This window comes from Ciconia boyciana, chromosome 7, assembly GCF_034638445.1.
Source record: "Ciconia boyciana chromosome 7, ASM3463844v1, whole genome shotgun sequence".
Lineage (NCBI taxonomy): Eukaryota > Metazoa > Chordata > Aves > Ciconiiformes > Ciconiidae > Ciconia > Ciconia boyciana.
In genome coordinates this window covers 19,185,062-19,440,677 of record NC_132940.1, presented here as the reverse complement: position 1 = coordinate 19,440,677, position 255,616 = coordinate 19,185,062, and the positions used below count along the sequence as shown (strand labels likewise).

The 255,616-nt window shown below is 39.6% G+C and overlaps 4 protein-coding genes across 8 annotated transcripts; 1 reads left to right on the top strand and 3 right to left on the bottom strand.

Annotated features, from left to right (window-relative positions):
• Positions 1 to 7,046: 7,046 nt before the first annotated feature.
• Positions 7,047 to 44,477, bottom strand: BTBD8 (BTB domain containing 8). 4 transcript variants are annotated; one of them, XM_072867844.1, is made up of 18 exons: positions 44,156 to 44,477; positions 43,874 to 44,059; positions 33,323 to 33,591; positions 32,279 to 32,396; positions 29,246 to 29,335; positions 26,995 to 27,075; positions 25,733 to 25,829; positions 25,006 to 25,094; positions 24,684 to 24,786; positions 20,740 to 20,922; positions 19,788 to 19,925; positions 18,572 to 18,701; positions 15,960 to 16,021; positions 14,238 to 14,874; positions 13,673 to 13,760; positions 12,970 to 13,109; positions 9,457 to 11,811; positions 7,047 to 8,105 (listed from the first exon to the last, which is right to left on the bottom strand). In XM_072867844.1, the coding sequence occupies exons 1-18, from the start codon at positions 44,365 to 44,367 to the stop codon at positions 7,636 to 7,638; spliced, it is 5,448 nt and encodes a 1,815-aa protein (XP_072723945.1). In that variant the 5' UTR covers positions 44,368 to 44,477; the 3' UTR covers positions 7,047 to 7,635. The 4 variants fall into 4 exon arrangements, with proteins under 4 accessions (XP_072723945.1, XP_072723946.1, XP_072723947.1 ...); XM_072867845.1 differs by having other exon boundaries at positions 7,047 to 8,096; XM_072867846.1 differs by lacking the exon at positions 43,874 to 44,059.
• Positions 44,478 to 45,990: 1,513 nt separating this feature from the next.
• Positions 45,991 to 64,270, bottom strand: EPHX4 (epoxide hydrolase 4). Its single transcript, XM_072868588.1, has 7 exons — positions 63,916 to 64,270; positions 60,974 to 61,059; positions 57,342 to 57,499; positions 55,148 to 55,276; positions 52,974 to 53,077; positions 51,877 to 52,025; positions 45,991 to 46,915 (listed from the first exon to the last, which is right to left on the bottom strand). The coding sequence occupies exons 1-7, from the start codon at positions 64,156 to 64,158 to the stop codon at positions 46,681 to 46,683; spliced, it is 1,104 nt and encodes a 367-aa protein (XP_072724689.1). The 5' UTR covers positions 64,159 to 64,270; the 3' UTR covers positions 45,991 to 46,680.
• Positions 64,271 to 70,360: 6,090 nt separating this feature from the next.
• On the bottom strand, positions 70,361 to 95,394 carry BRDT (bromodomain testis associated). The gene is made up of 19 exons (XM_072867417.1): positions 95,203 to 95,394; positions 92,860 to 92,997; positions 91,991 to 92,120; positions 89,575 to 89,747; positions 88,070 to 88,441; positions 86,903 to 87,031; positions 86,508 to 86,696; positions 85,042 to 85,226; positions 84,675 to 84,967; positions 84,459 to 84,572; positions 82,762 to 82,893; positions 81,763 to 81,830; positions 80,332 to 80,503; positions 79,464 to 79,576; positions 78,017 to 78,158; positions 74,176 to 74,249; positions 72,653 to 72,867; positions 71,152 to 71,311; positions 70,361 to 70,429 (listed from the first exon to the last, which is right to left on the bottom strand). Exons 1-19 carry the CDS (start codon positions 95,392 to 95,394, stop codon positions 70,361 to 70,363), a joined length of 3,060 nt encoding a protein of 1,019 aa, XP_072723518.1.
• Positions 95,395 to 129,762: 34,368 nt separating this feature from the next.
• Positions 129,763 to 254,658, top strand: TGFBR3 (transforming growth factor beta receptor 3). 2 transcript variants are annotated; one of them, XM_072868122.1, is made up of 17 exons: positions 129,763 to 130,014; positions 145,022 to 145,197; positions 180,970 to 181,154; positions 202,094 to 202,231; positions 215,591 to 215,774; positions 221,548 to 221,716; positions 224,072 to 224,219; positions 229,009 to 229,198; positions 230,417 to 230,742; positions 231,639 to 231,788; positions 233,589 to 233,720; positions 233,979 to 234,146; positions 236,953 to 237,252; positions 238,105 to 238,225; positions 242,183 to 242,218; positions 244,254 to 244,361; positions 250,854 to 254,658. In XM_072868122.1, exons 2-17 carry the CDS (start codon positions 145,137 to 145,139, stop codon positions 250,970 to 250,972), a joined length of 2,535 nt encoding a protein of 844 aa, XP_072724223.1. In that variant the 5' UTR covers positions 129,763 to 130,014; positions 145,022 to 145,136; the 3' UTR covers positions 250,973 to 254,658. The 2 variants fall into 2 exon arrangements, with proteins under 2 accessions (XP_072724223.1, XP_072724224.1); XM_072868123.1 differs by lacking the exon at positions 242,183 to 242,218.
• Positions 254,659 to 255,616: the final 958 nt, after the last annotated feature.

Sequence of the window (255,616 nt, the reverse complement as noted above, 5' to 3'; positions counted from 1 at the left end):
AATGACTCAGTATTTAAGTTACACATAGGATTTATTATTTTCTGTCATACAGAAATCAACTAAGAATCTTCAATATGTAGCATGGGGAAGAAAGCTTGTGGGACTATGCAACCGTACAGAAATTCTGGAACCCGAAGACCGTGTTCACAAGGAGTCATTTGGAAATATGGTTACCAAAATGCCAAAATCCCAGCTAATTATCTAGGTTTGAAAAGCAAGCGGGTGGAAAACATGCAAGCATTCAGTTTGAGAGCTTAACACCCCCCCTCATCTTCCCGAAGACCGAGAGGTCAAAATATTCTAGGACCATAAAGCCAGGGACTACAGGTAGTGACTCAAACTCTTCTCCAAATGCATCCCATTATCCATATATAGGATTAATCTTGATTACTAGAACACAATCATCCAGAAAATAGAGGTTTAAGTTTCCTTTTCTACCACAAAGACAGAGGAGGACATTTTGTTACAGGTAGGAAGTTTGACTTATAGGTAGGTCTCATGTTTATGGACATGAAAATTACCTCATTCTATGAAGGTAACAAAAAGTTTTTACACTACCAACACTGATCTGGCATGTACATATGGTTTGTCCTATTTATATTGATCTTAAGCACGTTGATATAATTCTACTGAGAGGCAGGATGCCATGCCACACTCAAAAGATGGTTATAAAAAAGAACTAAAATAATTTCATTAAACACAAGTGTAAGAAAATCACACAAATGACTAAATAAGGACTGCATAAATGAGGATGCTGTAGATTTAAGTCATTTGGTGACATCAGTCTCAAAACCGGCTTATACAGTTAGAAAGTAAGTTACATAAGCCAAAATTTTTACTCAGGTTACCAGTCTTTCTGTTCAGACACTTAAAAATATCCCAGTTTTTATAAATGTGGATCTGATACCACTCACACTAATTTCAGTGGGAGCTGAGAAAAAGTTAGAGTCACTTTTACTTGCATGCATAAATAGAAAACCTGATGGACTACCTGGGTAATTGGGCTCAGTCCCCAAATTTGTACATGTGAGTCTCTGTTCAGGTTCACCAGAATATGCATCACTCTAATCCAGTTAACAGTCATCTTCTGTTACTGTACAAAAACTATTTTGACCATTGATGTCCTTGTTAAATATATCTAGTAACTGAGTTATAGTCAGACTGTCCTGCCCTCCCCCTCCCCCCCCCCAATTGAGGCTTCAGTTATTGAACATCTGATCAGTATTCATATTTTACTGTGCAATAGTGAAAGATCTTTTGTTGCACGCAATGCAAAAAGTTAGATTTCTTAGCACTTTGATTTCTCTAATGGAACAGTGTTCTGAGCTGGGAGCTTCAGCAATAAATCAAGGAGAACAGGGAAGCAACTTAATGGCATTCCATTATTAATTATTTCATACTTTAACTGTGTCCAGATGGTTCATCAGGATTAGAACCTCATTAAGTTGAGTACCATATAAAAACACAAGTATGCACAGTGCCTGCCCCCAGTGCCAGTTCCATTACCCTTTCGGAAAAGTCAATGTTAACCTGAAAGCCAATCTGCAAATGTTTAAGTGGATTTGCTCCCACGTTTGCAGAACTGTGGCCTAATTGACTATACAGTGTAGATTGCAAAGCAAAGTATAAAAGGAAGGTCAAATGCAAGAAATAAACAGGTGTGTGTGCATGCAGTGTATAGCTTCTTCAGTTATTAGTTACCGAAGGTAAAAAAAAAACCAAAAAAATTATCAAACCCAGTATTTTTCTCCAATTGATATCCACTTTTTATATAAATCACTTTCCTCTGTTACAGGTTTAGTTTCCTTAAACACATGTAGTTGTCAATAGGCAGCTTGGTTTTAAATTAGCCAAAGAACAGATTTGAGCTGTAATTTTTCCAAAATTGAACACATTGAAGCTTATTTTTCAAAAATAGCATATATAGCTTGTGTTCAAGAGACAGAGCTGAAAACCAGTATGGATTTTCTGCAAGATATGAAAGCTTCTAATTATATTGGATTTCAAATATAAAAGCCCATTTCCATGGAATCATCCGTTGTAACAAAGCTGGTACTTCTCATTCTGTCTTTTGTGCTCAGTTCCTGTATAGTCCTGGCAAGAATGTCATCTATCAATGTACAAATGTTAAATCACCCCAGTCATGAAATATTAACAGAATGCATACAATTATGACTCCTAAATTGAAGTCTTTCTAGCTGCAATTTGTCACATCTACAATTGTACAATGTTATTAGTAGAGTAAAACTAGAAAACTATGAAATAGATATATTGGAAAAATAGCATTTCTAGTACATGCATTTAATATAGGTAAGCCCTGAACCCGCTTCAGCTGAGGTCAATAGGAGTTTTTCCTTAGTGGAAGAAAAATAATTACTTCTTAAATGTCCTGGTTCTGAGCAACAGATGAACAACATAATAGCAGTACTTAATTCCTTCATGCAAAGGTTTAGATTTTCTGGAGCAAAGTAGAATGAGCATGCTACTAATTATTTTCCAGATGGCAATAATATATATTCAAAGTTTTAAAACAGTATCCTGCAATCTGTACCTAGAACAGGTGCATTAATTTATTTTGTACATATTCCCTGAAAGAAACTGAGATAGACAATGCTAGAGGAACAGAGCCTATGGACAGTCTTTGTGTGAGAAACATGGGAAGTTCTCTTGCCCGCTAGTTCCTCCAAAATAGGAATAAAATTTGCAAACTAAAAAATTCAGTGTAAATTTGAAATAATTTTAAACATTAAAAAGTGAATTGTGGTATAAGATTATTAAACATGTACAGTTGCATCACATATCATCCAGAACATTAAAATATTGCAAGCAAGCCATATTTCTTGTACTTGATTACTAATCTTTTCCAACAATACCCAAAGTAGTTTTATTATAATGAGAATATTTTTTCTTTCAAATAACTATTTCTGTGAGCACCATGTTCCTGTCTGCTGACTTTATTACCATTTTACATGCTATGGGCCTCGATACTGCCCTAGCAACCTGATCTAACCTTGAAGTTACCCCTGCTTTTAGCAGGAGGTTGGACTAGAGGCCTTTGGAGGTCCCTTCAAGCCTGCGTTTTTCTCTAATTCTATGATTTTTCTGCAATTTTTCTGTAATTCTATGATTCTACAGCAAGTTTTTCTAAGAGAGAAGTGATGGATATAGGGAATGTCCTTTCCGCTACCCCTGCCACAAAAGTGATGTTAGTCTTTTCTTATGCTCTCATCTGATCACTTGTGGTAGAAGCCCAGACTGCCTGCTGATCTCATTTCATGCATACTTCTCTCTCCTGATCTTCACTTTAGGTCTTAGCGTCCTCATTTCTTTTGCTACACTATATAACTATGGTATAATCTCATGGCTTTAAAAAACAAAATATATTATTAACTGATGTGCTTTTCTAACTGTTGCCTCTCTCTTAATGGTTAGGCTCAGTTTCCTTCCTGCAATTCTGTCATACTCTACCAAACTGGCATCTGCCTGCCTTTCATTCTGAGGAAGCCAATATCTCATTTTGATCACAGTCCTTAAGAACATACTCTTAACCAGCCTCAAAACTGCTATTTTATACTCATCTGTCTTGTGGGCCATCTTCAATGAAGCCAATGATGCTTTTTCCCTTATATCCTGTCATCCTATCACCATATTTATTTCCTTTGCTTCCTAAATTTTTTTTTTTTTAGCAGATCATTTGGAAGAACCTCCACTTTCCTCAGTTTCCTGTAGTGGTCCACATGTTTGGGCCTCAATTTCCTTCTCTTTTCTCTTCACAATATGTCTGTCAGTGATTTATTCCACAAACACTATTTTAGCTAGCATCTGTATGTGAAAAACCTGCAGAGCTGCTTCTCCAGTCCAGACTAGAGTCTAATTTTCCAAGCAAAAAAAGTAATTATGCCTACTGACATCACCTTTTGGAGGTCTAGCCTATTTTAAACTTAATACATCCACACACGTAAAACATCCTCATTTTTCACTTTAATAACATGTCATTATGGTAGGCAAAACCAGGGTCATTATCTTAAACTCTGATTTTTGAGTCCTCTCCTCTAAATTTCACTGATAGTTCGCTAAATTTCTTGTTACTACCTGTAGGATACAGACATCTTTACCCATTCACATAACAATCTCATGTAAGCTGTCAGTATCACCTGTTGACTGCACCATTATGTTCTCAGGCTTTGACAAAACAATTTCACTGCTCTTACTCATTCAAAATACTACTGCAAAGGTAAATTCTTGAACACTATTTTGACTATGCCATCTCTTTCTTTAGTTTCTTCACTGATGCTCTTTCACTGTTACATCAGATGTACATACCTTGTCTTTACTTTAGAGGTCATTCAGGACCTCTTAATCACTATTCACTTGGTGGAGCCCATGACACTAGCTTTGATTGTATATGAAGTTTCCAAACAAACCTTTGTCCATTCTCTCATGTTTTGGAGGAGAGGCCAATACAGTGGCAAAATCACTGTCAGGAAGCATGAGCAGGACTCCAGAGAACTCAAGTGACTGATACTATTAAACAGATAGCCACCTATATACCTGCTTAAAGCTTGAACATCCTCCTGAATGAGGAGTGACTACTAAACAAGGTCAAACAGGAACAGAGTTTAGAGGACACACAGGGCTGGTCAGGAATATAGATCCTTACAGCTCCCTCATTATCCAGCCTCCAAATCTCACCCTCTGATTTCCCCTTCTCATAATTCATACAGAATAAAAAAATGCCCGTATTTAAACTGATGGTGTGCTGAAACCATTGCTAATCAGCTAGACAAATATTGACACTCTCATTTTACCTTTCTATCCATGTTTTTTTTTCTTTTGTCTTAACTTGGATTATAACCACTCTGTGGGAAGTCCTTGTTTTTGTTCTGTGTTTGTACAATGTCTAGCCAGTGGGATGCTGGTCTGATTAAGCCTCACAGGCACTCTGGTAATGCGAATTAAAAACAATCCTGCTTTCTATTCCTGCTGCTTCTACAGAGACTATTTGGCTGTGGGAAGCTGACTTCTATGGCTGCATATGTACCAACTGAACAATACACCAAATCCTAATCACTGGTCTACTGCAAAACTATTAAAAGAATTGCAACAACATCATTGGGGACTTGAAGAGAGACGTTAATTTAATTATCAAACAACTGGAAAAGTAAATGCAAAAAACACCCCCAAGTAAAACCCCCCTATATGTGATTGTATTTCATATGACAAACATGGAACTTTGTGTGCCACTTTTCAGTGTTACTTTTTCAATTCAGTATGAAGTTAAAAATATGGGTAAAGCAAAAAATAGACAAAAGGGACCCTTCTTTCACTTTCTGTCACTTTTCCTAATCCTTTATCTTCTCCTTTCCATCATTTCATTTTGTTTAACATGTGAATGCCCACTACCAGAATATCATCAGGATTTTAAAGTTGATTAATTTTAAACAACTTTAATCTTTTACACAGAAATCGAGAAAACACCATTCCTCAGCCTTCCGTAAGAGCTTCTCTAGAGTTTCATCTTTTACTATGGCTAATACTATAGTTCTTTCCTTTATCCAAAAGATTATCCACTGTCGATATACCTTGTAAACTTGAAGGTGAAAAATACATTTTGTTGATGATTTGCACTTCTAAAGGTTCTTCTAACTCACCCAATATGAAGACTGGGGTAAATATAGCATATTACATTTAAAATATTTTGAATTATAATGTCTCAGACTATTTATGCTGCTAAAAGCTAAAAGAGTAGGGGAAAAATTTTATTATGAGACTGAACATCTTCTTTACATGAGTTTCAAGTCCTTCTTCTTCATTGACATAAACAGAAAGGAAAGCTTTTCTTTTTTGTCCTGCCCTGATACTAAAGAACGAGATAAAATTCTTCCTCCATTTAATTTGGGGAAAATAAAACATCAGTTTTACTTCTGTATCAGAAGTTCAACAAAGTGGCTTTCTAGATAAACTATTTTGCCTCAGAGCTCTTTATTATGTCAAGTCCAAAGGTAAGACAAGTCATAACTTTTTTAGTTATATGCTGGGGCAACTTCATATTTCCACACGACAGAGTTTCTGACTATGAACAAAAAGAACTTAAGTTTCTATAGAAAATTAACGTGCACTGTTGGAATTGTACAAAAGCTTGCAAAACTGACCATATTATCAGTGGTTACAGCTAGCTTAAGTTGTGCACTTATCTTAAATAGTTTTAACGAAAAAAATGTTAGTAGCCTTTTACTGCCATATGGCACGCACTTCTGAAGGCACTTCTGTTAATGACTAAGAGGAGGTAGAATACTTCCTGTTTAGATTTTAAGCTGTGTAAAAGACAAGCCCTACTGTTTCCATAATGCAGATATCTTAGAGGGCCTAACCTTAGCAGGGGAAAAAAAAAAAAACCTGTATGTTTCAGGAGGAGTTCTGACTTGGCAAGAATTACAAATAGTTTCTTGCTCCCTTCCTCCCCATCAAATCAGAAAAGACAATAAACAGTCCTATCCACACCCAGATTAATAGCCAAAAGCAGCAGAATGAGCAGTATTGAGAAGTAAACCCTATTTCACTCTTAGTCAGAAGAATGGTTACATTGACATTTAGTCTCAATATAAAAGCTACACTAGAAGTATCCATGAAGATGCAAGAATCCCATTACCCCCCCCCCCAAAGTAGCATCTATGAGAACAAACAAAACCAAATTCCTGAGAATCTTGCTATGCCTCAGACAGCGTCAGAAGGGTGCAAGTGTAATGAATTGAAGCCTGAAGGTAATTCTAGTCAACATCAGACTTCTGATGTAACACTGACCATGACTTCAGACTGAGATATACTTTTGGAGAGAGCAGACATACTGTTTTTAAGAACAGGAGCAGCATTCTACCAACTCCTCTGAATTAATGCACTATGCTATTAAAACTATTTACTTCAATATGTGCATTTCCAAGAAAGAAACAGTGCTCTTCCTATAGCACAGACCCTCTGAAGTCTTATATTTAAAAGAAAGACAATTTAAAAAATTTATTGGAAACTTCTAAACAGAACAAACCAAAAATACAAAAATCAAATCTGGAAGAAACAGATGAAACAAGCTTCTCATATTAATAAGGCCCAAGGCAGATTCATACTGAAACATCTTATTTGAACATATGTTTCCGTCATTTAAAGCAGCGTTGGCACACATCACCTTTCGACACAGCCATTCTGAATCTTTATTGTTGTAAAATGAAGTTACCATGTAGAGAGGGGGGAAAAAAAGGAGGGGAATAGCTCTACTAGTTGTGCAGTCATCTTTAAATTCTTGCTCAATGAGAATATTAAATGTCAGAAAGGAAGATAAAAGGGAGGGTGGAAACCAATATTTTTTTCTTCCATGTAATCTAATTTTTCTAACAATTCTAGAAAATACATGCTCAAAGTTCATTTTTAGAAAAGACATACATTTAAGTCTTGAAAAATTACTGTACTTGTGATTAAATCTAGATTATAAATTAACATATTTACCTCATTATATCAGAAAGATTGCCTCAGTATCAAGAATTGCTTGTTCTTGACTGATGCAGTATTTCATTATTGTATGGAAACAACTCATCAAAAATAGATTTGGGGAGTGGGTTGGAGTTCAGTTGCAAACATTTGATCACCTTAATGATGGGTTTCCAGTTCAAGAATTGTCCATTCCCCTTGAGGGGACGAACAGTCTTCAGATGAAAAGCTTGCCACTGTAATGCTTGCTGAAGAATCATCAAGTGGAGACATTAGTTCAGTCCACCTACTGAATGTGTCAACTTGTGATGTACCCTGAGGATTCGAACCATCTCGTGCCAGAAACAGTGTCTGATTGATAAGACATTGTGCTAAGTTAAGGTCTTCAGGAACAGAATTTTTGAAACCTATATTTGAGTCCTGCTCAGATAACAGTTGCCTGAGAAGGGTCCAGTCCTGTTCTGCAAACTGCTGATCTTCAAAATCCACATCTAGAGCTGCTGTTTCTGAATCCATCCTCTGTTCAATTGCTTCTCCAACATCCATCTCATATATTGGAGAAAGGGTTTTTGAAGGCCGATGCTCATACATGCAGGTTTGTGCCATTGTGTCATAATCATCTATGTCTCCTGAAATAATTCACAATACTGTACAATGTAAAAATTGCAGATGATCCTCCCCTCAGGGCTGTGTAGAGCAAAATTTAACTCATTCAGGAAGGACAATCCAACCAGGTTAAAAAAAAGGGGGATGGAGGGTATACAAAATTGACAAAATTTGAGGCATTTATTTCCTATATAAAAAACAAAGTATGATTTATAAATTAAGTTAAAGTAGCAATCACCACTGGTAATTAACAATAACCTCCATAATTAAGTTTCTGATACAGAAAATGACAATGTAAATATACACTTAATGCACATGAAATTTCTCATTTACTCCATAAATTAAATTTAGACCAGGAGGTGCATGGAGGGAATTAATAGAGAATGATTACTGAATGGTGACTTAAGCTATGTCAGCTTAGAAGAGAATTAAAAACAAAATTGTTTATCCACAGGCTTATTTCTACACTGCACATGCAAGGGCAGCTGCAGGCAAGGGCAAGCAAACTTAAAAAAAATAGTACAACTTTTAACGTCTTCTTGTTCTGTGGTCTGACTGAACATAGATCATCATCAGCATTCCATTACTCTTCAATACACAATAGCTGTAATCAACACTATTGTATATTTTTGATGGGATAAACAGACTGAATTATTGGTATAAAGACGACAAAACACAAAACTAGACAAGTATTCATCTAGCTACATGAAACAAGTTAGAACTTTTCTGTATATAAGCATTAGTTCTAAGTATAATCTCTCTTTTAGGAAATAAGCTTTTACTGGTAAAATTTGAATTTTAGACATCTCATAAGCTCTAAATCAGAGTTCAAACCTGCTCCCACTGATGTAATATATGGCAAATATTCAGTTATATTCAGTGGGAGAAGGATCCAAATTTGTGTATAATATATAAATAAATAAATTACAACAATAATGCATATAGCTGTTCAGGTAAACAGTTCAGTGCGCTTTAGTTAAGGTTATTACTGTAGTTATTGCACATCCCATTCAGACATACTATATGTTGCCAAGCAGACAAAACGAATACTAAGATTCCATCAAAAGCTGATGCTGTCAATGTTAGATTGGATCAAAAATAACTGAAGTACAGGCAACTGCATCCAATCTTTCTTTTAGCATTACATAAAATCCCTTTTCTTGTAGTCAAGTTTCTCATTGAACAGCAGGGAATTGACGGATATTTCAAACAGACAAGCATTCTCTACCCAAGTGAAATACTTAAAAATATTGAAATTTAATATAGTTTCAGCCAAAATTACTTCAGTTCAGGATTCAATCCCCGACAAATTTCCAAAGCTTTCCCTATTAATTTGTTTTTGAATGACTGAATGTTTCTATTTCTGTACATTACCTGGAAGTAAATCAGTATTAGCGCATTCAGTAGTTGCTGGTTGACTGTCTCTCACTTGACCTTCCTGAGTCAGTATCTGATTCTTACTGGCTTCTACAGCTTTTGCAGAGCTGCTCTTTTGCACATCAGAATTAGTTTCTTTCTGATGAAGATCCAAATGACATGGTCTTTCTTGAGATTTTGCATCATTGTCTAAGTATTTATTGCACTGGTGAAATTCACTAGCCACCTCATTCTTCATATTTGCTTTTTGTTTTTCTCCTGGACACAGACTAGCTGCTGAATATATTTTCTCTGGGCAATTTTGTTCAGTCATTGAAGCACCTTGATTCTCCTTCCCTGGGATTTCAGTGCCATAAAGATGTAGGAGAGAACTTTCACTTTTATCCAATCTATTGTCTTTATTATCCTTATTCTGTTTGCAGTCCAGGAATCCATCTTCAATTTCCAGTGAGTATCTTGAAGTCTTTCCATGGTGCTCTTGAGAAACACTGTCAAATACTTCTGAAGGAGTAAGAGAATCTATTGAATGCTGACGTGAAGTATGAGTTTCCACTCTGTCATCAGATCCCAATTCTTCGCATTCATCTACTGAAAGTAAAACAGATCGTTTGAAATTTTTAGTTTTAGAAAACTCTTGACTTGCAGTATCATTTTCTGTTGCATCTTCAAAAGCTAAATTATCAATTCCTTGGAACTGTTGAGTAGGAACATTTGATGGAGGAAAGTTTTCTGCAACATTCTCTGCTTCAGATCTGTCATCTTCTGTTTCATCAGCAGAAGAAGAAACTTGGTCTGCTTCCTGAGTAAATGGTGCATTGCCAAAAGTAGAACTTTTGCTTTCTCTAGTATTGGTCCTTGCACTTTCCTGATGGGACCAAATCTCAGGTCTTTTTCTTGGTATTTCATCATCACTCGTTGAATTAACACGGAAGAGATCAGAACCCTCTTTTTTCATTTTCACTTCTATTCTTAGGCTGCTGTCATAAATTTTTAATTCCTCAGGTGTACTTGTGTCACTGCTGCTTCTTCCAAGAAAGTCATGGCATAACATAGTGCTGCATTTAGAAATCCCTCTTTCATTGGACCCTTCATCATCCTGAGAGCCTCCAGCATCGTAATCTTCTGATCTTGGTTTTATATCGTCAGAGGATGTGGTTGCACTGCCAGTATCTGATTCAGGACTCTCTTTTGGATCTAGTGCACCAGTACTCCAGTGGTCCACAAAGGGAATCTCTGCATTTTCATGGTTTTCGGGTGTTTCTGTAGGATCTATAGGCTCCGTGTAACTAGGTGAACATTTTTCTGTTATTTGTTCTGTGGAACATTCTGAAACATCATCTAAATCTGCTGAAATTGATTTGTATTCCGTCAAGGCTGAGGTATCACACAGCTCATCAGCTGTAAGAAATCCCTCCATATAAATCTGAGGAGATGATGTCTCCTCCTCTTTATTGGTTATCGTTCTGGAAAAGCTTGGTAAAGCATTCTCACCGTAGTTAAGACCTGTTTCAGAGTTTAATTTATCACTTTGCTCAGTACAGACTTTTGTTGCTTTTGACTGTTTCACCAGTTCTCCTGAAGCAGTAGCCTTTTGATTGGTTTCCTTGGAAAAGTCTGAGTGTCCTGCACTAGAAGGCTGTGCATGATAGTGAAATTCAGCTGTATTATCATCTTTCTCTGTATCTTCAATCTGTTTAATTCCAGTCTGATCTCCACAGATTTGTCTTGCTTCCATTTCATTTTGCAGTGAAACATGCAGTTTAGACATAGTTTCTTCTGTAATTAGAGGAGAAGAAGATTCGGACTGTATTTCGTATTCCACTTTTTCAGAAGGATCTGCTAATTTTTGTTTATTGGGTTGACAGGACGCCAGCAGTTTATCTTCACTGCTACTTTCCATCACAGATTTTAGAGATTCACTTTGCTTTGCAGAATAGCAGTCATTATTGTCATGAAGCTGACCTGCCACAGCATCAGCCATGTTTTTTTCAAGTTTCTGTCCTGAACTTCTGTGCTCAGAGGTGTGCACGTTCTTCTGGACAACAGGAGATTCACTCCTTGAATATTTTTGGGCAGGGGACTGAGATTTTAATACAGATTGCCCAGCTGTTTTTGGTTTTGGGTCTTTATTATTCATAATCTCAGCATGCTTTGACGGAGCCAGAGTTTTAGGTGTTATTTTTGCAGTGGCTTTTGCTACAGGTGTTTGTGACTGCTTAACAGTCTTCTTCTTAGCTGCAGGATGTTTTTCTGGGAGTGTTGTCTGAACCAGATGTTGTAACACATTTTTTTCTTCGTTATGTTTTGGAGACATTCCTGATTTCAGTGAATTTGGCGATTCCCCCTGAGGTCCTAACAAACAGTTAAAAAAAAGACTGTAAAGATTGTATATGCCAGTCAAAGTATCTTCACCAAATTTATGTGTTTGTTTATGTTGAGAAGCAAGTTACTCAACTTTTTATGTAACTAAAGGATTTAAGGCTTGTTAAAGAATTAAGAATTGAGATCTTAAACAAATACTAGACAAAAATATCATCTTGCATTTACATGCCGTCTTAAACTAAAGCACTTTATAGACTATGTATAAAGGAATCACTTCAGCCTGTAACTGAAGTAGTCATCACTGCAGTAGAAAGCAGCATCTATCTAATAGTGCACAGAAACACTGCACAGCAGCTTAGCACAGGAAGTGATGAGTACTATATTCAATTTGTATTGTAGAGGAAATGAAAGTAGGCAGAAAATAATTACATTAGTTACAATGTGATTAGAACACCAGAATTAATATCCCTGCTCAGTCAGAAAATACTGCAAGATCTTTAATGACCACAAATTGACAGGACCTGTGTTTTCTGTATCATAATGCATTTAAGATAATATAACTTGAATATTCTTCCCCCTGCCAGTAAGTGCCAAGTCCAAATGGGATTAAAAAGAGCTCCATCCTTAACACTTTGTATCTTTATAAAACAGGGTTTCTTCTCTGTGGTCTACAATGTCATTTTCCACACTTGGTATAAATAGCTGTTGAAATCAAGTATTCATCTGTGGGGTAGGTCAGTATCAGTAGTGCTACCCCTAAGGGGGATCACCAAAAAAAGGGAGGCAAAGAGTAACAGTTCATAAAGAAGTCTGCATTCCAGATCTTTGATGCATATTATAAATGCTTGACCTACAGAATTTCTGTTGAACTCAGTCATGGTTCCAAGTGCAGAAGTGCAGGGGATCAGCAAATAAAAAGACTCTGCAAAGCAGATTAAGCAAGCAGAAGAAAACACCAATTGGCAGTGAAGACCATCTTTAAATATTTTGAAGTTGACACACATTCAGTTGCATTTTACAGTTTAGGATTGTCACCAAAAGTGAAATATGGAAAATAAACAGAACTGTTCAGAAGATTTTGCCAAATGCTTGTGCTAAAAAAAAAACCCACAAAAAAATCAAAAACCCAAAAAAGACAAAGCTCTGCATAATAATGGCAGACTGTTTCATTGCCGTATGAAACTTTACCTTGGTTCTTGGGAGAACTGGTAGGTGTGTTTTGAGCCTTTTGCTGTGCTGCAGAATTGCTACTCACATTCCCTTTTTTCTTTAGAACAGCTTGTGCACTTTGTTCATTACTCCCTTTTCCAGTTGATTTTTTTGTCAGACTGCAAAGAAGTTATTACATCCATTATTTCCAAGCTTAAGATCTAGCAATGTTTAATTATATTTAAACAAGCAATGTTTTAATATGCACACATATATAAACATTGAAAATGCAACCTAACCTAATACTTTTTGAAAATAAAACCTATATGTGTATATATATTTTTATATATACACACACATATAAATGACCCATTTCACAATTTCAGTGCTTCAGCTGTTTTCCTGTCCAGTTTAATCTAAACTATCCCAGAAACAATAAGTTTACAACACCTTGTGTAGTCATTAACTGTTCCAGTGTGCAGAATTGAATGACCTATAACAATTTTAAAATGATTAGCATGAAACAATCCAACACAAAAGCCAAACCAATTTTATCTTTACAGCAATGTTTCCAATAGCTAACTCAAATTGTTTTGCTAAGAACATACAATAGACAACCATTCTCAGATTAAAAAGAACATGTTGACTTAACAGTAAGTTTAATAGTTCACCTGAAACTTTTTTCACAAACATACAAGCACACATATATGTATGTAAAGCAGCATATTGATTTGTAACATACCTGCTTGTTGTGATATTAACCTCAAGCTCAGTCTTTTTTTTTTTGTTGGTGACTCCATTTGATGTCTTCACAGATGACTTTGTTTTCACTATGGTAAAGTAAATTTGAAGTTAATTATAGGGCAAAACGCATTGCATATAAATACTGAAAAATTTCTAATATATGAAAACCAACTATTGAAAACAGTATAGATGCTAAACTTGTAAAACTTTTACCATTTTATATGGCTATCAGTTGATCAGAAGATAAAGTCTGTTAATAGAGGAGAAATTTAATATTCTTATTCAAGTTAATATTCATTTACAGGGGAAGAAGGTGACTGTTATTAAGCTATAGTAGATTTCTTTAAAGCTTCCCAGTCTGGTTTTCAGTGTATGACCAGCCTGGGACAAACCAGACAGGGACTTTTACAAAAAAAACCCAACCAACCAACCAACACAAAACCAACAAACCCACACACAAAAAAATCCCAAACCACAATCCCCCCCCAAAAAACAAAAACCAAACCAAAACAAACCAAAAACCGAACACCAAAAAACCCCACACATATACACAATAAATTTACCAGTTTGTTTTTTCCCTTCCTCTACCAATTTATCCTCTTTGGGTTCCTCTGTCTGTTCACTGGCAGTCTGGATATCTATGCTTGAGTTTGCTGACTTGCTGGAAGTTCCTGCCACAGTCACTAAGGAGGGAGATTCCTTCCCTGTGGTTTTTTTCAATGGTTTTGTTTTGATCTGCACACTTGAGGTTACCGTCAGCACTTTAGGCCTGGCACCTGCAACTTTTCCTTCATGGTTCTTTAGTCCTTTGCCACTTCCTGAATTTTTTTGTCCACTTGCAGATGATGTCTTTTCTATATCTTGCTTGGTAAGCATGCTTTCAGCCTTCACATTTCCATTATTTTCTATTTTTGTCTTTATAACAGCTCTAGCCTTTTGTGAAGCAGCTTTTTCCCCTGGTTTTGAATCCTTAGTAATCTTGGAAACTATTTTTTTGCCATCTTTCCCCTTTACATCCTCATGCTTTGAAGCCTTATTAACAGTGTTTCTGTTGGTGCTTGATGTATGTCCAGATGCTCCTAATCCATCAGATTTCATTTTATCCTGATTAGTGGAAGAATCTCCCCAGCAATCTTTCTTGCTGTGTTCTGTCCGGGAAGTATTCCTTATACCAACAGATTCAGCAATGGATTTGTTTAGCTAGAAAAAAAAGCATCAGGAAAAAAAACAAACCAGAAAACATTTATAACACAAAACTATCCATGATCTTTAATTTCTGAAACACAGCTACTTTTTAAGTAGTACATGAATCTAAAGCAACAAAATTCAGCATAGAAATAACTAAAAAATAAAAAAAAATTATATTTTAGCTCAGATTGCTGGCTTTCAAAGATAGAAAAGTACCAGAAATAACTACAGTGCTTAGTAAAGCTCATGTGAATTACTGCTCTATATAAAGGATATAGAAATATCTAAGTAGAGTTTAACTTATTTTGGACAAATTACTCTGTAATATTTATTTATATTAGTGTCTGCTGAAGTAAGAAAACTTTTGAGTTATATGTGCATATTTTCCAAAGAGGAATAAAGACTATGTATTATTACAAACAAAAACAAAAATTAATTTATAATACATGGGATGTTTTTAACCATTACCAACAGTGTATCCGCCAGAGAAGTGGCAATATTCATTCTCTCTCTCAGGTAAAGATACATACTGAAACATGGAGAATTAAGTGCATGAAATGGAATCTTTGTGATACTAGTGTCATGGCAATGTATCCAAGACCATCAAATAATGTGAAACCCATACTCTTTTTCTACCAAATAGTAATGTAGCTTTGAGTGTGAGTCTCAATAGAAGAGTTGTTGAGGGCACTAAAAAATATTTTTTCAGGGCAGGGAGTGTAACAGACTCAGTGGTGTGGTGGCTTGTGATAATAGCAGAGATTCATTAGCTCAGTAGCAAACCATTTGCTCTAGGAAACAGATCAGTTTCATTACATAGCAACAGGGGAATGTGAGATTCTGAACACAAATTCCTGTCTTTTATTTGAGCTTATCTGTTTGAAAATGTAGCAGAGCATAGGCTGAGTCCTAAGATGTTTCCAGTAATGGACATTACTGATTCTGCAGAAATAACAATTCACCAAAAAATACACATTTTTCAAAAGCAAGTTCCATTAAATAATATGACAAATGAATATTGAATTTAAAACACATGATGAAAATAGTTTTGTTTGCAAGCTTCTGAGTATTTTTAATGTTTGGATAGAAATGTTTACCTGAGAACTAGTGAATACAGGTTTTTTGCCAAGTCTTCGGTCATCACCCTTGTCAAATGCAGCTGTAAAAGGAGCAAGCTGTTTCTTTACTATTTAGCAGGAAAGAAGGGAGACAGAAAACAATCCAGCCTACTCAATTAACATAATCTGAAATCAGAAAGCAGTTCTTTGGGTCCTGTAATTATTCTAGGAAGGCTAATTCTGGTGACATGGCAAATGTTGAGTGGAAATACATGGGTTTATGTTCAGAACAAAAAACATGGCTTCTGCAATGAAGTCACATGGCTATAAGCAAGTTGTTTAATTCTTCTGTTTCCCCATTTCCATAGTAAGACACACTTTTGTTTATCCAAGCTTAGCTCACTTAAAGCTTGTAGTGCACTGAGACTTTTGTAAATTGTGTACACTTTCAAAGAAGAGTACTTTCACATTTAGAGTGCTAATTACTTTTAAGTCATGTACTCTAATTTATAGAATATTTATTTACACTATTTAAAGAAGAGATTAATTACATTAAATTATATTAGTTTTCAAAAGTGGTAAAGTCAAAATATCTAAATGTACATAGTAAGATCACAGTGCCTCTTTAGATAGCATGCAGCGTCATGTCATGAGAGTTATCCCTGTGATTGTCATGTGGAATTTTCAGGCAATGAATGCCTTTTTTTTTTTTTTTTTTGACTGGTCTACTCTGGGAGGGAAGCATTTTTCAATAAAGCCTTTAAATCAATTGTGCTTGTAGAATACAAAAAGGATATTTATAGACACTGTACAGACCCAGAATCAATAAGGTTTCATTTTTGTTTGTATTAATGTTTGAGCTGAAAAAAGGTTTTGCAAAAAATGTATTTAAAAAATCAAGCATTCAGTGCCTCGTGTTGTGACATAGTATTTATACATACAAAAAATGTATCCATGTATAACAAACAAAAATTCTGCTGAATTCTTACTGAAGATACTAAAAATAATTTTTATATAGGTCTGTAAAAATCACACAAAAGGTATGCTGAAGATGGCACCCCAGGGATCTAATCCTTTTTCTAGCAATGACTCTGCACATTAATACATACCAATATATTAAGACAAAATCCATATAAACTTGTGCCTAAGAAAATACAAGACATGTTGTGAATGAAAAAGCCCACAATATCATCTGTCTTCTTTTGGCATTTTTCCTCCTCTGTTATAGCCTTCTAATTCTGTATAGGTTAAATCTCTAGAAGATAAACCACCACCAGAAATCTTTAAGGTGAAAGTTGATTTGAGTTATCCTAGACATATTTCACCTGAAGATTAAAATTTGTCTACCAGTATTGTGTGATCTCTTTGTCTGTAATTAAAAACAGATAATTTATGCAAACATTTCAGCCTATCTATTTACATATGAAATGCATGCTAGTTCTGAGTTATAATTTAATCTAAAAGAAAACAAAACAATTTCTGGCAAGATGGAGTTTGGACAACTAAGGCACACCTCGGTCTTAAATACTAGTGCAAAGCAGCCTAAACATTATTTACAATAAGGACACGATCATCCTAAAAATAAAACACCCCAAAACAAAAAAACCCACCCTTGTTTCTAAAGCCAGCTCCGCAGCTTCTGAAGGATTTTTATAATCCAGAAAGAAATCATAAACCTGTTTTATACAGTAGCAGTGAGATGTTATTTGACTACATCCCTAAATCATACTTAGAAACACTGTGACTGTATCTTTCTCTCGGCATGTAATTGTAGAATAAAATTTTCATCTATTTATAGGTGTAAACAATTTTATAACTATCATATGCTAGCTATTAATGTCTTTAACAAAAAGGACACCAAAATGCTTATTTCTCCTTTGAATCAAGTGATTTGATTTTAGGTCTTCAACACATTCTTTTCTTTCATAACACTGTACTGTCAAAGCTAATATTCAAGCATAACCTGAACTCCATCATCAGTTCCGCACCCTCGGAATACTTGTGTACTTCAAAACAAAGAAACGTTCAGAACAAAACCTCCTTTTTGTTGGAAGTGCTGCCTGTTAAAATTTTGAGAGAACACTATGCAGCTCCTTAGGGGCTCTCTGCAGTAGCATGCACAATATCACAATACCAATCAACTGTGAAGTCAAGCTATCTGCATTTACTCGCAGTGCACGAGATAAGCATTATGCAAGAGACAAGGAATATTTATACATTATGTAGAAAATGATAAAGGATAGAAACTGCATTCATAGAACGGATAATCTGCTTTGTGCAAATTTAATTCACCCACAGTGCTTATCTCCTTAAAAATGAGACAGATAAGGTTTTTAATCCTACTGCAGTATTTTCAATAATTTAGAGTGGCTGTAAATAAGAATAGAATCAATCTACATGGTTTTGGTTCCTATTATATACACTCCTAAAAAGAAAAGCAGGGGAGACTTTTCACAGAAAATGACTTAACTGATTTCCATGTTTGGCACTAGCTAAGCATGCTATCATGCTTCTATTCTAAAATACCACTTCAAAAACCTAGAGCATCACAAATTTCGCTTTAATTTGTATCTGGCTCCACAACACCACCTACATTTTATCTACTAAACAGATTGCTAAAAAATTCTAATGCCACTTGATGCCAGACATACCTGCTTGTATTTTCTGTTGATGGTCTGGCCTCATCAGCTTCCAGCTTTCTGTGTGACGAACAGCATAAAAAGACTGAACCAGGAAGACCCAGAGCTTATCACGCAGAGCCTGGATCTTGCACGTAAACCCCTGTGTTCAAGTAACAAATCAGCAGCTGGCGAGGGGCATATTGTCATAGCAACCAGTCATTATTCCTTTCAGAATCTACTTACTCCCTAAGCTAGATCAATGATGTCATCACTTATATTTTATAATGGCCTGGTAGATGGAGATGCTGTTTTTGAAGGATTATTGCCCACCACAGTAATTTTTACAATACTTTAAAACAAAGTCACTCCAAGGCATACTACAGCACTAGAAAACACCACATTGCTCCTTTTTTCCTTCCTTTTTTTTTTTTTTTTTAAATGAACCCCATAATAGCTCTTTACTGTCAGCTGTGTCACAACAAGGTCAAATACTCTAGGGAAAAATAATGTATCTGATTAAATTTTCATTGCTTTTACCAAGAAGATCTACAATAGCACCAGATTGCAATAATTCATTTTGCATTTATTTTTCATTCTTTGCTTGTAGCATCATTCTGGATTTTTATCAGTATGTCATACTATTCATGAATTATCCCCAGCATTGCAGTTAACCACAGCTTAAATATCATTATTTACATTGTGCAGATATACACAGTATGTTACACACATGGAGACGGACACCTCCCCCCAATCCAAAAAACACACACTAGATTAAGAGGCAGTCCTTGCTTCAGAGGACAGTCTTAAAAGCAAATGTAGCTATGACTTTTACAAAACGGGGGGAAAAGATACATAGAAAGAAAAAGAATAAGCTCTCTTCCCCTGTAAGTTTAAGGTAATGCAATATTTTGATAAGTTTTTTCTCATCACAACTTTAAAGTAATAGTAAAGATCAACAGAGCAGTGGTGCCCATGAGATTTACATTCTTAGTAATACACAATAATCTTTTTATTGCCATAGATGGGGTTTCTTTTTAAAAGAAAAAAAGTGTTGATATCCGGTAAACAAATGGTAACATTTTCTGTACTTCCAACAGGACCTTGGATTTACGCAGGTGCTTTTCTGTGTGACCCCAACTGCAGGATTGAGCCACCTGAGCTCAAACCACATCACCTGATTTGAACCATTACATGAGACAATACCAGAATAGTTTTTGCTACAAACACTGCACATTGAAAAACCTACCATCTCCTTCACATTTGTGGAGTCCAACAACGTATCCACAGCTACAAGAAGCAAGCAGCTATTTTCATTATTAATACTTTTTTCAATTGCATTAAAAATTAGTTCTAGAAGGTCAGGTTTGCTACTCATTGCCTGTGCCTGAGGAAACAACAAAAGACAGCCATTTAAAACAAAAGAGTGTCCTTCATATGCAAAAGCATTACTGAGCAGAGAGAATCTGCTATCACGCTGTGCAGGAGGTATTCCAAAGCTGAGCATCTTTCTTTGTATCCATTCCATAACCCCACCCCTCCCCAGGCGCCTAGCAAATCATCCTGAGGCCTCTTGCTAACCGAAATTTTAGGAACAAGCACGCTGCGATGAATTTACAGCCACATGCAACTCTAGATTCAAACACAAAATGTTTTAACATCTCCCTATTTATTTTTTTAATCCTCTATACATATTAAAAAATCTTTCATGGGAGAAGTGAACCAGCTAGATGACTAGATATGCTCTCACCAGGACCTGCAGCATTGCCACATTCTTGCAGCTCTCAACAAAAATCAGTAGAAGTTTGATTATGAGTATTAGCAGTATACTCATTCTTGTAAGTACACGCTGTTGTTCTAGGGGTCTGAAAGCTTTTTCAAAGCTTATGTATATACTTATCTCTTTGCAACACAGAAACTGTCCCACTGACTTCATTGGAACTTTTGCTTAACTGAGGCACATAACCTGAGCGCAGTATCAACCCTGCATATCAAAGTATTAATATGCTTTAAAACAACACTGACCCCCCCCCCCCGCCAAAAACTTAAAAATGCCTAATTTTTTTTTTTTAAATTTTCCATAGAATTGTACTTTAAAGCAAAAATTGAAACTATTTTGATTATTTAGCAGCCTGAACTATCCAAAGTGTGATATAATTACATTTATTTGGAAGCATACAATAACTTGAGGGCACTTATACCTGCAACAAAATAGAGAAGCCTTCACTTTTTACTATGTGTAGGAAGTTTGCCACAATAAATGTTACGCATTCTTCTTGTAGCCTAGATGCCAAGGCTACAGCTGTCTCTGTCCACTTCACTTGCGGGAGGCTATTGATCAGCCGGTCACTCTCCATCAAAAGGAAAGCAGCATTCTTGTGGTTCTTAAAATAAAAACAGAAATTAGCCTGTTGCCAAGTAATCACGGAAACAATTGCTGCTCGTAAAACAGCTTCTGTTCAGTTACTGAACACTTAAACAAGGATCCAGTATTGATTTCCCTTCTTTAAATAAATTTGGATTTTGATAATTCTAAGCATTATACCTACCTCTGAAACTAAAGCAGAAAAAGAAAAATCTACTGCTTCTGTTTTGCCTGCTGAAGTTAGGCAGTAAAGTTTTCAGTAGCTTTTATTGTATTTTTTTCAACTGTATGTCATTACATACTGCACTCCTGAACAAAATAAGGCAAATGTTAACTGGAGAAACTGAATAGAGGAAAACCTTTTAGGTCACTGAAAGATGTAATAAATTCTTAAATAAAATGGGTAAGTGAAAGTTTTAGGTGAGTGTGGATGGCTTGGCATTTGGGATGCCTAAATACCCAAGCATTTTCATAGTTATGAATCCTTTTGCTTTATTTAAAGGAGTCAGACATCAAATATTTGTCTTCCCAGATGGAGTTTTAACTGAACTTATCCTCTTTGTTGTCTAATGTTTCTCTAAGAAACATAACTGTTATGTTTATAGCTACATTTAAAACAAGCAAACAGATTTCCTAATATTTATTCCCCTGGTCTGTCTGTGCCTTTGGTTCTTTCGTACTTGTCTAAGCATTTGCATTGCCTCATCAGCACAGTACCTGAGGGCAACTTCTACTGGCTAACACATCACTTAACAAGAACTTGCAATTTATTGTTATCCACATCAGAATGGATTGAAAGCTCTACTCAACATGACCTAGCAGGTCACTGATAAATTATGCAGTAAGATCAGGAACACTGGAGAAAGCAACAATTCAGATGAATATTTGACACAAAAAACCCTACTGTAAATTCAGATTATAATCATGTTTGTCCCATGCAAAATAGAAAGCAGGGAGGGTTTTCTTCATGCATATTGTAGTTAAAACATAAAATCTGGCCAGCCATTGTTCAACTATATTTTTTTATTATTTTACTCATCTGTGGGCGAAACCAGTTTGCTTCTATGCATATAAGGTAAATTAAGGATTAAGTATATGCTTATGGTTTGATCTTGCTCCCACTGGACTCAATTACAAGCTTTTTGAATTGTCCAGAATTCAGCCCCTGCTCACAAGGCAATAAGCATTTACTCCCATTAGACACTTCCAGTGAAATATAAAATGCCTTCATTGACTTCTAATTATATCAGCACTTTGTAGGAGTGGCTCTAACTGAATTTTACTTCTCTCATTATATTTTTTCCTAACCATTCTAAAGTGGAGTCCACCTTACTTATCTAAAAAAATGGTAATTTTCTTGCATGCAGTTGAGACACCAGGGATAAGTACCTGAACGGTGTTTTAAACTGCACTCCCATTTTAATGTTTCTGCATTCATCATTGTGGCTTCCCAGAGATTTTCCAATCACCAATCTCCTTTTCTTTGCACCTTTTCTTCCTCTAAAGGGCTGCCCCACATTAACTAGCTTTTAAATTTCCAAGATTGGTAAATGAAAGTATCAGCAGAGTCACACTGTTTAACTGGGGTGTAACTGTTTTACAGCAGAGAACTGTAGCAGCAGAGAAAAGAGGATCATAAAACATACAGCAGCCCCTGCAAAATTAATTTTAGATGTTTTCTTCTTTCTCCCTCAAGCGACCTTAAGCATTTTTGCAGATTGTGAAATACTCCACTGGGAATTCCACAAGTTTTTGACTGGGTGTCTTAAGAGCTAAGAGTTAAATGATCACTCAGCAGGACTGTTCTGTGGGCAGAAGAGGCTTATGCTTTATTCTTTAATTTTGCAATTCTAAAAGCCTTAGCATAGTCCATAGCATACCAGTGAATCTTGTGAAGACCCTCCAACACAAATTTTAAATTGGTAAAATGGGGACCAAAACACACTTTAGTCCAGACTGCAAAAGTCTTCTGGAAAAGCTGGGTACACAGCTGGAGCAGTACAAAGTACCACAGTGCCATGACTGTTCTGCAAATGCTGGTAGCTTAAAGATAGCTCACGTATTTCAACACAACACAAACTGTAATCACATCATCTTGATATATTATAATAGGCACAGAAGGTAAGGAAGGCCTGAAGTGGCTTAGGTTTACCTTTAAGCTGTCCTGATAATGTTGCACAAGGCTGCCTGGAGGGGAGCGTAGAACTGTGTCTACATACGCTCTTGTCTATGCTACACACCTGAGGTAGTTTGGAGATGGGTGGTGGTGTAACTATGAACACCTATAAATTAGAATGAACTGATCTATAGTCCTGAAAACCTTACTTAAAACTTCTCAAATATTTGTACAATATATGACATACAAAGCCATGTATATATTCTAGGAACAACTGAGTATACTGATCTAATATAATGGCAGAACACCTAGTATCTTAAGAGCTATAGCTACTATCTTTATTCTGTTAGAAATTATGCATTCTGGTAGAAGGACTGTTTGGTTTTTATAACTGCGGATACTCTCAAGCTTCTCTTGGTACAGCCACATAGCTCTGAAATCTCTTGTTTTTCACACTTTCACCAGAATATGCAGTAGCAGCCACCACTCACAGCTGACCTGCTGGCCTCAGCACTTGATGGGGTAAGTACTCCATCAAAGAAGTCCTGAGAAAAAACAGTCCCAAGAAGCCTTCACAGCCCTTTCAGCAAGAGGCAGTTTTTGGCCAGAACCATTTAAGAGTACATCTCTTGAACTAGGGGTATGTTTGGCAGTGTGGGTAGCCATACCTGAGCTATTTAGATGGGATGACAACAGTAACAGAGACAGGGGTACAAGGACTTCAGCATGAGATATATGAGACATCACATACTTAGCTGTCTGGTGTGTGCTAGAATCAAAATCATCCTGTGAATGTTACCTGAGCTAGCTAGATTAAGCTTTGTGTGTGCCAATCCACATTACAGTCACATATGTATACAGTTATGCTTGGCAGCAACTGTACAGGTTTACCTTTAGCTCCTCTATCTACTCTTCCTATCTCTGTTACAATTCCATGTATTTACAGGCTAATTACTGGACCAAATTCCTGTTAACAGGTCTAGTTCAAATCAGTTACTTTTAAGTCAGCTCTGAGGGTAGTTTTATACAGAAACACAATTAGAAAGTATTTAAGTTTAGGCAGATCTAAATTGGAACAATGTAAATATGTGCCACAAAAAATGAATGCTGAGCTTTGAGGGGACCAATTCAGTACTGTTATCTGAGAAGTAGAAGATATGTATACTATACTGTTACTTTATTTTTGAAAAGTCAGCTTGCCTGTAAACAAATGGCTTGTGATCACTGATAGCCAATGATCACCTGAAGTCTGGAAAAAAAAAAAAAGTACATTTTTTCCAAATTAGAATATAGGCAAAGAGGAAAAGGCCATCACGAATGATGTATGCCACCACCTAACATAGAAACTGATACAGCAATTTGCTGTTCCTCACTATCTGAATACATAATGCTGCACTATGATGTCACAGCTGTGTTTCATAAACTTATTTTGTATTATTATGCTGGACTTGGATGTGATTATCACTATACTGTGTGCCATGAAGCATAACAACATCTGCACATCAAAATCTCTTTGTTATTTTAATGGGAACTTTTACATAGTATAAGTGTACTACAGATTTAAAATACTATATTTATTATCTCTTAAATTACATTGCAGAGCTAAATAAGGAAAAAATTTACATTGCTCTATTTTTATATAAAGCACACTATATACTACTTACCAAAGAGTTAATCAACATAACCAGACAGTTGTTCTGAAGTTCAGTAGGTAAACTGGCAAAGCTTCTCTCTGACAAACATTTTGCAAAATGTTTTCCTACCCATCTGTTGAAAAAAGAGCCTTTCTTACGTAAGGAAGATGAAAAATGTTCTATCTTCACTTGTTAGCATCAGTGATACTTCTAAAGTATTGTGAAGAAAAAAAATGTTTAAAATGTGAACATTTTATATGCCAAAATAAACCCAATCTTGCAAAGTAAAATGATTTCAACAGAAAGCGGAGAAATGAAAAACATAAACCGTAATTTGTTTTATTTTACTTACTTCATGCAAGCAGCGTATAGGTTTTCTGCTCCCAATGAATGAGCAATAGCCAGGCATTCTAGTACAGGTTGCTGCTTTCCAGGAACAGGCTAGAGTTGTTAGCAAATTATCACAATTATTGTACATTCTGACTTAGAAAAGCTGTACAGAAGTACAAAATCTTCAGTTCAAACAGAAGTACTGTTAGCTACCATGGTCTTTAAGTTTGTTTGCCTCTATGCAGAATAGGGAAGTCATCTGCTTCCACACATGTCAATAAAGCAGTTTTCAGCCTAGTGAGCCTAATGCATGAAAATGCTCGACTCTAAGCAGCTGTTTGTTTTTAAAGTAATTTTAATTGAACAGAAATATTTTCTAAATACATGCCCATGAAAGCTGATATGCAAATATGTAGTACTTCCATATTCCTATTAAGAACAATTACATATACAATGGAATGTATTTAATTATACTCCATGTACATATTGAACTGATCATGTGGAATACTGCTTTTCATCAGTTGTGGTTTACAAGCTTCTGTAAATAGGGGGATGATACCACAGGCCTTACTCCCATCATCACTCCCAGTGAATTCAGCAGATTTACACATAAAAATAGGGTCTGTTGAATTAAGCTAACACCTTGACCACACAGTTGTTAAGTATCTGGTCAATATGATGCGTAAGTAATAGAATGAAAATTCTTCTTAGGCTTTACAGTTCACAAAGTAGCATGACAACTGACATACCTTCTGAAAAAAATTGCAGTAATCTCTTTTCAAAATGTAGATAGCTACTTCTTTCAGCCCATCTAGCCCGTACATATCTGCAATGCCCAACATGCGACTAAAGAGAAAACAGGAGCAACAGGAATCAAAAATCATTTTCATATATGCATTTTGCTTACAAGACAATTTACATGCTAATTTCACCTCTTTGTTCAGTCAGAATTTACTGCAGAAACAGACTGATAACCAAGTGTGAAACTTACCAAGTATAATCTTCAAACAGGAACATGTATTGACCTAATAATAATCTCCCAACCACCGGGTCCAGTCTATACAAAAGTAAGCCTCAGCCACTGGCTGAGAAACTGTTTAGAAGACTCAGTTTCTCTATTTTAAGGGTAGCAAGTGAAAAAGATATTTGTGCCAGCAGAGTTTTGGCATTTTGTAGGTTTTTTTCCAAGGATTACATAAAATGTTATTGGTGACATCGTATCTGAGAATTATGTCCCTTCCAAATACTAAAAAGCACAGTGAGCAAACTATTAATTATTTTACATAATAATCAATACCATAGTTTTATTTTCTATATCAATTCATTACCTAAACATTGACATTGGGGCATATTATAAACAATTCCAGATTTTTATTTTAGATAGATAAGCTCTGAACACCAATTTCTAACATTAAGAAATTGTAGTGTTTTAAGATTTAGTGGCAGAGTTCAACAGCTAATATATAAATGGTTTCAGGGCATAATTCATACATTCAGAACTTACTTCACTAATTCAGGATTATGTATAAAACTGTGATTAAAAACTATCCCAGAAGAAAATGCCAACATTTATATTGGTTTCTATATATCATCTTTTATGGATCTAAGACTAACTACCTGCCTTCGCATCAACTCAAATGATTATTTAAAAATAAATTCAAAATATTAACTATTATATATTAACATACATTGTACATATTCTGAAAACTAAAAGGAAGGTACAGGCAAATTGGGAGTTATTTTGGTATAAAACACTCTCCTGTTTTTCACTCTCCTTATATAATATTCCCAAAATGTCTGTCCCACCTTTTCCAGTAGCTGCCAAATAAACAAGATTTCTTCAACAACTTTATTTTTGGAATTTCCTCAAGTATGTTTAGGTGTAATTATCATTATATTTGACATCTTTGTTTTATTTATACTACATTAAGAATTTTCCTTTTGACTTTTAACTGAGAAAATACAGAACAAGCACAAACTACAATTAAAAGTAATAAAAGTTGACATATACCCAACATCAACTTTGTCTGGGAAGTCCAGAATACCTCCATATATAAAATGCAAGATGACACTCATTTCCACATGGCTTATACTGCAAAAAAGAAAAAAAAAAACAAATAAACACATGTCCAGAATAAAACCCACCACATTTCTTAGCCAACGGAAATTGGTCAAAAGGCTGATACCTCATCCAGCCGTTCTGTGAATGGAAAGTAAATGGTCTGATAAAATCAAAGCTATTTTCAAGATAACTGCAATGTAAAAATATCTAAATGGACTATATTTTGGGTGAATTTTGCTACTCAATAGTCTTGCTGAAGCTTTCTAATACTTGAAATCTCTGAAATTAAGTCATAAGCAGACTAATGCTAGTATCTAGATTATTTACACTGATAATACGCAGAAAGGATTTTTTTCATCATCTCCAAGCTCTTTACTAGTAATAAGTCAATTATTATGCAACTATATATTTAAAAATTGCTTTAGAATAATTATTTTTAATTCTTGATTTTAGGAATATATTTAAGCTTTTCCCACAATAAAAAACCATTTAATAATTTTACTACAACACTAACTAGGAATGTTGCATCTCAAAATATTTAGAAAAAGTCTTTATGCCTAGATTCAGATTAAGAAATACGGAATTTCTACACAGAGTTGTGTTTGCATCCTTGCATCGTCCCAGCACTGTAACAGGGAAAGGCACAGAATGTCTATTTTAAATGGTGGACACAATCTCCCGAACAATACATTAATGTACTTATGTACGTACATCTCTGTGTGCAATCTTCAAAACTCACAAGTGCTCTGCACATTAGTATAAATGGTATATGGTCGTGCAGATTGAGCTAAGACCCTTTAAAACATTAGACGTGTTTAAGCAACAGACATTGATGACTAAAAAGTAAAAAAAAAAACAACTTGCAACACACTAAGAAGGAAAAGCAACACAGTTGTCTATGTATTAGCACACGATAGCCATAAAATCAGGAAGAAAGTTTCCCCACAGTCTTGACAGCTGTTATCTTAGACAGAATTTTCATTATTTCAGAATAAGCCATATGTACTTTATTTATAAGTGTTTAAAAAGACAGCATGGAAATCTGCACCAAGCAAAAAACTGAACTAGAGAAGGTAAAATAAGTGGATACGATTCTTAATAACAGAAATTATGAGACATTGGTATGAGAATACACTCATATAAAGACTAAGTACTTCTCAGGAGAAAGACTACTGAAAAACAGGGATGAAAATTTCTTAGCCATATAGAAATCAATTACAGGGAGAGAAGTGTAAATACCAGGGTAACTGTTGACTATCAGCCTCTAAAATATACTATGTCTAGCATAAAAGCTAAGGAATCAATTAAACTAAAAGTGTATTGTTTTATAAGGATTAGGAAGTTATAACCAAATCAACAGATAACCTTCCTGGTTTTGCAGCGATATTACACTGACAGAAAACTAAAATTATGAAAATGAGAGAAAGTATCACTTGGCCAAGCAATTTTATATGAACACAAAGCAATTGTATTTTGCAACACTGTAAGGTACACAGTTCTTTCTGAAGAAAGCTGAGTCAGCCAACATCATGCCTGAACTAAAAAAGCTAACATGTAAAAGTATCAGTTTGCTTTTAAAGAAAATTTAATATATTTCAATTGATTTTTCTGATACTGAAAAGAACTAACCTGGCAGTTCCCAGTTTATCTACAAAGTCTTAAGTATTCATCCTACACTGACAGCTCCATTATTTTCAGCTCTCACACAGAAACCCATTGCGAACAAGCACACTAGTCAAAATTGTTTCAGTGTATGATGCTGAAATATCATTATTAAACACTATTTAAGAAATGTAATTGTTTATTTGCCTTTACATTGTAAATATACTCTTATTGTACAAACAGGTATGAAAATAAACTATATTGCTCAGACATTCATAATACTTTTCATGACATGTACAACATGAAGAGTAAAATAGACTGTGCATACTAAAACATACTCTACAAAAAAAAAGGATTAGTACTCTTCCGCTGATGAAAAAGACTTCTTCCCTGAACCATCTGACAATATTAACAAATACACTGCACACACTGTTTCATACTGAAGTCAAAACAGTACTCGGGAAATGTATCAGGTTGAAGAAAAGTGTCAAGGCAGATTAATCGTCAGTGCTCTATACACAGCACAGATGTTACATATTTGCAGTGATTTTAAATTGCCTACCTTTGCTCCCACATGACTTGCAAAGACAACACTTACCCTTGAAGAGTGATGTGCTCTTGGGAGCTTTCAGCCCAACTTCCACTCAGCATAGCAGCAAAGTAACTAGATCTGGCACATAAAATGGCCCTGAGAGAGAAAAAGTAAATATTATTCCACTAGATAAAAATATTTATTATGAGACTCTTTGATAACATTGACTTAAATCTTTGCCCTGTATGCATTAAGGTGTCATCTATATACGGCATGCCTTTTCTTCCAGTATGTTTGGAATTTCAAAATATGCTAAAGAAAAAAAACCAAACAGTATTCTAGATTTCTCACTTAAAGTTTGTTTCTAGTATGACTTTGACATTCACACAGAGGAAATGATCATCACAAGCATTTCCCTTTTATGTAATATAAAATTGCAAATTTATTTCTTCTGTTTTATTTACCAAATAACAGTAAATACCCTTGTTTATACAGACCCATTTTAGCCAAATAATTATATCCTGAAACAAACTTCATACTAACGTATGATACAACAATATGATGTGTGTTTCCAGCACTGTTTGAGAAGAGCTATCAATTACTTCTGTTTAGATATATTACCCTTCTATATTTAAAAGGCATAACTGGCCATAAAGGAGCTAATTCAATTTACTACTACTTCCATCAAAGATAATAAAGAAACCCCAGACCAGTAGTCTGTTTAGCTCAGTATCTCCACCAGTATCACAGTCTTCAAAAAACCAGATGAGAAGACTTTTGCCACAGGAGCTTCTTAAGGTAGAAGTGGAAGGGCAAAAAGGAAGAGAAGACAGTACATGAAAACTGCTTTATGATTTCAGCCTTCCAGATTTACACCAGTTATAGTGTTAGCCTTTACGTATCTTATCTGGGCTACTGCAGCCGTAGATAATATTCTCATACATACAATTTCTTCCTGACACTTACTAAGCTTCCTATTATTTATAGAATTACTTTATGTCATGTATTTCCTGTGGCAGAAAAAGCAAACTGTTATATTAAGCATGAGAATCCCTTCTTTTACATGTATTTGTTGGCTCTTAAAGTGTTTCAGAGCACTATCATTTTGCGTAGGAAGAAGTAAGAAGAACGCTATTTATGTTCTCTTTTCTAGTCATTATATATTCCAGAATCTCTCATCTCTCTTCCCTCCTCCTGCTTCAGAAGTCTCAATACTTTAAATTAGGAACTTCTCACACATTCCTCCTGCGATTCATCCAGCAATAATAATAATGAAGCCTTTACAGAATGTTTCATATCTCAGTGCAGTATGTCCACACGTAAATGGGTATTACATCACAACTTTGAGTATGGGAAGTTCTGAATACACACATGATCTTGTTTCTATAAGACACAATAACACAATATAATGGAGGTATGAAATACACTATCTCCAATTCTGTCATCCTCTTCCAAATAAATTTTAGTAATGAACAGGGCTAGATCAACTGCAAGGGCATAGTTGAAGTGAGTATTTCAAAGACTTATTTTAAATAAGATGGCTACTCAGTAGAATAAGGACAAGTATGTATTACCTAAATATACATTGATAAAATTTTAACTTATAAAATACATGGAGATACCAAATGAATTAAGTAAATTTATCTGTGCTTTCCTACTGTCATGGTTTGTGCCACAAGTTTATTACTGAACAAATTGACTTGCTCCACTCAGAGCTCTGTAAGCACTAGGAAGACATAACTTGGCAACTCAATCAGAGCACTGCTGCTCACACTATGAACTTCCAATAGACTTCACAGGACTTCATGAGTAAGTAAGGAATACTGAGATAAGTGGGTGGGAGAGGGTGGGGGCTTAAACTGTCTCCTGTTTGAGAACTTAAAAAAATCCTTTAAAATAAATAAGTCATACTTTCACCACAGTTATACCCAAAGTTAGATTTCCCTTATTCACTCCTACCGTTCACATAGTGCAGTACTAAAACAAGCAAGTCTTGTGCCTGTTTCAGAACATCCTTGTGTTCTGTGATTTACTGCCATATTTTTAATGCTGGTTAGACTAGATACATTGCTCCAGGCAGTAAGTGGCCTAAATTAAAGAAGCTTTGCTGATGGAATCTTTTTGTTGACTTTTCTTTTTGCATTAAAGTATTTGTTTGTCAAAGTTATGGACCTGAAAACATGTCTTCTTATAGTGTAGACCAGAAGAAAAAACCATGCCTAAATACACTATGTTCTGGAAATTTAGTATATATCCTAATTCTGTTATTTAAAAAAATAAAATAACACCCCCACCACCACCACTATTATGCCATATCTTCTGTAAAGATGTTTGTAATGTCAGTAATATAACCCCCCACACTAGTTTTGTGTTGAGACAATACTAAAAATAGTGGAGGTTTTTTAATAATCTCTCTCAGTTATTTGTATACTCAAAGGGAACAAAATATAGGCTGTCTAGTTTCCTATCTCAAGTGCAAACAGACTCATATCAAAGGTACAAGGAACGGTACTGACACTTTAATTTGCTTTCCCAAGCTACAAAAGTCCAATAAGCCAAAGTTCTTAAATGGTCTTGGACTTTAGATCTAATAAAGGCTGCTGACAATCTTTACATCTACATGACTGAAATAATTAAAGTAAAATCAGATTCTGTATGCACAGATTCTGAAGAACAGAAAAAAAAAAATTACTACTCCAGAAATCTTCTACTTGTATGGTGATTTTATTCAGCATTAACAGATGAATAGTTTATTAATAGATTTTTCATTTTCTTCAGAGAGCACAGATTTTTAAAAAAAGGTTAGCAAAGAAAACCTACACAGTATTTATACATGAGTATAGTCTCATTATATGAGTTTACAATGGCAATCTTAGAAGTGCTAAAAATGCAATTGTTTTCACAATAGTTGCCATTAATGAGATAAATAATTTTCATTAGTATCAAAGTATGGCCACTTCACACATAAGACCTAAAAACTCTAATGGTTCACAGCTAGATAACAGCACCAGCAATAACTTACTATAGATGTACAGTACCAGCAATGTTCTATACTAGAAGGATTGTGGTTGAAAAACTTTACAATAAATACTTATGTACCTGTGAGCTTGAAAATCTTTGCCTTCTATACAAATATTAATATCTGGACAATAGCACTTCTTGTAGAGCATCATTAAGTCTTCTCCTAACACAGATGCAGTTTCTAGTTTGGAATCACCTGCAGATGGAGAGAAATAGCTATTTTTGCTTTGTCTGGTGTAGACTAGACTATTGACAGTACCCAGACAAAATATTTGAAAAAAAGAATCTGACATAATGAAAAATTTTTAATATTGCATAGTCAAGCTAGAATTTTCCTTGGAAGGTTTTCCAAACCTTGCATTTTTCTTCCTGCTTTGACCTGAGATAGCAGAAATTTGACCAATGCTTCATATTTGATATCTATAGAAGTGCTACAGTTACTCTTTCATAAGATTATGTAGCCAGTTCATTTTTTCTACAGAGATCTGGTACCTCTGCATTGAAGAAAAGTAGACTCTGAAGAAGTTCAGGGTCATGTAGTGCTACATGCTTCTGCCTGAACAGATTTGTTGCTTGATCCTGTCTTACTGACTGCTAACAGTTGGCAGCTGTTAGCAGCCAACACCTCTGGTGTAGATGCAGTTACACATTTCCTCATATTACTTATTTCATTCACAGTTGTAGTACAGAAGATTCTGAAAGATTCCAAAATCCTCATAAAACAACAGTGGAACTAGTGTAATTTGCTAGAAAAGGAAAGGACTGGAGAGAGAAATTCTGCTCTGTGGAAGTCCCACGTGGTGAGGACTCAAGTTTGCTGTATTACAGAGAAAAGACGGGACACAATGCTGATGAACATGCCTGATGCCTGGCAAGTCCTGTCAGATTTATTATGCTACACATTGACTGGGAACCGCTCCTGCCAAACTTCTGCAGCAATTCATTTTTTCAACGTGTGAGAGAATGAGGTAGACCATAGCAAAGAATATCCATGTAAGCTGTGTTATAACGATAGCTTTAATCTTTGCCTGCATTTTTACATCTGTATAAGTCTTTGGATAATTATTTAAAAGGAAAAAAAAAAACCCACCCAACCAAACAAAAGTATAATTCCAAACCTACCTGCAGTGGCTTTGTTGCCTTCTGCATCAACTAGTTCTGGAATTTCCTCTTCAATACAAGATGAACAAGCAATTTCTTTCTGCACAGCTCCACTTGGAGTATTCTGATCAAGAGGTGTTCTTTTGCCATCTCCAAGACAATTTACATTTGTTTGAGCGTTCTGAAGGGTAGCAATGTTGTTTTCTTGTATTAATTTGCGTTCCGTTACTTTTTTCATCATAGCCAGCTCCTCAGCTTCTTTAAGATTTTTATCAGATGAATATACAAGCCTAGAAGATGACACTAAGTTTACTCCTGTAATTTTTTAATTGATCAAAACAAATAAAAAATGACTTTTTTTAATCTAACAAAGTTCATGACCAGAAAACAAAAGCTGGACTCTACAGTGCTTAATAATAAAAAACCCCTTTTAAAAACTGTATCTCTGGAAAACTTATTTCTGCAATGCTTGAAAAAGCATAAACAAGCATTACAAGTAAAACGTAATATCAGGTTAAAAGGAACAAAGGTTTCTCTCCCTCACTTTGCTTTTTTCATTAAAGAAACTTTTGTCTGCTCTTTATAGGTCATCTACTATAATCACCTACTGGCAAAAGCAGAAGCAAGCTGTATCAGTAATGACAGATGAGTGATTTATAAATCTTAGTATGACCAAGAAAAGGCACTCGATTGTCCTTTAATATCATCAAATTTACAACCCCAAAAATATAAAAACCTTCTAACATCAAGGTTACAAGTACAAAACCATAAGAATAGTATAGATATAAGTGAATGGTATTAGAGATAAAAATTTTAATTTCAAAGGAAGTGCTTGAAAACATGAAAATTTGCAGTTAAGATTACCCAAGAGCTTTCACTTTGCCCATATAGTAATTCCAGTTTCCCACTTTCCCATCTGTTTCACCAGCTTATTTTTGGCTCAAGATCTGGAAAAGCTAACAAAGCCTGCAGTCTGTGACTGCAAAGATCTCATATTTATAGAAAGATACCGCACTCCAGCAACTTAATGGAGCCTTAAAAAGTCAATGTGAACAGATAACATGCTTTATCAGTGGTTTCATACCATATAGATGAAGTTAGCAAAGTTTAACAGAAGAGCTACAGTTACTTTGGATTTAGCAGACATGTACTTACAGATATGCATTTAGTCACTCATTCCATGGCAAAGAGGCTTTATTGTTAATACTGGGAACAATTTGAGTATGCTATTTGAACACTGTCCTCTAAAAGGGCAGAGAAAACACAAAGAAATCATCTTCCTTCTTAAGTCCTGTATTTAAAGGATTGAGTTAGGTTGAATTTTTTTGACTGTGTGATACAGGTTCTCACCAAGAGAGAATGACAAGAAACAAGAATGTAGGGAATGGGAATTTTACTATTTTATTAGATTTTGAAAGCAAGGGCCAGGAAAACGTGTGATAGGGGTAATAAAATTTCACATTGAAAGAGTAAGATTGGTGGACCTGCTTTACATGGGTTTTTTAGGTGGTTGTACCTGTATGTGCTTTCAGAACTCCTAACCTGTGAACTTGGTCTGACCATCTATTCCTTTTCATATTTACAGTGCTTTCCAACCCAGCGTAACAATAGCATGAGGCATGAGGGAAAGACACGTAATAACACGCCATATAACCAAGAACAGGACCACTTTAGAAAATTCAAGACCGTGACTTCCACACATTTTCCCTGTTCACTATGCTTCTCAATACTTAACATCTGTGTTTTATAGCTCTATGGCAGTAGGACTCAAGAACAGAAATTCAGAGTAGAAATCCAATTAACCTAGAGATTTCAAAATTCCACGGAAGTATTCTGAAGTGTTGTCTTCAAGTTGTTTCTCCACATTAGATCTTCCAAGAAATGTCACTTAAAGTCACATAGACAATGCCACTAGTAATTCCAATCCAATGCCACACAAAATTCGATCATTCCCACTTTATCCCTGCATCTTCAGCAGATGTAAGCAAATACCACAATTACAGAAGTAAGCTGGTAACACATACTGAATGTGAAAAACTGCAGGAAGATCCCTACTAAGGGTTTGTTGAAAGAAAATTGCCATTCATAACATGTTAGGTTAAATTTGCACTGTAACTTTACTTATTCACCTTTCTGTTGCTGCTGACCTATTGCGTATTCAACATGTAAAGACAGTACAAATTGACTTTGAGGGAGAAAGAAACTTAGCAGCAACAGACACACTGCTTTGCCATAAATTCATTATTTTAATATTCTTGCTTACTTTCTGCCAGTAAACATATCCATAGGGAATCTGGTAAACTAGGCAATGAGACAACAATCTCCTGGGAATCCTCAGGGTATTTTCAGATAATCTACATAAGAAACCTCAGGAATGCAATTCTATTATCACTAGGGCTTAAGGCAATAAAAAGGGCACCCCTACCACAACTAGGAACTCTGTAAATAAAACAAGTAAAGTGGCATGTTGTTAAACCAGAACTAAGTAACTGGTTTCTAGATCTCAAACAGTTATTTTATTTGAAATAAATTATTTCCTGTAAAAAGTCAAGGAACCTTGACTATTTCAGTTAATGTTTAAAATCCAGCCACAGCCCTGGATTTACTACTTCCAGAAACTCGGCAGAATATCTGTATATTACAGTCCTGCTTAGTACAGACTGTAAATTTACTACTTTGAAAGACTCATGGAGGCATCCATTATTCTGCTTCACAGACAGCAATAATATTTTTAGCAAATCTTTTAGAAATTCTCCTTTATCTCAGTTAAATCCCATTAGATGTTCTTTCCAGAATGGAAGATTCTGCAGTTTTCTAAAACTTGTTATAAAAAACTTTGCTTGGCAACACCCTTTATTTTATAGGCTCATTTCTAAAGGCAGAGTGAAGTTTTCTAGACTGTCTTCTACAGAGTATCAGATGGCACCTTCCTGGATAAATAAAAGCTAGGGAAATCTTTCATCCACAGCAAAATGCATAGCTCAGACGTTGGAGCCCAGATGTTTTAGTGATAATGTAAAACCATCTCTTTAAAACACAGTTACTGTAAGAAACCAGGACCCTTACTGCAGAATTATGATACGAGTAGTTTTTACTGTTCCAAACCTCTTGAGTAGGCATCATTCAGTGTGACACCTTAGCTTAGTAAGTTGAAGTGCAGAAGATTACAATTCTATAAAGTTATAAATTTCTTCTTTAAATCAGCTAGAGGTATCATCAGGAGGTATTAGAGCTTGACTGATTTTGAACTAAGTTGTAGTATTTACAAGAAAGCAGTTTTCATAGTCATCTGCACAATCTTAGAAGGCATTAAAATGTTCCAGTTCTTCCAGCATCCCTAATGATGATCAGGAAAGTACTCACTGTGTCCAAATAGCTTCCTAGAACATATAAGCAGGATGGAGTTATTTTGTTTTTATAACACATAGCCTACATAGACATCTCAAAATGCACTTTGAAGAAAAGCACATACTTTGTGGGTAGTTTGCAGAGTACTAACAAAATGCTAAGTAGCCCAACCAAACTTACATTCGTGCATCTAAAGATTTCATTCACAGTTTTGTTTTTAAGGGTGTCCTGGAGTTCTATCTCCTCTCATTCCAAATCACTTAGGCTAAATTCTTTGGGAAGTTTCTCAGCCTCAGAACTCTCCTTAAGGCCCACCTATTTCTATCAATTGTAGATGCATGACTCTGTCTTGAAAACCATACAGTCTCAGTAGAAGAACAATCATGCATTTCTGTTCTCAAAACAGCCACAAAGCCAATACTGACTAGAAGCAGTAAGACATTTTTATGCTCACTAAAAATATAAAAAACATGATGACAAAAAAATGCTAAGATAATATTTGGGTCGAAAAAGAATTTTGAGTTATGATCCACTTCTTTGGTCCTTCGAGTCAAGAGGTACATTTCCTTACTGTGGACCACACTCACTGTCTGCAAGACTGACAAAATCCCAAACAGAAATGTTGTATGCCACTAATGACCATGGAAACAACACAAATAAGAAGGGAAGTGAGAAAGAGCAGGTTTTATTTTAATGAAATACCACATTTAAAAGCACGAGGAACTCATTTTTGTTGTTATTTCTGAGAACACTGAAAGTCACTGAAATTAACACCATCATCACCAAACTTTACTGAAAGCTGTCAGGACAGCCTCTCCTATTGTCCCTGAGTAGCTGTCAACTAACTAAATAAATAAAATTTCTCAATGAATCAGGCATCCACCTTTCAAACGCTCCCTACAGCGGCTTTCACTTGCTCAGAGTGAGAGTTCTTCACTGAGAGCCCATCTGGAGAAGACAGTTACCTGCCATCTTCTCCTTACCCACGTTCTCCTTAAAGTTATACATACACGTACACATCATTGATGTCACTAGAGAAGTGCTTTTGAGTTCTTAGACACTCGCTGTTTAAACAGACAGGATCTTGTACATGTTGTTATGGATATGTTGTCTATATGCCTAGATTTGCAGAGCATTAGTAAAGAGATTACAAAGCAGGCCTGAACAAAAGCCATTAATGCCAGGGAGAATATATTTTTTTTTTATCTTGGTGTTTTTTTTCTATCACCTAGCAACACAGACTGATTGTTAATGCTAAAGTCTATCAGAAAATCAGAAACTTCTCCATCATAAATACTATGGATAGCAGGAAGCTGTCAGCACAGAAGTCTGACACATATGAAAAGGGGAAATTCTGCTGTTTGACAGTGCATCAGTTTAATTGCCCTGAAAAAAAGATGCTATGGTAACTTTAGAATAGAGGAACAAGTAAAGATGCCCAAAGAGGATACTTACTTGGTAGTGTAGGGGATAATACAATTAATTAAAACAGACAAAACAAATTATGTTTTTCTTTTATTTACAAGTTTTACAGATGCTGTGTGGTGTTTTCAATAGGAACTTGGTATAGCACATACCAGAACTTCACGTAGCAACTAGATTAGCACTAAAGTATCTTCTATGTGCGTGTAAAATCCCATATTATTTTTTTACTTAAATAAACTGTACTGTTTTACTTAAATAAAGCTATGTGTTATCACAATTAAATGCCAAAATAAAAACAAGATCTATTAACTTTTATTAATAAAAATAACACTGAGAACGTAGGAAGTCTCTGAACCACTCCCTGCGCACGGTTTTAATGCATTGATGTCTTTAGCAAACCCAACTGCAGCAAATACTCTCATGCACTGCATTTAATCTTGGTGGACTTGCAAGAATATTTCAGCAATCCACCTATAGCAGTGAATCTTTGTTAGTGCAAGTTAGGCATGTCATACGCACAACTTCAACCTACCTTAATCACTTAAGATTCTTCCATTTCCCTTTAGATTTGCTTAAGAGAACCATCTGCTTGATTTTTGCAGCAAAGATGGTTATTTTAAGTTAACTGATTTCTTGAGACAAGTATTTCAGTAAATTTCTTCCCATGAGATGCAACATCAACTGCTTCGCTGCCTCACACAGATGCTAATTAAATCTTCTGATTTCTTGTGAAAGCTAAGCATTTCAGCAGAAGAAGAATCTGGCCCTTCAGCAATCATAGTCCCAGAGAAAGGCTTCTACCCATTTCTCACATAAATTGAATTTTTTTTTCTTGAGGCATAAATCCATGGCATTAAGATACTATGTTTTCCAAAGCAAGATGTTAATATCACACACATAAAAATATGCTGCAACCTGACAGTTTAGCTTCTCAACTTCCTCTAAGAAATTGAGATTAGATACAAACATGGATCAAAAAAAAAAATCCAATAAGAAAAAAGACAAACTCATTGTTTCTATGTATGTGGAAAGGAGATAAGGTCGCCATTGTTCCGCATGTGTTTAAAGCCTGTTTTCATCAAAAGAAACAAGTCATCATGGTGAAGGCTTTCTTCCCCCAACAGGATATAGCATAAAATCTAAACTACAAGCTGCATGTAGTATCTTACTTATTTCCCCCCCTCCCATGTTCCTTGCTTAGCAAAGTCTAATTATTCTCAATGCTAGCTTAGCTCATAATTATAGCCACAACAAACTAACCTGGTGCTGTCATAACAAACTCACTCAGACCAGAGAATATGGTTGTATGAACGAAAGCCATTAAGTTAGAACAGCTTAGCTATTCAGAGGGGCAAATTCCTTAATCCCTTTACTTGGTAAATAAACACCTTGGTTCACAATAATTTGTTCTCAACTTCCTCAGTTTTCACTGTTCACTGGAGATAAGCCTTTACAGAGGATTTTAACTTCCACAATTCAGAATTTATCGTTTCGCAATGTTTAAGACACTCACATCAAATTTCCCATGTTGCCCATATTTACAGGGCCGAGTTTGTTAATTCCATTTGTTTTGGGAGGGTTGATTTTTTTCAGCTGTATTGCTGATTCCCTTATGTCTTAATGCAAGGGAAAGAATAGTTTTTGAGTACCCGCAAAACGCACCCGCAAGTGCCACAGAAAGCTGTTTTTGCAGTTACCTTGTTTTCAAGTTACATGAATCAGTCACTCAGAGAAGATACTCCTTGCATGGTAGGGTACACCACATCAACAGGCACAAGTGATAAGAGGATAAAAGGGAAGGATCATATCAGAGTAAACTGCATAACCCACAAAATGTCGAGAACATGGAAGGCATGCTGTTCTTCTGAAATAGAGTAGTCTGCAATCATAACCCACTAGAGGGTTATGATTTAACCCTCTTATAACGCAGAAGCCTAGATATTAAAGGTAAGATTGCTGAGGCATAAGCATAAAGGAATTCAGTGTACATGAGAAGAAGTCACATTTGTTTCCTCCAAAATAGCCAGTATCCAATGGGGACTATGACAGTCTAGCAATCAGTAAGAATAATGCACAAGTTGTTTAAAGGAATGTTTTCCTTTTTCACTACTTTGATTCCAATGTTACGGAACTGTAACTGGGAATTGTATTTAAAGAACAAATATTCACAAACAAGTTGTGTTGTATTTGGTGCAACTGCTTTATGAAAAGCTCACATGCAAGAGAAGGTCAAGCTGAAAATAGAGCTAAGCCATCATCTTCTGTAGCGTCAGTCCAATGTCCTGTAATTTTAACAGGTACCCCACCTTCTGGCTTGGTTTTTTTCCCCTGCACTCAGGGAAGATTCTGACAGACATGAGCAACAATGAGATTGCAAGAGGTGTGACTAAGTGACACATGAAACAGGAACAATGCTGCAGGGTATCTGTTGTATTAATAGCAGTTGCTACAGCCTAAAATTTATTCTACAAAGGAAAGGTGTGCATGGAGTCTACAGAAAGAAGTTACTGTCATCATGCTGTCTAGGAGTTTACCTTCAAGAATGTTTTTGTCTGCTCTTAAGCTAGATGTAGCATCCTTCTACTGCCCGATACAGAACTATACAAACATAACATGGTCAAAGGCTTGGCTGATCTACTTTGAATCAACTACTGGTGCTGCAAATTAACCCCCGTGGCAGTAAACATCACAATGACAATTGTATTCCTTTGTATTTGATCCATCTTTAGTGCTTTTCAACTGGAACTGACTGTCGTTAGGTCCTTCTCTGTCCTTCCTTAAATCAGATCCCTTTAATACAAATATCATGAGACAATAATAACTAGATTTTTATTTCTAAAGCTATATTTTTCCAACTGAAAGAGTAAAAGCAGTTTGTCTCTCAAAAGGCAAGATATTAATGATCTAATGATCTGTGACAGACTGTTGTCCTTCAGGGATGCTAAACTGCTCGCTTCCCAAGGCAGACTGCAGAACTCCGCTTGAGCAGTCATCTCCTGCCATTGACATACTTGCAATTGTTGACCCTTTCCTAGTTGTGTTATGAAGAGTGACAGAAGGCTATGGGAGGGCAGAGTAAATATTATGTTAGCTTCACTGGGCAAAAACGTAGGGTGAATAGTGTCTACAATATGGATGCTACACTTCCTGGTGACCAGCAGTTTCTTGCTGGTGTCCTCAGACAGTGCAAGTATAGGGAAGGAAAAAAAGGAGTGCTCAGTTACTCATCTATTTCATGCTGAGGCTAATGCAGAAGGATCAGCTGCAGAAGTTCACCATGTCCTCCATCCTGCCCAAAAATGCTCAGAAGTTTGGCAAGAGGAGCTGCACAGCCTTCAGCACACAAGTGACACGTAGCCTGAATCTCTCCTGATTAAGAGAGACAGAGGCCCAAAGGAAGTATGTCTCACCGAGATGCATGCCAGATATAACTTGCGAGAAAAAAAAAAAATCCCCAAATCCCCACGGAAAGATGATTTTTACTTGGGAAGCTAAAAAAAAAGCTGAATATAAACAGGAAAAGGAATAAGATTGTGTTACAGCTTTGATGAACTCTTCAATACTATACTAGTATTTCACTTCTATTCTACAGGGAAACAGTATTTATAACCAGAAGACCTAGAGCTTTTCTAGAAGACTACAACTTTCTCTCGGAAGCTCACCTGCAGCTACAGGTCTTTGTTACAACTCAGCATGGCGATTCACGTGCTCCAAGAATTAGGCTAGCTTTCAGTCAACCTCAAGCTGTAATTTAAGGCACTGTTTTGGATTTGTGAAGATGTAATTAATTTGCATCTTAACAGTAAGAAACCACTTAGATTCAACAGCCACAGATACTAGCAGAAGGCATCAGTCCAACAATGAAATTAGGCTCTTTTTGACCAAAGCTGCCTCCTTTCCTGGGTCCACAGCAGTTCACTGTGGTCAAACTCTAGTGCATTCTGTGATGGACATTTTCACAGAATGTGCTAGCTTAGAGGATTCAAAAGCTGAAGTATCAAACAGCACTGAAGACTAAGTTATAAGAAAAACCAACCATCTTGCAAAATGCACTTCCATACGTAGCTTAGAATACATGGGGAGGTTCATTTGAAGAATCTAAACTCAGATTGCAAGGATAAAAGGTTTACAACTAGATGAGGTGTTTTGAGTTTAAAGGTGTTTTTCAATACCATGCTTTTTGGGGAACATGCAGGACTCTAGGGATCATTACTCGCCTTCCAGCAAACACAGACAAAATTGAAAGCAAGTATCAATGAACGGTAGGCATATTAAGTGCTTACATTAGGAAAACAAAGGAATGATATAACAGTTAAATAAGTAAAATAATTATTCCCAATAATTATTTCCCAATTTCCAAATTAAAATAATTTGGAATTTTTAAAATTTGCATTATCATGCTTCTGGATGAAAGTCTTCTGTACCACCACTTACATGAATGTGAAACAAATTAATGAAATCGAAGTAATAATGGAGTTAAGAAAAATACGAGACAAAACCCATGCTGTTTTGTTTCTTACCACTTGTTTTGCTAATGCTCCTGCCAGGCTTTGACAGTAACCTAACAAATACCAGTTTATCAGCCTGTTCCACTACAATGATTCTGTGTTTTAGATATTACTCTCAGTTCAAAAAGTTTTCTTTCATACTTCTTATAACTTTAGTACCCTGAATACATATTTTTAGCTATCTGCTGCCTCATTTACAAATTTAAGGAGAGAATGAGTGAAACCAACAGGGAGAGGTCAGCCTAGGTTATATTTTAGGCACTAAACTTAAAACCACAACACCTTCCCCTTCTTCTTGCCAAGACTCTCAAGACCCTGCAAGTGCATACATTTTCTAGGCACATCCTGAATTCATCTGAAATCCCAGAGTGCCTACCACTCTGCTCCTGTGCACGCCCCAAAGCGCCACTGGCTCTAACATCAACCCTGTTTTATAGAAGGTAGGTGGCACCACCACAGCTTTGCTAGGGAGAAGCAAGCGCTGCCCAGTTCTTTGAAAGAAGGATTAGAGGTACTTACAGGCAAGGACTGCAAGGTCTGGTGGCAGCACCAGCCAGCGCCCCCGATGTACTTGCTGAAGGTTTGGAGCAAGATGAGCGAGATGTCAGATACATGCTAATAGCTGGCAATGGGAAAACATGCTGGCCCTTGCACCAGTCCCTGGGGAGCAGCCTACACACTGCACCGATGGGGTGGGACACCTCGCTCTGGGATCCCAGTTTGGTGGGAAAGCTGTGTGTTGTTTGGCCTAGGCCATGGATCATTAGGAGTTCAGTGATGACTACACAGTTTCTAACTTGATGCATCTTCATCTAACTTGATGAAGTCCTCCTAGGTTTCCACATCCATAACTTTTTTTTTTTAACATGACAGTAGAGTGGGTTTTCTTTGTTTTTTTCCATTAGGTAATCTTGCTAACAAGGGTATTAGTAGGCACAGACAATTTTAAAGGAGACGTTCAGGATTTTTGCTGCTTTTTCTCTTGTTCTATTACAAAGCCTTTACATACCATGCAAAACCACGCTATGGTGGAGAGGGTACCCATGCGCTGTCAGCAGAGGGACGAAGGCAGAAGAAGATAAGTAACTTACAGGAAAGTCCTCTGCAGACGCTGCGGGAAGGCTGTGACGATACCGCTTTGAATGGGAAAGCTTTAAAACAGGTGGTAATACCGGGAAGAAAGAAGAGGAAGGACACAGGAGAGGCAGTGCCGCGGCCGGCCCATCAGCCCGAGGGGCGCGGCTGGTGCCCGCCGCTCCGACGCCCCCGCCCGCCGCGGCCGCGCACTCACCGCAGAAAGCGCCGGAACTCCGCGGGCCCCACGCCGTCCAGCCGCAGCACCTCGCGGGGCGGCCGCCCCCCGCCCAGCCCGGCGAAGAGCCGCGGCGCCCGCGCCAGCAGCACGGCCCGGTGCGCCCGCAGCGCCGCGTCGCCCACATGGATGGTCACGTCGGAGCGCGTCCCCTCCGCCAGCAGCCTGCGGGAGCGCACCGTTACCGCCGTCTCCCCGCCCGGCCCGGCCCTCCGCCCCGCCTGGAGCCGCGCCCCGGCCCGGCTGCCGCCCCGCGCCTACCTGCCGAGGTCGTGCCGCAGCTGCTCGGCCAGCGCCTCCTTCAGCCGCTGCCGCTCCACCGCCGCCGGGCCGGGGCCCTTCGGCGCAGTGCCGCCACCGCAGCGCGCCATGTGCCGGCAGCCGCTCCGCTCCGCGCCCGAGGCGAGGCGGGGCGGGGCGGGGATTGACAGGCGGCCCCCTAGCGACGACGCCGAGGGGGCGGCCCGCCGCATTCACGAAAACAACGGCGCGGCGTCTGCCTTCCCGCCAACGCCAGCCCCGCCGCCAGCCGCGGGACCATCGCACAAGAAGACGCGGGACCCCGCGCTGCCGGCTGCGGCGCCTTCCCCGCTCCCTCTCGGGGGCGCGGCCAGCAGCGGCCTCCGCCAATGAGAGCCAGCGGCGCTCCGCCTTGCCCCGCCCTTCCCCGCAGGCCCCCTGGCGGGGGGCGGGCGGGCCCGGCCCTCCCCGCCCACCGCCCTGCGGGGGGCGGTACCGCCCTGCGGGGGGCGGGGCGGGGCCGGCAGGAGGGCCCTTCCGGCCCGGCCCCCCCCGAGCCCCGGCTGCCGCGGGGAGGGCGCCCTCTGCCGGCCGCCGCGCCGCGCCGGGCAGGCCCCGGTGCCCCCGCCCCGGCCCTCGTAAAGGCCCGTCTTAACCCGCCGCTCTCTTTCGAAAAGAAGAGTAACGAGATCGTACGTAATCGGTGCCGCCCCGACCGGGACAGCAGCGCCCGCTGTTTCACGAGCAGAGGCTGGCGTTTGATCGTTGCCCGCTACGTGTCCACCTGCTGCGCTTCTCACCGGCAACAGGAGCACCGGCAAGCCTGAGCTCCGGTGGGCAGCTCTCCGCGGCTGGGCTGGCAGCCAGCAGGTCCCAGCGAGCGGGTGCTCCTCCGGAAAAACCGTACTCCCCAGCGATGGCTTTCTTGCCAAGAAATTAAGCTGCTGTGTAGATGATAAAACTCGCTTTACAACACCCTTCTGAGACAAGGAAGCGCCTTTCCAACCTCATAGTTCAAGTAAAAGCAGCATGTAACCATTGCGGTCGATAAATACTGAAAACGTTCAGGGGAAAAATATCCTTGAAAGGCAGCTACCAGCCATGGATGGAAAAGGCAAGATCAATACCATTATCACAATACCGAGGGGACTCTTCCTCAGATTTTGCAAACTGCACGAAAGGAAGCAGATTGCCAGCCACAAGCCAATACTTGGTTGACGGCACCCCTCGGTCCCCTTTCTTGTGAGGATTACGTCAAGTGAGATGTCAGCAGGGACTGTGCCAAGTACCTGTGCAGGAGACTGTGGCTCGAAAGAGGTGACACACACGGCAGCGTGGGACTTGTTGGGACTCCCCAATAATTGTCAGCTGTCTTCTACTCTTGGACAGTTGGTTCAGGCCAACCTGGCTCCAGTGCCTCCTCTGATGGGTCCTCGTTGATCCTTGCCTGTTCCCAGGGCACTGCACTTGCTCTGCAGGTGGAGAGGGAGCCTTTGCAAATCGCGTAGGCAGGTAACTCACCTCTTCTGGGGACTTGCGTTTTGTGCTGCTTTTTTCTTTGTAGTTAGCATCCACTTTTCTTCTCCCCTGCCCTCACATGCAAGTTAATTCTACCCTCTGTTTCCATAATCACTGTGTCTCTTCCTCCTATAAACACAGGAACTTGGCAGCAGTTCTTGGAGACAAGAACAGTAGTTGCTAACATAGGAAGGATAATGCCAACAATGAGACATTATTTCCAAGAAACTACAACAATCAGCACGAGGAAGGCTGCGCAGTGGACAGACACTTCAGCTATTCAAACCCGATTCTTAGCTTCAGTAAGAAATCTCCCCATAGGACTTCAGATAAAGGGAGTAGTGTAAGTTGAGTTTTATTAGACAGAGGTGGATTTCATACATATTGTATCTTAATTTTCCATTCTTCTTGTTCAGACATGTTGAGTGTACAGGTTTCCCATTTTTTAGTCAAGAAAGAAAAACACATCGCACAAAGCAGCTGCATTCAACAATACAACAAGATCATTATTCACTTGAAGACTAGAAATGTGCCCAGAAATTTTGCATTCAGTATGCTAAAATATAGATAATAAAAAGAGTTAGTTACTGTTTAATGGTAAAATACATTAAAAAAATTCAGGTGAATCTAGAATGAAAACTCATGACTTCCTTCAGTATGGCACCACTCTATTGTTTCATTATAAATTTGTAAAAGGCACCACACATTAAAACTGTAAAGCAAAGGAGAAAACAGAATCAAGCAACTTTCCATGATTTTCTTTCTGTACAAATACATATATATCTTAAGGCAGGTGTTTTTATGTGCAAAATACAAGTATACAGCTAAAACCAATGTTGGTATCATATATTCTCATACTCACTTCTTCTTTTAGCAGTAACATTGGTGTCCAAATGTACAGTATATTGGAAACACTTTTCTCTAACAGAGCTCAAAATAGAAGGCAGGCTGGAAATATGGCCCTGATAACAATTAGTTTTTAAATCTGAAGAGCTTTTATGTAGACCCCTTAAAACATGTACAAACAGTCATTCTCTTTTTCTTGTTGTCTCTTCCTTTAGAAAGGTCCATATCAACTTGTTCACTATGTCAGGTTGATCCTGCTGGAGCCAATGGCTGGCTTCAGACAAAATAGTTAATCTGAAATGATTTTTAACGTAAATCCGTGTAATTTCTGCCATCTCAACTTCCATAAACGCATCTCTTTCTCCCCATAACAGCAGGGTTGGCATGATGACTTCATGGTGCTGCAGAGGTAGGCAGCTTTAAAAATAAAACACACTTAGTTAGGTCTTTTTTTACAAAAATCACCAAGACAGATTTCAGTCAATTTAGCTTTTGAAATCAACACGGTGAATCTCATTGCAAACTTTCTAGGTTCCAAGATATCTTCTACAGTACCAAGAAAACACTCTGGTGACTCAAAGTCCTTTAATTGTTTTTAAGGATGGTAAAATTGTTAGAAGATACTTTTCCTGTAACGTGTCTGTAATCAGCAGTTGATTGCAACAGAAGTCTTATTTTTGGAACATGAATGATGCTTCGGCATGGTGCACAGCTCAGGAGCCCCACGATCTCTGTAAAAGGGAATGGGGAACAACATGGCCAGAATTTTGTAGGTCAGTGGCTTTCCCTTAGTTGGTGAACGCTATGGCCAATTTCTGAACCTGCATTATTTACTGCAAGTAGGTTTTAATGACATATAATGGTTTTAATGAAATATAGGTTTTAGGTTTTATGAAAAAAGGTTTTAATGAAATATAATGCTTTGAATCACATTTAGACTACAGTGTTCAAGGCATCTAGCTCCCTGAGTAGCCAAACTGCTTTACCAAAAAATGGTTGTCTAGGAAATGGCAGGCTGCCGTTTTTGGACACTATGGAAGACACCAGCTAGAGTGTTTCAGACCTACTCAAAATTAAATACCATGTAGTACAGCTAAAAATAAAATATCTGTAGAAAAAGATATTCTATAGAACATTGATGTCTGAAATGCTGAACTGAAGTCAGTTACATTCACTCATCTATGAAATTCATGCTAACATTCAAAGTGCATCAGAGTTCCCTTTACAAAGAGCTACAGTATGTTTTTGAAGGCCTTGGACTTAGATACCTACATCTGGATGCAGAGAAAGAAAACTGTTCCTTAAAAATTTGCCTTTCATGGAGTCATAGTATCTTCAAAACCGCAACATCACAACCCAGAGCTTTGGCAGACTAGAAAGCGTTTAAAGATAATACATTATAAGACATTTTATTGATACTTTGAAGAAAAGCCCTTAGAAAGTAAAATGTTAATAAAACTTATACCACCACAATGACCTTCTTAAACTTTCAGTAAAAACTTATTATTTTTTCTTTATACAATTATTTTAAATGGAATATTTTATAAATATTTCATCACATTAAAGGTAGACATTAGGAAAGATACAGGTGGCTAGAAATGAAAGACCATTTCAACATAAACAATATTAACCCACCAGAATTTATTCCAGCTCATCTGTTTCAGAGATGGTGAAAAATTTATCTAATTTATGCTTGAATTGCTTCATCTTAGCCACATATTGTAACAGACTAGCTGTGACAATTCAAAACAGATTCCATCTGGTCAGATACAAATCTTTATTATACTAATGCTCAAACATGATTATTTTAAACCAGTAATGTATAAAGAAGATTTTCTGAACAAACTTTTATGACAAACTTAAGCGCTAGGTTGAAACTGAGGAGTTAGTTAAGAGACTATGCTCTGTAAAAAGGGAAAGACAAAGAAGATGTTTAAGTTTAAGTTAGTTTAAGATAAGTTTAAGTTAGTTTAAGATAAGACAAAGAAATGGAGACTTCGAAGACATTCCTCCTCTCTACTTATACATAATGTCAAGAAATATTAATAAAAGGTCACTTTAAATAATTTAATTTCATTTTGATTGATGAATTAGGAAAATTCTTAAAATGGCTTTTGTAGCAGTGGATTTTAAAATCTCACTTTTCAAACAAACTGACCTAACCCACTGAACCATAGCTTATTCATAGTATCAGTTTTAAAAATTGATAATCTGATGATCTGATTCAGTGCATTTAGACTAATCTCTTTACATTTTAAATCCAGTATCCTGGATCTCTTCACTATTTATATGTGTATTTTTTTACTACTGTAGGGTTTACTATTATGCTTTTGCAGCTAAGTGCCATACAAGATTTGTAGCCTCACTTAGGAAAACTCTACTGGGCTTTTTACGCAGACTGCATAGATAAACAACATGTCATTTGTCATTGCCTATGAGCTACACTGTATTTCTTTTCAGTCTGGAATATGGCAAATTATATAGTGCCTGAAGTTTCTAGAAATCTCCTTTAACAAGGATTAACACGCAGATTTCACACTGAGAACGGGAAGTTCCATGTGTGAAGTTTATGTCTTTGAAAAACAGACTCAAACCTTCATACAGCACTGTTAGTTGACCAGCAGTTTTTCTGTAAACAAATACTGAAGTACTTAACTGCTATAAAAGAAGTAATCCCATTTTCTAAAAAATGGCATATCAGAAGAAATTCAAGCTTCAACTGCTTACCTTTCTCTAACCAAGCATGATACAAAAAGCTTTATGATTTTTATTCCAAAAATGTTTGTATCTAAAGTTTAGTGAAGGAAACGACTGCTGTGCTATGCTGTCCTATTTATACAAGGACGTGTTGGTGATGGATAGAAGTAGGTGATTTCAATCATCTCTTTGGAAAAACTTTCCAGAAAAATTAAGCTCTGAAGAATGAAACTCCAGGTGGATAGTAATGAGTTGGAAACCTTTAACACATAGGTCACCATTGCCAGCCCACTGGGAGTTATGGTGAATACAAGTCATCAGCATCTAAGTGCTGCTCAATGGCTTTTATGAGAGGAAGTGAAAATTTCAATCCAGTTTTACTATTTAATGTTTCACATCCCATAAGGTGTGACCATCAGAATTGGTGGCAAGAACTGAATGAGCTGAAGACCAATCTTTTCCTTCCAGTCCGAAGCTTGCTGCATTGTGGCTGATAGCACCTATAATAATATTCTCTGAATTCAGTACAGGTATACTTTCATTAGAAAAATAAAGCAAACAATGCATAAACACACCCACACCCACACACAGAGGAATTAATAGCTGTGAAGATACTTTCTGATTAATAACTGATACTAGGCTTTTTTTGAGCCTGAAAAGGCCTGAAAGAATAGTTCAAACATACGCAGCTCTTACATTCGTCTCATCTGAATCCCATAGCAATTCAGCTATCAGCTATCACAGATATTTCACTGTTATTGTCAGAGAAGCATCTGGTTAATGTGCACACTCACTGGTGTGAGGTCCTGTGGCAAATGTAACGAGCAAGGCTCAGGGTGCTCACGCCTCTCCAGCTCCTCATTAGCCCTACCCTGGGGCCTCCTGCAGTGCAGTTGCAGGGCCAGGGAGCCACCGTGCAGCCGCACAGCTCCCCATTGCCCTTGGACGTCCCAGCTGATGTCATCACCACTCTCTGCATAGCTTTAAGTAAGTACACAGTTACCAGCACAGCCATCCCATTTATTCCCCATTGGTGTCTGTGCTTGGTGTTACCTTGTTAGAAGAAAAGATACCATCTCTGTACTTTCTCATTCCAGTTTTGTCTCTTAGCCTGTACAAGACAGCACCTAGCTCAGATCTCCGTTTTCCTCCCAGTATTTTCCCTGCTGACTGCTCTCCTGACAGCGACAGCATGGAAGGCACAGAAAGAGCAGTAAAGGTCTTTTACTGACCTTTACTGCTTACTAGAGGAGGGCCACGAAAATGATTCGAGGGCTGGAGCACCTCTCCTTCGAGGACAGGCTGAGAGAGTTGGGGTTGTTCAGCCTGGAGAAGAGAAGGCTGCAGGGAGACCTTATAGCAGCCTTCCAGTACTTAAAGGGGGCCTATAGGAAAGATGGGGACAGACTTTTTAGCGAGGCCTGTTGTGACAGGACAAGGAGCAATGGTTTTAAACGAAGGGAGGGCAGATTTAGACTGGATTTAAGAAAGAACTTTTTTACAATGAGGGTGGTGAGGCACTGGAACAGGTTGCCCAGAGAGGTAGTGGAGGCCCCATCCCTGGAAACATTCAAGGTCAGGTTGGATGGGGCTCTGAGCAACCTGGTGCAGTTAAAGATGTCCCTGCTCTTGCAGGGGGGTTGGACTAGATGGCCTGTAAAGGTCCCTTCCAATCCAAAGCATTCTATGATTCCATGATTCTAAGGTGGCACTAAATTTGGACCAGGGAAAATGAAAAGTTAATCCACTTCAAAAATCGATTGTCTGAATTTAGGGAAAATTTAGCACTGTTGAAGACTGGAGGCAGTAAAGGAAAAAAAGAGTTCAGTCCCACTCTTCTTGGTATAGTCCTTCAAGTTAGGGCTACAAGTTGTAAGTAGAGTATATGCAGAGTTAAAGACCTTCTGGCCCTGTTAAGTTTTCGGTAGATAAAAAGGGGGTGTCAGTCTCTAAGGCCAAGCCAACTCCTTCCAGGAAAGTTAAAACCATTAGAACACTGCTGGGGAAAATAAAATAAATATTAAGCTTGCAAAAATATATCCTATTACGATACTATCTCTCAGTTTTAGTCTACGCATGCTCCCTGCTATACATGCTTACTGCTGCCAGTGAGTCTGATGCAGGAACAAAAAACCCCAAGTTAGGGTTAGTTTTAGGCTTAGTTACAAAAAAACCTACCCCACCTTTTTAAAAAAAAGCCCAAACACAATAAAATTAAAGTCAGACATGGTTTTGTAAAGTTACAAGTGAGGGTAACTTACCTGGATGCCGTATTATCTAGTAGTATTATCTAATAATGAGCTTTTCATAGAGCCGTAGCAAATAGAGCATAGAACCGTAATGCAAACAATTAATTTATGTTGATTTTCTAAGTATTATTTAGAGATGGATTTTTGTGATTGCCATAGGTTCCATGAAGGAGGAAGGGTCTTTGCTTTATTAGATTTTGAAACAAAGACCTTCCTGAGCTGCACTCTGATTGTGTCAGTGTTTTGTGTGGATATCTCATACAATTCCCTTTGCATCACACTGCTTGACACTGAATGCATTTGTTACCTGTTGAGACTTCAGAAACAGATTTGCGTTTTCCCCCTCTACTTCAGCGGCAGAAGGTGCAATAACATGTTTGATCTCCAGGGGTCTCTAGAATATTTTGCCTTGTTTCAGAATATTGTACTCACCTGAAAATATTTCTGTAATGATTAATGGGACCAGTTAATGCTCCAGGTTGTGAAAAGACATAGAGATAAGCTTCAATATCCTCTGCTGTTAATCTGCAGCCTTTCCTTCCAATTCCAGTGGCCTGACTGGTAAATAAACTTTTCAGAACCTACAAAAGGAAGAATAAAAAGCCACCACATAAGATAGCTAGAAAATGTGATTTCTCTCCTTCAACAGGACACATCTTTCAAAAATCTATTTCTACATTGTTTAGAGTATAATAAATGTTTTAAATGCTTTTTTAGAGAGCTATGTGTAAAGCACACAGTAAACTTATTTCTGATATAACTTACTTCAGAATAATCGAGTAGAGGCAAATACCAGTATTACCAAGTTACGCGGTTCTGCACCCTGACCTGCACCTGTGACGGGCACAGGCAAGTGCAGGCACGTACTCTTCTTTGGGATGGACCCCAGCAGCTGACAGGGTGGGGGGGAGAATCATTCAGCACCTCTGCAGCTTGCTGTGCCCTGTGTGCGTGCAGCACTGGGAGCTCTGCGCTGGGCTGTACGCACGTAGGAGGATGCATGCCTGCCGCTGCTTTTTGCCTTTCTATATGCTTGTACTTATTTTTTTCAGGTTATACAAGGTGTCGGCCTTGTTGGTTCCTCAGGTGGAATTAATCACCTGGCTGAATTTCATGCCCAGACTCCCAGGCTGCCTGCCCTGTAACAGGCTCTGAGGGATAAGAGGATGTCTCACTGCACACAGGAGCTTCAGATTAGTCAGCAGGAGTTCCCCAAGCACCAAACGTGTCCCATCGGCATGGGCACAAGTCAAACCAGCTGACTGTCTAGGTGGAGTAATGCACTGTAATGCTAGAGGTTAAAAGTATGTACCTGAACACCTCCCAGAAATGCAAAAGCAAGAGTTAATCTCAGAGACTCTATGTATTTATATCCTACTTTATAAAAATACATAAAGCTTAAGAAGAAAAATCAGAAAGCTCCATATTTTTTCCAGTAATTATAACTACATCAGAAGGGATCAACGTAGGTGGCAATTCTTCCATCACTCACAGTTAAATATATAAACAAGAGCACTCATTTTGCTCACCTTGAAATCATTTACTGTAAACATGAATTCAGGAAACCATGGCATTTGGAAAAAGAAGTAGTAACCAGATTTAATCAATTGTGATGGATGTCGTAGAATGTATTCTGAAACAAAAATGCCCATGAATTAAAAATGAAAACTGATGACAAACAAAATTACTGTTAATATTACAATTTTTTAAACTTAAAGGAATGTTTTAAAAATATTACGTTAGAGCATGCTATGTGACAAAAGATGATTATTGTTTCAGGAGTTAAGTATATGATGTGGCCACTAAAACATACTTCTTCTATATGTGTTAATAGAAACAGTCAGCAAACCAGAAGCCTGCCAAAGATTAGGTGAGGGCAGTGACATTGGAGAGTTTAATCGCATGATAGGTTTTCACTTGGAGATCTATTTGTGTAGCTAGTCCAAAGCATTTTTTTCAGCTGTGGAATAAGAGACATAAATACAAGTCTTTACGTATTTCTCTCATCAAAGATATGATGTACAGAAATCTGTAGATGATAATCCACTTATGTTCTAAAGACAGCATCAATCCTGTTCACGAAAGTACAGAATTTTTCTAACAGTTGTCTTCTTGGCAATTTCAAGAACCGTAATCAAGATTACAGTGTCACTTTTTAAAGACATTGGAGCATATAACAAAAGAAAATGATATCGCCAAATTTGCATTAAGTCTTTCTTTTTTTAAATTGTAATTTTGTGTCTCCAGCGAGTTGCAACAGCCAACACTGACATTCAAATGTCTAACTTCCTTGAAGCCACCACAGAATGTATGCAGATACTAGGAAGTCTAGAACCTATCCTTTACAGATGCAAATTCAGGAAGGCAAAATTGCACTCCCAACATAATATCTGAAATTTTAATTGACAGTGAATAAAAATGGGGTTTAAAACAAAGTAAACTGAAGTGTCAGCTATCTTCTAAGCTTTTGTATCTTATACATTCTTAAATTGCATCACCCATTATATTTTTCCTTGATGGACCATCATCAACACTGCTCACTTTACTTTTCTGCACAATTTATAAACTCTGTTTTTCATTTAATCCACAGTAGAAAAAAGTTGATCCAGGGGGACTTTATCAAGCTACAGAACAGATTTTGTACTTTAACAAATATGCAAACAAATACTCAGAAGTACTATAATAAAATGTATTTGTCTTCTATACAGCCTGGCTCCTGCTCTCAGTGAAAATACCACAAAAAGCTCCTGCTTGCTCAGGTGGTGGTGAACAGACCTTTCCTTGGGTAAGTGAGGCTTAACTACCCGGCATTATGTTCTTTAATATCTTAGAAAAGTGCCCAAGAACACTGTGAGAACAACATGTGCGAATGGTTCTGATTCCACAGTGGTGTAAGGTCAGATTTACATTCAACTGAAATGAAAATTAAAGCTGCACTGAATATTCTTAACTACTTCTGGGGAAACGGGGTAACTTTTTAAATGCAAATAGGGTAAGGTCAGCAATTGAATAAATTAATATTAGTGAGATACTACTTTCATTTTAATTACTGAATGTTGATCTAATCCTTATTAAATGTTTTGTAATTCTGGGTAGCAGACAAGCTCAAAGCCTGTCACACAACAAATGTTGCTAGTATACCTAAATCCTTGTTTCAGCTCACTACTAGTACATTCCTGAGCCTCTAGTAAGTAGCCTGGAAAGGCTGTCTTGTTCCAATGAATATTGTATAAGATCATAAATTGTCACTTGTCACCTAAATCAGGATTAAATTCTAATGTCTGATTCACATTTCTACAAAAGCTGTTTTATTCAGGTTTAATAATGCAGTGAGGCCTCGACCTAGGTGTAATGCAATATACACCTCTGTTCAGGGAATCTTATCCTGCCAAAGTGGTATAAAACAGATTCATGTATATGAAAATTATGTTTGTGGACCTTCAAGGATTAAGAAAAACATCAGTAAGTTTGGTTGGAAGCACTCCCACTTCCTACAATAAATTATTTCTGAAAGTCAAGTACCTGATACCTTACTGCTTCATAAAATACAGTCCAGGTTGTAAGAAGCACTGAGTACTGGCAACTTATCTACTGAACATCTAAAGGGGCAAGTAGTTGGTTCTTCTTTAGCAACCTCAAAGCAAACACAATCTTAATGAAAATGCAGATAATCTCGATTAACAAAGACTATTATAAAACTCACCTGTAAACACAGAAGGATGAGGGAAATTAACCACAATCAGCTTAGTCACCATTTCAGGGTAACATATAGCCACTAACCAAGCGATCATTCCTCCCCAGTCATGGCCAATCAACACACACTTGTTGTATCCTACCACATAAACACAGATTTGTGCTTTTATTTCAGTGGAATTTTTATCCATACAAATTATCACATACAATAAAATCATTATTGGGCAAAACAGGTGGTCCAGCACATTCATTAATGGAAGTACTTAGTACTGAACTGCTTCCATTACTAATGGCCAGAAAAAATAGTGCACTATTACAGTTAAAAAAATAACAAATAATTACCATTATTTAATTGGACTTCAATTACACTTTAACAATACTACCTCAATGTCAAACTGAAGTCACTCGCTATCCAAATGGCCACCCTGTCCACATCTTGGCCAATGTAGGGTCAGATATACAATTCAACTTGCAGTCATTATAATGCATGTACGTTTGTCATGTTTAGGGAGTTTGGACTTTGAAACTGCAGACAGAAAGACTGAGCAATCTCCTGAGCGCCTGCTGAACAAAACTAATCCTTATGAATTTCTCTGAATATGGGAGTTTATCTAAGCACTGAACATCATCATTATGCAAAAAGTGGGCATTATACTTAATAGCCATATATAGAGAGCATATATATACACATACATAAATACACACATTTATATACTTAGTAGGCCTGTAGCTTTTCTCCATATGCTGTTTTGATGGCAATTTTTAAAGTTCTCAGCATTCACATACTTATTCTTCCATCGATAAAAGTGGTAATTTAACAGCAATAAAAGAGGGGAGAAAAATCATAACTGTGTTTTTGAAAGCCTAACCATTCCTCCTTTAACCACTGCTGGAATACATACCATAGTGTCAGATACCATCACCCTGCTCATTGAGGATTGTAATGCTGAGCACATACACTACAAATGAAATGTATAAAAGCCAAACTGGTTAGAATTCTGACATAAATTTGAACACAGTTGTCAAAGCACCTTATAACCCCTCTTGAATAGAAATCTTCTGGAGCACTTTTGATATAATCAAGTGCTCCAAAAGAATTTAACTTGGGGTTAGAACAAACAAAGATAACAAGCCTCAGAAACACTTTTTTAAAAAAAATTTAAATCCCTATGAAATTGAATTATGATGAGAGCACTTCTCAAGCATAACCATGGCATTACCATGGAGATTAAGACAACCAACAAAGGTTGGAAAATGTAAACAAAGTGTGGGGACTGCCTGCCCAATCTTTTGACAATATTCAAACATCACACACAAAGCAAATCCTAAATTAAAACCTTAGAACTGGAATCACTGCTTTATTATTTCTTCATGTGAAATGCGGTAAGTTGTTTCACTATCCGTACAGTATCCAGGGAATTAAAATGATTCAGAGAATGACAGTCTAATCCCTTGTCTTGCTATTGGTATGGAAGGGAAACACCCTTCCCTAGGTGTTACAATTTACCGCCAGAACAGCTATGCTTCAAACTGAACTGGAAGGGCAAATTTTGCAGACTTGCTTCACCTCTAGACCGTTACACCATGTATTTGCCACAGGGAGCAATGTGTCCCTTGTTCTGCCTTCTGTTCTTCTCACTGTTGTATAAGACAGAGTGATTCAGCTCTTAAGAACCGACTACTGTGCGGGAGTAGTATTTTGGGATTTTTTTTTAATACAGCAGATGTACTGTCATCATCTTTATAAAGCCCACAATATTTATTCTATCTTGTTTGTGCAAGAAGAATGTCACCTGATTTAAATTCTTTGGTCTGCAAGTGCTATTAGACTGTAATTCAGAACATTATCCACTAAGTGCAATGGTTAGGAGTAAGCGAAGGGCTTCTTAGGGACAAAGACCATAGGTTTGTACTGCTGGATTTCACAGCACATAGGGAAGATTTATTTTTTAAACTCATGATGGAAAATCATCTTTACATATTGTTTATACTGACATACACATCATAATTAGAAAACAAGCCTTTTTCATTGATAATAGTTCATAAAATATGAGTATCCTTAGATTTATATCTATACATATCTGTAATGTGTATATATTAAAGAGAATGCAGTTTTTAAAAAAATCAATGCTAGCTCTTTATGTTTTTTTTCCCAGAAAATCAAGTAATCTATGCGCTGAGTAGTTTGTTTTCTATTAACGCACCTAGAGATTCCAAAATATCCTTTATATCTGTTATCAGGCAATCTAACTTGTAATTTTCTTTGTGAGAAGGAGCATCTGTTTCTCCATAACCTCTCAAATCCAGGGCCACCACTCGATATTCACTTTTAAATTCCCGCAATTGATGGCGCCAAGAATACCTAACAAAGGGGAAAAAAAAGGTGGAGTTACAAGGTCAAGCAGTATGATACCAAAATGCACTCAATGCTTTTGCTTCCAAATAGTTGAGAGTAAATTAGCATGGCTTTGTTTGCAATGAGATTTTTTTTCTTTCTGTGGTACGCTGATGGTCCTTTGTGGCTATAGTAGTTTTGTGTTCCCTTCTTGAATTCCCCAGTAAGGAAGTGCAGCTGCCAGAAGGGGGGCATGGCCAGAGCCTGGGTGTTTCAACAGTTCCTGGAGTCTGGCATGGTCCCTTTGCTGCAAAGGAAGCAGGCATAAACCAGAGCACACAGAGGACTATTCTGTTTTATCCTTAGAGCCATAGTATCATCAAAAAAGTAAGGTCTGAAAAGCTCTCTCTTCTCCCTGGCTTGCTCACACACACATTTTGATGGAGTAGGGAAATGTGCCTCAAGGCATGGTTTGTTTTTTTTTCTTCTTTTCGGAAAAGGAATGTCAGATAATTCATACACTAAATAAACCAAAGAAAGAAATACAATGAATAACAAATTAACTTGGTGAAGTTTGTGTGATTTATATTATGTACACTTTCCTCTGTGTCTCTATGCTGCCAGGATTGCTCCAGAACAATCTCTCAATGTGTTGGTACTACACAAAGTATTTCATTGCTAGTGTTTCTATGGAAAAGAGGGATAACATTACACACATTAAAAGACATACAAAATCAAGAATTCAGGCAAAGGCCTGGGCTATTCCTCATTCTGTAACAGTATGTAGTGACTAGATGTGTGTTATGAAGCAAAAATAACAAGAAAATGGTGGGTCTGCAAGAACTACCTGCCCTTCAACTGTTACTGAAACCAACTAAATTTCAGAATAGCCAGTACCAAGACAGACATGGCCTTATCTTATAGTGTAATAGAAAGATACACAAAAAACATGATCCTTCTAGGCATATATAATAATGGCTGCATCCCCCTGTGCTAGGATCTAGCTTTTACTTCTGCTCTTGTTTCAACAATCTCAGATAAATGATATATAACATTTGGATCGTCAATGATTGTAAGAGTGATGCACAGAATTCCACCTTAATTCAAATAGTGTCTATATCAGACCATTGGCTCTTCCACTTTAGCTTTGCCTCCAGCCTAGTAGGGATTTTGTACATAAGTAATATTACAGTAACACTCATTCATTATAGAAATTTGTATTCATATAAACAGAACAGTCAGAACTTTTTCATTTCAGTACCATACAATGCAAACACAAGATTTAGCTGAGATCTCCAGGAATGTAATTTTTAAAGGCATTATACAACGACTAGGAAGCTGAATTTGCCATGGTAACTGCTATCCTATATACTTCAGTAAGAAGAAACAACGAGGCCCATAAATAAATAAATAATTGTTGTTTTCAGAAAATGTCTACTGGCTATCCTCATCTTCTGTTTTCACAACAGTCCATCGATCACCAAATGTCTGACCTACCAAATGGGTAGGTTTTATATTCAAAGAAATCCTTTTACCACATATGAAATTGAACTATTGGACAACTGCTTTGCAAGCAGAATTTGGAAATGTTGGTGAATGCTTTCATTTTCATAAGGTTGAATAATGGAAACTATTTTGTTACTTTCTGATGGCGTTACTTCTGAAAGGCAGCTTGTACAAAATTTAGCAGCTCACGCACAAGTCTTATAGGTACCCAGCTGGCTCAACACATTACGCTCAATTTCAAATATTTTATTATCATATTTCTACAACATTGGTACTAATTTTCAAGTTCTTAGGCATCTAAAGCACTTAATGGCTCTGGTGCATTATATTCTTGAGTAATCTTTCATTTGCAGACAGTCTCAATCACTCACTAAGGTCAGTATTGTCTGGTTATAGTTGTCCTACTTACAACCTTGAGACATTTGAAGGCAGAAGATTTGTTACAATTAAGAATTATAACTGTGAATTATATCCGGTTTGTTTTTTTTTTTCTAGCCAAAAATACAAATTTGATGCTGCTTTAAATATCTCTTAAATTGTGATTATTTTATCTTGTGCTCTCTGAACAATCTGTATTCTTGCATAAAAAAATCTTCACTGATTGAATTAACAAACCAACATCAGTATTGGTAGCGTAACTATTTTATAGACTATTGGCACATAGTCTTCTTTTTAAAAACAGTTATATAAACTATGCTATTGGTGGTCCCAGTGACCTATATAACAGTTTCTCATTCATTCCTTTTGAATGGTCAGATAATACAATATATTAACTGTCACTTAAAGCATGACTCACCATTCTAAATGGTAAGAATGGCTTTCTGCTTTTTGAAAATAATATACCAGATCTCAGTAGAATATGTATATAAAATGCTAAATTTTCCATTACTATTCCCACTGTAGGGGAAATCAGCTGTAGTTTCAGCTGTCTTATTTTGTTAGAATGCACATCATGCAAGGTATGCATAGAATATGCAAACTCCACCATCTAACCGTCTTTTTAATTAACAAGTTTACAGTTTTAATCCTTTTAGATAGCAATTTATTATTAGAGCAATCTACTTCTTTGAAAATTATCTCAAAATAAATATGACTTTCTACCATCATCCTCAAGGCCGTTAGGAAATTGCTAAGGGAAGAGAACTGACCTCTCTTTTACCTGGGTCAATTTATCATGGTATGACCTGAGTCCAGCTTTAAAGATCACAGTTCCAACAGTGGAGCCTAGCTCCATATCTGAGTTTAGAAAGGAAAAGGATCATTTAACTTGCTGAATTACTGGCATCACCATTTCCACTATTCCCTTATTGTTTTTTTCAGTGCAAGTTCTGTAAGCCATGCTTCACTAGTTAAACCTGGCAATGACAGCCTGAGCAATGTGGTTAAATCATTAGACACATGACTGCTTTTCATTGTTATAAACAAACATTTAGCATTGGGTTTGATTCATCGTCATCTTATGATGAACTAATAATAGAACCTTTTTCCCTGAGTAGCATTCTGAAATTAGGCTGCACAATAGCCTATAGAAATCATAGTTCTTCTTCCCCTCCCCTAGTTAAAAATTAACATATAGTATTTTTAATAAATGCAGCAATCCATATTGCACTTAACATATAATGAATCCTCATTTTAACACCGTCTGGTATAATTCATAAGTTTAGCCATATTAGTACAAATGTTATCCAAACAGGAAATTCATTAAAAATGAGCAGTTCCTTCCCAAAGTTTGAAGAGAAGTGTACATACTTGGGGAAAAATGGATTGACAATGCAAAAAAGATGGTTGGTTTGCGTCAGCCTGCACAAATTTTTTGTGGATGCTGCAGTTAAAAAACGTTTCAATGGTTTGTTCCCTACTAAAACTTCATGCCATTAGATAGTACTCATAGATACATAAAATGGATCACGCTAGGGATACTTAAGCTGAGATGATCACTCTCAGGTATCTTAAGCAGCCTCTTTTACACAAAGAAAAGCGCATAGGGAGTTTTACCAGAATTCTGGAAAGCCATGAAGCAACAGCATGAGTGGTTTACCCCTTTCTCCGGCAGCCACATAGTGGAATCTTAACCCTGAATCCTAAAAAGAGATAAAAAGAAGTGTGTTTTTATTGCTGCATTAGAATTGCTATACTGGGATTTGAGAATGAGTATGGTTTCAGACAATATTCTAAGAAACAATGTATTGCCCCTGAAAAAAAAATACCAAATTGTCAGTTTTTGAAGCTGAAGTCTTCCGTAATTCTGAGATCAGGTATCTGCTACACCCTGGCAATGCTAAATATCCCACCCCAGCTGCCACAGCTTCTTCCAGGGAGGACCATCTTTAATACACGTCAGGCTGTGTCGACTATGTGCCAGTTCAGCCATGAGCACGCTAACCTTTCTGAAAGAGCACCGCCTGGCACGGTGACTAGGAAATGCGGATTAGCGTCGAAGCTAGCACCTTGCTTTCACACAGACACGAGTCGTGCTTTACGGAAAGGCTTTAAGACGCAGTATACTTTAAACGCACTTTCAATCTTTCAGTTAGTGTGTAAGATTATGCAACTATTTAAAACCATTACATTGCATTTTGGCACAATTAAAGGACTGCACGGACTCTTAAGAACCAAAAGCAATCAAAATTAAGTAACTAGAAAGCAAGTGGTTTTTGCTCATTTTTACTACTCAAGGTTTCAGACTCACTTCAAGAAAGCAAGCCGTAATGTTATAATCTTCTTGCTTCAGAAAAGAAAGCCTTAATGTTATAATCTTCTTTCTGCCCTGTCTATAGTCACTATTTCTGATGCACCTTTTAAGAAAATGGGTCTTATGAGAATTACCAGCAGGCAAGTTACTTATGGTTAGCAGTGTAGAGGCTGAACACTGAAATGCCATTGAAATGAATGGATGTACGCAAGCTTACGCTAACTCAAGGTCAAATCCAGTAGAATTTAAATAAGCTGAAATTATGACCTACAGGGTTTAATGAATTCTGGCACAGAAGTGGATACAGAAGTTGGGAAAGAGTGCACAAAATACAACACGCTGTTTAGAAGTCATGTGAAGGAAACTGCAGGAAGAAAGGTTATACAGCTCCTGAACAAATGTCAGAGCCTGCACTGTCTCTGCCGTTTTAAAGAGGGAAGAAAAACCCCATGCCTTTGCTGTACATCAAGAGCTTATATCATGCCAAGGACCACAAATGCATAGAAAAAGTTTTTCTTGCCAGAGATGCTTCAAATTCTCTGAGCTACCTGGGCACTGCTAAGTCACCAACTAGCTACAAAACTATTAACTTACATCTTGATTCTTGAAAGGGCTCTGAAAAGGGAACATCTGGGTTTTTTATACTCACTATGGATATAATAGGGACTTTTTGCTCAGTTCTGCCCAAAATTACACTGATCTTTCTCCTCTGCCAATGAAGTTAAAGTCCCTAGAGGTAAAAGTATCTATGCATTTCTAAGTACTTAATGATCTCTTCCTAGTAAATCTTAGGACCATTACATCATCTGCACCATTCCCCATATCACTCTGCCTTTGATCCTTTCCAATTTAAAAAAGTAGAATTTTCTCGGCTTCCTTCCACAGTTTCTCATCTCAATTTAGTGAGTAGTGGGTAAGCCCTCCTCCATCCCGCTTCTTTCAGTTAGCATCCTCTAGGGATTTACCTTCAAAGTTTTTATTTTAATCTGTTTATTGCTTTTAAGGACATCCCCTTTACTCATACAAATTCAATCCCCAATTGTACAGCAGCACTTTAAATGTCACATGCCCCAAACTAAGCCCATCCTCTACCTTTTCAGTTGCTCCTTTCTGTCCCCTTTTTTCTGCCACCCAAACCAGACACAGAACGTTGCCATCTTTTCTGAAACACACTTTTTTCTTTGTGTTATTGAAATCTGTACAGATCTGTAGGATACGTGCGTTTGGAAAGTAACACATTAGCCTGCTGTTACCCAACGGCAGGAAGGTTTCATATTTCCTGGAATGAGCAATAGACTGTTGTACTGACAGCAATTTGATTTTCCTCCAAATGCTCTTTTATTGCTGTCACCCTCCTCACTTCCCCAGCAAGCCATTCATTTACTGCTTGGTGCTATAGGAAAAAAAACGTGGCATATGAGTAAAAAAGCAGGCATATGCCTCCTAATGATAGAAAAAAACCCCAAGCAAATAATAAGAAACCGGGAGGCTCAATAATTTACATTAGTACTGCTTGGCACAAAATCATCTGCACAGATCCCTGAGAACTGAGATCTTTGTGCTCATTTTATTAAAAGCAGCACTTGACAAAATTTGCAGTGCATTCTTTGCTCACCTGTAACTACAAAAGAAACCAAGCCAATACAACTTCATTTAGAGCGTCTGGTGGGGGAGCAAATCACAGGTAGAGATCCGAGGCAAGTATAAAAACCGGCTAGTGGCTTTAACCGTACAAACCTTAGAGACGGGACGTATCTTCCTACTGTACGCTTCCCCTGCGACCCTGCACGAAAGGAGCTCCCAGGTGCAACTGGGCAAACCGTAAATAACGGGGAGGGCACGGCAGAGGAGGGTGCGGGCAGCGACGGGGCACGTACCGCACGCGGGCTGCGAGAGACCCGGGGCCGGCGAGCGCCTCTCCCGCCCCCCACGCCTCGGCCGGCCGGGCACCGCTTCCTCCCAGGGCAGCCGGGCCGGGCCCGGCCTGCGGCCCCGCAGCGAGCCCGCCCGGGCAGGGCAGGGCAGGGCAGGGCAGGGCTTCCCAGGGGCAGCAGAGGCAGACGCCTGCCGGCGCATAAATGCGCGCAGGTGTGCGAGCAGGCACGGGAGAGCCCGCACGGTGCCCGTCGTGCACACGCATGCACGGGAGGGCAGGCAGGCAGGGGTGCCACGCACGGGAGGGACGCGGCAGGGGCGCGTGTGCGCACGGCGGGGCCCGCTCCCCCCGCCTCAGCCTCACCCTCACCTTGATCCGGACGTAGCAGTGGGTGCCCAGGGAGGGGTCGTTGAGGCAGGCGGGGGGGTTCTCCCGCACCACCCAGCGGAAGGTCTCGCCCGGGCGCCGGCCGATGCTCCAGAGCAGCCGCAGCCCGGCGATGCAGGCGCACACCCCGCAGTAGCTGTACACCAGCGCCCAGAAGAGCAGCGCCCGGGCGGCCCCCATCACCCGGCGGGCGGGCGGCGGGCACGCAGCGCCGGGTCTCGCCATCGGGCCCCGCCGCCGCCGCCGTCGTCCCCGCCGGCCGGGAGGGGCTCGGAGCGCCGCCGCCGCCAGGAGCCGCCCGAGCGGAGGCACCGGGAGCGGCGGCGGCGGCGCGCCCGCCCCGCGGCCCTCGCCCCGCGCCGCCGCCGGGCACAGCGCCGCGCCGCCCGCCCCGCCCGGCTGCCGCGGCCCCGGCCGCGGGTGTGCCCGAGCGGCGGCCCGGGCTCGCTAGGCCCCGGGCAGCACGGGGGGGGGCCAGGGCGCCGCGGCCGGGGGCGCGCCCATCAGCTCGGCCGCGGAGGGCTCTCCCCCCCAAAAATTTCGCGGTGCAAGAAGGAGAAGCCGTCCCTGGAGCGCAGGAGCGGGGCTGCCAGCTGCGCGCCCCGGCAGAGCGGCCAAATGCACCGAAACTCGCTTGAAATGTCACTGCGAAGAGCGCGGCTGGGGTGCGCGGGACAGCCTCACCTCTGGTGCCTGCCAGAGGTCTTTGCTTTGCCTGCGCTCCGATCGCGTACTCGATCGCACGTAACCTTATTTACGTGGGCAAGGAAGCATATAGGTGTGTGGCTGGGTGGCTACAATCCAGTGTTTTTCAAGACGGTACCTTCTTTCACTGCTGCTTCACTGTCACCCATTTAAAGGCGATTTTGTAAACGTATTACAATTTTAGTTATTACATGCTATTACTATGAATATTTCTTAAAAAGATACACATTTTGAGCTCCAGCACCAAAATTTGTAATTTTTAAAATTTAACTTATTCTGGTGGAGATACTCTCTAGAAGAGGAAGTTGGATCGTCATTACTATGTTCCAACAGAGTTAATTTGGTACTGAGATCTCAGCCACCCAAGGCTGACATGAGAAGCTGAACAATCTTAGGCCTGTCCATCAGTTGTAAATTGCTACATGCACAAGGCAAGGAGTCACAGTCTCACATGTGAGGCCGCAGATGCTGGGATAAGAAGAAAGGCTCCAGTCAGCACCTATCTTGTATTAACCTACTGATATGCAGGGTAAAGGGTAATTTAGAATCAGAACGGTTCATGTAACCCAAAATTGTAAGAAAAAGCATAACTATATCAAGCAATTGATTTTACATGTTATAAAAATGCAAGTTATGAAAAATTACAGTTCAGTAGTTCTGAAAGATAACGAAATGTGGACAGAGCAGTTGCTGACTACAAGAAAAGTAGAATTGAGCTTGCATGTCAAATCCTGACAAGTCCTGATCCAACTCAGTGCACAGCCTGCTCACCTTGATCTAAACCTCCTTGGTCTAAACCCCTTGCTTCTCAGACTAGAGGGTACAGGCAGGTTCGAGACTTATAGAGGCCACGTGAGAGTCACAGCTAAGAACGTAGGCCTGTGTGCAACTGCCTGTCTTTTTTTGGGGGGAGGATTTTGCCAAATTTTACTTTAATTTGATGAAGACCAAAATTTCTTCTCGGTCCAGGTGAGTTTGGAGGATTAGAACTTAACTTCACAGAATTTTTTTTTTGCTCTGTCCAGTAGTGCAAGTAGAAGCTGGTACAAAAACACCATGCATCTGTTAACTCTAAGATATGTAATTTAATGAGCTATTTAAAAAAAATAAATTGGATAACCATGTATACAGAAGGAATATATATCATTTTTCACTATGCGTGGAGCACAGCTTGTAGATAATTTTTGTCTGTAACATACCAAATGCTTTCTCCTACTTGTTCTAAATTCAGACTTACAAATATAGACACTGATGTTGAATCCTAGTCCCATTGAAGGCAGTGATAGAATTAATGCTGGTTTCAACCAGTTCAAAATTTTTCTTTGTTTTAAAAAATCAAATAAAAAAACTTAAGCAGCAGAAAGGAATGTTATAAAGAATTGCCCATTACTGCGTTTTCATGCATTTAAAAGTTTAAATAAGACACAAAACCATTACCTGAATTTATTTTTTACTACTAAAGATAACATCTTCAGGTAGCTGTAAAAAGCTGCCTACTTCCTCTTGCCAATAAAACAGATGAAATATTAGCAACCCACATCAGCTGACAACTCTGAATCATGCTGTTCACGATCCCTGCTCATTGTCTCAATGTGAGCCCTACAAACAAGGTCAGGAGCTTTATCAGGCTGCTGGGGGAAAAGGTGCTGGGCTGTTTAAGGCTCCTGCCTTCTCTCGGGCAAGGAGAGAAGGAACAACATCAGAAGCTGATGATTCAGTTAAGACACTAACCTCTGCAGACTCCAGTAGGATTATATGAATCATGCCTACCAAGCCTGAGCCTTCCGTTCATGCTCAGATTACTCATACCACCAACCCTAGGATTAGCATATAGCTAATTTTTTATGCATCAGACTTTGTACTAATAACCCTTTTTGTAGGGAAGAAGCCTTCGCAGCTTCTCAATATCAGACTAGCTGCAGCAGGATTTTCCCTGAAGTGCACCTCAGTAAACCAGTGACCCAGTTAGGTAAGTTAGAAAGTTTGGCAGGAGCAAAGCAACTGATGGTGGTGTTTATATCACAGTAGTCATCAAATTCCTTAATAAACCAGTAATCAGAATGAACTGGTAGAAAACATCCCTTAAGAAAAATTGGAAAACCAAGGTTGGAAATCCTGGAGTTGACCACAAGCTTCCACTTCCCTCTAAAGAAAGGTTGATGGAAGCCCAGCAACAGCTTAGACACAGCATTCACAAAATGATACTAGCCATCTAGAATACAAGAGGGATCAAAGATGGAACCATGATGTGCCTTATTGTAAGCAGGTATTTGGCCAAGCTATGCCATATTTCTTGTACAAGCTGCAGAGCTAATTTTTTCACAAGAATAGAACTAAGTCTATTTTTAGTTTCTACATCACTAACTACCTAGGTAGTTTTATGTCAAACTTCTAAATTCTACAAACCTCTTGCCTGTGGAGTTTAGCTATGTTGTCTTCAGATATTAGATACAGATCCAGTATTAGGGCTGGGAAGAAGATAGTGCTGGGGACCTAGCAGTTCTGGGTGGCTTTCGCATGATGAAATTGCTGCACACCCTTCAGCACACCCTGGCTCAGTGTTTCTGGGCATCTCCACCCATGCTACCTTAGCTGTCCTGTTTGCCAAGGAAGCAGTAGAATTCCTCTTTTATTGAGGAACGCTTTCTGTGTACTCCAGGACCACGCTGTCTACATGTGCGGCAAACCTGTTTGTACAAGGCAAATACCTTCCACGCATTTCCCAGCATCTTGCAGAAGAAAGCTTAGAATCTTCTATATGAATAAGAAAAACTTAGAACCTCAACAATTATTTTTTGTCTTCGTTTTATTTTGATTTTCTCATTTTCTGCTCTAAACTGTTGTTCTAATGGGTGCCAAGCCAAACCAACCCAAGGGCAGATTGCCTTATGAGCTTTGACAATGTGCTTTGCCCTCCATGATGTGCCATCTGCCTGCTAATCTTTTGTCAGTTCAACTAATCCAGTTTCTCTGAGAGACAAAAGAGGACAACTTTGCACATCACTGGCTCTGCCTCCGGCCTGACCAACTTTTTCTATCATAGTTGATAGCAAAAATTTAACATATTCTGTTTATCGGTGACAGAGGAACTTTTAGAAGCTTTTAACTATCTTACTCTTCATTTATGTGTAGATACAATCTACTAGTGTAGACACAAATATGAAAATGACACATTAGTGCAGCTGTTTTCACAAATAGTCAAGGTAACTTAATGGCCTAACAGAACTTAGTACACATTTTAACTGTTAGGTAACTAACAATACTTAGTCTGTTTAAGCAGCTTTTTGTTTGCAGGCCGTATCTGCACAAATGGTATTCCTGCTTGCTTGAGTGCGGTGACAGCTTTGGGCAAACACGATCATTATAGGCTTGCTACTCACTTATGTTTGGAGGCCATCTCCCTTTCCTCCGAACTCAGCCTTCTGTCTGGAGGTAGGAACTGATTATCCCCTTTAACTGGCTTGTAGGTTGCAAATAAAGGGTTTATCAGATTAGCGTTAGCAGCACTGACATTGTGACTTTAAGTCATCATGACAACATAGAGTCACGGAAGCTGGAATTAGTTTTTGAAGGGGCAAGAGCACCAGTTCATACTGTTAGTAATGCACATATGGTTATATAGAATGGATGAAATGCAGAGAACAAATTCTTGCCCTTCCCTCCGTCACCTCCTATTTCTGAAGCAAGACATCGTGAGCTTGCATTAACCCAATCAGAAAGTATGTCCAGATGACAACAAGGTAGGGAGTCCTGAATGTGAACTGTAATATTTTATTGCAGGACAAATAGCTATTGATGATGTATAAACTCTAAATGAAGGCAGGCCTAAATCACTTTTGATGTGGATGTGAAACAAGACATCCTAACAGCACCACTTTACATTACGACCCATCTTTCACCCCAAATCCCCTTCATAGCCAAGTACTCAAATCTGCCAAACAGTGTACACTTGAGCATGCATCCAGGCAAGGCTCATGTAAGAGGACTTCCCTAGACATTTCAAGGGGTGATACCCCAATCTGAGCATTTGTCAATGTACGCTCTTTCTGCTGTTGAATGAAATACTACCATTCCAGCAAAGGCAGAAGTAGAAGATAGAGAGCAGGATTTTATTTCAGAATTAATTTTTTCTGAACTAGCACTAACTCATTTGGAACTAGCACTAACTCATCAGCCTGCTACCTGAAAGACCAGGCTACCATTTTTAGGCATGCTTTAGCTGTCATTTATGAATTTAGATTCAATTTATTTCCTTTTTATAAATAACTGAATTTTCAGATAGTCTTGTCCACTTAGTTTACTTAGTTGGGTGGTCAGTGGCAGACCCTCAGCACAACATTGGCAGTGTTACCTTCACTGCCAACTTTGGTTCAGGAACTTGACAGACCAGAGCTCTCCATAGGGAGAGAGAGTTTTGAGGGGGGGGTTCAACTAGATCAGTGGTCTCCAAAGCAGAGTGTGGGAAGAAAATATTTAATACAAACCAATATTTTTTAAATTACAAAACAAAATAAACATATCTAAGCAAAATTAAATAAACACTATTTAAAATATTTTTGATTTCTATTTTTGTGTAGTTTTTATCATGTACATTATATATTAGTACAGTAGAACATGTATATAATTTACATGTTATATGTAAATTTAACATACATCTTGGGGGTACACACCTAAAATTTTTTACTGATGGGGTGCATGATGAAAAAGGTTTGGAGACCACTGAACTGGATTATCTCGAGGGGGCCCCTTCCACCCAACATTTCTGTAATACACATTGTGTTTTGGTATTAATTCTATAAAACAATGTCTTATTAGTCCTGTACTTAATTTGAGATAGCTATATGTAATCAACAAGAATGTAGGGTTTTTACACTCTAGTTTCTACTTCAGACAAGTATCCTGACATTAATAAAATCTTGCATTAATCAGAAAGCCTTTCAAACTGGAGCCAGAAGTGGGATGTTTTAGATAATTTCTTTCTGTGAAGAACCAGAACCATTTGGCAAACATGCTTGCAGCCTTATCCAAATGTTATGTTAACATAAAATACATTAAACAGAAGATCAACATGTCTGGGCCTTAAGAGACATGCAAGTATACAGGATTTGCTGCTGAAATTACAGAGTTCCAGGAAATGTTTTTTGGTTTTTTTTTTGTTTTTTTTTTTTTTTTTTACGATTACAAATAATGTTACACACCCTTTAGAAGTTATCACTGTTAGAGTTATAAAGTTTATCACTTTATAAAACAATCATAATAAAGTGATTGTTTTAATAACAATTGCATAATTGACAAGACCTTGGTTTAAAGTAGTTTCTATAGGTGCATATTTAGTATACCGTGACTTAATACAGTCAAACACAAGAATTTGGCTATGCTCAGGATAACAGATTCTCAAGTGTTTCTGAAAAAAATAGATTTTAAAGAAGTGAGAAAAAAATCAAGAAGTGGATGTTTTCTTATATACAACATATAAAACTGAAATCAAAAGAACAACTACGTTCCCCTGTGTGGCAGACTAGGTTACATACATTGTAAACAAGCAGCAAAAAGATCTTGTGATGCTTCAAGTGCCAATGAACAAGCTTTTAATATTAAGCATTTTGGAGGAGCTTACGTGCTCTTTAAAGTTGTCTTAACGTTTAAGCTTGTAACTAGTACAGTTTCGAAGTTGTACAGTTTGTAGCAGTGTTGAAGCTAAGTTCTGTATTAACTACAGCTTTCACTCAAGATATTCTTCAAAAGATGCCATAATATCACTCTGCAGATTCATATCAATTGTACAAGCCATCTGCAAGAAAGCAAATTAGTGTAGTTTCAGAACAATCAGACATTAATTAATGCTACGCAGGTCAAATATTTGATAAAGATTTAAGAAAAAACTACAAAGCTTCTTCCCCAAAAGTGTATGCTTCCTCTGTTAGTGCAAGTTTGAGTATGCATGTTGCTGAAGTCCTCTCTGAAAAGAGCTGAACAGGATGAAAGCTTTGGCAGACCTTATCTGAATCTAGCATGATCTCACACTGCAGTTCTTACCTTCCATTGTACAATAGTATGAATTTAAAAAAAATGTTTAATCTAAAAAGATAGTAGCAATTAAAAACATTCGTTACCTACACCAATAAAACCTTAAAAAGGCTCAGTTTTGGTATTTCAGACCAGAACAGTATGACTAGCACTTTTGTTGACATGGAATATGTTAAAGAGGATAGACAGCTTGCAATACTTGAGGTTTGAAGTTATTCAAAGGGCAGGAACTTCCCTTTAAAATTTGATTTTACCATGCAATTATTAAGCTTATGGGAGTAATAGGACCAAGCAAATAGTTTTTCATATTCTGCCACTTGAAGACCTACTTTGAGTTTCCTATTTCATTTGCTGGACTAACTCTTCAGGTAGCATAGTTCTGTTGTTTTCAGTCATTCAGGCCCTTCAAAATAAGGGCCTGAGCTAACACTTTTTATTCTCTACTAAAGCTGAAAGAAAATCAGCTGGCAAGAGTCAGCAACTTACTGCTTCTCTCCTCCTACGTTCTTGTTCCATTTTTCTAGCCAAGTTACGGTCTTGAACAAGAGTATGTTGTTGAGCTTTGGGCAGTTGTTTGCTCTTTTGCTCTTTTTGGGGCTCACAGTCTGTCACTGCCATGGCATCCAATCCTGTGCCTTCATAGCCCCTTTAAAGAAAGCAGAAGAGATTGGTATAGGATAAAAGTTTTTTCTTCTTTTTCTTCATAACAAGCCTTTGCACCTGAAGAGAATTCTGCAAATAACTTAAATCAGCACATAGCAGTCAAACCGTGGTTCTGTTTTACATGTTGATTCATAGTAATTTCCCTTCGCAAGAGGTATGTGCGTGCAATTGGTGGGCCGTAGTAGGGTAGGGTTTCCTGTGTTCCATTCCTAATCTATATGCACACAGGATTTATATACATGCTACACAAAGCACGTATATAAAAGTGCATATATCTGTCAAAGAAAGTGCATTTCTTTGACAGACATACACACTTAAATTTCTGTTACTTTCTTGGCCCGTGATGTTTTGCTTCTACCTTCTTCGTCTTCAAGTAGTTATTCAAGTTAGATTTCACTAACTTCAGGCAAGCATCTGTAATGTCTTATTCCATAAAGCTACATAAGCTACCTGCCCAGTTTCCTCCTCGTGGAAACCTGTAGTAGCTGAAGGTGCCTGGACTGTTCACTATGTGTTCTGAACAAGGAGTGTACTCTTAAGTCTCTCAAATGCTCTGTTTATTAAAATAATACACTCCAAACAAGTGACTTATTCTAATACAGCCAGTGACATACAGGAGCAGGACAATTTAGGAACTGGCTCAGACTTATCTTTCACAGGGTCAAACAGACAAGAAAAAAAATCAAGACTACTGGGGAAATATTACAGAAAGCAGAGTTTCAAAAAGGTGGCAAACAGCAATCTAAGATACTACTGCAATGCACTGATTAGTAGGCAGTCACTTATTTCACTCAGCATAATAATAGAACTCAGACTGGGATACATATGTGGGTACTCACTAAAACAGTGGCTGCAAACAAATAGGGAAGAATACTACAGCAGTAGCTTATTGAATATGTTTCTCTACAGCAATACAAAGAATTCTGCTGTCTGAAGTGGTGCACACTGGAAATCCTGTAGCTACGTTAACATTGTTAATGTCAAGTTCTTAGATTATCCTGCTTCACAGAAATAAGATACTGAGGACAGGTGTGAATTCTGGTCACGACCAGAGAAACTGAGTGCTCTAGGGGACCAAAAAAACCAAAAAACAAAAAAACCACCAAACCAAAAACCTGAGAAGTTTCTTTGACTACTGAAATGATACTGATTTGCAAGGGAAAAAGCCACTTTGTGCATTTTGGATGTGCAGTTGTGCTTAGAGTGGTACAGCTCCCCCCCTTCATCTGATACATGGCAATTACCTAATCCAAACCACTTGTTCCTGAATAACTAAGCCACCCAGTACCATACAAGCAAAAAATAGAATCATATTTAAACATACGTGGTTACAAACCTCTCTTTTTCTTGAGAAAGGTTTTGCAGTTCCCTCTCGGCTTGCACCAGAGGCCTTTTTAACTCCTGCGCTTGCCCACTCCTCTTCTTTAATGCTGCTTTCCTGAACTGTTTGAAGCTCTCAGCAGATGTTTTTATCGGAACTGGAAGCATCATTGTTTTACATAAGCTTACCCAGGAATCTATATTCTTAAATCCTGTATCCTGAAGTTATTAGAAAAAGGAAAACATAGAACAGGCAAAAATCATCCATTATCTGCTTAGTTCTTATATTAGCACAATGTTGTTTTGACTAGACCTATTTGGGAATATCTACAACAAAATATCCTTACTTTGGCAGAATATTAGTGCAAATACACCAATATAAGCAGACTTCAATATGTTTTCTCATCAACTTTGAGATTCTTTAGCAATATGCTAAAAATCATTAGCATTTGTGGCTATTCTTACCCAATCCTTTATGTCCACCCCTCCATTTTTTTTAATTCCAGAAAACATGAATTCACAAGACTAAGCTTATGCAAGGTCCATTAACAATATTTTAATACAGAGAACATCCATCTCATTTCTATAATTAATCCTTACATACCAATAGTTTTGTATTTGACTTGTAGGTTTTGTTTGTTTTAAATACCCATGTTTTCTCCCTCCCCCCCCGGCATTTTCTTCACAGCGTAAAACCAGTATTCTTAAGTAGTACTGCTTCTAGTAGGAGGTCACATGTTTATGAAGGAAATACATATTTTTGGAACTTAATTCAGTAAGTTAGTTAATAGCTTTCTGAAAGCTAAGTGCCTAAAGAAGAGTCCTAGGAATATTTTAATTCAACAGACTATATACAAACTTTTTAGGTCCAGAGGCTGACATGATCGATTATTTAGACTAGTAACTTTGATTTGATGTTTTCAAATAGCCAATTACCACAGAAGAATTTAAATAATAGGTAAGAAAATTCCTCCGTTCCTCCATTTAAGATAACCTATTGTACTCTAGGAAATATTTTGCTTAAATTTCATAAACCCCATCAGATTATTTCCTAATTCTAATGATGTAATCAAAAGTGTATCATCCTGTTTCAGAACAGGTTTTTCAATAGTACCCAAGGCTATATTCCACACTACTCTTATTTTTGTTACTGGATCAGCAAGAGAAAGCACACTAGTAGCTTGAGTATTAGAACTAGATCAAGAACTAGATCAAGTTTAAATGTTAAAACTAGATGAGATAAGCCATATTTTTAATGACAATATGGGTATGTTATGTTTAACTTAATCTTATATCATTTATCTTCTGAAATGATGAGAGCCCATAGCTTTTTGTTTGTTTGCTTGGTTTTAGCACTAGAAATGAGATAAATCTGTACAGGTTATAACAATGCCCAAGACCTATCAGACACTAAATACTTGAATCATTGAAAAGACCAGATTTTAAGAGAAAATCTCAGGACAGGGAATTATTGATCCTAGTAAGTATACTCAAGCTCTTCTCAAATAGGACTTGAGCAACACTTACCTTTCTTGGAAGAATTCTGGATTTTGGCTCTAGCATGTTTTTACCCTTAGGTTTATCATTAGGTGTACAATGACCTGATGGAAGAATAAAAATGATTTTTCACTCATGTTGATTTTATGGACTGTATTTCCTCAAATTTAAGTGATAAAAATTTAGTCATTGTAGAATTTACACTGCATTTTTTTTCTTGTTATTATTATTCAGTTCAGAATGACAGAAATGCTCCCAAACATTTCCTAAGCTTAAGTTGAACTGGACCACTTCTCTCCAGTTTGGGGCAGGGAAAGGAATGGTTAAGCTCAACTATAGATGAGAAAGTTAACTCCTGGTTAATTCTAGGAGAGGTCCCAGCAGAATGCCTGAAAAGTTTGGTCAGAAAGTCTCAACACAGCACCTTGCCAGTTGCTCACCTCCTGTCCCCCTCCCCTCCCCTCCCCACCCAGCCCTCTTCCATTTTGGTTCCAGCATTATTTAAGAGTACCTCATTCATCATGTAAACTCGTTTTGCCTAAAGCTCCCCAGCCTATTTCCTTTTTTTTTTTAAAAAAAAAAAAAGCAAATAGGTCAGCCAATAAGGGCTAGTCATCACATTTCCAGTAGCCTACAGGATGTACGAATACTCCATGCTGTTACCTCTATTACTTGCGAGGGAAAAAAACCCCAGTGTTTAACACAGGCAAAGTGGAAGTGCTATTTTGACAATACTAACATCAGATTAACAGTTCTGATATGCTGTGTTACTGTAGAAGATCCATACTATTTTGTGTGAAAAACACTTTCCCTAAACCTTTTAAGACTTCAAAAAACTTTTAAAATACAGGAACAGATACGATTTCCTACAGTCATTACGGTAAGCCTGAAAATAGACTTTTGTTATACTAAGGACCACCTAGAATACCACACGGTTTACAAAAGCCACATATTGGAGGATGGTGTGGTGGGGTTTTTTTTTGTTTGGGTTTTTTTTTAACCTTATGCATTACTTTGTTATATTCCCTTTCTATAGAGCTTCTGGGGTGAAAATCTAGGTGTACTCTGAAAAAGCCACTATTTTAGAACCAGATATATACAACATAAATATTTTATATCATTCAGCAATGATCCTCTACTGCAGTTTGAGTTGTTTCAGTATTGATTTTAGGTAAATGTTTAATAAGAAACTGAAGATAACATGTTGGGGTTTTTTTTATGCAAAAGATAGTTTTTGGATGTTTGAATCTAGAAAGCTGAAGGCAGAGTATCAAACCCTTAGCCAGTTTGTCATAAAAGGGGTCTTCAGAAAGACCTCACAGCCTCCAAAAGTCAAGACAAGAACAGTGCCTGGCCTTTCTCCTATGCCCCCATGCATTGCCTCTGAGATGGTATAATTGCGAGTGAGCAGGAGTGTTTTTACTACACAGTGGAATAAAATAGGATGAAAAACGTCTGAAGTCTCTCAAGTACTATTGAAGAGGGTTCCAAATCCTGATGTCTCCATTCTCGTGGATTCCAGGCCCAGTTAAGCAAAGTCTACCTAGATCAAATTCTGTTATCAGATACTTGTTCGCCTCCAGAGGAGAGAACTAGTGTATTAAGGTGTCCTCCTTAATACAATAGGCAGCTTTCTTTCATCGAGCATTTATCCTCATACAGGCAGCTTGAATCTTCATATAAGAAACTTGACAGTCTTGAGCACTGAATACTCCAAAATAAAGCAAGAGCTTCACATACCCAAAAATGTCTAACCCCATTGTTAAGATCAATTTGATCAACCTGTTCCACCCCCAAGAAGATCTACCTGAAACAAACTTAAGATGAATTTAAATTTATAGTCACATCTGTCTTAAAGCTCTAGCTTTAACACAGGAATATGAGGCTGTGTCAGAAGTATTTGCAGCCATGGGCTTTGAAACAGGCATTTTAGAGATACTTACACTAATGCCAGCCTTCACAGAACCTCTCATTGAGAGACACTGCTTTCTAATCTGAAGGGAAGCTTGTGGTTACCAATTTCATGAGTTAAGCTTCTTAACAAGCCACCACTGAGTTCAGCGATACACCAAGCCTGCACCCATACCATCAGAGGTGTCACAAGTCTAAAATCAAGAACTCTTGTTTCAGAGATGCAGGAAACCTCACAGAAATACCTGAGACGGGGATTCTCTACAAAATTCAATGAGTTGCTCTAAGCATCCAATCCTAAAGTAAGTTTCCCTGGTTTGATCTAAGTAGACAGATAGAGTACTGAACACTCTCTACACTTTCTGTCAATAGATTACAGGCCCTACAACAGTTCCAGATTAGCAAAGTTTGTGTCGTTGTTTAAAAAAAACCCCAAAAGCCCAAATTCTGTATTCCACCCCCGCTTTCCAGTTTTCTACAGGAGTTAATAGTGGAAAGGCTAAGAGAACACAGAGCACAGCTGGGGCAGGTATCATTGCAGGAACAGTCAAACACCACTGTATCATGGAAGGGGGCAGATAACTACACTCACACAGCAGTGTTAAAAGCTCTGCTATGCAACATAATACTGAAGTTCAAGTGTACTCAAAGGCAGAGTCTCATTACTGGATAGTTCTTATATTAAACACAGGAGCTCCTTTACAACTGTCCCTTGAAAAAGGGGAGAAGATAGAAACAGCACAAATTAAATAAGGATTAGGAATAGAAAGTTAAGAGGAATAAAGTCTAGGCAGTAAATAATTAAGTATGGAAGGGAGCAAGCTTTCCCAATAGTTTTGGCTATGCTTTTTCTTCTGTGAATATTAAAACAGTGAGCTTAATTTATTCCTGCTTGTTTTCCCAGGCCTTTAACATATTAAGATAACACCAGGATTGTGATAGTTATAGTCATGCAGTATACAGGACAGAAATTCAAGTTTTAGGCAGCCTCAAAACTTTCTAAGTGAAGATCATTAGCTGAATCCATAGAACCCATGTACCAGCCCCAGCTGCTACAAGTCTAAACAAAAGGGGTCAGTATGTGTATGGATAGGTGTGTTAAGACCATGAAAATACTGAATAGGACATCTTGGAGAATTAAATCTCCATTTTTGGAGTTGCTTTAATACAACTCAAGTACCCAGCTTTATTCTTTGGCAACAATTAGAGAGTTCATCAGTGATAAGGCTGTGCCTTTTAACTTCATTAAGTTTTCAGAAGATTGTTCCCTCCCTTGTTCAAGCCTATACAGGTAGTCTAGAGAGGAAACAGTAAAGGAGGAACCAAAACAATTATGGCTGTTAACACTAGGCTCTCAGCATGGATGTTTAGCATCCAGCTCAGAATTCTTTAGTTTGAAATATGTATGAAGGTTTTGCATCTCTACAGGGAACACAGCTTTCAGTGAACCTGTGTTCTTGTAATCATTGCAAGTTTGTTCCATGGTGAAAGCCCATTTGACATTGCTTTACTGTCAGATCCTTGTCCCCAGGAACCAGAGATGGTAACTCAAAATACACACAAAATGCCCTGGGAAAAGAGCTCCACGGAGGTTCGGCAGAAGACAGCTTAAAGGCCAGTGAAGTTTGACAGACTGGAGTATCAGTTCTCTCAGACTTCCTGGAAGACTAGGTTACTTATCCCTAGTACTAAATTCAGAAAGCTAAGTTCTTAAATCAAAACGTCATTTGCTAAAGTTCTGTGTCTTTTAACACAGAACAAGAACCAAGCATCCATTTAAGCTTTTTTTTTAAAGCAGCAAATAAAAAAGAAAAAGCAAGGGAAAACTGCACCCCCTCCATTATTCTGCAAACTGATTAGTGTACAAGTGTTCAGCATTTTATTTCTTTAAGCCAGGTTCATATACATTTTTTAACTTTGCACCCCGATATCAGTTACAGTTTATTATGACAATACATACTTTGTTCTTGACTTATGGATATTGAATCAGCAGTTCTCTCACTGGCCTTGTTTTGGAGTTTATTTGATTTGTCTAGATGTATTGTTTTCTCAGCTTGTTTACTCCACTCAGCACTGTCAGTCTGGGAAGTTGTGTTGGATACCTAGAAGAGAAGTTAGACTTCAAAATATGTTCTGAAGTGCTAAACGTGGATCCTTAAAATACAGCAGCAGGATTAAAGGTTTCAAAGCTTAGAGCAGGAAGTTGTTGCAGCTCTAGCTCCTGTAAACACTAGGGAAGAATTAGATTTCATTCATATTATGGTAGTCAAAGCAAGTTCTTACATTAACACTTTGGGTTTAGAACATGAACTACTCAGAGATACAAAGTGATGGAGTGGGTAGAATATGAGAAACTGATAGAAGCTCTTTAACCCTTGACATGGTACAACATAATAAAGTTGGCTTTTACTGTTGTAAAGCCAGTTGCTCCACTCTAGCTTATGGATCAGGGTGAAGGGCAGCTGTATTACTTCAGTTCGGTGGTAGTTTTTCCTCTGTTCAAGAGTGTGTAGTAGTCCCCTTGAACTGGGGAAGGTGTCACACAAACCTGAGTCTCGTAACATACACTACTTGCTGCCTTTGCCTAGTGGATGTAAATGGGAAAGGGCAAGTTGCTTTTCTTTCTTTCAGGACACATTCTTGTACTCATAGACTCAAGAGGTAGTTTCTATCCATTTCAGAAAATAAAAGCTATTAAAACCTGGCTAAAGCAGCTATGTTTGAAACCATGTTGAGAAAGGTAGTTAAACATCTTAAGATGGAAGAGATCATGCTGCTGCAGTAACATCAATAGCTTCCTTTGTAACACAGAGGCCCTTCTAACCAGGATGCTCTCCAAGAGCATATTAAAACAGAAATCCACAGTGACTGGATATTTCACAACCTCGTCTATGACCCTGAAAGCCCCAGTTTCCATGGCTTTAGGAACAGGAAGAAAAAACAACACTTCAAGGATAGCCTCTAGGGTCTTCAGAGTATTACTGAGCTTATGAGATTGATATTTCTAGAAAACAGGAACATATGGTATCAGCTGCTCATCTCTCTTGTGAAACTGTAGGTTTATAGGGTGGGCTTTTAAGTAACCCTTGCACACTTACAGGTTAAGTTTAAGCTATAGCACTGAAAATAAATTAAATAAGCTTTATAGTACATTATAAACTTGATATATTGATCAGCCAAACTCTTTCCTTTTGAGTTGCAGTCAACAGGTAATGAATTAATGCCCTATTAAAGGATAAGAATCACTGTTAGTGGGGTTTTGGATAACTTTTGCTGTAAACCTTAAGTGGCCTTCATTGCATCAAAGTCAAGCCTGGAATATTATATTAGATCTTATTTAAAGGAGTAAGAACATGCTTTAAATAAGTTATTTGAAATGAATGCATTGGAGAGAAGCATGTATTCACCTCTGGAAGAGCATGTGTGCACTGGGTGACAGAAGACTGATTTGTCCTTGGAGTACTCTGAGGAGTTTGCTGGTCTGGAGCATCATGCAGAGCAGATACAGCTGAGATTATACCTGAGAAAGAAGTAGTGTATGATTTCCCCTAACATGCAAAGTGCAGTCCTACATCTCAAAACTGGGTCACTGTTGAGATCTGTGGATTAACTGGATATGAAGATATGTATCCTAGCTGCATGATTTGAGACAGTTATTTTTAATTAGTTTTTAATTGATTTCTCAGTTAATCAGCTACCAACTCAAGCTGTCTTTTACCAAAAACTCAGAAGTGTCTGAAGTTATTAGACCTTTTGAAGTGAGCAAGGGAAGATAATAGCTCCTTGGAGCTCAAGTTTCTAAGCAGCTTAATATTTGATATGCCTAGACAATAGCAATCAATTCAGAGGCCCTATGGCACCAAACCTTAAATTCAGCTAATAGGGATTTCAGACATGAACTTGAGTGGTGGGTGATGGGTTTAAGCATCTAATTCCTGCCTTAAGGTGTTCAGCACTTCCTGTAACCCCAGGTTCATTAAGGTATCATTTTCCATCTCAGAAGGAGGCATGAATACCTCCTCCTGTTTTAATACTATTCTGCCCCACCACAAATGCCCCAGTAATCCGAAACCCTAGCCAAACCTCAGTGCTGCCACGCTTTTATTTACATCATGCTTTTTATAATCCATACCCTGCAAGAACTTTTTCTATTACCCACTTGATAAGCTTATCTTGAGGTTTTGGAGGTTATTAGGCAATACAAACATTAGTTCTGCCATCCCTTCTTTCCTCAGCAGTCAAATATAGCCATGCTTCTTGCCATAAAAATGTTACCTGAGGGATACTGGGAATTTTGTTCTGATGGTTTAAGTGATCTATTCTGTAAAGGCTGAAGCCTCTGCAGTACATTGGGAGGTGGCTGCTGCAATTCAGATGATCCACGATTTTGGAAGCTACTAGTAAGAGATGAGGGCTGTGCTTGCAGAACAGTATTGCAGGATGTCCTCTGTAAACACAGCGGTATTCTCTAGAAAGAGATTGCAGTAGTTAATACAGCCAAATCTTAGTTTTTATAGCTATTTGATCCTCTTTCCCCACCACTGCCCCATTTCCACTGTTCATAGGATTCAGTAGTCCTTGTATTGTAATACTAATCTAGCATTTTCTAAGACTTGAGATGACAAAAGCCTATGAGGTGAAGTGCACTGCCTTGGTCTGACAGATACAGAAAACCCATGATAACAAAATGTAATGTGAGGATTTGAAGTATGATGATTGTTGTTACTCAGAAAGTCAGTTAGGGGCTGTTATAACTGACCAAGCTGAAGCTTCCTTCATGTGTCTTGTTTTCTCAAGTTTATTGCTGTCATTCTGTCACTGCAGAGGCTGCACTTTTTAAACAAAAAAGGGTGTTGCATAATTCCTCCCCTCAGTCTTTGCTTGTGAAGATACAGAAGGAGCAGCTGAATAATAAATTTGCAGCCTAGTTTCCTGTATCCAGCTAAGCACTTTAAGTGAAAGCAAGTCTATTGTAAGAAGAATGAAGGCTTTGCTGTGATCTTGCTTTGAAATCCGAGGTCTCTATCTCTAGTAGCTTCAAGGGAAATTGTGAAAGGCAGCTAACCCTGACAAGATTTAACACCCACTGTATATACAGGAATAGAGCAATTCAATCATAGAGGCATTAAAAATTATTTCTAGATAGAACTGCTGTTGCTTATAATACCATAGTAATAAGTAATATAAAGTATCCTGAAAATGACTAGTGTATTGTACAATTTATTTATTTTCATGTATAGAAGTGAGGTTATTCATAGATAAAGAAAAAATATTTAAGTGGGTTTTGCACTCTTTATTAGGTCAATTCTATACTCAAAGATCAAGTTGGAGAGGATTTTCCTTTTTTTTTGGGGGGGGGGGTTTGGGGGTGTGTGTGGGGGGGGGGGGGGTGTGTGTGCGCAGAGTATTCTCCCCCTCTCTTCTTTTCCCTTGTCCTTCACCCAACACAGAATTACCACAATGATTCTAAGAAGTAAAAGCCTCTGGAGTTCTCCCAGTACATCACTTTCTAGACAGATACATAAGCTACTTTTAACGAACAGCAGATTTTACATCTCCATGTATATCAGTCCTACAGAACAAGTAGCATTCAAGCCATATTCATTATTTCCTGATAAAGTTGTGTCATTTCCAGTGCCATGGTATGTAACAAATAAAATAACTTAGTTCAGGGCAGAAATGTTATATCCATTCCAGTCAGTTTACCTTAGGCTTTTCCATAGAAGTTGGACAGTTCTGCCTGGCTCCAGCCTGTTTTGAGCAGGTTTCTGTAACTGTAAATACAGCAAGGCAGGCAGAAAGAGGGGGATGGGGGGGGGGGGGGGGCAGAAATAAGTCCTTCGCATATGTTTCATTATTCACACATACAAGATGTGAGTTGCAGTTGTACCTAGAGAGCCAAACCTCACAGTGAAAGGAACATTCTGATCTTGAATACTTTGACTTCAGCTTGATGTGTTTAGAGAACTTCTCCCAGATATAAAAAACCCACAAAGATTCCTGCAGGATCAAGGTCTTTGGTGCCATCAATGACTTCACTGTTTACTTCCCCACGCTGCAAAGGGTTGAGCATTCATCTCACCTTACACTGTTACCTCATACAGATGTCTACATTGCAGACCTCCAGTTTGGCAGATCTATTCTGTCCTAGAAAACTAGAGAGAGCTCTGTGTACAGAGAGAAACATCATTCTGATCTCCCGATGCTGCAGCACTGTAATGTCCCTTGAACAAGCTTAAGACAGCTTAATCACCAGGGTAGACTTTGGCTTTATGGTCAATGCTGTTTGCACTTTTGTCCCTCAGCTTAGGGACTAAGCCTTACCCATAAGGTAAGGCACCCTTCATGCTGCAGATCAGAAGATGAAAATGAAGTAAATCACACTTTCAAAAAGGAATCAAAAGTACAAGAGTGAGCTATAGCCTAATAGTCAAGTCTCCAGGTTAGATACACAGACCTCTGGCTAGCTGATTTTGGTCCCTAAAGATTTTAACTGGTAAGTTGAGTGGATGTTGTAGTGGTCCCTTTTTTTTTTACCTACAAACTCAGTATTAAGACACTCATTTAACAGCACTGGAATTGAGCCTTCAACATGGAGTAAACCTACAAGGGTGACTGAAGTCCCTGGTAAGCATGTGGAACAGTAGATACTAACTGAAAAGGCAGATGTTTTGCCCACACAAACACAAAAGGAAGCTTTCTGACCTGATTCAGAGTCACTGCTATCTGAGGAGCTAGAACTACTGCTAGTACTGCTGCCAGAGCCTGAGGAGCTGCTGCTGTTGCTGCTGTCACTCAGTCTGCTTGGTCCAATACTGGATTCAGAGTTGTTTTCAACTGCAAGAAAAAAAAAAGATAATTTAGAACAACTTGCAGCAGAGCAGCCTTCATATATAAGACTAGGATCAACCTTGTTAGGTCTATTCTCCCATATCAAGGTTAATCTTCTGCCATTTCCTTGTCCATTGTCTATTTAGCAGTGGATTTGAGACCATTATAGAGGAGGAAGATTTACCAGCAGCAAGCTAGTTGAATGAATGAAATAGCCAAGGAGGAGCTGTAATCACGCAATTCACAATCCTAAAGTAGGTTAAAACTGTGCTGTCTTAAGACACAATTCAAGCAATTTTCCCCCAGAAGTTTTCCTGCTGTTAAGAGCCTGTTTCTGTGCTTGCTGCTGCTGCCAGACTTGCATGCTGAGGTCTATCTATAGCCAACTCTCCTCTTTCCCAAGCCATATGTATTCCAGAATTGTCATCTTTTGCCACCTCCCCACCATCTGACTATTTTGCATCTGCAGGATTGATTTAACTCAGTTTATAGTGATTTTGCAGTCAAAAGGCTTTTTCAAAGTGTATTGCTCTGATAGAAGCTTTGAAAATAAGAAGCTACATGGATACCTGTTTCCCTGGACACAAGCCTTTAAGTGCCAGCTTAAGCTCCTCCTTGTAAAGAAGGCAGATACCAGTTGTAAAGATTCCCTGGCCTGCCTTCTCCCTTTCCCCACAACATACCCTTTTCAATTAATTTCAGCTGCTTCTGTAAGCTTTTCTTTCTAGGATGTTTTCAAGCCATCATGTATACCAGACAGGAAGACTACTGCTTAAGCTAATGCTGGATACAAGCCTGTGTCTTGCAGGGCTGCTTCTATCATTTCAGCTAACTGGTTTTACATAGGAGCTTAATAGATATCCAATAGAGGGCAATAATAGCACTCACTAGTTTAACGAGGAACAACTTGACCTATAATAGTAGCATCAGCTGCATTGATCTGTTCTCAGTCCCTGATGAGAACCACCAGTAAGCATAGATATGCTCAAGTATATACCGAATTTCTGGCTTTGATACTGAAATGCATTATTGCCTGAAAAACTGAATTGATTCTCCTCAGGCACTTCCTTAAGACTAAGGCAACACAGCACACCTGTCACTGATGCAGAAGTTTTGCTAGCATGACAGCATTAGTGAGGCTGCAATTCAAGAAGTATGAGTAGAGTTTGTTATTCTTTAATCTCTAAGTCACAGAAAGTGAATTGCAAACAGATACATAGGTGGTGGGACACTCCTTCTCCCCTCCTGCCATGTTTTCATATGTCAGCGTAAGGGAGAAGATGTTCGGTATCCCTTAAGCTCTGAAACTGTTATCATCTTTACCTGTAAGAAAGGATTAGGTGCAAGAATAAGGAAGGTGTTTTAGACAGGACAAGTAACTGACCAAATTTGCTGCTGTGATTCCAGCTCATTCAACATAGGAAGAATCTTAAGACTAGCAATAGGAAGCTTAAGACTTCAACTGTTCTGGGGAGAAAGTCCCCAGCTGCATAACAGTACATAAGCCCAAGGGGAAAACCCCACTTTAAGCTATTTCTGTTGTAAATAAATAAAATTAAAAGTCACATTACACTTGAGGTTCTCTTTCCTTGGGTTTAGTTGACCATTGACATCCAGTAGTCTCTTCTCTAGCTCTTGTTTCCTCTCAGAATTAAGTTGTTGTTTTGACTTTGTTGCTTTTTTAGCTGCATGTGAAACAGAAGTTAACATTGCAGCAAAACAGAAAACAAATAGGTTTTTTTGTTTGTTTGTTTGCTTTTTTAAAAAGCATAATTTATGCTACATACCCCGCTGCTTTCTTGGTCTCTTCCTCAAACATGTTGCCACATATTCCTTTAGTTCTCTGAGTGTTGAAGCCTTTAAGGTTTCAAAGTCTATTTCTATCTCATCAGGGTTAGAGTTCCTCAGTGAAGGTTCTCTAGACTGTATTATATGGACTACTTTCCCAAGCTTATCTCCAGGGAGTTTATTTATGTCCAAACTCAACTGTCTTTTTTCATCATAATTCATAGGCTTGGCACCATCTTCATCTTCTGACTTATGTGCCAACAAGACCTGCTGCATGGTTTTCTTTGATTGACTGCAAGAAAAAAGTGTACTGCAGTAACAGCAGTTTAAAATAATTTGACACCCACACAAGTCCCCCACACTTACATGTTTAAAGACAGCTTTTTCTTGGATTTCTTCTTGTGTTTTAGATTTTTCTTCTTTTGAATCAGGCTTTTTAATTTGGCTTTTTCTTTGTTCTTGCTTTTGTCCCTTTTAGCCTTCCCTTTCTTTTTCAGTCTAGGTAAGTATGCTCTGGTCAAAGCCTGCAACTGCTGGTGAACAGCTTTAAGCTATCAAAAGCAAAAAAAGAAAAATAATGCTGATAATCTTAGGCATTGTACAGTGAAAAATAAACTGGCCCTAAATATCACAGGAGGTTTGTGGCAGCTGAGCAGATATTAATAGGATGTTTGCTTTCCAAACGAGGTTTATTTTCCAAGCATCTTACTGTATTATAGATTAGTCACAGACTATGTATATAGAAGACGTAAGGCTACTTATTTTATGCAGACATTTCTGACAGCATATGTCTTCTAGCATCCTGTGAAGAATAAAAAAAAACAAAGATCACTGCAGGAGTATTCAGCAGCTTCTCTTTAATTTCAAGCATTTGGGAAGCACATAAGTGCTTTATTAGGTTAGACCTCCACAACATTACTGAATTAGGCTAGTGGGTCTGGGCTTGTGCATCTTCAACCCATAAACCTCGGATATTTTGCAATATAAAATGGCTAGCTAGAATATACTAACAGCTTCAGAGAAAGACCTAACAAGTTTGTTTAAACCTCATAGGAATTAGAAGGAAGATGGACAGACAATGAGAATTAGAATTCAGACACACTGAAATACTTTGCTTTTGCAAAGGCTGTCTTGTAGACTTTTGGTTGTCCTCATGCCTATATTTGTAAATTGATGATGTATATGTTACTGACAAATACTGAAAACTAAACTATCCCTTGTTTGACTAGCAGAACAAATGCTAGTTTCCCCCATAGTTTATAGATACAGCAGAAGCAGGTTAAAGCATTATGTTCAAGCGAAAGCAAGACGCATTCCACTCTTCTCCAGTGAAGCAAAACCATACTTCACATTAGGATGAGTATGAGATTCCTTCTGTTTTAATTCATACTGAGCTTTCTGAAGTAGAGTTTAATTACTTGCTTTTGTGCAGCTCAAAAGAGACTGAGCAAAATTACAGAGCTTTTCAACCATATGAAGGAAACACCATTGTTAGAAGAATATGCCACTGAGCTATATGTGGAGTATCTGGACGCTCTCATCATACCACAGCAACACAATTTTTTAGAAGTTTGAGAGTCATCTGAAGAAGTGGTAGACAAGAGTACTAGAGCAATAATTCACCAAAACCAGTTTTTATTTGTTGAGGCACTATTTCACTTAACATTTAGGAGGTGCTTCTGAACAGGAATAAAGCTCTGTATTAAGAAAAACAAATTACTATAAAAATCTTTTGAATACTGATTCTTGGTGCTAAACCTTAGAATGGACAATTGCAAGTGGCACTATCAGAGAGATTATAACAGTCATGCACATTGAGTACTAATGCTTACTTGCTCCTGAAGCTTTGCAAGGTGCACTGTTCTCTCCAGTTGAGAGTCTTCAGGTGATTTTTCTTCTGAAGAGTCATAATTACTGCTCTCATTGGAATAAGCTTCTGTCATTTCTCTTACAGGCTGTGGCAGAGGAACACTTACAACAGGTTCATCAGGAATTTTGGCAAAGTGCATCTCAAAAACATCCTAAAGAGTTAGTTTTGGGAACAGCAGAGAGGTCAGCACGCTTTTCAGATTTCTAAAAGCATTATGCAGTTGCTGCTTGTTTTCTAGAACTACACAGCAACATAGTAGTTGGTAACACTAGTAGATGCTACATCAGGGCATGAGATGACCACAAAGGAATCTTATAGTCCTACTCTTTTTCAAGTCTGACTTAAGTGATAACTCACCTGAAGTCTTCTTGCCATAGCAACTATTTCATGGTCTGGAGAATTATTTTTGTAGCAGCTCATGAACATTAATCTAACATCCGTAGCAAATTCTTGTATATCTCTATATTCAGAATTATCCATTTTCTTCTAGAGGAAAGGAAAATTAATGCACATTTAGGGCTTAAAATTATAGAGCATCACCATGAACTGGCAGAAAGAGGAGGAACAAGAATTTTGACATCCAGCATCGTGTTCAGATTGTATCAAGACAGTAAATATTGTAAGAACCATTATGGACAGATCTACTTCTCATTTCAACATTATCCTTTTAACAAAGTAAGAGAATTTCCTCTTTTAAACACATTTCCTAACTGCAATTGCTGTAAAGACTTTGTAGTACTAGTTTCAGCACTAGGTCAAGACAACAATGTTTGGGTGATTATTTGGTCATGTACTCAGCACTTGTTTTTGATTCTAAGCGTGGTATTTATACAAAGCCTATTCCATAATTGTTTGAGTCAAAGTAACGGGCTAGAAATTGGGAAATAACCTTTATATTGTGCAAGCCAGTTTTCAAGATAATTCAATAGACTATTGAAATTCAACCCTCCCCACAAAGGTGGATCTCAACTTGGCTAAGTACTTCAATCCCAGACAGATGTGCCCAGTATTCACAAAGCACTGGCCACGTATGTCCATCTAGAAGGGTTTCTTTTCACAGAAAGTGTGAAAGGTGTCACAAATATTCAGTGTTGAGGTTCCAGGGCACTTCTCCAAGGATAATGGGATTCAGAGAGAAGCAGAAGTTGACATTACAGAATTGCATTTTGTTTTACAGTGCATTAGCAACAGCATTGTGTATACAGACTGAAAGGTATTTAACATGCAGCCTGCTTGGAAGTGCTTCGTGGAGATGGTAATTCCCTCGCTACTTATATTAGCTTGTTCAACAGTTAAGTAGATTAGCCACTATGCACATAGTCACAATGAGACTTAGAAGACTTTCTTCAGCAAGCTGTGGCTTAGTTGGTTGAGAGAGATAGGTGTATATGGTTTCTATGCCCATTATTTCTTTCAAAGGAGAAGCAGCTTTCATGACAGCTTTTCAGCTATTAAAATCCAGTCATTACACAAGTTATTTAAGCAAATACACAAATAGTCCAATTCCCTCTGAAACATACTTACTTTAATGGTTCCCAGGTCTATAGGACATTTGGTGATCCCTTGGTTCTCACCAAGTGAGAAAGGTGCAACATCTACGTGTTTTAAGAAAGGCCACGCATATGCTGCATGTTTCTTTGAAAACATTTCTTTAAGTATTTCGTTACAATGTTTTAGTTGTTCTGACAACTGAATCTTTTTAAGAATTTTAGGTGACTGTTGAGAATCTGGCAAGTATCTCTTCACAAGCTTATTTGGTATCATACATTCATTTTCACCTCTGCATGCTTTAACAGTTTTTCTTTCATTAAGTGTTGTAGAAGATTCACCACTTGCTGTGAATATTGAAGTAGTAGGAGTTGTAGTGTCAGCCTTCCTTTTCACACCTTTTTTTGCCTAGGAAAAGAAAATTTTACAGTCTAAAATACAGGTGTCCAGAACAGCAAGAGAATGGTCAGGTTTCGGACTACACACACACAAAAAATCTAAAAAGAGTCAGAACTTTTACAGCTATTGAAAAGCAGAGCAGAATGGGGCACTTCCACAAGTTTAGACTGAAAACCTACAAGGCATTACAGGATCAGTGCGCCAAGCTCGATCTTAGATGTAAAGGAAAGAACAGGGTGTACTGCAGGTCAGGTTGTGCTCAGTTTTTAGCCATTTCAGAAGACTCCAAGAAGCTGGTAGGTTATGAAGTTACCATGAGATGACTGCCATGGGAAGGGGAAAAATTACTGCAATTCATTTTAAGCCTGATTGAGGGCTTTATGTACAAGGTTTATCTCTATTTTTCTTTAAGCTGGGTGGTATTTGGTTTGCAAGTGATACAACGTGTGCTTTGTCATCAGTGTTCAGACTCTTCAGTGAAGTGTAAATATACACTGTAGGAAAGCCTGGCACATGTGCCTATTCCTCACTGGAAGAGCAAAACCAAAACTAAGTCAATACAAGAGTGTTTATCTGATGAAAATGTCAGATGTTCACATACAATTCAGATTGCAGTTAACAAGAATTTGCTTTTGTGAGCTACAAACACCTTCCAGGCTAGTTACACAATGTTTAAGCAAACATGCTATTTTTGGGGAATCAAGCATTTCATTTACGTTGAAAACATGAGAAGTTACACAGAACTTAGAGAAGAGCTTTATTTTAATACTAAAGCCATTATCTACACCTCAAGGAAAGAACAGTTTCTACACCAAGGTGAAGCCTGCAGAAGTATAGTACACTTCAAGTATAACCATCTTAAAGTTCACTTTGTTTCTTTGAGAACAACATTTCAAAACCACATTTATAAGAAAAGATGTACCAAGCAGTCATCTCAGTTTCTGCTTAGTTTCTAGAATTAGTACTGGCCCAGTTATTTAGCGGAGACCTAGAATATTTAATAGAGATCTCTTACTATCTTCTATCACAATAGAAGTTTTGAAAAGATATTGCAATAAGCATGGCCCCTATGGTTTTGCTGTTAGTGCCTGAAGCAGCAATTTCAATACCTTTCTTTCCAAACGTTATTTGAGGAAACTTACTTTTGTTATAGGGACTGCAGTTGGCATTAAAGCAGTCAGCTGAGCTGCAGACAAAGGAGCTAGTGTAACCTGATGTAGCTCTTGAGTCATCACTGGAGGCTGCTCACTGCTTTCAGCTTGTTTCTGCATTGTGCTTTGGTCATTTGAAGTCCCAGGGTTGGGCTGCTGTGTTTCTGGTCATTTTAAAACAGAAAGTTTTAAAGTTAGGTCTTAAATGTTGCAGTTAATTTCTTCCATGATCAAATTGAAGAGTTGTCCACAGAACCACTCTTCCACACCCAAACTATACAAATAAATACAAGCAAGAGCGTTGTTACATATAGCAATATTGGTATCCTCTACTCAGCACCATTAGTACCTCAGCTAGAACACTGTACCAAGTTATGCATATTTGGCTTCAAGGAAGCTGTGGCTTAACCTCAGAGGGAAGATTAAAGAGACATCACACTAAAACCTGTACATTGTAAAAACATTCTTGCCAAGAAGAGAACCAAGTTGTTTTCTACATACATGTAAAGACCAAGCAGCAAAGGGTGCATCAAACTGCATCATGAAGGTTCAAGTTCTCCAAGCACAGTTAGTAATATTGCTTAGCAATATTACAGATATCCATCACTGATTTGAGAACAGTTTAGGCCAATGTTTTTCTGTATTTGATTTGGCTGGTTAGATTACTAGTGTCTTTTCCAGGTCTGTGATTCTGTTTAATTCCCATAGGTGTTCACACCTATTAGTTTATATAGCACAACGCTGAGTAACACTATGACATTCTCTGAAATGGAAGTCAGTTGCCTTTTCCTTTTTTTTAAAAAAAAGGAAATAAGCTGTGTGTATACATCGGTCTCTAAAGCCAGTCTGCCAAAGACAGGACAGAAATATTTCCTTAATTATAGCAGTGTGCTCTACTATCCAATTCAAAAAGTACTACTTAGAACATTTCAAAATTTGTACAAGCTGCATGTTTTTGTGTGCAAAGGGAATGAGGGGACTTAAACAGCATTAATACCAGCAAGATGGTGTTACAAAAGCATCTCAACAAATTGTTGCGGTCATTTGAGAACCGAAGAGCTAACTCAGCTTCCAACATATTTCTCAACAGAAATCTTTTCTGGGAGTCACTACCTGTTCAACCAACATTCTGCCAAGGCAATGAATTGCTTGAGATTTTACTCAAATAAGTTAGTAAGAGCAGGAAGCCAGCTGAGTATCCTCCTCTTCCTAACTCCCTAAAAATTCTTGTGAAAGGACCAAGAAACCCACTGCTTTTTCCATATCCATCTACCAGATCACTGGAAGGTAGTGTTGCTCCTCAAATATACCTTGAGAAAGCTACAGAGATCTATCAAACTGTAATACCATTTTGAAGAAACATTTGTTTCAGATGCTACCAGCAACAAGGACCACCACACCACAAACAGCAGTAAGAAGCAGCAAATGAAGTCATCAGGAGACCCTGAAGAGCTGTATAGTTGCATAGCTAACTAATAAGAGCATCTGCTAAGTGACCCAGTAAGAACTGAGCTAGCTAAGATCACTGCTCCATGGCTGTCAGAAGGGAAATAAGAGGTATCAGGGTGAAGAAGTGTTGCATCTCTTTCAAGACATAGCTAGTATTTCCCCAACAACTGACAGCAGTACCTCTGGGCCAACTGGGAAGACTACCTTGGAGGTCTCCAAATTAACCCATTGAGATGCACATGTGATCCCAGACACTGCATAGTCTTACTTCTATCAATATAAATACTTAGTCTTTGGGGATGTTGAGAGCTTAGATGTAGAAATGAGCACTTTGTGCAAGTGAAACAGGTTATAAGAGCAATTAAAAAGACATAGGAAGTCAGTGATGAGTAATATGTTGCAGCTAACCACCCGTCCCCTTGCAATTAGGCTTCCCAATGTCACTTCAAGCACTTCCTCAGTAATTTTCTCATAAGTTTGAGATACTGTCCTGGTTTCAGCTGAGATAGAGTTCTGATTCTCTCCCCCATCCCACCGCAGGGGAGTGAGTGAGCAGCTGTGTGGTGCTTAGTTGCTGGCTGGGCTTAAACCACAACAGATGTCTTGATTGAATTGTCCTTTTTGTGGGCAAGAGCACTGCATTTCACCAGAAGTTTGCCTGTGAAGCTATGCTGTTACACTACTGATGAAGTTGTTAATTCTCATTTTTACTCCCTCTTAAACACACTTCATTAGTAGAAAATAGGAAATTTAGCTAGTACCTATAAAAAAAATTCTGGCTGCACTGAATCTGCTAAAGCCTTAGAGCAATGTTGTTACTTGTCTGATATGTTCTGGGAAGAGTGGAGAACACCCCAACTGTTCCAGGGTTGAGTTGTGACAAGCTACAGAGGATTCCCTGTTTCCAGCTTTTGCTTGTTTAATATGTTAACAATTCAGCATATAATACAGGCCTTACCTTCTGGCTTCTTTTCTTTTCTCTTTCCTTTGTTGAGAATCACTATTCTTTCTTCTGGTGGCATTTGGGCTATTTTCTGCATAAACACTTTTTCTAGTTCTTGGGCCATAAACACAATGTCATCACCAGGCTGCAAAATATAGTCAGTAACATTCAGAGTAAAGGAGAGGCTGCAGTAATGGAGGGCTACCTTGTAAAATAAACAGTCTACAGAATCCTGCTCCAACAGATTGAAACAAGCCACCAGTACCAGAGAGGTCTGTAAGTCCTTGCCATCCCTGCCCCCCCAGCTCACTTTAATACTAGTTGCTTCATTACTGAAATACTCTCTCCCCCACCGTCCCATTGCTTTATATCAACATACTTCCCACAGCAAAGGGAAAAGGAGGCAGATCTGTAACTCCCTTACTCATTCCTATGTTCCAGAGAAAGCTGTTGAAGCTTAAAGATACTAAGACACAGCCAATAAACATCCAAGTGCAAGGAGATGCTCACACTTCAAGTCAGGTTGTTAAACTTGTTAGAGGAGTGGAGCATGGCTCAGGGTTGCTCGCCTTAAAGTTGTATTGCAGTTACACAGTGCTTGCTGTTCATGAGCTCTGCAACTAAACCCCAGAGATTTTGCAGGCAGAATCCTTGTGCAGAAAAGACTATGCACTCAGTTGCTGTAACAGCAGGCTAGACTTTGCTTACATGCCCTCAGTCAATCCTAGCAACAAAGCCCCCCCACCTTTCAGAGAAAATAGTTTCAAAAAATCATCAAGACGTTGACCGATTTAGTGCAGGCTCTAATAACCATTTGCTTGTTTTAGGCTTGTTTGTATCATTCAGTAGAATTGGTTACTGGTAAGAGGTTGTGTTTTGCATACCTTGTTATATATGTAGCAGTTCAAGAACATAGTTTTAAAGTCTTCAATGCATTCTGCAGCTTTTGTGTAGTAATTGTGTTCCAGACGCTTTTTAATGGTGCTTAAGTCCATAGGTTTCTTAATAATACTGTAATAATCCTGTGGTTTTGAAAGAGCTAGTCACACAACAGATTTCTTTAATATTAGGACATGAAGATTCTTACACATTTAGTTATGAAAGTTAAATTGCAAGAGAGGAGAATTGCATTATGTTGGAAGGAATATTTTATTTAAATGAAAACTTTCCCCTATAGTCATAGGTACCATGGAAGGACGTGTTCAGGAACTCTACACCTCATATTTTCGCCTTGCTCTTTCATATAACATCCACCATTCAAATCCCCAAAGTATATTTATTTCAATGGGATCCAGAGCTCTACTGGTAGTAGTACTTATGAAAAGTATATGTACTTCTCATTTGTTATCTCAGAGCCATTTACCTGAAGTAGCACTCCAGTTTACAGAACAGGGGGAAAAGAAGCCAAAAGCAGACTTTGTCAAAGGCAAAGACTCAGTCACTGACAAAAAGAAGCCGCCAAGTTTTCTCAGTTGCTGATCAAATACTTCTTCCCCTGGGTTGTATTGGCTCTCCTCTCAGGATTAGTCTAGTGAAGATGTGGCAATATGACTGAAAGGCAGCTGGAATGTGAACTATTGTGGTTATTTTAGTAGCATGGCTAAAAGCTTGTGATTAAGAGCGTGAGGCTAATTCCCTGCTGGTGCATTTAAGAAATCAGAACAGGAATATCCCCACGAAGTTCACATATACATTGTAATTGTGTGAAGTTACTACTACTTCAAGAGCCTTCTAAAGCTGTCCTAACAATCTGGTTTAGTGAAACAAAAAAGCTAAATACATCATAGTGCAGATTGTTAAATTTACCAAAACAAAACCAAGAAAACTTAAATAATGCAGCTAATAATTAAGTATTGTCCATTCTGCATCTTTTAACACCTGGAGGAGAGGGGCAAAGGAGGCAAATACCTTCATTGTCCTTGCCATGGAGCCAGAGGTTTGCTTGTTATTGTGCGGCAGTTGAACTAACACATACTTTTAGAAGTCAAGTGGCTGCCTTAGAAATCCAGAGAGGCAGAACTGGCCCGAGGCCAGCTGCAAATGTTGCTACAACTCTGATTGAATGACCCTTAATATTAACCTTACATGACAGTTCCTTCCAAGAAGGAAAAAGGGGCAAGAAAAGACACAGAAAGACAGTCACTTTGACTGTGCTTTTGGACAAACTGACCAAATGAGTTTGTCACAAGAAATAGCTGCAGATAAAGGCTTTTGTCTGCTCTAAACAGAAGCAATGATTTTGTAGAATTAGTCTTGAAAAGTTGAGAACCAAATACAATTGCTTAAGCTGGGGGGGGAAGAACTGAGGGAAATGTACCATGGTTTCATTTAAACACCTTTCTACTCATCTACCAAGAACAGTATCTTCCAGGTCATTTGAAATAGCAGTGTGTGAATAACCAATGTTTTCATTTGACTGAAAAAGCTGGGGTGATCCAAAACTGGAGTCTAAAGATACCCAAATTCAGACAATTTGTCACAAGACATTGTATTCATTCACTTTGTTGCAATTAAATTGTAACATAAGTAAAACCCACAAGGCAATACAGAACAAGAATTTAAGCATCAGACCTTCTATTTCCTAGAAGAATGTTCTCCCAGTGTGGTATGATGAGAACACTATATCTCTTATTTTCTTCCCTGTTTTTGCAGGGACATTTAATTCCTCTAGAAACTTCAGAGCAAGATGCCAAAGTTGATTTGAAATTCAGAAGTACTACAAGTGTAATTACTTCTATGCATCAAACTGGATCCAGATTTGCCTATTTACTTTAGGGTCAATCACATCTGCTTTTCCATCATAAAGTATCTGACATTGAAAGAGGCTGGCCACCTTCTATTAAAAATAAAAAACTCAAAGGCAAAAGAAAGTACTCATCATATGGAGTGTTAAGAAATATGGCTAAACCAGCAGGGAGGTGGAAAGAAGACAAGACAGAATACCAACATCCAGAAACTCAGAGAGGCCTGTCTAAGCATTCTTATTATCCCTTAGAAATATTGATTTAGTCTCAGATCAGAAAGCAAATGAACAAAGATGCAGCATTTAGCATGAACCAGAGAGAAAACACAGTTTTCTTGCAGACTTGGATTAATGAAAGCAGTTCATGTGCAAAAGTAGTCTTCCATGATCTGTTGTATCAGAAAAAACTATTTTAAACTAACATTAATTTGCAAGTCTTGTAATACTTTACATATTAATACTCCAATTCCAAAATGGTTCTTACAGGAAGATTCAGTGCTGCTGCATCTACAGGCTGATGAAACGGCCAGGAAAAGTTGTGTCTCCACATGGCTTTCATGACCACCCTCTGTAAGTACTGAAGCTGGTTTGTTTGACAACCACTATTCTTGTTATTTATATATTCTGGTGGAGGAGGGTTAATAATAATAGAATGGTGTTGGCTTGGAACAGACATTTTAGCAAGTTTGTATATCCACTTGTTCAAAGATCTTCATTATACCTCTAACCTGGGGGAAAAAAAAGAAAAATAAATAGTATTCAGTGAAGATATCTAGATTTAATGCTGTTACATGTTCACTTCTGTTTGTGGATCATCGATACTGTAGTCATAGGCATACCTTCATGGTTTAACCAAGACACATTTGTTTTAGAGTACATAATTGGATGTGCTGGACACTAGAGGTCAGTTCTTTAGGTTATAAACAGCTATATTTGTAAAGGCTTAAAGAGGAGGCACATTGAGATCTGTAAGATTTCCCTAGAAATAAGCTTCCTCACCAAGGTTCATCTATCAAAGTCTAGGAATACATCCTCTGCCTCCCTCCCTTCACAGATGGAGTCTTATAGAAGTGGTTTAACTCAAGAAGCAGCTTTACAGCACACACTGCAAGTCTCACTTAGCGCACAGCAATAACTAGGTATTACCTTCCTCATGCATCTCAGCCAAGTCACCACACAAGTCCTACAACTGCCAATGAAATGTTTTAGCATAAGTGTATTTGCAACAGTGCTTTTCAAGTTTGTGTATATGCACAACAGTATTTTCTGCCACTGTGCATCAGCTTTATGTACCAGAGGACTATAAAAGGTTCATTCCCTTCACCAAACAGTTTTGAATCACTTAAAGAACACTAAAGGAGCAACTGTGGTAATTTGTCTTTAGCCAGTACAGCATTGCTGTGCTGAAGGAGAACATACAGGTACTTAGGAATGGCAGAGGCTGTGTTTTGGGGCGCATAACACCAGCACTAAGCTAGGCAAGACCTTCACCAAGCACGATTACAGAAGTTCAAGTCCTTGCCCACCTTCTTAGCTCATAATTGAGTTACAAACACTCAGTCAAGAGTTTCACTTTCTTCTCTTCATTAAGACAAAAAAGTGCCATATTTTCTCATTCTAACATTAGTTCCTTGGTTTACCAGTGTAACAGTTTATTTTTGTGGATTCATTCGATCAAGCATTACTTATTCCATTCTCAATTTGTCCTGCTTTCTGCTAAAAAAAAAATCTGATAGCCTGCTTTTCATCATGGTATAAAGTATTTGATGAGTTTCAGAAAAGGTCATAAGCTAGATAGCTACTGTTATCAATTACGCAGCTAGAATAGTATCTGTGCTCACTCTTACAACTGTAACATCCCATCAGACATCACACATCTTACATTTTAATCTTTGTTCTTTATTTCAGCATTCAAAAGCATGCCTCTTCTCAAACAGCTCTTGAAGCTGTTCTGATTTCTCCCCCATGTGTTCAGTCTAGTCATTTACAGAATGCAGATGTCTTTCATTGAACAGTACTGCCATCAAGGTAAAAGCTTTCTTTTTTCTTAAATAAGGAAAACTTATCAAACCTGAGTTGTTAATACCAGTTGTAACAGTTCTGGGCTATGAGCCAGCATACCCACGTAGACACTACATCAGTAATAAATTCAGTGCAAGATCAAATTGTTTTGAGGTCCACAGTAAAGCAGGTATCAAAACTACTGTTACTTTTCATAATACTGATTTCACTTGAGAGGACAATTTTAATAGTTTAGGCATGAAGTTTTAGTTTCAAGTCATATAAATAACAGGCTGTGTTAATTTTAAATTGGAGAATAATCATCCTCTGTCACCTGTGTCTTCTGATAAGACCAAATCTAGCACTTACTCTAAAGCAAATTTCAAAAAACCCAAAGGGAGCCTAGTTTTCCTGGAATAAGATATTCAACTGCCAGGGTACAGTACGTGCAAAACAGCTTGCACTCTGCAGACAGGAAAGATAGTCTGCCTTGTGCTTAACAGCATGCTAACTCTGAAGTTAGGCATTTCTCTGCTGCCTGCTTTTGCAAAGCTAGTTGATACAGCGGTAGGTACTGGAGTGCGCTGCAGTAGGGAACTTGGTCTCTTTTTTAAATGCAGATGTGACTTCACAACCTAATTTCCCTGCCCAGTTCCCACTCTTTCCTTCCAGAGGGGGTTAGAAACACCATAACTCACAGTACCTCCCCTTAAAATACTGAAGTCCCAACTACCTCCTTACAGGAAAGTTAACAGTTTTAAACTGTTAGCTGTATCATTTTGGTCTCAGGTGCTGAGGCACTAACAATATGGCACAAAGTGTGTTGCATTTTTGTGGTTGTCAGTCTTGCAGCAACATATTTTCTCCTCGGGAGAGGCTGGTAGACTAACCTGCTCTTTTTGACCACTCATTCTGTACTTTCAGTTGGAGATGCCCCTAGCTACCCAGAGGGAACCCAGCCAACTGGGGTACTGAGAACAACCTTACTGGCATTGCCCTTCCAGTCACTGCAGAGCCCTGCCTGCCTCCTGGCACAAGCCAGTGGCAAGCTCACCAGACACCTTCTGTTGATGCAACACCACAATTAAGGCATCCATCTCTCTCTCCCTCTGTGCAAGCAACATCCATTTGTTTTCTAGAGTTTGCCACACACATTTAGAGTTCACATGCCTTGGAAAACAGCAACACCTACCCAATATGAAAAGTGAATGCAAATGTAATTTTTATTACCAAGTACACAATCTCAGGCTTTGCGCGTCTTTTATTCCAACTGAGACACACAAGCAGGTAGCAGTATCCAAAACAGGAAAGAACCAGAACTTCATAGAAAGTTTTATGCTGAACTTTGAGTCTGGAAGGCCAAGTAAATTCCAAATATTGAGTTGTCTTGTGTACTCTAGCAAGATCTGTTGTACAAAGATGAAGGGAGTAACAGCTGCAGAAGCTGCAATTTCCCCATCCTTTCCAGCACTACAGGCATACGGAGATTTTATAACATGCACAAACCACAAAATGGTATCCTCCATTCTTTTCAACCCAATATATGTTTCATATTTAAAGGAATAAATACTCCCACCTCCAAACAACATATAGCTGCATCCAGTCCCAAGAGCAGCTGCTTTGAATATAAAGCATTTCTACTGCTATATGGCATTTCTTGCACCAGCAAGTGTTTACAATAGAAGTTAAAACAAGCCAAAAAAGCTGAAAAACTTAAGTTGAACTCCATGTATATTACACCTTAGATAAGTGCATATAATTTGCACCAAACATCATGCTAAATGCTAACCTTTTCACCAATGTTTATCTCTCAGAATGGAAAAATCCAGACACACACATGATCTGCCTCTCCTATAGCTGGTCAGTATTAGAAGAACTTGGAAAAGTTCTGAGGCAGTTTTAAGAACCCCACAACCCAGCCAAGTCCGTTATCCACTGTTTTCATCTATTAGGCCATGCTATCATTTTTCCCTGATTCTTTCTGCCAAAAAACACATTTTGTGATATAAAGTGCAAGTTGTTCCCCTTCCCCATCTGAAGCACAGAGGCTAGAAATTGAAGAGACGAAGGGAAAGACTACAGCTTGAACTTAAGAAATCCTGTCATAAAAAGCAGATAAATAACATTTAGCACTGAAATAAGAACATAAAATAACATCTAATTTCTTGAACATTTTATAACGTAGCACAGTAAGAGTCTTGAAGGCAGCTCAAACTTGGCATTCGGAGTGCCCAAGGAAACCAGAAGACTGAAGTTTTGTGTACATAACACAGTGTCTTAAGCCTAGATGCCTAGCTTTTAAAGCCTTAATTTATGCTGTGGAATTAACTTCCATGCCAACCAAATAACTAAGACTGCATCTTCTAAAGGACAGACAAGGGTTTATGTTTTGGTCAATCCCTTCTTTACTACCCGTCCCCCACACTTCTCCCTAGTCACATAGCACTCTTCTCTAGCTTAAAATAAACCCCAAATTTGTATACCAAAGCAAAAGTGTGATCAGATTTCAGCCAGCTAAACTGATATTTTTCAAACCATCTCTTCCCAGCCCCATGCGTCCTTGAGCTGCTGAGGCAGGTCCCAAAGGTCAAGCAGTCTCAAAAGAGAAGACTTGAGTGTTTCCTTAAAGCCCAATTTGAAGTTTTTAGCTAACCTGATAGAGGTATGGTTTTTTAGAGTAAAAAGCAAATACCTCACATGAATTACATCACTAGAGAAGTCAAGGCTTTTGGCAAAATATCACATCTTTTAATAATCAAACCTTTTTTTTTTTAAGAACATATTATTTGCTATCACTGATAGCTCTCTAAAAGCAGGCATTAGCTAGCCTACTGCAAAGGTAGCTATTTCCCTTTGTTTTAGCTCAGCATTATAGCTAGCAACATAGAATCTGTATACATCATGCTACTAGTCAGGAACAGCAGCTCAGAGAAATATGAACATACCACATGCAGAACAGAAGCATATAGTCTACCAGACTCTACACACTAAGAACATTTCATCCTTCAAGGCCCTTTTAACAGGTTTTGTTTAGCTGATAGTCAATTATCACATAGAAATTTTATAAACAACATGGAACACCCCCCCCCCCCCAGGTTGATATATTAAGGCCACCCAGAACAGAGCAGAACCTTCTTACTCCAAGTAACACAATCTCTGCTTTCAGAAAGACAGATATCCCCTTACAGATACCCATAAAACAGCATTCCATTATTTTTAGGACCTCTCCTGGGATAGGGCAAGCAAACATCAGTTGTAGAAACAAGCCATATAAATACTAGATCCTGAGAAACCCCTGACTTAAAGCTACTACCATAACCAGCCAGCCCTACTAGCCCTGGGTAATTCAAAACTTAACTACCACCCTCAGAGCAGACCAGACGTCTTTTTACCTTAGTTTTAGGGAAAGCCACAACTCATTTCCCCCCCACCTGAAGGGTGAAGGAAGAACAGAGGTTTAGAAGAAAGACAGAGAAGTCTTTATAATCTACTCACTCCCTTGTTTTGCTCTCTAGCACACACCTGCAACCCTAACTAAAACCTGTCCTATCAGTGGTTGCCATCGGAAAGTTATCAGTATAAAATAGGAACAGCTGCTAAGGGCTGAGACACACCAGATGGTTATTTATGCCAGACCTACTCGCTAGTTAGTCAATAAAACAAGGTGGAGGGATGCAAAAAGATGAGTGATTCTACCTAGATCAATTTTGGTTTGATTTTCTTATCTTGGCTTTAAAGTCTTAAGCTTAAAGATAATGGAAATGCTTATGTTTTATCCATTTTCCTGAGTCATACTGTGTTATGGCATAAGAGGGATGCATAATAGTGTATCTGGTTAAGGGCTCTACAGCATTCACACCTTCCTTTGCTCTCCAGTTCCATTACTTAAATTTAAACCCAAATATTTTTAGTAACTGCTGCTGTAGCATAAAAGTGAGGACCAGGTTGTTTCCTAATAAATTTGATTTGTTGTCATTAAAACTACAAAGACTCGGAATTTAGCCAGCTTGTTTTGAATTTTGGCTATTGACTAAGTTTTTGTTTCTCTCAGTACACCTAAAAATTTCAGCCCTGGCATGCGGTAGTACAAAAATCAGATTTGTATTTAATATGTTGTTTCATTCAGGTGTGTGTGTCAACTTGGGACCAAAACCTGTTTGGATTCTTATCATGCAAGTGATTAATCTGCATGCTTTTTTCTCCCCCCCGCCTTTTTTTTTCACCAAGATGTCCTAGTTACTAGGCCAGCTTTACTTGGACTTCTTTGTTTTCCTGGCAAAAACATGAAGTACCGGTATAGGATCTAAAATATCCAGGTAGATCCAGTATGTATTCTGGCTTAAGCAGCCAGGAATTAAGGAGCAGCCAGGAATTAAGGAGCATATGGATGAAGTTGTTGGGGGAAGCAGCAAACAGCTGCTTCCTCGGGCACCTCTACTGAGCTGGGAGTAGGTAAGGCAAAGTTTATTCTTTACAGGGGGCAGGAAGGGGATATTTTTACTGAGATGGAAATGATTCCTGTGTTTGAAGCACAGCAAGTAAACTGAGTTTTAAAGAAATCAACACCTTTGCATATCTGATGTTAAAATAAGCTGAAAAAGACTGCGTTACAATAATTCTTGTTTAATTTAAATATGGTGTTGAAAAAAAGACTTGAAAAATATTGTAGTGTTCCTTGCTGGCTCCGCAGTCTCAGCACTTGCTACAAGTTCTGATTCTGGCCGTCTGTGACCTGTGGGCTGCTAACAGTACTTTTGGCAGTTCTCCCAAAGGTGATAACTGGGTAGAAAGGAGAAGAGGACAACAGAAGAGTGGAAAGAGGAGGTCACCTCTGTGCTTTTGTCCTCACCTAGTATCTGCTATTTCCAAACAGTCCTAGTGCCATCCACTTACTTGAGAGATTAGAATAACATTCCTGACATGCTCCAGAAAATGAATTTTTACAGGTCTGATAGGATGGCTGAAATGGAGTGGTATTTCAGTGGCAGACTTCTTGACAGTTTTCTCTTCCTGCAGTGGGTTAGACTGCATCTTTCTGAATATATCTTATTCAGCAAAGACTTTTAATCATTTCTGTCTGGGAGACTGTAAGACAATGTATGAGATAGTAGCCTGAGACTTCATAAACGTGATGAGTAGCATGGAAATAGATTGATGACTCTGGGTTGGGTATTATATTTGAAATGATTCATCTATTTAGAATGTTAAAGCAAGTATCACTGATCGTTCTTAAATGTCTCCAAAGGTAGAAAATATGTTATAAGTGGGATCTGACCTACTGAACAAAGACATTTGAAGGTCCTGTCTATAGAAGGTGAATTTTTAAATGCTTGCTAAGGAGATGTGAAATAGTGAACTATCTATTTCTTGTCATCTTCAAATAAAAAATGGTACCTTGCCTAAGGGTATGTTTTTCAGTTGCTATAGCTCATGTTAGCTAAGATTTGCAAGTTTTATACAATCTGGTGAAAATTTCTATTACAGATAGCCATTTATTTCTGAATCATGATGAAATCTTCCTGATTATAAACATCCATGTAAAAATTGTCTAGTGGTGATAAACAATGCCAATTGCACACTGGGTCATTACGTATTGACAACTGAGGTTTGGAAATTAAAAAACAGTATTATCGAGAAGAAATTCAGGCACCCAGTTTGAGCTAACAAGGAGGTTGTGGGTTTTTTTTTTAACTGCAACTGGAAGGACTTCTTGGCTCACTGAGTTTAATCTGCTCTTGTCACCAGCAACCATGTCTGATATCCCTCATAAAATGTTTCAGCTATGTCTTAAGGATAGCTGGATTTTCAGCCCCTATTCCTTAGCATTTGGAACCCTATAATTGTTTCATTGAGTAACCCTTATATCTTTCATATGAGATCATATTCCAGATATAGTTTCTAGAGTTGCCATAGTACACGCCATCTGGTAGAAATTCTCCTTTATGAAAACCTTTGCCTGCCACTGATGCACCTTTACTATATATCACTTTGGAGTCATAAATGCAATCTTGTCTTTGGAAATGGCAATGTTTCCTTATTATTATTCCTGGACCAGCAGCAAGAAGCTAAGCAAAACTATAAATGTGTTGTATACATGATGCAGCTTTAATACCGGATGTGCAGCCAACGTGAAACTGGAAAGGAAAGGTCCATGGTTGCAGGAGAAAGGAACAGGAAGAAGGTGTCAAGAAATCAGTCTTTGTGGGCAAAGAATAGTGATTATAGTCATATCTGGATAAAATTTTCATATAAAGAGTTAGTTTGATTTAGAAGCATGGAGGTTATTGTGCTTTGGCAATGTGAAACAACAATTTATAACACTGGAGTCTTTGTGATAAGGACGATGATGTGTTTGGGTCAGAATTAAGTTCTTAAAAATCAATCCTATTCTTTCTGGTAAAATTAAAATACTAAATGTAAAAGAAAAAGGAAACAGGAAGCTATATTTTCATAGATGCCTATATTAAAAGAACCTGCTGCTCTCCCTTGCTTATAATATAAGGTGATACAGTGGTTAAGATACCGGCAGCTGTCTATAGTCTTCCTATCTATTGTACTTTTTCTAAAATGCTCGGGTACTTCCCTGGAGGCACTGCACTGGCGAGAGTGCTGACAGTCCTTCCCGTAGCAGTTTTCTGAATTGTGCCCACCTCGATCTGTTCTGAATAGGATTTCATTACTTCATAGGTGAGCTACTGTAGCGTTACTTCCTATTATTAATTTGAAACAACCCTAGCGGTGCTGCTGCATATATTACCGCATTTCAGCAACACTGTGTTTGGAACAGAACATTGAACAAAGGCAAATGTTACAGAATTGTACAGGCTGTGTTCTGCAAATAAGATCTTAGGGAGAAATTGGGGTAAGTGAGGCAAGATAATTTATAAATCAGATTCCTGTAACTTTTTTTTTTATTTCCCCCACCCCCGCACTTACCTTTCAGCACTTTCTAGGTTTAATCATGTATGGAGAGCACTATCCTAGATAACAGTGTTAGTGTGATGCATATTCACATTGATATATGCTTACTTTGTGGTTTTGGCTGTTCCTTTGAGACTGCTGAATCAGCCTCATAACTTGTGAAATGCAAACAAAATTGAAACCTTGTGAATGAAGACTTTGATTTGTTTAAATTTATTACAGTTGAATGGTATTTCCCAAAAGTATTCACTTAGACCATGTTAATTTTTTTCTCCCAGTGAGCATTTAGAGCACTGCTTCACTCTGTGAATGCTGTGTGACAGCATACATAACTATGCAAGTAACAAATACTTCAAAAACCATGGGAAACAGAGTAATGGGGACTGAAGCTCCCCACAAACAAAATGTGATTACAGAAGTCAGCTCTGCATCACAGCAAGACATAGAAATTGAAGTTGATGACTGCTTTAATTTATAGGCCAAGTTTAGCTCTCAGATACCTCTGTAAATTTGGAATAAGTCTACGAACTTCAACAGAGTTGCCTTAGGTTTCTGTCAGGGTAAATGACAGCAAAGTGTCATTGCCCTATGTTATTAATTTAGCTTATTGTATCATTTTCCCAGTTATTTATAAAGCTACGTTCATCTGAGACTCTATGGCAAGGCACCCATGAAAGTTGTACAGGCAGGTCTTTGGCACATACAGGAAACTACAGTGAAAAAATTCATCCATCCCAGAAAGCAGCCCTGATCCTGCTTACTGCTGCCTTTCTCACCCATTAGAGTGGTCTCACTTGCTAGAGAAATCTCACACTTCATTAACTCAGCATTCAGCTAGTGTCCAACCAAGTGACTATTGCAGAATGATCCCTGATTGGGGCCATATTACATCATCAGCTGATGGAGCTGGCAACTACCTATTTCTCTCCCTGAAAATTAATTTCTAAACTCTTTTATTACAATTGAGTCAATTATTTCTGACATTCAGCCAGTGAGATGTTCCCTGTACCCCTGCTGCTGCTCTCCTGGTTTCCGCCAGCCTGTGGATGAGTCTCTGCCTTGCTCTCCCTTCTGGCACTTCATCTCCTCACCCAAAACAAATGTGTCCCTCCAGCTGCTTTGCTCCTGCCTGGCCTTATTGTTCATTGGGTCAGTAAAGGATGTCTGCTTACTCCTCGGATCTTCTAAGTTCTTTCTTTACCCATATTCCCTTCACTAATCATCATCTTAAAATAATTTCTGTCTGGTTAGGTCTTCACTTGTGATGGCCAGCTTGCTTCTGTGCTTCCAGAGACCGCACCTGAATGCGCCTGTGGGGGCTACTCTACTTTGAAAGGGAGGGTAGCCTGTGGAAGCACCCATTCCTCTGTACACTGAGCATGAAAAGAAGCCCTCAGTTACTAAACAGCTGGTGTGCAGTCTTCCCTATGTAGGACTTTAATGCATTATTCTGAAGAGTTCAAATACACATCAGTTCTTTGTCCCATCCCATGACCTTTAGGCACAGAGAGAGAATGGAAAAAAAATTACAAACTCCCCTGCCATGGAAAAGGGAGCTCTTCTCATGGTGTGTAAAACTGGCAGAACCAAATTCTCAGCGTGCTTTTCAGAACCAAAGATTTAAATAGATTTAGAAATGACTGGGTTGTTCAGTATATTTTTGTACTCCCCAGGATGTTGATACTCCTTATCAGCACTAAATTTGTGTAACGTTTATGGTTATTAGAACCAACTAGGGTGCAAAGAACAGGAGAAACAAAACAGTGTATTCAGTCTGAATTTCACCTTTTTCATTTCCTTCGTGGGATGCCCTCTTTGAATATGTCAGAAAAGGACCTGTTCTTTTCTAGGAGGTCCTCTAATGTTTGCCTAAAGCAACAGTACATGATAATATCCTATGTGTGTAGTCATAAATTAGGGATCTAATTTCTGTTACATAAAATATGTTAGATCATGTAATTTATAGTAGTTTGGACAGAATCTGTGGCAGTAATTTTCAAGTGCAGCTACAGTGTGGCAGTGCTGCCATCATATGATTGACTCCAGAGAATTTGAGTGCCACTTTCATGTGTATTGAAAGGTTTGGATGCTCCCAACGCTGCCAATCTCTTCATTATGCTGTGTGAGAAGGTGGAAAAGATGCATCCGCAGCCTTACCTGCATACTGAATTGATTTTGTTGAAGTAGTGTTCTTATGCTAGTTCAAGTCCCTGAGAAAACAGTCTTTTTCTGATTTAGTGATGGTGTATTTCAGCATAATTTGAATTTTTAAACCCTCTTCAGTGGTGGCTTTATGCAAGCTGGGTTGACTCTACATTGCAGCTGGCTAGGAGGATGTGCATGTTATTAATTACTGTGCCTCAGCTGAGACCTAAGAACTTTTTGAACTGCTCTAACACAGTTGCAAGCTATGATGTGTTCATACCCTTCATGATCTAAGCTAACCCAAAGCAGATCTGACTAAAATGAATTTCAGCACAATCGTTCGCATTAATAAAATTGTCTCAAAGTTATGCTTGAAATGCAAAACTTGAGGTGATGATTGAGGAGTTACATGGCCCAGCTATGTGCCTGATCCCTCTGTGACAGATTACTACCATCACAGCAGAATTGCATGAAATTTATACTTTTATGAGCTCTCCTTCTTTCCAATCCCAGATGATTCACCAGATACCACTTGGAGATCGTTAACAAAATATCTTGCTATGTGTTTCCTGACTGTCCGGTGTCCTATACTGTTGCAATCTTCTACCAGTAGATGTCAGCTCAGAACTGGTGAAAGTTTATTCTGCTTGTGTCAAGGTAATTAAAATTAGTGGTTCTGTGGCTTTGGCCTTGACTTTTGATATCAGATTGCTTGTTCAGAACATCAGAAAGCATGATGTCACTCTTCAGACATTCAACGTATGACCAGTGTGACATTTGCACACTCCGTGACATTTGTAAAGACAGAGAGAATTCAGATTGAATAAATATGTGATTGAAAAAAGAAAGCCAGTTATTCTGTTAGTTATTAAAATTTAAGGAAAGATTTTTCAAGATCAGACTCTAGTTCAAAGTCGACATACTTCTAGATTAAGCTAATAAACCAGGGCAAAGGAACCGCTGTGGTGCAGAGGGAGGTAGTAATTTGTAGCAGCCTCTACGCTGCCAGAAACAGAATTACTGGAGCATTCAGAGGAGTCTCTGCCCCAGTGAACTGCTTACCCCTGCAAGACAATATGAACGAGGAATATGCTTGGTCTGTAGTGCTCTGTTGGGATTTTTTTCCTTTTTTATTTTCTTAAAATTATAGGGCTATTTGCAGCTTGTATATGGTGCTAGAAGATAATCTGAGAGGCAAAAATTTGACCATTGGTCTTTAGAGTAGCGTGGCACTGTACGTACAACCATAAGCTGGAACAGGAAGAGGTATATTTCTCTGTATGTTGTGGAGACAGGTGCCACGGCACTGTCTCTGCTTGCTTTATGGCATCTGCTCTCCAGGCAGACAGGAAGACTATCAGAAAGACTACTACCGTGCTCTTGGGACACGTTCTTGCTTCTGTGTGTTCCTGTGTTTTGTGAGCAACCATGCATGGGACAGTCAGTCTTAAGTTCAGAAATTCCTTCTTTGGGGATAGAAGCATGCTACTAGCATATTCCCACACTTTCCACACTGCTGTAGCTGTAGCTATTTCTCCTGAGGACTTCTGGAGGCCTACCCCAGAGATCTTAGTGCCTCAGCCATGGAGCTATGCTGAGTTGGTCAGTGGTACACTGGGAGAGCTTGCTGTGCCCTGTGGGGCAGTGACTTCAGCCCACCATCGTCTTTAACTGAGACTCTTCCTGTTCTGTGTATTCCTGAGCCTTGCCTGCTCAAATCCACATTTGAGAAGTGGATTGGTTGCTCCTGCTTGCAGGTGAGTTGTTTTTGCTGTGGCGTAGATGTTTGGTGAAATGAGTGGCATTCAGAAACGTTTTTTCCCCTTGAAATGCAGAAGGCACAGGGCATGGAGGATGAGACACAGACTCAACAGGTGTGTGAATGCCGCAGTTACTGTGCATTTCTGTGAAGGGACTGGGGCTTTGGGATGGGCTGAAGCCGCGTTGTTGTACGCATCTGAGAGAACCAACAGTGGGGCATCCAGGAACGAGACCATGGGGCTGAATAAGGAGCTTCCTCCCAGCTGTCAGGACCCTGAGTGCACCAGCAGCTGGGCAGCCCCTTCTCCTCTCCTGGGACTGGGTTTGGCTGCCTGCGTTCGAGGCCAGCCCTGACACAGTGCAGCTGTGTAGCCTTGGACAAGACGGCTATGAAAAGAGCGGCGTGAGAACGGGCTGTGAGTGGCCTCCTCGGGATCTCCCCCTTTTGGCTCAGGCCTTTGCCCATGCCTGAGCTATGTGGTACTTGTGCCCATGCCTGGCCATACCCCTGCTAGTCCTGACCCCCAGCTGGCTTCCTGGCTTGGCCTAGGACCTGCCTCGTCACCACGAACTTGTCTGACGATCACTGGGCTATCGGCTGGCCCTGGGTACTGTTGTCAGACCTGCTCCGCTCGCCTTGCCTGGGGGCTTTGGGATGGGGACCTTGCTGGTGAGGCCACCGTCAGCGTTGGCTCCGCACTCACCTTCCCTTGTGCAGCAGCCAGCTCCTGCTGCTCCCTGACACGAGCCTGCTGCTACCGATGGGTGGCTATCACAGGCTGATTTATGTTACGTATATTACTAATCATAATTTATAAATACATGTGTAAGTTAAAATTAAACTTGTGTTGGCAGTTCAGGTCTCTGTACTAGTACCATGGAGTCTGTAAAGTGATTAATGATGTGTCTCCTCAAAACTCCTGAAGATAAGAAACAATAGATGATTTTCAGAGATTAGGCCTTTTGAACTGATAAGTGTCCTATAGATGGCATACCTGCTCCCACTTGGTCCTCTGAAAAGAGCAAACGGATACATCAGTTCCAAGGGAACATTATTCCTTATTTTTGCAGATTGTGGCCTAGTTCAATGCACAATTGTGAATGCCAATATATTAAATTCAGGAAAGTCAAGTTGCACAGTTCCAATGTCTTTAGGAGATAAACTGCCTGTTTGCTTAAAAACTTGACTCTAGTGACATTGCTGCTTACCGTGTGTTGTTACTTTGGAGGGGGAGGGCTTCCTCACTATTGCCATTGCTCAACAAATGGTACTTTAACATCAGAGGGCCAGGAACAGTAGAACTGGCTGTAAAGTTTCGACGATGGCAAGAGAGTGATTTTTGTTGAGGTGAGTGAAGGCTGATGCTGGTGACAAAAATCCATTTGGATACCAGTGTGGTCAGGGCCATCAATTAGATTGAGCTAACAAACCCTGCACCTGTAGACCCAGAGGTATTTTCATATAGGGCGTTTCCAGCCTGCTTGTTTACGGAGCTGATATGGGCAACCAAAGAGACTCCCTTCATTCCTGGGGCTGGATCAAGGCAGATGGGGAATGAAGAGACACCCTGCATACCCACATGCAACTGACATGGGATGTGAGTTTCTGAGGGGGCTATAATGCTTTGAACAATTTTAATCAATTTGTAATTAGGTTTTACTATACAACCATCAGTTACTTTGTCATAGGCTTTATGGGACTGTAGGTTTAGTGATATTTTTAAGTGTTAAGTGACCATATGTTTTACAGGTTTAATATGGCTTTAGCTTTTAGGCGATTGTGACATTTTGCAACTTTTTTAAAGCTTAGTAATCTGTTCCTTGGCTCTTCTGCGTGTGTAGAACCCATGTAGCAACATATTTTAAAACCAAACCAAATTATTAACTACTCAATTAAAGCCAAACCATTTTCAGCCTACTAGCCCCTTGTTCATATACAGAGAAAATAACTCATGTGCAGTGTGAATTTAAATGATCTGTATGTTTCTGTGTTCAAAACATGTAAAATAGTTACAGTGAAATTATATGAGTCACAAATAAGATTACTGAGGGCCAGTTTAATTGGTAATGGCTATCTGAAGAACTCTTCCACTTCTTGGCCATCCCCAGACTTTAGCAGCTCCTATAACTGCTTGTATGAAGTGGTGTGAAGCTGAGCATATGGATGCTGGTGCTTCAGAGCAGTGGCACTGATATTGAAGCTGGTAGAGAAGCTGCTATGAAACTGTGTATGTAAGCTCTTGGCCCCAGACCGGTGAGTGATTTCATGAGTACAAGGTCCTACTCCTAAGCCTCTGTCCTTCTGCAAGGGACCTGCCCCGCCATTTCTGCCTGCTCAGCGCTGCGTTCTGCATCCACTTCTGTGGAAAACTCATCCAAGGCCTGCTTGCTGTTTCTCCATCATTAAACACTCCTCCCTCCGTGCATGTCAGCAGCAGCTCTTGCTATTAGTGTCTACAGGCACATTATGTTAAGAACAGTTTAATAATGTTAGAATTTGGCCTGGGAGAGCCTCTGTTACCAGTGCTGGTTCTAACTTTGTTTCAGGCCAGAGAAGTCCTGGAGAGTACAACAGTTTCTAAAATACCATAATGGAAAAAAGAACTAATATTTGAGGCCAGTGGGAATATTCCACCTCTCTGTGCCAAGGAGCCTGTGAAGGGAGCAGTGTATCAGCAAATGGAGAGGCTTACTAAGTGACCAGTGCAGTCCTCGGGAGTTTGCCCTGTCCAGAAACCTCATAGACTGTTACTGCTCCTGCTCTGATAAATAATGCTGGCCAGCATTATTTATTAGGGAGGAGAAATGATAATGCAATGCTGCACTGGGATGCAGATGCTTGCTTTTGGAAGAATGGCTTCTCCCCCTTCACCCTCCTACCTCAGCTATGCTCTGCAAATAAACAAGGAAGGATAAGCAGCATGGACGTACATACAGCTCTGTTCTTGCAATAGTAACAGTCCTTCGCTAGTCAGAAGTGCTTACCACCGTATCAGTGTGGCGATACGTGACTTTTGCACGGGGTGAGGTGTTGTGTTGACTAAAGCTACTGTCCATAGCGAGGGAATGAGGAACCTCACATGGGAGAAGAGAAGAGAAGAGAGAAGAGAAGAGAGAAGAGAAGAGAAGAGAAGAGAAGAGAAGAGAAGAGAAGAGAGAAGAGAAGAGAAGAGAAGAGAAGAGAAGAGAGAAGAGAGAAGAGAGAAGAGAGAAGAGAAGAGAAGAGAAGAGAAGAGAAGAGAAGAGAAGAGAAGAGAAGAGAAGAGAAGAGAAGAGGTCCTTGCTGAGTCCCGCCCTTGCAGCTTAGGACTGTCCCAGGTTCTGCATGTCCTTGGCCACTGCCTGAAGCTGAGCAATTGATACAGGGTCAGCTTTGAAGGTGGCAAAGGAGACCAGACTACTCGGGTTGAGACTGCAGCCTGCGTGCTGATACTTCTGACCCAGATCTGAGAGCCGAAATGTCTTTAGCTGGAACGGGCAGGAGTGTATGGAGAGGCATGTTTCTGGGGGTGAGAGAGATGTGGCTAAATTCTGGACTCTGATACTCGTGGACAATGAATAATGAGCAGAGAGAAGGGAAGAAGGTTTTGGTACAACCTTTCTTTTAACTGATGCTAAATTGAATGCTTGTTCAGTAACACGGTATAATAATATTTAAATAAATGCGGAGGACTAACCCCTCCACAGGGTGCGTGTAGAAGCTTCCGTATCTGATTCCTGAATCCTGCACTTGGTCCTCCAACACGGAGTTGCACTGTGCATATCTGATTTTCTTCATCAGAGGGTCAAAATATGTTACAATAGTCTTTTAAAACGAAAAATAAAATGTTGAGGCTTTTTGGGGGAGGAAGAAGCTGAAGGCAAGTTGTAGATGGGAAAACTGTCTTTTTTTTTTTAAGATAGATGGCTGGCTGGAGTCTGTGTTTTAGCTTAAACAAGGGTAATACAATTTGTGGAAGACTGTGACAGCAGAGCATATTTATCTAACTTTTGTTTATTATTATCTGGTTTTCTGAATTTCTAAACCTCTGTTTCAACATATTTAGAATTCCTATTTCATTTTCACAAGACACTACATTTTGTGTTATGCATTTGGCTGTATTGCATGTGCAAGGGTTACAAAAAAGGCACTATATGTGCATTACGGCTGTACCTTTATATTTATCTACATGCCAAGATTAATCCAAGATGCGGTAATGTTTTGCCTTCAAGCAATTGTACCAATGAACCTTAACCCTGATCTTAAGAGACTCACTCTCTGTTCCTGTGACAGTTTGTTTATTCTTCACTTCAGGGCCTCTTTTGAGCTAAAACAGCCATTAAGAGCAAATTGTTCTGGACAGCTTTTCTGCCTCTGAGTAACAAAACTGTGTGACTTACTTTCACTTCTTCCTATACCTTTTCCAGGTGATTCCTGCAAGCATAAATCCACGGTAGTATCCGTCTACCACTGGAATATTCTAAATACGGAGAAATGATGAGACTCATTAACAGTGTGACCTTTCAGCATTCTCTATTTGTAAAAATTGCTGCATGCAGGGGACAAATCCCACTGTACTTTGTGAATACAATGTGTACAATGTCCACACTAGAGGAAAAAAAAAATACATCCAGGTACTTTGTGTATTTTCAGTTATTTGTGTGGGTTCTTGTGCTGTGTGAGCGGCAGATAAAATTATAGCCGTATTGTAAAAGAATCTTACGTGTTAAGGGTTTAGTCCTAAAATAGATCTAAACCCCTCTAATTCAGTGGAAGGTGTAAGTGCTCTGTATTTCTTCAAGTACTTGATTAATCCAATTAATCAACTTTAAAAATATTAAAAATTATTAAAAAGAATTAATAACCTCAAAAAGTGACTGAGAAGATATCCCTATATTAAGCAGGAGATATTATTTTTTTACTTCATTATAAACAAATATATTATCTGTGAAAGGGTAAAAGAACAGAAATGAAAAAGGATTGTTTGCCTGTAGTACAGTGGAGATATCACAGGGAAAATGGAAGCCACTTCAGCTGCTGTTAAAGTTAAGAGCTGGATCAAACCTAGGATTTCTTGCAGCTCTTATGAGGCACCACAGCTCTTGACTTCACTAATCAAGGATTAAAACTCAATAACTATATCTTTCTGTTCACTAAAGAAGAAATAACTCCTAGGTAGATTTAACATGGTAAAGCTTGCTTTATTAAGCCTGTTTTAATTAACCAAATACCTTACATTATTCCAGGTCCTGCTATACTGTTTCTTCTTATAGGACAACTACTGAAACAGAGACAAAGGTCAGTTTAGGAATATAAAACTATTTATTTTAGAATTGTATCTAAAATGACAAGAAGTTAATCAGAGATGACGGTATCAATCTTTATCAAGCTAAAATCTCAGGATGACAGTGCAAATAGGTTTATAGTAGAATAATAAATCATTTACTGCCCTTTTAAAAACATCTTTTGTTGACTTGTAGTTGCAACATAATTTACAAATCGCTGGAAAGGAGGTAGAATTTTTTTTTTGCATTTTCACAGAGATTTTTCTTTCTTTATTGCTGCCACAGAAGAGAGACAGCAGTTATTTCCGTAGTATGGCAAGTATTCTTCCTTTCTGTTTGCGTAATCCTAACATAACTGAGACATTGCACTGCTTAGAATGAAGAAAACATATTACATATGTATAGATCCGTATGCATAATGTTTATGCAATTAATGATTTTTTTAATAGAAGTATTTGTATTGCTAACTGTAATTGAGGTTTCTATCTTGTCCCCTCTATTTCTGTTTATTAGAAATTAGGATGTAGGAAAATATGAACAAGTGAAAATCTGGTTTACTGTTTCATATTGCATCTCATTAAATTTAAAGCTGCATAATTGTAAACTCTACAGTAACAATTCTGAACAAATTTATTTATAGGCAGTTGAATAGATAGATTGAGGAGCTGAAGTGGAGTCTTACAGGATACTTAAGATATTCTGTGAACACTTTGTACTACATGCATTAATGGTAAATTTTGAGAAGTGTTAAGTGTTGATAGATGTGATGAACAGAGCTTGGAATAAGCTTCATTACAGCTGCAGCAGTTTGTAAATACGAGGGTTATGACAGCTTAGTCAAGCCGTAACCAAGGAATTCCTGCAGAATAAGCACCTGCTTATTGGCTATGCTCCCAAGAAAAATGAAACACTGAGAGAAATCTCAGACTGTTTTTTCTGTGTAAAATCTGCTTATGTTCAGGTAATACTGTCCTGTAGTGAGGATCTGAGGACTTAACCAGATTTTACAACAGGAAGAACTCTTGTCTTGTCCGTATGATTTTACGCAGAATATGTAAATTTTACAGGTGATGCTCAGTTAGCTGTAGTTTTCAGGAAAATTATGTAGGAACATAAATAATTCTAGTATTTCATGAAATATGAATAAAGGCCTATTCGATACTTTTTTTTTGAGGCTCATGGGAGGCCTAAATAGAATGGTGTTGCTGAAGCTCTTTTGAAGAAATATTCTTTAAAATTTCTAACATGCCACATGCTTTTCCGTTAATTTGAAATAGTTTTCAATTCTTTCAGTGTTCCTTTATGACTGAAAATTTTGTCAAATGCCAGTCGTCAGTTGTGCAAAATTTCCAAGAAGGGCTATTGGACTTGTCCTAAAATGATTGACCTCAGTGCTGGAAACAGTTCACTTTTCTGCATTGCTGCTTCTTGTTATTACAGAAGGAAACACTCCTCTGTCACTGTTGGGCAAAATTTTTTGCCCCTAAATAAGATTATAGAGATATTGTTACTTGTCTATTTGACATCTACAAACACAGAAAGCCCAGTGCTGCTGCTTGCAAGGCATCCTCAATTCCCTGTGTGTCCGCTCGTGCAAGTGGTTTTCCCTGCACCACATCAATGCGTACTGTGAATGTAAGAGGAGTGGAAAAGACAGAGTATCTGTCACATAGTTGATAAGACTACTGCTGCTGCAACATCTTTCTCACCCCAAATTACAGCAGGCCACAGCAAGATTGGTTTGGTCAAAAAAGTGATAAAAACACAGAAAAGCTTTCAAACTGAGAGAGGTCAAAAACTCTAATTAAGATAATTTTATATCTTAGATAAATAAGCTGTGCCATGATACATCTTGTCTTTTAGAAAGTAATAGCAAATGCTGATAAGTTAGAGTAGGAACGGCTATGCACTTTATCTTACAAAACGTGGTGAATAAGATATTCATGAAACTGAAATGTTTTGCCTGCAAAATTGAAAGTAAGTTTTTTCATACAATGCGTATTTTCCTTGGGGAAATCATTATTTCAGGACACTGTTTGATACCTAGAGTTTAGTGGGATCTAGAAAATGAGTTGACAATGAAAAAACCCCAACAAACCAAAACAAAAACCCAAGCTTACTCAGATTTGACATACTGTTAAGTAAAGAATTAAGTATTTTAGAAAAGAGATGAATTCTTATGCTACTGACTCATGGGGTCTAGAAGAATCTTTACCTGAGGCAGATGTGACCTAACTCCCTCTTGCAAAACTCCTTCAAGTTTTATGAAATGGCTGTGGCCAAGGACAAAGCTCTGCACCAGCTGAACCACAGGCCTGATCCAGCACGACAGTTGTTACTCCTCCACTCCGATGGCAGTAATTCCCCCATGATGTAGAATGAGGTCCTCGCAGCACCCTGACACCTACTAGTTTTAGGGGGAGTCAGCATCTGTGCAAAGAGGGCGGTTTCCTAGGTCATACCAGGTAAGAGAAGTCCCGCTCAACCTCCTACATTGCGCTAGCCTGTAGAAGCACCAAGTGTTAAAAACTGCCACTGCAGTTTTGGAGACTTAAACGTAGCTCGCGTACATCAGGTACACAAGCTCTGCTGACTCCTGCGTAGCTGGTGAGGAGCAGGAGCTTCCATTCTTGCTGTCAGGAGGGCTGTGTCCCTCCGCAGAGGCAGGGCACTGCCAGGTACATCTTGCCGTAGTGACTGCTTAGGACTAGAGAAAGGGAGTATTGGGCCACCTTCTGCTAACCTCCACCACGGGGGTCTGTGAGACCCCAGGTGTGCCTTTTCTTTCCTTATCTGCTCCCCTTTCAGCAAACCTTGGTGACAGACACAGTCGATACTTCCACGCATGCTCTAGTGTCTTTTTGCTGGTAAAAAATGCTGATTGGCATCCTAATGAAAATCTAATTGATGCAATCAAATTGTCTCTTGTTGATCCTGAAGTGCATGTGGTGACAAATCTCTTCTGTGGTGACACACACTGTAAACAATTTATTTTCATGTGTAAAGGAAATATGTCACCTCCAATGTGTCCCTGCTTTACATCAAAGATACACTGTTAAGAGTTTTATCTGATAATTAAGAACCAGCATGAAGATCAAATGTTGATTTTAATTTATACAAATAATTTCTATTAAACAGCTTCTATGAATGAGACTATCTGAAATTGAAACCTTGAAAGTGCTTTACAGTAAATGAGGTATTCAGCATCTTAATATTTACTGCTGAAATATGATTAATTATATATTATGCTATTTATTGTGAAAGCTGGATACACTTGAACATAAACTCTCCTAGATATAGATGAGCTGCCCAACTTGGATGCTTTTTCATTCTCTTTTTGGCAGCGAATTTCATACATTCTAAGTGAAAACTCCCATCTTTTCTTATTACTGTTGCATGTCTGAATTCAAATATCTCTTATAATGCTGGGTGTGGTTTTACTTGCTTTATCGTTGGCATTTCCAATAGTTTTGTGGTGGTGATTTGGAACCTAAAGAGTAGAGACATCCCACCTCTAAAGTAATGGCAAAATCATAAGAAAAACTGAGTGCGATACTACAAAATTAGCCACTTTTACCCCCTTTACCCCTCCCTGCCCCCAGGGCTGAAGTTGGCTGAGCCACAACCAGTTTAGTTGAGAAGTTTGTTTACAGTCTTATGCAAGAGACTTTTATTCTGCATATGTTACAAATAATAGCTTTGGACTAATAGGAAGATCCTAGAACATTACTCTGACATCTGTAAGTCATTATTAGAAGTTACATTCCTGGTTGAAGGATCTCTCCAACTCTCCCCTCCTCCCCTTCTCCCAGATCTCTGCTGGAAAAAAAGCCAGCCCCTGTATGTTGGAAGAAACTGGTTCTGATATCTCTTATAGTAGCTATGCGGATAATCCTTATGGTAGAAGTCCGATCTCTCTCCTATGTATCAACAATGGCTTAAGTACACGACAATTACTACGATAATAGAAAAACCCCTGACTTTTGGGAGAGCAAATTGTCTGGTGAACATATGTCTAAACGCTAAAGTTCGCAGGCTCTTTAATCTGAAGTGGCCTGATTCAGCCACTCTGACTTGTGTCAAATAATGTGTGAATTTTCCCAATAAGCAGAGCTAACAGGACTGGGGCCTCGGCTGAGTAATACAGTATCCTACAAGGAACAAAATGCAGCATCCTACAGAATAGTATGTGCTTTTTTCTTTGCTTATTTTGGCCTGAGTCTCATCCTTGTTTGAGTCTTGGTCTTTGGCTAGTATTTGTTTGCTAGTACCACTAGGAGATCTGAACTCATGTAAACTGAAATAGTGAGGGGTTCCAACTTGCATCTCTCCAGGCAGATGACCTCATTATGGCTTTAGTCAACACAACTTAGACACTCAAGCAATTTCATTAACTCTGAGAGGAACAACTTATTAACTTATTGGTAAACACATCAGTAATTGCTTGAACTGGGGCTTGACAAAAATGTGCATTATGGATAAAGTTCCCTAAAAACTTCACTGGCAAAGATGGGTAAGATGATACCCTAAATCAGAGTACCAGAATAATCCATGCACTGTTCTGGCATGCAGAACAAACATAAATTAATACTAAAAGTAGTAAAGTAAAACCACTTTGCAAAAGTTGGGGGGGGGGGGTTGACATGTAGTATACAGAAAAGGGGGAGTGCAACGTAATTAGATATTATAATGAAAAGTTTTGTGAAATTTCTCAAATTAGCTGACAATTTTTGTAAGCTCTTTTGTTAGATCCATAAATCAGATTAAATTGATTATTGCTAATTTTTTAAAATTGAAAGGAAAAATATTTAAGTTTAATCTGACCAGTTTTAGTGTATGCAGAAAACATGCATATGTGAATATGATAAGTGTGAAAGACTTGCAAACAATTTGTATGTGCAATTGATTGCTTCTCTTTTCATACATGCTAACATTAAAATCAAAGTGGTAGCACATTTCTACAGTATATAGTTGGTCAAAATATAATTAAAAGAATTACAAATAATTTTGGAAGTTTTCAAAATAATGCTTATTCTTTTGAACATGTTACAAGGACTGTAAGAAAGCAGAAAAAGGGGCAAACTAAAAAAAGATTGCTCACATTTACATAGCAAAATTAACAGTGGGCTTGTATAACGCTTTCCTTTCTAGTGTGTGATAAGCCCCACGTGCAATATCTGTATTTGTTAGCAGATGGAAGATGGGAGCAGAGGGAGGTGTTTCTCATTTAAATGGATCTGCTTTCTTTTTTTAAATAATAACCAAGAAATAAGGTATCTTTTTACTGTGCTTGGCTATATGTACTTTGTTGCTTAAAATTGCCCTGAGCTTATTAATAGTATAGCACAGCATTCAAATAATATAATTTGTGGTGGGTGTGGGAGTGAAGACCTCGTAGTTGAGTTTGGGAATATCTACCATGGGAAATCTATTATGAAATAACTGTTACTTCGCACAGTGTGGTCCATTCCAAATGCTAACCATTTACTCTTCAGATATTTTTCATGAGCCTTGCAGATAAGATATCTCTGTGGGGATTGATTTAGCTGCATTCAGAAAACTAAGTTCTCACCAGAGATGGGGAAATCACCCCACCTTTCTTTCAATTTGGTGGTAGAATATTAACGAGGGGAGCGTTCGTCTCTGGAGCTTCCCCCCACCCTTTAACACATCAGATTCAAATTAGCAATATTTATTATCTAGAAGGGTGACTCAGTGTCAGCTGTTTTCAATTTTTGCTTATAGCACCCTGGAGAAAAATGTATATCTAAGTAACAATTTACATTTTCATTTCTATATTTTATTGCAGTGGAGCTGGTCACAATACCATAGGAACAGCTGCTTTGCAGATTCACTTTTGACAGCATTTGATTCTTTGCCATAGAGGAGGTGGTTAAAAGGCTTGTGCATGGTAAGAACTGGTAAACCTGCAATTCTGAATAATTAAGTGCTATTATTTTGTTTAAAGAATTTAAGCGGAAACATTTGTCTCTATTTAAAGAAAGCCAACTATTTACAAAAATAAGTAAAAAGAAATATTCACTGCATTATTTTGCTTCAGGACTTGCTTCATACATAATGTGTATGCATATTATATTCAACAGCATGTGCAATGTGTAAAGACAATTTTACAACTTCTACAGCTGTTCACCACATGTGTGACTGCATGGGGAAAACAAGTATGAGCTAAGAATGCTCCCCAGCTTATGCCCCTATGAGAGATGTATATGGTTACAGTAAAAAATGTACATATAGGCGTTGTTAATAAAATGCTAATAGTTACCAAGGATTAAGTTTTGAGTAGTACAATAAACCTGTATTTCAAAAACTACACGTAGAACAAGAAAATTCAACTAAACTGCTGAATATGTTGGTTTGGACTTTTTTTACCTACAGAAATTCAACAGGTACACAAAACCCAACATGGGCTTTAGTTTTACTACTTAGGATAGGAATTACTCTCAAACATTAACTGCATTTCTTGTAATTAGAAAAGAGAGCAGCCCAGTGATATGTTTTGTCTGTCTTTTGCTAACTTGACCTAACAGATGCTAACTTAGCCTTTCTGCTGGATGGAGGATGGTTTCATTTGTTGCCACCACACTTTTTTACATAAAAGGTAAAAGAAAGTATGTTGCATCAGAGAAACCACTCTTGGTTTTGGTTAAAAAAAAAAGTGTTCTCATACCTGTGCTAAGTAAGTCTGTTTTATCATGACTGTATGTGGGATTTATTATGCAGCTGTTAAGAAATTACCTTTGTAATCCCTTCTGCATTAAAGAGAATTTTCTACCTTTTCTATTTCTAACACTGAAACTTTGGACCCAAAGAATTCAGCTGCTTTCTCTTCAGGGATCTGAATTCCATCCCATACAATGACATAGGACTGTGGTTGAATATTTTTACCTTGAAGAAGTAAAAGCATTTAAGAAATAAAGTTAAGCACAAGATAGTATCTCCTCTGGTATATCTGCCTCACACATACATGTATGGATATGTAAGGTTCCAAGGGTAATGGAGGAGTCATTCGTGTTTTGTTTGAGAGGAGAAAGAGGACTGGGAAGAAGGATTCTACAATTCCTTCATGGACAGTCAGTGAAGTTCTCCCTAGCAGAGGGCCAGTCCAAAGCCTGGACACAACAAGGAGTCAAAATAGGAATAAAGAAGGGCAGAGCAGTGCATGAAAGCTGTTTCTCTGCATTGGCATAGGTTTCAACCCTTAGAAGCAGAGAACTAAAAATGTTTTGTGAATTTGAATTCACTTTGAGTGTGAACATCTTAGAATAGTATCAGATGCATCTATATGGCAGGCAGCAAGTGTTAGTGCTGTCAGTGCCCTGCAGTATCTTGTCTGTAAGTTTCTCTGGCCCATGTGGGTCCCTATAGAGCAGTTAGACTAAAATTGTGTCCTGTGAGGTATTTGGGATATGCCTACTTCAGCATTTTACGTTGGATCAGGAGTGGGCTTTGGAAATGAACCTCCTGGTCATTCCCACATATGGGGCTTTGGTTCGCAAGATGGTTTGCAGTCTCAGAGTACACAAATGGGATTCCTCCTGGGTGAAATTAAACTGTGACCCAGGACCTAACATGCTCCAACAACTAATGGACATGCACTCCACACTGGAATTGGTTGGAAATAATTCCCCATAAACTGTCTGTAGTGTAGACATCAGACCCTCAACACCTATGGTTTTGTTCTGCAGACCCCTTCCTATTGTACTGCACTAGCTGTTAATAGAGAGATACCCACAGTCTGATCATTAAGATGTCTTGCTCTTTTTTAAAATGATTATGGGAATCTGTTCTTGTATCCCCTATTCCTTCTGGAATTAATTACCGTTCATTAACAAAGTGGTTGGTCTATTTCATGGGAGAAAGAGGATGAGACAGATGGAGGCCAGCCAGTCTTCTTTAGCATGAGGCCTTTCTCACCCTCATAGTGATAGTTTTGTAGCTCACACATTAGGAACAATTTTCAATGTAGTTAACTATTCTGCTTCTGTTGCCTCTTGATATCAAAATATCTTGACATCTAAATATATACATATCTAAGTAACATGAAAAAATGTGTTCTCTTTATCTGTGAGATAACACAGAGCTCTCTGGTTTATAGATATTCCTGCTGTCTGTGTGTACTTGAATGTATCAGTGTATTTTCTAGAGTAGGTAAATGTTGTCCTTCCATGTTTTAAAAAGAGTATGTTGTGTAGAAATGGTTTGTGGGTTCTTTTCTTTCTCCCCCCACCCCCCCCCAAAGAGCAACTGAATGAAATGAAGTATCAAAAAGAAAATGCAAGCACATAATGCTTCTTTCTTAGTAATTTTGGTCTCTTACACCTTATGCAAGTTGAATTTTTTAGGTACGTTTTGGCTAGTTCAGAAAAGCATGAATTTTTCAGTGTGAGCTTTGAAACCTCCTGCAGATCTATATTGCTATGGTGGATGCCTACCACGCCAGCCTGTAAATACCTCAGAAAAAAGATTTTGTTGCAGATGAAACTCCCAGTCCTCGAGATAAAATTAATCCTTAAGGCAACAGCAAAATGGAAAGACCTGAATAGCAAATTTACTGGATACATAAATTTATGATCTCTGCTAAAAGTATAACTCGCCTTTGATTGTTTCTTTTTGTCCATGGTTTTCAACAGCGCTGAGTGTGGAATTTTGTTTTCTGTCTGATAAACTTCAGATGGTTCAACAGATGCACAGCTCACACGTGCTGAGTGTAAGCAACCTGTTTTGTACAAAAGGTTCTTGGCCCTGTGATATAGTGGGGCCTGGATTGCCCCTGCTTTTAAGCAATTTCCACATGATAACATCGGGGGCACTGGCTCTGACGTACTTAGTTTGCTGATGTCCTTCAGCTCATTATCGCCTTCATATTTGACATTGCCAGTTCTGTGAAACAAATAATTCAGAAATACATAAAATTCTTATAAATTGTGCAAGGCAGGGAATGTTGGTGGGTTACAAGAAACAGCTGTGAGAATTACCAAGGCTTGTGTTTGGGCCCTTAGTGAGGAATATTAATGAAAATGCAGCTAGTTGAATATACTCTAGACGGCTCGTGAACTGGTATTTCAAATTTTTTGTCTTTGGATCTGTGCTATGATTGGTGTTGTTGGTCAGTTTGTTTCAAGGTGCTTTCAGCTGTTTTCAACTTATCTGCATGGACTTCTATGTTGAAAGATTGTCTTTCTCCACAGGCCCCATTCTCACTAGTGCAATCAAGAGACCCAAGAATTGGAAAGGCCAATCTTTTCTCTCAAGGTTTGGTAAAGGAGCAGATAGGAGGTTGGGTTGGTTTTCCCCCTCTCTCTTTTCTCAAGACCTCTCTTGATCTTTTCTGTATATGCAAAGGAAAAAGAAACTTGCATTTGGCTTTTTTAGTGTGTGAATGGCAACAAAGAATGGATTTTGATAGCAATTCACACACGTCTACACTAAATAATTGATACTTTATGAATCAATGTATAACATGAAAGTCTTCCAGCAGCAAATTATGTGTCAAATTTAAGTGTAAACCCTTCAAATATTATATGTATGCACTTGTCTTACATCTCCACTCAGACTCAATGAAGGACAGTTTAAGATTGATAGGTCACATTCCCTGGCACATGTGTTATTGTAATTCCAAGGACGATGAACTAACATGTGGGAAAAACAAACAAATATCCAACATAAGGCATTAATCAGTAGCAGTCTAAAGCAAAATAAGGAATGTAATGTATAACAGATCACTTGGAGGGATGAAATTGAGATCCAAGACTTGCAAAAAGACTCTAATTCTTATACATACACACAAAGACAAAAGAATATGTCCTCTGAAATAGTTAACACTGCACAGTATATGTGAAGGAAAAACTTTTACATTAATTCATAATGCTAGCTAGATCTAAACTGAAAGTCACATAGTAAAGTATAAAATTAAGCATTTTTACACATTTCTTTTGTAGTAGTATTGGTAATTTCTGTTGCAAAAGAAAAATAAAGGTGTGTTCTCCAGGAGCAGTTCTGAACCTGGCATAGAGCAGCAGTGCAGAATTCCTTCCTCGAACTTTTGGATTTCAAACAAGAAATAAATTGCAGCCTGGGCAATATATTACTCAGTGATTCCCAAATCCAGAAATTTTGCCACAGGTTGGTATTTAAGCTCATATAGCTAGTAGGTTTAAATGGGTGACTTTTCCTTGTGGGGGAGCAATTTTGGAAACAAACTGTATACTAAAGAGAGACTCATTTTATGGTTCCACTTTAAAATGTGATTGCCTAAATTGGGCTCCAAAAATATCATAATGTTTCACCTTATAAACATCTCATGACCTCCTCATCCTCAAGCCCCTTTGCAAACAGACTGATAACAAAATGGTAGCTTTATGTAATAAAGTAAGGACTCGTAACTCCTGTTTTTTGCTTGGTTGAGTGGGTTTTTTTTGTTTGGTGTGGTTTTTTTTTTCCCCTTCACATGAAATTTTCTAATTTCACTGGGATTTATAGCTAGATTCTGAACACATAGCCAATTTATTTTGGGACAGAAATATAGCTTAAGCAGTCTCATTTCAGGCATTTTTACTGTGCTGGATGAAACTTAGTTTATGAAAGATAATGACTATGTATCTAACTGCTTGATTTTTGGCTCTGCTTCATCTGTGAGGCAGGCTGTACTTGAATCTCCTTCCATTTCTGTGTCATGACCCCGTGGATCATGTCCTTGCAATCAAATCAGATTGAGAAGGGAAGAAAAAGAGCAAAACAAATCAAAAAAAGATCAAAAAGGCTAAAAGAAAATATCCAAGCCACATAACTGATACAGTGTGTTAAACTTCAGTGCTCAATTACTTTGTCTTGCATTCCTTTCTTTCACTTACCTTTGCTAATTGAAGTTGTTAGCTTTCTATGCAGCAGCTTTGTCTTGATGTTTTTCAGTAAAACATTTGGCACCCTGTGGATATTATATCAATAAAAAATAATAAAGTAATTAGGCCATTTAGGCCATAAGAAGATTTTAGCCTGTGATATTTACATCTTGGCTGCAAAGAATTCCACCCATAATATGGTCTTGAAACCACAAGCATGCAGTATAAAGTTCAAAACAGAATACAGCACTTTGGGACCCAATCCTGCAAACCACATGTGCAATTTTAGTCATATGTATAATTCCATATTTTAAGTATTAACAAGGGTGAATATCAGTTATTTAATATGTGGGCTTGAATCTGAAAATATGTGTATAAGTTTATTAAATATTTTTTTAATATGACTAAGTTCTAGGTGTGTTATGATCAAACATAAAGAAAATTGTCCAGAACCGAAGAGTTTAAAGTCACCTGTTGACTTCTGCCTATTTGATTAGATTTTGGATTGGGCTTTAAACAGACAACATGCAATATGAGGAATGGGATCCAGCCAGAAAGAAGTGACTGAGCAGTGAAGGTATGCTAGTTTCACATTTTTCTTGTTTGATCTTTTGTTGATTTTTCCCTTCTCTCATACAATCTCTCTTTCCTCCCTCTTATGGTCTGTTGTGTTTGCACTTGTTAGGTTGAGGGCCTATAAACATCTTATCAGAAAAATGTTGGAAGGAGGGTAAGGGGCGTATCAGAGTCAGTAAAAGAGGAGTGCTGGGTATAGGGGAGCCTGTGCAAGGCATACAGGTAAGAGTGGGAGGCACAAAGGGCATGGTTAGTCATGCTGGAGGGTCTTGGTCTTTTTCCTTCCTTTTTTTTAACCTGAAATCTTTAAGAATGTGTTATTTGAATTGGATATGTAGCATCAGTTTTGAGTCCAAAACCCATGGTACCTTCCAGGATTGGGTCGTATATGACTTGTCTGTGTTTGGAATTATTCCAGATTTGCTGCTGCACTTGAAATTCATTGCCTGCCTTAATTCAAAGTAACTTTCAAGTGTAGACAAGCCTAACAGTTAAACACTAACATTTACTTACCTTTGGCAAAAGTTTTAGGTGTTCAAGGAATGCAGGATCATTCAGTAAGGAATGTAGAATTTTACCTCATTAGTTTGTATTAATGAGTTATTTCCAAAGAAGCTTTTAATGGCTTAATTTTACTAACTGAACCTTCATATTAAAGGTTGTATGGGTAGACTCATATAACTGTAACGATGGAGTTAGTGCAGCGTAACAACCCATACCTAGTCAGCAACCTACGGTTAAGGCTTTTAGACCTTTCCTTTCCCTGCCTCCAGCTGCATAATGAAACACTTCAGTTTAAATCACAAAGTTAATTTTAAATAATGGCATTTTACCTCAGAGAGGGACAGACTGGGTGACCTGGGAAATAACTGCACTCATCTGAACATACTCCTTGTTCTTGATCCCAATTCCAAACCAGTCTTATATACAAGATCTCCGTGCAGGATGCCTATTCATCCATTCCTTTTCTGAAATTTAGTGAATTAGGATATTTACTCTTTTCTGGACTTTCAAAACTACCAATGCTTCATTAGCATTTCAAGACCATGGCTGCTGGCCTGTTTTCTGGATCCAGAGTACAGAACCTGTATTGACTTAATGTGGAACATAATCTATACATTTAAAAGCAAACAATTCTTAGAACAGTGTGGTCCTTCCTGTCTTTGGTTTGTTTTTTTTTTTAATGCTACAGTGGCTGGGACAATCTTTGAGCCTTGAAAAGATTCTAGAGGCTGTATGAAGTAAGACAGAGTTTTGTGAGAATTAGCCCTTACTAATGTCTGAGAATAATTTATGTGATCTTGAAATACTTTATGACAAGAAAACATTTTCATACTAAATTGCTCATTTATGGAAGTCTGTGCTTTCAAGATTAGAATCTCCAAGTCAATTTGAGAATAAACATTTTGTAGAGCTATTGTACCCTCCGTTTCTTTTGGTGGGTGAAGTACTTTTAAATAGTTCTATAAATAGGCAAGTGATCATCAGATGCCTACATCCTGCAGCAACTATTTAAAGCCCACTTCTACTTATGGCAGTGGATTCATCATAAGAATATATTCATTAGCAGAAACTATATTCACAGAATCACAGAATTGTATAGGTTGGAAAAGACCTTTAAGATCATTGAGTCCAACTGTAAACCTAACACTACCAAGACCACCGCTATACCATGTCCCTAAGCAGCTCATGCAAACGTCTTTTAAATACTTCCAGGGATGAAAGTGCCATACCAACTACATATTCAGTGCCATACCAACTACAGCATGTAGTCCCTAGCTCCATGTTTAGTCCCAAAGCTCCAGTCTATCATCATTACAGAAGGCAGAGAGGATTCTGTGTTTCTTAAAACTGTGGAAATTACCCAGGCTATAATGTTTTTGGTATGGTAAGGTTTTGAGAACAAGTGAACTCTAACTCTATCGTTAAACTCCAATGTATTAAAAAATGTTAGTTTATGTGAAATTTGATTTCACAAGAAGTTGAATGCTGTGGCTATGGTTCAATAAATCAGCATTGGTTAACTATAAATAACACTGTATGATCTTCAGTAGTGTCTGCTTAAAATTATGTGAAGTTACTTCTTGAATCAGTGGTAAGTGTGCTAAGCTGAGCTCCTTGCTGGTTATCCAGTATGTTGGGTGCTGAAGAACCTGGCTGATGCCAAGGCTGTTAGGCTCATGTAAGCCCAGAGTAACATGGGATGTGTCTGTACCGTATAACAGAGTGTGATGTGAAGACCTTTGGCTTAGGGCTGATGGAGGCTGGTATATGTATGCCGCTTATTACTGTAAAGATCTAAAATAATATAGAATGGTATCCAAATTAATAAGCCCTGTCCCTGGGAAGGATTAGTTAGTTCAGGTTAGATGCCATTTTAATGGATTGATAGTGCTTCTGGCTTGGGTGACGTGAACTCAGCTGACTCTTCAGCGCAGGTTAGAGCTTTATGACCATAATGTGAAGTTAGTAATTGAAGCTGGCCCTTAATTTTGTGTGAGTAGTAAATGAGTAGTTGTTATCCACAGAAGTATCCCTACTGAATTTCATAGGCCTGTGCAAATAAAAGCGTTGGTGCTAATGATGCAGAATTGATGCTGTCTGGAAAAAAAAAAAAAAAGGAAAAGGAGAAAAAAAGAAATTAAAACTGACAAGTGATGTTAATAGTTTTAACTTGGTGCATAGTTTTTAAGATAAGAATTGACATTTACTTAGCCTTAATTCTGTAGCACTCTGAAAACCTCTAAACCTCTTGCAAAAGGGAACTGTCACAGCTTTCATACATCTTAGTGAGGATAATACATTACATTGCTGGATTGGGCCAATGCCTGCTAAGTGAAATAATCCTGCCCTGGACAAGAAGCTGATCACTAGATCAGCGATTACTTAAAAAGTAAGTATAAGTGTAAATTACGTATATAATTGTGTTCCACAGCTGCAAAGATTGAACACTACAGCTAAGATTACAGGAATTTTCCTTGGTTTTAATAGGAAAGTAGACGTTTCCTTTTTATTCTGCCATGAAATGTAAAAAAAAAAAAAATTGCCAAAGCCAACTGTGTATCCTTATGTTCCTGGGTGAGCCAACCCATGCACCTAATTGTACTTTTATGTGGCAATTTTTCACATCTTCAGTCCTTCAACTTCATATACATCAACTCTCATCTGAGTTACATATTAGCTTATAACTAAGAATCAGTGTTGAACACGTCTTGGAAAGTCTTGAACTTTTTCAGACACCAGGGGAAGCAGTGTAAAGTCTGAACTATGGTCAAAGATGCTCAGTACCTAACAGAGTTGGCTCCAAGGACAAGAATCAGTTCTTAACCAACATCAGTGAAAATGGTGAAAACAATTTGGCTGGGGTCAGACCTGTGTACAAAGAATTTGATTTTGCCAAGACTTGTGCACACATTTGACTTCACACACTCATGGCTGCTCATTTGAGTGAACCTAATCTGTTTAATTTAATCTTCGCGGGATTGGGACCTAAATGAGTATTTAAAATAAAAATAATTGGTTTGCTTAAGTTTCAATCCCATTTTTAATCAGCGCTCTGGAATTTCAGCTAGCGGAAATATAGTAGACACGCAATATGCATTGAAATACATACAGTGCGTTTAGTGCTGTAGAATATTAATTTTCTTTTTTGTTGAAGGGACTTCCCCCACCTCCACATCTCTCTTGCAAAGATTTTGCATCCTGCATATAGACTGAGAGTGATAAGAGAGGAGTATGTCATGCTTCAACCTGCGCAACTTTTCAAACACTAAAAATAAATCAAAAGTTGTGTAAGTGAGCTTAGGCTGCCAACAAGCAGTCTGAACTTGTATTTTACTTGTTTCTGCAGGTTTTATAAGCCTGGTCACTGAAGTAGTTAATGTAGACTAAATGCTTATTACAGCAACCTTTGGTTTACTTGCTACAGATAATGCTCTCATATACAGATAATGTAGAAGTTTTGAGGCCTAGTCTTTGGGGGTGCTCAGCACTTCCCAGGACCCAGCCATTTACTGATGTATGGTAGGTGCAGCAGAACTGGATGAGTAAGACGCGTCCAAATAGATAGAGATCAAAATTAAGTAGAAGTGGCAAGGGATTATTCTAGGTTGCAAATTGGCATTTCAAGAGTGACTAAATTGTGTCTGAACTCTCTTAACACACCTCTTGGGTAGATGTAAGGACTCAGCATTGATGATTCAGGGACAAACGGCCCGATTGTTAATGAAGTCAAACAGCACTATAAAAAAATTGACCCCCCCCCATAAGAAAGCGGATTAAACTAGTAAAATTTTGTTGAAACATTCTGAAACTCCTCTGCATTTCTCTGTATCTCTGCATGGTCTCCATGCCTATACAGGAATATTTGCTTATTTGGAGAATAATAGGATTAGGGCTCAATTTTGTGATGGGAGCTTTGCTGTATTAATGTTTGCAAAGTGCCAGTAGTGCTAAGAATTACCATGACTTTTAAAGGATATATAGGTAATGAGAACGGTAGAGCAGCACAAACCCGGCCTTGTAGTCTTAAGAGACCGCGTCAGAAACTAATTCTCTGCTCGTCCTTGCTGAAGGAGAAAATTATTGTCGAGCTGGGCTGCGGGTGGGAAGGCCTCGCCCATGATGAAGCTCCCTTAATGAAAGCTCACTCCAAAACTCAATAGTCCTGACATTGTTGAAATTGTAGTTTTGACGAACTTAGAAGTGTATTCTGTACTGAGCAACATGTTCTGTTATTTTCGGTCATACAGGAACAAACCCCGAACGATCAGGACTATTTTGCTCAGCGTATGCGATGTCGACTGCGTGGTGTTGACTGGAACTCCTCCCCACTTCGGCTTTCAGACGGCACCGGCGCGCTCCCCGAGAAAGCGCCCCAGGGGGCCTGCGCCCAGGGGGATGGCGCCCAGGGGGACGGCGGCCCCGGCCCGTCCCTGCGCTCTCCCGGAGCAGCTGCGACGGCGGTGGCGGGGCAGCGCCGGGCGCGGGAGGTGCTCGGCCTCCGCTCCGGGGACGGTACCTTAGCGCTACGGAGGTGCTGAGGCTACAGTTCACACCGCGTCGTATATTTAGCACCCGATATGATCCACAAGCCCAAACTAAGTTAACTGACGTGGCGTGCCAACTGCTTAGCGCATTTTTGAACGCAGACAATTTAAAGCTGTTGCTGACGAAGGCCAGCGGGAGGGCGCCGCTCTCCGGCGCTGCCGTGAGCGGCGCCTACCGCCGTTCTGCCCCTCGCCCCGCTCCACAGCCGCGCCTGGTCGAACCGCGCGGGGTGCCGCCGCCCGGCCCTCGCCGCCGCCCGACGTTCCCGACGTTCCCGCCCCCCGCGGCCGGGCGGGGCTCAGGTGCAGGCCGGGGGCGCGCGGGGCCCGGGCCGCGCGCTGGGCGGCGGCGGGCACGCGGGGAGGAGGCGGGCGCGGGAGGCCGTCACGGCGCTGTCTCCGCCCCGCGCCCAATGGCGGCGCGGCGCCGCCCGCGCGCCCCGCCCCGCCCCGCCGCCCGCGCGGCGCTGCCGCGCCATGGGGTTACTCGCGGGCTGGGGGCCGGGCGGGCGGCTGCGCGCCTCCTCCTCCGCGCCGCCTCCTCCCGCGCTCCGCGGGCCGGGCAGTAGTGGCCGGCGCTGGGCGGCCTCGGCGAGGGCTGCCCTCCCCTCCCCTCCCCTCCTGTCTCGTCCCGGCCGGCCGGCGCCGCGGTGCCCATGGCGTAGCCGCGCTGCTGCGCGCCTGCCCCCCGGGACGCGGCGTGGACGGACCTGCTGCCAGGTGGGTGCGGCGGGCGGCCCGGCCCGGGCGGACGCGCGGGCGCCCCGCGGGGATGCGCCGGCCGTTGGGGCGTGCGCCCCGCGACATGTCACCCTGCGTGGGGCTGAGCGGGGGCGGCGGCGGCGCTGGGCGCGGCGGGAGGGTCCCCCAGGGGGGCCGCCGGCCTCCGCGGAGCTGCCGAGCTCAGGGGAGCGGGACCTGCGCGGGGGTGGGACGGGCGGTATCGGCGTGTGTGCGGCGAGGAGCGCCGGGAGCGGCTCGCCGGTCCGGACCGTGCAAACGTGCAGGCTCCCGGTGAGAATCCAGCGGAGAGGCGTGAGGTGGGCTTCTGGCGAGTAAAAGCTACAGGTGTCCCAGCGAGAATCGTTTGCGTCAGGCTGGTTGGTACGTGTTGGGCGAGTTACTCACTGGCTCCAAGTGAAGTCCTTTACGGATGCCAACAGCACCGGGCGTATCGGGGTCATCCTACCCGTGATGAGGCCAGCTGGGATCTTTGTAATGTACTAGCAGAGTGTAAATTCAGCGTCTGTGAGAATAATACAAAGGCCAGTATCATGTCGCTTCATTGAGGAGTTGTTGACTTGTGGCATTTACCGGTGTGTGTTTTGCAGGGGATGAACTGGAGTCGATTCACTGCAGCCTTCTGAGTACATCTCTCCTAGCAATAACAATAATATGCGGTTAAAGTTAGATGTTAATTAAGTAACTTTTTCAGCTTTCCCCAGTTTCAGATGCACTTGTAATTCCAAAGTTGTTGTCATTGAAGTCAAACGGTATGGGAGATGATACTTCTTGTCTTTTTCAAAAGAAAAGACTTCAGGTATAGCTGCGTGTGTGGTTATGTCTTTTCCACTTGCTGTGGATGTAACTAGATGTAAATCTACTTATCTCAGTGCTATTAAGCTGTAGCTGTTATAATTTAATTGTCATCATTTATATTTTCTTCTCAAATGCATGATCATCAGCACAGTTCATTTTTAACAGAAACCTCTTGATAGGGTTTGTAACCTATGAGAGAGACACTTGGATGAATGAGTGCCATGATTTTGTTCTAAGAAAGAAATTTTCCTGGTGGGGTCTGTATTTATACCAAAGTATTTATTTACTTTTTTTTTTGGATGAGGCGAAACAGGACGGTATTAGGCCCCCCTCTGGGGAGAAAACCCAAAGTGAGAGAGCCACCTGCTTTTTGATGGCTTGTGGGACCAATTAGGTTTGGCTTGCAGTGACCTGGAGCACTGTTGCTATCGTAGTCTCACACGTGGAAGACTTTAAAACTACATGTGTAAATACAACTTCTTCCAAAGACAAAATCTATTTGTTTATCGCTTCTTGCCAGGAATACTTTATTTCCCTTACAGTCCACGTTTTTTCCTTGAATGCCAGGGACAATATGAGTTGGTAGCTGGGTTTTAAATAGCACTGCACAGGTGTCCTGTCAAAGTATTTCCAACAAGAGCGTTAGCAAAGCATTAGTGGAAGATGCTTATTCTTTTGAAGAGCTCCAGTTTAACCCACGAAAGCTTACAGGGCTTGAATTCTAGCTGAGGAGGGGCTGCTCTTGTTAGGACGCAGACCTGGGCCGACACCAACTGCTGCAGCCGGTGTTCGGCATTCCTGGCTAGCTGGGGGAGGAAGGGAGGGACGGGTGTTAGAGGGGGGGCAGGTTGTTGGCTTCCTTCGGTGAAGAGTCCTTTACTCTGAAACTTGCTTCCCCCCATTGTTTGCTATAGTCCAACCTTGTTAAGTTTAAAGTGACACTTCAAATTTTTCCCTTCTACCGTGCTTTTTCTCCCTGGGGAGGTCTTGTTTGGTTGTTGATTCTGATGCATGTTTTGTGTGTCGAGGGCCTCACCTAGTCAGAGTAGGTAAGTGATATATACCTACTCTGGATGTGATTTCTTTTAAGAAGTAAGTTTCAATTTTTGTTCTCTGGCATGCAAAACATCTTTTAATACCCCAGCATCTTGATGCCTACCTCTGGGAACACCACCGTTTTGAAGTTAATTGCTAAACCAGCAGGGGGAACACGAAACTTTCTGTCTATGAAGTCTCTCTTCCTACCGCAGTTGCAATCTGTTAAAATTTTGGGCCTATACTTTTGATAGTATTTCTCTAGGAGATGAATGTCAATTTACTTGGAAAAAACCCCACAACCATACACTGGAATAAACACATTATTTTTGAGTGCTTGCTTATTAGTTTGTTCTAGCAGGCATGTCTTCCACTCTTCTGAATGGAATTTTTGTCATATTAGCCAGAACTGAACTTGAAAAAAACATTAGAGGTTTATTTAAATGGAATTTCTCTTTGAAGATGTTTGAGATGACTTAATTAAATCCAAGAAATGATACTTTGAGTAATCCCGTAAAGTTTTAGATAGTGAGCTAGACAAAGTATTTTCACAGTAAAACTATTACTGTATCACGTTTATGATTGTATATAGAAATCTTGGGAGCTAAAGTTGAGTTGCAAAAAAGTTGTATTCTCACAAGAAACTATTCCTAGTATTTAGGGTTTCCATAAGAGAGAATATTTTTAGATATTCTCTTAGGTTTTAAGAAGTCATTACTAGCTTATTTTTGTAAAGGTCAACTGACGCTCTCAGCATGGATCAATCGTGATTTTTCTTTTTGATTTGTATTGGTGTAACAATTGATTACGTCTTTTGTGCCAGGAATGCTGAATGTAAAGACTGTTGCCAAAGAAGGTTAACTGGATTACTTGCATTGATCCATATTGCTTTTTAGTCTGGCAAGTCTGCTTTCTACTATGGTGCAGCCAAATGGCAAATACTTAAGGTATGGGTATACAGATTGCTGAATGTGAAGTGAAGATGGGAATTTGCAGCATGTCAGCTGTTCCCTGGTAAGAGCCAGGGAACGGGCTCTTACTCTGCAGTAAATGTGAGAGATCCTGCTGCTTATACTTTGGGGTAAGCTGTCTTTCACTGATGGAGGGGTAAAAACATGCCTGGGAGCATTTGTCACGGAGTAGCGGATTTGCTACTTGTGAGTGGTAACAGTTGTATATTCTCCTAGCCTCAGGTCCTAGAGTAAGTGGAGACAAAATATAGTTCAACTGAAATTAACAGTCTCAGGTCAGGTGTAAAGGAAGAGATGTAAGCACCTCTGCTTCTGGAATGGCACTGGCTGCTACTGAGGTATCAAATGAATATGCATTTTCTTCACATTGTTTCAGTGACCAGGTATAGGCATATTCCAGTGCCCACACATTCTTTTCTAAGAGCATTACCTGATGTTGCCAGACACTGAAGGTACAAAACGATGCATGTAAAGTCCCATTGATGATCTCCTTCTTCCATAATTTTTGTGGAATCACGAAACTTTCTCCCCTATACGGTTCTCTGAGATGCCGGCGTACGTAGTTTGTAAAGTCAAAGTGAGATTTCTGTTTTAATGCTATTTGAAAATGGCGCTAAAGCTTTGCCTGATTTGTCTTACAGTTGTTTTGTTTGATACGTCTGACAATGTTCTGTTAACATTTAAGACATGAATTACCAAGTCTTGGGCACTTTATGTAGATCTCAGAAAATATTCTGTGGGATACGGATTGCAAATATCTTTGCAATCACATTACTTTTGATCTAGTTCCACAAAATATTGGTGTATTATAAAATAGGCTTTACTTCTATAGCAGTAATATTTGTGGTGATTAACACGGTATGCTAGTTTCTAGCCACTTCATGAATAGGAGCATGTTTTGCCATAAAAACATACTAGCAAAGAAGTAGTTCAATTGGGATTGCTTTATCCATAACTGTGGATTCGCATTTTTATGTGCTGGCAGTCATCCAATAGAGCAGCATTTCTTGCGCTATTACAGCAACAATTAACTCAGTGGTAGCCAAAATGAAATGGATTTATGCATCTCTGGAAATCACTGGAAGAAGGACTTCAAAGCTGCTACTTAGTATATATCCCATATTTTTTATTTCCAGTCTGGCAAAATAGATTTTTTTTAAAAGAACATACTTTATGACCTTGAGTAGCTAAACAGTCAGATTTGTCAAGTTCAGCAGAGAACATTTTATATATTGCATTGTAAGTGTTATATTGTTGAATTGTACTGCTTAAAAATAACTATGTCTGGCAAAATGTGTTAGTTTATGATGTATTTATAATGAAATAAATGAATTTATTGAGGAAAATGTGAAAATCATTATTTCATATTCATTCTGTCAATAGTACTTTAAAATGAGCTATATCTGTTTATTGTTCAAAAATTTAATTCCGTTATATTTAGCACTTCTCTTTAATAGTCTGTCTAATTTCAATGGACTAGTTGGCCAAGTTCAGATACTTTTTATTTTCTCTTTTTTTTTCTGTTGCAACATGTTTGTAAGATTTTGGGAGTCAGCTGGAAAGGGCCCTTCTTTTAAAAAAGTTTAGTTGTGACCTTGCAAGAGACCTATTTAGATTGCAGGAGAATAGCTTATCTAGAGGTCATGGGTCTGAAACAGGTTAATTATAGAGCTAACATGTATAGGTTGTTTTTCTGCACAGAAGGCAATGGGGGCTTTGATACATAAGGTAACGTTAATGATCCTGAAAAAGAATGGCAATTCACTTATACTCCGATTTCCTTTGTAAGCATAGGCATTTTCTGTTGGAAATCAGTGTAGGTTCATTGTGTGAGTCAGGGACAATAAAAAAATCCCAAGTTATCCAGTAAGCTTACTGTGTAGTGTAGATCTGCTGAATATATGTATTTCTTTGTCAAGAAGCTGGGGGTGGATCGAAGACCGGTATGTCCTCTTTTTGTCTTAGATTTATAGAAGTAATTTATTAGACTATAGCAGCATTTGACAATGTGATTGAGAACTGTGGTAGTATTTTATCACTAATGCAATACTTTGTTTTTGACAATGATCTGAGTGAAGCAAAATTCAGGTTTGATTTACAAAACAGCTATTGAGGTATTTGAAAAGATGGGCCTTTTCTTATATTAAGGCTATTACATTAATGGATCAAGTCAGTCCTCCAGTATGTACAGCTTGTGTTATGTGATGGATTAGTGCCTCCCTCCAGTGTTTAGAAAGACCAGTGTTTCTGAATACTTGTAGATCTGGTGATTTGGTTTACTCCAGTGATGAGGTGCAGGGATTTCCTTCTGGCATACAAGATGCACGAATTATTTATATGAATATAGGAATTTATTGTGGCCTTCCGTCGCCCTAAACTTGTGTTCAAAGCTTTTTACAGTCTTTGTGTATACATTTAATAAAAAATAATGAAAGGCAGGAAATTCTATATGGTAAAAATTATATGGGAATATATCTACATTCTGAGTGGAACATGCCAGTGATATGTATCTTGATTGAACCATATCCTCATCATAGTGCTTATAAATGATAATTTTTATGAAAAAAGGTTTGCCTTGACCTGAATGTGTTTCTCTGCCCAACAAATTAAATTACACTGGTTATTTGGCGGACAATTAGGGAGAGGGTAGATTACTCCTACACAAAGGGAAGCTCCTTTTGACTCATTCTATTAACTGTATAGCACTTTAAGGTCTTCCCTATTTGTGTGGGAGAAGTTTCCTATCTTATAGATGTGCATCTGAAAATTTAGTGGCTAACAGCTAACTTTTGATAAATGTGTTTATCTTGTGTTCTTGTTGAGCAACCTGAAGAAATAATCTGTTAATCTACCTGCTTTCTAGAGCATGGCTTTTTCTAGAGAGCAAAATTCAACACACGCTTCTTTTTTTTTTTTTTTTTCCCAAAATGTGGTTTTAATAATGCATACAGTTAACTTTAAAGTAACTAGTAGTTAATATTTTAACCTGTTAATTTACATCTTGTAGTATCTGATGGCCAGTGGCAGTGGGGAGGGCTGACTTGTATCGCCTCATCTAATTTTCCTTTAATGGGAAATGCTGGTTTTCAATCCTGTTCAATTTGCTGACCATCTCGCCCCCGCCCCGGGTTGCATCCTTATATAGCGAATTTATGCTTAATGATATAGTCTTGCTTTTCTTTATTACTCCTTGTGGGTTTCTCACAACTAACCCAGAGAATTTCAGGTGTTTGTAGGCCATGGTTTCAAAACCACTTTTCTAAATGTATAGAGGTCATTTCAAGATCTTTAAATCCAACAGATTGATTTAGCTTTTTTCCTGGTATGAAGGTTCCAGCTGGAGTATTTCTAGATGCAGTTCTAAGGTTTTGCAGTTTAGTCTTGAAAAAATAACAGCATCAAGCATTTATTGACAGAATAATTTGCTGAAATCTTTTACCCTGAGTGGAAGAAGCCTTGCTGAGTTGTTGGCAACGTTCATCATGCTGTGGCTCCTTCTCCAGAAGAAGATGCCTTCCCTAGGGTTGTATCTTTCTTGATAGGTACATTAGAACTGTTATCTGTTTAGTTTAGGTGTGCAATTAGAAACTGAGCCAAGTAAAACTTAAGATAAATGAAATTTGTGTGAGGTTGTTGGCTGCTACTGTGTTTGTGAAGAGTAAGATAGTCCAGTGCCAGGAAACCTATTCTGTTTCCAATTAGAAACCATAAAAAAATAAAGTAATTAGGCCAAATAAATTTAACTATGAGGAGGAAAGGTTGTAGAGATTTGTTTCATGCAATTTATGATCTTGTTGTTCAGCCTGAAGATTCCTATGCACTAGAAATGCTTTTGTTTCAGGGTAAACTTTTCAGAAGCAGCAAGTCCCATTTAAAAAACATGAGCCTGGTTCCTGTTAGTTGTGGTGAGATATTACTGGTTGAGTTCATTGGGAACCTGAGTTTTATTTAAATGTAGATTTGAGACTCGTAGATTTCTTGGGCTGCCATGAAAACTTTAACCCAGTCTTTATGTATGTACGTTTCTAGAAGTCTCTGCTTTTTTCCTCCTCCTGCTACCTGAATGTTCATCAGGAAGATGGCATATAATTGTGCCACTGGTATTCCCTGATTAGAGCAGTGAGATTTTTTTTCATCCATCTTCTAAGTAGAAGATGGCAGCAGAGCTGCTTAAAGTAGTGTTGTCTTTCTAGGTAGGTGTTATGCGGGGGCTGCTGTGGCCATGTCGAGGTCATGTTATGACTTTTTTTGCTTGTGGAAGAATAGACTAACTGCGAGTTGCATGGAAAATATGTGGCTGAAGCTGGTACTAGATTGCAGATTGCTTGAGCCATTAGAGTATAAGAACTGTACGGCACGCCAACATCTTGTTTTCTCCACTCGCTTTAGAGATGCTCTGATGTAGGATGTCCCCGAGGGCTCTACGTTAAGGTAGAAAAGTCTGGTACTCAAGTTACACGTTGGTCTTGTTAAACCCTGTCCTCAGTGCCGTGCGTGCTCCCTTCTGTAGAGATTCGGTAACCTCTAGGAATTTCTGCTGTTGTCAAAAAGGAATCTGTTCTAGCCTCCTTCTCGTGGAAGAGCCTTACGTACTCCTTCCACTAAAAGACTCCTGAATGCACTTCCTTCCCTTCCACCTATTGAAACCCTCCTACATCCTGATCCTGTAAGAGGCTATTCTCTTGTTTACGCTTGGTAAGCAAAACCTTGCCCCTCAGCCTGGAAAGATTCAGCTGTATACGTCCCTATGTTTGGGGGAAGGGAAGTCCTGGGAACATACAACAGAATGATTTTTATCCTGTTTCTGTAAACTGTCTATTACTTTTGTTCTATATTGTGCAATGATTATTCAGCTGAAACTTCCACAGTGTCTGGTGTCATGACTTTATTTCTCTGATCTAAACTCACAGCAATTCAAGTCAGGTGATTAAAAAAAAAAATGTTGGGAAGCTGAAGGGAAAGTTGGTAATGAAATGATACTGAGAATAGACACCCCCATCCAAACTGGAGCTTCATGCCAGCTGTGGGCAAAATATGTACCAGGTAACAAAACCAACCTCAGTAAACCGTTACAAAAAAGGTTGAATGGTTTCACATCTTTTATGGACTCATTTGTGTATATTTTGTGGCTTCCTGTAATGTGGCAGGCTACATTGTAATACATTAATAAGAAAATAAATAAACAAAATGTTAAAACAAAAGTCACATGGAATAGAGGGGCACAATTGCTAAATGGCATAAAACATCTTCCCTTGGCACTTGTCCAGTTCCCATAGCCTTTAACTGTGACTTGTTGAAATGTCCCATTACAAGCACAGCAGCATGTGAACTGCAGGACATCAGAGTTACTTTTTCCCTGGGCTTTTGATATGTCAGGATTTTTAGTTTTATTACTATTCATATATTCCCTGAAAATGAAACCACATTGTTGTTTCTAAAACAGAATCTGTCCCCTTAGTAGTTTATGAATAAGTTACTGTTTTGAGTTCTGAATGGTGGAACTTCATGTATATGCCTTGGACATAGGCATTAAAAAAATACATACAAATTTTTGATTCCACATTAATATTTGCTAACCTTATTAGTCAGCTTTCCGACCTGTACGTGTGCAAATCACGCAGCATTGACAGAGGATAAATGTCATCTAATAAAAAAGAAATCTGCTAAAATGGATATTTAATAGGAGTAGGGTTATAAATAAACTCTTTCAAAAACGGTTCTGTTCCTAAGTTTATAGAACTGCTCGTGTAGTTAACCATTTGTGATTTTTTTTCTTTTATTGAGCTTGGATGTACTTGATTACAAATGATTGCCTTTTTTACTTGTGCATGGAATACATGTATTCATTACATTCACATAGGGAACCAGCATGGACAAATGAGAGAAAAACTGGTTAAATCAGTTAAATGGTTGCCATGCGTAAAACAAACAAACAAAAAGTGAAAAAGCTTTGGCTGTGAAGGCCTTCTTGGATGGCCTAGAAACATGGGTTCACGTTGCTATGGCAAAACAACAGAAAGGGACAGATCCTGCTGGCTTCACTCAAGTATCCCCATTCACTTTGGTGGGACTTGTGATGTGACTTGGAGGAGGAGGATTTTTGGCTTGCTTTGGTAGAGGAGTGTTTGTTAGCAGTGTTGTAGAGAGCTGTGCAACCCCTGGCACCATGCATGGAAAGAGGAGGGAATTACCGGAGTCCATGTTGATAAAGAGGAGAGGAAGTGGAAGTTATTCTTCAGGCAGTAAAGGAAAAGGTTAGACAACAAGGAGGATGGAGTTAAGGCAAGGGAAGAACTTCTACGGGAAAGGTAGGTGGTGATTGAAGAAACAGATGGTGACTATTGGGGGAAAAAGCGTAAGGGAACAGAAATAAAAGGGGAAAATAAAGCAATAAGAACCCAATTCAGCAATAAATGTGGCAAATTCCTATGCTATAGAAGCCTTTAATAGGAAACAAAAACACCCCCAAATCTGTGGCTGTGGCCACCACAGGCGTACATATTGCTAGGTTGGACTAGGCAGAGAAGCTTTGAAAAAGTAGGCAAAAATAAATTTCCCAGGAGAAGAACAGTGGGTAAAAATCAAAGCTAGGGAGACCACCCTTCTCAAGAAGAGTAATATGTAATAGGTGTTTTGCTAGAAGTACAGAAACAGGCTGAGTAGAAAGGTGCTCAGACGTTCTGAAGACAAAGCTTAATCCTAGGGCTTGTACTTGGTCATTTTGATTTGTAGCTCTTCAAGCATAGAGCAGAGTCCTGTCCCCTTTTTGGAGAGCGGTAAGCAGGCATGGGGATGGATACCTTTCTATGGTGGCAGAACAGTGCAGAGTGTGATTTCTTAGTAACAAGCCATCCATAGACCACAGAGCCTTATGTCCTGGTAGCTCCTGTCAGTGAGGGCTGGGAAATCCTTAGTGAAAACATGGCTTTTTTTAAGCGTAAGCAGAATGCTTCTGACTTCTGAATTCTTTGGTCATGTTGTAGTATTAAAGGTGGCTTTTTAGTTGAAACGATAGTTTTAAAAAATCCACAAAAGACTGGAATTCTGAGGAAGACAAGTAGAAGATTTTTACAAAGAAAAAAATTTCGGTTAATGAAAGGTAGAGAGATAACAGTAGTGTACTGAAGTGATTTGTGTTTTGTGCTTACTGCTGCTGGCTCTACCAAAGTCAGGTTCTTTTAAATACCATTGAGTCAAGGAGCACTGTTTGTCCTCTAGCTTAGAGTAGCAATGAGGTCTGTCCTTCTGTGGCTGTGGCCACGCTCACGGGCCAGACAGCGCATCCCACTGTCCTGCAAAAGCGTCATATTTTTCAGTGGTTTCTAGCTAAGCTTTATGCATTAAAATTCTCACGAACATTAGAGGCTCCTACTTTAAACCAAATTAAAACATCATACTTCCTCCTCCTCTTGTTGTCATGTTCTTCAAAATGTGTTTCCCCCCTTCCACTCCCCCAGTCTTCTATCAAACCTAGTAAAATCTAGGAGTAGTAACATTCTTCCTGATGTTCCCAGTAGCACTCATTCCTGATTGCATCTACGAAATGATACTTCTCAAGGAAATGGGCTCTTTTGTGCTTTTTAGGCCCTCACTTTTATCAGGACTAGTGGCCTTTACGACAGCAAACTTCAGTGAAAATGACCCCAGCAGACTGTCCCTCTTAGAGTCTTCAATGGCTCCAGCTGCAGATGCCCTCTTTTGCCAGCCTTTCTCACAGCTTGTAGTAGTATAAAGCACCGGCATGAAAACAGTATGTTTAGTAAACCCGAAGCTCTCATGTCATCTTCTCTTCCTCTTCCTCGTTGGGATTTTTTGGTTATACTTTTAATATGCTCTTTCATGACCTCAGTGACAAAAATAGCTACCCAGATATACCCCAAAGGAAAAGATTATTCTCTTGGAAATTTCTTTTGAATCTCAAATTGACTAGCAGTTGTGTTTACTTCTTGGATAAATAGTTTAGGTTCCCGATCCATTTGCACAGCTTTCTTCTCTTATTTCAAAGGAAATGACCCCCTATTCTGTGGACTGCCTCAACTTTTCCTAGTTTGCAGGTTTCACATAGTCTTCTAGTGACAGCAGGTTTCACACTGAAGCAAAATCAGGCATGTTTTGCACCACATCTGAATTTTTCTCACCTGTTTTCTTATTTGTTTCTCTTTGGTACTGTCAGATGGTCAGATAATAGCAGCTTCATAGCTGACTTCTGTCATAGGTGACGATGATCAGGTTTTCCAGAATACTGACCAATTGCCTGCTTAGTAGGTTTATTCTTAAATGAATTATTAGTAGCATTTTCATCTGTGCTTTTTGACTTGAATTGCTGCTGTGTAGCTGGCAGTTTGGATATCATCAATCCTACATTCACGAAACTCGCTGTCGGTTTGTCACCTTTTCACATTGTTTTTCAAGGTTTGAAATTTGCCCTCCTTTTTAAGTTTCTGAATGCATGTCTTCAGGTGAGTGAGCCTTTCCTTTAAAAAGCATTTCCTAATTTTCATTTAAGTGTCTGTTACTGCCAGCTCATGAAGGGTGAGTATCAGAGTAGAAGCCCAGGGCTTTTTCGATGGTATAGTGCCTGCTCCGAGTCATACCTTGTAAATGTTATTGGTCAGTAGGTTGCGGTAGGAATCAAATCACTTTTTCGTTTTTACATGCAGATGGAAATGTGTATGTATTCTCTCTCCCTTTTAAATAATCTTTCCCAAATCAAAGTCGAATCGAAACTTGGCCTTTTAACATACTTCGGTGGTCAGCATGGAATGGGATGCTCAGCTGCTCTCAGCAGCATCGCTTTATCTCCACTTCTTTCGCTGTGCTCCCTATTTCTGCACAACTGTGTGCCTTATAAAAATGTCACTGAAGAATGAGAGGCTTGTGCTGATGGAAGAGTGATCTAAGTAATGTCTTGTTTTCCTATTTAGTACGTTACTGAGCATATGTGCTGTAGTTGCTCTTTTTCTGGTTTCTTTTTTGTTCGTTGTTGATGAAATGGTTATACATCAGTAACTCAAGTTTCAGAATGCTTATTCATTGCCTCTTTGCACATATGACATCTTGCAGGACATTATGATGGTCTTTTATAGCTAACAATGGCTGGAAACCTCATGATTTGCTGTATTTGATAATTTTTCTTTATGGCAGCATTTCAAAATTGAGTTAGGAACCTAATACTCTCACTGAGTAGATTTAGGTTTCTTTTCATCTAGAGAAATAGCAACAGATGATTCCAGCTTACATTTGACTTCCCAAATGATGTTCAATATCTGTTGTAAATTCCTTACGGCTTGCCGTTTTGGCATTAAACCTGTTTGATTTGGATTTTTGTGTTCAAAAGCTTCTGTGTTAAAGGATTGTCCAACACTCCTGTCAACAATTCATTATTTCTGTTTAATGAAGGTTGGCCTTAATTTACCACAAAGTTCAGTATCCCTCATGGATTTGAGGGTTTAGCTATATAACTTTACACTCTAGGGGGAGATGAGGGTATCTAGGAACTCATTGAATGCTTCCATTAGGTTCAGGATGAATAATTTTTACAAGCCTTGTAAATTGCCCAAGGAAGCTGTCATTTTCTGAGGTTTTCCTGTTTTGAGCTGTTTCCAGCGTTGATTTTGTGTGTCTGAGTTCATCCTTCTCCAGAACTTTTTTCTTGAAGATGAACTCATCTTCTACAAAATGTCGTAGAAGAAATCTTTAGGTACATCATGCTTGTTTGGGGTTTTAGGGTGGACTGCTGCTGCGTTATGAGGCTGTGTTGTTTGTCTTGCTATTAGTGATAGAAATTCGTTGCAGTGTCTTGTTACCTCAGTCATGTTGTGTGATAGTGTTGTAGTCTCACCTAACATTTTTTTTAAATGTATTGATCCTACCAAACAGTGGAAAGATTAGTTTATGCCAGAGAACCCATAAGTGATGAAACATTCAACCTCAGCAACAGAGATATGTTTTAAGATGGAATAAGAAAAATTATACAGAACTGATGTTGTTACATGAATGATATATAAGCAGGTATTTGTTTATTTCTTGAAACATTTTTTTCTCTTAGATTAATTAATATCTATTCTTAAGTTCAGGGCCAGTTTTAAAAAGGAGAATGCATGGAAGAGAACAAAAATGCAGTTTGAGGGGGGGTTTTGTGGCTAAGGCTATTTTAAACATCCCAGGTTAGTTTCACAGGTTCTTAATTTTTGAGGCCAAGGTTTTAGGTTAGTATGACTAAGTATTTTCACAGATAGTGATAGTCTCATCTAATTTAACTCTGATGGAAAAGAATCTCCAGTTTGGGATAGCTAATCATACATTAATCATACACAACTTCGTGAATGGCAGATAACAAGATACCCAGATCTTGTTTACACTGTGCAAAGTGATAAGCGTACCTCTTCAGAGTCGAGTAAACTCCTTTTCCGCAGATTGAGCACCAGTAGGTAGGAGGTAAAGATTACTAGGTAGCATTACTAGAGTTACCATTTCTCTAAGGGTTTCCTTCATTCATCGCCGTTACCTGACAATGTTTCTAAGGCGCTGTAAGGGAGGCAATGAGGAGGTACACAGGGGAAAGAACCAGTAGCAGAATTTCAACCTAAAATATTGTGTGCCAAAAGCAAACAGGAAGCAAAAGCAAATGTGCTTCTTATATGGGATGCTTAGCTTGAAAGTGAACTGCATGAAACCCCGTGCTGTGACAGATATCCAGCATTCCTTGCCCTGTACATTTCTGTCCTGCAGAAGTGCGGAGCCTGGGTGCTCCCAGCAGCCCGCAGAGCCCCTCCTGGGCTCTCGTCCCGCGCGGGTGGGATCTGGGGCACCGCCGAGACTGGTCAGAGGTGCTGGGTGCTGAGTGAAGGGTCTGTTGGAGGCCTTGGTCCTGGCCTTGGGCACTGACAGCCCTTTCTTGGTGGGTAGCTGCAGCTCCTTCCACACAGGGCAGTGCTGCCTCTGCAGAATAACCTGTGGAGAAATTCTGCAAAGTTGTTTCTGGTGTTTTCCATGTAGACGTAGGAGTGCTATCAGCAGGTATCTTGAAGTGCAGGTCTAGGTGCAGGTTTTCCTTGTGCAGACTTCTGATCATGCACAGCATGGCAGATGGTGTGTAACAGAGCCTAGCCCTGGTTTTGTCTGACTTTATATTTCATTCCATTTTAATGTCAGCAAGAACCTTTTAAATGATATCCATGTTGTCACGGTTTAGATTTTGGTCCTGACTCAGCATTTTGCTATCACTGAGCCCTGTGATGGTTGTTTGTAGTAGCTTGCATTGCTTTGTGGTGAGTGTGTGGTGGCTAAGGCACCATCTGTTGTCTTCTGCTCCTGAAGGCTGGTAGTGAAGTAAAGTAGATAAGATTTTTATTTCATTGAATATGATACCAATGTTCTGGTTCCTTACCTACTTGGTCCATAGTCTGATTTGATACATCTAGATGACTCAGATTTAAAAAAAAAAAAAGTGTAAGAGGATATTGTGCATGTAGTAAGTGTTTCCCCTCAAAAATCTGCAGTGTGTATTCTGGGGTCAGAATTTTTGACATTTTTAATGCCTGCAGGCGTCTGTTGTATTGTCATTTATTTATACAGCACATTTAAGTTGTTTTACTGACTTGTTATATCATGTCTTGAAATCTCTTAAAACAAAGATTCTGAACAGCTTTATATTTATATTTAGCATCAAGTGGCCTTGAAATTTTTTCAGAACTTGTGATACTGAGAAATGATAAGTTAAATTTATCGTGTTACCCGTTAACCAGCTAGGGCACATGTGAAACGTTTCTCCATGGTATAATAAAGGTAGCAGCAGATAAATAAACAAATGTTTATATGTCCCAGAGAAAGTCGGAATACTTAAAATAAACATGTCTGAGGCTATGAGTACCATTGGCAGGCTTCAGCAGGACTTCAGTATTAGTTGACAGAAAGGACTCTGGGATTTCACTTCCAAGTAGATCACAACTTGCACAATGGATAATATGAAAGAGCAGCAGCTGCAAAGAAGTGCTGAAATACAGGGAGGAAAGAGTACTAAGCTATCACTACCTGGGGTATCTGGCAATATAAAATACACTCCTCTAGTAGTCCTTTAAGAAAGAATGTGTCTCTTGTTAAAGGAGAGACAATTTTAAATATCTAGTAACATTTCTGTAAGTTATATTTGTATTAAAAATTATTTTTACTTTTTTCTGTAGGCAATTAAAAGTCTGGAAGATTTGATTTCAAAGCATACCACAAATTTCAAAGGAAGTAAATCTACATGAAGAGCTACAAAGGGAGTTGATTTGAGAAGATACAGCGTTTGCAAAAATGTCTTCAAGTTGTGTGACTTCGGTGTGTGCTTTGATGATTTTGTGCTTTGCAGCTGCAGGTAGGTGGCATTATGTAAATCATGCATTCAGTGTAACTTATTGTATATATTCAGAATTATTGATCAAAAATACTTTTTCATCCTGGAAAAATGTGGTCAGCTAAAGTTTATATTTATGTCTAGGTTTTATATAAAACTATTGTGATCATGAGTGCTGGTATGGTGATGTGAGAGACAATGCTGTTCCCATAGGAGAGTCTTCTTGCACCTATGTTCCCTCTTAAAATCATTAAAGAACTGCAGCAGTGATGTGAATTATTTTGGTAATTATTTATTTTTTAAAAAGGGAGTTGCATGGTGCACATATATTATAAAGGGAAAGGTTGCCACGGAAGCCTTTGGGAGTGGAAGCAGGGTGGCTCTGCCAGCATGATGCTTAGGCTGAGCTATTAGCTGTGTTGAGAGGCTGGAATTACTACCCCAGGTGCAGGGTTGTGCTGGTGAAGCTGTTTCTTCGGAACCCGAGCTAGGGTCTCTCTTAGAGCTGGGCTGAACAGGCGTACCAGCTCAGCTCAGTGCTGCCTTCAGGGTGTGTAATCTGGAATTAAATTCCGATTACTTAGCTTATAAAAAGAAATTTGTGACAGAATCTCCCAAAAATAAGTATGAAAGGTATGTAATAGGTCACTGAGTCCATCCTTCCTTCCCTTTTGGGATAAACCTCACCTCGGTCATTCCTGACAGTTGTCTAATCTGTTTTAAAGTTAACTGTCAATGGTGATGGTAAAGACCTTTTAATGACAGTTGTCAGAGTTACTGGAGGTCTCATAGGTTAGGAGGATGCATTGCCATTTATGGGGATTGTTCCTATCCTATGTTTTGTCCTAGACAGGGATTTTTAAAACAGTGTTGCAATAACTTGCAGAGAAAGGAAGACAGAGAAAGGAAAGATCTGTGGAGTTCAAGTACCTAGCTTATATTGTAGTTTCTTCAAGTGCTGAAGTGATTCTTCTCAGTATGTTTGTTTGTCAGAGTTCTTCCTGTGGTTACAAGGGGAAGCCTCTTCTTATGTGTCCAGCTTGCATACAGCATGGGTCGTTGGAGAAGAGGCGAAGTGGATATACAGTCAAAATGAGGTAGTGGGAAAAGTGGACACTGGACAGATGGCTTGCTTAAATCTGAGATGTCCTCACTGTGGAAAAGATGACCAGCTTTGGAAGAGACAGGGCTGAGCAATTAAATGTGTTACAATTTGGCTTCCTTTCATCATCAGCATGGAAAATTATGTTGTTTCAAGCCCTCAAGCCTGTGGGACTTTCTCTGGGGTTGACCTCCTGGAGGCATCCATCCAACATTAGTAACTTCGATTATTTAATAGTACATGCTAACATTTTGCAATAGCTTCATTACAGATGAACTTTCAGCAATAGAGGGTGTGTCTGTGACTTGAGCTGAGGATATGAATGCTGGTCTTGGCTGAGAACAGCGATTACTTGGAGGGAGTCTGAATCATTATAGATGCATAAAAATCTACTCTAAAAGGAAGCGCCAGTGTAGAAAATCTAAACTGTTTTAATTGTTCACAACCACAATTCAGTTTTGCTGCTGAGGAGATTGCTTGCCTAAGTCAGCTTATCTCCTAATGCCAGCTTTAATTAAAACCTACTAATTTAAAAGTGTTATCAAACATAGTATTACTATTAGAAAGTTATTCAGTGTTCAGTAACCTTAGTATGTCTGTCTCGAAGTTTATTGTGGTTTTTTTGGTTTTACTCCCCAATTCTGTGTTTTCCTCTGGCAGCTATTCTTGAAATAAACTCTTACAAGTTTGGATTTGATCAGATGCTTATTCATAAGTGGAGTCATAGAATAGTTTTGGCTGGAAGGGATCTCTGGAAGTCTAGTCCAGCCCCCTGCTCAGAGCAGGGCTAGTCTCAAACTTACTTCTTTCTTGGAGACTGATTCTTCCTACTCTCTGCATGGGAAGAAGATAGCTGAAGGGGGTAGAAAGGGTCACAGTTCATTAGGGGGAGGTGAGGAAGCACTGTCATTGTGGTTTCTGGCTGTGCCTGTCCTGTGGGTTTTGGTTTTCTTCCATGCTTTTTATTTTTGCAATAAATTCTTAATGAGAACAACTAGTTAATGTCCTTTACAGAGTATCATGAGTACAGTAAGAGAAGAGCAATAAAGGACTGATGGACTCTGATGAAGGAGAGGGAGATCAATCTTGGGCAGATATAACTACAACTGAGGAAGGACAGCTCTCTGAAGGTTATTTAGATAGAGCTTTTGCAAAGATTTTCTGTTAGTAGTCACTGAATCCTGTTAACCCAAACAATTATACTTTAAATGCAGGGAGTTTGTGGCTATAGGTGAAATACGCGTGGGAGCAAGCAACGCGTTCTAGTCATGTGTGGAAAAAGTTATGGCTGATGCCCATGAGCTATTGTCAGCATGATGACCAGGGTACCGCAGGCCTGGCTCTTAATTGCCAGTGTACAGAACCCGCACTTTTTCGGGCTTGAACCATTAACATACTAGTATAAATAAAGCTAAGAAGTATAAATAAAATCCCTGCGTGCCTGTGGTGAAGCCTGGGGGAGGCAGGGGGCAGCATGCCACCTCCCTAGGGTGTTGATTTTTATATATTGAGCCTTTTTCCAGCTTACTCTTCGTTTCTGAAGCAGTGAGGCTGCTGCAGGAGAGCACACCTTTCTTTTGTTTGCCAGTCCTACACTGACACTGCTTTATTGGTCTAGGTTTTGTTGCTGACTTTCCAATATCTTCAGCATTGTTATCTCTTCAGATATAGGTGATCTTCTAGACAGAATGTGTTTTGTGTTTTTTCTTTCCATTCTTGCTTTTTAAGGTACTAATGTGTTAAATATATGTCAAAAGAAAAAAACTGAGTTAGAAAAAAACGTGATACACAGAGATGCATATTCAAACCTGAGCCACAAAACTGCATGTTTTTCATGCTAATAGCTTAAAGAATACACCTCACTAACTTTGCGTTGAAAATGGTCTGTATAAATATTAAAAGAATATTTGCCTATTTCTCTACCTCCTCTTACTGCCCGGATGTATGTAGCTAAATGCTGAATCTGATTTACTTTTAGCTTGTATACAGATTCCTTGTCAGCTCATATTTATGCAGTTTCAATTGTACAGAAAAAGACTGCAAAGAAAATCTTGATTACTGTGAGATTTTTCTTCCCCATGGAAAGTCCAAGGCAGGATGCAGAGGAGAATCGCTGGCAAACTACTTGCCTATCTGAAGGAATTATGTTTTTAAAGTGGGCTTAAACTAAGGTCTGGCAACCTGCAGTAGGAACTCCACACAAACACTCAGAACTGCACATGCTACAGCCTTGGATAACCTCATAAGCAAATCTGGCTTTGTAGTCTTGGGAGCAAAAATATTCTGTACTAATGTGGCTTAAATCAAAGGCTGAAACATATTTATTTTACTTGCTGGCAAATTTGTGCAGTTGGGTGCATGATGTATGTCTTGATAAAATGTCTTAGGACAGCTGAAACGCATACCTGCCCTAGACCCTGAGAGCCAAACCTTCAACAAGACAGGTTCTTCCATGAAGGAATGGGAAAATTTTTTAAACTTTTTTTTCCTTTTTCTTTCCTGCCTTACTGTTCATCTGGAAAGAAGATAGAAGGGTGATAACAGCCTGTGGATCTGCACTGGCCAAGGGTCTCATTCCAGCCTTCTGGGGTAGATCCTCCGGTGGTGCAAATCATTCCTGCTGACGACAGAGCAGCACAGCTGTGGCATCTGGTACCAACCAGAATTTGCCCATGTAGCTATGTTCTCCTTCCCTCAACCCCCTGACATTTGGTGTTGCCTTTGCTTACCTTGTAGGCACCTCTCTCCTTGTGATAGAGTTTCATGGTTGTGGTCAGGCTGATGGAGAGACTGCAACAATGGGATATATTGAAGAATTTACCTATTTTCTGTAATACTGAGCATGCTGGTTTATCTGCTCACGTTAGATCTGTCTCTCTGGTTTTCTTTCAACAGCTCTTTATTCCCTGGTTCTCTACTGTATTGTTATCCTAGCTTTTTTTTCTTTCTTTCTACATACTTGTTCTTATAAGTAATCTTAAGTTGTTCAGAGCATGTGTGCTACATTTTCAATAAGGCTGTTTGCTTGTAAGCTCATGTATCTTTTGGATCTGTGCCCCCCAGATATGGTGGTGATGGGTGCCGTGTTAATAAGCATAAAAACAGGAAGGAACAGGCCTTGTCATGACATCTTTTTTTTAAAGAGGAACTTCCCCTGACCTTGAACACTGTGTTTTCAAAAGCAATATAGGATCCTTCAAAGTATAATAGAAAGTCCTTCCACTGGAAGGTGAAGGACGTGATCTGAAAAAAAAATAATGCTGGGAGTCACTCACTCACACAAATTTCCTTCCGTTTTAAACAGTGTTTTCTGGGTATTTCCCAGATGTAATTAAATTGTAAGTTTTATTTTTCCTCAAAGTACTTGTTGTCAGAGGTGTGGGGGTTTTTGTTTGTTTAAATTGTGGTCAGAGGATGAGAACCAAGGGACAGAGGTTGGCCCTTTAATTATTAGGACTGAAGTAGAGCCCAGACCGGTTGTAACTTTTGAATGGATAGAGATTTCACCCTCCATCTTCCTCTTCCTTCAGTTCTTTCTCATAACCAGCCGACCTCTGCCTCCCTTGAAAAACCGCCCAGTAACTCCTGTCCCTTTATGGTCTGGATAGCAAGCCTTTTCGAGGATGAGATTAACCAGTAGTCAGAGTGTTTAAGGACTTGCAAGCTCAGAGAAGAGTTAGAGGAGCAGAGGGCTGGTTCACGTGCTGTGCCTCGCGTGCCTTCTATCTGTGCCGCTGCCACGCTTCGGGTCAGAAAGGCTGGGGGCCCTCCTGTAGCGGCTGTAAGGGAATGGCCATGCTCTTTTAATGAGAGCCTATCATGCTCTCACTTCTAAGAAATACTAATTAGGAACCACTGACTTGCTTTTAAAGGTGGAAATTGTTTTTTGGGTGTTGTTTTTTTTTTTTTAAAATCCTTTCAGTATCCTGATGGTGATTTGAAGTATCTTAATGTCAGATGTTCATCTGGTAGGGAACCAAATGATGAATTCCTAACTTCATGTCAGTGAGCTTGGTGAGATAACTTTGAGAAGCCGAAAGATACATAAAGAATTGATAGTTAATCTTAACTTCACACGAAAAGAAGTAATAACTTTCAAGCATAAATGATGTTTTTAAGTGAGCAGTTTAAATACAAAGACTGATCAAAACTGGGAAGCTAGACTAAATCTGTAGGTCCTCTGAATTAATGTTTCTTCAGCACTGCCATTTGGTGATCTATTCCTGTGTAAATAAAGTTTTTAATCTGGTCTTCTGTCTGTCTCTCAACCAACTCAATTGAGTCAGCTCCTGTGTCGTTTCTGTTTGGTTTATACATAAATAGTATTTTTATCTTCCAAAACCGCACAAAAAATTCTGAAGAACTTTTGAGTGTCAGGATACAGAGAAAGGTTATATATTCCAGAAGAGGTAATAGTATCACAGACTTGGAATGGCTTGAACTCAGCACACTGTGTTTTTCCTGGATCAGCAAGGCTCTGAAACTATAAACAGTTGAATTTCAGCAGAGTTCTGCACCCACATGGAGCAGTAGGATGTGGGGTTGTGGGTCCTGATTCAGCAAAACAACTGAGCATATATCTAAGTGCTTTGCTGAACGAGAGCATTTATCAGTAAGCATGAAAGTCTGGTTCTTTGATTAAAACTGACTCTGGACGATGCCAAAGGAATTCTAAGAAATATCAAGCCCATAATGCAGTGCTTGAATTGTATAGATGCGGGCAAATGGCAGCATTACTGAGTGTCTCTGGAGGGAAGTCCTCAACTGATGGAAAAATAATTTTGCGAAAAAATTTATGGCATGGAATGGTGAATGGCATTAATCCTTGTCTTCCTAAGAAAATTTATTCAAGCTTTTTTTTGAAGAGAGACTAGTCTTTAACAAGTTCTAAGCATCGCATAATTATTTTATAAATACCATGCTAAAAATAATTCTTTGTTTTCTGAAGGGAATTGGGATTTAGGATTTTGCTTGTAGATCTTTTAATATCCTTTCTCTACTGTAGGCCCTTGTTAACTCTTTCTTAGCTTCTCTATTTGTCACTTGTCTTAAAATTAACACAAACCCTTGATCCCTTTAATTAATAAAGAAGTGAAAAGGACATAGTTAACTAAAGATGGTACTTCGTCTTGTCTAACATCAAGGAGAGGTACAGAAGATTTCTGAGCCCAAGGATCTGCAGAGTGAAGTGGTAGGTACTCTGGTACATACCTAAAAAAAAAAAAAAATTGTCTTCTAACTAGTATGTATTTACCATTTAATTTTTTTTCCTGTTTTAAAATTATTCTCCCATCAAAATTATCTCGGCTATTGATATGTTGACCCTGCTTACCTTGTCTCTACAGAATTATAAGTGTATTTTGTGCTTGCTTGTTTCTTTTGCTGCAAAATAATATAAATTCTGTCATTTGGACTAAGCAGGGCCTGTGCAAGCATCAAACAGCACAGTTTTATCTCTTGCCACAGGAAGAATTAGGCTCCAAGGGCTGTAGCACCCCAAACCCAGGATTCCCGAATGTGATCCTAAGGTGTCTCAAGAAGAAATGGAGCATCTGCTATTAGGAAAACAGTTGTTACTTTCACATGAAAAATGTATTGAGTTTCTGGAAGTCTTTTTCTTTGATAGGCTTTTCCACGGAAATATATTTGCATGTATCAACACTGTTGTTTCATTACTGGTTACGTTACAGTATAGAGAGAATATAGGGACCAGATATATTCCTTTTCAAAGAAGAGAAATGATTTCATCCTCTGTAGCTAATGACAACAAAAGGAACTGAAGTCCCTCGGGCTGTAAGTCATAGGAGAGATGAATTCGGAGTGAAAAAACATATATTTAGCACAAAGACTCTGTGCCATGTTTCATTACCTGAAGGCATTGAGTTGCATTCCTCTTTGGTGTAAACTTGTTTTAAGTCAATGGAATTTCACCAAGGATAAATTTTTGACCCCAGGTGGCAAAAGCAAAGGTTTTTAATAATTCCATAAAGTGCGGCTGCTTCAAGCACAGTATGCTTTTCATCATATTTTTAAGTGTACTTTATAAAAGATGGAGCTATTGTTCCCTTATTTGGCAACTACTACACTGCGGGACTTCCTAATAGGCAGTTAATAAAAAAGGGATTTTACCTGTCAGGGATGGAAAGAACTAAACTGAAAATGTCATTACTCTCTCATTACTGGAAGCAGTGCATAGAAGAAGTAACAAATAAAGGAATTCAGGGTTAGGCGATGGAAACATTTGTAAGGTTTGTTGCTGGTTTACCTCTTCAGCAAAAAGTTAACTTTCCTCTGGAACAGGTTTGGTGTTTTGGGAGTTGGGGTTTTTTGTTGTTTTGGTTTTAATTTATTAATGTATTTATTTTACTTAATACTTGGAGCCAAGAGTGGGTGAAGAATTGATTTTGTGGTTATCTTCACTTCTTGCCCTCTTGTCTTTTTCTTCACTTCCTAAATCACCAACCTTGCCTTGTGTCTGGAAAGGATGGTTGGTGCAATTTATTTTGGAATAAATAGAATTTTCCTTTATATTATTAATTTCCATTTAAATGGAGCAGTAAAACGTATGTCCTACTAGAGATTCTCCTCAAGCTATTACGATTCAAGCTATGAAGTCAAGCTGACATATTTTTTTCCTTCACAAGGTTGTGTGCCTTTCATTAATGTGTAAAAATCAGTGGGAGTAAATGGCCACTTAGCATCACAATGTCGTGGTTCCTTAGGCTTCAGCAATGGTATGAAAGTGAGTAAAGGCGAAAAGGTTATTTGAAAATGTAGCTATTGCTGACTTAGCTTAACATAGTTCAGTTTGCATATTTGGTGTTGCTTTAAGGAAGTCTGTAGAATATGAGAAACTTTTACAGCAATAGCCACACATTGTATGTATTTGTGTGTGTGGTGTGTGTGTTTAGTCCAAATGGGTGATTCCTGGTTACTCTTGGGAAGCGTCTGCTCCAAAGCACAAAACCTCCATGTGGCTCAGGGCACTGCTGGGCAGGTGTGCTGCCAGCTCTGCTCTGTCTGAGGACCGCGGTGGAGTCTTCTGCCCGCTGACTGACATGCACTTTTCATACAGCCGACACACAGCTGCCCTGTGTGACTCGACGTGCGTGTGTTCACCCTGCGTGGAGACTAAATGTAAGTGCCTGTCTCTGAAGGACCCTTGGGAGAAGGTGGAGTGAGTTATGGGCTGTCAGAGCGATTCTTCCCAGCTGTGGCCTGTCCTCAGCCATGAGCAGGGACTCCTGGAGAAGAGCGCAGTGACGGCTGGGCCACCGGCTGGATCGGTTCTTCTTGGGGAGTCCTCATGGCCTGATGGCCATAGGTGTATTAAATGCATAGGACTAACCTATGAGCCTCGGCTTTTGACTGAAAGATGAAAGGCTTGTATCTGGATTAGTGACTTTCTCTGTGATCTTGCCATGAGTTATTTCATCTCTCAGTCGAGATCTCTTGATATGTAAAACAGATGCATTCTGCCCCATCGTCTTCCATGCCGGACTGTTTGAAGGGCTAACATAATAGCTTTAAAGTACTTGGATCACATTGGTGCTAACTGCTCTTATCTCATTAATTCTTCAAAACATCCCCCCCGCCCTTTTTTGGAGGCATGAAAATGGCAAAGGTTTTATTTAGAAGTCTGTCAGACTTTTTGCCTGCCTTGCTTGTGTTTAGGCTAATGGATGCTGAACAGCAGCAGTTCTTTGTGATCTCGGATAAGGAACAAGCTGGTTGAAGTTTTGGCAAGTTATAAATTAGTTACGATGTCCTGAGGAGTGTCTTAACTGATGGAGCTGCTTCTCTTTTCTCTTTCTTTTCCTGCCATGTCAACCCTTATTTAAAAAAAAAAAAAAAAAAAAATCACTATTTTTACAGGAAGTAGAATCAGTCATACTCAAAGCAAGGGGGTGGGAAATATAAGACCACTCTTACTTTGCTGTAGGCAAAAGGATTTTCAGGTGAAATGTGACTCTCTTTTTGCATCAGTAGAAGAAAACTTACAACAGCAGGTAGGACTACATTACATCCCATGCACAGTTTGAGCAACATGTTAGAAGTTTAATATGTGGATTCAGTTTCTTGCATTAGGGCAGACTTCATCTTTGGAGATGATTTGTTAAACTATGTAATCTGTAAGAGTTGCCATTTTTCTGCATTTTCTGCTTTGAAATGCTACATCAGTCTGGCAAAACTTCCTTTTATAGCACTAATGAATTCAAAGCCATAATTAATTATTCTATGGGATATTTTCACCTTCAAGCTGAAAAAGTAATAGGTATTTGAGAAAACTGGCAAGAAAACTGTTTGCAGAGATAACCTTGGATATTACTTCTCAGCTGCTTTTTGGAACTAGGCCAGTAGTAGTTGTTTTTCTTGCTGAAATAGTGCTTGTGGCCATCTTGTTCACTGTATTCGCTTTCATTCTCCCAGCAGTAATGTTTGTTCTCTATGATAACATGTATCATCACAGATGGAAGTAAGAGAGCTAAAATATGCATCATAGGAAGGACTCTCAGGTTTTTAAAAAGATTACAGTTGTCTAAACTGTAACACCTAGGCAAATGCTTCTCCAGTGTCTCTTGTTAAAAGGCTAGCTAACTGACTTTAGTAATAGTCTCTATAACAGGAAAAAAAAAAGTAACTAAAATGCTCAGAATAAGGAATGCTTCATGCCAGTAGCAGAAAAATAAAAGCAGTCCTGAAAAAGACCCTGTTCTGTTGCTTGTCAATTCTCTTGAAATCTCTGTTCTCTTTTATTTTTTGAAATTAGCAAAGCTAGGGGTTTTTTAAGCAATTTCATGCCCAAAGTAAAACAATGTTTAAGACTCTCTGTGATGGTTGATTTTGAATAAAAGAATTTTAAAAACTAAAGTTACTTAATTCTACGTCTCTGTTATATTTACTGGACCTCAAAAATACATTTGCAGCAAGAAGCCGGTGAGTAGTGAGTCAGCTCTTATGAATACCAGACCGAACTTCAACTTTATTGATATGATTCAGGAGAAAAGAATTCTAATGAAACAGTTCTGAGTATTGAGCTGCTTAATGGTGGTGTTAAAATCTTCCTGTATGCAGAGAAAACCTAACCAGCTAATTCTTCTGTTTGTTTCAACATCACACAAGCATTACACAAAAGTATTCAGCACGAAAATTGTCTAAGACATTTCAAGTAAAGGTTGCTAACAAATAACTTTTTTTTTTTCTCCTCTGTCCAGGAGTCCTAGAATGTAGCTTCCCTCTTTCTCCAGAGAAATAATAATGCACTTAAGACATGAATGCTTGACCTATAAAACTGTATCTGTCTATGATTTGACAAGATTGCTCAAAGAAAAAGTAGAGTGAAATCAGGATTTATTAGGGAGGACTTCTGAGCAATGAATCAATACTTTTTTGGCCTAGTGGACTGGATTAATTTATTTAGAGCAATAAACATTTCTTTTGTTCTAGTTGATTGAACTAATTAAGTTGATTCAGTTCTGATAGCTGTGTTGTCTCCTTGTTCCGGTTGCTTTCATTAAATTTTTGAGCGGAGCAATACTCTGTTCCAGTAGAAGGGGTATGATTTTTCTCTAGTGCTCCTCGGTGCCAGCCTGTATGCTGGTGTCCCAGTGCTCCCTGGTGGGGTCCCTTGCTGGAATGCGTCTCTGGGGATTCAGTTTGCCGCTTCGCGGGCTACAAGCCCCCGCAACTGGAAAGGGTTCATGTTTAGACCGTAACTTTCTGCACAGAGTTGCTGCATCTTCTGCCATTTAATCCCTTTCTAAACCGGTCAGTAGGTGTCTGATCCTGAGATGGTCATATAACTTTACGTCTCTAGGACAAATTTATGGCAGAAGTTTTAGAGCAATGTAGCACAGCTCCTTCTTCCTTAATGGAATTAGTCCTAGGGTTCATGTCGTGAAGTGGTAACAATACAGTTGTCCTGGTCTGAAGTCTTTTGATATTCCTCTTCCATTTGTGATACAGGGATTTGTTTGCTTTTTCTTCCTATCCACTTCTTGTTAGGTCCTCCACACTATTTTGTTAAATAGGCCATGGCTGGTACAGTTAGAGAGAGATTTAATGGGAACCTGCTGTGCAAGGGCTGTAGTGCCAGTGAAGGGACTCACGCTGTGACTCGCTTTCAGTGGGACCCTGCAATGAGTGTGATGCTTTCTGCTCCCCCCTTCCCTTGGGGTTACGTTCTTCCTCCTGTGTCTAATACCTCACTGTAACTGCCTGTATCCAAGATGTGTATTAGTATGTTTTCTTAGTTAGGGTGATCTCACCACTAATGAGTATTTGATGCCTTTGTAATGCTCCTAATATACACATAGAGTAGCTGGCACAGACTTTTTAAACAACCATCCGTGTAATCTCCTGGATAATCTAAGAACATTTAAATACAACAGTGCAGTTACATTGGAAGTTTTTAATATAAACATTTTTTTTTCATACAATAGCTTAACAATGTATTGTGGGTTATATATGGGGTCTCTCTTTGCATTTATGGTGAATGAAAACTGCAGTTGACTGTCCTAGGTGGTTAACTAAACTGTTAATGATTATATCAAGGACAGTTAAAGAATTGGTGAATGAAAGTACACTTCCATGCTTTATTTCTGAATGTATTTGATTTGTTACTGTAGTCTTGTTATCCAGAGAAGAGGGTGTTTGTGCTCAAGAACAACTTTGTTGTTCTTTTCCAGCCAAGCTTGTGGCATGGGTAGTAGGGCTGAGAGTAGTGGGACTGCTGAACTGCTCTGCCTTGTTCCGCTCTTACGATGAGTCAGGTCTGTGTTGACCTCGATGGGGAGGATCTGTTTATTCAGTTGTTTGTATCCCATTAGGAAATGTTGGTACCACTCTTCAGTTGATCAGTAGGGGGTGGCTTTTTTAAAGCAGGGATACAGTCAGGCTTACACTTAACCAAGTAACTTCCCTTGCAGTGTAATGTTAAGGCTGCCTCTGCACTGTACGGCCAGTAAATTATCACAAATCTCATGAGATGTTAGTAGAATAATGGGTGTTAACTTCATTGAAGGGAATGGAAGTTTAACCACTGGTCCACTGATAGGAAGAACAAGTTTCAGCCTGGCTCCTGTGTGCTTATGTGAGAGCTTTTGAAGTCCTAGAAGAGCAGTTGGTTTTCCCTGCACCTTCATGATTGCTAGGGCAAACACAGGAACCCTTGAAGGTGGGTGGAGGGGTAGTGGAGCCTCCCTCTTTTGCAGCAGCTCATGTTTGTACTAGATCAAAACTGAATTTCCTCTTACAGAAGCAGAGTATCGAAGTATTGTCACGTATTTTGAGTAACTTGATCTGTGGTTCACCTGGTGGCACAGTTAGATATCAACCACCAAGTAAAACGTGTCCTGCCAGAATTGGAGCATATAGCAACAAAACGATTTGAGTTACTGGCATAGCTACCACCTTCTTACCCAAAAGTACATGAAAAGCTGACAGAAACGCTTTTTGTTCGTGTAATGGTGTTAACATGGGGTTTGCCAACTTAGCAGAGTTTCCAACAGTGATATACAATACATGATGGAAAGGAAATGCACCATTATACAATGCAATGTTGAAACTTGAATGCTTTTCATATTAAAATTGTTAAATAAATGAGAGGTAGCAGTCCTTGTCAGGACTCTGAGCTGGAACCCTTCACACTCAGTGCATTATGCTACAGCGCTAGCAAGTGAAAGTCTGAAACATCTGAGCTTATCCAAACCCTACCAAACAATATGAAAAAAACCTTAGTGACTTAACTGGGACCTGTATTAGGTTCTTTGTCTGCTTGTTTTTTGTTTGTATTAAAATGCCATTTATTTAATATCTAACTTTTGTCAGCTGGGACAGTCCCTAGCTCTTGTTTTTTTCCTCAAAATCAAAACCTGATGTTACCCCCAATTATGGATACATTGAAATGGGTAATCTGAATGTTATTTTCTTCTACAAAAATAATAGTAGTAATTTAAAAAAATATATCTAGGTATGTGAGATGCATAGCAGTGGCCACCTTCAGACTGTTATAAATTCCAGCAAAACAAATTTTACTGTATGAACTGCCACCACCAAGTGCTGACTCAATGATAGCTTTTACGTGTACCTCTAATGTTTAGCAGGAAGAGATATTACTCATTTTATTTAATACCCTTTCTGGGGGACTGTTTCAAAGCTTGCAAAGCATGTACGAGGCCCCACAGGCTGCTGACTCCACTGCAAAGTTCTTTTACATCTAGTAAGTTCCAGGATACTGTGACTGTTTTCTAAATAACACTATCCTTTACTGATTGTACTTGAAAACAGAGTTACGCTGTTCCAAGTGTTGCCAAGTCACTTTGAAAGTCGCACTGTAAGGTTTCTCACTGCTCACCCTGTATGTAGGGCTGGGCTGTTGGTTTGTCTTTTTGTTGGAAGGGAAAAGCCGCCCTGCTCCCTGAGGTGTCTCCTTCCAGTTAAGTCATGTGGCAAGAAAGCTTCTGTGATTTTACAGCATGAACGTCCTCAGGCTTTTATATTTAGTTGATATTTTGTGGTTAGTTTTTACAGAATCTACCTGCATTTTTTTCCTGAAGTCTTATTTGTTTGATTGCTCAAGAAGGAGCATCTGGAGTTTTTGTGGAAAAGACAGTGAATTGTACTCCATCACTGGCATTCGGGTTCCCTGTGTGAGTCCCTGCTGTCTGTAGTGTCAAGGGGGCTCTTGCAAGCCCTTAAACGGGAGCTGAACCCTTGCCATAGGGGGAGATGGATTTCTGCACCTGTGGGGTCTCTGCAAGGGAAGCGCTTCAGATGTGCGTGTGAACATTTTATGTTTTTGTGAAACCTGAATCAGCTCTGAGGTTCCCTGAGAGTTTTTTCCAGGCAGCAGTGATACTAAGATACATGCCTTATAAAGGCTATGTTAGCATTGGGCACAAATGACTTATTTCCTGAGTTAAAACTCCTTTCCCCAACTTCCCTTTAAAAAAAAAAAAAAAGCAAAAGTCAATAAAAGATTATTTGAGGAGAAGAGTCATTGTGATTTCATATGGAGGCTGTCTCAGTTCTCCTTTTATATCTGATGCTCGCCTGGGAGTATACGCTGTACTTGTGTCCAGGGCTTGAATTGTTTTCAACTTATTAATAGTTTTGAAAATGTGTTTAACAGTTAACTGCCAATGTGCATGCTCTTTTTGGTTATAGCTAACAAGCAGCTGGTCAGTACATTAACAAAATTCGGACTCTGTTAACTCTCGTAGAACCACATCTCTCCTTTTCTTCAAATGCTCGTGTCAGAACTATATGGGGAGAAATCTGTTAGGATAAAACAAAGGGCACATGCTTAATAGGGAAAGAAGTGAGCAGAAGGAAGTCAAGGAGGAGAAAACCTTTTTGTATTTTGGAAGGGAAGAAGGGGTGCAAGGAGCAGAGCATGAATTGTTTCCTAGATAGAAAGAAGGTGAGTGAGTGGTAGCATTTAGTAAGAAATTCCTTAAACAAAACTTTACCTCAAGGGAAACGGAAAGAGACACATTGGTTAGTAATTCATTTAAGAGCTCTGGCTCATATTGCAGATAGCCTTTTGAGAGATATTTCATAAGTGAGCAATTTTACTTGTTTGTTGAGAATGATTTTGTTTTGGTGTGGGGTTTGTTTAATTTCTGGTGGAGGTCTGGAGGGCAGAGAAGAACCTCAAGGGTACTAGTTAGTGTTTTATTTTACAATTCAATTTATATTCTTTTGAACAGTTTTGAAAATCTCATTACTGGACTCATTCTGTCAAAATTTACATTTAGATAATTGAAATAATGCCTGTCCAGTGATGAGCCTTTCTTTTCAATGAAGAAGAGGCGCAAGTATAGGATATATACGGCCAAATCTTTTTACATGTGGCTGCCATCTGCATGAGCTAAATTACTCCCTATGAATCAGGCGTACGATATGCATGCTCTCTGTTCTGTATAAAGATCTGCTCCCAAGTTGTTTAGAGTCATCCTTTCTCACTCTCCATTTAGTCCTTTCTCTGGCAGATCTCCCATGGACCTCATCTGGATTCTTGCCTGATTAAGGACTAAGAGTTTGACCCTGTGAGATAATAAAAAACCAGCATCCCCACAAGAATCTATAGATTTCAATGGGAGTTGAAGGTGGTATGTGCTGCTAAAGTGTTCAGCATGTATGCTGGGGTTAAGGTAATGATTTCAGGACTTGGCTGTGTTACAGTATACATACTTGCTGGCCCTAACTTGATTAAGCTGCAAGTATATTACCATGATTTGAATCCTCTATGGAGAGGAAAGCATGTGGTCTCTCTGTGGATTTTGTGGCTTATTTAGAATGAATTTTCATTTTCTGAATGTGTATATTGAGATGTTCCTCACCAGAACATTCCAGTTTATTGGTACTCGTATTCTTTTGGAGTTTTTTTCCTAAAAGCAGGGATCCAAGAGCAGATCCCTTTGGGAAGTGGAGGCCATGAAATTGTAAGATCTAGGAAGGGTTGTAACTTTGACTCTTATTGCACGCAGCCTTCCAAAATGATTCACCGTTTCCTTAAAAGATTCCGGTATCTCCAAGTTTTTGTTAAAAACAAACACACACAAAGCTAATTATCACATCGTGAAAGAAAACACATTACAGAATTAGGCCGTATAATGAGATAATGAACACAGTTGGGTAGAGACTTCCAGCTCTTTGTGTGGATAATGCCCTTTAGACATTCTTTATTTTAACAGAGCAGACTACCCAAAACCAAGGCTTCTCGTTTAAAAGAGGAAAACAGAACTCCCATGGAATCTCACAGTTTAGAAGGGGGAAAGAAGTTTTAAAATTCTTACACAATCCCCAAATTAGCTTTTAATTAAAAAACAGGTAAGTCTATCATGCAGTTTAACTTGCAAATAATTTCTGACATAAGAAAAAAAATTGTTCTTTAATGTTGTAATACTGCTTATAGGTTTTTCTCTGAATGCTACTGTGCCTAGGCATAAGGAGGGGACTGAAACTCAATTTTAGGTTGAAAGGATAACCCGTAAAAGACAAAAGTTTCTTGAGTTGAAGGCTACAGCATGGCTACAGGATGCCTACTAAGAAAGTAACTTTGTATTGAAAAAGCAAACCACAAACATAGGTAGTATTTAATTAAAGCAACCTTTGTTGAAAATGTAGATATATTTGTCACCTAAAGAACTAGGTAGCTTTCTGGTGGTAAAGCTCTTTCAGTCTTTCAAGACTGGCATTTTAGTTTTATAAAAAACATTTTTTTGGTGCATATCTCCCCCCCCCCCCCCCAATTGGCTTCATACAAAGTTCACGTGGCTGGGTTACTACCACGTGTCCAATCACAGTGTATCTGGTCAAACGAGATAACACTTGTGTGTTAAAACACGTCACGCTTGTTATCTTCCTGCAACATGGCCTTCTGTTGTGATGACCTAGTGACACACAGTATTTATGCAGATAGGAATAGCTGAGCTTGGATGCTTGTAAGTCAAGGGATCCTTTTGCTAAGGCCCAAATGATGCCTGCCCCAAAGAGGTTATAATGAAAAAAGGTATGAAACAAAGACTGGCAAAGGCGTTCTTGAACATGCAGCAGGGTGTACAAGGTGATGATATCAACCAATAAATTTGTGGTCATTTAACTTGTATTGTAGAGGCTTAAGGATTTGCCTGAGAAGAGAAGTGAGAAGCTGTGAAAAGAAAGAGTAGAAGGCAAAGACTGTGAAGGAAAGAATTGGAGGAAATGAAGCATAATTTCTGGTATCAAATCTGTATCGTACAGTTCATGGATATCACTGATACATGGGGAGAGCAGGAAGGAGGAGGCATAAGGGCTTCCCCCTCACCTCTAAATGCCTTTGGCTGGCTTCTGCTGGGAAAGTCCTCCATGTCCCCCAGGCCATGTGGAAAGGAGCTGGTAGGGTGCAGTGCCTGGAAGAGGAGGGAGCATGTGCCTCTGCGCCGGGCTTCTCCTGGCAACTGATACAAAATAATCTTCCCAGTCCCAATTTTCCTTAAATAATTCTGAAATTTTAATTTCAGTAGAGTTTGTGAGTCTCTGTCATTTCCTGTTTATGGCTGGTATTGTGTTTCACGGCTGGACTAGTATGTTCAGGGGAGTGGAAGATCAGGCAGGGCATGGGGCATACACTGAACAGTGGCAGTCTGGCCAGGTGTATGATTACGTACTCCCACCATCAGTTTCTCTTCCATTAAGTGTGTTTAACAATATGCTTTTTCTTTTTATTCTTTTTTTTAAAGGAAGATGTGAATAGCAGTTAAGTGGTGGTTTTTGTGTAAAGCATTCAAAGAGAACATGCTGTGTTAGGTCAGTAGGGTTAATTTGAAGTCTCATTTAAAAGCCACCAAGTTATTTGCCTAAGGACAAGCTCACTTTTTCAACTGCTAAATTTCTTTTGCCTATAAATTAGTGGTGGTAATGTTAACAGGTTATAAAAGGGGAAAATATAGCCATGGAGTCACGTTAGTGCAAACCATTTGTCTTAAGTGCTAAGCTGCCCTGTAAATGATAGTTATGTATTTAGGAAACCTCCATCTGTTTTGCTGAGTCCAGGCATTTCAAAAGTTTCGGATCCTCTACTCTTTGAAAATACTCTGAAAAATATTTGTCTAGGCTTATAGATGGACCTGGCATTTCTGGTTTAGGTCACCTTGCTTCGAGATAACTTCACTGTGATGATGGCGGCAACACTGAGCTGTGGTGGAATGGCCTGTGGACTAGTGGAGGGTCAGCTGGTTGTTTTTCATGCTTCAGTATTAGCTTAACAGTTGAGTTTAATATGTTACATCACACTTCAAACAGAGCCTATTTTCAGAGTGTGGTGTAAGCACTGAGCTTGTTAATGTTCAGGTATTGTTTTTGTTGCTTCTGGTCAGCCTTTTTGTGTGGAGGTTCAAAACAGGGATTTCTTAGGCCACTTGACCTCTGTGCTTGTATTCCACTTGTCCTGTTGAGTCAGCCTTATTAAGAGGACAAAGTTCAATTTCTTCCAGTTTTAGGAGGAAAAAGCAAAGATGGTTTCTGCTTTTCATAGCTGTAATCCAAAAGCACTTGGCTTGAAGAGCACAGATATTAATTTAATTGTCTGAATATTGACGGTTTTATAGAAGCAGCAGCAGATGATGAGAAAAAACATGCACTTGATCTGGACAGATGTGCCCAGCAAACAAACCTCTGGCTGTTATTGATGAGAAGGTGGATGTTTGCTGTGTTTGTTTTGGTTTTTTGGTTTGGTTGTTTTTAAAAGCCTTTTTATAGTTAAAGACCATAGATACAGCTCTTTATGGTTTCAGAGCTGGTCTGAATCAGAGGTGCTTTCTGAATCAGAAAACTTTCTCCTCCTTTGACGCAACAAATTGTGTATCAAGTCATCCTGCACAATAAAAACCAATAATGGAAAAGGATTTGAATTTTGTCATTCAGATTCCGTGTTGATGATTCAGACTTTCCGGTTCCTAGCTCTGTGTATGGTGGGTATGACCGATCATCTCTCTGTACTGGGAGGCTGGTGTCTTTTAATACAGGTACGTGGCAGCAGGTGGTCATTTTGGCATGACCCCAACAGCCACTTGGGTGGAATGGATGCAGACATTGAAATACATGCAGTTCCCAGAAACAACATGTTTTAATCCTATTTTGAGCTGCTTTTGACCACTTGGGCCTTCATCTGTGTGTAAGATTCAATCTCTCTAAGTGTAGCTGGCCTCTTGAGTTAGATGTTGCCTGCCTGCAGCAGGCTACCCAAGACTATCAGGGTCTACTCTGCCCTTTTTCACCATGTCTTCTTTTTCTGCCTGGAAGCTTCTTTTGGACAGAATAAGAGGAGTTTGGCTGTTTGTTCAGGACTTTCTGGGATCTAAGAGCTTGGTTAAAGCTACTGTTACTGGTCTGGAATTGCTTCCAGGTGTTTGGAAGTCCTGGACAAATGGCCACAGTGCGTGGACATACTGGATGCAGCTGCTACATTGCTGTAGAGCCACCCAGGGTCTCCCCATGGGAACCCCAAATTGGAATGAAAATCCTTCTGCTTTTGAAGGAAAGGATTTGACATTGCAGATCATAATTTTCAGGGTTTTGTTGGGTTTGTTTTTTTTGCATTACTAGCTGACAAATGGTTGCTCCTCTTTATATTGGAAAAAGTTCAGTGAGTGCAGGGCAAGATAGCATTTCACACTGATCCAGAAAAAGTTTATCCCAAGCTCTTCTACTGCAGGGCATTTGTGTACAAGAAACCTCTTCTGCCATGGCCAGAAGACTTTAACTTTTAATATTGACCCTTCCTCTATCCTTGTAAATTTCTCCCTGGGCATACTGTGGTATTTTAGCAAATCACCCGGTTTCGTTAGTTACGTAGGTGAAGCTGTGTGTGGTGTGATAGTTATTTTAGGCCTTCAGATAGTACAGTGGTCTTGCAAGGTGAATGCGTAGAGAAACTGTCTGCAAAATAAGAGATGTGCAATAGTTTTCAAATCTGTAGCATCTTGTAAACGTACATTTTGTCCCATAAAAAGACACTATAACAGTAACCTGGGATAATTATAAGAATTTGTAATCCAAACAGGGTTTACTCAGGATCTGTTTAACCAGCACAGTAAGTAAAACTTCCTGATCCTCATTTTCAGCCTTTTTTTAAATAGCATTTCCCCCCCCCTTTCCTCCTCCCCTGAAAGCTAGAGGTAGGTCTAACTTGGACTGAGAGCTGATCTGGTGAAAGCATTTGACAGCTCCTTCAGTCTTCTTGAAAAATGATTCTCTCTGGATAAAAAGCATTAGGTTAATTCAACAACAGTAAGTAATTTTATGGTATCCGAAGGACTGCGCCACGGGGTCCCAAATATGTAAATTAATCGAGGCTACAGTGTATCCATTTAATAAATTATTAAAACCATTCAAACTTCAGACTTTGCCCACATCAGGTCTAATACTGCTACATCTAAGATGATCTTCACAGTGTAACTGTAAATGCAGTTTCCAGGAGCTTAACACAGAAAGTGAAGATGAGGAGGAGAGGGGTGTGCTGAAATGTGGTTTGGTTACCACTTCAAAAGGAGGTAGCCCCAGTGTTGCCTTCCATCTGAGGTATTAATAGTGGGCTTACGGGAACGCTGGTTGGGAAGCAATTTTAAGAGACCTTGTGTCATGACTGCAATGTCCTGTCATTGTAAATGGTGACTTCAATAATGCTGAGGAAAGTAAATGAAATTGCTTCAGGAAAAGCTTTTATGTTCAAAAACAAGAGTCTCCTGCGTGCTCTTTAAAAGTGGAACAAATACCTTTATATGACTCAAGCGTGATTGATCTCATTTCCACTGAATTTTTGGTCAACATGTAGGTCAAATAGCTTTGGAGAGTGTGTGTGTGTGTGTGTTCCATGCATTTATACATGGAACTTAGCGAGGTATTGCGTGAAGCCTTTTTGGTAGTCAGAGCAGTTGCTAGGCTGTGATTATTTGTGTTCTCCACCATGGAAAGTTTTAGTCAAAGTGAAAATGCATGAGGGGCTTCTGAAAGTGGTAGTTTGTGTCACTGTTGTGCTGATCATGGACTAGAAGGAAAATGTATTTGCACAGTCAGCACATTTTCTAAAATCAGCAGTATCTCTTTCTAGGAAGGTCTTTTTGCATTCAGTCTGTGGTTTCATGAGTGCAGTCAAGTCTGATGGCTCTCTGCTGCCTATAGTGGGGACAGGGGTGCAGGTTACCCCACTGCCCCTGGTGGGAGCCAGCCTAGGTGCTCCTCAAGCCTTCCTCCCTGCCATTCGGTGCACCAAAGACCAACGGAAACCTGCTTAGTCTCCTTATTGCTGGGTTAGTTTCCTGTCATGTTAGTGAGTTGAATCAGCTCCTGGGGAAGGCAGGTTTGATGAGCATCAAAATAAGCATAAGGTAGCTGGGAAGTGTTGGTGGGAAGGAGAAGAGAGGTGGAGGGAATGAGACACCCTGGTTTTGGCTGTGGTGAGATGTTGGATGATTCATCCTGTCTCGTAAACCTGCAGCGTTAGGTTTCAGTGGTTTTTCATTCCTCTGCCCGTACAATTAGCTGTGTATGTATAGGTCTGTCAAACCTGCCATCCCGTGAGAGACTTGCTCATTTGAGTCCGTCCCCATGGTCCCATGCGGATGGCGTGGCACCCCTTGTACATGGAGCACAGAGCCATGCCCCAGATGCCAGGCACAGCATTTGTCACCTGCCAGCCAGCCATCTGGTGCCTGGGGGCCTGTCCTGCACTTGGGCTCGTGCTTCCTAGCAAGCTTGAAATGGCATCCAGGCACCAAGTCACAGTGCCCAGCTGCTGCCTTGGCTTGGGGCTTCACCCCGGTGCACGGCCAAGCTGCTGTGCATCCCCACTCGTCTACCTGTGCCATTCCCTGGCATAAGCGCTCCCATCTCCTGGGCGTGAAGCAGTGGTGCCGTTTCTGCAGAGTGAGTTTTATTTACTCTATTGGGTGTCTTCTGATTTTTCACCTCGGAGGGAGGTCTAGTCTAATAGACTGAGGTTTTGAATGTCAAGTGCAAATTGAGAGTAGATATAGAGGAGGGAGATTTTAATTGTACAGCATATGCAAAACCTAAATTCTCTGATTTTTGCTACTAAAATTGTGTGAGGGGTGTCCTTTAAGAGGATTTCTTATGTTTGGTTTTTTGCATGCTTTTGAATACACTGAGCCAAGTCCTTGTTGGTTGCTGACTTTAGGAATATTCATGGTTTTGCTGAACTACATGAGCCATCATGGCTGCAGTCAGCCAACACCTATAGTGCTCAGATGGCTTAACAATGATGACTATGGGGATTAGCTTGCATGGGTAAGACCTATTACCATGGTAACTTAAACAGTTTGTGTCTCTGCTGTAATGACACTTTTGTTTTAAACAGAAAATGCAGCTGCAAGTTTCGATAGGCCTTGCTTCTTTATTTTTGCAATTATTTGCCCATCTTGAGGGTTAAAGTCATTTTGTAGCTGACCTTGTCACACAGCAGGGAATTGAATATTTGGTAATAAGTATTTTAAATATTGTTTTAAGGATCCTAGCACATGGACTTTAGAAAGCTCTCTTTTGTTGTCTTCTATAAGATGTCATTTGACGCTGTTTATAAAACATAGGCAGGTGCCTGTGGATCTGTATTAACATATTATATAAGCTTATTTAGGTTAAGATAATCGGGTCTAGATGGGATTTGTAGTATAATGTATATCTTTTCCAAGAAGCTTGAAAACTTAACGTGATAAAGGATTTTTTTATTATTTTAAACAAAAATGTCACCATGGGGGAGATTTTTGAGGAATAATTGGCATAGATGGCAATAGTGAAGATAAATGCTTCTAAAAGCCTAAATTAGGTCAGCTGCTCGTGTTGCTTGAGAATGTGTCTGCATGTATTTTCTTTGCTCCCCAAGTTTTTCCTGTATTTTTGGATTTTTGGTGTACTGTTACTTTAAATGAAGTAGAGGGGAAATTTTGAGCCAGAGTAAAGAGTGACTTTGGGTGATCATTTTGTGTTTAAATAAGCAGCAAGGGGAAAGGTACTCAAGTAAAAATTTTTCAAGTTAGATTATTGAAAAACTTGGTGGCAGGTGGGATGCACTGTATTTGGGCTGTCCATGGCCTGCTAGACATTGTGCTTATTTCTGTCCCTTTGCTAACACCAAACGTGCCTAGAGCTCTCCAAATATTTTGTCTTTGCTTACTTGGTGAAACTTTTTTTTGATTGTTGGTGCTTACTGAAGGCTGTTCTGATTGACTTCTGTTCATAATGACTCAGAAGTGTGTGGGGTTTTTTGTCTTCTGCAGCAATATTTAGGTGCATAGTCAACCCTCAGAATTTTGCAACGACCACCATGCACCTTATCCATGAGACTTTTTAATTGAATGTAAAGAAAATGTGGTTACACAGACCATTTATGAGCAGCTGAGCCATCAGTGACCTGTGAACCACAGTTCTAGGACCACTGCTCTGTTATGTTTATAGCCCGTGTTGGAGATTCAGGTGTGGCTTGAGTTACCTCCAGCACCAGCCCGCTCCAGCCAATTTGTCTGAGGTACCTTGATGAACTTGGAAAAACGTTTGCCAGCATTTAGCTTTGTAGCTTTCAAGGAGTGTGGACACTATTCCCCTGTCCAAGGGGATGCCGTCCTTGAGTTCAGGACAGGGCGAGGACTTTATAAGCATTCCTCAGCACTGGGGCCGACCTGGTGTTTCCTCCTCTCCTTTAGGCACAAGAGCCTTGAACAATTTTGGGCACAGGGTCCTTCCTAGTTAAAAACAAACCAGATAATAAAATTCACAAGTCTGAAGAGAAAACCTGTAGCACGGTATATTCCAGAATTTATTTCCTTGCTGATCCTACAACAGAGCCTGAGCAGAGTTGGTTAACTGAGTGGGGGCTGGGGACGAGTACAGTAGTTTTTGCCTTTTTTCTTTCTTTTTTATATAATTTTTTTTTTTACATTTTTCAAGACACTTTGAAAACTTTAAGTGTTTTGAGGAGGGAGGATTTATTTTGCTTAAGCATTTGACACGGATCAGTTTTCAAGGTTTGTGCAGTGAGACGTTTAGTGATAGTGAACTCATCCTTAAAGGGTCAGTTACTGGAATTCAGCCTTCAGTTGAACTTGTAATCTTGTTATTTTTAATTAGGAAAGGGCTGGTACTCTTTCAGTTATGGAGCCATCTTCCTCCAAGACTGTTTCCTTCCCTTTGGCTTTCGCTGCTCCTGAGGTCCACTGCATTTGATGGGACTGAGGCAAGCAGTTGCCAACTGCTGCAGCAGCAAGCCCGAGTAACAGAGCAACATTTCTTCATCTTATGAAGGGGCCTGTCCACTGATGAACATTTTCAAGCCATTTGCAGCTGAGGAGGTGGGAAAGGCAGCCCCAGCGCATCCTGGTATGGCTGACGGCATGCGAATTGCACGTTTCAAAGCCGCCACTCTCATTTCGAATCTGTGGCCAGCGACGTGTTTATCAGATCTTCCTGACATTTGGCACTGAGCAGATGTTCCCTTTTTTAGTATAAAGGGATGTTTCTGACGTGCTAGCTGAGATTAGGGAGGTGAAGGCTGAAAAAGTTTCATGCTTGAGTGAAGCACCTATGTGTCAGCACAGAAGGGCTTCTGACAGGCAAAACCAAGGGGGGGAAAAAAACCAAACCCAAACCCCAACCCAAAAAGCCCTCTCCATCTGCTTTTCACTGAATGCCTGCTGTTGCAAGCAGGGTCCACGTGCTTCAGTACTGGCCAAAGATTAGAGGCAGTGACTGCTAGCCTGTTCTTCAGATGTGTTAGACACAAATGGCAAGTATCCCATGTGCCCCTGGGGGTAGTGGCAAAGTTAAAGCAGAAGAAGATTGCATGCAAGTTGCTGTTGAGTTGAAAGCTGCACTGTCTGGTACTCTGCATCTCTGTGGCTGTCAAAAAGAAGGTATCTTTGAAAGGAAATCACCTCTCTCTCTCTCCAGATGTGCTTGCATCCATACACACCAACATCCAGAATTCATTATTTCCTCTCCGAAGACCAAAAAATGACCTGCCAATAATCCAATTGACAGATAAAAGCAAGACGTCTTATTGAAAAAAGAGTCCTTTGTATGTAGGTGTAGTGAACGACAAGTGCTGGTGAAGCTGAGCGGACTGTGTAGGAACTGTTTAATAGAATAATAAAGGTTGGATAGAAGAGAAAACAAATTACAGGGAAGTTTAGGAGAGTTGTGGAAAGGAGTGCATAGAGGAAAAAAAAAGGCACAGACAGAGCCCCTGTAAGTTCAGTGTGTCTATGTATGTGAAGAAAAGGAAGCAATTTGGGCCCAAATAAAAGAAATTAAATAAAAAGGAAAACTTTGGCTATGCTTTTATTTTGGAGCTTGGACGACCTATCAAAAATAATGCTAATGTTATGAATTAAAGGAAAATCTGTTAATGGTTTGTAGAAGTCTGTAATACTGCAATCGTTTAGAAATATTTGTTGAGTGTCTAATAGTTTCAGTAACAGCAATTACAAAATTTTCTAAATTGGAAGAGCAGCTATCAACTCTGTGGTTGGTATGCACCCTGGATCAGTTAACATGAGGCACCTTTAATCTCTCCTGATCTCCTTGGGGTTGCTCTCATTAGCCATCAGATAAGACTTTGGATATAAACTCTTTTCACTGCATCGTAGTGCCCCTTGGACAACCAATACAGCACCACGTATTTTTGGGCAAAAGATGGCTGCGTATGTAGCTCCAAATGGAAGTCAGTGGGGATCAAGCATGTGACAGCTACTTGTGTTTCTGAAAAACTACCATAGGATTTTTTTATTTTTAAATCATTCTGCACTAAACTTTAAGAAAGGAAAAAAAAAAAACAAACCACTAACAAAATCCACCTAAACCAAAAATCCCACCCCTGCCTCCCATCTAGTGAATATGTTCCGTAATCTTACTATTACTGTGTATTTTGGTACCTTTATCTATACCTATTGATGCTGCCTGAGATGGGATACCAACACTTCCCACGTTGGTTCGAAAATCATTAGAACTTGCATCAGCACTTTCAAGAGTACCCATGAGTATACAAAGAACTGAAGTATACATTTGAAATTTAAATAGGTAACATTTTGCTGAGAGAGACTCAGAAGACTTGTTTTCTTAGGTAAGCATAGGCTGCTGAGGTCTGATCTATGTTTACACGTGTGTTTTTGTGCATGCTCTTTGATGATGCATGAATTCCTGTGTGGCTGATCGTGAAAGTAAGTATGGTTATCTCTCCTTGCCTCCTGAAACTGATTTTATGAAGTCTGGAATTTCCTTCTCTGTCATCTTTAATTTACTCATTTTCAGGAATACAGTAACAGCAGTAGTGTGGGTAGGATGGTTTGAGGAGTTTCAATACCGATTTATTAAAAATACAATGGTTTTGAAACCTGTTTTAGTTATTTTTGCTCTAAGCAGGCATTTAATTTTTATAGGCTTTTTTTTCCCCTTTTGGCCCTGATACAGAGCTCTCATGTAAACCAAGCAGAATGCTTCCTGTCGTTGTCTGATAAAAAGTGCACTTCCATTCATTGTTTCCATGCAACTTCCTATCCTTTCTACGGTAGAGGGATAAATCTGAGACAATTTATGGGCTATCTCTGGGGAAAAGAGACTTTCACAACAAAAAGTTTGAATGTTGTTTGGAATAATGAACAAGGAATGTTAGAAATAGTGTGTGTTTGTTCTTTTCTTCCCCTTTGTACAATCATGGTGCTGAAGACAACTTCATCCATTAACAGTGATGAAAACTGAATGCTACATTTGGTTCCTCCATTAAGGCTGTTAAGGCACAATGATTACTTGCATTTTAGGCACTGCTTGTTATCTGAAATAATTCTGTATCTTTTACAGTCTTGATACGAATTTGTGATGGAAGTTGGGCATTTCTGAAATACAGCCATGTCTGGGGGGGGTAAGCCCTCAGTCTGAGTAATGTTGGCCACTGCTTAAAAAAGGATAGGTGCTCCATGGGATCTGAGATTTATGCAAGAGGATCACCTACATTTAAATTTTAGACCAATTGCTGGAAACTTGTCTGTTTTCTACTACTTGAGTATAACAACGGGAAAAACTCAGCAACCCTTTCTGAAACATTGGTGGACTACTTTGTTTTCAGTTCTTTGGCATGGAAAACTGAAGTTGTGCTTTCTGGGTTTATTTAAATGAAAGTCAACACATTCAGGCTGTTCAGTTTATACAGATTAAAAAGATGCTCTTATGTTAGTGGAGTGTTTTCCAAATACTCACTTGGGAGAAGGGATGGGGGGAGAGAGAGAGAGCAAGTATGGATGAATGTGCATGTCTAGGCATGGAAAAATACTAGAAAAGAGTTCCTGTAAGCAGCGTTTTGCTGGAAACCTCAGGAGAAGGTAGGGCTCTGACAGTACTTCTGGTCAGAAAGAAGTACAGCAGAGGTTACATGAAATGTAGCTCTGTGGTACAGTACATCTGCTTTGAAAGACTTCTTTGTTTTCAGGTACAGATGTTTGTTTTTTAAGATTATGCCTCATGCGTAGCAATGTCTTAAAATTGTGCTCAGCGGATGTTAAACCAAACAGGTTTTTCATTCATTGCTGTTTCTGTTTAATTAGCTTAATAGGTGTATAAACAAGACAGCTGGAGTTTCTTTTGTTAAACAAGATACTGACTGGTTGACATTGCCTAGCTTTGCCTTGCTTGCTCAGGTATTGAAATGAGTTTTGCTGTATAATGAAGGAATTTGACTTTGTCACTTATATTTTTTCGTAAAATGGATAGTTTAGATATAATTAATCATTTCTAAGCAGCAGTACATTGCTACAGAAGTTGAGTTTGATTTGACGGTTAACTTTTCCAATTGAACTTGCATCAATTTTACGTCCTGGTAAGGACAAAACATCAATAGAAGCTTATTTTTAAGAAAGTTGAAGAAAGCATTTCTGCATTCAAAATGTAATTTGAATTTTTTCCCACATGGAAAAAAATTTGAGGTCTGTGCAGGCAACACTTGAGGTTAGATCATCTCTGTTAAACCGAAGAGATAAACCTTGTGCTTTTAGCAGTGACCAGGAGCAGTGGGAATGGATATTTTGCAACACATCCTCCACAGAGGCATAAAAGATTATTTTGCTTAGAAGGAGAACCCAGCATCAGGAGTTTGTACCAAACATAACAGCAACCCAGAAAAGGTATGGGGCATGTCATCCGTAGGTCTGAATGATTCCCAGTGGGCAGGCAGAAGATGCTAGATAGGCTTTACTATGCATAACAGAAATGTCTAGAAAGACTGCAGAAAATAGAGGATCAAAATACATTGCAGGTTAAGTGTAATCTAATGTAATGAAACATCTGAGTGGTTTGGCCCATACGCAGAATAAGTCTGGGCAGGAGTTGGTGATAGTGGAATGGCAATTAACTTGGGGTTGATAGTTGGGGATTGAGAGCACATAGAGCAAGGGTCTGATTGCACAAAGCTTTAACAGTAGAAACCAGTGTAAAGGTGAAGTATGTAGGTTAATGCATAGTTCCAGAGGATAGTTTGGTTTGGTTTTTGGTGGTGTTTTTTTTTTTTCTCTTGGAGGAAGGGGGAAGGAGCAGGAATGGTGTCATGAAGTGGATTTGCTGAAGATTAGTGGGCTTTGAGCACTAGAATGGGGAACCTCTGCTGTGTTTTTGCGTAAGCACGTGTTTTTAGTTAGTACAGCTTGTATGTTTTAACTCCTCCTACAACCAAATCTTGCCATCTATACTGAATATTTCTTGAGGAGATATTTTTCTTAATCTCAGTTTAAGTTTTATAGCTCGCTCATTTCAAATAGATATATGTAGAGTCTGAGATTTTGGGTTTTTTGTTTGGTTGGTTTGTTTTTTCAGAATAGCCAAAATCAGTCCATGTCCGTGAATCTTTTCCCCTGTAATTTTAAACCTCTCCCCCTTGCCCCTATGGTAATTCAGTCAAAAGTAGTTCCACCATGAAAAATGTTTTCTTGCTGACAAGAAGCCTGTGCTAGATGTGGTGGTAAAAACTTCCTGAAAATTAAGGATATGAAGGGAAACTTACCCAGCCCTGTGTACAACAGCTATGCTGTGTTTATGTTTTCAGTACAATGCTTCTGTCTCCTTTTTTCCATATGCCCCCACTTGATTTTCTGTGCATATTGTTTTCTCTTGGACTTTTTTGTTCCTTCTGTCCATTTCTGCTGAATCCCTAAAATGCATTCAAGGGCTTTCATGAACATTTACTCAATTTCAGTCCTACTTTGGTTGCAGTTCACAAGGGGTCTACTGTTCCTTCTGCTGAAGTAGAATCTGCTCTAAATTCATTGATACCGGCCAGTGGTTATGGTGCAGTGATTGAACAAAATCTCATCAGAGTTATTCAACAAATGTGGAAAATGTGAGCTTTTAAGAAGTTTTAAAATACTTTTCCTGGGGAATTCCTAGTTTATGTACATAGCCTTATTGAACGGAGATATCTGCTTCATTTCAATGCAGTCCATAGTTGCATGAAGAAAGGCTTGTAAGACCTAATACGTAATAGCAATAGTAAAATAAGTACATAAATAAGTGTTGGGACATACTATTAAAATGCCAGACTTTTTTTTTTTTTTCTGGTATGGGGTAAACACATAAAAATGACAAAGAGGAGAGAACATCCCAGTTAGAACAAAACTTATTTAATACTGTAAGCTTATTTCTCTTTTCTTATTTCCCAGCCCTCTAAAATATCAAAGCTTTTATTGCAATATCGAGCATATCCTATTATAACTGCTAGTTTTTTTGAAACTTAAGATTAAATTACTAAGTGCACAGTGTAAATAACAACTAACTAAAAAAACCCACCCCACACTTTAAAATTTATTTCTTAAATATTAAAGCATCCAGGAATTGCTTTTTTGTTAGAATAAATCTACAACCTTTGTCACTCCCATGCATTTCTGACTATGTACTAAGGCAGAAAAGTGATATTGAAGCACACCAAAATTTTGTTTGTCATTGATTTTCTTCCTCCTCCTTACCAAAATCATGGCAGATTAGCAGCAGCATCATTCTGTGTTACGTGTGCTGTGTTTCGTTAGAATTGGAACTGCTGCTGTGAGCTGTATAGAACAAGAAAACCATAACCCTCTCCTCTCCTCCCCAGCCAAACAGTCTGGAAGACACAAAAAAAATCCCAAATATAAAATGCGTTGGACAGTAGTAATCTACTTCAGTCTTCCTACTGGCCAGTATGAAGGTCCAATGTACAAACCTTCCTTTCAATATCTTCCTTCTCTCCCCTGCATCTTTCTTATAGTGGTCACGCTTATTCAGAGAGGAAAATTGTGTAATCCAGGAAGAATCTTGGACAGTCCAGCTCCTTGTTGTTGGTGATAGTGGGGGAAATGCTTCTCCTTTTCCATGAGGAGAAATGCTGCAGTTTCGTCTATGCCACTGCCTCTCATCACAAATCAGCTGTGATATTTCCTACCATCTCATCTTGTCTTTTCCATCTCTCAGGACTTAAGGCTGCTTGCCAGAATTGACTGATCCTGAGCAGGGATGTCTTACTCAAGTGCTTGCTTGGGAGTATGAAGCTGTTTTTTCATGGTCATCTGTAGTAAAAGCTGCTCTTTGTATGAATGGTGGAGGTTGTCCATTATCCTCTACACCATTTGAATCACCAGGAATTTGACTTCCCAGGTGGTGGTCTGTGAAGGGGTGCGCAGGAAGGAATTTACTAGTTGTTGTTACAGAGCCACCCATACTAAATAAGTAGTAATGACTTACATTTTCTCTTTGAGTGACAGGCATCACTTCTCTCTGTAGATTCTTATTTGCCTCAATCCTTGAGTATAATTTTTTGCTATAAATGCTTCCCTCAGTGAGAAACCCTTTATGAGAAGAAGGTCGTGTAGGTGGTAACGATTACTCCATGTGGAACAGTGGCCCTTCGCCCATGCACTTGTATCTCTAGAAATGAGTGGTGAGGTTTATAGGAAGAAGTTATTACTAAGTCTGCTCAAGTGCTCTGCAGTGAATCTTAAGCTCTTCAGCTCAAGAGAAAATGGCTTCCCCTCCCCTTGTTTTTACAGAACCCTGTTGTCATTCAAAAGTAGGTTTGAGGATCCTGCCTCTTTTCTTCCTTCTTGTTCCAGTCATCATTGTCACTAGCTGATGTAAAAAAAAGCCCTTAAACTAACCTTCTCCAAAAGAACTTTTGTGGAAGTCTGTCATTTGAGCATACTGAAATCTCTGCTTGGATAGTTAACCTCCTCTAAGACTTGCTTTTCAGTGTATAAAGTGATGAATTCTAGCAGGATCTGCAGTAATTTATATTACATTGTACCTGACAGCAAAGAGATCCCTGGTGCTACTCAAGTCTGGATTTTGAATTTTTTGTCTTTATGTGTAATGACTAGATTTGTGTCATTCCCTCATTCAAAAATCAATTAGAATAAATCTGTCCTCCTTCGAAGGAGTGTTATATCCCATCGGTGTGGCTTGTATCCTCTGGCGTGGCGTATGTGAACCATGCTAACGTGCCGTGGAGCCCCCAGCACAGATTCACGCAATTTGCAGGAGCTGGTCACACTTTTCAGCTGACAACACTGTAAAAATCTCCATGAAAATACAACAAAAAGTATATTAGCCTTTACTATTTGAATAAAATCCATCACAGTTATGAGTTGGTCTTGGGTTGGTGTATTATCCCCTTTAGTGTCTTACTCCCATTTCTGCTACTTTCTTACAGCAGAACACATGTTACTCATTAGTAGCATGGATGATACGGGAAACAAGAATGTTGAAATTGTATTGAATATGTTCCAGATGTTAGTATTAAACAAGGTTGGGTCTGCATTAAGATTTCCTTTAAAATATTCTTATTAATTGGAAGTGGAAAATAATTCAATACTGAATGATTCTCTAGAATTCTAAATTCACTAAACATTTGCCATCGTAAAACATGTATGTAATAAGCGGTTCTTATAAAACTGCCTAACCTGCTTTCCATCTTCAAAAGGCTTTGCAGGCATTAAGCAACTAAAATTTGATTGTGGTAAGAACCAGGATTTGCTAACAAGGTTAAATGGATACACGGTCCAAAGTCAAACAAAAGCCCAATGATGGCTGTGTGTGCGCGCTTACCTTCTCAGCAGAGAGGGGACTAAAGGCTTGTAGCTGCCCTAGGACGTGGAAACTGGAAGATACTTTTGACTCTTTAAGTGCCAGTTTGATGGGGATGGCATGCAAGAGAGTATCTGTATGTGTTCGGAGCTGATGAGGCAATCTTAATTGGATGAAGTGGCCCTTAAGCAGCGATGATACTGAATTTTGGCAAGATGTTGGTGTTGCCGATGCAGGTGAGGTTGTCAGGAACGGGATGTGGGGCTGGAGCGGGAAGCTGGCAGAGCCCGATCCTGGTGTTTGTGCACGGCAGAGCAGCAGAACAGTAAAGCCCAGGCAGAATGAGGCTGCAGTTTTGTGTTGGCTTTCAAATACAAGCAGGCAGTGCGGAGGTGATAAACAATTGGATTAGTAGTGTCATAGAAAGGGCTTTCTGTTTGTTTTTTCAGAGTGGTAAATATGCACTTTGTAGTAGGATTTAAACTACCTAGGAGAAGTAACTAGCTTTCCAGTCAGAGGAAGATAAGCAGGAGGGGTCTGTGAGGGAGCCAAGAAGAGGGAGAGCAGCTAATTTGGAAGGAGGAGAGCTTGTGCTGCTCCCACTGGAGTGCCTCGAAGTGGCACCTACTTGCCTTCGACTGGGCCGGATCTGCAGGTGCAGTGGGTGCTGCTGGAAGGAAATGGTAATGAATGTTTAGCGAATAGCTTAGGCAGTGCTGGATGTGTGCAGCATAAGAATAGACTAAAATACAGCATAAATGGAGAGAAGGTGTCAGAACTGTCTTGTGTCATGTACAGGCTGAGCACCAGTGGACCTTGTGATCTAGAAATAAGTTTTGCTTTCACTTGGCACTAGCTCCAGGCATGCAAGTGTGTGCTGGGCATGGCACGGCACCCAGGTGCATGGTTGGGCAAATACATGAATTTCAGTGCATGAAGATTGCTGTTTGGTACTGCCAGCAAATTTAAGAGAAATAATGTTCGCGAGTGTCTTGAGTTCCTAGGAAGGGTAGTACGGGCCCAGGACATAGCCACACAAACACCTGTGTGAACCTCGGCAGAAATGCAACATCTGGAATAACCCCTCTGTTACTTATCCCACCGTCATTCCTTGTACGTGGGCAGTCTTACCACATACGTGGTCTGAGTGCAGTGGAGCCAGCCTCCAGTACATACTGTGATCTTTGGTTCAAATTTCAAGGGCTGTATCTCTGTCGCTCATGAGGCTGGTCTGAAAGCAACTCTACCAAATGTGGTGACTCCCCCAAAACATTGGTTTCTTATACCAAGCGGCTCAGAGCAACTCTGTGCGCCCTTTCCTTCAAAACAGAGCTGACAGAAGTGGCATGCCCCAGGCTGACAGGGCGCAAGCCAGCGCGTGTCTGGACACCATGCAGCCGTACTGGTGTAAGAGCGGGCCTACACCAGTAAGCCCTGCTTAAGAAGTCCAGCTTAACGCTGGTACAGCCACGTGGGCTCGCTGCCAGCAGGCTGACAGGGTTTCTTCAGGAGATCTGGCCCGCGTCCAGCCGGGACGGAGCGCAGGCAGAGCAGGCATGCCTCGGTCTGCCCTTTGCTGTGCAGATAAGCTCAGCTGCGCACGGTTATCCAGGATGTGAACTTCTGCTCCCTCCAGGAGTATTTCCATCTTGCATGTCAAGCAGAACAGAGGGCCTTGAAAGAAGGGCTTTCTTAATGTGCGCTTGAGGTGCCGGTGAGGGAGGCAGTTACAGACAGCCTGAACGTACCAGTCACTGTCGTCTTCATGTGGATGAGTCCTTGTAGGAAGTGAGGGGAAAATCCAGATGTCTTCTCCTCTAATGTGGCAAATTTGTACAGAATAAAGAACAGATGAAGGCTGGAGGGGAGGATTGGTAGATGTACTGCATGGAAATAGGTGTTCACAAGGGAATCTGTCTGCTGAGAGGGAAGTATCAGCTCTTTCTCCTGAAGAGCTAATACTGAAAAAAAGAACTCAAAGGTTCTGAAGTATTAGAACCTTTGCTAAGGAAAGTGCATGTTTTTGTCAGCAACTCCATTTCTGTCTTGTTCTGAGTCTTGCACCTTGTTCTTCATGTGTGTGTTATGATAGAAGCATCTTAACAAATGTGAACTCCATTCTGGTCTGCAAGAAACAATTCAATGAACAAGCGCTCCTTGACTCTCGGTTTGTTCTCCAGCCCAAGAAATGCTTGTGGAGTTTAGAAATGCTTTTTGTGCAGGTTGTATAACGCGGTCTGCTGTGGGACTTACACATCAGTGGCTGGGCTAATTGATTAGTAGGTTCTCTGATCTGCACTTGTACATCAGGAAAATGAGACCTCTCTGCTGGTTGTGTGATTGTTACAAATTCTAAATGTTTCTTTAACTGTTACAAAAGGCAACTTTTTCATAGTTGTGTTGGTTTTGTTGTTGTGTGGTGTTTTTTTTTTTTTAACTGAGTATCATTTCTTGGACTGGTCCCATTTTGTATGTGTATTCTTAAAAAGGAATTTAAAAAAAAACCAAATAAACCTCAAATCCTCCAAGCTGGTGGTCAGTGCTACTACCAAGCTCCTGATCTAGAGAGCAGAAAGTTTGTTTATCCTCTGTACCCCAAGCGCAGGCATGCGTGATTTATGCCTTGAGCATTGCATTTAACACATATTCCTGTTCTGTGGGAGCTGGCAGGATATGTACTATGCACCGGTGGGTTTCAGGAACGGCCCCTTGGCAGGACAAGGCACGCATGGCTCGAGGCATTGTGGAAATCTCCCTGTGCTCAAGGGCTTTGCTTTTTCCAGATAAAGTTTGTTTTAAGCTGGACTCCCTGACTTCTAAATGGCCAGCTGCTAACTGTATCTTGAGTGAACTGTCCTTTTAACCAGCAAAGTGTAGGTCAGCGCTAATATAATTAAGCATATGTGTACACCAAAGTCAAATGATCTCTAGTGCTACAATAGCTGGATGTAGACTTCACAAAACCAGACAGAGCTCTGCCATTTGATCAGTTGAGGATTTTCTTTCATTTTGAACTTTTTTCAAAAGAAGCATTTTACTTCAATTGCTGTTGTACACTATCTGGAAAAATAATCATGCTTCTAGCTTATATTTCTCTTTTATCCCTTGCAGCCTCTGAACTGACCGGTTCGTGTGAGCCGAATTTTCATCTGAGTGACTTTGGTGCAAATTAGGGGTTAAGTCAATTAACGTTCTCCTGTGACCCTCTGAATCAAAAGTACACTGTATCTATTACTGTCAGGGGCTGTTTTGAGCCGTTTTGGAAAAGCAGGGCTGCTTTTCATAAATATTTGTCTTGCTTTAGTTTCCTGAGATATAGTTTAAATGTAAACTGCTCCGTATGTTTCAGCTTTTGTGCTATCCTGCTATATCACATCACACTGTCTCACGTACTATATAAGAGTATGGCACTACATCATGCTGTGGTGATTATTTGAAAGGGCGTACACTCTGTTTTGGACTAGATATCTGTTATCAGTGTAGATAATTGCTGTCAGACACAAAGTAGACTCAGTAAACAAACATTTCATTTTATCATGTGACAGATGCCTGCTGCTTTGTACAATGTATTTGAACGACATTCACTATAAATCAGCACTGCTTCAAAAGCAACAAATCCAACTCACCCAAATCCTTCCTGATGTAATTACTTTATACTAGAGATTAACTTTTCATTGTTATATATACATGATTGCATTTTTCAATGTTTGGAGATAACAATGTTTGACATGAATAATTCACATCCAAGATGAACCAATTCCTCCTACCACTGTCACTGCTTTGTTTTTTCTCCTTTGGGGTGGTGTTTTTTTGGCTTTGTTTTCTCTTTTATTCTTGGTTTCCTCCCTGGTAAAGACAAGTCTACCTTCAATTTTGGAATTCATACTTTAAATTTAGACTTTCAGAGAGAAATGGACCAATGACTTAGCATATTCAGGAGAACTTAAAAGGGCAATGGAAATAAATGTCTTCATTTTGTGGGTAACGAACATGAAGCCTCTGCTTGTGTTCCCATGGGTTTTGTGACCAAAAGGAAGATCATTAATTGACAGCTGTAATCTTTGTGTTGCTTTTTTCTCCAAATGATGTGCATCTGTCTTCCTCTGCAGGTCCTGTGCCTAGGAGTGAATGTGTCTTATCGCCTGTTAACAATTCGCACCCAGTCCATGCCTTATTGGAGAGTTTTACAGTCTTATCTGGCTGTGCAAGCCGAGGCACAACAGGCCTGCCACAAGAGGTGCACGTCCTCAATCTCAGAAATCCTGAGGAGGGTCTTGGCCATCATGAGAGAGAGGTAAAGGGGAAATTACTTTTCGTCCACATCCCTGGCTGCGAGTGTGTCTGCAAATGGGATTGTTCTACATTAATTTGCTGAATAAAGTTATTTCTGAATTGTGACCAGAAGGACTACAAAGCAGCACGCTCAGTTTGTGTGGATACTGTCCACCTATGCTTTGCATGTCATATGAATAAAAAACTGCTTCCATACTCGGCCACTCTCTCCATCACCTTTCACAACCATGAAGTATACTTAGAAAAGGTGGTGAGGTGGGCAAAGGAAATAAGAAACAGATTGAGATCTACAAGAGGCCTTTACAGAATTGGCTGTCTTCAAAAGCAGGTCATTTACCTAAATGTGTTGTAAATTAACATGAATACCTTTGGATCCCTGCCATGACCGCTATAAACAAATATTTAAGTTCAGATTCTTTTACCCCTGTAATACATCCTTAATGCTTCACTGAGGGGGGACGGCCATACAGAAAGCAAGTGTTGCTGACTATGGTAGTACTTAAGTACAATCCAATTACTTATTTATGTATGTTGCACTCGGAGGGACTTTAGCTACTCTGAAAGCAACAGCACAAGAAGAAAATTTTTGATGTTAAGTTGTGCAGTACTGTTGTTTACTCTCAAAACACATCAAAACAGAGTGCCAAAGTGAAAAGAAGACATTGCATGCCGTGACAGCTGAGCTGCTTAGTTCATGTTCTTACAGTATTACAGACACAAATCCATGCTGCTGGGTCCTGTGAGAGCAACGCGCATCTACACAATTAGCAGAATTTATAATGAGAGAACAAAGATGATGATCTAGCGGACAGAAGCTTAGCAAAAGAGGGTCTAAATCTGTGCTGAAAGAACTTTTAAGTGGAGTCTTTTATAGTGATTTGAATAAAGGCAGATACTCTTGGCCATAATCAAAGTCTTTCCACTGACTTCAATAGCAGCCTTGTTGGGTTTGTGGTGTGTTCAGCTCAATGTGTATTGTATGCATCCATGAAACTTCATCTGTTGTGTTCATTTTCAGTATATATGCTGTCTGAAATGTCTGGTGTATGATGAAAAAGTTATTTACTATTTTTTCAGTAGGCAACTCATTGGCTGCCCTTAATGAAAAATGTCAGGTCTTCTTCAGTTCAACTGTCATGAAATGAATAGAAAAGTGACACGGGGGGGGGGGGGGAGCTGGGAATAAGCAACAGAGATTTTTATATTTGTTTTGATTTGGTGTTGTTTTTCTTTTAAAGCCTTTCTTAATTCACCAGGCACTGGGTTATCAACCTGATGAGTGCACTGTGAATGCCTGGAAAAAGTGTAGGTACAATCAGTTGTCTGGGCATGAAAACCGAATTGTAGTTGGAATCTGTATTCTTCCTTTTTTTTTTTGTAATATAGTTTTTTATGAAAACTAAACAGCCTTATGGGATTCTGCTATGTATTTGTCAGTGCCTCTCTCGTCACTCAGGAACCTTTAAATCCATTGGCAAGTCATAGACAAATTTGGTATGAAGGGTAGATCTCCCAAGGTAATCATAAATTTTGTTGAAAATGGGCAGAAGAGTGCCCTTGCTGTGGGGGACTGATGGTCTAGTGGGAACTTGTAACTTCTTAGCTACTGAAGGGTGCCCGGGATGAAGCAGGCTACAGCTGGAGCTTGTACCTCCCGAGAGACCAGAATGGATCAACTGCAAAGCACACATTTGCATAAAAGCAAATTTCCCTCTGGTTTGATGATCCCAGCGCTACTTGCGTAACAGTGCAGTTTCTGCAGTTGTGTGCACCACAATGTGAGCTAGTCACGCATGCACAAGGTTGCAGGCTGTGCCACTACTGCCTAATCATCTTGACAGAACGATAGAAGATTTAAATATTTGGCTTTGAATAAAAATAGTTGCTGTCGAGCAGAAAGAGGCTGCTTGTGCGTCCTCTAATGTGCTTACGGTAAGAAAGCAGCTTGCCCCAAGCTGTCTTTTCTGTGTACTTCTGCGGTGTACCAAAGTGTAGGGCACAGAATCTATTTCACAATTTGTAGCCCTTAGCCTCTTTCTCCCATCTCCCAGCCAGTTTGCAGTCACAGCCCTTGGAGATGGCTGCTCTGAAAATGCACAGGAAGCTGGAGCAAGGCTTGCTGGCGACAGTGTTGAGCAAAAGAGTGTAAACAACTTGGAAAGATCGGGTTTTACTTACAGGATCAGACTCGGAAAACAAAGCAGAGCAAATGTTATCTTTTCCATTATTGTAAAAACCAACTCCAAGTGGCCTTTTGTCTTAAAGTAGAATGTACCCATCACTTCAAGTTAAATTAGTTTGATTTACCAGCTGAGGTATTTCCTGTTGCCTGCAAATGCTGATAGCAAAGGTAGAGATCTGTTTGTCATACAATATTTCCAGTATGCTCCAGAATAAAACCCGTGGTTTTGTTTGACAGTACATTAGTTAGATTCAGCAGCATCGAAAGCATGTTTAAAATAAATCATGCATTTGTTCAGAGGTTGGCTGAAGTTCTGATAACATGGAATGCAAGATCTGAAAATCTTTCAGTGAAAGCTTGCTTTGGGGGAGGAGGTTGGGTTTTGTTTTGTTTTTAACCTGCCCTGTGCTAGATGCTGTTAAATTACACATTCCTTACTTGCCGGGAGGAGTGTAAACTTCCCCTAGCAAATTCCTTGGAGGGCTCATGCATTAAACATACTTGTGCAGTTATCCTGGTTCTCATAAATATGCAACATACATGTATGCATTAATTTAACTCACTTTGACACTTGTGTAGAATATACAGACAACAAGCGTTTGCAAATTTAAACATAGGAGGGGTGGCTGATGCGGGGGGAGGGCATGGCAAGGACATACGTTCCTCCTGTAATGTGCAGGCTTTTCTGTAAAGATTAGTAAGGTTTGGGTGCTTTTTCTTCCCTGTAAACAGAAGAAGAAAAAAAAAAAAGATGGACTGGAAATGCATGGAATTATGTATTCTGAACAAACTTTGCAAAACTAAATCAGTTATTTAGCACTTCCATGTTAAGGCTGAAATCTGGTAAATATAAGGTCATATCTTGAAATGCTGTAGTCATATCTGTGATCTTCAAGGAATTTGTTTGTATTTCATTTTGTTAATCCCTGTTGCGGTGACATCTCATTTGTTGAGACTATGAAGACACCTTCTTCAAGTAAGAACCCCAAAAGTTCCAATCTTTTTCAAGTATTTCTTAGAAATGTCTTTTATCACAATTCATATTGGCCGTGCTTTATCATAGGAAATAGAATACGGGTGCATGTAATAGCCACAAGTGTTTATATTGAACTTGGCATGAAAAATGCAAGTCCTTCTTGTTTGTTTTATTTGATCAAATATTCCTGGGGAAGTGAGTGCATGTGTGCATTTCTCTGCTGATCTGGGTCTCAGCTGAAAGCCAGGAACTACTGAACTCTTACAATAACTTTCTCTTTGGCTTTGGGTATCTTCACTGCTTCAGTTTCCTGGTTTTTAGAAAGGAGATAGTTGCTTTCTCATGGAGCTGCTTGTTCTGAGAATGAATTGTTGTGTGCTGAGGCACTTGGAAACTCGAGAGATTTGCACCAGAACAATGTGTATAGAAAAACATAAAAATTATTTTAGGATGAAAGTCACTCCTTAGATAGGTATATTATCAAGTCCTAAATTAATGGAGGATTCTTCTATTGTACCTGTCAGCTGAATTTCCCTGAGCTGCTTCAGGCACGCAGCCACAATTGAAATAGCTAAAGGGGGAGCAGGGGCATATAAAATTAATCTCATGTGAATACTTAGGATTGAGTACATGTGAATACATGCAATCAGAGTTCCTGGCAATGGATTCACTATTGTTTTCATTGACATCCTCATCCTCAATAGCTTTAAGATGTTGTGCCTGATACAGATGTTTAACACGTGTTATGTGAAATGAACGCAGGAAAATCAAGGACTCGTCTTTATTTTTATAATTGAGTAACACCACTGAGGCTGTAATAATTCGGCAGACTTTTTCCCCACTGTTTAATCAGTGTTACTTGGCAACAATTTCATAATAAGAAATATTTTCCTTTGAGAGCAAACGTGATATTAAAAGGCCTGTTAGTTCCTGTGGAGCAGGCTAATTATAATAGCAAGGTACTTACCAGTGATGTATCTCGGGTTCCTGAGCCGACCCACTTAAAAGTCGCAAAATTATTTGTCTGATATTTAAATACTCTCTGAAGACATCCTCTAAGTTGTAAAAATGGGACAGGAAAAGGCTCTGAAACAGTCACGTGGTAATGTATTTCTACATCCTGATCTTTGCAGTGCATCCTGAATTCAAGATAATTCTTCTGTGTCACAATGGTTTTGTATTTTAGGACTAGGAAGATTTGGACAATGAGGATGATGAGAACCTGGTTCATTTTGCCTGTTTTTCTACATATTTACTGTATTTCCCAGTGTGCTCATTTTAACTGTTTTCGGAAGTTTAACACCACAACAGCCTTACCCAAGGCTATGTCAGAGAAAAATGTTTTGTTTCATGCTCAGGCATCCAGAGATCTGGGGACAGCCTTGAGATTCAGCTCTGATAAAGCGGCCACTTTCTGGGTGTGGTTCAGAGCCATGGTCAGAGGGGGCATGGAGGTCTTGTGCCACCAGCAGGCAAGAAGGGAATTCAAGGTTTCTTGTTTGACGACTGGAGTTAATGAGGTTTTTGTTAACTAGTCGTTTGTTAGATGCCCTTTTGTTTATTTCTTCCTCTAAAAGTGCATTTGTTAAAATACGTTTCCATTTAGTACCCATCAAATGTCCACTTAGGTTGTTTTCTGAGACTTCAGGATCTCAGATATAGTGAAAATGAGGTCAGCTTCTTTTTCCACTGTGGTTTTTAGTGCTGAGCTCTCAGTGTCAGCTTGGCCAGCTGCTCTAAAGCTGACAAGACAGGATAGTTTGAATTTTTGAAGCACCCTGCAATATGAGCTTAATAATCCAAGTTAAAATAGTTGGATTATTATCCTATGCAGTCCTAAACTCATACTAAAATAAAAGGCTCAAGAATAAAGAGTTTGTTACTTCGGTGAGATTAAACTTCGGAGTAAGACTGCGGTCTTCACTATATTGGATCTGTGCACTGCGGGATCACTTGGCTGTATGAATTTGATGTTTCTGGTGAGCTGACCAGAATATGTGGTGCAGAATTTGGGCTGGGAAATAAAGGACATGTTGCTTGGTTTGCCAGGCTGCATTGCGTCTGCCCTCTGCTCGTTTACTGTGGTACAGTGGGAAGCCTATGCTGCTGCACGTGGGTATGTCTGGTACTTCTGGTAGGCCAAAGTCCTTTGTTCTGAAGAAAAACAGTTGCTGCTCTAGAAGAAGCTTTCAAAGATAAAACAAAGCACCCTGTCTGTGCCTCTCCCAAGGTACAGACCAGTTCTCAACACTGCACAGGTATTTTGCTGGTTTTGCCTCTCCACTTTCTGAACCTTTGCTTGGCAGCAGTAATGGATATCTAACTATGGCAGCAGACTTACAAGTGGCAATGCAAGCATATGCAGGGTTTTCGAACCAGCGGTGGCATGAACTACCTATAGTGAGATGGCTTGAGTGGTGCAGGTGGCTATGTTGCTGCCCAGTCTCTCTGGGGATGAAGAAGAGGAGATGGAAGTAGTGGAGATGCTTAATCTTTCTGGAGGTGGAGGAGTCTGAGCTGAGACTTCAGATGAGAGGAGCAGTAACTTGGTGGCAAAGGATCTTGTTCCAGATGTGAGAAGGTAAACCCTGAAGACTACAATGTGGGAGAGATTTGGTGAAAGTCTGGGCTGAGCTCATCCAGCTTCATGAGTAAGCCAGTGAGAGGGTGTCTTTCAGGAAAGATTGTCTTTGTCACTTGGGATCTGACGCCCTCGGTCCCACAGCCAGCCAGGTCAGTATCGGCAGCTGACAGACCAGAGTAGTTTGGGAAACAACTTTTGTCGTTTGGGAAGGTGTTTGACTTTGCAGTTTTGGTGTGACACACACGCTCCACTTTGGTCACACGGGCTTCCCCAGCTGTCAGGCTTTCGGCGGGGCTGTAGATCTTTCCTGGTCCTACGTTACCAAGAAGTGGTATTTACTTTTGTACTGCACATTTTTGTCGGCCACTATGGACATTTTAAGATACCATCTCTAGATCTGGGTGGGTGCGTAATACTCAAGTTTCCCACAACTCTTGTTCAGCTTCAACCTCATACATGCAGGCCAGCTCTCCTGTTACGCTGAGCCCATCAAGATCAACAAGATCACTTTCACCCTGTTACTGCTTGTTCCTTGATGATTTGTGGCTCACAAAGTCATGCAGAGACGTTATCAGTCCAACCAGGACCTGCAGAGTGGCAGTGGAAAATGAGTTTGGCCACCTGCAAACCTCTCTGTGAGGCTTAAGGTTGACTGCTGCTTTTTATCACAATCTTCTTTCACGGTGTTTTGCATGCCACTTGTAAGAGCAAGGGAAAGGGCCCACATCAGAAGATCGAGGACGGGAAGCCCAGATGAATTACTGCTTCCATCAGTGCTCCGTGCCAGTGAGGTCTCAGAGTCGAGTTGTGAGCGATGCTGTGGCAGACGTACTCCAGGAACACCCTGTATTTGTTGCTTGGAAAGCAGTAGTCCCTCATCACATGCATCTCTTGATCCTGGGTATTTTCCAAAGCTTGCCCGCAGCCTGTGGTAGCTCCACTGGCTCACCAGCTTGGTTTTACAGGCCGCTGTTTCTCCCTTCCCCACAGCCCTGCCCAATAGCCCTGTCCAGGCTGCCGGACCCCTGGACTGAATCAGAAGTGAAGCACACCATAGACCTTATAAAGCCTTACAGATACTGACAGTGTGCTTCACAGAAATTGTAATCGTTCAGTGTCTTTCTCAGATGATGCCATGTCTACTGAAAGCTGCAACTCCAATGCAGCTAATACACTAAAATGACACTGATGTCTTAATTGCCTTGATTGATGGACACTGCATTGCCATGTCTTTAAAAGACAAACAAACCAACAGCCACCCTAGCCTCCATTTCTTAACGAGCCCTCACAACCCTCTTCCCCCTCTTGTCTTCGTTAGCACTTTGAAGCATCTGCGCTTGCATAAAATCCAGCCTTTTTTAATGTGGCTTTTTCATCTTGTTTGCTCTGGACTGCAGTCTTTGTGGGTTGTTTTCAGCCAGCTCAGGATTTGCTGGTCATTGGATTTGGCAATCGTTTCAAGTTCTGCCCACTAGAACTGCCAGAGGAAGTCATGTGTCAGCCAGAGGAGCCTGCTTGTGCAGAGCCCGCTGTCCGGCAGGAGCGTGGCTTGATGCATGTCTACTGTTAAAGAGGCAGCAGTGGCTTCTCATGACTTGGAAAGTGCTGTGCAAACCCTCGGTATTTTCCGTTTTTAGAAACGGGACTGTTCGCTGTGCGCAGAAGGTGAGACCTGCTCTCAGTTTGAGAGCCACGTGGCACAGTGTCTGAAGCCGTGCCAAGGCCCACCACAGAAGGCGAAAGGGTTCAAAAGGAAAAATGTCAGAATGACTTTTCTGATGGCTCAAATTTTTCGGTTTTGCTGACTGCTATTTAAAATGACCTGTTGGAAGCTGAAAATTGAAGTCTCTTGTTTTCCTCTGCTGCGAGTGCCCGCAGATACTGATGTGCTGTTGCAGGATTGTAGAGAGAAATGAGGCGGCTGCTGCTGTCTTTACTAGACGGACTCTTCTTCCTCCCTCTCTGTCTGTCACGTGTGTGTAAGCACACTGTGCACATGCGCTCACACGTTCTTTCAGGCAGATGTATGTGTTTTGATTTTGATCATAAACTGTGATTCACATTCTTGGTCTCCAGTTCCCTCCTCAAAGCTTCTATCTGACATGCCTTGGAGTATTTATAAATTACTGCTTTGTCTATAGTTACTTTCCCCAGGAAAAGATAATTAAGAAAGTGATGACACTTGCAGGAGTCCGTTTATATCACAAACTCAGTGGGTAGGTTCCAGTCTAGCTTTGGGCTCGTGTGTGTGTGTGTGAGATGTTGGAGCAACACTTGTCATGAGTGGTCCTGTTTATGTTGTTCTCTGGAGTGTCTGAACCAAAAGCTGGAATTAATGAAGTTGTTCTCTTCCAACCTCCCAGCATCAGGGAAGATTTCCAACATAAATTGTGTGGAGCTTGCTGTGCCTGACAGCCGTGCTCCTGTATCAGCTGAAAAAGTAAAACCTTGCAGTGGTAAGATATGAGAAGAGGAGCAAATGTTTTAAATGAGGGGTTTTTTATGCAGATCATGCTTTTGATAACACTTATCATGTACTCAAGTTTGTGTTTCTCTAGAAGAGTCTCTTATTTTCCCTGTGAAATATAAACAGAGTAGTTCTACAGTAGTAAAACTTGTAATTTAAAGGAGAAGATGCAAAAATAGCACCACCGTGAGGTACAAACATCTGAAACTTAAATTGCTTGAAAAAGTTTGAAGGAATTATAGGTAATTTATAGCTGATAGTGTCTCTTTAACAATTGCCATGGCAACTTATAATACAGAAATATTTTTGTTATGATTGGATCTTATGCCATATGCGATAAACATGGTGGTGGCAGTAGTTAGTGTCTCTAGATGAGGGGTAATATTTGGTGATGACGGAATCTCATCAGGAAGGGAAAAGTATTAAAATCTGTCACCTTTCTGGAGATAACTGGCATTCTCTAACCCTGAAGACTGGTTGAAGTCTGGCTCACTCTTCTGTCATCACCCAAGGAAGCAGAGTCTTCATTTCTTCTGCGTGGACATGATCTGCTAGGGCATGCAAATACGTAAGTGAAGTTTTGAGGCCTGTTGGAAAATGTGACTCTGTATGACACTAGTTTTGCAGAGAAGCACAAGCGGCACTTGCTTTGTAGATATCTCTTCAGAAGAGACCATTGGAGCATGCCTTCATTCCCCCACTAATTTGGTTTCAGGTGATACTTGCAATGAGGTAAATTGGACACTGAAAAGGCACCTGAAGCTACAAGGAAAAATATTGCATGCAAGGAGCAGCAGTCCATTCTTACACTGTTAGCTGGAAAGCAAGCCAGTATTTTCTTCAGTAAATCTGTTTTCAAGCAAGAATCAGCAAGACAATGCAGATAAGAAGTGCATGGAATGGCATCATTGTGCAAGAAGATACTCGCATGACAACCTCAGTAATGTCTTCTGGAGGATTTTGTCAGTTTTCATGGCTTTGATTCTGCAAGTGTATACAGATGTGAGTAGTCTTACTTATATGGGTAGGCCTGATTAAATAGAAAATTTGATTCCTTAGGGGTTTGGTGGTTTTGGGTTTTTTCCATGTAGTCAGTATCATAAATTCATTCTTTGAAATATTCCCAAAATACTGGGGTTTTTGTACAGAGAGTAAAAGTTCCGATTATTTTTCAAGTTTGAAAATACAAAAAATTTGGGAAGAATGAAGACCTGCCCCAGGTGAGTAGAGAGACAACGTATTGGTTACAGTTCCTTTTAATCTTCTGAAAGCAGTTTCCTTTGTATTTAATTTCTAATACCATTTGTGAGCATATGTATTACAGACACACACTTGCACCAACTCTTACTTGGGCTGGTGTGTTACTGACAATAAAGTAAACAAAGCTGTTTCCTAAATCTGGTGCTGCTGCTTAGGTTTTCAGTTTTTTATGACTCATGCACACACGCTGTTCTTTACCCTGGCTTGGAAAGCAAGAATTTAGTTTTACATGTCCAATAAAAATGTGAACTCCACATTTTACACTTCCCAATGTGACTGCGCCTCTCTAAAAGACACCTGTAGAATGATGTTTCTTTTTTCCAGTCATCTGGATCTGTGTGGTCTGGCTGCAAAACCTCTGAGGAGCAAATTGTTTTATATGTGGGGGCTTTCAAATGGCATAACCCTTTGTCCTGCAGTCTTTCCATCGTGTATTTCATGTTTGTTTGTAATCTTTTCTTGCTTTGTGAAGCCTCATTGTCTCAGCCTTTTCCCCTTCCCCACCTGCAGCTTTTGAAACAGTGGAAAGTAGGGTATTCATCTGTTCAGGATTTACCCTGAGATTTGGAAATTCTGTATTCAGATTCCAGTTTTGCCATGATGTTCTTATGACACCGTGTGCTATGTTACATCTGCATGGTGTTTTGCAGTTGAGATGAACTGTGAACTTGCTGTGTCTACCGTCAGAGCCTGGTAGAGATGAGATAGTGCTAACACTGATCTCTGAACCCACAGTTAGTATCGTACTGAGCTGTGACTAATGAGACCTGTTGAGAGGCAAGGTGTATCAATGCTGTAGTGGTACATTAATGCAGCTATGTAATTTCTGGTTGGGTGGCTAGCGCCTGTCTAACTTGCTGAAAATACAGGCAGCAGAAACTTGTGTTTACCTGGAAAAGCCTGTATAGATTTGCTCAGAATGCCCCAAATGCATCTAAGGAAAATGGTCCTGGCAGAAGTTTGTCATCTGTCTTTTATCTGTCAGTTTAAGAAGCATTTTCTTTGGGACAGGAGCTGCTTTTTAGTATGTACTCATATATCCTCCAATATAGTAGTGATTCCCCCCCCCCTCCCCCCGCCTTTGTTTTTTCATGGCATTGGGCACTATATTACACAACTATCTGGTAATAGTTTAGGGATGGGAGAAGAGAAGAGGAGTATAAAATTAAACTTACTTTGCAGCCCAGCTGATTCACCAAAGAGAAGCTTAGATCTGCAATAGATGTACAAGTAAGTGCAGAATAGAATATTGTCTGTGAAAATGTTTCCTTTTCACATGAGTCTTCTACCTTAATTGTTAAAGTAAAACTTAGTCTGATGTGATACAGTTTTGTGAATAGGCCACTTAACAACAGTAGGGGAGATGATGCTGTACTTGCGGCTTACAGGAAGGGATCCTGTGCCCTTAAACAGATCTAAAGCCAACAAGAAATTTTCCCACAAAATGTATAAAAGGAGGACTTTCCCCTTAGGATTCATTATACAGCATGTGAACAGTATTGACATCTACTGATTTATGCAAAGCTGAGCGAAACATCGTGTTTTTAGATCTCAAGTGCTGGGAAGCCTGACTGCTTTGTGGAAGTGCAGATGGCACAAATGGTTTCACTTAATCTTTGGGAGCCTGAGTGTCTAGTTCGGGTCACAGGAGGAATGGGTGAAGTGGTCCCAGCCTTGCACTGCTGGGCGCAGGCTTTCAATTGCACGAACCGTGGAGCCTCGCAGGGCTGGTCGCTGTGGGCAGCCCTTGCTCTGCAGGTGCCCAAAGTGGGGATAGCATGTGAAGATTAGATTTGGTTGGCAGAGCTGAGCAGAGATGCTTGTGCAGAGACTGTCTGTCTTTGTTGCAGCCAGAAGTTTTTGAAAAATCTTATTTTTCAGGAGAACTCTGGTTCTCCAAACTATATAATGCATGAGCTAACACTGAAGACATAAAAACTGGATTGAAGTATATATGCACAGGGAAAGCTGGATCTTGTATTATTCAGGTAAATGAAGCTAAAAGTACGCAGTTTACATGCAAGTATGACTTCTGTGTAAAATTTATCAGTAAACTCTTTGGGTTATACTTTTAAGATCATGGTCACAGAAGTAGCTCTATTGGTGTAAGTATGACTTATGCTAATACAGTTATTACCCTTTGTGTTCTGAAATAGCTCTCCTTATATAAAGCCTCAATTTTTTTCACTTTTATTATTCTCGCACTGTGAAAGTAATACCACTTTGTAGTGCAAATAGGACTTCAATAACTGTCCTGCACATTTGCCAAGTTATTTGTATCAGGAATAGCTTTGGTCCTAATTTTTTGATTACCTAGGTATTTGCATAAATGATTAGCATAATGTGATCGCATTTGGCAGCTCCAGCTTAAAATAACAACTTCGGAACACTAGAAATTAACTGGCTGCATTTTCGTCTGAAGATAAATTATATGACTGAGCTGTGGGCAGAAATGGTCCAACATTTTCATGAAGTTAGAAGCACTATTTTGTAACGTCTCCTTGTGTCAGAACTTTCTGACGCTGTGTGAGCTGTGGTGCTTTCTGAACGGGCACTTCAGTCACTGCATTTCCAGTAAAAACTTACCAGCATGGTTGCCTACTCTTACACTTTTGAGCAGAAAGTATCACTGATGCAGTAAAACATCAGTTATGAACCAGATACAAATGACAGTGCTGCCAGGTACTGAGCAGTGTGTTGAGTGCCATACAGCATGCCACTGTACTATACTGTACTCATCTTACACATGGTGTATTTGATAATGTTATAGTGCTAAATTTTACTTGTAATTTGCTTTTTTAGTCTGTTGTCTAGAGCAGCTGAATTACAAATCCATATGAGGAGATCTAAACATGCTGTAATTCCATCCTGTTACACAGATCCTCAGCTTGGCCATTTAATATTTAGGGCTAGAAAGGACTTAGACTGGAGGGAGAACTACAGATAATATTTGAATATGCTGCAAGCTCTTAGGCTTTTGGTCTAATGGACTCTCTTTCATCAGGCTGTCAGATACAACTACTCTGTCAGTGGATGGACAGGTTAGTTTTCCTGCTCTTTCTGAAAACCTTAGATCTTCATTAAAGGCAGTATGTCCACTAGAGTACATTGTTTTGCCCTGAGCGTAACAGGTGCCAAATGCAGGGGTGATGCTCCATCCTCACTGAGGGTGAAGGGAGCTGTGCTTAGTTCTCCCCTTGAACACATGCATTGAGGCTGCCATTTCTCCTCTGAATCATTAATTATGCGTCTCCATGTTGAAGTGGCCTTCTGGGAACATCATGCATATTTCAGAATAGTTTGTTAGTGCATGTTGGCACGCGTATGTGGTGCAGGACTTGAATGTCTTGATTTGCAAGCTCTTTGGGGAGGGAACTGTCTGTGTCTAGCGCAGCGCACCCTGACCTTTAGCCCCTGTTGCAGGACAAATAGAAAAAAAAAAAAGGGAGATTTCAAACACCTTTCAGTCAAAGGTTTCTGACAGTACTTCTTAATGAAGAGCGTGCAATGGGCCATAGATCGTAGTTGGTTAGTCTTTATCAACCTTTCTGTTCTCTTGCCTTCTTCTCGATGGAGCCCAGTTTTCCAGTCTGGGTGGTAGTCCATAAGGGTCAGCAGATTGTGAAATAGTATTCTTTTTTTATAAGGTAACGTATGGGAGCACATCAGTCTCTGGCTTAATGCCAGTAGCTTCAGTGGAATTATGCCAGGGGTGAATCTTTCCCATGATTTTTACAGTTGAGCTATAACTGTTTAGTTCACCTGATTCTCTCTGTAGAGTGTTGGTGAGAAGGTCCAGGCAATGCCAATCCATTTGCAACCATATATTTAGGGTAAAATAAGCAAAAGGTTGATTTTAGAATTAGTGTGTTACCTGAGCCTTGGAAATAAACTTCAGTCCTCCACACACCTGGTGAATGCTACCACAGCTACCAGGCACTCAGACCTGTTCCCTGAGGACTGAGTGAAAGAAAGAAAAGGGCTTTCCCTCCCCACGTGTGCCTCATGCATCGCAGCCCCCCTGCTCTCTGCCGCAAGGGCAGGGCCCTGCCCCAGCAGCATCCTTTGGCACTGGCTTGGCAGAGAGAAGAAAGCACGGCGTGTCGCTGGCAAGGGCGGCAAGGGTGGCATAGCTTCAAGTTCTGCAGGAGAAAAAGTAGCTGAGTGTGGGTATGAGTGCTTGTTTTTAATGGCATTGCAGTTTTCCTGGAGATATTTATTTCTCTGATGCTGTTCTGAAGATCTTCTGTCTCATCGCTGGGGTGAGTTTTCAAAAAAATAGGTGCTCGCCCTGTACGAATAAGAGTCTGCGTTGGAGAACCTTCCCAGAAGGGAAGCGGCGGGTTCTCATGTGCTTATAGGAACTTGCTTATACAATCATTTGATTTAAGAGTGCAAATATGTAACCCTTGGAGTAAAATTACCTTCAAGCAGTAACACCATGCGAACATATTTTGCGTTTCTTGGAAAAATCAGCAAACTCTCTCTTGGAAACTGTTGGCTCCTGAAAGCTGGACATTGCAATCTACTATAGCTGGCTTGGTATCAAATCTGTAACACAATATTCGATGAGCATAGCAAAGATACGAGGAAAAAAAAAAGTGTTCCATTTTGAATTCGCAGTCCCTGCCTAAAGAATACACTTTTTCTTTACTTTCATCTTAAAAAGAAAAAAAATGGCCTGGAGATCCTTCCCAAAGCAATTAGCAATTGATAAATACTTTTGAAAAGTGGTGCAGTACTAGATCTGACCACTTGAGGTGGATTCATGTGTTAATCCTTGACTGAATTCTTTTATAGCCAATGTAGTGACATTATATTTTTAAAGTGAAATTCAGTAGAAATTCTAAACCTCTTATATTGGATAATATACACTAATGAACTGTAAAGGTAAGTTTCTTAATTTTAGTTTCTTTGACTATTGCAATACCAGAACAATTTATGTCCTATAAATATTATATTGACAAAAAGAATGAAAACACTTATAGAGGGCAGTGATAGGTATAAATTTTCAAATTTGTGTTCTAAATTTTGCCTGCTTTGTACTAATTAACTTATTCTTTGCAGCTGAGTTATGAGTTAAGATGTCATAAATCCATCTTTAGTGCATCACTTGTAAGTCAGAAAATGTGTTTATATGATCTGAGAGTTAAAATTCATTTTTCTCTTCTCTTTTAGAGAACAGCTGTCCTAGCCTGGGCAGTGTAATTCAATACAACACAGTGTATTTTGTCCTGGTTTATTAGCTCAAATTCGTAATGGCTGTTTTGGAAAATGTGCTATGAATTTATCTAGAGGCCTTTACACTGGAATAGTTAATTCAGCCTTACAAATCCTTGGCGCTTGACTTTCATCTTTTTAGAACAAAACACAGACTCTGTGATTTGATGCCTTGAAGTCAGCAAAACAAAATGGTACTTTAACAGCAGTGTATTACTTTGATCAGTTTTCAGCATTTGTGCCCTTGCCTTTCACGTAGTACAAATTGCTTTACCAGAGTAACGGGGCAGGAGCCCATAGACTGTTTTTGTAGTTGGTTTCTGTGGTGATACTTAGCCTTCCATGAAACTGTGATCTCCAGGGACAGAGAAGCCTCTGCAGCTGCCGTAACCTTGCTGCTGCTAGAGACCTTAAAGGAACTCTTTGCAGACTCTGCAGACAATAGTGACCAGCATGAATTCAGGCAAATATAGCTGGCTAAGTAATGCCAGCATAAGAGTGATAGACATGGCACCTGTGAAATGTGGTATCTTTTCAAAGTCTTTATTTTATTTTACTTTTTTACAGTTTTTATATATTGAAAAATGCGTTCTAGCAAAAATGACAGAACTTCTCTGTGGTTCATGTCCTAGTCGCAGTTATATGCTTTGTTGTTGGTATGCTTTTTAAAAATGAATTTGTAGATTTTGTTGTAAGATTTTTAGAATAGCTTTAATCTTTAATTTTCATCTATGACCAAGTTTTCGTATTCCTCACAAGTTATTCACGTATTATTTGGAGGATTGTGTGCCAAAGGAGGCCGCAAAGGGCAGACGCAAGTCTGGAAGAGGAGATTGCTCTGACAAACAGCTGCTGAAGCTGAGCCTTGCCGAGAGGACCATGGTTGAGACGCATGTCCGGAAGGTCTGGCCTAACTATTGATTGCACAATGAAAATGCTGGCTACACAACAGCTCAGGGATCAAATGAGCCCTTCAGTGGGAGTGAGGGATGTGTTGGACCACATTGACTTACTTTCTTGCACTGCTGTCTGCTTGGTTAATGTGCTGTCCCTTAATATGTTTAAAAATAACATGGGCAGAGCAATAGCAGCTGCTTGTTAAATGGACTCGGTGACCTAAAAGTGCTTCAGTCCATTTAAGGATTTTGGTTTAATTTTCTTTTGGTATTGTTTGACCAAAATGCTCATAGAGCTGTCCGAGATGTGGATGACTTTGACTGAAGTAGTATGTTGCTGAGAAGTACAAAATGTATGTATTTTATAAGCTTGTTTGAACCTATAAGAATAGATGGAGAGGATCTCTTTTTTTTTTTAAAATGAGGTATCTAAAAAAGCTTATATGGGAGTTTCAGAAAAATAATGAATTTTGCCACAGAGTTCAATGAATTCAGAATTTCACACTATGTCTTCCTATCTAGCTGTACAGTGCAGAACACGTGTAGGACTGGTTTCTGACCATGGGGTTTCTGGGCAACGCTTCATATAAATATTTAATAATATGGATTCTGCCAGTGAAAATACAAAAAGAAAGGGAAATTTTCTAGTTAGCTCTTCTGCTATTAATTTGAAACATGCTGTTGGTGGTTTGAAGTGATCCAGTACCTTTCTATTAATTTGTGGAGTGTTTAGAAGGTGCGATGAACTGTCTAGACATTTGAGAAATGATGTGCCTTGAAGAGCTCACAAGCTAGGATGAGACAGAAAGGTGGCTGAGGGAAGGGGAGCACCACTTAGGATTCAGCCAATATATGGTTTAACTAGAGCCACAGTGGGGCCACTCTAGCAGAAATTTCTTTTTGGTGAGAGATCTTGCTGTAGAGAGTAGGGATGAGGATCTCCCATTGCAGTGCTGTGGATGGAGGCAGCCGTGCCAGAAGTGAGCAGAGGGGCAAGAAGGTGGGAGCATGGATACGACAGCAGAAGGCTTAACAAGGCAGGGCGAGAGAGCCTGACGGCGTCATGCTGAAGGTGCTGAAGCTTGGAAGTTGCGCTTATCTCAATGTCATAAGCTCGTAACACCTTAGAGTCCTGTTAAGCCTTTCAATCTCTAAAGCAGGAGTGGAAGAGGCATTTGGGTACCTCTGCTGCGTAGTCAAAGTCCAGGCTCTTACCTGGACGTCACAGTTCAAACCGCTGCCTTCCACACAGAAACACCTCTACCCTTGCTGGTGAGGTGTTTTGACCATGCCTACCTCGGGCTGAAAATACTGTGGTAGCCCACCGACTGCTGTTACGCAACGTAAAATCCATATGCTTGGCAGCTAGGTTGTTGGCAAAAAGCTCTTGAATGCTAGTAACTCCCCAGCAGTTTGCTTGAAAATCTTTCCAAGGACCAGGAAAAAGTCTCCCATCAGAGATACCACTGTTGTGTATCATCAAGCACAGACAATGATGAGGGCAATCATAAATATTAGGGGGGGGATGAGTCACACTATGAGGAGACTGTTAATTTTGTAAGACTTCTCAGTGAGAACGGTCACATTCAGGCTAGGCTACCAGCTGCTCCTCAGCAGAGCTAGCTCTGAAGCAAAAATGAATTATGAAAAATATGATGACCAAGATGGTCCTGAGGAGTTGTTGAGCAGCTCTGTGGGTTGTTTGGGGGTTTTTTTATTTGCTTTGTTTTGCTTTGTGTTTTAAAAAACCTCAGAAAACCAAGCTGGTGCTGAGGACTCTGTTATGCCAAGAAGTATAGTGACGGAATATATATGCCAAGGAATATAGTGACAGAGGCTGCTGCAGAAGCATACTCATGTTAACTATATTCTTTCTCAAGTTTAAGACTAGGAATATGAATTCCACATTACGTGTTTTGTTGCTGTCTTACTCATGAGCAAACTGAGGAGTGCGGTATTGCAAAATTACTTTTATTCTGAAAATTTTCACAGGAACACTTAATTTAGTTATGAAAAATGAATTGATTTTGTGTTAAAGTCCTGTAGCTTTTCTTAAGGATCAGTCTGCACTTTTCAGGCACAAATGTAGGAAAGTTCCATTATGTGATATAACTTATCCTGCAATTCCAGCCAAAGGCATGGATAGATATATCACCACTTCTGAATACGGCTCAAACTTTGATTATTTCCATACATGTATGGAAATAATCGTATGTGTGTATATTACATACATATTTAATTTCCAAAGCCTAAAGGAATAGCCACTACAAAAATCTGATAGTAGATTCAGTTACAAAGAGTCTCTGATTTTGTCACTAAGCTAGTATGATTGCTCTGTATGCTCTCTCATGCGACCAAACCAACAGGCAGAAATCTTCATGAAGTCTAAAACATCTGTCTTGTCTGATAGATGTTGGCTTTGAATAAACTTGTCTGAGATCAGTTGAAATAGTGATACTTCTCCATTTCCATATTACCCAAAGGACTTGGCCTAGCTATTTCTGAGATGAAGTTTTCAGTGTGTGTTGTATTTCTTGTATACTTTCTGGTTTTAATAAATAGAGAGGGTTTAAATAGCAAAAGTTTTTTAAATTACTAATAGGAACCTCTTCTTTGCATTGACTTGACATTCTAATAGAAACACAACCAGGGTGCAAACCCAAGCTGAGTGCCCCTGTGGGCCAGTATGAGAGGATTGTTGCTGTTTTTCTATTCTTGGTTATTTAAGTACATAAACCTATATTATAGCTCATTTAATCAATATTTACATTAGTCTTTATTTCCTTCGTGATCAGAAGAAACCAGTTATCATTGGGTGTGAAAATGTGGCTATGGATGCATATGATAAGAGTGGACATGTTTAATATTTACTCCATTTAGTGTAGTAGATTTTTCTCTTTGACACTTTGAAGTTTAGACAGTTTAAAATTGAATGCACTTTATGCCATTTGGAGCTGAAAAAATATCAGAATAAAATTTGAACTAATACTTGCCAGATCAGGACTGCGAAAGATACAACCGGGCTACTTTGGTAAATTTAGATTACAGTATTTTTATTGCTTTGTAAGAAAACTTAACCCCAGAACAAGCTAATTATATTTAATAGTTTAAACAGCTTATTACTAATTAGCTGTGATTACAGCTGAAAAACCACAAGAATTACTGAAAGCTTTTTAATAGCCATGAATTTAATAGCAGTTCTAAACACCTTTTTCTTTCCACTTTTGCCTCTCCATTTCTAGACAGAACAACAAAGTGGGAGCCTTTTAAAACAAATAATTTTATCTTCTCTCTTATTTTCAGCTAACAATTATTTTGGCTCTATAGCCTGATACTGTAAAGCAGTTTTTATAGCTAAGATCATGACTGTTTAGCATTTGAAGTCTCTGTCATCCTGTTAGCATTCAGAGCGCTAACACCCTGCAGTTTCCTAAAAGGAGGTATTTTATTCCTTTGAGGCAGAAAATGGAGAGAAATGCGGTCCCTGGAAGACGTGGTCATCTGTGGTACTTAATGTTTTCTTTTGGAAATGCATAAATACAACTGGGCCTCCTGCTGCCTTTGGGCCAGCCTTCCTGCAGGCAGAGCTAGCACTGCCCCGGCTGCTGAAGAGAAGAGGTGCTTGTTCTTTAAAGCAGTTTGGTTTTAGTACAACTACGGAATTATTCTTTTAATATCGGTTTTCCATCAAGTTTTGATCGAGCATAACAAAGATGAAGATACGGATGTCCTCAGTGCCCCCAGAGGTGTGCTTATGGGGTTTGACATCTTTTCACTGTGGGGACTGGAGACATGTTCATTCAGTGGGTTTTAAGAATCTAGTAAATTCTACATGTAATCCTCTGCTTACTGATTGGCGTGGTAAGTAACACAGCCGGTTGTTTGCCAGCTTTTCCTGATCTCTTAAGTAGCAGAAAAAGGTGTCTCTGCTGTCCTCCAGGTGCCGGTCAGACCTGAGACCTGGGTCTGACTTTCACTTTGCAGTGATGGTGAACTTTTCACTTTGAGTGGGGAAAAAAAGAAAAAAAAAAAAAAATCAAGCTAACTTTTTCTTTTGGAAAGCGTTTCGACAGTAATGGGTACCTAATATTCAGTTTGGTCTCTAGCTTTCATCTAGTTAGTTTGCCAGATGAATCTGCATTTACTTTAATGGTAAACTGACTGATGCTTACCACTATATAAGAATAATGCAATAAACCGTATGTAGTGGCTTCCGTGTCTCAGATTGCCTTTCAAATTCTCTAGCAGGAGACAAAATTCATTCTGAATTACCCGTATGCTCATTTCTGTGTGCCACCACTCAAATTAGTGGCTGTGTTCATGTTTGCTCCCTCTACCCCTTTTCTAGAAAGAGCTGTGATTCTCTGCCAGGGAACTCACCTGCCACCCACTGTTTTGAGACGTCAGCTTGCCTGCTTAGTCTGTGTGATATATCATCTTTTGATTGCACACTAAAGCTTTTTTCCTGTAAAGCAGGATGAACTATCAAGCCAAATGCTGACTGCTTAAAAAGCTTATTTAGATACTGCAAAACCACTGTGATTTCGATTACAAGTTGTTATATGCTAGAAACTGACGGGCCGTTCTCTGTCATGCGTTTGGTTAGAGTTTTGCCCCCAATCGGTCCCTTTCTAGAAGGGCAGCACTGGGATATGAGTTGCTGGGCAGGAGCGGCTTCCAGCGACCGCAAACCGGTTGCTTAAATATCGCCTCTAACAGGTTGCCTCACTTTGGTGATGTCCACTTTCCTGGGATCATTTTCCCCATGTATCCTTTTAGTCCCTGAAGAGAGGCATTTTCTTTCCCTAGTGTGTGTTAAAATTTCTGTTGGAATTCCTTCCATAAACTGGTGTAGTGCTCACTTGTGTTTCTGGTTTGTTCCTTCTGGTTTTTGTTTGTTTAGTTGTATTTGTTTTGCAGGTTAGATTTATGCCCTAATAGCATCAGCAGATGAGGTTTGTACTCTAAGCCAGCTTTGTAGGTTACCATCTAGAAACCAGAAATCGGGGTTTGCTTTGCAATTCTTTTTATCTCCTTGTTCTCCAACTCTCAGCTTAGTGGTTTGACCTTTTGCATAAGCTATTTTTCATCAGTGTTTGCCAAGGCTTTCTTAAACACTTTAGCAGTGCTTTGCAAGCATAGAGCACAAACGTTAACTATTTCATTCTTTATATTATCTGTGCTCTGTTGACTGATTTTTTTTGGAAGTAGATTAGTCTATAATCTTGGGTCAAGAGGTCTGAAAGCTGGAAGCCATAATATATATAAAAATGACCTTTGATTCATTGTTTCAAATTCCACTTTTGTTTTGAAACTTATAAGGAAGTATTCATGTATTTCTGTGTTTCTCTGTAGGTCACGTTACATTTGAATCCAATTTCATCAGTGCATATTCACCAGAAGCCTCTGGTGTTTCTTCTCAACTCTCCTTTGCCTCTGGTCTGGAAGCTAAAAACAGAAAGACTGGCACCTGGAATCCAAAGAGCTTTCTTTGTAAGTATACACAGTCCTCTGGCCTGCTCTATATCATAGCTACTTGTCGCACAAGACATAGAGTTAACGGCATTCATTTGGAAAGTTTTTAAACATACATTAAAAAAACCAAGTTAACAGGAGGTCAAGTTTCAGTGTAGGGCTCTGGGGAACAGTTAGGTGGCAGGGCAAAGCAGTTTGGAAAAAGTACCCAATTACTGGTTATGTGAATTCAAGGAAAAGAAACCAAAATTGCTTTTTCAGAATCTGCATATCGTGTAGTTACTAACACTAGCAGTCATTCCAGTTCAAAAAGCTGTGAGGGTATAACAGATTGCCAGTCTTGATTAGAAGTTTAATAGTACCACAATGCAAAAAAACCTCAAAGCAATGGGAAATACTGTGGGTGGACGCTAGTTGTGTGGTCTGTGATCAAAACAAAAATTTGTATGTATTGAGCTCAATATGTACAATTACGGTTTATGTCTCTAATGAAGCTTGGTCTATTGAAATGACTGAGCTAAGCCCAGAATGAAGTAATTTTTATTTCTCAGAAAGACTGGAGCACTGCTTATAATGTAGGATCCAAATATTACCTAGTATTTGTAAATCATGTCCTTACAGTTTGCCAGGACATTCAAGTTTGCTATTTGTAGTGAAACAGACAAGTTGTTTGGATTAAATTTTTAATGCGTGACATCATGTCTAATCATGAGTCGTCTTTATTAAAGTTGCAGCTTTTACTATATTCAACTCTAATGGCAGAACTAAACTTGATTATTTTTAGCTGTATCCTTATAGGGTTTAATTTTGCTCCTCCAGCACAGCTGACAGTGGTAGGGCAGGACAGCTTCTGCAGTACCAGATGGGAACTTAATGGTGTCACTGTGCCTCAGCAGGAGGGGAAGATGAACAGTGCTGCAGCATTGGCGCACTGGGAAGGGACACTGCTCTCTCAGTCGACCCGATATGGTGGTGACACCATTAAGTGCACCATGATTCCCATCACTTGCTGGACACCAAAAGTTTTCTAGGGTGGTTTTTCTTTTTCCTGTCATCAGGGTACAAGAGTAGGAGTGCCCTTGATGTTTTGAACTTTGAGGGACTCCATCCTGTTTCCAGTGCAATGTGTTACTGACTGGTGCAAAGAACATGGGCTTGTTTGTATTCTAAGGTATTCACAATCTCATGTTTTCTCATTACCGTGTTAGAGACTCTTAACTGTTATCTTCTTGTTGACCATTCCCGGTATATGTCCTTACTGCAACCAGTACAGTTCAGGTCTGCTCAGAAAATGGCTGAGGAACAAGATAATGAACAACAATATGATGAAGTTCCTCACTCCTCTCCTGGCCAAAAGAAACAGCACCTTTCATCAGTTAACCGAGTCTTGGACCTGCTTTCAGTTTAGTTTTGATCTCCTCCTACAGTTACTACATCATCACTCCCATTCCATATCAGCAAGTTTGTGTTCAGCTATCTCTTCCCTTCTCTTCCTCCTCCTCCTCCAGGCTTTTCCCTCTCCCCTTGCCTTGCCTCTGGGAGCGAAGAGGTGCTCTGCTGAGAGCCATCCGTTTCCGCTCAGCGGACTGCGCCGGTGTTCAGACTGTGATCATTCTGGGCTTGCTTGGTTTGGCTTTGGCCGGCTGCATCAAGGCATAGGAACAACAGGAATGTGCCTAAGGCCTCAGCTGCCAAAACTGTATGATTAGCTAAGTATTTTCTTCAGAAAACAGTTTCAAGCTCTCCTGGTTACAAAAACAGGCTTGAAAATGTGAGCAGCAGCAGCACTCATGATTTGTGCCAAACAAGAAGTTGTCTGACCTCAGGAAGTGCCACGGTAAACCTGGCCACTGATGCTGCAGGAAGGGGTGGACTCTTCCTGGTCCACCAGGAAGAGGGCCACTAGGCTCTGCTGGTCACAGTAAGGGCTGAAAGTTGTGGTGCCTCGCGCCATCGTCCCAGCACGTGCCTGTGGTGCTGGGATAGCACTGCTCCCCATAAGCTGTGCAGATGCGAGAGCTCGCCTTCCCATTGCAAGGAGTGAACTAGCTCTCAATGTTGACCCATCCCTAATCATGTTTAAGCATCTGAATAGCTCTCCATAACAATTTTGGATCTCTTCAAGTGCCATATAATTTATGTAATCTTCCACCATGTTAAGGTTTCTATTTTTCTTTTCTGTAAAGAGCTTGAAGAATGAGATTGCAGAGCAGAAAACACCAGGGTACTGATCCACCGTTGCCTCTTCCGGTTTAGTCCCTGCAGTCTCTTTCACTCCAGAACTTCATTCTCTGTGTTCTCTCTCTAAGGCAGTATTTTTGCTGCAAACATAAGCTAACTTCAGTCTCTTATCAGGGGCTCATCAGCCTTCCCGCTTTTCATGTACCAGTTTCTCAGTAGCTAGTGTGGCTTGGGCTGATAGGCCATGAGGTTACAGGCTGAACAGCTTAAACTGTGGTGATCATCCATTGCTTTTCCACAGTTCCACTCTGCTCACAAGGACAAATGCATTGTTTTCGCAAAAGCTTTCTGAAAAAAGAGCGCAGAATCGCGCAGCACAGAAAACGTGGGAAATCCTGAGTAAGTCCTAGCAGGACCTGTGGGCGAGTGCAATATGCCGAAAAGAAATCAACGGGCTCTAGTTTTGCAGCAGAGCTGTTTGCCTGCGTTGGGCCATGCCAGGTTGCAATCCCTGGGACTGCCTCTGGCCTAGAGGAGCCTGTCCCTTGGCAGAATCAAGAGTTCTTGTTTCAGGTGAGTCACGGGGTAGATGGACATACTGCTTCTACTCTAGTAGTGGAGAGGCTCCCTGCCTCCTTGCCAGAGCCTTCGGTAGGTGGTAGAGAATTGAGCCTAGGAGTGTAAATCGCAGCTCCAAGGGAGCTGAGCGCAGAGTTCGCTTCCTTGGCCCTTGTTTGAAAATACTTGGTTTATCCGTGTACTTCTGCAGCTCTGTCTTATTCATTCTCCTTAAATGTATAGCCAAGCCAGAAAACAGAGTATTTTGAATCATAAAAGATTTCAAATTTAAAAAACCTTTTTTAATGTCCATGAATTCTATGCTCAAAACAGAAATCTGTGTCACGCATACCATAGGAGTGTCATAACTATTGTGTCTGTCTCTATGGAAGCCTCGGGCAGGATAATCATTGACTTTCCAGCTTTTTCTTCTGACTTTTTGTACAATACATTCAGTCACTATTTTATTAATATACTGTATGTAAAATATGAATTGCACTGTTTCATTGATTGATCCCTAGTTAGAAAGGTAAGTAGTGTAAAGAAGTTTAAATGGCAACTTCTGGGACTTACTGCTGATAAAGACAACACCCCTAGAGCTGGGTCAAAGTTTGTAGTTAAAGGATCATGTAACCATTAGTGAAGTCCTAGCTGTTTATTTCTTTTTATTACTAGCTATTACTTTTTCCCTGTAAAGCATCATAATGAAGTTCTTTAACTGTTACAGGAAAGTGTGTTTGAATAAATAAATAAATAAAAATTACAAATTAATTGTATTAGAAGATCCAAGGTTATTTCTAACAAAGAAGATAACTCCAGGATATGAGCAGATAATGAATTAAATAATGAATCTGTAAAGTGCTGCTAGTACCGTTGTACAGGGGAGAAACCAAGGCACACTGAGCTTAAATGATGTTTATGTTGGAGCAGAGGGTAGAGTCAGGGCTGTGTGTTCTCAGTGTCCTCATTAGGAAGATGGTCTGCTACCTTCGCTCTGTGAATTCATTGTTTGAGTTTCCACTAAAGCTAAGCCCCCCCAAATTGCTTTATTTAAAGGAAAGGATTAAAAGATTTAAAGCTTGTGTCAACACATATTCAAAAGACCAGGAAAATACAGTCCTACTGAGTTGGGCTGGAGTTTAAGTTCTTATCATATAGTTCAAGCTTGGATTCTTGCCTTGGGCCTGGTCCTCCATTAGGCAGAAGTTTAAAATGAATAGGGGAGAAAATCCAGCCTTTGGGTGTATGGTTGTAGTATAGAGGGAAGCACAAAGTACCTTCTTGATAAACATTTTTAAGTATAAAAATGTAAATTTGGTGTATACGTGTGGTTTTGCACTTATTTTTATCATGTGATGCACATAGCTTTACTCAGCACAGTGACTTGTCACACGCTTTATCTTCATGGAGGCAGGCAGCTCACCGTTTCACTTTCACAAAATGTCTACTGGTGGCTAAACCTCACACTGGAATAAATTATCATTAAAATTAAGTAGCATGCCCTAAGCAAACTAAAGGTGGTGTTCTGTTAACATCAGGCTTTTTTTAATGTCATGTTTTGAAGACTATTTTCCAAACCTGTGGCAGCGAATGGAAGCACAGTGATGCTTACAGAGCAACAGTACTTTGGAGGAAGCCATCTGAGACGGGGCACAGGTGCTCAAGGGAGTTGTTCTTTACTGGGCTGTTGCCTTATTGTGTTGTCTTTTTGCTTCTTGAGGCATCTTTTCCCATCTATAAACCAGAGAGAAGACTAGTGAATAGCCTTTAAGAAAAAAATGTTGGCATCTTGATAAAAACCTGATATAAATTTCTGTGTGTGTTAGAGAAAAGTGAATATATGGTGACTACCAGTGTGGTGTTAACAATACATTTGGCATAGACAGGGTTATTTTCAGACTCTGCATGAGTTATGTATATCTTGATGGGTTAAGTAGGTGGTGCTGGGAAAATTATTGTGATTTTAGTAAAGTAAGTCTTGAGTTTATTCTCATTGTGTTAAAAATAAATATACCTAGATTCATGGCATTTCAGTCTGAAAATACCTGAAACGGGTTAGTGCATGAACTCTGCCTGACCTAGGTAATTGAAAATCACCACTTTGATTACTGGTGTATCTAGTCATATTAGTCTGATTGGATATTTTTACATGTCACAAAAATACAACAGTTTGGGAATGGGCATTTTCTGTTCAAGTGTTCCTGGGCTGGACCATCAGCCCCCTCACCACTCAGAGAGCAATGCATAGGTGGGAAGGTCTGCTCAGTTCAGCAAGGGGAATATTTAGCATCTGTGCTAAATATTTTTTTAACTCAAATGCCAAAATTGTATCCTAAAGGGGGAGTGGGAGAGGAAGTTGAAGGACATCTTTACTGGTGATTAGGCTGGTTAGATTATGACAGATTGTAATTTTACATAAACTAGGCAACACCTGTAGAAAATGCTTTTACCTGTGATCTTGTTGCAGGTCAGTCTTGCAGAAAAACCTTACCAGACCTCTCCCACCACCCCACTTTTAAGTTTTCATATAACAAAATAATTTCCTCCCTTTCCATCAAGTCATTATTTCTCTCCTTCCCTAAAAGCAGTTTATTGCAAACATGTCTTGGCAGAAAAACAGGAGTTTTATGAAACTACCCAGAAAGAGGGTTTTATAGGTGCTACTTAGCAAGTGATTTTTTTTCTTTAGATTTGGTAGCTTTCTCAATTGCTTTTATAGCCTAGGAATGTCTTTACTGGGCAAGTGAAAGTAGTGAGAATTAAACCAATGAAAGAAGGGACCCGATCCTTTGTGATTTCCTGGCAGAAATCACTGTTAGAATAGATCCAAAAACCCCTTCAATATCTGCACATGAGATTATATATAATATTTGATTTAGGATGTGATGCTTCAGCTCTTTCTCTGAGTGAGTTATTCAGGTGATTGAATGAGTAAGAGTTATGGATGAGAAAGCACTTATGCAAGCAAATAACCTTACTCACAAGAACCCCTTTAATAGGACTGAATGTGTGTGTTAAGTTGGTAAAATGGAGGAAGCAACAGCAGTAATGATAAATACAAAACCAGATCACATGCTCTTGGCTTGAGATTTGAAAAGAAAAAAAAAGCTTTAAAGAATAAGCAATAGAATGAAGAGTTTAATTATTAGTCATTTCTGTATTTCTAAGAAGAAAAAAAGCCATGTTCTTATTACTTCAGCCAATAGCTGGTTTATTCCTTTCACTTCATGAAAATATGGTTCACATATTTTGGGTCTCTGCCACCAAACCACAGGCTGTTCTATGGTTTGCACTAGATTTTGGATGACTGACAAAACTCACTGAAAAACAAGTGCTATTTGTTTTCCTGTGCCTAGTATTTAACGGGAAATCAGGAGGCTAAATTTCCAATCATTGGTTAAACAGACCCAGATGTGAACAGAGTGCTCTGCTAGGAGAAGAGTGAGAAAGGATAGGAAATGCATGACTAGTGATAAATTTGGTATAAATAGTGACCTTTCAAAGTAAAAGCAGTAGATTTTCAGTGTTGCATAACAGTGTGAAGAGGAATTTAAAAGGACGTTTACATTTCTATAGAATCCTGGGTTTGTTTTTTTCTAAATCTTCATCGTTCTTCTACTCAGGAGCTGGAAATAATCCTGTAGTTGCCCTTTTCCACTTGGCAGAGTTCGTATTCCTCCTTCCCCTCCCCACACCATTTCCTTGCCTTTTGAAAGAATGTGAAAATAACATTAAGTGTCTAATTAAAAGCAGTGTTTAGTAAACAGTAACTCTTATTATGCTTTTCACAATAGCAAATTACCCTGGAGACTTTGTCTCGTGGCCTGATTCAACCCCCTGCAAAATCCTGCTTTTCTAAAGTCTATATAACTGGTTTAGTCCCAGAAATATCAGGGAGACCTCAGGCTACGTATGGTAAGGTGGTTGTTCTTATGTTCTTGGCAATAGAGTGGAAGGATTTTGTCAGAAGTACACATGGCAGAAAATGACAGGGTGGTAAATACATGTTTGAAAGTGACGCATAGTCCGCATTCGGTAAAAGGAGTTTGAGTACAATAACCCTAGTAAGGCATCTTTAAATATCTAGGGGATTTTTTTCATTCAATGCTTGCTTCATGAAGGCGTTACAGAAGAGAAGTGATATTTTTGGCTTAGGAAGCAAGATATAGTACATGAAGCAAATATGCAGTGTATAGTAAAAAAGTCTATATGTGGTAGTGTGATGTCCCAAAATAGGGAAATTTTATGATATATAGGTGTCCTCTGCTTTTACTGTAAGCACTTTGGTTTGGGCAGAAATATTTCAAAAATACCAACTTGCCACTAAATTTCAGAGGAAGCAAGGTGGATCAATGTGCCTTAGTTTCTCCTTTCACGGGATGTTCAAGTCCTGTGCTTTTTTGGAGCCTGGTTTGCTAAGAGTATCACATAGTCCATACTAGATCTTCTCCTGTCCCAGGTGATTTAACCCATCTTTCAAAATGCAGGCTTTATTGCTTGGTGTTTCTTTCAGCTTCAAGAGCGAGCTGTCTTCATGGGTCACTGTGACAACCAAAACTGTGTTGAGAGTGTGGATGGGCTAGGTCTGGGTGCTGCTGCCTCTTGGACCTGATGCTGGTCTTTCTCGTTGCTGCCGCTGACTGATCCTGAGTGCTCCTCCTCCTCACAGTCCCTCTAAGAGCCCAGACCCATCACTTTCAGCGCAAAGGAGGCTGATAGGAAGACTTGGGCTTTAAGTTAAACCAGGCTGCAAGAGTAAGGAAAGAAACAACATTCTGTCATTTAGTGGTTGAGATGTGTTCCCCAACCCATCTTGCAGGAGGCTGAAGGACCTGCAACGAGCGTCTGCGATGGTCTTTTCCCTTCTGTATGCTCATGGCTCCTTCCCTTCTTTGCTTGCTTCAGTAAACAGCGGGTTTAGCTAGTGGAAGTTTACAGAAGCAGGCAGTGGATTTTGGCAGACTATTGGTGTTAGTGACGTGGAGATAATAAATCACAACAGGTTGTGTTACTAAGTCATCAATTCCAGTGGAAACTATAGCTGCAGTTGCATAGATATGCTTTAATTCTCTCCTCCTCTTCCACTAAATTGAATCTAACTTGAAACAGAATCCCTGGAAAAGCTTCTGCTACCTTATTTTGTTCAGATCAAATGAGTGTTATGTTGAGTCTATTAAGATGTTGTTAGATTAATGTGAGATGAATGGACAATTACCTGTGTGCAATTAATAAACCCCTGCTGAGCCCTAAACTTTAGGAACAGATTTCTCCTTTACACAGATTTTTTGTTTGTTTGTTTCCTTTTTATCATTCTAGTAACTGTTCCATGGGGGTTTTGAAAGTTGCAGTTGCTTTGATACAGTTTCAACTTTGATGGAAAATCCCAGGATCTTGTTTCTAGATACATAAAGATGTTCAAGAGTCTGATCCCATGAGGTTCTGCTTTCATCCCGAGAATTAAGGCTGCTCAAGACTTTCCTATCAAGATCTTTGGTGGTTGGGAAACTGAGCATCTCCTTGGAAGTAGAATTAAAATCTGAAATGTGATTAAGATAATGCTGCTTCTTTTACGTGTTTGTTTTCAAAAATGTGAAAACTGGAAGTGGAATTTTGTGATGACTGTAAGTGGTCTTGAGAACACTAAACTGAAAATGAAAGATTTTACTACTGCCTGAAAGTATCACACCTCTGTGGCTGGTAAGGACTATGCAAAGCTGATAGATGATTCACAAATGGTGCATGTCATTTCAAAAGCAGCATGTTTCTTAGTCACTTACCAAAGAGAATTGTTCTCTTGGTGATTACTCTATGTTGTATGTGGATTTATGAGCAACGAAGGATATATTTTTGAGTTTCCGAATACCTGATATTTCTCCATCCATGGCTTTACTTTTCCTCTGCAAGGGGACCAAAGCACATCAAAGTACATTATCTAAAAAACACCAGCTGAGTCTGAACCCCATGTGGGCTGCTCTGAAAGTTGGTTCAAGTTTTTTAATTTTATTCTGAGCAGATTTACTCCTCTCCTACATGTTCTGCCACAGGTCTGATACTGTATAGCTCAGATAAAGATATGAAGGATGCTGCGTTTTTCTGCTAGGGTATTTGCTTCAGTCTTGGCTTTATGCGTGGCTGCTTTGGTCACTTGTGCTGGAGGGGCCTTGGTGGGTAGTGGTATAGCTGTTGCTGTGAGGGGAGGGATTGGTTCATGCTGTGTAGCTGTGGACACCTAACTTTGTATTCTGAGTCATCTCCCAAAGGTGCCTACCTCTCTCAAGGCTAAATTATGAACTTGCTTCCTACTTGGGAGTTCTGAATTATAACTATATTAAATACTTAAAATGTCATAAAAGCAAACAAAGTAAATATCCCCCCTGGATCAGGTTCAAAGAAAAAAAAAAGGCAATAAACATTTAAAAGGAGAGAAGGAAATAGGTAAAATAAGAAACAGAAGACGCTATTTTGAGCGTGTGCAGCGTTCATGCTCACCAATGTGTATATTTGAGACGACTCAGGGCTGGTTCTGAGAGTTGTTCCTTTGGGGGAATACTAACTTACACCATTTGGCACTTCTGCCAGGTAGCTCATGTCTTGAACTACCATGGCAGCCTTGCAAGGGCAGTTTTTGTAAGACTGGAAAGTTTTCTTAAGGGACATATAAAGGCTTTTTTTTTTTTCCAACATGAGGGGTATATGTTTCCTTGCCTCTGTACAGTGCAAAGAAAATTACAGTCCCGATTTCCCCCAATGGTCAGCAGGGTAGTAGTGTGTGTAATCAAAATATGTTCCTTAAACATGTTTTGTTCGATAGAATACTCAGGTTTTGGTAGCAAATTTTCAAAATACTGTACTTGATCCTCATTTCCTCTGACTGTAGAGGAGCCCTTTGAACTGCAGTCCTTGCTGTGGTTAGTGGCCACAGCGAGTATCTTTTGGTCTTGCAAACTGATTTTCCATGTCAGGCTTGGAAGTTTCCTCATTTAGTCTCAGAAATGTGACAGGGCATGTAGGTGAACTCAGCAGCAGAGGATGTTTCTGGTGCAGTCACTTTTAATGTCCTCACAACAACAGGAAGAAATGGAGCTGGGGCACTTTTTCCACTCTGCAACCTCTGAAAGTAACCGCTGAAGGAGATGAAGTGAGGAGATAAAAGTGTATGTGGCAGCAGTTTCTTAATCACCCAGTCGGCTGTGTAATGAGCGCTCGGATAAAAATTGTTGATACATTCCCAGATATTGAAAACAATCTTTGGTTTTAATGCTCTGGCTTATCCTAAGTACGTTAGAGAGAGCTGCTTTGGGTTTGTTCTGAAGAGTAAGTAGTTAATGTTCAAGGCAGGTGTTGAAACAGTGGTGGTTGCCTTTTTTGGAAGAGTCTGTTGAATTCTTTCCAGAAAAAATAACGTGCTTGGCTCACTTAACCTTGCCTTAGGTCCGTGTAGTAAAAATCCCAACATTGGCAGGCACAGCAGAACTCTGCTCTCCTTTCTAAAACCTGGTAGTGGAACCAGCATTTCAAATAGGCTTCAGTATGTGATTAAAAAAATAAATGATGATAAGCTTCATGTTTATTTAAAGATGTTTACTGTGTGATCATTTAGTGAGGATGCTTGTGCCAGACTTTTTAGTTGCTCTGCTTTCTGTCTGTCAGTTCCTCCCTAGTAGGACGCAGTAACTTTGGGGTTCATTGATAGGATCTGTCTCACAGGAAGACATTTGTCATGCCCCAGTGTGATGCAGGAGGTTTTCAAGTTTTAATTAGTAATAAATGGAAAACCAAGTGTATTCTGAGGAAGAAAGCTGTTGTGTTAGCAGACACTTAAATATCTCAAATATCAAATCAAAAACTTAGTGAAAATGCATTATTGCAAGCTAATGCATTTCTTTGGTCAGTATTTAGAAGGAATAATATTTTCTCTCTCACTTTCCTCAAATGTCTTAAAAGGTTACACTGATACTTCTTTACTCTGATACCGACCACAAAAAGCACCAGAAACATTGTGAAACAGTGTAAATGAAAAGCAATTACTGTGCTTATTGGATAAACGGTAGTATTTTTGAGGTATTTAATGAGGCTTGTTCCTGAGAGTGGAATGCCAGCATCTATTCTATGTCCCTGCAAAATAATAACTGGTGAAGTCCTTAAATCCTGCAATTTTGATGCACAGGAGGTTTTTCTAGTTAGGCCAGGGCTCTACAAAGATGGCCCACATGACTCAGATATAAAAGACAGCGTTGTTAAGAGGTGCTCTGTATGCGATCCCTGCATGACCTGCCTTGTGCTGTGTCAGTGTCATCCTACGAGACTGTGCGCGCTGTAGAATTTAATGTGTTAAGGAGCATTGCAGAGATGCCCCATAAAACCAAGCCATGGTGTAGCTGCTTCTAAGTGGTGGAAGGACAAAGTGAATGCTGTTTGCTAAATACGTTTTAAAGATAACTGTGTTGCCCTCTTTTCCTAGGATTGTAGTTTTGGGGGCAGTGGATTTTCTCTAATGGCAGAGTTTGCTTTCTTATTTGAGAAGTATGAGAGTATTGAGAGAATATAGCCTATTCTGTGTTACACTGAATAAAGACTTTTTTCATTGAAAGGAAATGTTTTATGGTAGTCATATGAAAAACAACAAATAAGGAAGATCATTCAGAATTGAAACAGATGTTAGTTTAAACTTTGAAAACTATTCTGGCAAAAGGATTCCTAAGCTGGTTTTTGTGACAGGTCTGGTCAAATTGAACTCTGGGCCTTCTCTTAGAGGAGAGTATGTGATAGGTGCAAATAAATGCTAACGTAATAGCTGGAGGCACAGGGAAGAACTCTGAAATTCTTTCCATATGCCAAAGGGTGTAATTTGTGTCTACTTTGACAAATATTTGTAGGTGCTAAACAAACTGATATATAACATCCTGAAATAGTGCTGGGAACAATAGCTCCAGGGAAGGTAATTGGTTGCCATTAGTTAATTTCTGTAATTGGAACCTGACTTCAGATAATCTCTGTTAAATAATTGCTGCTGATGTATTTTGTTGTTTAAAAGGTCAGAGATACACTTATGACCATTATCCTGCTATAACGTGTAAATAATACTCAGGACAGGTTAGAAATTGTTATGATGTCCTTTTCACTCTTCCAATCATCATTAGTAGTTTTGGATTTTCAGTTGGAGAAAAAAAGTACACTTTTGTTCCACCACAGAAATCTGGGTTGGTAGAAAGACAGGGAAAGGGAAGGGGGAGGAGAGCAGCAGAGTGACTCAGGCTTCTTCCCGGGCTGCTCTGGGGACAGCACAAGAAAATGGTACTTCTTTCCTGAAGCCTTGCCTACTGCAGCAGTCTGGAAGTAGGGGCTGTGTGTTCTATCTGGGCAAGCACTGCTTACACACTACTACAGGGAACATGTTCAAACAAATCTTCACTGATGCTTTCAAACCTGAAAGCTTATTCATCTTGCTGTGCTTTCTCACTCAAGCACATGTTATTCTTGACTTGATGTTTTAGATCTTAGTGAAAGTGTGCATGGAAGGACCAGCCCAGGTAGGGCGTGCAGGCCGCAGTTCTCAAGCACCTTGAAGGAAGAGACAGTGAAGTGTATGGATGGGTGATGGCTTCTGAGGTTGGGCAGATGAAGGAATGCTCTTCTTTCACCACTTGCTATAGGGACTTCTTGAGAGCTGACACATGTTCTGGAAATGTTGGCCACATCCCTTTGCAGGGACAGGAGAGCCAAAAGGTTGCTGTTGGGAGGATCTTGCTTTGCAGTAAATCTGGAATGACTTGTTTATCTCTCAAGACCAACGCAAGTTGAAGCAGGTCCCAATCTGAAAGAGAGTCTGACCCTGTGCTCTCTTCTTGAATGATGCTATTGCCATTTCAGTGAAGTTGTATTTGAAAATCTTAGGCTTTCCCACAGAACCCGTTACACTTCTACTTACTGTTTTTCCATTTTGACTATTTTAAACAACATTTTAGTTTTTCCAGTCAAGACCTGAGTTAATGTAACCTATTTATAAGGCTTTTTCTAAAGATGTATAACTCATCTGCTTTATGTGTTAGACTAAAGCATTTCCTTACTTCCTGTAAATAAAGCAACAGTAAGTATCTTCCCTTTCTATTAGCCTTTCTCCTTCTTTACTCTGTGTTTTTCTGTTAGCCTTTATCTGTCACTGAGCTTGGACTCATGTTCTTTCCGATTCAGGAGTTACTTCAGTAGTTCCTGGTTTTATTGAGCTTCACACCCTTCTCTCCCTTCAGTTCCTCCGACATTGTCTTCTCACTCTCTCCTGTCTTAGTCTTCCTCTTGCCTTCCAGCCCTCCCCTCGCCCCCCACAGTTCGGCTCCCCTTGCAGCACTGTGGTACCACGTCTGCAGCAGGACGGCTTTGGGGAGTGGCTCAGAGCCCTCCGTTAGTCAGCTGCCACGTGCACCCCAGCCGGGCTGAGGGGTGCTTCATTTTTTAAAAACATCTCTGAAAAAGGAATCATTATGCAGATATTAAAACACGGGAAGCTTGGGCATTGTTGGAAATAAGCCATAATCACCTTCAGTGAATGCATTTGGGTGTGAGAGATTACATTGCTTAAACATGCTACCTGTCTGTGTGGATAAATGTACCACATTGAAAATATGTTTTTATTCCCATCAGGTGTCTTTGGGTTCCGTTGTTCAGTTTGAGAAAGGAAATTTCTCCTTGTCAGCAGAAACAGAAGAAAAGCTTTTTCCTGAGAAAAATGAACGTCTGCTACAGTGGGCCCAGAAGGAATATGGAGCAGTAACATCTTTCACTGAACTCAAAATATCAAGAAACATCTATATTAAAGTAGGAGAAGGTAAACCAAAACAAAACCAACAGAATTGATAGGCACTTCTAGATGGTGAGAATAAGTCTTGCTGTAGTATTATTTCACATTTCTTATTTTAGTCTTTAAACATACCTCTCATTTTCCAAGAGATGTGATATGAAAGGGGAAGGCAGAGAAATAAGAGCAAGTTTAAAGACCAGACCTTGGATTTAGGCAACTTTTAATGGATTCTGGTGCCATCATTTTATGCTCATAAATATGGATGCAATTGGCCAGAATCTTAGAGGAGTCAAAGCTTCACCTTTTAAAGTGAATAAACTACTCATGGTGATTGTTTGGGTGTTGTCATCTAAAGGACTGAAGTAGAGAACCTGAGGTAGGGGGTAATTTCTAGAAAGACCTGAGTTATACAAGCAAATACTGAAAAAAATATAAGGATCCAGACTACTTTGAGGCAAAGAATTATTGCTTTCCACACCAAGATAAGTTGCCTCAGTCTGATGTCCTTGTGTATTTTCATCCCAGGGAGTAAGATTTCCTCTCCCTGTGAACCGCATGCCAAATTCATCAGGTGGCCTAGGGCAGGTGGGAGAGGACTCCAGGTCCTCAGGGATTTCACAGGCCCATAATAGGGTAGGGTTTGGGTTGTAGCTCTGTAGCTGAGCAGTGTTGGAACAAGTTAACAACATGCACCTCTGCAGCACCTTCTGGCTCATGCTTTCCCTCAGCTGGCTGCTGGTCACATAGCATGTCTTCCGCAGGGGAGTTTCACCTGAGCTGGTCATAAACCGTGGATAACAAGAGACACAGCTCTTCTCTTCACTACATTCTTGGAGCAAGGCAGTCAGTTCAGCAGGGTTTATGCCCTACTCATCTCTATTCAAGTTCATTTTCTGGAAAATATATAGTTACTAAAAGGAACTTTGCAGGGAGAGCAGACTTTCCTCTATTGTGCAGGATGATTGGGGGTGAAATTTGCGCAGGTATGGGATGTTTTAAGCTGTCAGTGTTCTTTACCTAATGGCTTGCAATTCACTTTTTTGTTCTCTGAAGCTGTCATCCAAGTTCAGGCTAAAGCAAACATCCAGGTTTAGGCTAAACCAAAAGCAGCAAGAATAAAGGCTGCTAAAAGTGAACTGGAACTGATTTGCATTGCAGCTAGTGGTCCAGATATTTTGAAACTAATTGTTGTCTCTCAAAAAGTTCAGCAATGGGAAAAGTAGAAATCAATAGAACATTTAATCAACATGCAATGAGTACTGGTGGGCTCAGCGTTTACTAGCATCAGCAGCCTAATTTTGTACTTCAGCAATATTTCTAGAGAAACTCCTGCATAGCTGAACTAGTTGTCTACAAAAAAAAAAAACCCCAAAACCTTCTGTGGAGAAAACATTCTTTCCTAACCACCTGTATCTGATCATTTGATTTCCTAAAGCATGAGGCTTGCCCCCCAAAATCGGAACATGCCTGTGTTGGTTTCTTCCAAATCCTGCCAAATCTGTACAGGATTCCCCTGCGCGATTTTTGTTCTACTTGGCACCAGTCTTGGATTTCAATGCCAGAAAATCATTCAGAAATATATTTATTAGCTTATTAAAGTGCTCTTGGAACATATACATGGGAGTAGTGGTCTCTGCGTTGCAGAGATGAACATTTAATTAGACATGTCAAAAAACAGATAAAATTTTTTTGTTGATTTGCACGTCTCCAGTCAAACTAAGCAGCTAAATAGGAGAACTTTGCATCATCTTTAGAATGTGTTAAAACACAATTTAATTAGGAGTAAGTACACAAAATGGAACTTGGCAGGAAACCAAAATAGACAGTTTCTGAGAAGGCTCCTGCAAACTAGCTCAGCTGTAACCATATTTGATTTTGATTTAAATTCTTGGCAGAAGAATGAATATCCATGTATGCGTGGGGGTTATGCATGTGTTCGGGGGTGGGGAGAGGGTCAGTTCTTGAACTGCAGCAGTTGTGTGAGGAGTTCTGTGGAAACCGCGTGGGACGTGGACCTGGTCTGCTGCTCTGCAGAGTCAACGATGGAGTTGGTGGATTCCACAAACCAGTGTATGCTGATGGACATTTCCGGCTTTTCATACAAAACTCACACTCCGCAAGTGCTTTAGTCAGGTACCCTCAGCTGCCAGTCTATGAATCACAGCTAGTATTACTCATAATCTATAGGTGGTCATATGAAGTAGTTCCTTGCTATGTGACCAATACAGAATTTAATGGCAGTATTCATGCAATTGTCTACATTTCGGCTTCACTCAAGTTAGAAGAAGATGTAACATTTTAGAAGTTGAGGTTGTAGCTGAATACAGCAAACAGAAAATGCAAGCCAGAGGACAAAAAGATCTGAAGAAGGGTGATCTTTCATAGGATAAAACTGCTTCTGATGCTATGGGTCTCTGAAATCACTTTTGAAGCTGCAAATGAAAGGCAGCTGCGTGAGCTAGCAAACTGGGTCAGGGCCAAGTGCATCTGAATCCTGTCGATTCGAAAGACTGGCTGATCAAATACTGCAGGGATGGTGAGCACAGTGAGAACTTAAAGGGGCCAGAATGAGGGTTTGGAGGAAGGGGGCAAAAGAAGTGGGGTTCTCGTTCTTGCTCTGATTTGTGTAGTGAAGGAGATGGCAAAGTAATTGCCGTGATAATCGCTGTCAGATTCTAGAAAGTGGGACTGCTCATGGTGAAAGTGATCTTAGTACGTGTTTTTCAGCGGAAGTCAGTTTAATTCCTCATGCTTCAATAAGGTACGATTGTACAAGTCAGGAAGACTTATCAGTTGGCTAAATGTTACCTAACGCATCCAGTACCGCCAGTGTAAAGCCAGGGCAGATGTGCTAGCCTGGAGGGAGCCTAATTTCAAGACATTTCTTAGCTAAATAAGAAAAAAAATTAGTCAACCATAAGAATAACTAGGCTGGAAAACATACAGTCTGTTTACAGACGGTAACACTGTGCTCCTGTCCTGGCAGAAGCTGAAGCTTCAGTCCTGACTCTGAATTTGTAGCCTGTACACACTAGTGCACGTATCCTGCACACCAGACTTGCTTGGTTTAATACTTGTAGGTTATTGCGTTGTGTCAGGCTTTAGCTGTGTGTCCTGCTGAGGGTGAGCACCGCCGACAGTTTCCACCCTCCCTCCAGAGACCGCTGCAGCCCCTTCCCTGCTCGCGTTTAGACCCTGCCGTTAAATGTCAGTTGAAGTTCTGATCTCGTTCGTGCTAAGGGGTAGTAAACTGCAAAATATACACGAAAAAGCCCTGCCATCAGAGTGGCTGAGGAAAATCCCAAACGCCTCGCTTATCCCCAGCTCAGACTTTGAAAGGCAAGCTCTGCTTGGATGGGATTTTTATTGTTGAATCAAACTTCTGCTGCCCAGGGCCCCTGTCTTGGAGAGTGACACCTGATTAACGGCGCTCAATTTCACAAAAACCTCCTCATTATTTTAAGCTGGGATACTCAACTTTTATCCAGTTTAGCCAAGAACCTGCGGATGACACCTAATTTGTGCAGAATAGAGCAGACGGTGTCTGTCCTCGTCTGTAAAATGGAGGTGCTGCCCACAGAAACTACAGATCCAAGTGTGCAACCCTCCGCCTTCATCCGAGCAGCCTGGCACACGCCAGAGGGGAAGGCGGCTGCCAGCCGCCGTACACAGCTCCGCCGCCTGCCTTCTGGCGAGCGGGGCCCCACGACACCCGGGCGTGCTGGCCGGAGACCCTCCGCTGAGGGTGTTACAGGCGAACCTCGTGTCTGATTCTATATTGGGAGTCTGTGGAGATTAGAGAGGCACAGGGTCCATAAACTGACTGTTTGCTGGCTGGTTTAGTAAGGTTTTTAATTGATTGCAGGCACCTGCAGTCCCTTTCCAAAGCAAGTAGACAGCCCTTAAACTAAAAAAGAAAAGAAGTGTAGTGAGCAAAGAAAGATGAAATGGATCCCCTTTTCTTTTCTGTTCCAGCCCAGATCTTGGTAACTGGCACAGACAAGAGTAAATACATTTTGGTGATGGGAGGAAGTAAGTGTGTACGTCACGTAGCCAGTGACAGAGTTCAGATTTGCTGCAGAGGAAAAGCGTGCTATCAAGTGGGGGCCCAGGCTGGGGAGCCTCTGTGCTGGTGGCGGCGAGAGCAGTGGTTCTTGAGAGCTCCAGAGACGTTTAATGGAAGTGCCAGGAGCAGGAACCAAGTTCTTTGCCGTGGTAAACAATAGCACGTGTGGTAATTATCCACAAACTACTCAGAAGCTGTTATTTTATGGCTTGAATTGTGTTGTATGGCAGCTGAGAAGCAAATACCTGGTATCTCCGTCTGTGTGTGTATGTATATATATAAATTCAAGCTCAGTGTAGGCCATTTGGGATCATTTTCCATTCTCTGCTGTTGTGGGAGGAGCTGGCAGAACTGCAGCTGCATTCAAGGCGAATCTGGCAGGGCACATACCAGATGTTAGAGGAGTGCTTTGCTTGGGCAGTATGAGTAGTTACAGCCTCATACAGCTTTCATAGATTCTGTAGGGAAGACAGCAAGGTTAATATTCAAAGACTACTTTGTGTAAGATCAGGAGAAGAAACTCCCCTAATTGTTTCTGCAGTGGCCAGGGTCACAGGAGTCTCTGGTCTCCCTGCAAAGCTGTGTACCACACACAAATGTGCTTCAGGGTGACATTTCAGCTCTTATTTAGGGAGCAAATGCTAACAGTGGTCTCAGTGCAGCTTTTAGGAGTTCGTCCACAGTTTTGCATGCATTATGCATTATATTTGATTTTTTTTCTTTTTTCTATCTTGCTACTGATCTTAATAGGAAAGCCTTCTTTGTAAAGCAAAGGTCAAAGAGCCAGCCATTTGGAATTATATTCTTACAGGACTTTGTTTCTTTGAACATGATACTTAAGTCCCTCTGTGTATTATGACAATTCATATGTAAAGCTATCTCAGAAACACAAAGTATTCCTATTTTTCAATGGAAATACTGCTTCTTGGGATACAGCAATGTAGGCTGTGCATGAGAACTTCATACCAAGTGACTATTTTTTGTGTTTTACATTGTACACTAGGTAATTCTCTTGATCAGCTAGGCAGTTAAAACCAAAAGAGAGCTTGAATATCTACTCTAGAATTTCTTAATTTCAGTTATGGATATTATGGTTGGACTTCCTTAATATCAAGAACTGATTTAATCCTTTTCTTGCTATATTCAATTTCCCATGCACAAGAGAACTGCAGTATTTCTCGACAACACTGACTCTGACTACACAATATATAGGAAAATATATTGAGTAAGGAAATGGAAAATATTTTCTGTGATCTTTTAAATGTGGTAAGTTTATAATAACAAGAATAAAACATTTTCTAAAGGGAGAAGGAATTGATCACAAAAGTTTTCTATGAGTTAATTTCAAAAGAAAGAAATCTTTTTTTAAAGGTGCAAGGAACAAATTAAATGTATTTTATTCATTTTGAAAAATGCTCACATATTTTCCTTCAGTCTTGTTTTCAGATTTCTCTTTGTAGGGATTTTCTTTTATTTAATATTTAAATCCGTAAGTAGAAACTGTTCAGTTTACAAGTATATATTTTACATCAGAGATGTGCCATGTTATTGCAATGGTGATCTCCCTTTCAATGTTATTAAGGGCTTATGATAGATAATAGATATACCTTTTAGCCTGAAGATTTATGTCATAAAATACAGTGCCACGCTGAAGTAGATGCGGTACATATGTGCATGTAAGATGATATCTCTGTGTAAAGGTGCATATGCTTTCTTTTCTTTCCCCCCCTCCAGATCAAGTGTTTCCTCCCTCGTGCAACATAGAAAAGAATTTTCTCTCTTTAAATTACCTTGCGGGATACCTACAACCAAAAACAGCAGAGGGGTGCCTTATGTCTAACTTAGTCCAAGAAAGAGAAGTTCATATCATTGAACTAATCACTCCAAATTCCAATCCATACAGGTAAAGTATCATCTAAATAGACTAAATCTGTTTGAAATCACAGCTAAAGATTTCAGCTGCCTATTGAAAATCAAATGAAAGTAGCCATTTCATCCTTACAAGAAGAGCTTGGACCTTAGTAGTTTGCCTTAAATAGAAATTAGTTCTTCAGTATGTAAAGATGTTGGATTCTGCTTCACGATCCCAGGATTTTTTTGGACAAGACTGCAAAGCACAGTTTTTATGGACTGTATTCTGCCCTCCTTCTTGTTCAATCAATCAAATTTTTCCAAGAATAAGGTGAATAAGCGAATATGAATAAGGGCAGCATCTGACAGGGTTTAAGATGAGACCACCGTATGAGGAGGTGAGAGAGAGGTTAAAAGTAATCTTGACCTGTAACAGGTAGGGATGACTGGCAGCAAGGCCTAGGGCAGTGGCTCCCAAACAGTGGTCCAGAGATTGCAAGTGATCTGCGATCATCCATGGTAATGGTTCCACAGCTGGTCTGCAGAATCATAACAGTATTTTCTGTCAAGTTTCCAGTTGAGTTTCAGGGGTATTTTTATAATTGCAAAAAATGTTAAGGGTTGACAGTGGTCCACTGATCAAAGAAGTTTATAACTAGTCGTTAGGGAAAGTTACTTAACTCTCTGTACACATTATGAGGATTACCTAAATTGTCAAAGGTACTGTAGACTTGGGATGTAGGACATTCATCCTTTGCTGGTGTCTCCTAGGTCTTAGTGGCAGCACATGAATGGGGTTTGCTTCAGATAGTCATACCTGGAAAAGCTCTTAAGTGCTAAGTATGGTTGCTAGAACAGAAACGTGCTATGAAACCTAGATGGTTTTCCCTTTTGCAGGAAGAAAAGTACAATTTCATCAGAGATAAGGTAGAATTAAAATCCTGTCTGCGTACTGCAGACACTGGATATCTAGCTTTGTCCAATTTTTTGTGCTCCTCATGCAGGTACATATGAGCACATCCCATCCCTGATGAGGAAATCACACAGGGAGATAGAGGTGGGAGGAGGGGTCTTTGCAGGAAGGGTAATTATCTCATTGCAAGGTGGTGAACCCAGAGCCTGAGAATATTCTTGCCTAGCAACCTTGGGAGAGTAAGAAAGTGCTGAGATGTAGTGGAAGTGGAGTAGGTAAGCCCAAATGATCTACCTCTGTGTGGTGTGAGTTGCAGCACCATCCTGAACAGAGCTGTTCTTGAGCGTCACCGTCATTGTAAGTCCCTTGCAGTGTTAACGCAATGACAGCCCTGTCTCCAAGCCCTCTGGACTTTTGGCTTTGGCTGATAGTATGGTAGGAATTTGTTTTTCAGGTGATAAGACTGCGAAATGTTTAAACGTTTTGTTATTAAAAGTAAAAAAGTAATAAGTTAAATCCCTCTTGCTTCTTTCTTAGTTTTGTGTGTTATCCACAGCTATCTTTATAAAGTTTATATCCACAAAGAAACCTACAGAAGCTGAGCTGGGCATGTGTAAAACTGCAGGAGGTGAAATGAAGGTCCCAAGATACACTAAGTCTCAGTGCAGAATCTTAGTTGAAACCTGCTACTTGGGGATGAGCACATTCTTATGATATACGGCCCCATAAGATGATCTGGAAGTAAAGGTTTTTCTGTTGAATTAATATTTTGCATGACGAGATGTTATTGATGGGTACAAACCCATTTGTTCTACTTATTTTACTGAGGTCTTGAAAATCTGGATAGTGTTCATCTATTTTCCAGCAAGCAGTAGGCTGGACATCTGTTTTCTTTTCTTTTCTTTTTAAAGTAAGTATATATCCAGAAGTACTGGAAACTGAATACGACGACTTAATTCCTCAACACACGCAAGATCCTAAGCAAAGTAATTTCCACAATTTAACTGCCTAGGCAGAGACACTCCCCAATATAGTATTTGTGCATTTTTTTGGTATTAACCTGCTTAATTTGTCTTTTTGCTTTTTTTAAGATATTATTTTGAGCTTTAATACAGTTATAGCTAGAGGAAACTGAAACAGCTATATTTAGGCATTGTCACAGTGAAATAAGAAAACAAAATTTACTTTATAAAGCAAACTGCTAGTCCTATAACTAACTTGCTCTAAATAATAGCTGAAATGAGTAGCATGCTGCTTGTAAACAAGAGACAAAAATATTATTTTTCTAAAAAGTATTTGTTTCTATTGTTATGCAAAAATCATTTAAGCGTATGTGGAATAACAATCTGTTTTGCACATGTTGTGTTGCCTGGGATAATCTCCAGCATTTTAATCAGCTGGCCAGACAGTGGAAACATGATGGATTGGAAGAAGGTTGATAGCTGAAAATTTCTGGCATTCTGGTCTAACTTTCTCTCTATTTTCCACATACAGTGCTTTCCAGGTGGATATAATCGTGGACATTAAACCAACTCAACCAGGCGCCAAGCTTGTCAGAGATGTCGTACTTATCCTCAAGTGTAAAAAGTCTGTCAATTGGGTTATCAAGTCGCATGATGTCCAGGGAAAGCTGGAAGTGATTGTAAGTTAAGGCACCTTTATTTTTTGAGATATCATACTGCAGCGGTATAAAATCCGTTTAAATGTGATATAGTGCTAGACCATATTGATTTCTGAATGTTTTATCTCTTAGCTGCTCTTTTTTTAAATTATTACTGCATTTCAAGGAGTAAATACAGAAACTTTTTTTTTTTCTCCTTTACTCTTCGTATATGGGCTATTAAACTGACCAGCACATCACAGAAGCCAGGTGGTTAGTGCAAGGATTTAGGGTCAGTGTCTTTTTGACTTCTGTTGAAGTACCCTAAACACCAAGTTGGATGTTCATCTCCCTTTTTGCTGTTACTTTGGTGAGTGGACCTACAGGTTCATCTCAGAAGTTGGAAGGATGCCTGTGAGTGCAGAATGGATAATCCTAGATATGCGGCACACACCCATGTCCCTTTAGAAGTGGAAACTTTTTTACCCCTTCCACTTGTGGTTGTAGTAGTCTCTAGCCCTCTTCCCTGCCAGTACTTCTGTCCTCAGCAAGGGTTTGGTCAAATTGACCTCACCTCTCCTCAGACCGCAAATAGTAAGTTTTTAAAAATTTAAACTAGGATCTCTAAACTTCTGAAACTATACTTACGCATAATTGGAGGTTCTGATTCAGAATGATTTTTGGTACAGGCTTTGTGGCTCAACACCATTTCTACAAAGAAAATGTGTTTTCCCTTGCTCTGAAATAAATAAATAAAGTTGGACTGATCTTGCAGTCTATGAATGTGTGGCCTCTTTCTGTCTTAAGTGATCAGTTAGGACTGCATTGTGCAGTTGAGCTAAATGTTTGCTCAGTGGCCACCTGATTAACAGTTTTACAGTAAGTCAGATACATTTTCAAACTCCAGCTATCTGTATTTATAAGAATTTCACTTTGCTTAGTAGCTTTCTCCTTTTAATGTGTGCATGGGCAATTCTGACAGGTTGCTTGATCTAAAGACTGCTTAATCTAAATCTTCTAAAGGGACAGATTGGTAGGCAGGATTTCATGCTAGATTTTGAGAGTGAGGGATTTAAAAGGAAATAAATTATGGTGTTGCTCAGAAAATTGAATGGAAAAATTGTCTAGGGTGGATGATGAAATTCCCTTTTGATCCCTGACACATCTTTGTCTTACAGACAGGATAGGATGTTCTAGTCATCCTGTAGGTCCTAAATAATCAGCCCTTAAAGAGAAAGGTCAAGGTTAGTTGCCCAGGATTACCACACTTCTAAGCAGAAGGGCAAAAAACAATGCTTGACTTGAAAGTTTCATTCTGGGTTATTATGTAAAATTCACCACTGTATCTTTAGTCCTATATGGGTCTACTTTCACAGGATAGAGAATTGTGCATTAGTTCACTTCATGCTTGGAGATAGCCAAAGTACCATATTTCATATCCATGAAGCTACCTCTTTATGGGTGATGAATTTTCAGGGAGAGGGGTTCTAGAGGATTTTAAAATGTCTAAAGTGCTGCACTTGAGAATAGAAAAGCAAGGCTCCTATTCTTTTTAAAGTTCTTCTTTATTAACTATTGCAAGTATAAGTAAAAAAGTATAAGTGAAAATTCTTTCTGTAACGAGTGGCAGAAGGTAACATTCTATTTAGATTAACAACAAGAGAAAGTAATACTATGTATGGAAATGTCAGTATATAAAAGACTTTGTATATTTATGTTAGGATTTGTGAGTAACTGTTTGCTATACTGCTTCATTTATATAGATGCTTCATTTTCTGAATGTATGTTTATTCTCTTTTATTTAGAGGGGGGTGTGGGAGGGAACTAAACACCCCCATGTCATTAAAAAGCCTGTACATCCAGTATTTAGGATCTGTTCGTATCTCTATTAAGCTGAAGGCCTTTCCAAGTCCAAATTTAGACAATGCATAAAAACATTACTAAACAATTAGGTAATGTTTCACAATGTTCTTTTTATTAGTTGAATCGGTTCCATGCACTTCAATTTTCCTAACTTCTTGCCCTCAGTACGAATCAGAATTGTCTTGAGGGGATTGGCAAACCGAGAGGGAAAGGTTAGTGCTAAGCTGCCTCAAACCCAGGACTGTGAGTTATTAAGGTCTAAGTTCAGAGACAAAAAATGAAAAAGACGTTTTAGGTCATCTAGCTCATCTCCCAGCTTGCTGTGTTTCTTGAAACTCTGAAAGAGGATGGACACAAAACCAAGTAAAATGGGAATAGTTTAGGTAAAGTAATTGCCCATAATATATGTGCAATGCTTTCCTCCCAGGCTGTGTTTAGCTCCTGTTTGCTGTCTGCCCTCACATCAACCCTCGTGCAGTGCCTGTGTATTTCTGTGCTTGTGGACTATCTGCCGTTCACATTGCTTCCTTTGGGTTCAGTGTCCTTTTACAAAACCATAGGTTGCACAGTGGACAAAGAAGTGAAATTGCAGAAAGATTTGATAAATTCTATTAGCTTCCATTTATCTCAAAGAAAATAAGCGTATTGAGGGGTGAAGAGTGAGAGAGGTGAGATGCGTAGAACAAACCTGTGAAGGTTTCAAAAGCTTGGAGGGACTGTTCCTTACGTGAGGAGAACTGCCCACCAGTTTCTGAAATGGTCTCTCTCTATTCCGAGTAAGTTAGTAGGTGACTCTGTTGATTGCCTGGTTTCATGCACTGTGTGTGGAGGTGTTGGCAGGGCAGGCAAGCGGAGGAAGGCATGGCTGTTTCTGCAAGCCATTGTGCTCCGTTTTGTTTCACTGAGGCCATGCAGGACTGAACATTTACAGGCTCAGCATGGAGTGGAGAGGTATAAACAAACCCTGGAAATGGTCAGGTGCCAGCTAGGACAGAGAAATTCTGAGATAATATTTGTTCAGCTGTCTCCTCATGACAAAAAAGAAAAGGAAAGCAGAGAGGGAGATCCAGCAAAGTTGGGGTAGCATAATAATTCCAACCAGTCAAAGCTGTGTGGTTATATGAAAATGTGTGACAAATCATGGCCAGATTTGTATCTGTTGAAGCATAAAAGATTATTTCATCCAAAACAGTAATAAGGTACTGAAATTAGGATACCTATTGCTTCCTTTTTGTTTCTTATCTTCAGTGGCCTTTGCCTAGTCATTGATAGCTGTACTGGTAACAGTATCCTCAAACCAGACACTGCAACTAAAATTCTCTTTAACTTCAGTTGTGAAGCTGTGAGTGTTTAAAGGATGCCAAAGTGGAGCATTAGGAAGAAATGAGGGAGGGAGCTGAAGATAAACTATGCCATGCCATTGGGACTCTCTGAGCTTTATTGACTTCTTGGTTCAAAAGCTCCGTTTCTGAGCTCAGGTAGAGAAGTGCAGTCGAGCTCTGTGACACTGGGTAGCAGGTCCATACAACCACTGTCTAAAAGCGATCAGGGCAAAGAGATCAGTGCAGTCAATCTTTTGACGTTTAAAGTGAACAGGAATTAAGATTTGTTCATGTTGAGGGAAGCCAATGGGGATTTTTTTTTTAAAAAAAAAAAAGCAGCCTATATGATGGAGAACATAATCAGGCATGGAAATGAAAGTGTTTGTTGTAGAGCATTCAGTGGTGGTATCTGCATATAGAAAGTGCAATTCAATCACATTGCAGGAATCATTGAAAAGTGGGTGGTTGTGCCTTTCCTGCTATGAGCACATTCAGCTTGTTCTGTAGTCACTGATGTGATTGTTGTAGTGAGAATAGTAATGTTGTGACTGTAAAAATAAATATATATGTATTTAGCTTTGTGTAAATACACGTTTAAGATACCAAGCACTTAAAAGCAAGTTAAAGTGTAATACCAATGAATATTTTCTAACTGCCCCTCTAACAGCTAGAGGTGCTTGTTATATTCCTTTGACTTGCCCATTTGACAAGAAAATTTGAAATTTTGCAAAACATTTACAGTAAAGCAAAAGGTAACTGACTGTGTGACTCATCTGTATTCCATGGCCAACTCTGATGAGCCATTATTTGTAATTATTTAATAATAAAACTGAGAGGTCGGCAAGTGTATATGAGTTTGCTGTATCAATTTGTTTGTGTAAAACTTATATTGTTAATTAAATTTAAAATTTTATTTATGTGCAGAAAGTATATGTTGTCTTTTAAGTAGTTTGGCCTTGCATAAATGTGCATGGTCTCACTTATCGCTCTATTAAGCATTTAATTCAGTCCTGTTTAACATAACGTTTTGCAGGAGGCACACAAAATTTCTGCTATGAAGCTCATTCAGAGAGGCACAGACTGTCCTTGGTGCCAGCTGACTTTAAAGTATTAGCTGGTATCAGCTCTACTTCATGAGCATGCTATGTTTTGCCTTTTTCAGTAATGCTCATTTGAACAAATGTTTTCCCATGTGTAGCTTAAGTAATGCTCTAAGCAAAGAAATGAAGGGGACCTTTGAAAAATCAATTGTCATCTTAAGTTCACCTCACCTTAGAAGTAATTTAAACTCAGTTTTGAAGAAAATACAGCATTATACAAAAGGCTGTAAATACATCTTTGTCTTGTTTAGGGATTAACAGTTTCTGACTACCTTGATTTATTGTACTCCAGGCAGAGGCTGGGAGGAAGGGGGGGGCTTTTCTCCATGTGTGCAGCAGTTCTGTGCCTAAGGTAGCAGAGTTTGGTTTATTTCCCAGGTGTTCTCAGTTTGCTATTATTTAATAGAGTAAAAAACATGTTCAATCAGTGTCACTATTCCATTTTAGGTATCCTTAAATGGTAAATCATGAACCAAGTTTTAAATGGTAAATCATGAACCAAGTTTTAAATGGTAAATCATGAGCCAAGTTTTTCTTTGTTTGCAGACATCAAACAGTATTGGTTTTGGAAAGGAAACAGAACGATCCATGACTATGAGTAAATCAGTAGTACCTGATATTCCCTCATCACATGAGAGTTTGATCAAGTGGGCTTATGAGCATAACTATAGTCCAGTTACTTCCTACACAAAAGCCCCTGTTGCTAACAGATTTCATCTGCAACTTGAAGACACAGGTAAGCTTGAAGATGGACTTCCAGCATATAGAAAAAATATATCTGGTATTTCCAAGAATATGATGATTTGAAAGGTGCTTTCTCAGTTTTGAAGCTTTGTTGGGGGTTGTACTACTTTCACTGCTCATCATTAAGAATGCTGGTAAGATCTATGAATACTGGTAAAAATAAAAAAATCTGTGGCTTTTAGATTCGAAAAGTCCAGGCAAATTGTGTTACTTCCTGATACGTTGGTGGAATTAAAGGGTTATAGTTTATCCAACTCACAAGCCATTATAGCTGACCACGCTCAGTGTTCATGGGAATGGACTTCAGCAAGTGGATATCTTTTTAGTTAATAAATCCAGCTTTGATTTTTTTTTTCCTAAAGTATGAGCATAGTGTTTCCTTGAGACAATTAAATGAACATTTAAATTGTTTAGAGACAAAACTGGCTTACCAGAAAAGTCTAAGTGAACGGAATAAATACAACTGTTAAAAAAAATTGGGTTATTTGGCCAAAGTCATTGCTGATGTAAAGATATCTGGGTCCATTGAAGCTAGTGGAATTGCATCTGCTTTTTCACTAACTCTGAATTTCAACCGCTAAAAATGTTTAGTGGTTTTGATAAAGCTTATGTTCACATGAATTTTATCAGTTGCACTCTCATGGGTTACAGATAATTATCTGCTTGGGCCAGATGTTGAGATTTCTCTCCTGAGCAGTATGTGTATAAGCCAGGAGATAGATAAGTGTTCTCATTTACTCAGTATAAAGCTAACTCTCGTTTAACTTCACTCTGGTTATGTAAGTAGTTCCACAACAGTGGAGTGACTGCGTTTGTGATGGGGCAGGTAATGGAAGAACTTCATGCAATGATTTGCACTTAGGCTATTTCTGCAGCACTAAAATAGTGTATTTGCTGAATGTGATGTTTCTTTTACCTCTGTGGTTGCCTTTTGCATATAATAGGCCCACTCCTCAAACCTTATTTTCAACTCTTAGTGAGGCAGATTTCTAGCAGAGACTATACCAAGATTAGATTCCTCAGTAACAACTAAACTAGTGGAGGAACTGTGGCTAGTTACTTGAAGACTACAAAGATGCTGCTTTGGATGTCCTTCAAGAGCTTCCTTTCTGGATAATTTTTTTTTGGTATGAAAATTTTTAGTTCTGAATACTTTTAGGAAAAATATTAAATAAACTAATGTTCTTTTTTTTCCTTCTTTTTTTTTTAGAAGAGATGAATGATGAAGAAGACCATTCCCTTCCTCCGGAGCTGACAGAATTGCTGGGTGCTAACCCACTGCCTGCTCCAAAGAATCCTGCATTAAGTGATGGCCTGACTTTTCCTTTTCACATTAACAGAGGAAGACATGACACAGTGGGAGAAGGAATATTCCCATCCAGGGGTTCAGTGGATACATTAATAAATCATGACTTTGAGCATTCCCTCTCAAAACATAAGGAACCGGAAGAGGTTCAGGGCAGTGCTGATGTAGCCCTGTCAATAAAGTGTGATGACAAAGCCATGACAGTAGCTGTAGAAAAAGACTCTCTGCAGGTTGGTGTGATCTCTTATTCTCAAATTTGGACAGGCTTTTGGGGCAGACCATTTTATTTCATGGAATCATAGAATTATTTAGGTTGGAAAAGACCTTTAAGATCATCAAGTCCAACTGTTAACCTAGCAGTACCTAGTCCACCAGTAAACCATGTCCCTAAGCACCACATCTACACTTCTTTTAAATACTTCCAGGGATGGTGACTCCACCACTTCCCTGGGCAGCCTGTTCCAATGCTTAACAACCCTTTTGGTGAATAAATTTTTCCTATTTGTATTGTCATTGAAAAAATAAACATTCTAAGATCCACAGCTATCACCATCCAACCCCCCAGAAAATAGTTTGGTGAGGAAACTATACTGTAGATATTCTTTGCCGTAACTCAGGGTCATGTTTCCCCTTCCCAACAATCTGGTAGTTTGTGGAGGGATTTCTGATTAAAGCTTTGCAGGATTGGTTCTGTCAAAAAAATTACTGTACTCAACCATCAGTCTGAGTTTTTAATCTGCAAAGTACAAAGAAGCTGCTTTTGATAGCTGTGTGAGGCCTAAATAGATCTGTCTTTACCATCTACCAGCTGACAGGTTGCTTGTGTCCATTTGCCTTGTGGAAAAGAGCCTGATAGAGACAGCATTTTTAGCTCATTTCAGACCAAACAGAGTCAGCATTATTAATCAGCAGATTAATAATGAACCTGTTGTTTTCTTTGTTCCATGTTACATTTATTCCCCGTCTGTCCTGTATAACAGCATTTTGAGAGTGACCTTCCCTGGATGTCAGTACAATGAACTTTACTTCCTCCTATCAGCAGTCATGAACAGTATTCTGAGCTGCACTTTAAGCAAGAGCCTAACACAATTGTGTTTCACGCACTTACAAAGCGCCTTTGTTTCAGGCTAGCGGCTACACAAGGACAGAACTCTCGCTGCTGGATCACTCTTGCAAAGCCAGGATGAATGCTACCCATTTCATTTTGGAGTCTTTGCTGCACAAATGCGGGACTCGTACAGCATATATCTTGAACAAGATTGTTTATTTTAACTCTGTGAGTATTTTACAAAGAGGAGCCGCCTTCTGCGCTGCACATCATAGTGGTACAAGGAAGCCATTGTAGTTTGCTTTAGTCTTAGCAAAAAGGAGGCATCCTGATCCTTTCCTGTCTAGCTCAAACCTAGTTGCAGCTACAGTCCCTGTATTCAAGGAGGTATGAAGGCTGCACATTCAGTGTGCTCCTGTGGTCAGGTAGTATCCCAAAGGAAAAAGGAGGAGTTGGAGATGAATACTTTTAAAAACTGCATGGCTGCACTCTGGGGACCATCTGTACCAGTCTCAGAGAAGTTGCACCAGCTTTCCTCATCCAGTTTTGATGTACCCATACATAAGCAGTACTACGTAGCTGTAAGGAGGAATAGGAATGAAGTTTTGTGATTGCACAAAGCAATACCATTTAATTCATATGCTGAATTATTCTAAGTGAAATTTTTTCTTCCAAAATTGTGTGTGAAAAAGGCTTTCAAAATGTGAGGAAAAGACATTATCTGTGCGTGCTTCTCTCTTACAATTTGGATTAATATTTGCTATCAGTTGATGTACATGATGACGGGACTCTGAGTACTTGTATACGAGTGATGATGCTAAGGAGCCCACTTAAATTCTAAGTGACTGCTTCCAGACTGGCTCAGCTTAGGAGCTTGAGTACAGTGCAGCTGATCTGGGTTAGAAAGTAATAACACGTTTCTCTTGCTGAGCTTTCCAGTACATAGAAGTAACCTTCGCAAATGATGGAAAGCCTGTGGTCCAACCCAAACACAGCTAAGGCAATCTGATCTGACCTTGCCTGGTTAAAACCATTCTATACTGGCAAGTCTGTAGCACCTAACTTTAGAAACAGTCCCAAATCAAGACTGTGGATAGAAACATCTCCAAACTATAGAATAGCACGTGTCTGGAGCTAAATACTGTCATTGTCCCTGTATTCTATTATGGCCCAAACTAAAATGAGTATTTGCCTCCTCTCCTTTCTCCATCATGTCTTTTAATAGTCTTGGATACTCACTTAAACTCCGAATCATGTATGGTGTGTCTGAGAATTTGGGAGCATTTCTCCTAAAAAATAAACACCATGCAGTGGAGTCTCAAAGAGTGTATATGTCACTTCTTAGCAGTTGCTCTATGTCCAAGAAAACAAAGATGAAGTCCTGGAAGGGAAGGGACTAGCTGAGGAGCCACAGGGCATACAGAAGCAGAGTGCAGAACATTGGAAAACACAAACAGGAATTTTCAGGTGAAGAAATGGAGAAGTGTGCAAAGGAGGAAAAAAAAGGTGGGGGGGAGAATTCAGTAGAAATTCAGAGAAAAACAAGGGGAAAATGAAGAAAAGGACATAATGGTTTTGGGCGTACATCTCTGAAAAAAAATAGGCAAATGACAGAAGAGAAAATCCTTTAATGACGCTAACACTTTCAGTGATTTTCCGTGAGTGCATTAAGGAAAACTATAAGTTGCAAAAAATAACTTTAGAAAGCTGTTTCTTTTTTCAGTGTGGTTATAGAAATACCAGAAATAGAATGGAAATGCTGGGGTGATAATTCAGACACCAGCACCCAGACTAGTGTCTTTGCTGGCTCTGAATTCTGGAAACAAACTAAGGGGCGTTCTCTAAATATAACCTACATATCTTACATGCTCAGCACAAGGCTGTTTAAGATTTGCTTTCACCATCTGCTTAGCTGGTGCACTTCATTTGGCCTTTGCATTGTTCTGAAGAGAGAAGAAAATAATAACCATGAAGAGAAAGTGCTCAGTTATCACCTAATTTTATGTGTTTGCAATACCTTTTGTGCAGATTGTCATTCAGCTGTCATCACCAGCTGAAAGCAGCGGCTTTGATGATGATGACATGGAATCAGGTGATAATGGATTTCCAGGGGATGGTGATGAGGGAGATGTTGCTTTCTCAAGCTGGCCTGAAATAGCGGTATGTTACTCTCGGGTTTGCACCTGACAATAGAGAAATGCCTGTTGTAATAGGCACTTCACATAAATTACATTAATTGTATAGCAATTAATTTGTCTTTTAACACATTTCTTCTCACTTGTATTTCTTGTGACCTTGTTGAAGATTTGCACTGAGTAGATGGAATGTGGGTGGACCTGTACTGTACACTCCAAATTTGTCCTTATCCAGCTACCACTCCTGACTCAGGATGTATTTGTATTGTTTTCTTCATTTCAGTTTAATTGCACGCTGCACCAGCCAGAGGATGACAGAGGCATGTTCTGGCCTCCTGAACCACACATCACCAACGTGACCTTCAACATGGAGCTGTACAAAACAGATCTGTTCCTTGCTCCCTCCCAAGGACTCTTCTCTGTTGCTGAGAATGGGCCAATATATGTGGAGGTAACAAACTGAAAAAGGCTTTCAAACTAACAGAAACATTTTGCAAGGCCATGCATCTGAGCCAAATCTGTTCTTGTCAGTTGAAAGGTCTTGTGCAGTTGCTTTAGGCAGACAGGTAGGTACTTGGTGGCTGCAGAGAACAGAAACTGTGGGGTAAGAAGCAGCACAATGTTTTGGATCAAAACCAAAGAATTTCTGCAAAATTAATGAATTTAACTACAAGGTAAATTGATCATTCTTGCCAAATCTGCTTTTCTATGCAGAACTTAAAGGTGGTCTCTGAGCTCTTGCTCTGAACTGGCATTTCCAGATGAAGACTTCAGGGTTCATTTTATTGGGTAATATGGCTGAACCTCATTGGAAAGATGTAGACATGCAAAAAATGGTTACAATTGTCTGTCTTCTATATGATAGTGTTCTCAGGTTACAAAGTTAGTACAGATTCTGATCTCTCTCTGATCCACTTACAAACCCCAGTTACAATCCTTTTGAATGCTATCACACAAGAGATCTAACAGCTTTAGATAAATAAGAACAGCTTTAGATAAGAACAGTAAAGTCAACAGCCAGGTACCCTCGACTTCAGGTACGTTTTGGACCTGGTAACATTTCCATGTGTTGTTAAGTTTCTTATGAAATCTGGGGACTTTCAAACCAATACAGTCAGTATTTCTAAAGATAGTCATATGAACAGAATTTCCCATTTTTCAAATAATGGTAGGCATTAATAAATACAACATTGGCAATGAAGTAGTATCACCAATTTATATATGAGTGAATCAAGGAGTGGTGAGCTATGGGCTTATAAGACCAGGAAAATGAGTATATTGGCTGAAGCAGTGCTGTGCCATGTTTCTCTTTCCCAGGTTAGTTCCTCTTTGTGAGCCCACATTGCACATAAGTGTAGGGGCCCATTTGACATTGGTGCAGTTTTCTTCCTTGTTTCAGTATGTTGTGTCTCTTCCTCATTCTCTACCCAGTGAAAAGTACTTAAGACAGTTGAAGCAAAAAGAAAGTATGTCATGCTTAGTGAAGAATATGTTTATAAAAGACATACTATTTTTTTCATTTGGATAAAACAGGCCGCTTCCTTCAGCGATCTGGGATGAATCCCCCTGGCTCCGAGCCCTCTGGATTTGTCTGGTTCTGGAGCTGTTTATTCAGACAGATGTTCTGATTTCTTCATCACCTGTCCTGGCAGAAGCCTTTTTTTTCTGTTTTTCCTTCTTGCACAGTGGAAAAATCTGTATCAGTTTTGAACTTCTGTGACTCCATTTTTAGCTGGCAGATTATTTTTTTTTTCATTTTTGTTTCTGTTTTGCTTTTGTTATTAACAAATGTATTTTGGGTTTTTGGTCAATAAATTGCTTAGGTCAATTAATGGAATAATTGTTTGGTCAATAAAGGAATGTTTATTAAGAGCAACATGCTTCATTTGTTACAAATTCCATTAATCTGTAAGAACTCTGTATATCCCTTTTCCTTCTCTGCAAAAAATGTATTTTTATTTGACTCTTTTGGCATTTTTTTCTTTGTTCTCTACTGTCATTTTCTTATCATATTTTGGTCTCACCTTCCTTCTATAGTTCTCTTCTTTCCTTGAGATATCACTCATCCTTTTATTTGCATGAGGGTGTTTCATGATACTGTAGTATGCCTGTCCTCCTTGCCATAATCTCTTTTTTAACTAGTTTACACCATCAGCTTGTTTACCTGTCAGTATCTGTGGCTTGACTTTCATTCATCAGTCTTTACTTCTGTTCGTTTTAGAAGATGGTCTTTCTTGCTTAGATGCTTCAGCACATCCCTTCGTCTCTAATTTGATTGCTGCTCATATAAGGGAGAGAAAAAATGAGAAATGCCTTTATTTACTGCACAACTTATAGCATCCAAAAATTTCTGTATAGACCACAGGAAGACTTGGCAGGCTCTTCCTTAATTATACATGCAGCACATACAGATTAAGTACACATTTAAGGCACATATCTTCTAAGAAGAAAATTATTTCTTGTGGAACTGTTTTCACCAGGCAGTGTTAATGGTTAGGCGCAACACTTCTGTTGTTTATTAAGAGCAACATGCTTAATTTGTTACAAATTCCATTAAAATTTTTTTCCTAATTATTCTGTAGCATTTGTTGTCTGCATTCCAGTCCAGCTGAACAACATCAGTGCCCTGGAAGTTTGCAGTCTTAATTATTTTTCATAAAAGAATATGAATTTCAGACTTAAAATAAACTAAAGGGATCATTTCACAAGAAATCATGGCTTTTTAGGAGGCTCCCCTGCCCCCCCAGTCCAGGAATGCCACCCACACGTCAGACCATGACCTCCTCTCTGCCTCTGCATTCCTCTGCTGGCTGGGGGTGGGTTCTCTGTTGTGTCTGTTGCTTTTTTTCTTTTTTCTTTTTCATTAAAGTTTCAAACAGATGCAAAGACATGGAATTAGTAGTTGACTGACATACAGCTCTATTACAGTCTGCGTGTCTAAGGGAAGCAGCGCCATCTCAGGTGGCAGTTGCAGTCATTAACTACGTGTCTGATCTGGACTGTTTTCTTCATCTGCTTTCGGAAAGATAAGGGATTGCTGTATTTATGCACAGTTATGCTATTAAACAGCTGCTGGTTTTGAAACCACAGATTTTCTGTCTCTGTTTGACAGTCTACCCTTAACATTCAGCCTTCAAAATAAGTTCAGAGTGGAAGTGGCACTGGAAAACTGCTTAAAGAATTGTTGAACATGTTAATGAAATGTGAACTAAAAATGTCATTTCTGAGATCTTACCGTCTCTTTCTTTTTAATGCAGGTGTCTGTGACTAAAGCTGACAGATCCTTGGGCTTTGCCATTCAAACATGCTTTGTTTCCCCATTTTCAAATCCAGATAGAATGTCTGACTACACCATTATAGAAAACATTTGTCCTAAAGATGAATCCGTTAAATTCTACAGTATTGAGAAGGTGAACTTTCCGATACCACATGCACAAAAGGACAAAAAAAGATTTAGCTTTGTGTTTAAACCAATGTTCAACATCTCACTGCTCTTCCTTCACTGCGAGTTGACTTTGTGTACAAATAAAGACAAAGATACTCAAGGACTGCCAAAGGTCAGTAATTTATTAAAGTTTAAACTTCTGATTTAGGTGAAAATAAGATTTTTTTTTTTTTTTTAAATCTAAACTTTGAAGTGAATAAATGGTTTTCTGTGGAACTGATGTAATGAACATGATATCTCTAGGCTCAGGATTTTAATAGATAAGGGTTGTGATGCTATGCATTTTGACTGCGTAACTTACAGTTTCTGTTTAAATTTCATTAGGTGGTTATGTGGGATAAATAGAAATTGCTTTTTATTACGCGAGTAGTTGAGATTTATCTTTACTATCCATAACACATCTATATCCAAAGCACAAACAATGTTAGCTTTAATTTCCAAAGACATGCATAATATCAGATAATGTTGCAATCTGATTGTTACAAAAGAGAATTGCCAAATTTTGCTTTTTAACTAATGGAAGTGGCTGTAAATTAGTTTTTAAAGAATGTGTTCTAAGGATTTAGAATTTTTTTACTTTGGGGTTTATGCACATCCCCCTTAAAACGTATTTTTTAAAGATGATTTGTCGTTGTTGATCAACACATGTGTTGGTGGCTACAGTTTTGGCTACCAGATTTTTAAAAAACATTTATACTAAAAATAACTACTACCATTAAGTTCAATAGTAACACTCTCATAAAGGTTAGAGGATCGATCCTTAATGAAGGCAAAGCTTGCGTCCTGAAGCACAGCTAAGAATTACCTTTGCCAGTACATTACACAGGGGTTGTTTGGAAGTTCTCCTCTTTTTTTGGGAAATAATATAGGATGAAACTGATAATGAGGCAACTGTGCAGCTGGAACAGCTGTCCTGGCAGAGGGGTGGCTCTCTGACCTCACACACTGTTTTTTCCACCCACAGTGCATTCCTCCTGATGAAGCTTGCACCTCTCTCAATGTGGATATGATCTTGGCCATGATGCACAACAAGAAAACCTTCACCAAGCCCCTTGTTGTAATAACACATGAAGGAAAACCAGAAGGTATGAAAATGAGCTTGAACTGTTTAATAAAGCTATATATATTATATTGTGTAACATACAGCTGCTTGAAATGAGGGAGTACTCCAAGTATGTGGCATTGTATAATCTTGTGGTGATACTGTGTTTGTAAGATATTATTTGTTTAGACATTTGCCTGGCAGCAATCATCGTGGCAGTTCATTGCCATTTTTTAACCATCTTTATTGATCTCTGGACATGTGGTTTTGCCAGGCATTGAGAAAGGAATACCATACTACACAACAATACGTGTTTCATAAGTATGAATATAGCAGTAGCGCTTCCAGCAACTTCTTGTTGCCCAGAGGTCAAAGTCAGTGCTCTGCTCCCTGCTGTATCATTTCTTTATTGTGCTTGTAAATATATATTTAGGAACAACAACAATGGAATTACAAAGTATTGAGGAAGCTAAAGCCTCATAAGTTGGTAAAGCAAAGCGGTGGCCACCAGAGAGAGACTCGTTAGACTGTTAAACTATTAAGAGCAAAAGATGAGACGCACAAAGGTATTTTAGCTCCACTTTGGTGGGGCTTGTTTGATTATGTAATCTTTATGGGGAAAAAAACCCACGAGTATGGCTAGTAACTGGTTGAAGGAGTTGGAAAGGGTGAAGAGCATTATGAGGTAATGCCAAACGGCATGATGAGAATATACTCTAGCTTAAGGGTATGTCCTGTGAGTGAAGGGAAATAAGAACCATTTTCACAGTTTCATTTAATTTGAAAGTTTTTCTTAGTGAATCCCTCTGACAACAGCATTCAGTCATGTTTTGATGCATTCGTAGAAGAAAATATGTCTGTGTTATCTTTTCTTTTTGTATTAGCATGACAGTATAATCAGAAGCTTCAGTGGCTTCACGTGCACATCAAAATCTTCCAATTGTGTCCAAAGGCTGTTTGACTTTTGGAATGCTTTCTGGGGAGCGTCAAAGGATGGGGATCAGAAGGCCTTTAACCTCTGTTGCACAGTGCATGCTTTTTAGTCTTCAAACAATTTAAAATACCATACAGCATTGCTAGGGGACATAAGCAACAACTGTTTCTGTTTAACTCTACAAGTCAGCTCATGTTTAGGTTTTTTTACAAATTTGTTAATACAGATCAAATCCACTGTGAACTAAAGGCAAGTATTTGATCTGTCAATGTGGTACAATTAAAACTGTGCTTTGGGCCTGATTCTGCGCTTTTTCTTTTTGCAAAGCTCTAATTCTTTTTCAGTGGTTATTCTATTGGGAATGAGTAAATCCTGCAACTGAAGTTCAGCTTTCAATAAACAGACTTGTACTCTGAGCTCTCTTGCCCTTCCGATGTGTGGAGCATTGTGCGCAGCTCCCGTCTTGGGTTCCACTCAGAATGTTGTCTTTGTCAGAGGCACAAGGTCTTAGTGTGCAAAGACGAGCTAAATTTATAAAGATTAGTTACAAGACAACAGCGTGATAGAGTATTTTGTTGCATTGTGGGTGATTTAGTCTAATTGTGGGATGTTTGGTGGAAATCTCCCCAGCATATCACAGCTTTCAGACATAATACAAAGTGGCACATTAACAACGTAGCTTTGTTGGTATGCAGTTGTTCTGCAGTGAATCAAGCAACCCCTTTTTAAAAGCCAAATGCCCTTGTTGGCCAATACGTGATTGGGAGAAGAAATTATATCGCATTACTGAACAGGAGAATTTACATCTCGGAGATGGTGTTCTTCGTTTTCTTTCATGTGAACAGGCCAGCTTTCATTGTTGTAAACCATATTATGTGAGTTACTGCTATTGGATCTGCTCTTCAAGCCAAATGTAGAATTTGACGTTTGAAAAGTCAGAACAAACTGGTCATTGCAAAGGTGTCATCTTTTTTTCTTCAGACATAAGCTTATGACTGTCACTGACCGTAATAGAAATCACAACTGTATATCTAAATGAGAATAACTCTTCCTCCCCTCCTAATTTTGTTAGTTATTTACAAGCTCTGTTGCTTACATTATTGCAGTAGATCCCAATGGAAGTGTCTAAAACCTCACTTCATGTCACATTCTTCTCCTTTACATTCCAGCATTTCACACACACACTCCCCCCCACTTCAATGAAAGGCATATGGATAGCCATTTAAATGCTAGGAAATGCATGTTCTTCTGTTGAAATAATCTACCAATGTCATTGTTCAGATTTTTGCTAAGTGTGGAAACTTTAGGTTGTTATTTCTGCAGCAAAAGGAGACAGGTCATAGAAAGGAGGTCAAGTGAGCAGCTAACAAGTGCCTCTATCCCATAAAGGTATAGAAAATCATGATCATTTCTAAGATGGCTGCTGATGTTTTTAAATTTGATGCTTTTCCTGGACCATAAGGATCCCCACTGCTTCTGTGTTGCTCTGAGCAACCCATATTAAAATACATGTAAGAACTGGATCACTGGGGAGAAGTAATAATGGGCTACGCAGCCTATCATTAATTAGAAGACTTTATATTCTCTGTAGAGAGGCCAATGACAGAATAAGCGTGGAAAATTCATTCTCCCCTCAGCTCAGAAGGCATTTTCTTGGCAGTTGGGACATGCTAGTGGAGCGTTTGGACAATCTGATAGTGCCCTTACCCGTGTTTGTACTGTTCAGTGCTCCTTGGTTTCAGTCCAGCCCTCCTCACAAATTTTACATTCAGTTACGCTTTTGCTGTTATGTGCGCTTGATGACTTTGCAGCTTATTTGTGCATGCACACATACGCACACCCCCCCCTGTGTTCTCACCTGTTTCCTACTACTGTTCCACCTGTTTCCTACCATCCTGCCAAGAGTGATCTGGAAGAGATACTTGTGTGTGAGAACAAGTGACAGTAATGCAGTTTAAGAATAAAATGCTTTTTTGGATATTGTAGGCACATGTGTCTCGGAGCCTAATGATCTTACAGGATATTGCTGGCGGTTTAGTGCTGCCATTTGGCAATTAAACTTTTTTTTTCAGTTGCTAAAGATACAAAAACAAGTATTGGGACACTGTCTTATCAAATCCTTTTACAGCTGTCACCCTGAACACACTCAGATATGCCAGAATTTAAACGAGATCCCTAGGTTACTGGGCAATCTAGAAACAAACTGCAGCTAACCAAACAGGTCCTCGGGTCTGAAGCCAGGATTTCTGGCTCTTCTGCTTGAGGTGGCATTCTTGGAGAAAGATAAGAGAAGCCAGTTAAGCAAAAAGAAGGGAAAATTCTTCATTTTTTAACGTGTGTTTACTTATCTTTTTCCGTTACATGCTGATAATGGTGATGATATTTGATATTCTTGCCAAGAATAGCAGCTTTGAGATAATAGCTATGATATTCTATTGCCTATATATAATTAAAAAACAAAACAAAAAACCCCACTGAACTTCCAAGACAGAATACCAAGTAGGGCTCAGGAAAATGTGTGAATCAACACATATTCATGAATTTGGACAAAGCAGCATGTACCATGCCATAATACTGGCTTTTCTTTAGAGGTGATAGCCAGTGTTTGATTTTAATTTCTTTTTTTGTGATTTAGCATGCTGGTATCTCATGTTTGTGATGAGTGAGTAGTCAGATGAATGTAACCGCCTTAAAACAACCTTTGCAATCTGTGCTCTTTAAGAGCTCCACATAGGGATAACCAGAGTTACTACAGATCAGACCTGATGACATCTGGGTGGGAAAGGTTGCAGTGTACTTGCCAGCAAAATATATGCTGCATGAACTATACTGTAGATATGTTTCCCCGAGGAATTATCAATACACGAATAGAATTTTTCTGAGCTGAGCAAGACTATTGAATTCAGGCTGGTTTTCCTGCAGTTCCTGGTTTGTAAAAATTGCAATTAATGTCTTTCTGTCAGATCAGATCCTGAAGGTTGATTGTATAGTTTGTAGGCTGTATGTGGAACTCTGTCTGATTAACATTTTGTGGGTTTTGTGTTTTGTTTGTTTTTTTAAAATTAGATCCTTCCCTTCCAAAGCCAAATGTGAGACAGCCATGTAAGTAACTCTTAAACCAATCTCTTTTAGGCCTTAAACTTTTGTCTAGAAAGTACTAGACTAATGAAGAAAATTACCTTCAAGCTTTCCAAGTGTGTGTGTTAAATTCTGGGACAGAACAGAATTCTGACTGTATTGCTGATTGAGAGATTCCCATCAGCGTTTAGAACGAAGGGCTGTGACCTTTTGTGTATGTGAAAATCAAATTTGGGAAAACACCATTGAGAGCCTCAGCCTTAGCAAGTTCCATTTGCTGATGTGTGTGCGTTATTTCCCCCTTCTCTGCTGAGGCCACTGCGTCCCCAGTACCAGGGTTTCAGCAGCAATGCCATCTTACGGAGCTCCTGTGTCCTACTCCAAGCCTTGCTTCTACCCTGCACTGCAGCTGGCCACATCCCCAGTTACTCTGGCACCAGCACTTATAGGTCATGCTGTAGATGAGATCACTGACTTGATACGGATTAATTTCTTTGTTTTTTCTGTTGTCTTGGTGTAGTGAATTAACCAGGGCCAATTACTGACCCAGGAAGGGAAGAAAAGGAGAGAAGGAGCACTAGAAGATAATAATAAACAGGAAGGTGAAGATGATTTGTAGTCAAACCCAAGAATGAATCGAGAAAAGGGAAGATTAGAAGAGGAAGTGCAAAGGTTTTTTCCTCTGGCCCTGTCCCTATGTCTTTGGGACTAAATTTGCTCAAAATAGCAAGGGGAATGGGAAATTATGCTTCTGCCACTTCAGCCTCCATGCGACTTTCTCCTAAGAGGAGAGGACACTGGCTGGTCCCTTGTGGAAAAAACCAGTTGAGCGTAGGAGAGTCTTTGCTGTTTGCATTTAAAATGACCAGATGTGGCCAAAGGAATCAGAAATAGTCTCATAGAAGAAATGGGAGAAGAACCTTCTAAGCCACTATCTGTCAGGTGTTGCATATGCAAACTTGGTCACAGGCACCCAGAAATGGGTCCTGAAGGCCCTTGTCAACAGGAACTGCTGGAGAAGACATTTGTCAAAAGGGGAATGGCCCTGAGGATCTCGGAAGCTCTGGCGGATGTCCATAGGGACATCTGCTGGATGCAGGAACGTGTAAAGTGAGGGTGTTGGTTGTGTTTTGAGAACTGAAATTCCACTGAAGGATACTACTGAGAAGATCCAGTCAGCTCATTTCCTGGCCAGCTTAGTCAGTAAAATGTTATTCACAGGCCTAAGCCATTTTGTGCACTGGGAGACATTAAAAATGCTGAAACTAGAAATCAATTTTGTAAGAAGAAATTTCCCCAAATGATTGCTAAAAGAATGATTATTATTTTTTGAAGTATTTCTAATCACCAAAAAGGAAAACACAAAAGCCGAAAGCTTCTCTGGTTGGTTGGCTAACACTGGGGGGCAATACATCCAGGAACCGGATGCCGTTACCCTTGAAATAGTACTGCAAAAGGGCCTCTCCCCTAGAAAGTGATTTGCATGTGTGTGTGTGGTTCTATTTTTGTGTTCTGGAATTAATTTCAGTTGTTGAAAGCATTGCCAAATGTGAAAAACAATTGTTTCTATTTATGTTTTCGCTGACTTTTTGCTGGCATCTCTTCCCTCTTAACAGCAGTTCCGTTCTCCACCTAGATTTCAGACTGAACTTGCAGGAGATGTAGGGGAAAGTTTGCTTGAATGTTAGGGCATTTAAATGAAAAGCATCTTTTGGCAAAAATCTCAGCCTTTTTAAACCACATTTTTAAGAGAAATGGATATTTAATTGAAAGCAAGTTATTAAGAGCTAACTGAAAATGCTTAATTTTTGCAATGTTTTCCAGATTTGGGTGTGCTGAGCTGGGGTTTTGCTTTGTGATGTGGAACAGTTGGTTGGACTGAAGCCAGTCTCTGAAAGCATCACTTTTATTTCCTTGATGCAAATCTGCTCGTCTGTTCCTTAAAATGGTGCTTAATTAACTATGAATTTTTAAAAAACTTTTCCATGAAAGTGTAAGGGTGAATTTTTGTAAACCGTATTTGCCTGAAAGTCCTTATTATGTGTGTTTACCTTTGTAGCTGTGTTCTACGGTCTGGACACGCTGACTGTAGTGGGCATTGCCTTTGCAGCATTTGTAATTGGAGCCCTGCTAACAGGAGCACTCTGGTTTATCTACTCTCACACAGGTAAGTACGAGGGCTCTTACAGACCTCAGTGCAGATCGTGCTGCAGGAAATGTGGTGTGGTCTGAACTCTTGCAAGCTGGGAGGAAAGGGGAGGGAGGCCAGCAGTGGCTATCCTGGACTTTTTTTCTTGCTCTCTGTTCTTACTAGGGTGTTTTCCAGCATCTCCTCCCATGAGCCTGTTGGTGCGATCAGCAGATTGATACCCACCCTTCCCTGAAGGGAGGTGTTATGGGTTATGAACATGACTTAAAATTTGCTCAAATAATTTTAAATGCGAATCTTAAACTCACCTGGGACATGAGTAAAACTGAGTATTCCTGGGTTGTGCATTATCATTAGTAGCATCTCTGTGTTTCAAATTTAGTTAACATTTCAGTTAATGGGTCCCTTTTGGTTCCCGTATTCCTTTTTTTAAAATTCTTTTGCAGTTACTGAATTAGGCTGATGTGACTGGGAATGTGATGTGATCAGTACAAGGAGTGGGCCAAATGGCTAAGAGATTGCTTTATTTACATAGATATATTCTGAATATAACTAGACTTGAAAATGTTTCTTGGGCCTTGATTACATAGAATTTTTGCCCCAATTATTTATTCCTCCATTCTTCAACTGTTGCATTAAATTGGTAGAAGTTGTGTGTAATCTTGCTAATTGTGTCCAACCAAATAACCAGGAATGTGCCTGAATTGGTGCAGCCTTTATGCATAGATAACTTTTCGGTATCTCCTCAGAATTTTTTTACATACTAAACTAAGTTAGCAGAAATACAGTACTGTATTGGAAGAAGAGGGAGTTTTGGGAGCTTTCTGTTGCATGTAATCTGCAAGGTGGTACAGACAAAGACTGGACACTGATGGGGCCTTGATTTGCAGCATCTGACCTTGGCTGCTTGTGGATGACGGGGTATCTCAGGATCCCTACAACATGCTGGACTCCCACCCACTTCCACTTTTGACCTCACAAGACCCTGCCAAGATCTCTGGGAGGTGGGAAGAAAGTGAGGTCAATTACTCCAAACCTGTGCAGCTCTGGAGCACTGGAATTCTCCCGTAGCCCGCTGCAGGGTTTTTTTGGCATCTAAAACCTCATGGAAGCTACTTAGGAGTGAGAATCCAGCCCTGTCAGGTCAGAGCTTCTGTAAATATTATGGCCCAGGAGCTTATGTTAATTTGGAAAAAAAAAACCTGTGGGTTTTTTTCCAGTTGGCAGTACAACAACTTTGTATAAGCAGTTTAATACTTCTCAATGCATCAGCTGTGTATGAAGCTTGTTTGGAATTGAGGCAAATGTGGAAAATTTAAAGGTTGTGGTAATACATATAAATAGTACAATTCTGCCTCATATACTACTGAAACATTGTGGAATAAAAGTGCAATTTCAATGAGTAAATGTGTAAGTTAAGAAGGTAACTTCCAAATAGGTAGCCTTTGTTAACAAAAAATTAAAACAATTGTTAAATTAATATCGTTGGTCCTGCATTTGTGGAGGTTCAATCTCTGTTCATATACAGAACAATCTATAGACATGTGTGTCTGTAGTAAAGGAACACTGGGAAGCCAACATGATAAATCCTTTAGTGACAACAGGACTTGGACCAATCCCATTAAAAGAATTATATTAACAAAGTCACAGTGACCACATACAAGTAGTGGAGAGGGCAGCTGCTCTGGCTCTGTGTTTGAGAAATGAAAATAAGTGGAGAAAAAGGCCAGACAAAAAGTAATAAATGAGAGAAAAGAAAGGAAGGGGACATAGTAACTCATCAGAGAATCACAGAAATGATAAAAAATATCTAGGAAGTTATCTGGTTCAGATAATTCAAAGGATTGTGAAAGACAACCTACGTTCCTGTGCACATAATTTTTCTGTGCATAATATCTTGTATCTGCAAAGCACAACTTGCAGCAGAGTGCAGTGAAGGCTCTGGGAGGGACAGTCTCTTAGAGGACCACTGCTGTGGCAGATAAGATAATCCAGCTGCAGTGGAAACGTTTTAGAGCTGGCTGCAGGCTTTCATTAAAATAAGGAGGGGGGGGAAAAAAAAGGTAATCTAAATTTCATCTACAGAGTGGCTGTCTTTTGCCATTAGAGAATTCATGCATTGCTGAATTGTGTTCTGAAATCTCATCTTTTGTTGCAAGTAGCACTGGGTTTCTAACACGTGATTTAAACCAAAGGTTGGAAAATACGAGTTCATTCTAAAACTATGTTTTGGTGATACTCAGAGCATGGACAAAAGCTACTGCTGGTGAAGAATGGCAACTTGGGATGTGTGAAGCAAGGTATTTTTGTTGCTGTAGTGCTATATGCAATACAGCAAAAGGCCACCTTTTTGCCAGTAGTAAGAAGGTTTGCAGATATAATTTTACCAATATGTGTCTACTGGCAGACTCATCCTAGCATGGAGAAAACTTTACGTGAATGAGCTCTTTTGTTCATCTTGATAGGCAGTTAACATTAAAACCTCAAACAATTGATAGCAGAAAAGAACTACAAAATCAGTAGAATTTAATCTCCAAATATTGAACGAGGATTGTCGTATTGTGTTTTTTTCATGTAGTGCTTTTGCTGATCTCAGTAATGAAAAAAATCAGGGATTTCTGCCAAAGCATCAAAATTGTGCTTTAAAATACTCTAGGTTCTCTGAAACAATTCAACGTGGAGTACAGATGTCCTAAGATACACAGGTAGTAGAGGAAGAGAGAGGGGGGGGAAGCTAGGATTATGGCAACGGAGGAGGAATTTTAGTCAACTTTTCTGCAAAAGGACTCCATAGTTTTGATCCTTTCTCCAGTCAGTTAAAGGACATGAAAGGTGGCTAAAAGCTTTCCACAGTGGTGTTGGTTCTGCCCAGAGAGGACCCAAGAACAAAGGGAAAGTAGCAGAGATTTGCCACAATTAACCCAATTTACCTGGGAGTCTTACGAAGAAGCAAAAATCTGGTGGTGTACGTGGCTGCAGAAACCCTTCAAAATTCAACCAAAATCAAACCCTCTAAAATTTATCTGCCAATGTAATATCTGTCTTAATAGGGATAATTGACTATATTTAGGAAGGGACATGCACAAGTCCAATTAGTTAATGAGGCTGCTAAACCAAGTAAAGTGAGTGCTGTGTTACAGAGAATAGCAGTTGCTTCATTCTTTTAGAAAGCGTGCTTTCCTTCTTCTCCAGTCAGTGTTGCAAGTTAACAGGATAAAATGTTCCAAAATCTGAGAAGTTAAAAGCGTCCCTCCTCCCCCACTTCTCCGTTTTTTATGGGATCTGATTTAAAATAAATTGACATAGCAACCAATTATATTTGGCAAATGGAGATAGAAAAGCAAATATTCAGACTTCCTGGACAGGGAGTACAACTGGCAGCTTTCCTAAGTGTGAATAATAAAGTGCATGTTGTCGCATTCAGATGGGTAAAAGCTTGTTTACTGTCAATAGATGAGACATGTCCATTTCGAGCAGTTCTGGTTCAGTAACGTGAGATACATGAAGCTGTTTACATGAAAAAGACAGACGGGGAATGCCTCTTCAGTGATAATTTACATTTCTTTACATCCTTTTCATGACTATTCTTTAAAAGTATTCGCTACAGATCAGCTAGGTGTTGAGGAGATAAAATGCAGGAAAAATCAGCCAGTCCAAATGTAGCTGCTAGACTGTGTTCATAATGTCACTGTGATTTGGATTTTTTTTCCTTGAGGATATTGAGAATTTGTTACTGTTCAACAAGTGGTCGTGGTATATCAGAGCTGCTGATCGTGCTCTAGAAATGGTATGCTGCAGAGGCAATGGAATTGCAGCGGAGGGAAGGTGCCTCCCATCCCAAACCCGAGGGAAGGTGCCTCCCATCCCAAACCCGAGGGAAGGTGCCTCCCATCCCAAACCCGAGGGAAGGTGCCTCCCAAGCCGCTTTCCAGAGGAGCCGGGAGGAGTAGAGCGAGCTGTTGGGCTGGCGCGGGGACTCCGGCACTGCGTTTGTCCCTTTGCCATAAAGAGAAGCAACGTGTGTTTAGCTTATAAATGAACTTATGGTTAAATGCGTACAGATTGTATTGACATGCCGAGGCTGACGCAAAGCTGTGGGCAATCATGTGGTTTGTAAAAGGGGTGACGGCGGAGCTGCAAGGAGAGCCGGCGGGAGGGCGCGGGGGCCGGGGGCCCGGCCGGGGGAGCGGGGCGGCCGCTGTGGCTGTGCGCGGCCGTAGCGGCTTCTCCTCATGCTGCCGGGGCTAGGGGTTCGCCGCCTTGCTGTTTTCTGGTGTCTGCATTCGCTTGTTTTGCTTTAATGAAAGGGAGTTTGCTTATCGCTGCCTTTATAAATATATCCTGTAGTACAAAAGGAAGGAAGACTTGTACACAAACAAGGGGAGGGGAAGAGAGCAAGTCGGGAGGGAAAAACATCCAAACAAGGCTTATGAAAGCTTTTACAGCACGATGAGACAGACGCTGATTTGATGCAGTTTATTCTGACGGGTTGCAAAGCTGTTTCCAAGGCAAGTTAGAGCTGAAACTGAGTTTATTTGCAAGATGACTGGGGGTAGCTTCTGACGTGCTGCATGTGAGCAGAAATCTGACGCTTATGGAGGAGCTGCGTAGTTATTTCTTACGGTGGGGATCAACAGAATCAGAATCTGCTCGCAGAAGTAAACGCTGGAGTTAGTGCTGAATTCAAGAGCGCAATCCTGACCCTCTTTTTAAACGTTTCATTGGCCTCCTGGGCGATGTGGTTTAGTGGTTTAGTTTGCTGTTTTTCTGTCCTGCCCCGTCCCTTCTTTCCTACCCATTCCTAAACCAGCGGGGTGTAAGGCAAGAGCTGTGCGTGGTGGGGCCTCACGTGCACTTACAGCTGTGGCTGCGGCACGAGCTAGCAGCGAACCCGCTGGTTTCCATTACAAAGAGCACTTGCAACCTCTGCAGTGGGAAACCCTCAGACCTCCCTCGTTTGTAGCAGACCTCTGAATACTGAGCAGCCTGCAGAAGGACGTTTTCTGGCCCGAGAGACAAAGCGTTAAAGGCACACTTCCTCCGCGGCCGCATTCCCGAGGAGGTCGGGGCTCTGGCAGCTGGGCAGCAGCACACGGGGCATGGGGATGTGCCAGAGCAGCTCCTGCGGGAGGAAGCTGGCTCGTCCCAGCTCTGTAACCCTCTGGATGCAGGCTGTGCCTCCAGCCTTCAACCTGTCACTGAAGCAATCGCTGGGGAACGGGAGCTCTACCAAATCCTGGGCAGGGAAGAAAAATTGGCCCCAGCAGACCTGGCCCATGGTGTCACGTTTTGGATGACCTAGGGCAATGTGAGCAGATCATCTGTGTCCCTGTAAGCTAATGAGGCAGGAGATGTACCAGCCTTTGATTTTCCCCAGTCGTTCCTGCCCATGATGGGGCAAAACTTTTCCGTCTTGCTCCTTTGCTGGGAACGCAGGCGTGCTAGTGCTGGCTGCCACGGCTGGTCTGCAGCGCAAGCAGCAGCAGCCTGTCCCTGTTACCGTGCTGAGATCACAGGTTCACATCCTGAGAGATGAGCTCAAGGGAGGGGGCAGCTACAGTGCGTGTTATGTAAACTTAGTCTCGCCATCTGTTTTGAAGAGACTATTTTGTAATATTAGTAAGGTTGCGGATTTGAGTGCTCTAACTTAAAAAATGCCACGGTTACGGTTTCCTATACGGTCTTGATATGATCTTTTGGGCATTCACATAATGATGCAATTTTTACTTCCATGCTAGTTGAGAGCTGGATTTTTTCCATAGGATCCCAGCCACAGGTGCAGAAGGGGTCTGAGGAGAGCAGACAAAAATCTAGGTTTTATCAGGAGCCATAAATCTGGCTTTAACTCCTAGGTGCTTGATTTGGCAATCCAAATAACAAAGGGCTTTTAATTTATTGTCAGTAAACAATTAACAAGAAATGGTGAGTTGTTCTCGCTACAGGTTAAATGCTACACATACTCTGGTAGCTATAGGGGAACTTCCTGCATGTTATATTCAGAGTAAATCGTCAAGCTTGCGGGGTAGCCTGTTGTTATTCTACACAAAGAAAACTAGCCATGTCTCAGGATATGTGGTATCCAGCTGACTGAAGAACATGGTCTTCAGCTCCACTTTTAGTATATATGCTGCTGGCATTTAAACGAAAGCCTACATTTTATTCGCCTTTTTCCATGAAACGGCAAAGCTATACAGTGGTCTGAATCACGTAATGGGACCCGTGTGAGTGACAGCTGACAACAGAAGATTGACAGTGTCTCTCTTGGCAATGTCTATCTTGGCAGTTTCCATCAGCTGCTTGTAAAATGCTTAAGAAAATAGCAGTAGTATTTTCCCCATGGCAGTGCTAAGGTACTGTGTTTGAGGTCTGTCACCCAAGACATTCATTGCATGGAAATACAGCCCACCAGAAGAGGAAGACTGGGAAGGAATGGATTATTGCTTTCTCTGAGAACTAACATTTTCAATTTCCCTTCTCCCAACACCCCTTTTTCTCTCCCCTTTCTCTCAGGGGAAACAGCGGGAAGACAGCAGGTCCCTGCTTCCCCACCAGCCTCCGAGAACAGCAGCGCCGCGCACAGCATTGGCAGCACCCAGAGCACCCCCTGTTCCAGCAGCAGTGCAACCTAACTCCGGGGGGGACAGAGTTGAGGAGCACCATGGGAGTGCAGAGGTTCAAAGGACTGTGTGTGGACATGAGCTTTGTAAAGTCAAAAGGATTGGTTTGGTTGCTTTTGAAAAAAATGAGGAGGGATTTTTCTACAGGGAAAAAAAAAAAAAGACTGATTTTCTTTTGGGGAAGCCACTGTGTGTGTGAGTGTGTATATGTGCACACAATGATTGGGTAAACACAGCCTGTTGGATCTTCTATAGCATGTTGTGCTACATGTGACAAAGCTACTAATTTTACAGTACTGCAACCTGTTCTAGGGGTCCGTGGGCCCTGAATGTGAAATCTATGCCAGTTTGGAAAAATGCTGCTTTGTCTATACGACTTTTTTCTTTCCCTAAACCTTCTCATTGACACAAGGTATTCATTAAGGGAATTCAACAAGATAAGCAGAACAAAGATGATCTTAGGTCAAAGGATTTTTATTTGTCTAAGGAAGAAAGCCTTAAGGTCAGGTCTCTTCAGTTAAATAACATTTTATTACTTCAGCTATGTTTAGCCACTTTTGAGTAACCTTTGTTTTGTTAAGCTTACAGCTACAGCATCTCATTTGCTTTCCTGTTGTGTTTGCAGCTTCAGGTTTGTTCCAGGTATTTTTGTTTTAATATGCATTGATTTGCTAATTGGAGAAGAGCACACTCTAACATTCCCTTTCTTGTTCTCTGGGCCAAAGCTCTTTACTAAGAGATTTTTTTTAATCTACTATACCAAATACAGGCAGACACAAAAGTTAAGACAAATAATGTTCTTGTGCACTAACATAGATGTGTTTGTACCTTTAATGGCAATGTCTTTATGCAAATAGATGTATACCTAAGTATACAGAGCCTAACTTACCACTTTAACAATCAGGAAATTAGCTCAGTATTCCTTCCATATATAAAATATATAATGCATATATATATAAAAAAATAAAAACCAACTGTCTCTTCAGTTTATAATAGGTAGATACAGTAGATAAAAAAGGTGATTTGGTTCTAATCCTTTAGCTAGCCCAAATTCCCTTTGAAATAAGAGATGGTTTTGAGGGCACAAAGAATGTACAGTAGAGCCTGTTGTCTGTGCAGAATACTGCCTATGAAAATGAAGCTATTCTCTTTAAGACAGTTGTGCAGTTGTTTGCATCAACCTGTTGTATGAACGTTGCAATTGGATAGTCCCAAAGTAGTGTCAGAATATGGAAATGGCAGAAAGGTACTAATTGTCACAGTATTTTTTTAGCGTCATTGCCATTGACCTTCAAATCGATGCCAAATGAAAAGAAAAGAGACACTTTTGATGTGTAATTGTTCGACTGTTATGTTGCCACTTTGTAATTGTAATGTGTTCTACTGAGCCTTCTCCTTTGAGGAAAAATTAGCATTGTTTTCCTCTAAAAATGAGATGAGTAACTTTCATTAATTTTAGTGAACGTTGCCTGTGTTCTGCAAGAGGAGAAGGGAATTCATCACACTAGAGTGATAGTCTGCTCTGAAGTCTGAGCTGCAGATTTCTTTTGCTGATTCTACACTTGTGCCTTGCTGATGCCAGGATGGTCAAAGTGCAAGATATGCAATAGATGTAAGTGCCCAGGATCAGGTGGAATATTACTCACTTTAAATCAAATCTGTTACTAATCCTGCAAACTTTTATGCATATGAGTAACTGCACGCCTTGTCCTTGCTAGTACAAGCACGTGCTCAACTCTACCCATTATGGCTATTCTCAGAGTCCATGGAGATAGTTGGTGTGTAGTTACACGTAGGAAAAGTGGTATCTGTTACCCGGCCAATGTGTAGTCCTTGTAACATCGACAGGATTGTCACATAAGCGTAGTTATCCACATGCGTAAGGGTATGCAGGATTGGCTCTGTTACGAGGTGTCGGGAGGATGAATGTGCTACCTGTGTGGTTGAAAAGAAAGCGCTTTGCCTAACCTTCAGCAGAATGTATTGTATAAGCATATTCTATGTGTAAAGTCTTTAAAGATGTCTTCAAAGAAGACTAGAGTCTTTAAGTTCAATCATAGCTATATTTTACTACATTAAATTTCTGTATAAAGATATATTTAAATGTTTTAGATAAATGTAAGTTACTCTATATGAAATGTTTAATTTCAATTACTGTGAAATTTACATATTTTGTAAATTCTTTTCCCTGTTTTAACCCTTTCCTTCCTCAGATATTTTATTAAGTAGTTTCTCATAGGAAGTATAAGATTTGGTTGTTGGGATGGACAGGTTGAAAACTTTTCTGTAAAATAGATAATTGTATATTTTTGAGAGAAACATGCTGCATTATCAATGTTTTTTATCAAAAATTTACTCTAATTTTAAAATAATTTACAGATTTATATTTACTGTTGGATAAACCAAAAATATATAAAGATCAAAGATTCAATTTGTTGACTTGTATTTGAAATACAGTTTAAATTAATTAACTGAACTTGGTGTACTCAGCTATTTAATTCAGAAATTTTAATCAATCTGAATTAATTGTCTATTGGAGGTTACCAAAACTATGTGTGATTACTTAGCAGATGGAACAGCCATTTCTGCTTCAACAGAGAGAGAGAGAGAGAGAGAGAGAACCAAACCCGGGCATTCCCAGTTAATAGCTTTATTACAAAAATGTATAGTACTTTCCAGCAGGTGTTAAGCTGCCTGCAGTTCTGAGTACTGATACACCTATAAGCTCTACTTTTATAGCAGCCATTCGTCTCTACTGCAAGTTTCCATGTGTGGTGTGGCAAGCTCCTGAATGCGTAGCCGCAAAGCCACTGGTTCCCGCCTCTGTCAAACCTGGTCTCACCATGCTGGACTTCACGTGGCAGATACCCACGGGGTGTGGAAGGCCAGTGAGACACTCCTGTCCCAGCAGAGAGCTTTAAAGCAGGGCTTTGGAGGGACAGGCTTGGTGGTAAATTTCAGTGTGATGGAATCGACTGCGAAGGAACTTCTTATGTAAGAACGGGAGGATTGGGCTTAAAAAGGGCACCTTCTGTCTGTAAAAGCTATTAGTAACGTACTTAAACGCCAAAGTAGACCGCTCATTGTCATGCGTCGTCTAATCACTAACTCTAACCTTTTACAGCATTTGGTTTTGGACATTACTACATTCATGTTTCAAGAAGTCAGATCTTTCTGTTAGGCTGTTTTTGTAGCATTTTCCACATGGAAATGCGTTTTGCAAAATGTCTGTAGATGTTAATGATTGTAACCTTCCCCCTGCCCTTTTCTAACCATTTCTCTCCTATATGTACCGTTCTTTCTGTTATGTATATCTACCTCATGCTTCACAAGAAGACTGTACTGTTGGTTGTGCTGACAGCCGTTCATGTGAGGTGACTGTTCTGCCCTGTTGTTTGTCATTCATGGGGATGTTCATAGTGTTACTGGATCTTCGCTGCCATGTTCCTACCAGTTCCAAACACAATATTCTCACCTTGAAATAAGTAACTACATTTCTTTAAGATCCAAATGCCAGATGTTTTTTTAAATCAAAGAGTGGGAGAAATTTACTTGCTAATACCTGTGGCCAGTCTGAACACCCCATTTGTATTTCATATTGCGTTCAGTATTTCAGAGACTTGTGGAAATGCATCGTTGTACAGTTTTTATAACCACAGTGTCATGTCATCTTAGTCTCTTGTGCATAATAAAGTATATATCAGTTTATTAATGACTGATGCTGTGACTCATTTATTTGAAGTTGTACAGAGCCAACAGCAGCGGATCAAGTTCTGTCTCACTGCCACGTCCTCGTTTCCCGTAAACTTCAGTGGGAATTGTGTGTGTTAAGGCAGGATTTGATTTTTGTGACCACCTTGATTTTCTCCTTTTTGTGTTTTTTATCCATTGACTTTGGTTGGCTTCTCAGTATCATGGCTTCTTGCAGAAACCAGTAGATATATTTAGTTAAATGCTGCTGTTCTTCACTCTAATTTAATAGAATCATAGAATCATTAAGGTTGGAAAAGACCTCTAAGATCATGTAGTCCAACCATCAACCCAATGCCTCCATGCCTACTAAACCATGTCCCAAGTGCCATGTCTACACGTTTTTTGAACTCCTCCGGGGATGGTGACTCCACCACCTCTCTGGGCAGCCTGTTCCAATGCTTGACCACCCTTTCAGTAAATAAATTTTTCCTAATATTCAATCTAATCCTCCCTTGGTGCAACTTGAGGCCATTTCCTCTTGTCCTATCGCTTGTTACTTGGGAGAAGAGACTGACCCCCACCTCTCTATAACCTCCTTTCAGGTAGTTGTAGAGAGCAATAAGGTTTCCCTTCAGCTTCCTTTTCTTCAGGCTAAACAACCCCAGTTCCCTCAGCCGCTCCTCATCAGAGTTGTTCTCCAGACCCTTCACCAGCTTCGTTGCCCTTCTCTGGACACACTTCAGCACCTCAATGCCTCTCTTGTAGTGAGGGGCCCAAAACTGAACACAGTATTTGAGGTGCGGCCTCACCAGCACCGAGTACAGGGGCATGATCACTTCCCTACTCCTGCTGGCCTCACTATTCCTGATACAAGCCAGGATGATGTTGGCTTTCTTGGCCACCTGGGCACACTGCCAGCTCATGTTCAGCAGGCTGTCAACCAACACCCCCAGGTCCTTTTCC

Excerpts from the sequence above, each read along its gene's own strand:
- BTBD8 (XM_072867844.1), bottom strand. The coding sequence starts at position 44,367 with ATGCGGCGGGCCGCCCCCTCGGCGTCGTCGCTAGGGGGCCGCCTGTCA. Across the intron at positions 32,397-33,322 it reads AGGCAACAAAGCCACTGCAG|GTGATTCCAAACTAGAAACT; the intron begins GTAGGTTTGGAA and ends CTCCATCTGCAG. Across the intron at positions 20,923-24,683 it reads TTATGTTGATTAACTCTTTG|AACCACAAGAATGCTGCTTT; the intron begins GTAAGTAGTATA and ends TTTTATTTTAAG.
- EPHX4 (XM_072868588.1), bottom strand. The coding sequence starts at position 64,158 with ATGGCGAGACCCGGCGCTGCGTGCCCGCCGCCCGCCCGCCGGGTGATG. Across the intron at positions 61,060-63,915 it reads ACTGCTACGTCCGGATCAAG|GATTCAGGGTTAAGATTCCA; the intron begins GTGAGGGTGAGG and ends ATCTCTTTTTAG. Across the intron at positions 53,078-55,147 it reads TCATCCTTCTGTGTTTACAG|AATACATTCTACGACATCCA; the intron begins GTGAGTTTTATA and ends TTTTTGTTTCAG.
- BRDT (XM_072867417.1), bottom strand. The coding sequence starts at position 95,394 with ATGTCTGTTCCAAGCCAACACCATTCTATTATTATTAACCCTCCTCCA. Across the intron at positions 85,227-86,507 it reads TTGCAAAGCTTCAGGAGCAA|CTTAAAGCTGTTCACCAGCA; the intron begins GTAAGCATTAGT and ends TGCTTTTGATAG. Across the intron at positions 84,968-85,041 it reads AAAAAGCTGTCTTTAAACAT|TCAATCAAAGAAAACCATGC; the intron begins GTAAGTGTGGGG and ends TTTTTCTTGCAG.
- TGFBR3 (XM_072868122.1), top strand. The coding sequence starts at position 145,137 with ATGTCTTCAAGTTGTGTGACTTCGGTGTGTGCTTTGATGATTTTGTGC. Across the intron at positions 145,198-180,969 it reads TTTGTGCTTTGCAGCTGCAG|GTCCTGTGCCTAGGAGTGAA; the intron begins GTAGGTGGCATT and ends CTTCCTCTGCAG. Across the intron at positions 233,721-233,978 it reads CAAGCTGGCCTGAAATAGCG|TTTAATTGCACGCTGCACCA; the intron begins GTATGTTACTCT and ends TCTTCATTTCAG.